General features: G+C 39.6%; 4 protein-coding genes across 11 annotated transcripts; 2 read left to right on the top strand and 2 right to left on the bottom strand.

Annotated features, from left to right (window-relative positions):
• Positions 1 to 9,188: 9,188 nt before the first annotated feature.
• TMOD3 (tropomodulin 3) lies at positions 9,189 to 94,932 on the top strand. 2 transcript variants are annotated; one of them, XM_061428750.1, is made up of 10 exons: positions 9,189 to 9,366; positions 49,443 to 49,638; positions 54,780 to 54,936; positions 76,559 to 76,681; positions 77,888 to 77,977; positions 79,996 to 80,126; positions 81,832 to 81,939; positions 85,976 to 86,119; positions 87,730 to 87,874; positions 93,205 to 94,932. In XM_061428750.1, the coding sequence occupies exons 2-10, from the start codon at positions 49,513 to 49,515 to the stop codon at positions 93,237 to 93,239; spliced, it is 1,059 nt and encodes a 352-aa protein (XP_061284734.1). In that variant the 5' UTR covers positions 9,189 to 9,366; positions 49,443 to 49,512; the 3' UTR covers positions 93,240 to 94,932. The 2 variants fall into 2 exon arrangements, with proteins under 2 accessions (XP_061284734.1, XP_061284735.1); XM_061428751.1 differs by lacking the exon at positions 9,189 to 9,366 and adding an exon at positions 48,500 to 48,581.
• Positions 94,933 to 95,139: 207 nt separating this feature from the next.
• LOC133254647 (RNA polymerase-associated protein LEO1-like) lies at positions 95,140 to 109,966 on the bottom strand. The gene is made up of 8 exons (XM_061428752.1): positions 108,486 to 109,966; positions 107,729 to 107,874; positions 106,883 to 106,967; positions 105,563 to 105,657; positions 103,054 to 103,811; positions 101,994 to 102,144; positions 101,381 to 101,478; positions 95,140 to 100,370 (listed from the first exon to the last, which is right to left on the bottom strand). Exons 1-5 carry the CDS (start codon positions 108,567 to 108,569, stop codon positions 103,673 to 103,675), a joined length of 549 nt encoding a protein of 182 aa, XP_061284736.1. The 5' UTR covers positions 108,570 to 109,966; the 3' UTR covers positions 95,140 to 100,370; positions 101,381 to 101,478; positions 101,994 to 102,144; positions 103,054 to 103,672.
• Positions 109,967 to 113,704: 3,738 nt separating this feature from the next.
• Positions 113,705 to 149,803, bottom strand: LEO1 (LEO1 homolog, Paf1/RNA polymerase II complex component). 3 transcript variants are annotated; one of them, XM_061428747.1, is made up of 12 exons: positions 149,676 to 149,802; positions 140,046 to 140,807; positions 138,022 to 138,126; positions 135,112 to 135,206; positions 133,976 to 134,121; positions 133,169 to 133,253; positions 129,126 to 129,220; positions 128,443 to 128,577; positions 127,103 to 127,238; positions 125,721 to 125,907; positions 122,943 to 123,040; positions 113,705 to 113,948 (listed from the first exon to the last, which is right to left on the bottom strand). In XM_061428747.1, exons 1-12 carry the CDS (start codon positions 149,731 to 149,733, stop codon positions 113,844 to 113,846), a joined length of 2,007 nt encoding a protein of 668 aa, XP_061284731.1. In that variant the 5' UTR covers positions 149,734 to 149,802; the 3' UTR covers positions 113,705 to 113,843. The 3 variants fall into 3 exon arrangements, with proteins under 3 accessions (XP_061284731.1, XP_061284732.1, XP_061284733.1); XM_061428749.1 differs by having other exon boundaries at positions 113,876 to 113,939; positions 122,938 to 123,040; positions 149,676 to 149,803; XM_061428748.1 differs by lacking the exon at positions 122,943 to 123,040 and having other exon boundaries at positions 149,676 to 149,803.
• Positions 149,804 to 188,001: 38,198 nt separating this feature from the next.
• Positions 188,002 to 221,998, top strand: MAPK6 (mitogen-activated protein kinase 6). 5 transcript variants are annotated; one of them, XM_061428744.1, is made up of 7 exons: positions 188,002 to 188,091; positions 201,237 to 201,326; positions 208,588 to 209,776; positions 211,174 to 211,318; positions 214,414 to 214,578; positions 218,429 to 218,630; positions 219,639 to 221,998. In XM_061428744.1, exons 3-7 carry the CDS (start codon positions 209,222 to 209,224, stop codon positions 220,738 to 220,740), a joined length of 2,169 nt encoding a protein of 722 aa, XP_061284728.1. In that variant the 5' UTR covers positions 188,002 to 188,091; positions 201,237 to 201,326; positions 208,588 to 209,221; the 3' UTR covers positions 220,741 to 221,998. The 5 variants fall into 5 exon arrangements, with proteins under 5 accessions (XP_061284728.1, XP_061284726.1, XP_061284730.1 ...); XM_061428745.1 differs by lacking the exon at positions 188,002 to 188,091 and adding an exon at positions 188,640 to 188,758; XM_061428742.1 differs by lacking the exon at positions 201,237 to 201,326 and having other exon boundaries at positions 188,003 to 188,091.
• The last annotated feature ends 2,422 nt before the right edge of the window (positions 221,999 to 224,420 follow it).

Below are 224,420 nucleotides of genomic sequence, written 5' to 3'. Positions count from 1 at the left end.
CACTAAAAATAACAGTTACATTGTAAAGGTTTGTCCTAGAAAAACAGGAAAACCTATTCTTTCTGCTGCCCTGTTGAACTATGCTCAAACTCTTTGTCACTTGGACTGATGACAAAGTCCAAGAAGAAGCATAGAAGGCCTGTGTCGAGTTTCTGGATTTGCTGTCTCACACCTGTTCATGGTCAAGGAAGTATAGTAATTATTTGAAGAATTCTCTTTCAGTCTATGGGGCTATAATGAATAGGCATTACAGGTGTGCACTTTGGGATCAGAATCTGACTTCTGTTAGTTGTGTGAGTTTCTGCAAATTACCCAGCCTCAGTTTCTTCACTTCTAAAATAAGAATCACAACCCAGCTTCCCATTAGGGCTATCATGAGGATGCACATGTAAACATTTAGAGCAGTTCCTGGCATATAGAAGGCACTTAGATATTAGAAAAATTCTAACCTAAATAAGTATCCATGGATATTAATGACAAAGTTCTCCATTTTATGCTGACAGTGTTGGGAATTTAAGAAGGACTGAATCTTATTAGTTTTTGTGTTTTCATCATCCATCCCCTTTCTGTCAGATAGGCCCTCCCCCATCACTCCATGAATCAAATATGAATAAGATAGAGCTGACTCAGGAGTTACTCCTGACCCACCCCCTCACTTAGCTTTTCGTGAATCCCCTGATGTTTCACCCTGCTTGCATTTGCCCTGCTTTCTGGGTGCCCTCCTTTGGATTTGGCAGTCTGGCCTCAGGAGTGACTCCTTGATTTTGGGTCAGTTGTATGTTATGCTTGATTTTGTTATGGACACCTTCTCTTGGTTTGATCATACAGCCTTTCTCTGGGGCTCTAGGAAGTGGTGCCCCACACCCTCTCTGCCCTGCTTCCAACTAACTTCTCAGTTCTCCCAGTCAGGGAACACAATCAGATGCCCACAGCATCCTGCAAGTGTCCCTCATATCACAGGGCCTTCACAGGAACTAGGTGTATGCATGCTTTAATGAGGCGGGCTACACTTTGGGCCCAACCAACCTAAGAAATGCGATGCTGTAGGAGAATCAATGCATGACTCAAAAGGTTTGGTGGTGGAGGTGGAAGCTGGGCAAAGATGGGAGAGTTCTCCAAACTCTAGACCACTGAACTTATTGGTCCTGAGCAACATTTTAGAAAAGTATATTATCCACTTTAGTGGTTTGTAAGCACTTAGAAGTGAAGCAGTGATCTCTAAGAGGCAGCATGCTGCTGCTGCTAAGTTGCTTCAGTTGTGTCTGACTCTGTGTGACCCCATAGACGGCAGCCCACCAGGGTCCCCTGTCCCTGGGATTCTCCAGGCAAGAACACTGGAGTGGGTTGTCATTTCCTTCTCCAATGCATGAAAGTGAAAAGTGAAAGTGAAGTTGCTCAGTCATGTCCAACTCTTTGCGATCCCATGGACTGCAGCCTACCAGGCTCTTCCGCCCATGGGATTTTCCAGGCAAGAGTACTGGAGTGGGTTGCCATTGCCTTCTCCAAAGAGGCAGCATAGGTTCACATAAAATAAATGGTAGGAAATCATAAGAGTTTAGATCTCATTGAGACATTTGAGAAAGTTTCACGTATCCTTGAAAAACATGGGCTGCACAACAATTCATCAAAGTAATTAAATGGCTGGTTTAAACAGTCTTTTTAATTCATGATCATAAGTAAAGGCTGATGAATGGAAGAATTTCAACCAGAAGGGCTTAGCCACTATTCAGCTATTTCCTTGGTGAGTTTTAGTTAACAGTTCATCAGTAATTTGGATGTGATACTCATAGACTATAGATTGAATCTTTAGCTCATAGGCTCCAGGATAGACAAGGAACACTTTGACAGGTTTAAAACTATCTAGACAGGCCAAAGTCTATGCCTGTATCTAAACAGGCAAAGTTGTATAGAAACAACAGTACAGTTTTCTACTCTTAATCCAAAAACCAACTACAAAAGATAGAATGGAAAAAATGTGACTTAATTACCATCTGTGTGGATAAAGACTTTCAGTTCAGTTCAGTTGCTCAGTCATGTCCGACTCTTTGCAACCATGAATTGCAGCACGCCAGGCCTCCCTGTCCATCACCAACTCCCGGAGTTCACCCAGACTCACGTCCATCGAGTCAGTGATGCCATCCAGCCATCTCATCCTCTGTCATCCCATTCTCCTCCTGCCCCCAATCCCTCCCAGCATCAGTCTTTTCCAATGAGTCAACTCTTCGCAGGATGTGGCCAAAGTATTGGAGTTTCAGCTTTAGCATCATTCCTTCCAAAGAACACCCAGGGTTGATCTCCTTTAGAATAGACTAGTTGGATCTCCTTGCAGTCCAAGGGACTCTCAAGAGTCTTCTCCAACACCACATTTCAAAAGCATCGATTCTTCAGCACTCAGCTTTCTTCACAGTCCAATTCTCACATCCATACATGACCACAGGAAAAACCATAGCCTTGACTAGACGGACCTTTGTTGGCAAAGTAATGCCTCTGCTTTTCAATATGCTATCTAGGTTTAGCATCTTAACTAACAAATCTTAACTGACAAAGTTAAGTTAAATGACAAAGTTCAAGGATAAGGGAAATAATAGTGAAGTGAAAGTGAAGGTGAAGTCGCTCAGTCGTGTCAGACTCTTTGCAACCCGGATTCAATCCCAGGGTTGGGAAGATCTCCTGGAGAAGGAAATAGCAACGCACTCCAGTATTCCTGCCTGGAGAATCCCATGGATGGAGGAGCCTGATAGGCTACAGTCCATGGGGTCACAAAGAGTCGGACATGACTGAATGACTTCACTTTCACTTTCACTTCACTATTATTTCGGTCATCCTTGAACTTTGTCATGATTCATGTTTATATGTTTTTAAAGGTTATTATTATATCTAATCAGTCAACAGTGTCACTGATAACAAAGTATGTCATTTAGATTTGCTATTATTTTATGAATGTTCATTTTTAGATATAGGCGGGTATTCTAGATTTAATCTAGTGAGGAATCTCTGTTATTTGTTGCAATTCTATCAATTGCAATATTGTTGCAATATTAAATTATATTGCTGATTGGCTAAGTAAAATCTGTAGTAATTCCTTCATTTTGTGTTCAACATCAATTAAAAAGAAATCAACTCAAAAATTATTAAGAACTTTCAAGCAGTTAAGTAGAGAAATAGGTTGACAGCTACTACAAATACGGACTGAATTAGCTAGATACCTTAGGAATAACAAGTATATCTTTTTTATTCAATAAATGTTTTTAAAACTTTAAGTAATGATACAAGGAAGGATAAGAAGAGATTATATCATAACTCTATTCTTTGTGGAAATCTTTGGTGTACCTAGAACATATAATTTAAAACAAGAATTTAATTCTTAGTTACATTTAGGACATGGCTCTGTTCATCTACTCACCTCAGCTGAAATATGACTCTCTCCAGTGACTGTACAAGTCTTCCAGCTCACAGAGCTTGGAAATTATTATTCTTATGCTATGTTAAGCTTTACTATTTAAGCACTAATACTTTAAATAATATTAAAACAGTAAGTTAAATTTGGGCATCAGTTTTTAGGTTTATTTGTGTATCCTAGAAATTTATTTTTTGATAGTGACATTTATGAGCAACTTTGGCTTTGGCTGAAAATTTGAATTAGCCCTTTGTCATCTGGCTGAAAGGTGGGTATATTTAGTGCACCTCCAGTGGAGGTACAATAGGATATGAAAATGTGAGGAATGGCAAAATTAATTCCAGCTGATGGCATTAGGGGAAGTTTGAGTGAGAAACAAGCATTTGAGATGCACAATGAAACATGAGGAAGCTTCTAACAAGCAGACATGGGGGTGCTAAGGAAGGATATTTCAAGCTAAAGGCTTAAATCCTTCCTTTAAAATCATACACACCAGCTATGGTGTCTGTCTTCTCTGATTCCTACCTCGCACTGCTTTAACCAACTCCAGGCTCCCAGGAATGAAATCTTTACCTTTTTTGTTACAACTTGATGTCTTCAGCTTACGTTTTCTCTGCTGGGCTATAAAATACATTAAAAAAAAAAAAAAGTATATCAAGGAAACTATTTCCTAAAGGAAACTTTTGATAACAAGAAAATTGCTGCTGGCATTAATTTGCAAATGATGATTCAGTGCAACAGGCTTTATGAGTTACTCTGGCTGGAAATTTAAAGATAACACTAATTAGGCTTGTAAAACATTGAGTAAAGTTACTGTGTCACTTTATCAATCACTTTCACTCTCACTAAACCCTGAAAACAGGAAGTGTACTCTGTTCCTTACTCAAATATTTTACCTAACAGCCTCAGATTCCTTCTCTTCTGCACACTAAACTTAATGAAAGTTACTTCAATTACTTGAAGTGGGGCTAAATGCATGGGGGAGGGGTGCCATACCACTTCTATTTCAGAGGCTTGCCTTTCATGGAATAGGCACTGCAGTAGTCAGCTTTGCTAGGTCAGTCTATAGTAACAAACAAACCTAACTCTCAGTTTACTTCCTGCTCGAGTTACATGTCAACACCTGCTTTTAGCCAAAGCTCTGATTCCATGTGACCTGTTCCAAAACCCAGGCAGAAGGACAAGACTCAATCTGATACATGCCATCCTCCTGGGAGAAGGAAAGAGTAAGCACAGGTGTGGAAATAGCACTTTTATAGCCTCCACCCAAAGATGTCTTAGCATCACTTCCACTCATTTTACTGGTCAAAGCAAATTCATGTTTATAAGTTTTGCGAGGATGATGTAAAAACAATTGTGTGAAGAAAGAAGGAAAAGAAACCTGAAAATATATATAGGGAGGCACTCCAAATCATATAACAATGGGTAAAGCAGTCTTTACAGGAGAGCAAATAATTGGGAAAAATATTGAAATCCTCCATTTAGTTAGATTATTTAGTCAGATTAACCTTTTAGTTAGAGTCGCAAAGAGTCGGACACGACTGAGTGACCAAACTGAACTGAACTGAACCGAACCTTTTAGTTAGATTACCCTTTCCACTTAATTATGTAAATATAATTTTCAGGTTTTACCTCTTTTTTTTCCCTCTTCCACAATTGTGCTTTTCGAACTGTAAGCTAATAATGGCAACTCGTAAAGCGTAGTCCATTAAAAAGAGAGCTCTGTCTCCATTTCAGGATGAGTTTCACTGGCTCTTGCCTGTGGAGCAAAATCCTCTCCCAGCTGGTGTTTATGGCTGCATCAGAACCTTGACTGGTCTTTACCATGAACCCTGTGGTTCTGTGTCCCACTCCTGTGCAGGAGGGGGAGGGAAGGTTATTTATTTCACGTATTTATTGAATACCTACTATATGTCAGGCATTGTTGCAGATGCTAGGGAGAGAGGGGTAAATGATGTGAACTCCTGGAGCTTACATTAGTATATCAAGCAAGATGTTAGGTAGCAACAGGGTGCTAAGAAGACAAAGTAAAGGGGAGAAAGGGTAAGATGATCAGAGAAGACATTTCAGAGGTGACATTTGAACAGAACCTTCATGAAAATGAGGGCATGAGCCAGGAGTATTTGGGAGGAATGCATTCTCCAGTATACTAGAAAGAACTTGGAAGTGACTGGAGCAGAGAGAAAGAGTGTGTGTGTGGTAGGAAATAAAATAATCACGTAAGGACTGGTGGGGGTTGTAACTTTGGATTGTATTGGAAATATTTGGGGAAGCCCTAAGTGGTTTGGAGAAGGGGGTGACATGATCTGATTTGTTTTAAAAAGACCCGTTCTGGCACTTGTATAGAGAAATAAATTATAGTTAGAGAAAGCAGTGAGGAAGATTCTGGGTTTTGTTTTGCTTTTACAGTTTTATCCAATACTTAAATGTTATTCGTAATGCCTCTGGCCCCATTTGTGATATTTAATGTATGTGGGTTTAGGAGATTCATATTTGTCAACCTTGTCATTATAATATGATAACACTTGTCTGAAGAAAGGAAAAGAATCCATCACCAAATCACTTTATTTTCAAAAGATGAAGGCATTTGTTAGGGACAAGTTAAAGAGCTAAAAAAGAAAATATATTTAGTGTATATCTAATACCCTGTATTGGAAGGTCAGGGAGGAAATGTGTCATCTTTAAATCAGTCAGATACTGAATTAAAAGCCCTCTCTGCCTAAAGAGTAAAGCAGAAGAAGCTGTATTACTGCAAAGTCCTTAAAATAAACCATATCTGGATAACCCTGCTCCCTTGCTTTTTCAGACGCTCTGGTTTGTCAGTTTTTCCCGAGGTGTAGCATGAACTCACAAGAGACTTTTTAGTTAGTCACAATACCTATATATTAACTTCTAATGAAATTCAGAACTATCAAGTGAATCCAGATATTCAGCTCTTCCAGTAAGAGCATCTTCCTGGACTGTATTAGAAAATTTTTTAATGTACTTTAGATGTGGTCACAGCAAGGAGATCCAACCAGTCCACCCTAAAGGAAATCAGTCCTGAATGTTCATTGGAAGGACTGATGTTGAGGCTGAAACTCCAATACTTTGGCCACCTGATTCGAAGAGCTGACTCATTTGAAAAGACCCTGGTGCTGGAAAAGATTGAAGGCATGAGGAGAAGGGGACGACAGAGGATAAGATGATTGCATGGCATCACCGACTCAACGGACATGAGTTTGAGTAAACTCCAGGAGTTGGTGATGGACGGGGAGGCCTGGCGTGCTGCAGTCCATGGGGTCGCAAAGAGTCGGACACAACTGAGTGACTGAACTGAACTGAACTAAGATGTAGTCACAGATTATCTTAAAGAATTGGATGAGATTTAGGAGACAGTCAATGGCAACCCACTCCAGTGTTCTTGCCTGGAGAATCCCAGGGACGGCGGAGCCTGGTGGCTGCCATCTCTGGGGTTGCACAGAGTCGGACACGACTGAAGTGACTTAGCAGCAGCAGCAGCAGCAGCAGCAGAAGACAGTCTGATCAACGGTGGAAAGCATGCTAGAATTTGAGTCAGGCTACCTGTACTTCATTTCTGGACCTCACACAATTACTGACTGTGTGACCTTGCACAGATTATTTAAATGTTCTGAGTCTTAGTTTTCTCATATGTAGAAACAGAAGATACTAACATAGTCTTTGTAGGTTATTTAGAGGATTGGATGATATATTATTAAGGGAGTGTTGGCACAATTCTTGGTGTGGGTTAAGTATTCAATAAATATTAGTTGAACCTGAATTCTGAATTCTGTAGGACATTGCTCTCAGTTATTATCTCCAAGAATATTTGAGAAACAGATTCCCACTAATATGCTATAGAAAATAAGATGCAGTGGCACACGATTTCATGTTAATAGCCTTCTAAGAGTATTTGCATTTTGGAACTGTTTTTATTTTCTTTTTCTTCTTCTGAAAACCCCCAAATCATTAGTGATCTTTATTGTTAAATTAGCAGATTCTAACTGCATGAAATTCCAGGATGTTTACCCAGGCGCTCCCGGAAGTAAATGCCGGGAGGTGCTTAACCATCATCATGAGAAACGCCGGGCTGGAGGAAGCACAAACTGGAATCAAGATTGCCGGGAGAAATATCAATAACCTCAGATATGCAGATAACACCACCCTTATGGCAGAAAGTGAAGAAGAACTAAAGAGCCTCTTGATGAAAATGAAAGAGGAGAGTGAAAAAGTGGCTTAAAGCTCAACATTCAGAAAACTAAGATCATGGCATCTGGTCCCATCATTTCATGGCAAATAGATGGGGAAACAGTGGAAACTTCATGGCTGACTCTATTTTGGGGGGCTCCAAAGTCACTGCAGATGGTGATTGCCGCCATGAAATTAAAAGACACTTACTCCTTGGAAGGAAAGTTATGACCAACCTAGATAGCATATTAAAAAGCAGAGACATTACTTTGCCAGCAAAGGTCCGTCTAGTCAAGACTATGGTTTTTCCAGTGGTCATGTATGGATGTGAGAGTTGGACTGTGAAGAAAGCTGAATGCCGAAGAATTGATGCTTTTGAACTGTAGTGTTGGAGAAGACTCTTGAGAGCGCCTTGGACTGCAAGGAGATCCAACCAGTCCATCCTAAAGGAGATCAGTCCTGGGTGTTCATTGAAAGGACTGATGTTGAAGCTGAAACTCCAATACTTTGGCCACCTGATGCGAAGAGCTGACTCATTTGAAAAGACGCTGATTCTGGGAAAGATTGAGGGCAGGAGGAGAAGGGGACCACAGAGGATGAGATGGTTGGATGGCATCACCGACTTGATGGACATGGGTTTGGGTGGACTCTGGGAGTTGGTGATGGACAGGGAGTCCTGGCGTGCTGTGGTTCATGGCTGTGGTTCATGGGGTCGCAAAGAGTCGGACACGACTGAGCGACCGAACTGAAGTAGCTGGAATGTATCTCAAGCAGGCACTTCAGTCCTCTATCTGGATGCATTTGTTTTGTTTTGTTTTTAAGAAGGCGTATCAAAGTGGAGCTGGCTCCGATGAATGGTTTATTCCTGAAGGGCAGACCAGGAAAATTACCGGCGAGTGATTAATGAAAGCAAGGTCATGGCTATTTCCTCTCCTCAGAGCACAGGACAAAAGGCAGCCATTTCACAAGCCACCGTGGAGCTGTCTTCTAAAGTATTCCTGCTCTTTTCCTCTTCGCCTCCAGAGTGTCCACCTGCCCCAGCTCCCGGCTAAGCAGCTCTACTATTTTTTCTCCCACTTCCATCACTTCAGTTCCACTGCCTGGTGTACAGCTTGTAGCTAAAATGCGAGGTTGGGATGGGGCTGAAACTGATCTCTGCAACATCATCCCTGGTTTCATACCTAAGGAACTCACTAGGGTCACAATGCCCTTGAGGTGACATCTCCTTATTTATGTCTCTCTCGTGTCTTGGCCTTTGTTTCCTTTTCTATCAGTTTTTCAAGAAAAATTTAGAGGACTCAAAGTCATGTCCTCGCATTAGCAACCAAGCATACAAGTCCTGCCGTGAGTCCCTCTTGACTACAAGTCAAAGTAAAAAAGGAAATCTATACTAATGAGCCGTTAGCTTCTGTTTATAGCTCTCAAAGGGTCCAAGGTAGATAATTCCACGAGCAGAGGACGTTTCCTCGGGCTGGTGTTAAGTCTTGGTATTCACAGCCTCTTTCAACGTCCACCAAAAAGAAAATACCAGGGTTTCGCCGAGTCGCGCCCTCCTCGCTCGGACTACAACTCCCAGGATGCCTCCTCGATCTGGGAGTGCGCACGCGCGTCTGGGGGCGGAGTGGGAACCAGCGCCGTCGAGTTGGGGGAACGCCGGCGGGTGGATCCGACCACTCCCTGGGAGGCGGACGCAGGCGGACGGGCGGGTACTGGGAACCGAGCGGCAGGCAGTCCCCGCAGGTTTGTGAAGGAGGTCGGTGGCCGCAGCGGACGCCAGTCAGGTAAGCCCAGTCCGGTGCTTTCCAGGAAGGCCGTCTGCGGGCGCGGGCAGGGAGTCGCACCGGCCATGGTGGCTGAGGCGTGAGAGGTTGCTGCTTTCCAGCCGCCCGGCTTGCGATCTCCTTCCCTACCGATACCACTCGGGGAGCGAGGGAACGCTGGGGGTTGCTTCAGAGCTGACGGGCCGGGGTAGCAGCCGGGGGACGTGTTGGGGCGTCGCCCGCGGTGGAGGCGCGCGAACCCCGAGTTGCTGATGAATCACTCGGGGGCCCGGCCTCGTGGGGTTCGGGACCGGCCCCTTCCCCGCCGGGCTGGAGCTCGCGCGGGCCGCTGTCGTGAGAGCTCGAGGTGCCTGCCCCTTCCCCCTCGCCGGGGTGTAGCTCGGGGGACTAGCGTCTAAAGGTTTTTTTTCACCAAGAAACTCCTTCAAAGATTTCTGCTTGGTGAAAGTTGGAAAGAAAAAAAAAAAAAGCAGGGCACACCCTTTCCTTTTTGATTGAAATCTGGCTTGTCTTGCGTTCCCCCTTTTGATCTATTTGCTGTTAGAATAAGTTCCTGGCTCCTATGCAGGACAGCTGGATCCGGCTGTGAAGTTTGTATGTTGGTTTGTTTTGAGGACGTGACTGGGTCGTTATATTTTTGCTTACAGAAATTGGGGTGTTACCTCTGCAAGCCTGCATCCTAATTACAAACAAGTGAGAACAGACATAGGGGTTTTTTTTTGTTTGTTTGGTTTGGTTTGGGGGGTTTTTTATGTTTAGTTAAGAATCGCATTTCCAACTTGCCCTTGGCTTCTCTTAAAACCAAAAGTCATCTGGTAATGAACATTGCAGTAAAACGTAATCCCAGGAGGTCGTACTTGAACAGGAAATAAGCCTGTGGAGATTTAAACTAGTTATGTGCGGTCTCCCTTGGTTTGTAACATTTTCATGCACCTCGTGTTTATTTTTTCTGAGAATTCCTTCAGATTAATTTTCAGATTAAATTGATTAATAAATTGGCCTGTCCAAAAATATATTAGGCTTAGAAAAATAATTTTCTTTAACCTCATTTACCTTGCTAGTCTCTCCTTCCTAGTCCTAGGCACCTTTTAAAAGTTTTATTTATTTGATTGTTCTGGATCTTCATTGCCTCAGGCAGGCTTTCTCTAGTTGTGGCAAACGGGGGCTGGGGGGGTCTGTTATTCTTCCTTGGGTACGAGGGCTTCTCATTTCGGTGACACAGGTTAAAAGGCCAAGCGACTTTGCAGCACACCGGCTCAGTATTTGTGGCTCTCAGGCTTAGTTACACACCGCCTGTGGAATCTTACCCACCTGTTTCCCCTGCCTTGGGAGACAGAGCATCCACTGTATCATCCACTGTATCATCCACTGTATCACCAGGGAAGTCCTTTGGCACTTTTTTTTTTTTTTTTAACCCTCTCACTTCTTTAAGAGCCAAAGTTATTTTATTAGAATACTTAGAATCACTTAACACATTTCTAGGAAAGTAAGGAAAAGGGAAAATGTCAGATGCAGTATATTTTGGCTTGTTTAGCTTGCTTGCTTTCAAAGCTCTCAGGATTTCTAGTTTGTTCATCTTTAAAATGAGGTTGTTCGGCCAGATGACCCCAAGATTATCAGCCCTAAATACCTGACTTTAAAAATTCATTTTATTCATTCAGGGAACATTGAGCACACCTGTCATTCCGAGCCCTTGTACTAGGTATAAAGGAACAAAAATAGTTCTTTAGGATGTCACTGACCTAATGCTCAATTTGTGTGTGTTGTTATGACTAATTCCAAAGTTTTGTGGTATATCTTCCAGGTCAAATTACTCTGCAATGAGTAACTTCACCTAAAGTTAAATACTTACAGGTCAAATCCAGTTACAGTGCTCAGATTCCTCTAATCAGATTTTTCAAATTTCAGCTCCTGGTTTATTTAAATGAAACACAGATTCATCACAACAGAAAGGACTTGAATGGGGTAGAGTGACGCTTCTCACCATAAATTACCCAGTGTCTGGTAGCTTTGAAGTGGGGCCTTTGTATCTTCTGGTCAGATAGGGAATACTGTAGTTGCATTGGGAAATGACACTTGGAATATGAAGGGCTGAGAGATGTTTTAGGGTGTTTATAATGACAGTTTAAAGACCAGTGCTGATAGCTGTGATATGAGATGCATAGCAATGGCTTTTTCCAACCCTCTTTCATTATTAAAAATAATAATAATCCTTCTCTCTAACAAAAATAATTTCCTTCCCAAGGTTTTGCCCTTTCTTTTTTCTCTTTTGCTCCTTCCCTTCTCCTTTCTCTTTGTTGTATTCTCTGATCTTTTTTTCCCATCTCTCTTCCTCTTTCACCCTCACACGTTTTCACTCATATTAATTCGGTAATTCACTGATTCAACATGTGTTTTGCCCCCACCTGTACAAGACCCTGTCTTAGGCTTCTGGTGACTACAGACATAGAAGATATATATATATTTTTTTGTCTGAGAGCCTGCTGTCTCCGAGATTAGGCATGTGTACTTGTTTATAGTTCAGAGCACTGTAAGCTTGTCTGTAGGGAATAAAAACATGCTGTAGGAGTTCAGAGGGAGAGATCTTCAACAGTCATGGGAGTAGGTAACAAATGAAGTCATCTTTTTTCCACTAAGTGATCATCTGCATTCCCCTAGGCTATATACTCTCTATACTGTTTGAATGTATTTATAATATATCTACATAGAATAGAGTGCAACTTCAAAAGTTTATTTATTTGGAACCTGGAGTGAGGTGGCTTTATGAAAATCAGTTAGATCTGAGCACTGTCCTGTGGAGGGTAAGAGGTGGTCAAGATGAAAACAGACCTGGAAAGAGGCACAGAGAACTCAGTGATAACAGTAGAAAAGGTCTCAGTGAGTTTTAGGTGTCTGTGATGTACACTGCTGCTGTTCTTTAGTATATGTTATCTTTTAAAGATCAAATTACCTGGCAAATTATTCTTCATGCTTTTCAGTTGTCCTTAAATTTAAACATACATGACTCTGTCTTGATTGAAGTAGTTGAGAGCCTTATTCTTTGGGTTGTAATAATTGCCAAAATACTATTTCCCATCCTTGCTAACATCCAATTTAGCTGCCTTTTCCTTTCTCAGTTTTATTTCAGACCCTCTAAAATGACAACTATAAAATCATATTAGAAAAACATTTTTTACCGAACTTCTCACAGTCCATTAGGCATGTATTGAAATTTGTGAATAGTCAAAGTTGATTTGACATTAATGAAACCTGAACATGAACACATATACTTTTGATCTATATACCTATAGGCATCTGTAACCCACTAGGTGGTTTACAATAACGAAGGAATAGAGAGGTGAATAGCAAGTAATTGAACATGTATGTGTGTGGTATTCTAAAATTTCATTTGAAACAAAATCATTAACTTCTGTCTTGAAGCAGAGTACTACATTGTATTTTTTCTTTTTTTTTTTTTTAACTGAAGTATAATTCACATTCCATAGAATGCACACATCTTCAATAGTTCAAGTAGTTCTGTCCATTTTATACACTGTTGTAACTTCTACTAACGAGATAGAACATATTTTTATCACCATAGAAAGTACCCTCATGCCCCTTTCCAGCCATTTCCTTTACACATTCTTCAAAGGCCACCACTTTCTTACTCCCTATTTCTGACACCATAGGTTTGTTTTGCCTAGTCTTGGACTTGACATAAATGGTAACAGAATGTTTCTGAGATTTGTCAGTGTTGTGTGTATCAGTGGTAGGTAGTATCAGTGGTTTCTCTTTTACTGATGGATAGTATTCCATTGTATGAATATACTCCAATTTGTGTATCTCATTTCCTCTTGATGGATATTTGGGCTATTTCTGGATTTGAGTTATTAGGAATAAAGTTGTTATGAACGTTTTATGAGTCTTGTGTGGATAAGTGTTTTATTTCTCTTTAGAAGTTCCTAAGAGTAGATTTACTGAGTCATAGGGTAAGATGTATGTTTAATTTTATTAAAAAGTTGCCAAACAGGTCTCCAGAGTGGTTTATGTGAGTTCTAGTTGCCAAATTTTAATGTCACCAAATTTTAGTGCCATCAGCCCTTTTTATTTTAGTCATACTAAAGGATATAAAATGGTACCTCACTATAGTTTTAATTTGCGTTCTTTTTTGATGATTAAGGATGTTGAGTGCTTTGCATGCTCAGTGTATCTGATTCTTTGCCATCCCCTGGACTTAGCCCACCGGGCTCCTCTGTCCATGGGATTTGCCAGGCAAGAATACTAGAATGGGTTGCCATCCTCTTCCAGGGGATCTTCCTGACCCAGGGATCGAACTGGGTCTCTCGCATTGCTGGCAGACGCTTTACCCTCTGAGCCACCAGGGAAGCCCCAAGGCTGCTTAGTATTGTTTTAATATAGAAAGCATTCAGTGGGGTCAAGGAATGGTCCTGAGGCCAGCCATCTTTTCAGGGTGAGGAAAGCCAATTTAGCCTTTATAAAGTTAGAGGATCTGCATGTACACATAATGGGTTTTGATACTCTTACCAGTAAGTTCCCCTGCTTAAGTGACATGATTGGTCTGTTAATTTCTATATTCTCTAATGTGGAAGGAAGCAGGAAGGCACCTGCCTTTGTTCAGCACGTGTGCACACACACACACACACACACACATATATAAGGCTTCCCTGGTGGCTCAGATGGTAAAGAATCTGCCTGCAATGCAGGAGACCCAGGTTCAGTCCCTCGGTCAGGAAGATCCCCTGGAGAAGGGAATGGCAACTCACTCCATTATTCTTGCCTGGAAATTCCCATGGATAGAGGAGCCTGGTGGGCTACAGTCCACCGGTTCACTAAGAGTCAGACACGACTGAGCGACTGACACATATATATACACATAGTCATATATATATAAAACCCATGCATTTTAGTTTTCATCTTTCTGCTACACTACTTCAGTCCAATCCTTTTTGACACACAGTTCCTGACTTTGTCTTGAAACAATTTCTAAGGTTGGTTCTTTTTTCTTGGTTATCAGATTATCAGATTTTATTGACTGATAACACAGTAACATTTTAAAAAGAACATCACCTTAATCATATTACTCTAATATAACTGTTTTGTTTTTTCTCATTTCCTTCCAGGCTCTGTTCATCCACATACATATTTTTATGGTTGAAATCACAGTGTACATGTCCTTTTCTGTGGTAACCAGTGGACACCGTGTTCTGTATGTGGGTCACCCTTGTCAGTAAAGACAAATAAAGCTGGAGATGGAGATGAGACCACTAGGGGACTTAGCAGTGGGAAACCTTGAAACTAAAGCTTGATTGAAATTGAAGTAGAAGACAGTTGAGATTTTCGAAAATAGAGTTACCCTTCCATGGAAATGCAGGACAACTTTGGTTTCCTTATTCTTTTTCTATTTAATGTATAACAGCTTTCAGTTCAGTTCAGTTCAGTAACAGCTTTATTGAAATATAATTCACATATACAGTTCATGTGATGGAAAGAGCCGACTTATAGGAAAAGAACCTGAAGATAGGGAAGATTGAAGGCAGAAGAAGGGGACGACAGAGGATGAGATGGTTGGATGGCATCACTAATTCAATGGACATGAGTTTGGGCAAACTCCGGGAGATAGTGAAGGACAGGGAAGCCTGGTGTGCTGCAGTCCAGGAGGTCGAAAAGAGTCAGACACAACTGAGCAACTGAACGACAACAGCATACAGTTCACTCACTTAAAGTGTAAAAGACAGTGGATTTCAGTATATTCATAGAGTTGGGTAACCGTCACCACAATTCATTTTAGAACATTCTCATCACATCAAAAAGTAACCGCGTGCCCATTAGTAGTCACTACCCACTTCCTCCCAACCCCCCTAGCCATAAGCAACTGTTGTACTTTCTGTCTATGAATTTGCCTGTTCTGGACATTTCATATAAATGTCATACAATACATCATCTTTTATGACAGACTTCTTTTGCCCTTATACTCTTTCTTGTTTTGCCTCTTTTTGCTTGTTTTCTATTTATTATTTCACCCTTTTAATAATTCACTTTGAGAATTGTACCACAGGCTAGGTTCCTCCACAGACATGCACCCTTTTTGATCTGTAGAGAGAGACACTCCCTCGGGTATGTGTGCTCAAACACACCTACTGTCTGAGGGAAGAACACAAACACACCAAGACACACTTGAAATCTAAGGTAATTGATACATGGAGATTACTCTTTAAAAATGACAGTTTTACATCTGGGCACATCTAAGCACTAATATCACTACAAGTATGCACATGTGAACATAATTCCTGAAGCGCATGTGAGAAAACGGGTGGAAATATGGTAAGCTGGGAGGAAATGAGGCATGAGTGGACAAGAGTGAATGAGAACTGATGGTAAGTTGAGTTTATTTCAAGTATATTCTCCTGGTGTTAAAACACTTCCTGAAACTATCAATCTATTAAATCAGTAGCAATCGTCATGTTTGTATTATTTAATATGTACCAATATATTGGCTCAGAGGTTAAAGCGTCTGCCTCCAATGCAGGAGACCCGGGTTCGATCCCTGGGTCAGGAAGATCCCCTGGAGAAGGAAATGGCAACCCACTCCAGTATTCTTGCCTGGAGAATCCCATGGATGGAGGAGGAGCCTGGTAGGCTACAGTTCACGGGGTTCCAAAGAGTCTGACGCAACTGAGTGATTTCACTTTCACTTTCATAGACTTGTATGTAAGATTGTTGTAGTTAGCTTAGATTTGATATACCCAGGATTTATTTTTGTTCATGGTGGGTGATTATTAACCCAAGTTAGTATTCTTAAAGAACTGTTCCCCGCCCCCCCCCACTTTGTCATAATGGCCTCTGGGCTACTTGGCTTGGCTTGAAGGTGGGATTGGAGGGGTGGTTGGGATGGGGGAGTGGGGAAGTAGGGAAGAAAGATTATTATGATTAGGAAAAATCAGTAAAGGATTATTTAAAAGTCAACCCCCTCCATTTGTTTGTCCCAAAGAACTACAGTATCTTAGAGAAGATGGTAGAACCATACACAGAAATGGACCTTGGTGGATTTACACATTTTTATCTCTACCAAGCCCTCTGTGCAGCTACACCTGCTTTAGCTTTGCCACTTTTGAGCCTCTGTTAGTCCTCCTTGTCAAAGAGTCTCACTTCCTGTTCTCCTCTAAGACATCATTTGCTCTCCACCAGGGTACAGGTCTCGTCACTGCATTCAGCTTCTTAGTTAGCCTTCCCATCTGCCATTTCCTCTTGTCTATCTTTTCCCACTGCTAAATAGGAGTTCTGGCTTATAACTCCTTCTGAGTCAGATACTAGGGGAGCCTCTTCAAAGAAATGTTTGAACCAGTCCCTGAAAGAACGGGTCTCAACGTGAGCAGAGGGTGAAAGGACATTTCAGGTGTAATGAGCAGTGTTATCTGAGGGCTGGAGGCAGAAGAGCAGGGAACCATGTTTACTTCGTTGCTGTAATACAGAGGATCATGTCTTTCCTTTTAAGTTTCTTCCTTTCCTTTCCCTGGCTCCCTTCTCATCCTCCTCCCATCCCTTTTTAACATGTACTTTGATCTTCTAGCTTCAAATATAGCTCCGCCCTGCTATCTGGATACAAGATCCTTCCCTGATCACCCACAGTGATCTCTGAACTTCTGTAGTACTAATTGCTGGTACCATTCTTTTGTCAGTTATTTATATATTGCCTTAATTTAAAAAACAACACACACACACACAAAAGCTTTATGTGCATGTCTCATTTTCCCAAAATAGAGTTTATTAATCAGGGTTCTTAGGTCTCGGAACACTACCCGCTTAAGCTAGCTTACTTGAAGTTATGGCAGAAAGGCTGGGAGTTATAGTGGGTGTTACCCAGTTCAGGTGCCTGAGCTCCTTGCACCGAACTACAGCTGGAACCCAGAGCAGGCACTTGGAAAGCTCCTGTCCTCCTCCCTCTGAACAGTTTACATGGGCTCTCTTCAGCTTCTGTGCTTCCTCTCCATTCCAGAGCAGTAATTTGGATTTTTTAAAATATCGTCTGTCTTTGTAACTGAGTTTCTTGGTGCCCTCTTAAATCTTACACCTGTGGCAAATGTCCCAGCCCTGCTCCATCCTCTCCTGACTTTCTCTGTTTTCCTTTGGCTTCTGCTTCCCCCTTAGCTTCAGCTTAATTTGTGACTTTGGCTTGCTATGAGGCTGCCTCCAGACTAGACTGGACGATATATGATCTCTCAACTTAGGTTTTGTTTCCCAGCTTTTCAGATTCCTGAAGATGGATTTGATCTTTCTTAGGCTAGGGGTACTCCCTGTACTGAACATCTGTGAGGAAGGAGGCATTGTTATGGCTGTGTGCTTCAAAAGGCCTGAGGTAAGGGAGGTCTCAGACAAGGTGGTTTAGGGTTGGTCATCCCCAGCCCTGCTTACTTTGGTACCAGAGGTCATTGTGTTTTTGTATCTGCACTGCATCTGGCAGATTGACAGCTAAAAAGTAGGTGTGTCTCTTTAGCATCAGTTTATTGCTATGACTTCTGGCCTGGAAAATCCAATGGACGGAGGAACCTGGTAGGCTACAGTCCATGGGGTTGCAAAGAGTCGGACACGACTGAGCAACTTCACTTTCCACTTTCTGACCATTAGAATTAACTTTGGGGCATAACAGGCAAATCAGAGCAATATTTTTAATATTAAAAATAAATTACCAAAGTTTGTTTTATCATCATTTGAAAGATTTCTCATTTTAGAGCAAATCAACTATTTTTTAAACATTTTTGAAATGTTTTTCCTAGTTCAGAAGGAATAGAATATTGATAATCAATTAAATAAAAAGCGATAATAAGTTTTTACTGACTCTGCCCCCACTCCTATTTGGACTGTTAAAATCAGGTCCTCCCATCATAGATCTCAAATCTTACTGAGTCCCACTCCCTTCTAATTTTGTTATACATTTAGTATCTGCTATGCTGCAAGCCCTGTACTGAGCTGATAATATAAAAATAAATGCCTGCCCTTAAAAGACTCTTGGCCTATGAAGAAAATAGATATTAAGCAACTGATTATATTATGAGATAAATGTTGATAGAAGTGTAGGCAAAGTGGTGACTTAACATCTCTCTTGTGCTGCTTTCTTTGTACATTTGTCATCTCTCACTTTTTTATAATCTTTTTTTAGTCTTCATTGCTCTCACCCAGAATTTTCAGTTAATCACTTGGATTATATGGATCTCAATATGATATCTCATTTACCTAGCATGAACTAATGAAGCTATTCCTTTAAAATGAACTTTGAAGATAAGGACTTTATTAGCCAAAATTTATCAAACATCTGCTCTATGTCAAGAACTGTTTTGATTTAGATGTATTCATTTGATGAATTAATATATCAGCTGCCTGAGATAGGTACTGTTGTTATTCTCATTTTACAGATGAGAAAACAGAGACAGAAGGTCACTCCCTAGCTTGCCCAAGTTTGCAAAGAGAACTGTCTGTGAGAAGACTAAGTTCTTTTTAAAAATCTATTTTAAATGTCATTTTTGGTAAAATGCATTATAAAGCTCTTCCTGGTCTTAAATTCTTTTAGGATGATTTGGAGGATGTAGAATTCAGAGTTCATTGTGTTCAGCTGAACATGCATACCCTTGTGCATCAGGTATTATTCTGTGCTGCTGATTTGCCTTCTGAGGTTGTTGGCAGTTTGGAGGTAGTTATATTACATTGCCCCACACTTCTGTGTTTTTTTATGGTTTTTCCTTCTCTTGCCTTCAGCTGTGGCTTCTTTTGCCAATTACTGCCATTTCAGCAACTTGGTTCTGTTAGTATGTGGTGTGTAGTAACATAAAAGTAAAAACTGGTAGAAAGTATTTTATAGAGGCAGCATGATAGAGTGTAAAAAACGGATTTTAGGGTCAGGTTCAAATCTCACATCCATTGTTGAGAAGGAAGTTATGTATCCTTGGGCAGGCTCTTTATCCTGAGCCTCAGTTTCATCATCTATGAAATGGGGATAGCAATATTTTAAATATTTTGCTATGAGGAGATGTATTTGCTAAAGTAGCTGACACATAACAGGTATGCAAATAAAAATCATTCCTTTATTTTTCTCTTCATTATGTTGGAGTATGACATATGGCCTCTTTGTTAATCTGAGAACTCAGATTAATGAAAGAAATTTGTTACTAAGATGTAAGAAAGATATAGACAGTCTTATTCTAATACTTAAAAATTTTAGTTTATAGTTGGCATCAAGTGTCCATTTGAATATTATCCTAAACTCCTGTTTTGGGTCTTATACTAAGCTCTTAGTAACCTCCTCCCCTTCTCTGCATTAAATTAAGTGGCCTTTACTCCTTTCTATGTGGCTTTCTTGATTTCCTTTGTTTGCTGTTAAAGGAAAAATGTCCCTAGCCCTTACTAAAAGAACGTATGCCAAGGTGGACATTATGACCTTGGGGACAGTAAACCAAGCTTCTTGACCAATAGCAATGATTTCTAAGATTTCCTTTCTTTCATCACTTCTGCTTTTTTCCAACTATCAACAGTCTTAAATATTAGTTTTTCTTTCCACCCCACCCCTTCCATTTCTCCTTTCTCCTGAACTATCCCCACTAGCTGCACAGTTCTATTTCATTAGTTTTATATGGTTTGGTTTTTATTGTATGTATATGTATTTCTCAAAGACTATATTTTGATACTTTTTATTATTATTGGAAGCTCTACTGTCGTAATATGATGAAAATTTTCGGCTTTTGCACCAGAGGTTTTGTGCCTTCTGTCTTAAAATTCCAATAAAAACCCGTGGTACCCTCTCCTTACGGGACTGTGAGATGCTTCACCACAAGCAAGTACGCCAGCTCAAGTCACCCCAAAGATTTTTAAATAGTTTTACTGAAGCATAATTTATGTATCATAAAGTTTATCCACTTTAAGTGTACAATTCAGTAACAGCAGATAACTTTCTCTTCTCAAAAAATATTGAGTGCTGTCTTTAGTCTATAGGAGGATAGTCATCTTGGCCTTCTCCCTTTCTGTTCCTGAGATCACTTGTGGTGGGCTGTGTGATCTTGCTCCTGGTTGCCAAGTGGTTACTTACGTGTCTCCATCTGTTGATCATTGCTTCAGTTATTCACTTGGGATACCATAGTATCTCATCAACGGTGTTGTTCTCTATGCCTGGGACACAAAGTCAAAGTGTTGGGATAGTGCTGTTTTCTTGAAGAATGGCTCCTTTTGGCATGAAGTGAGGGAACTCATTCTTTGCTGTTAGGTGTTCTTCACCTGTTGAGAATTATACCCTAATTCCTACCCCTTGAGACATTAGGACATGTTATGTAAATTATAGGCATGTGCCTCTCCAAACATAACTGCTTCTCTATGTTAGTCTGAAAATTAATTGCTATGGCAAAGCTTGGTGTGTCCCTGGTCTCCTGAAATTGATTAGGGTAAAATGAGTGGTGTCCCTAAAAGTCACACGTGTGCTACTTCTCCAATGTTAGGTATGAAATACTTCACCATGTAGGAGTAAGGCACAGTCCAAGGGGAGCATGCATTCATAGCAGACAGGGCACCAGACACCTGAGTTAATGAAAGTGCTGGGGCTAAATGGGGTGGTGCATCTTGAGCGTTGTTAACCTTCAAGGTGGAAAAGAGGCCACGTAGCCTGGGAGGAGCTAGGAAAGGCTTTGAGGAAGATGGACTTGAGCTAATCTTTGAAGGGTATGCAAATTTGGATAGGATGGAGAAGTGAAATTTGGCACTGGGGTAGGGAGGATTGTTGAAGAGAAGTGCAGTCCATTTGGGGCAACAAATGAGCCACAGATGTAAAGGTGAACTTTAGGATATTTGTGTGACCTTGAGCCAGCTTGATTAGACCTGAAGATTCCTAATAATCCTTAGTTAAAAAGTAGAAAGGTGGAGTTTTAGGAAAATCACCCAAGAAACTGTCAAAATACAAACCATTAACAAATAAAAATGAATTCTAAGCAAACAAGTGTAATGTAGAAGCACTGTTTGAGGAAGCGTAGTTGGGTGACTATGATCAAGATCGTTAGAGCAGGAAAGCAAAAGCTTACGTCAGGCAAGGAGTTCATTTGTCCCTAGGAAAGAGGGCTTGGTAAAGCATTGTTTTCACTTCCTCTCTTTATGAGACTCCAGAAATTTTCCTAGGTACTGGAACCATTCCTGGGATGAGGCAGAGTCCAGAAACAGAAATCTTTAAAGGCCTGCACAGAACTTTGGGAAAGCTAAAGTGATTCCTCTTGATGTTTCCTTAGAGAAAAACACCCCAAAACTGGCCCCTTCCCAGTTTGAGTTTTAATTATATAAGGCCTTTGGTCCCAAGCTTCTGGAGCTTTGGAGAATTGATAATTATATATCTCTTTAAATGATTTTTGCTATTGGTCTCATAAATTGTTAGATTTTCCCCTTAATGTTCTGAAATTCTTTTAACAGTACTCTCTTTTTTTTAAATTTATTTTATTTTTTTTTTAGCTGTACAATATTGTACTGGTTTTGCCATATATCAACATGAATCTGCCACACTCTTTAATGAAACTTTTTGTTATGGCATGCATAAACTCAGAGGCAATATTTGTCACTGTTTTTCATACACAACTGCAAAGTAAAATGAATGATTTATTTGTTATTCAAATTAAAAATTACATGTGCGTGATACAGAACTCAAAAGGGTCCGCTGGAGATCTAGTGCACACTCTCCCTGTTTCTTTAGTTCTCTAATTTGTCTCTGGTTCTTATGAGCCCTTCCAGAGTTGGTCCCAAGGCCCTTATTTTTAAAACTTGAGTGATCCTAGACTTTTAGAAAGACCATAAGGATCATTTGTTTACCATTAGTATTTTTTGTGGTAATAGAGAAAAGTGCCAGATTTGAGGAATGGACATGGATGAATTAATGGGGTTAATTGAGTCACTCAATCTAAAATTTCTTAGACTATCACCTTCTGAAACTAAAGCATTTATGAAGCCTGTTTCCCAAACACCTCTTTCCTAGATTCTAAATCTGTTTTCCCAATCTATTTTCCTTGTTCTAAAGTCTTTTCCCTAATATCTTCTAGTACTGTCCTATTTTTGAGTGTCTTGGTTTTAAATTTTAATTGAAATAGAGACAGAAGTTACTTGTAAATTTATTTTAAAAAGAAAAAATGAAGTAACAAGGCAGAAGTGCATATGCTGCTTTATACTTCAGCATTTTTACTATATTAATAAAATTTGTATTTAATTTTGTGACTAAAATTCTTTTGCATTCATTCTTATGATTTATTATGTATTGGGAATTCATGTTTTCATAGAACCATTTCTAATTTTATTTTGGAAAAATAGGAAATGATCTGTAGAAATTTGCTTTATTTGGCAACTTTCCAAGAAAGCATTTATTAATATGGTCATTCTACTTTAACTTCTTCTCTAGTGCATAACACCATAGGCCCATGTTTGACTTCATTATTTACTTTTTTTGTTGTTTAATCTGTTCTTGTTTTCCAAGTCGCTTTCCTAAAGTGTTTCACTTTGTGGTTTTTGAGCTTACCTAGCATGATTCAGAGAAGGCAATGGCACCCCACTCCAGTACTCTTGCCTGGAAAATCCCATGGACGGAGGAGCCTGGTGGGCCGCAGTCCATGGGATCGCCAAGAGTCGGACATGACTGAGTGACTTCACCTTGACTTTTCACTTTCATGCATTGGAGAAGGAAATGGCAACCCACTCCAGTGTTTTTGCCTGGAGAATCCCAGGGACGGCAGAGCTGGTGGGCTGCCGTCTATGGGGTCTCACAGAATCGGACACGACTGAAGCGACTTAGCAGCAGCAGCAGCATGATTCAGCACTCATATTTTCCCTTTCTGCTTATACATTGTTCATCCTGACAGCGATAAGGGCAAGTTACTATTTTTTCCCTCAAGTTTGGTTAGTATTTCTTTAAGATCACAGACATTAGAGCTAGAAGAGACCTGAGGACATTGGAGTTGGGAATGAAGTTAATAGGCTTCATCCCTTTCCCACTTCTCATCTGTTGGTAGTGGCTGCCTGAAGACTGAGGAGAGTTTACGCTGACTGGGAGAAGGCTGTTTGATTTGCTGTGTCTGGACCTGGAGGAGTCTATTGTCAGAACTAAGACATATCTTGGTTATTCCTCATCTAGCCTGAAAAACTGAGAAGGGAAGTAACTTGCTCAAAGTCACAGAGCCCTTACGTCCATGGATCTACTGACCCCCAATGTTTGGAACTAAATGCTAAGCTTTTCTCTCCCCAAGAATTCTGGATTACTTTCTGTATTTTTTGGTTTGTGTTTGTTTTTTTCTCCTTGAGGGATAAGTGAATTCTATTAAGTATTGGGTTGGCCAAAAAGTTTGCTTATTTTTTTCCATACCATGGCTCTAGTTGTGCTCGGTTGTCTTTAACTTCATTTAAGACAGTTTTGTTAGATTGTATTGTGACAGCTGTTATATCAGTGTGGCATTTAAAAAAAAAAAAACAAAATAGGTCAGTTTTTATGTAGCCATTTTAATATTGAAGGTGAAAGGAAAAGAGCATTTTCAGCATATTATGCTATATTATTTCAAGAAAGGTAAAAACACAATTGAAATGTGAAAAAAAGATTTGTGCAGCATATGGAGAAAGTACTATGATTGAACATGTCAAAAGTGGTTTGCAAAGTTTCATGGTGGAAATTTCTCACTGAACAGTGCTCCAGTCAGTTGACACTGATAGTGATCAAATAGAACAGTCAGCATTATACCATGTGGGAGATAGCCAACATACTCAAATCATCCAAATCAAGCATTGAGAATCATGTGCACCAGCTTGGTTATGTTTATCGGTGGTTATGTTAATGGTTTTCACGTAAGTTAAGTGAAAAACCTTGATTGTGTTTCTGCATGTGATTCTCTAAAACATAATGAGAGTGTTCTGTTTTTAAAACAAATTGTGATGGCGATGAAAACTGGACACTGTACAATGTGGGGAAGTGCAGTGAACCACCACCAACCACACCAAAGATCGGTCTTTATCTAAAGAAGTTGATATTGTGTACATGGTGGAACTGGAAGGGAGTCCTCTATTAGGAGTTCCTTCTGAAAAACCAAATGATTCATTCCAACAAGTACTGCTCCCAGTTAGACCAACTGAAAGCAGCACTCAATGAGAAGTGTCCAGAATTAGTCAACAGAAAACCCAAAGTCTTCTGTCAAGATAACGCAAGATTGCATGTTTCTTTGATAGCTAGGCAAACACTATTACAGCTTGGCTGGGAAGTTCTGATTCGTTTGTTCTGTTCACCAGACGTTGAACCTTCAGAGTCCATTTATTTTGGTCTTTACCATGTTCTCTAAATGGAAAAAAATTCAATTCTCTGGAAGATTGTAAAAAGTACCTGGAACACTTCTTTGCTCAAAAAGATAAAATGTTTTAGAAAGATGGAATTATGAAGTTCCTTGAAAAATGACAGAAGGTAGTGATACAAAATGGTGAATATGTTGTTCAGTGAGGTTTTTGGCGAAAATGAAAAATGTATCTTTTATTTTTACTTAAAAACCCAAGGAACTTTTTTGCTAACCCAATATTTCAATTTGTCATAGTCTGTTGTGTCTTCAGGAAAGACTCAGAAGTTTTCATCAGGCAGTTTAGAAATAAAATTTTCCTCATTCTAGGAAAGAAAGGGGATTTGAGTTATAGTCTAGCTAAAACTGAGAACTTTCTTTTCACTTATTTTTAAGACTGAAAAGTTTTCCTATTAAACTTTTAAAACTTGCTATATTTTCCTCATTACAATACAACCAGACTTACCCTCCAAAAAAGGCGGGGGAAGGTAGAATTTTAGTAGAAAGGATGAATTTTATTAGAGATTGTTGGTTCAAAACAAAATCTGGTCTGGAAGGATTAAAACACTAGCAGATATATCACCTGTACTAGTTGACATTTTGGGCAAGATTGTGCATTATTTTGTAATTACAGATACAAGTATCACAACACAGATAACAATAGTAGCTGTATTCTGTGTGTATGTTATGGATATGGGCTTATTGTGATGGCTTCAGTTCAGTTCAGTTGCTCAGTCATGTCCGACTCTTTGCGACCCCATGAATTGCAGCACGCCAGGCCTCCCTGTCCATCACCAGCTCCCGGAGTTCACTCAAACTCACATCCATCGAGTCAGTGATGCCATCCAGCCATCTCATCCTCTTTCATCCCCTTCTCCTCCTGCCCCCAATCCTTCCCAGCATCAGAGTCTTTTCCAATGAGGCAACTCTTCACATGAGGTGGCCAAAGCACTGGAGTTTCAGCCTTAGCATCATTCCTTCCAAAGAAATCCCAGGGCTGATCTCCTTCAAAATGGACTGGTTGGATCTCCTTGCAGTCCAAGGGACTCTCAAGAGTCTTCTCCAACACCACAGTTCAAAAGCATCAATTCTTCGGCATTCAGCTTTCTTCACAGTCCAACTCTCACATCCATACATGACCACAGGAAAAACCATAGCCTTGACCAGACGGACCTTTGCTGGCAAAGTAATGTCTCTGCTTTTGAATATGCTGTCTAACTTTCCTTCCAAGGAGTAAGTGTCTTTTAATTTCATGGCTGCAGTCACCATCTGCAGTGATTTTGGAGCCCCCCAAAATAAAGTCTGACACTGTTTCCACTGTTTCCCCATCTATTTCCCAAGAAGTGATGGGACCGGATGCCATGATCTTCGTTTTCTGAATGTTGAGCTTTAAGCCAGCTTTTTCACTCTCCACTTTCACTTTCATCAAGAGGCTTTTGAGTTCCTCTTCACTTTCTGCCATAAGGGTGGTGTCATCTGCATATCTGAGGTTATTGATATTTCTCCCGGCAATCTTGATTCCAGCTGTGCTTCTTCCAGCCCAGTGTTTCTCATGATGTACTCTGCATATACGTTAAAGAAGCAGGGTGACAATATATAGCCTTGACATACTCCTTTTCCTATTTGGAACCATTCTGTTGTTCCATGTCCAGTTCGAACTGTTGTTTCCTGACCTGCATATAGGTTTCTCAAGAGGCAAGTAAGGTGGTCTGGTATTCCCATCTCTTTCAGAATTTTCTACAGTTTATTGTGATCCACACAGTAAAAGGCTTTGGCATAGTCAATAAAGCATAAATAGATGTTTTTCTGGAACTCTCTTGCTTTTTAAGCTTTTTTGATGGCTTAGATTAGTTCTAATAATTCCTTAGAGCACTTTGTCCCATGTTTTACCAAAACTTTCACTTTTTTAAGTCTCGCAAATGCTGAGACAGCTTTCACACAAAGTATTTTGATACCTTATTAAAAATGTTAGTCAGCAGGTCTGCAAGTATTGCTAGCAACACTTATGTACATCTTCATATAGTCACATTTTGTTGAGAACAGTGGATTTCTCCCAGGATAGTTTCCTCATTCAGAAGTTTATTTTTCTATAGAAACACATTTTCAGTTAAACAGTGAATGATGTACTTCTTAATCCTTTTCTGTGGTACAATTATTGATACATAGCATTGCTGTAGGATAAGGTTGTACGTACCTGTGGATGTTAAAAGGGAGTGGAGAAGGAGAAGTGAAGAGACATCCCAGTGATGGATTCATCTAATGTACCACCTGGGCTGTACTCTTAGGATGGAAAGTGGCAAGAGAGAGTCTGAGGGAGAATCAGATTTACTTTCATTGTGTGCCCCACTTGCTGGTCACCACATTGGCATATTGAGAGAGCTCAGCAGTGTATCTGAAGAAAACTTTACAGTGTTGAGTTTGAATCTGCATTTATCAGTAAATTTGCAGTTGAATATTATGGTCTCTGTGCCCTGTTTTTGCCATGTCTTTGATTCTTATGATCTTTAGATTTCATTTTGACAAATGTTATATATTAATGCATATACATGGAATCTAGAAAAATGGTTCAGATGAACTTATTAGCAGGGCAGGAATGGAGACGCAGAGGTGAAGAAAAGACATGTGGACACAGCAGGGGAAGGAAAGGGTAGGGCAAATTTGGAGATTATCACTGACATATATACACTACCATGTGTAAGATAGCTAGCTAGTGGGAAGATGCTATATAGCACAGGGAGCTCAACTCGGTGCTCTATGATGACCTAGCAAGGTGGGATGTGGGGTGGGGTGGGAGGGAGGCTCAAGAGGGAGGAGATATATGTATACATATCGCTGATTCACTTTGTTGTACAGCAAAAACTGACACTACATTGTAAAGCAATTATACTCCAATAATAAAATTAAAAAAAAATCCAGTTTGATATACAAGCAGCTCATGGAGCTCAATATCAGAAAAATAAATGACCCAATCAAAAAATGGGCTGAAGAACTAAACAGACATTTCTCCAAAGAAGACATACAGATGGCTAACAAACACATGAAAAGATGCTCAACATCACTCATCAGAGAAATGCAAATCGAAGCCACAATGAGGTACTATCTCACACCAGTCAGAATGGCTGCTATCAAAAAGTCTACAAACAATAAATGCTGGAGAGGGTGTGGAGAAAAGGGAACCCTCTTACACTGTTGATGGGAATGTAAGCCAGTACAGCCACTATGCAGAACAGTGTGGCGATTCCTTAAAAAACTGGAAATCGAACTGCCATACGACCCAGCAGCCCCACTGCTGAACATACAAACCAAAGAAACCAGAATTGAAAGAAACATGTGCATCCCAATGTTCATTGCACCACTGTTTATAATAGCTAGGACATGGAAGCAACGTAGATGTCCGTCCGCAGACGAATGGATAAGAAAGCTTTGGTACATACTTACAATGGAATATTACTCAACTATTAAGAAGAACGCATTTGAATCAGTTCTACTGAAGTGGATGAAACTGGAGCCTATTAGAGTGAAGTAATAAGTCAGAAAGAAAAACACTGATACAGTATATTAACACATATATATGTAATTTAGAAAGATGGTAATGAAGACCCTATATGTGAGATAGCACAAGAGACACCGATGTGAAGAACAGACTTTTGAACTGTGTGGGAGAAGGCAAGGGTGGAATGATTTGAGAACAGTATTCAAACATGTATATTACCATATGTGAAATAGATGACCAGTCCAAGTTCAATGCATGAAGCAGGGCACTCAAAGCCAGTGCACTGGGACAACCCAGAGGGATGGGATGGGGAGGGGGATGGGGGACACATGTACACCCGTGACTGATTCATGTCAATGTATGGCAGAAACTACCACAATATTGTAAAGTAATTAGCCTCCAATTCAAATAAATAAATTAATTTTTAAAAATTCCAGTTTGAGAAACATAAAATGGGGAGAGAGAATTTATCTGAAATTCTTTTCCTTTCATTTTCATGGTCCTTTTCCTCTCCCTATATCCTACCCGCTTACGTCCAGTGTATGCCTTCTCCTGGACAGCACATTAAATGTAATTGGCACTTAATAAATGTATACAAATACATTTACTGATTTGAAGATGGGGAAATTGGTAAGGCTGAAAAGGAGTTTTTCAGAATGAAGGAAAAAATCTGGTCTGAAGCCCAGGAAATTCAAAAGGGTGAGACTGAGGAAAGATGTTGCTGTTCACCTTTTGCTCACTGTATAAAACTCAGCTTGATCTCAGCATGATTTCTTTTAGATCTAGCCTAGTTTATTTTAGGATTTAGTATGTAGTTCATTGCTTACTAACTTGGTGTATTAAGAAAATTTTTGCAAGAGGAAGAATGAGTCATAGCAATACTTCCCTTGGGAGAGAGAGAGAGAACTCTCAGTCTCTCCATTGTATACTTGGAGTGAATGCAGTATTTTGACTGATGGCTAAGCACTGATAAGCTTTTCCTGCAAGTCACCTCATATTTGGTTTTGTCTGCAGTGTGACTGATAGAAGGATCCTTTAGGTTAACCAACAGAGATTAAGAGCTCTGTAACCTTAATACCCTGAGAGACTTGTTTATGATGTCATTTCTATTTTAAGGTTTTTTTGAGTTTGCAGTAACTTTTAGAAAAGCTTGAACATTTCCTCGTTTACCCAGTCTATTAAACAAACCAAAAGGAAGACTGAAAAATATTTGGTACTTATAAACTGGGTTTGCTAAGGGCGTGGTTGATGTGGCATTCATCCAAATAGAGTGGGTTCCTCTCTGACCTTGCCTTGGATCTCTGATGCTGCAACTACACCAAGAATAGATAGAGAGGAGGTGGGCTACAACTGGGAGCTGGCTTGGCTACTTTGAACCAGAAAAGGAAGTGGGGTGCTCCCATAGGAGCCACAAGGTCTCTCAGTAGAGTCTAGAGGAGGTGGGCTACAACTGGGAGCTGGCTTGGCTACTTTGAACCAGAAAAGGAAGTGGGGTGCTCCCATAGGAGCCACAAGGTCTCTCAGTAGAGTCTTGTTGAAAGATTGTTTTTGAAGTGGTATGAATAACCTATGAAGTATTTCTCCTAATAGTCACAGAAATGACCTGGTTGCTTTTGCCCTTAAGGTCACACTGGATAACCTGCTTCCAGTTAAATCTCTTTTTTGTTCTGGCCCTAACAAGTTTTTCTGGACTGCCCTCAGTCTCCAGACTTTATATTCTTTCCTTGTGCTTTTAGGGTGGGTCTATAGACTTCATTTAAAAAAAAAATCAAGATAACATCAGTTACAATGGCAAGAAAGAGCTGCTTAACTAATCTCATACTTAGTGAAGGTTGGTAAGTTTCCATGGAACTTTTACATAGAATAATCAACTACCATTTTCTCAAACTTCTGAGTGCTGAGCAACTTCCTCACTCAGATGTACCCACATCTAGGTCAACTGTAGCATCCTATGAATGCCACAAAAATCATTATTTAACACCCTGCCTTTTATGCTTCATGGTATAAAAGAGGCAGTGAACAGAACAGAAAGATGTAACATCCAGTTATTTCCTTTAAAAAATGTCTTATTTACTGCAAAAGTAATATATGTTATATACACCTAAAATAAAATGGTTTTTATTTTTTAGAAGGTAAATATGGTATGCATAGTATTTTGGACACAGTGGTGTCCAAAGTACATTTTTTGGTTATACTGTTATCTAGAATCATAAGCTCATAAAAAGGAAATGACCTGTGAGACTTTTAAACTCTTGCAGTTGAGGAATCTGCTGCACAGTATTCCTGACAGATATTCCTGTGCTTTAGCAAATGCCAGGAATAGAGGACTTTCTTTACTCCAGCCTTCTCCATCAAAGGGAATGTTCCTCAAACCAGCAGAGTTGAAACTCAGGGCTGACACTAAATAGGACAGATTTAGATGCTTTAAATGTTAGAGATAGCTTATTTTAAAATTGTTTCCAGGTTATTTTTGAAGCCAGGCCCAAACAAGAATGAAAAAGGAATGTTGATTTGAATTTTTTTAACCAAAACATACTGAATCAGAAACTTAACAAGTTTTGGATGATGAACCATATTCAATTCAAAAGACTAATAGATATGTATCCAGAGAGAATATTTTGATCCTGAGTACTGTTATCTAATATGTATCAACATTGAAATACTTTTATTGGTTAAAAAGAAATGTGTAGTCATTAAATTTTCTTCAGCATAAAAGGATAAGACTACCAGCCAATAGTCAGTACCTGAAACAAAAAGACAAACCTGAATTTAATACCTACTGTAATTAGAGAGAGAGCTATGCTAGCTAAACACAGTGTCTCTGAGCAGAGGATACTAATTTCTCATACATGGTTTTTGGAAAGAGTGGAATTATGGGACTGGCAATTGCTACACCACTGTGGTATGGGTATTCTAAACTGGTTGACTCAATTTGCATTCTGTTAGCAAATGATGCATATCACTTGCTCCACATCCTTGCCAGTATTTGATATTGTCATTCTTAACAGTACTTGGTATTGTCATTCTTTTTTGTTTTGGCTATGCTTGTAGGTATTCGTATTTTTATTTTGAAAAAGGCAAATTTTGAAGGAAAAAAAGCTAAAAATACAGAGTTAGCTCAATCAAATGTTAATTTTCCTATTAATTTATAGGTTAATTTATTTGCTTCTTAGTAAATAAGCCTTGATTTATTTCTTAAGCAACTTCTTAACTTATATTTGATCTAGGAAGAAACATCCTGAACAAAGCTTTAAAGGTAAAAGGTTAGTGTTTCAGTAATCCTGAACGACTCCAGGTTGACTTAACATGACTTTCGTAAGTTTACCCTTAGTCTTAAGATTAGATATGTTTGTTATTTTTTAGTTTTGGCCTGTGCCATGATGTATTCTTGATGTAGCAGTAAACAAAGCAAAGTCCTTGATGGAATATAGTTTAGGTTTTAGTGACAAGATATAGATAATACATAGCATGTTAGATAATATAGAGAGAAATATAGGGTAAGAAAGTAGAGAATGCCTAGTACAGTAGTGGATGAGCCTGTTGGAGTTGTTATTTTATATGTAGTGGACAGAGAACTCCTCTCAAATCAGTTGATATTTAAGCAGAGATTTTTTTCTTAATATATTTATTTTATTGAAGTATAGTTGACTTACAGTGTTTTAGGTACACAGCAAGGTGAATCAGTTACACATATGCACATATATTATTTTCCATTATAGGTTATTACAGGATACTGACTATAGTTCCTGTGCAATACAGTAAACTTTTGTTGCTTGTTAAGCAAAGATCTTAAAGAAGTGAAACAACAGGTCATTTAGCCGTTTTAAGGAAGATTTTTCCAGGTAGAAGGAACATCAAGTGGAAAAGCCCTCAGTCAGGAGTACGCGTGGTTTGTCGGAGGAAGAACAAGAAGATAAATGTTGCTCAAGTGCTGTGAACAAAGTGAAGAATGGTTGGAGATGTGTTGGGTCTTGGGTTGGGGGAGCTGGGATGTTGTACAGCTGTGTGGATCATTGGAAATCCATTTGGTTTTTACTCTGATTAGTTAATGGGATCTGGCCAATTCACACAAGAACCTATACACAAATGTTCATAGATACTTTATTTGTAATAGTCAAGAACTGTCTTTCAACATCTGAATGGTTAAACTGCAGAAAATACGTACCATGGAATATAACTTTTTAAAGTGAACTATTGATACAGAGCATCTTGGATGAATCTTTAGGAATTGATGCTTAATGATAAAAGCCAGATCCCTAAGGTTGCATATTGTGTGATTCTATGTATATAACCTTTTTTAAAATGACTTAATTTTAGAAATGGAGGGCATTTCTTAATTTTAGAAATGGAGGGCATCAAATGTTGTTTGATAGAATTAGAGAAGGAGATGGGTATGGTTGTAAAAGGACAACATGGGGAATCTTTGTGATGTTGAAACTATTCAGTATCTTGACTGTAGTGGTAGGCACACAAACCTAAAAGATAATAAAATTGTATGGAACATACTATACACATATACACAAATATGAGTATAAGTAAAACTGGAAAATCAGACTAAGATCAGTGGACTATGTCAGTGTCAGTATGTTCATTGTGATATACTATAGCTTTGCAAAATGTTCAGTTCCGTTGCTCAGTTGTGTCCAACTCTTTGCGACCCCATGAACTGCAACACGCCAGGCCTCCCTGTCCATCACCAACTCCTGGAGTCCACCTAAACCCATGTCCATTGAATCTGTGATGCCATCCAACCATCTCATCCTCTGTCATCCCCTTCTCCTCCTGTCCTCAATCTTTCCCAGCATCAGGGTCTTTTCCAATGAGTCAGCTCTTCTCATCAGGTGGCCAAAGTATTGGAGTTTCAGCTTCAACATCAGTCCTACCAATGAACATCCAGGACTGATCTCCTTTAGGATGGACTGGTTGGATCTCCTTGCAGTCCAAGGGACTCTCAAGAGTCTTCTCCAACACCACAGTTCAAAAGCATCAATTCTTTGGCGCTCAGCTTTCTTCACAGTCCAACCCTCACATCCACACATGACCACAGGAAAAACCATAGCCTTGACTAGACGGACCTTTGTTGGCAAAGTAATGTCTCTGCTTTTTAACATGCTGTCTAGGTTGGTCATAACTTTCCTTCCAAGGAGCAAGTGTCTTTTAATTTCATGGCTGCACTCACCATCTGCAGTGATTTTGGAGCCCCCCAAAATAAAGTCAGCCACTATTTCCCCATCTATTTGCCATGAAGTGATGGGACCAAATGCCCTTATCTTAGTTTTCTAAATGTTGAGCTTTAAGCCAACTTTTTCACTCTCCTCTTTCACTTTCATCAAGAGACTCTTTAGTTCTTCACTTTCTGCCATGAGGGTGGTATCATCTGCATATCTGAGGTTATTGATATTTTCCCCAGGAATCTTGATTCCAGCTTGTGCTTCCTCCAGCCCAGCATTTCTCATGATGTACTCTACATATAAGTTATTGTATGTATATATGTATAGTACATATATGTGTATGTATAATATATATAATATATATGTAATATATGTAGTAATATGAATATATATATATTACTGTCAGAAAAAACTGGACAACACGTTCAAGGGAGCCCTCTGTGTCGCTTCTTGCAACTGCATGTGAATCTATAAATATCTCAATAAAAACTTCAATTAAAAAGAATAAGGTACCTGTGGTACCTTTGCTGAAAATAGACTACAGGCTATATGGGCCTACAGGAGCCCCACTTAGGAGGGGATTGCAATAGACCAGGAAACAGATAATGATGACTTAGACCAAAGTGGAAGCAGTGGAGATGGTAAGTCCATGATGTTTTAAAGATAGAGCCAAATGTTTGATGGATCAGATGCAGAGTGTGAGAGAAGTCCAAGTTAACTCCAAGATTTGACTGAGTTGCTGTTTATTAAATGGTAAAAACATGGTGGGAGTAGTAGGTCTGGGGGGAAAAAATTAAGAGTCTGTTAGTATATATGTGTTTGAGATATCTATAAGCCATCCAAGTAGAAATGTTACATAGGTAGAAATTTTTATGTCTGGAGTTTGGGAGAGAGGTCCAAATTGAAGATACAAATCCAAGAGTTGTCAGTATATGAAGTCACCTGGGGAGTAAGTATAGAAGAGAGGCTATCCAAAGAATTTAAGTCCTAGGGATGCTTCCTTGTTTAAAGGTAAGGAAGACGAGGAGAAACTAGCAAAGGAGAATGAGGTGAGGCAGCCAAGAGATATGAGGAGACCAAGAGAAAATAATGGCACCATAGCCAAGTGAGAAAAGTGTTTTGGGATGAAAAGCGTGATCTCTTATCAGATGCTGCTTCAAGAATTGACAGTTGGATTTGGCACCATGCAGGTTATTGCTGACAAGATCAATTTGGGTGGAGTAAGTGCTAGGAATGAACACCAGATTGAAGAAGGTAGAATAAGAGGGCAGCAATTTGGGTTACCAAAACCAAATAGTTCTTTTGAGGAATTTTGCTATGAAGAGTAAAGAAATAGTTGAGAGGGAGATGTGAAGTGTTTGGGGGGGATATAAAGTCAAAGGAATGTTTGTTTTTAATTTGGGAAGGTATGTTCCTATCTGTGTGCTGATGGTCATGATCCTGTTGAGAAAGGTCAACTTATTGGAATAATAATGTATATATGAGCATGAATGGGATCTTGTCATGGACTATGGGATTGGCCGTAAATAAAGAGTCTCAACAGCTTATGAAAACAAGAAGGAAAGTAGACTTATGGGTACACATTCAGGTCAGTTGGTAGAGGTAGCAGTGGGAACTTACATGTCCTTTTATGATTGCTTCAATATTCTTAGTGAAATATTAAGGTGGAATCTTCATCTGAGAGCGATAGGTAAGAAATATTAAAGGTTTGAGGGAAAATAAGAAAGTAAAGAAAATAAGAAGTAAAATAGTCATATTTGATTGTGAGAGAGTGACTGGACCAGGGTAATACAATGGGATTACCCACTAGTTTGATGTTAGTGGGGTGATAAATATTAAATATGGTTAGTCAGTTCGTGTGTTTTTTTTGTGCTTTATCTTCCAGTCTGGTACAGGTGAGGGGTAGGAAGAGTGTTTTAACTAGGATTGGGATTTTGATAAAAGAGTTCCCGAGAGAGATTAAGATCAAAGAAATTGAGTTATGGAGGGATATAATTATTGGTAATGATTAGCATTACGTTACAGCCATGGGACTGTAGAGCTAATACAGGGCAGAGGACCAGACCCTCAGAAGAAAGTCAAGGAACTCAGACTGGGTGTTGAAAGAGTCAGCTGTGTGGATCTTGAAATCACAGTGTGCCAAATTCATGATCGCCTCTTCCTCAGGAGTTCAACAATAATTGTCAAAAATATTGGTGAGAAAGTAAGTTAGGAGCAGTAGTTGTGTAGTATTTTTTTTAAATCATGGCAGATATTTGCTTGTTTCACTTTTTAGACTGAGCTCTTTGCAAAAGACGATGCCAAAAGTAGTATTAACAAAATCATGCCCTTTTTTGAGGGGAGGGGTGGGTATGGAGGAGCCATGTCACACATCTTGCAGGATCTCATTTTCTGGACCAGGGATTGAACCTGGGCCACAGCAGGGAAAGCCCAGAATCCTAATCACTGGGCCACCAAGCCATAGCCAGCAGTTTTATTTAGTAATTTTTAATTGGTTTATTTGGGTTAGTTAGTTGGTTATTATTAGTTTGTTGAAAATTTATTAAAACAATTTACAATGTGGATTTCAAAACAAACCATTATGAAGCTATTAACCAAAAACCTTTTTTTTTTTCCCAGACCTAGAAATACAGGTAGCATAGGGCCATGTTCAGCTCTTCAGGAAAAATAAGTATAGAACAACAAAAAGTTTATTAAATACAAACTGAAATTAGCACAGGGGTCAGCCCTTCAGGCATCTCTTGTCCTTATCTCCTTACTGCCAGTCTATGAACAAGTCCTTTTAACTTTGCTTCTAAAATACATTACATGTTTTTTTCCACTTCTGTCTTCACAGCTATAAATTCAAGCAAAGTCATCACTGCTTCTCACCTATATTACTACTGTTAGGAGAGTCCTAGGTTGAGAAAGTTGCAAGAGACTTTTAGATCTTGGCTGAAAAGTCACCTTTCAGAACAGTCATCAAAACCACTTAAAGTAACTTTTCTGACCCTCACGTCACCTATAGCATTGTCCTAGGTTTTTCTTATCATATATGTTATTATTACCTTGGGTCTTTTGTTCATTGTTTTTGTCTTTCTGCTGCCTTTAAACTAAATTGGAGCAAGGAACTTGGCTGTCTTGTATACTACTCCTGCCTGTTGTCTGGAACAAGTCAATTTCTGGTGCAGAAGATATTCAAAAATATTTGTTGAATGAACAGTAAATATATTGGAAAGCAAATAATCATCTGGGAATCTTGAAACAGAAAAAAAAAGTTTCTAATCTGGTGGACGAGGTTAGTTCAGTACCAGTAGGTCCTAGGAGAAGCCAGTGAGGAAAAGACACACAGTCTTAAGCCCAGCACATCTAAAGAGTGAGGCTTGGTATTCCGCAAGGAGGAAATTCATTTATTTACTCAAAAGAAGATCAAATCTTCCTCAGGGCATGTGTTTCATTTCAGAGGTCTGGTCACTGATAATCAGATGTTTTTTCTTTTGTTTTAACTGAGGAAGATTAGACAGCAGAGAATTCTGAATGTTTTGATACTAAAGAAAAGATGACTAATGCAAAGGCTGTAAAGAATTAGCAGAAGTATGGAAAGACTGATTGTTGTTGTTCAGTAGCTAAGTCGTGTCCAACTCTTTGCGACCCCATGGGTTGCAGTACACTAGGCTCCTCTGTCTTCCACTCTCTCCTGGAATTTGCTCAGATTCATGTCCATTGAGTCAGTAATGCTATCTAACCATCTCATCCTCTGGTGCCTCCTTCTCCTTCTGCCTTCAGTCTTTCCCAGCATCAGCGTCTTTTCCAGTGAGTCAGCTCTTCTCATCAAGTGGTCAAAGTATTGGAACTTCAGCTTCAGCATTAGTCCTTCAAATTAATATTCAGGGTTGATTTCCTTTAGGAAATGAAATTGACTGGTTTGATCTCCCTGCAGTCCAAGGGACTCTTAAGAGTCTTCTCCAGCACCACAGTTCAAAAAGCATCAGTTCTTCAGTGCTCAGCCTTCTTTATGGTCCAGTTCTCATATCTGTACATGACTACTGGAAAAACCATAGCTTTGACTACGGTGGACCTTTGTCGGCAAAGTGATGTCTTTGCTTTTTAACACTGTCTAGGTTTGTCGTAGCTTTCCTGCCAAGAAGCAGTTGTCTTTTAATTTCATGGCTGCAGTCACCATCCACAGTGTTTTTGGAGCCCAATAAAATAAAATCTGTCACTGCTTCCACATATATCCCTTCTATTTGCCATGAAGTGATGGGACTGGATGCCACGTTCTTAGTTTTTAAAATATTGAGTTTCAAGCCAGTTTTTGCACTTTCCTCTTCCACCCTCATCAAGAGGCTCTTTAGTTCTTTACTTCCTGCCGTTAGCATGGTATCATCTGCGTAGTCTGAGGTGGCTGATATTTCTCCCGGCAATCTTGGTTGCAGCTTGTGATTCATGTGATGTACTGTGCATATAAGTTAAACAAGCAGAGTGACAATACACAGCCTTGTTGTACTCCTTTCCCAATTTGGGAACAAGGAGATTGTAGATATCTGGGACAGGTAGTTGTTGTTGTTCAGTCACTAAATTGTGTCTGACTCTTTGGGATCCCATGGACTGCAGCATGCCAGGTTTCCCTGTCTTTTACTATCTCCCAGTGTTTGCTCCAACTCATGTCCACTGATTTAGTGGTGCCATCCAACCATCTCATTCTCTGTCACCCCCTTCTCCTCCTGCCCTCAATCTTTCCCAGCATCAAAGTCTTTTCCAGTGTGTTGACTCTTCACATCAGGTAACTAAACAAAATGATCACATGGATCACAGCCTTGTGTAACTCAGTGAAGCTATGAACCATGCTGTGCAGGGCCACCTCCTAAGACAGATGGGTCATGGGAGAGTTTTGACAAAATGTGGTCCATTGGAGAAGGGAATCGCAAACCACTTCAGTATTCTTGCCTCGAGAACGCCATAAACAGTACGGAAAGGGGCACGTAGAGGGACTACCAAAAAAAGGAAAGGGGAGAGTGATACATGATCCAGTTAAATCAAAATTGTCTTACCTATGAATAACCAAGTATTGTGCCTCTTGATGGCATCCCAGTAAGAAATGAGCTCTGGGAGAGAATCTCTTCTGCGAGGGACTCACAGTGTCCAGCAAGACAAACAGACAATGACTGAATACACTGCCACTGTTGCTTTGACTTGAGATAGAGGGTGTCTTTATAAGTAGTTGGCCAGCCAACCCTGGGATAGAATTCATGTGGTGGTCCTCAGCTTTGTTTTTGCAGAGACCTGATTTCAATCCATCAGTAGGTGCCTGATTTCTTAAAAAACGGCCTGTACTAACCGCGCTCGTAAGAGACTGGTGCTTCAGTCAAAACATCAGTTTATTAATTTACAGTGAGGAAAGCTATGTGAATAGCCAAGTTTTAATTAGATTACTTGGTGAGCACAAAGAAGAATAAGGGGAACTGAGTAAATATTGAATGACATTAAGCATTGGCCATCTGAGCTGCTTCCTACAAGGCTTATAACTGCAGTGGGAACTAGCCAATCACATCTGCTGATTAGGACACTGAGCTTTCCTTGTGTTGAATGAACATGGCCAAATCTTGCTTAATGAACCCCATTTTCTTATATCTGCATGGCAACCCTTTCTTTCTGTGGTTATGTTACTACCATTCTAGAGTCATTTGTTCTACTTTTTTGGGAAACATTCTCTTTTCATCCTCATATGTTGATCTTATCAGTTGAAGATCTTTCCTGGGGGTAGGAATGGAGAGCAGAGAAAATGTCCAGGATGATATGTATGACGTTTACTTAGGCCTTAAAGAATATGTAAGGATTTGAGGACAGAGGAAGATGAGAAAGAGTGCATTCATTGTGGAGAGAGGGAAATAAGCAAAGGCATAGAGACCTAAAACTTTAGGGACTATTTGGCACATAGGCTATGTGATGGTCAGCAGCCAGAAATAATGTTGGAAAGCTAGCTGGGATCCGTTTGTAGACTTCGTATCTCGTGTTGAGGAGTTTGGATTTTATCTGGTAGGTCAGGAGTTGGCAATTGTTTTCTTTGAAGGACCAGATAGTAAATACTTCAGGTTTGACACACCATATGGATCTCTGTTGTATTTACTCAACTTTGCCATTGTAGCACAAGAGCAACCACAGACAATACATAAGAGCGTGACTGCGAGTATGTTCCAGTAAAATGTTATTTACAAAAATAGGCAGCAGGCCAAATGACCCTGTACTTTACCTTATCCCATTGAAGATACTGTGAGACTTAGATTTTTGAACCAGAGCACATGACCACATGTGTGCATTAAAGAGAGAAAAGAGGCTGAACCCAGAGCCTGCCTATTGAAATAGTGATGAAATGAGGGTTAACTCCTCATATATTGAAAGAATGTAACTCTGAATCATGTAATTCCAGTTGTGGGGTTTTTTTTGGGGGGGGGGTTGTCTTTTTTTTTTTTTTTACTGGAAGAATTTCAAAAATTAATTTATTTTTTAATTGAAGGATAATTGCGTTACAGAATTTTGTTGGTTACTGCCAAACATCAACATGAATCAGCCATAGGTACACATATATCCCCTCCCTCTTGAACCTCCCTCCCACCTCCCTCTCCATCCCACCTCTCTAGGTTGTTTCAGAGCCCATGTTTGAGTTCTCTGAGTTGTATAGCAAATTCCTGTTGGCTGTCTGTTTTACATATGGTAATGTAAGTTTCCATGTTACTCTCTCCATACGTCTCCCCTTCTCCTTCCTCCCCTCCCCCCACCACATCCGCAGGTCTGTTCCCTATGTCTGTGTCTCCATTGCTGCCCTGCAAATAATTTCATCAGTGCCATCTTTCTAGATTCCATATATGTGTGTTAGTATATGATATTTATCTTTCTCTTTCCAACGTACTTTACTTTGTACAATAGGCTCTAGGTTCATCCACCTCATTAGAACTGACTCAAATGTGTTCCTTTTTATGGCTGAGTAATATTTCATATATATGTACCACAGCTTCTTTATCCATTCATCTGTCAATGGACATCTAGTTTGCTTCCATGTTCTAGCTGTTGTAAATAGTGTTGCGGTGAACATTCGGGTACATGTTTCTTCTTGAATTTTGATTTCCGAAGGGTATATGCCTAGAAGTAGGATTGCTGGGTCATATGGTGGTTTTATTCCTAGTTTTTTAAGGAATCTCCATACCGTCTTCCTTAGTGGCTTATCAATTTACACCCCCACCAACAGTTCAAGAGGGTTCCCTTTTCTCCACACCCTCTCCACCATTTATTGTTTATAAAACTTTTTGATGATGGCCATTCTGACTGGTGTGAAGTAATATCTCATTGTAGTTTTGATTTGCATTTTTCTAATAATGAGTGATGTTGAGCGTCTTTTCATGTGTTTGTTACCATCTCTGTGTGTTCTTTGGAGAAATGTCTGTTTAGGTCTTTTTCCCACTTTTTGATTGAGTTGTTTGTTTTTCTGGTATTGACTTGTATGAGCCACTTGTATATTTTGGGAGTTAATCCTTTGTCAGTTGTTTCATTTGCTGTTATTTTCTCCCATTCTGCGGGTTGTCTTTTCACCTTGTTTGTGGTTTCCTTTGCTGTGCAAAAGCCTTTTTTAAAAAAATTCATTTTTTTTAATTGAAGGATAATTGCTTTACAGAATTTTGTTGTTTTCTGTCAAACCTCAACACAAAAGCTTTTAAGTTTAATAAGTGAAAGTGAAGTAGCTCAGTCATGTCCGACTCTTTGCGACTCCATGGACTGTAGTCTACCAGGCTCCTCCATCCATGGGCTTTTCCAGGCAAGAATACTGGAGTGGGTTGCCAGTTCCTTCTCCAGGTAAGTTTAATAAGGTCCCACTTAATGTGGTGTTGCAGTCCCTTGGACTGCAAGGAGATCCAACCAGTCCATCCTAAAGGAAATCAGTCCTGAATATTCATTGGAAGGACTGATGCTGAAGCTGAAACTTCAGCTGAATATTTTGGCCACCTGATGCGAACTGACTCCTCAAGATTGAAGGCAAGAGGAGAAGGGGATGACAGAAAATGAGATGGTTGGATGGCATCACCAAATCAATGGACATGAGCTGGAGTAAACCCCAGGAGTTGGTGATGGACAGGGAAGCCTGGCATGCTGCAGTCCATGGGGTCGTAAAGAGTCAGATACGACTGAGCAACTGAACTGAACTGAGGGTTGCACTTGTTTATTTTTATTTCCCTTACTCTAGGAGGTAAGTCATAGAGGATCTTGCTGTGATTTAGTTATCAAGTATTCTGCCTATGTTTTCCTCTAAGAGTTTTATATAGTTTCTGGTCTTACATTTAGGTCTTTAATCCATTTTGAGTTTATCTTTGTGTGTGGTGGTAGGAAGTATTCTAATTTCATTCTTTTACATGTAGTTGTCCAGTTTGAAGAGGCTATCTCTGCCCATTGTATACCAGTTGTTTTTTAAATAGTGTCAAGATCTAACTCTATTTTAGAAAAAAAGTGAAACTAAAGGAGAATAACAGGAGACTGGTTAAGTAGAGAGGTATTTCTCTTAAAGTATTGTGGATCCTAGTGTTAATTGATTGTTTTTGCGAAAACTAAATTGCCGTCAATGGGAATATGGTTCTGACTGCTTCAAGTTCTGTATGAATTCATTATGCCTCTCCGACCATCTGCCATGTGCGAACGTAATTCTTCCTACTATTTTTCTGTATTTGAACCTCAGAATCCTTTGGTTACATAGTATTTTGTCTCCATTTTGTGCAAATGCATCATTTAGGTATTAAAACTGCCTGTGTATTCAGTTCAGTTCAGTCACTCAGTTGTGTCCAACGCTTTGCGACCCCATGGACTGCTGCACACCAGGCTTCCCTGTCCATCACCAACTCCTGGAGTTTACTCAAACTCATGTCCATCAAGTTGGTGATGCCATCCAACCATCTCATCATTTGTCCTCCCCTTTTCCTCCCGCCTTCAATCTTTCCCAGCATCAGTGTCTTTTCCAGTGAGTCAGTTCTTCGCATCAGGTGGCCAAAGTATTGAAGTTTCAGCTTCAGCATCAGTCCTTCCAATGAATATTCAGGACCGATTTCCTTTAAGATGGACGGGTTTGATCTCCTTGAATCCAAGGGACTCTCAAGAGTCTTCTCCAACACCACAGCTCAAAAGCATCAGTTCTTCAGCGCTCAGCTTTCTTTATAGTCAAACTCTCACATCCTTACATGACTATGGGAAAAACCATAGCTTTGACTAGATGGACCTTTGTTGGCAAAATACTGTCTCTGCTTTTTAATATGCTCTGTAGTGAGGTCATAACTTTTCTTCCAAGGAGCAAGCATCTTTTAATTTCATGGCTACAGACACCATCTGCAGTGATTTTGGAGCCCAGCAAAGTAAAGTCTGTCACAGTTTCCATTGTTTCCCCATCTATTTGCCATGAAGTGATGGGACCCAATGCCATGATCTTAGTTTTCTGAATGTTGAGTTTTAAGCCAACTCTCACTCTCCTCTTTCACTTTCATCAAGAGGCTCTTTAGTTCTTCTTTGCTTTCTGCTCTACGTGTGGTGTCATCTGCATATCTGAGGTTATTGATATTTCTCCCAGCAATCTTGATTGCAGCTTGTATTTCTCATGATGTACTCTGAAAATAAGTTAAATAAGCAGGGTGACAATATACAGCCTTGACCACTCCTTTCCCGATTTGGAACCAGTCTGTTGTTCCATGTCCAGTTCTAACGGTTGCTTCTTGACCTGCATACAGATTTACCAGGAGGAAGGTCAGGTGGTCTGGTTTTTCCATCTCTTTAAGAATTTTCCACAAGAATAATTAAAGCAGTTCTACCTGGTGCTAATGCAGTGATAAATATAAATGTAAATATGGCATCTGGAATCTCATAATAATGCTTCATTTAAAGTGATCCCAAAGATCTAGAATATAGCTATTAAAAAAAAAATCTAAATAGAAAGCTAAAATTTAAAACATCTGTCAAATGAGATGGCTGACAATCCATCTGGAAGTCATGTGTGGAAAAGGAGAAGGATTCTAGAGACAGGTAATAACTGAAAAGAAGTTGGTTAATGGAATGAAGGCTTTTGGCGGAACATTCCAGGAGTTTCCCTGTGTTCCTTGGTATTGCTTCCAATAGTTGAATCCAGGGGAGCAGTGGTGGAGTGAAAAGGGAACCGCATCCTGGCAACAGCCCCTCTAGACTTTGGGGCTGTTCTGACAGAGCTCTCCAGCCTGTGAGCAGGGCAAGACAGCTGCCAGGAGGATGAGCCATCCGGGTGTCAGAATGTATACAGTCGGCTCCTCCAGAGCAGAGCAGTGACTCTCAAAGCCTGGTTCCAGACTGACTGCATCAGCACCAGCTGGCAGCTTGTTAAAAATGCAGCTTTTCAGCCCTACCCCTCTACCTACTCAATCAGGAAAATTGGGGTGGGGCCTCAGGGTGACGTTCTAACAAGCCCTCCAGGGGGTTCTGATTCACTCTAAAACTTGAAAACTGCTGCTCCAAAAAATGAGTCAAGGATAGAGAATTAAAGAGTCTGATCATACCAGAATTTCAAGTTTAAAAATTTTCTACTTCTGCCTGAAAGTTTACCTAATTGGCAAAACTAACTTTTGCTTATATACAACCTTAAAAAAAAATAACTATGAGACTATTATGTTAAAAAAAATAATCTATTCTTGTAGTGTGTAAATTGTGAAGTGTATTTTTATGAAATGGATTTTACATTAGCTTGGCGATTAAAAGAAGTTCCTGTAGACTCAGTGTAGATTTACGATACTTCCTCTAGGACACTGGTTGAAACCATTTAGCATTTGTTCTCCTTCCAATACACAGATGTCAAAGGGCAAGCAAGAGAGGACATGTTATCCATGGACAGAAAGCAGAGCTAAGCGCAGCTTCCATAGCTTCCCTTCCTAAGAAGTTCGAAGCTTCTCTTGCTAATGCTTGGCATATTGTCACTACACAGCTAATCCTCAGTGAAGGATGAGAGGTACAATCCGGTTAGGAATCTGAACGCTTTTGGTGAGTTTTGAGCAACGTTAGGTAGGATGAACTACCTGGAAGTTCTTCCCTCTTGGCAAAATTCCATAGTCTGAACTTAAAGGAAATGCCTTTGCATTGCTTTGAAAAGGAAAAAACAAGTCAAGGAAGTAAATTCCTTAGATAACTGAAAAACATTTTGATATGTTTTCCCCCAAGAAATACCTTAATAAATTAGTAAGAGTTAAAATGGAAGAAGAGATTTGAAATGTATAACTGACAAAGATTAGTATCCAGAATATGGTAAAGAGCATCTACCCTGTTTTTAAAGATAACACAATATAAAAATGGGCAGAGGCTCTTCATAGAGTAAGGAACACCACTGCGTCTAAGTGACGAAGGCCAAGAGCATAAAAAGAGGCACAGCCTCTTCACAACTCAGCAAAATGCAAATTAAAACCGCAGTGAAACATCATTTCATATCCGCCAGAGTGGGTACAAATACCCCACGTCTGATAATACCAGTAGTTAGCAAGGATGAACAACATGAATTGTCATGCACTGAATCTTCCAGGAATCTAAATTGATACAACCACTTTGAAAGTAGTTTAACATTACCTGGTAAAGTTGGTAATACCATACCCTTGTCCCAGCAATTCCATTCCTAGCTTTGGACAACTTGGAGAAACTCTTGCACGTGTATACCAAGTAAATAGGCAACAAGCAGCCTATTTCACAGCAGAAAAATAGAGCAGGAAAGACTGCAGGTCTTCAGATGTCCATTTATACATTGGAATATTATACAGAAATGAAAAGGAAAGAATTTCAGCTCTAAATATGAACGCAAAGCAATGTTGAGTATAAAAAGCAAGTCATACTTGTGGACACGGTGTGGGGAGGGAGAGTGAGATGAATAAAGCAAGCATCAACATATACCCACTATCAGGTGCAGGATGGTAGCTAGTGAGAAGTTGCTTGTAGCACAGGGAGCCCAGTCTTGCGCTCTGTGATGACCTGGAGGGATGGGATGTGGGAGGGGAGGGAGGGAATGTTTGTATAATTATGGATGATTTGCATTGTTGTATGGCAGAAACCAACACAGCATTGTAAGAAATTTTTAAAATTAAATAAATATATCAAGAAAAAGAGAAGATACATAATGTACAAGTCCACATGTGTATATGTACCAAAAATAGCAAAACTAAAACTGTTTAAAGATATGTACATTTGAGGTAAAACTGTAAAGAAAGTAAGAGAATGATTAATTAAAAATTCAATACTTCTTCTGGCTACTACTTCTAGAGGAAGGGATGGAAAGGGGAACATGAGAGTACTAGTAATGTTCTCTTTCTGAGGCTGGGTTGTATGTTCTCATGGTGTTCATTTTGTTAATCTTTAAGCAATACTATTCAGTGCTTTGTGTGACAGATTTTACTTTGGGATAAGGAGCCACTCTTGGAGTAATCTGTTCAGTCACTTTAAGGGATGTCATGTTCCAAACCTATAGATCCTGAGTGGCATGTAACATTGCCTTTGCCCCTAATGCCTCATTCCTATCATATTGCCCGCTACGGTACCTTATTAGTAAGACTGAAATGGAGCAGGACCCTATGGATATTGTCCTTCGTGTCCTCTACCTGCTTTTTTTCTGTGGACACTATTTAGCTAAAGAATAAGTTTAATCAGAGAAGTGCGAACATGAAGAAACAAAGGAAAACAGTCAAAGGAGGCCAAATAACACTAGTTTAGCCATTAAGCAAAGTCAGGGACTTTCAGTTCCTCCTCAAGGGCTGTATGTATGTGTTAGTCACTCAATTATGTCTGACTCTTTACTACCCCATGGACTGTAGCCCACCAGGCTCTTCTGTCCCTGGAATTCTCCAGGTAGGAATACTGGAGTGGGTAGCCATTCCCTTCTCCAGGGATCTTCCTGAACTAGAGATTGAACCCAGGTCTCCTGCACTGCAGGCAGATTCTTTACTGTAAGCTACAATAAATTCCAGGAACAGAGGGGCCTGGCAAGCTAGAGTCCATGGGGTTGCAAAGGGTCAGACATGACTGACACATACACAAGGGTTGTAGATAATGTTTTGAGCCATGTCCTGTGAGCTGTAATAGATACTGGAACCCCCACCAGTGGAGAAGTTAGTTACATGATGACCAGATTGTAGCCAAGACTTAAGTTGACACAATTCCAAGAGCTGGCCTTAAGAAATGGAAACCAACCAACCCTGGAACTAAAGATTAACTGTACTTAAAACATATCAAGATGATGCTGATCAGACCACCAATGACCAATTTCAGATGCCTGTCAGAGGTGACTGTGCTGTTTCTGTATGTAGCCCCCTCCCTTGGCCTATAAAAGCTCTAGCCCACTGATTGTTGGCCGGGAGAGTGGGGGTTGGCCTTTGGACAACCCCCACCCCCAGCTTCTGGCATCCAAAATAAAGCAAAGTGTCCTTTTCACCAACCTTGCCTCTTTATTGGCTTTTAAGCAGTGAGCAGCTGAACCCCACTTTTGCAGGATGACCGTTTATTTTATGGCCCAAGCTGGAACACTTGAGAGTAAGGTGAGGGGATGCTCAAAATAATTAATACTTATTTCTTTGAAGTATTTATTGAGCACAGTGTTGGCTTTATTGTATGCTATAAACCTCATGGCAAACAGATGGGGAAATGATCGACAGTGAGAGACTTTTATTTTTTGGGACTACAAAATCACTGCAAATGGTGACTGCAGCCATGAAATTAAAAGATGCTTGCTCCTTGGAAGAAAAGCTATGACCAACCTAGACAGAATATTCAAAAGCAGAGACACTCCTTTGCCAGTCAAAGCTATGGTTTTTCCAGTAGTCATGTGTGGATGTGAGAGTTGGACTATAAAGAAAACTGAGTGTCAAAGAATTGATGCTTTTGAACTCTGGTGTTAGAGAAGACTCTTGAGAGTCCTTTGGACTGCAAGGAGATTCAACCAGTCCATCCTAAAGGAAATTAGTCCTGAATATTTATTGGAAGGACTGACGCTGAAGCTGAAACTCCAGTGCTTTGGCCACCTGATGTGAAGAACTGACTCATTTGAAAAGACCGTGATGCTGGGAAAGATTGAAGGCAGGAGGAGAAGGGGAGGACAGAGGATGAGATGGTTGGATGGCATCACCAATGGACATGAGTTTGAGTAAACTCTGGGAGTTGGTGATGGACAGGGAATCCTGGCATGCTGCAGTCCATGGGGTCACAAAGAGTCAGATATGACTGAGTAACTGAACTGAACTGATAAACCTCAAAAATATGTTAAACTACATTAAAGACTTTTTGAATTGATTGTTCAAACATTAAAAAATAGCGAAAGCTGATTACTCTTAGTACATATTCATGTACTTATCAGTTTCTTACCCTTATCTGTCTCAAATACCATATCACTGATACTTTAATGAAGGAAGTATTTTTTCAAAATGTTTTCTATTTTTTCCTCTGTAGTTACCTGCCACCTTCTTTAAAATTGCATTTTATGGTTAATATATTTGAAAGTGCTAATACCTTCTATTGAATAGTCTCCACAAACTTTATTGTTTTTAGTTGAGAAGATACACTCCCTGGATGCTTGGTAAGCATGTATTCTTAAAGTTGAAAGTACTGAGGAGGTTTACCAAGCTTAGTAATGACAATAATGATAATAATTATGTGTTCAAAAAAGCGAAAAATAATCCAGGGTTGCTGCTAAACCAGATGAGGTGCCAGCAGAACAGGTGTAAGCCAGACCCATCTAGGGCTGTTATACAAAATGCCTCTAATTTAACATCTGCGTAAGTACAGCTCCATTTATTTGCTTGTTATTGGACCCAGATGTTTGCTAGCTGACAGACCCCTGTAGTGAACCTTCCTTTCTTCGTAGGAGATGAAAACACATAAAAGGATCCATAAAGTGTTGCTAGTTTGAGGAGGAAAATGTATTAGTAAAAATATTAAGTTAGGAGAAATTGGGAGAAGGGAGTAGAAAGTGTATCCCAACTTTAAAGTACTGGGCGTTTTACAGCCGAAAAATTTAGCCACATCGCTAAGTCTCAGGATTATTTCTTAATCACACAGAAACATTTGTGAGAAAAATGATCCACATATGTAGCTATAATTTATAGAAATACTTCATTTTTATTTCATACTTTTTGTGATTCTTATTTTAAGTATTTTTTTCCTGTGGTACAGTCCTTCTGTATCTGGAAAGATGCTGCTTTTTGAGTCATTTCAGAGCTGTTTGGGAGGGATGGACATGGCGAGGAAATGGTGAGATCCTTTCCTATCACCAGACCCACCTGACCAATCTTTCCGGTCAGTGGATGACATATTGCAGCATAGTATTGAGTTTTTTTCTAAAGCATTTTTCAGAATGCTATGTCGTTTGTTTGTGTTTTTTTTTTTTTACTTTAAAAAGATGCCTTTTCCTAATAATGTTAGTATGTATTGTTTAGAATATATATAATATTTCATATTTAAAAAATAATCAGTACACTTTCTTCAGAATTTTATTTCAACTTGGAATCTAGATTACTTTGCCAAATAAATGTATTATTTTCATAATGCAGCAAAATATAAATTAGAAGGAAAAAATGCCTTATCAAAAATATTTTTAAAATGCACCTTCTCATTTTTTTACAATGGCCACTTCTCCTGTGGAAAGTATATTAATATCCCCTCTACATTGAGTCAGAAAATAATGTTCTTCTAAGCAGTTTATAGCAAAACAAGCATACCTCAAACATACTGTGCTTAAACAAAGTACTCTGGTAGCACTCATTTGAAAACCATTGATGGAAAAAATTATATTTTGATACATAAATTCTTCCCCCCTAAAACTCAGTTATCAGGAAATCTAAGTACTATCAAGAAGCTGTTTTAATGGATTTGAATTTTATTTGCTCCTTCACCTCTTTCTTCCTAGTTGTGGCTTTCTCTTTTCAGTTGGTTGCTTTTTGTCAACAAAAGACAAAAGGTAAAGGCATTTAATGATTCATAGAGGAGGGTAGTGCGTGATATATGGTCAAAGAATTTACCATACATGGAAATTACATTTCACTTAACCTAGAATAGATCGAAGTAAGGTGGACATGACATAACATTTTAAATGTTTTTGTTTTCTCTCCATAGTTTTGAGAAAAAAAATCACTTCTCAGTGTACTGGATAGCAAAAATTAAGTGACTTCCTCTACTGCAAACCATGGCACTGTCGTTCCGGAAGGACTTAGAAAAATACAAGGATCTGGATGAAGAAGAACTCCTTGGGAATCTGTCAGAAGTAGAACTGAAACAACTGGAAACTGTTCTGGATGATCTTGACCCTGAGGTAGGTGCTAGGTCATAAAGAGAAATGAAATAATTTTTGAAACCCTTTGATACTAAGTAGCTGCCTTCGAGCACTTATCTTTTTCATGGCTTTTCCCTGACACTGCCCTCCCACTCCTCCTCTTTATCCAAATAAACTTTTGCCTCCTCAGTTCCCCCACTTTTGCCTTGTATCTCTAGTAACATAACTAGTCTAAGCAATTTTTCCAACAAAACGTTGGAAAAAACTATTTTCAAACATATCCCGAAATTTTCTCCCTTTTAAGAAATCTTTTCTCTCTGGGCAGGGAACAATGTTTTGGGTAAAATACAGCATATGCCAGCCTCTGTGCCTCTTCAGGGCTTCTATATCAGGATGGTTGCGGTGTAGAAAGTGTCTCTAGAAGGTTCTTCATGACCTTAAATCTAATGCTTACTTTTCTGAAAGATGCTGAACAAACTGGATCAAGGTTTCCAGTCATTGGTAGAATAGATCTAAGTAGACTGTGGGCAGTACTGCAATCCATGTAAAGCAGACCTGAATATATGTTTTGTTTTGCAAAATGGATGTTGTTTATCTTATACATTACTTAAGGCTAAGGTAGAGATCCTTGATCCTTGAATATTATTAATCCCTGATACGTTTCCGGGGGTAGCAGCAGTTGGGTGGGGGGTGAAGGTAAGTGGCAGTGAGGGGAGAACACTGAGTTTATGCCTCCCTAATCTGAAGGTAATGACTATTTGCTGGGCTTCTTTTCTTTACCATGTTTTATTATGCCAAGACATTGATTTTTAGTGCCTTTTACGGATTGTAGTAGAGTTTGTTTTATGAAAGTGTTCTTGTCACTACCACACGTTTATTTCCTGCTAGAATATTTTTTAAATTTTATTGAGCATTACACTCCTATTCTCAGCATTACTTCAGCACTTGGTTAATGTGTCTGTACTACAGATCAAATCCCTTAACCATAATTATTATTGTAAGGAAGATTTTTTAGTGCACCTAAGTCTGTAGGATAACTCAGAATAACAGTGCTCTTTTGCATGTCACAGCAGAATCTTCCCCAGGCATTTCAACCTGTCAGACCTATTTGAATCAAGCAGTAGGAACATAAAGCTTTCATCTAGTCCAGAGTTTCTCAGCCTTGGCACTGTTGACATTTGGGGCTGGGTAATTCTTTGCTGTAGGCTGTCTGATGCATTGTAGGATGTTTAGCAGCATCCTAGACCCCTGCTCACTACATACTAATAGCACACCCTCCTGTTTTAAAATGTACCTGGGATTTTGTTTTAATCAGGTCTGGTAAGATGACATGTAAGAATAACTTACTTGAAAGAAGAGTTTATTACTTACAGTTCCCAACAGCAGGAGGCACACCAAGCTGCACAGGGCCACCAGGGGAAGCAGGGGGTTGGCCAGGAGTCAGAAGGAATGAGGAGCAAGTATGGCCTAGAACTTGTATTGTGCTTTCCAAGGGAAAAAATAGGTGAGACAGAGTAAGCAAGTGTGGGCAAGCGTAGGATTGGGCAGTTTGAATAATTTCAGTGTCTCTGGGCTACAGGAGTGGCTTCTAGATATCTGGTATCTGGTCCTGGGCCGATTTAGGGCAGAGCAAGTATTGGCTTTGTGTGTGAGAGGTAGAAGAGGCGGTTGGGGATGTAGTCTCTGGTTTCGTATGAAAGGCACACTGATGATAGACAGAGTTGTTTGCTATCCATAGGAACTGGTTAGCCCTGCGAGGGGCGTGCTTTCCAGGATTAGCAAGGCCCCCACAATGTCAAAGCATCCTAAAATACAGAAAATTTAAAATATGGTTAACATGCTTTCCTGCCAGTTGTGACGATCAAAAATATTTCCAGATCTTGCCAGTCGTCCCCTGGGGTACAAAAACACCCTTAGTTGAGAAAAATTGACCTAGCTCTTGTCCTCTGTTTCACAGATAGAAAACAAAAAGTTAGGTGACTTGCCTCAGTTTTACAATTGTGGAAAGACCTGAGACTAGATCCTTCACTACCTGATTGATGCCTGGTAGAGTCTGGTGGGCTTTCTGTTAAATGACAGTGAGTCCCCTTTAATTTGTGCCTTATGCTGTAGGTCTAAAAGCTGATGGCTTTTATTTTCTTATTTGGAAATCCATGGCCTGCTTCTTGTATGGAGAGACTTGAGTTCTAACTTTTGGATGTATTTTGTAAACTCCCCAATCCTAGTTGTGACTCCCTGACCCCTGGTACTATTAGTTGAGACTAGAAGAACAGTGATGTTTATTGACAGCTTGATGCAGTGTGAATATGATATTTCATTATAAATATTTTGGAGGGCTATTTTACTTTCCTTATGCTACATTCAGTTTACTCATTTGCTAACTTAAATGTTTTTTGAAACTTCTGTCTCCAAAAGACAGCCAATCAGTCTAGGCAAAAGCTATTTTTTCAGTTCTAAACTGGAAATTAATTATTATAACAGCATTTCATTGTAAGGGAGAAGCATGTAATTTTAATGAGATTTTTATCTATTTATTAATAGATAAAATATATTTTTATCTGTTAAGTAATTATGATCTATTAACTTACTCGATTAAAGTGTACTTCTAATAAAACTTAGCTTTTGGCCTCCAAAGCCAGATAGCTCTCATTTATTTTGTGGTCAAAAACTGTATTTAAGGAGCCAGGATTCCAGCTAATGTATCATTTAAAACCTGTATGTTTAATATGGGCTTAAATAGGCAGGTGGAACACTGCAACTCTATTGCTACCACCATGAAATAGCAGTATATGTATAAGGGTCTTATTGATAGTGAAGGGAAGTAGCTTGTATTAATTTGCCTTAATGAGCATTTTTCTTTAAAAATATCCTTGGGATTTCCCTAGTGAACTAGTGGTTAAGACTGCACCTTCCAATGCAGGGAGTGAGAGTTTGACCCCTTGTCCAGTAGGTAAGATTCCACATGCTTTGAGGCCAAAAGAATCAGAATATAAAACAGAAGCAATGCTGTAACAAATGCTGTAACAATGCTGTAAAGACTTTAAAATGGTCAACATCAAAACAATCTTTTTTAAAAAAGTATTCTCAAATCCTTATTCAGGGCCTACCTGATGGTCCAGTGGCTAGGACTCCATGCTCTCAATGCAAGGGGCGCAGGTTTGATCCCTGGTCAGGAAACCAGGTCCCACATGGGGCAGCTAAATATCCTGCATGCCACAACTAAAGATCCCATGTGCCGCAACGAAGGTCAGAGGTGCCGAGTGCTGTAACTGGGACCTGGCACAGCCAAATGAATACATAAAATAAATGTATTTTTAAAGTCTTTATTCAATAACTATTGGAGGTGGGAAGCAACCTATATATCTCAGGTACTATGCTAGGCTTAGGGATGCAAGAGTGATCTAAACAAAAGCGTGGTCTTTGCCCTCATGAGACAGGCTGGTAGGAGTTGGGGGAGTTAGACATTAATCAAATAATCAAGCCTATAAGAGCATATAATGGGAGGTCAGGAAAAGTTTTCCGTGGAGGGATGAAGCTGCATTCTGGAAAATGAATAACAAAAAAGTATGGACAGAGCGTCCCAGGGAAGGAAGTACATGGCAGGTAAAAGGGAGGAGCAGGGCTGATGTAGCTAGAATGGAGAGGGTGTGTGAGGTGAGGCTGGGGTAACCTCTAGGGTGGGGGGATAGGGTGGAGTGAAGGTTGAAGAGTGTTTGGCAACTGATCCAGGGAGACCGGTTGAGAGGCCTCTGTAATTTTCCATCCCAGCTTGGATCGTAGTATAGACCAGAGTAATTGTCTGGTCTACAATTAGAGGTGGAGGAAAGTTAGACAGCTCTTTAGGAAGTAAAAATGGCAGGATTGTTGGTTGAGAATGGTTTCCTCATGTGAAGCTCTTGCCTTGATTTCAAAGCCAGAGGGTAGACATCTTGTGTTTCTTTTTTTTTGTTCTTATAGACAGTTTTGTGTTGTAGAAACATTTTTGGTGCATGGTGAGGAACAGATCTCTTTTGTATTTCATCTTGAAAGATGAACTTTTGTGTAATACATGCAAAATTACATGAAGAAAACACAAAAGATGAATTTTATGAAAATTATTGTGGATTTCAGCAAATGGCCAGAGTTGAAATGCCATACCATATTTTTAGTTATACAATGAAAATTTGTTTTTATCATTATCCATATAAGATTACCCCAATGAAAAATGATCTTAAAACAGCCAGGAGATTCAACATCCTCACGAATATTGGGAGGTACTTCATAACAGAGTTGGCCCTTTTATGTGACTTTTTGTCTGCCTCCCGTTTTCAAAGCAAAGAATACTTAAGAACTGTGAGACAAGGTAATATCACCTCTTTGGTTTTTGACAAGCAAAAGGATGACCCTTTTGTCATTGTCTAGTCACTGCTTGTCATTCTTGGGCTTAGTGAAAATACAGAGTAGGACCTAAAAAAGAAAACTTTAGTCCATCGCCTCCCACCTCTCCCCCAACTGTCAGTTGCTCCGTGCACTCAAAAAGTCTGTACCCATGTGGAAACCTAGGGATATAACTCTGGCCATAAGAATCTCTGAGTGTCTTAGTGCACGAGTAGCCAATGACAGTGGTTGCTCCAAATACATCCTAGTTCCGATGTATACACACATACGTCCATATAGAAGTTGAACACGTTGCATTTAAACACAAACATGTAAATGTTAATTGCCTGATATCCTGTATAGATATACTGTATGTATACATAGTTTTCTTGTGAAAAAAATCTTTATGATGAAATAGACATTATGAAGGACTATGATGTATATAGTCATTTAGCATTCTTTTGCAATGAATGTTACAATATTTTCTGTATATACATATATGTTGAGCTGTTATTAAGCATCACAAACTATTTTTTGTTACTGTCCCAGGACACTTAAAAAATAAAGGGTGTTTCCTGCTAGTAGAATACTCTCTGAAGAAGAGGTGCTATGCCTATTTAAATAATAGTATAAGTTAATTTTACCTAATTTTAAAAAACTTCATTTGGAATACTTTTATGTTGCTGCCCTCGAACCCTATGATGAAGTCTTTAATGCCTACATCTCATTCTAGTCTATAATTCTTTCTTAGATGGGTAACATCTGGACGCATACAGCATTAGCGTTCTTGCTGGTCATAATGGCTGATTCATTCTCTTTGGCAGAACGCCCTTCTGCCTGCAGGGTTCCGGCAGAAGAACCAGACATCAAAGTCTGCCACAGGGCCATTTGATCGAGAACACCTCCTTTCATATCTGGAGAAGGAAGCTTTGGAGCATAAGGACAGGGAAGACTATGTGCCCTACACTGGAGAAAAAAAAGGTAAGTACAAAACTTTGAAGCACAAAACATGATTCAGTAGCACTTGATTTTTTTTTCTTATAGGTAGAACTGAAGAAAATATTTTTAAAGCTGCATCATGGATAGCCTCAAAGATATAATACTGTTGACTTTAAAAATTATTAGGTAATTTGGGCATTTCTTTTACGTTCAATAACTTGGCCCATAAGTTCCTTGTTAATGATTTGTTAGTGAGGTTTTATTACATAGTGATTTTTAGTTCTCTGAGGAACTCTTTAGTTCTCAGCTGTAACAGATACTAAAAGTTAACTGAGGTAAAATTTTAAATGGAATACTACATTACAAAATGCAGTGATGTCAAAGTGCCACTCAACCCTAACTCTTAAGTTTAAAGTGGAATGCCATTAAAAAAAATTCAGGTCATATTTTCAAAGACTCTTTTTAAGACCCTACAGCCTTCTTTATTAATTCAATGATTCATAACCATTATAATTTTAATTATCAATGCTTCATAATTATTACTTTGGGAAATTCTTCGAGAACAGGTCCTTCCCACTAAAGATTTTGACCTTAGCTGGCCTCAGTGGAGAACGAGTACAGCTATTTTTTTTAAAGCTCTCTATATAATAATATTTCAGAGAAGGCAATGGCACCCCACTCCAGTACTTTTGCCTAGAAAATCCCATGGACGGAGGAGCCTGGTAGGCTGCAGTCCATGGGGTCGCTAAGAGTCAGACAGGACTCAGCGACTTCACTTTCACTTTTCACTTTCATGCATTGGAGAAGGAAATGGCAACCCACTCCAATGTTCTTGCCTGGAGAATCCCAGGGACGGGGGAGCCTCATGGGCTGCCGTCTATGGGGTCTCACAGAGTCGGACACAACTGAAGCGACTTAGCAGCAGTAGCAGCAGCATATAATAATATTTAACATGAAATAGGTTAAGTTTCTCAGCTTTCAATACAGGTTGGCCCGAGAAGCCAGATTCTGCTTGCTTTCTGTTGAGAATACTGTGCATGGAGCACTGGGGAATGGTGGCAGCAGTAGAGCTGATCTTCAGTTCTTCCAGGCACTGCTTTGACATCTGAATCCTTCATAGACCAGGCAGGGAGAATGGTTAGAGCATGGTGCTTTCTCCTAGGGAGGCTTTAGCTTTTTATTCAGGAAGGAAGCCATTCTCAAGAATATGGCCACAGCCCTGTCACAGGGTTACCCCTTAGCTACAGGCAAAGGGAGAAAATTCATTTTAGCATTTTCATCTCTGTAATAGACAAAGGTTGTGGATGGCTTTTGAATCAGTATTCACAAAGTCTGCATCAGGCCTTTTCAAAATTACCTGTTATCCCCAACTCCTTTGCTCTTTTTATCAACCCCATATCCCCCTCATCTCTAGTTGAGAATCAGTGCCTTACTTAGATACTTATATTTGTCAGTGTTCTACAGAGAAAGAAAACCAAAAGGGTGTGTGTGTCTGTGTGTAGAGACAGATTTATTTATTCATTTGTTCATTCATTCCTTTTTGTAAAAATTGAGGTATAGTTGATATATGAAATAGAAGTTTCAGGTATATAACACAGTGATTCACATTTTTAAGGGTGATACTTCATTTGGTTATTAAAAGTGATTCACATTTTTAAAGGTGATACTTCATTTGGTTATTAAAAATATTAGCTATATTCCCTGTGCTGTATAATGTATCCTTGTAGCCTGTTTATTTTATACATAATGTGTGTGTCTGTGTGTTCATTTGTGTCTACCTCTTTGCAACCCCATGGACTGTAGCACACCAGGCTTCTCTGTCTATGAAATTTTTCAGGCAAGAATACTGGAATGGGTTGCCATTTCCTACTCCAGGGGATCTTCCTGACCCAGGAATCAAACCCACATCTCTTGAGTCTCCTGCACTGGCAGGCAGATGCTTGACCACTGAGCCACCTGGGAAGCCCACACATAGTAGTTATGCCTATTAATACCCTGTCCCTATTTTTCCCCTCCCCCTGTCTTCCCCTGCTGGTAACCACTAGTTTGTCTTCTGTATCTGTGAGTCTGCTGCTTTTTTGTTATATTCACTAGTATATTCTCTCTTTTTTAGATTCTACATGTAAGTGATAACATACAGTATTTGTCTTTGTCTGACTTACTTCACTAAGCATAATACCATCTGAGTTTATCTGTTTTGTTTCAGATGGCAAGATTTCATTTTTTTTTTTATAGCTGAGTAGTATTCCATTGTGCATACATACCACAACTTCTTTATCTGTTCATTTGCTGATGAACACTTAGGTTGCTCCCATGTCTTGGCTGTTGTGTTATAAATAATGCTGCTGTGAATACTGAGTGCATGTGTCTTTTTGGATTAGCATTTTTATTTTTTTCAGATATATACCCAGGAGTGGAATTGCTGGATCATATGGTAGTTCTGTTTGCAGTTTTTTGAGGAACCTCCATAGTGTTCCACAGTGGCTACCCCAATTTACATTCTCACCAAGGGTTCCCTTTTCTCTACATCCTTACCAACTTTTGTTATTTGTATTCTTTTTGATGATAGTCATTCTGACAGGTGTGGTGTGATATCTCATTATGATTTTAATTTGCATTTCTCTGATGATTAATGATGTTGACATGTGCCTGTTGGCCATATGTTTGTCTTCTTTGGGAAAATGTCTCTTTAGGCCTTTTGTCCATTTTTAATTTTTTTGATGTGTTTTATGAGCTATTTATGTATTTTGGGTAGTAACTCTTTATCAGTCATATTATTTGCAGATTTTTTTTCCCATTCAGTAGGTTGTCTTTTCATCTAGTTGGTGATTTCCTTTGCTGTGCAAAAGCTTTCAAGTTTAATTACATCCTTTTGTTTATTTTTGCTTTTCCTTTGCCTTAGGGGACAGATCCAAAAAAGGACTGCTAGGATTTATATTAAAGAGTATTCTGTGTATGTTTTCTTCTGGGATTTTTATGGTTTCCAGTCAGACATTTAGGTCTTTAATCCATTTTGAGTTTATTTTTGTATATGGTATTAGAGAATGTTGTAATTATATTATTTTACAAGTAACTGGCTAGTTTCCCCAGCACCATGTATTGAAGAGACTGTCTTTTCTCTGTTGCATATTCTTGCCTCTTTTATCATAGAAGATTTGACCATAAGTGCATGGGTTTATTTATGGGCTCTCTATTCTTTTCATTTGATCTGTGTTTCTCTTTTTGTGCCAACACCATGCTGTTTTGATACCTGTGGCTTTGTAGTATAGTCTGAAGTCAAGGGAGCCTGATTCCTCCAGTCATTTTTATTTCTCAAGATTGTTTTAGCTATTAGGGGGTCTTTTGTGTTTCCATATAAATTTTAAAATTATTTGTTGTAATTCTGTAAAAAAGAAAAAATGCCTTTGATACTTTGATAGGGATTACATTGAATCTCTAGATAGCCTTGGGGAGTATGATCATTTTAACAATATTAATTATTTGAATTCATGAACATAGTATGTCTTTCCATCCGTTTGTGTTGTCTTCAGTATCTTTCCTAATTGTCTTAAAGTTTTCTGAGTACAGGTCTTTTACCTCCTTAGGCAGGTTTGTTCCTAAGTATTTTATTCTTTGATGCAGTTGTATAATAGGTTGTTTCCTCAGTGAAAATAGATTTATTATAAGGAATTGGCTCATGTGATTATGGAGGCTTAGTAAGTCTAAAATCTGCCAAATAGGCTGGCAGGCTGGAGACCCAGGGAAGAGTTACAGTTGTAGCCCAAAGGCAGTCTTCTGTCAAAATTCCTTCTTGCTCTCAGCAAGATCAGCCTTTGTTCTGTTAAGGCCATTGACTGATAGTAAGACCCACCACATTATTGCTTCCTCAAAGACTACTGGTTTCAATGTTAATCTCATCCAAAAAATGCTTTCACAGAAACTTCTAGAATAATATTTGACCAAATAGCTGGGCACCATGCTCAGCCAAATTGGCATATAAAATTAACCGTCACACTGCTGTAATGCTGGGTATGTCATGTTCGTCAGGTGTTTGGGGGCCAGAAAAGGCACTGAAAACCAATGCCTAGTTTTGAAGTATGGAAAATCACAAAGACAGAAAAAGCATCAATTTCTTTGCATTTGTCAAAGAAAAGACTGCTGGCTATATTTTCATATGTACAGCCATACTTGTAACACTATTTAAAGCTTCAGTCCTGTTTATATAGAGGAACATAATTTTATAAGACTGCTTTTTACAATTATGTGCATTTCATATGGACTCAGGGTGTTAATGAGGAAGAACGGATGTAAGAAACAAAAGGAGAGATGTAAGAAAGATATGGTGGGAAAAATATAGAATTTGAGGACAAGAAGAGAAAAGAAGAGATGTGAAAGAGCTGCATTTGTCCTCAGCTGACCCAGGAAGCTCCCCAGTATGCTCTTGTGGTATCATCTCCAGTTATCTCGAAAAAGATCTTGGAGGGTTAGAGGAGATAGGAAAGAAGGCAGAGAATTGTGGAAAATAAGAAAATATCAAAAGGGAGAAATGATAGAGGTGGGGAATATGGTGATGATAGAAAAAAAATATTATATCCTTAACTATAATAGTTTTTGTTTCCTTTTATATAATCTTTTTTCTTATTTTTTACTTTGCATTGTAAATGGGTATGAAATAAATGGAACTGGCTGAATTAAAAAGTAATTTTGCATTCACAATTAGTGGTTTTCATTTTATAATACATTCAGTATTTTTACTGCCTCTTTCACCATATATGTCTGTTCAGTACTATTTATAGGCAGCTATGATGCAGTGATTAGCACCACATCATTTTAAAAAATCAAGTTTTTATTGAAGTGTAACATAGTTACAGAATATGCCCAAATAAGGAGGATACAAATCAATGAACTATATAGTGAGCACACTCATGTAATCACCGCCAGGTCAAGACATCAGCACCTCCAGAAAGTCCCTTCATGCTTCCTCCCAGTCACTTGTCTTTCTTCTTCCCAAAGGTAACCACCGTCATAACTTTTAATACAGTCATTAGTTCTGCTTATTTTGACATTTGTGTAGATGGACTCATATAACCTGCATATCTGCTCTGCCTACTTCATATAGTTTTTGAGAGGATCAAATTTGTTCATGAATATAGTGAAAAATCAGTGTTAAAAATCTTTTATAGTGTAATCATTGTACAGGGTCATAAGGTGTTGTTACCAAATAAGAGATTTCCATTCTCTGTCATGGAGGAGTGGTTCAGAACCACAAACATAAGTGTCTGTGTGTATGTTTTTAAAGATTTATTGATTTATTTTATATTTTGACTGTGGTGGATCTTCATTGCTGATGCAGGCTTTCTCTGATTGCAGCAAATGGGGGCTCCTCTCTAGGTGGGGTGAGTGGACTTCTCATTGCAGTGACTTCTTTTGTTGCAGAGCATAAGCTCTGAGTCACGTGGGCTCAGTAGTTGTCTCTTATGGGCTCTAGAGCTCGGGCTCAGTGGTTTTGAGTGCATGGGCTTAATTGCTCCACAGTATGTGGGATCTTGCCACACCAGGAATCGAACTGGTGTCCCGTGCATTGTAAGGTGGATTCTTAACCATTGGACCCAGGGAATGGGTCCAGGGAAGCCCAAAGATAAGCTTTTGAGTTTCAACACTCTATCTGATGGAAGAAAACACTACCACCCACACTTGATGGAGCCAAGCCTTAAAAAGCATGTTACAAGTGTCTTAGACCTAACAAAGGACAAGTTTATCTTCATCAGTTGGGGAACTTTGGTTACAGAGCTCTGTTTTGAAATACAGCTAAAAGATGGCTCTAGGCTTTTTAAAGCCACTCTGGATCTCATCCTTAAGTTAGTTGGCCTTGGTTATCCATAGTCACTAATCTGCCTTCCTTTCTTTGGGTCTCATCCCCAAGATCTTGATCACATTCAGAATAAATTATCTACATCGCGTTAGCATACCTTCCAATCAAGCTAACTGTGAATCCCCTCCTTAGCTCTGAAAATTCAGAAGTTTGTTTTTTTAAGCTGCCTCTCCAGTGACTTGTTACCTGGGTTGAGTCGCAGGTTTCTTAATGCCTTATTTCACAGGAGATAGACTTTCAGATGAAGGATGTCTCCCTAGACAGAAGAGGTTCTCCTGGTTCTTCTTAAAACAATTTTGCAAACCTATTAAGAAATAAAAAACATTACTTTTTTGCTGTGCTCAGACTAGATAAGAATCCATAAAATGTGCCATTAGTCTCTAAATCATTTTTCTTACTAAGATGACTGGTCTCAGAGTTCAGTCCCCACTGGCAGAATTAGCTTTCTGTGCCAGGGAATGTTATAGCAATTCACTCAGTTTCTTGAGCTCCTTCCAGCTCTTTCTAAAATCTCATAGGACCTTTCATTGTAAATTATTTTAAAAGATCAATCAGGTGACTCACTTCTTTTTTAAAGAAAAAAATTGGAAACTGCTGAAAGGAAAAGTTATCCAACTACTTTCTCATATTCTGGGACTAGATGATGATTAATTACACTTGTTACTTTTTCACTTAAAGGCACACTGTCTTTCTGGAGCTAAAATTATACAGAACTAGTGTGACGAAAGGGAATCCCCATAAAATTGAAAATTAGACATTTCATGATTTTTCTTTTTGACCATGACCAAAAACTATATACTCATGCCAAATTTCTCTTTCTGGATCATCTCAAAATGCCTTGAAAAGACCTACAGAGTAAGAATACTTGAGGGTTGTTATGTAGAAATAAATTAGTAATTTCAACTTGTGATTTGTGAAATAATTGTAGTTGTACATTTTATGGAATTAAAAGCATAGGTCAAAATCTGAGAAGGAGGAGTTAATCCTAATTAGGTGAATTTTAAGGCTTATATCTTCAATGCATTTGAGGAATGTTTTGTCCTACACTAATAAATGTTCTGCTTTTAATAATTGTAGTTTTTTTGACAGCAAGAGGAAGGTATTAGTCAGCTAATAAGGCATAGCTGTCAAAAGATATGTTAAAGATTGTTTTTAAGTACATTGTTTACAGTAGAATCCACAATACACATCTATTAGGTCATCTAAATCTAACCATCTTGTGCTGATCCTGGAAAGCGAAGTCAAATGGGCCTTAGGAAGCAGCACTGCAAACAAAGCTAGTGAAGGTGATAGAATTCCAGTTGAGCTATTTCAAATCCTAAAAGATGATGCTGTGAAAGTGCTGCACTCAATATGCCAGCAAATTTGGAAAACTCAGCAGTGGCCACAGGACTGGAAAAGGTCAGTTTTCATTCCAGTCCCAAAGAAAGGAAATGCCAAAGAATGTTCAAACTACCACACAATTGCACTCATCTTACATGCTAGCAAAGTAATGCTCAAAATTCTCCAAGCTAGACTTCAACGGTACATGAACTGAGAATTTCCAGATTTCAAGCTGGATTCAGGAAAGGCAAAGGACCAGAAATCAAATTGCCAACATCTGCTGGAACATAGAAAAAGCAAGAGAGTTCCAAAAAAACATCTACTTCTGCTTTATTGACTTATGCCAAAGCCTTTGACTGTGTGAATCACAACAAACTGTGGAAAATTCTTCAAGAGATGGGAATACCAAACCACCTTACCCGCCTCCTGAGAAATCTGTATGCAGGTCAAGAAGCAACAGTTAGAATCAGACATGGAACAATGGACTGATTCCAAATTGGGAAAGGAGTATGTCGAGGCTGTATATTGTCACCCTGCTTATTTAACTTATATGCAGAGTACATCATGCAAAATGCCAGACGGATGAGGCACAAGCTGGAATTAAGATTCCTGGGGAAAATATCAATAACCTCAGATATGCAGATGACACCACCCTTATGGCAGAAAGTGAAGAACTAAAAAGCCTCTTGATGAAAGTGAAAGAGGAGAGTGAAAAAGTTGGCTTAAAACTCAACATTCAGAAAACTAAGATCATGGCATCTATTCCCACCACTTCATGGCAAATAGATGGGGAAACAGTGACAGCCTTTATTTTTGGGGGCTCCAAAATCACTGCAGATGGTGACTGCAGCCATGAAATTAAAAGATGCTTGCCCCCTGGAAGAAAAGCAACCTAGACAGCATATTGAAAAGCAGAGACATAACTTTGCCAACAAAGGTCCATCTAGTCAAGGCTATGGTTTTTCCAGTAGTCGTGTATGGATGTAAGAGTTGGACTATAAAGAAAGCTGAGCACTAAAGAATTGCTGCTTTTGAACTGTGGTGTTGGAGAAGACTCTTGAGTGTCCTTTGGACAGCAAGGAGATCCAACCAGTCCATCGTAAAGGAAATCAGTCCTGAATATTCATTGGAAGGTCTGATGCTGAAACTCCAATAGTTTGGCCACCTGATTGAGGAACTGACTCATTGGAAAACACCCTAATGCTGGGAGAGATTGGAGGCAGGAGGAGAAGGGGGTAACAGAGGATGAGATGGTTAGATGGTATCACCACCGACTCTATGAACATGAGTTTGAGCAAGCTCCAGGAGTTGGTGATGGACAGGGAAGCCTGACATGCTGCAGTCCATGGGATTGGACACTACTGAGTGACTGAACTGACTAACTAAAATCTAACCAGCTCGAGGTAGGAATGGTCATGGTACCAAGTAATCTTGGTAAAGATTAATGAAAATATCTTTCTTATGAGCCTACTATGTTCAGGATATTGAGAAACTAAATATTTAAGAAAATTAAAACAGCGTAATTGTAATATAATTCTCCTTTTACTTGAAGGTACATGTTAAAATATTGGGAAGCTTTTTACCTCTTTCTCCTCGAAATGTCACAGAAGATGTAACTGAGGCATAGACTAAGGGCAAAGGAGAATATTCATCCAGCTCTTTCTCACTCTTGAGAATGTTGGAAACGCAGAGTTTTGACTGGTGATTATTTCTCATCTTCTTTTTATATACATTGAATATTCTGTCTCCAGGATAGATAAGGCTTAGAGCCTAGCCATAGATTTGACACTTAGAGGAATATTTGAACCCGGTTTTCAGTATTTCTTACTGACTCTCACTTCACTTTGCTTTGCTTGGAGTCTTCCTCCCCAGTTCTGATATCACACTTCCCCCTTATCTAGCCTAGCCTAAGACTTTTTCCTCCTCATTTTCTCTTATTTCATAGACTGGAACCTACTGTACCTTGTACACTCACTCCAGTGCACCATCAAAGAATTCCTCCATTCGAGCCACTGACGCCCACAGTTTGGGTTCCTCCTCTCCTTGAAGAGCACGCCTGCACTCTAAGTTGACCCTCTAAGTTGACCCTTAGGGTGGACATCTCTTCTTTCTGGTGGTTTCCCTTTCTCTCCAGATAAAGGAATGCTGTTGGGTTTTCTTCTCAAGCATCTCCTATGCCCTGCTCTGTTTAACTTACTAAAGGTGAATTTAACCGATTGCCTTAAACTAAGGGTTTCTCATAAACTTTCCAGATTCTTTATTCACAGTTACCTTAGCCTTCCAGAAAACTTACTATAGTCACTCTTTTCTGAAAGATGCTTTTCTCATCTTGCTGAGTACATGATTTCCTTGTGGAGAAAAGGCAGATCTGATTCCTTAGTTAAACCAGAAAGATCATAATTTTAAACTGCCTAAATCAATCAGCAGGATTATGTAACTGGCAGTGGGCAGTTGTTTTCCACTAACTTCAGAATAAAGACTGAGTATTTTTATGCTGAAATTTCGTGAGTTGTAAATGTCATTTATACACCTATAGAAAGTGGTCTTCTCAGCCCAGTAGACTGGGCTACTGAAATTAGTCACACAGATGCAGGCATCCCCTTTGCAGACTGGTCACTGGATCTTTTGAATGATTTCACTCACTACTCCTTTGGAGTGAGGAGTTAGCCCGATGGACTGTTCATCGTTCATGTTTTATGGAAAACTTTCCCTGAATAAACATACCTGCTGTGGATATGCCTTTGCCTCCAACATGTCTGTATATAATCTACATACTGCAGAATTGCACTGCCTCTTGCACTGGAGGCTGTAATATTAGGTTTTTCATTTTAATTGATTTAAGCTTGTTATATCCTCTTGATGAATTGCCCATTTTGTCATTATTAAGTGACCTTCTTTATCCCTGGTAATGTTCTTGCTCTGAAATCTACTTTATCTGATATTAATATAACCAATATTGCTTTCTTTTGATTAGTGTTAGCATAGTATATCCTTTTCTATTTATCCTGTCAGTTTTTGTTCCTTTTCTTCTTTTTTTTTTGTTTCATATCTTCCATGTCTCTACATAACCTTTTGAACATATGAACCTATGCAGTATAGTAACTATTTTAATATCCTTACCTGCTAATTTTATCATTTGTCATTGCCAAGTCAGTTTTAATACATTGATTTTTTTCCTCTTCCTTATGGATTGAATTCCTCTACTTCGCATGCTGGTAATTTTTATTGAATGCCAGACATTATGAATTTTAACTTTTTGACTGCAGGATATTTGACCTACAAATAGTTCTTGAGTTTCATTCTGAGACATGATTAAGTTAGTTGGAAACAGTTTGATCCTTTGGGGTCTTGCTTTTTAAGATTTGTTAGGTGAGACTAGAGCTGTGTTCAGTTTAGGGCTCATCGTTTCTCCACTACAGAGGCAAGGGAGACCCTTCTGAGTTCCCTACCCACTGAGCCAAAGAATAATGCTTTTGAACTGTAGTATTGGAGAAGACTCTTGAGAGTCCCTTGGACAGCATGGGGATCCAACCAGTCTGTCCTAAAGGAAATCAGTCCTGAATATTCATTGGAAGGACTCATGCTGAAGCTGAAACTCCAGTACTTTGGCCACCTGATGTGAAGAACTGACTCATTTGAAAAGACCCTGATGCTGGGAAAGAGTGAGGGCAGGAGGAGAAGGGGACAACAGAGGATGAGATGGTTGGATGCCATCACTGACTCAATGGACATGAGTTTGAGTAAACTCCGGGAGTTGGTGATGGACAGGGAGGCCTGGCATGCTGCAGTCCATAGGGTCACAAAGCGTCAGACACGACTGAGCAACTGAACTGAACCCAGTGCCCTGTGAATTATGAGGTTTTTCCAGGCTGGTCAGTGGGAGAACATTCTGTGCCCAGCCCTGCATGAGCCTCTGCACTGTTATTTCTAATCTTTTCAGTGGTTTTTTTCCTTGACCCAAGGTAGTTTCATCACCCATATCTGCTGATCCGTACTCTGCTGAATGTTAAAAGGCAGCCCTCTGTAGATCTCCAGAGTGTGCTCTCTGTGTAACTCTTCCCTCTCTGATGCTTTGTCCTATAAACACTGACTGCCCTTATCTTTCTGGACCTCAGCTGCTTCTCCTTGGTTCAGAGAGTTCCCCGGGCTCTACCTGGGTTATTCCCTGTGCTGCAGCCTGGGTTCTCTTCTCCAGGCAGTAACCTGGGCAGTCACGGCACTTACTGTGTTTCTCACCTCTTAGGAATCACTGTTCTTTTTTGCCTGATGATCATTGTCTTCAAAACTTCTTCCTTATGTTTTGCCCTTTTTGGCATGCAGTCATGGGTAAATCCTGACCCTATTCCTCCATGTTGGCCAGAAACGGAAGACTCCAGAATCACATACTATAGATACACGATTTCCTCAACTAGAGTATAAGCTCCTCAAAGTAAAGAATCTCTTATTTTCCTTATGCTGTCTTTCTGGCTCATTATCTAGACTATTCAAGCTCACTAAGCATTTGTTGAATAAAGAGGCATTTATTGGGACTTCCCTGGTGATCCAGTGTTTGGAAATCTGCCTGCCAGTGCAGGGGACATGAGTTTGATCCCTGATCCAGGAAGGTCCCTCATGCTGCGGAGCAGCTAAGTCTGTGCACCACAACTACTGATCCCACACACCCTAGAGCCTGTACGCTGCAACAGGAATGAGAAGTCTGTGCACTGGGCCCAGTACAGCCAGAAACGAAATAAATAAAATTTTTTTAAATGACAAAAAAACGAGGCATTTATTGATGATCATATTGTAATATTGAGCAGGTGTCATGGGTGCTACTGGGTCAAAACAAAAATTCCTCTCCAGAATCTGCCTCCCTGGTCCTTTGGTTTGTTTGATTTCTGGTTTGTACACTTCCTATCAAAAAGCTGTCCCAAAATCCCCTATGGACATTATAGTGGCCGAGTTCCCTTAAATCTTTTCTGGAACAGTGTAGCTTATAAACATACACGTAGTAAAATTAGCTAGGGCCTTTCTCTATAGAAATGAAATAAGTAAGAGACGCCTCTGTTTCTATTTATTGTACTTTCTATATACTGAGCAAGGATGGGACCATGACAAAGACAATACTTAACATTCTGATAGTTGTAACTTGGTATCAGAGCAGAAGGGATGAGGACTTTTGAAGAAAGGTCCTGGCAATAAAATTAATATGGTTCATAATATTTTACTGATTTTTGGAACAATAACAAGGGTCTTGGCAAAATATTCCTTTTTTTTTTCTTTTCTCCTCTTGGCACAAACACAGTCTGGATAAATGCCTACATTTCAGCTACTATTGTATAAATTTTATCTTGGTTTCTTCTATTTCCTTAGCTGTCATTTTGTAGTTGCAGAAACATTACTGAGCTATTTTAACATTCTTAGCAACCAAGAGTCATAGCCCTGCTTTTGTTTTATTGCATTTGGGAGTGGCGAAAGATTTTTTATGATCTTATCATTCCTTATTTTCATATTTTGCTACAATGTAAAGAACTCTAATTTCAGTTTTTAACATTGCTTTGTTAAAATCCAGTTTTAGACATTGCTTTGTTAAATAAGGAAATTAAAGTTGTCAGATAGAATGCTGTGTAACTGAAGAACAGAAGTGAATAGCCATTTTTTTAGACATTGTATTATTTCAAATAAATACAAATATTAAAAGTTAGAAGTCAGGGCTTTCTGACCGTACTTCAAGGAGAGAAAAGGTAAAATTAGTACAGATTACTCATCCTAATCTTATAAGTGTAATCTCTGTAATTATACAGATTACCACTTTATCAACATGAGTAGGTAAAAATGAGAACCATATAGGGAACATTTTCAAAAATATCCATGCCTAGCCAATCTTCATTTTCTGAATTAAAGAATCATGGATATAGACACTTGGGACTTAATGGTTTTCAGTACTCCAGGATTGTTTTTGGAAAATTCTATCTCTCTCACATACACATGCAAGAAATTCCAGAGAAAATTTCCCTACCTGCTGCAAACACACACACACACCCCTTTACACCCCTACATAATTGTACATCGAATAAAAGCTGAGCATTTCACTCATCCTGTAAGATGTTGAGGGCACGTATCACATTAATGGTTATAATGGAGATTAATTTATCAGCGTCTCTTAGTAATTAAGATTTGTAACTTAAATCTCATTTATATGAGACTAAATTAACACCCATGTTTACAAAGGTATTTTCTGTTAATATGGAATTGATCAAGCAGTTTGTTAACTCTGTATTTCTCAGAAAACAGCTGATTTTGACACACACACTGTCTGGTTGAATGTGTCTCATAAAATTACCTTTTTTTTTTTTTTAATCTTTATAATTTAGGGGGCCAAATATAAATTTACTCAAAACGACAAAAAAAAAAAAAAAGCCCTTATTTAATACATCAGCCCCTTCAGTTCAGTTCAGTTCAGTCGCTCAGTTGTGTCCAACTCTTTGCAACCCCATGAACCACAGCACGCCAGGCCTCCCTGTCCATCACCAACTCCTGGAGTCCAACCAAACCCATGTCCATTGAGTTGGTGATGCCATCCAACTATCTCATCCTCTGTTGTCCCCTTCTCCTCCTGCCCTCAATCTTTCCCAGCATCAGGGTCTTTTCAAGTGAGTCAGTTCTTCGCATCAGGTGGCCAAACTATTGGAGTTCACCCAGGACTGATCTCCTTTAGGATGGACTGGTTGGATCTCCTTGCAGTCCCTTAGTGTTTTTTTAAAAAAACATCTTTATTAAGATGCAACTCATATCATAAAATTTACCCATGTAAACTGTACAACTCAATGGTTTTTAGTACATTCACAGAGTTGTGTCATGATCAGCACAGTCTTAAGTTTAGAACGTTTTTATTATCCCTGAAAGAAACCTTAAACCATGAGCAGCCAGTCTCTACTCCTCACTGAAACGCTCCAGCCCTAGGAGACCAGTCATCAACTTTTTCTCTAAATTTGCCTGTTCTGGACATTTCAAATAAATGGAATCATACAATATGTGTTTCCAACTGATTTCCTTCACTTAGCCTGATGTTTGGGTTGGGAGTTTCATCTGTGTTTTAGTATACATCAGTGCTTCATTCCTTTTTATATGGATCAATAATATATCGTTGTATGGAAACACACACTTTGTGTATCTGTGCATCAGTTGATGAACATTTGGATTGTTTCAACTTTTTAGCTATTATGAATGATGCTGCTGTGAACATTTGTGATTCCCAGGTGGCGTGGTGGTAAAGAATCCGCCTGCCAGTTCTGCGGGCTCCATCCCTGGGTTGGGGAGATTCCCTGGAGGAGGAAATGGCAGTCCACTCCAGTATTCTTGCTGAGAAAACCGTGCGGTCGCAGAGTCGGACATGACTGAGCACACAACCTGCTTTCCGTTTTCCTGTGTACAAGTTGCTGTTTATACCTACTAGTGAAATTGCTGGGTCATATGGTGACTGTTTTTTTAACAATTTGAAGAACTGCAAAATTGTTTTCTAAAGTGGCTGTGCCATTTTACATTCCCACCACCAGTATTAGGGTTCTAATTTCTCTGCATCCTGGTCAACTCTTGTCTATTTGATTATAGCCATCTTTGTAGCTGTGAAGTGATAACACTCATTGTGGTTTTGATTTGCATTATCCTAATGACTAATGGTATTGAGCATTTTTTCATGTGCTCTTAGACATCTCATATCTTCTTTAGATAAGTGTTTCTTCAAATCCTTTGCCTATTTTTAAATTGATGTCTTTTTATTGCTGATTTTTGTCAGTCAATATTTGATTTATTATTGATGAATATTCTTTGTATATTCTAGATTTTGTATCACATATGTAATTAGAAATTGGTTTCTCTCATTCCAGAGCTTGTCTTTTCACATTCTTGGTGGTGTCAATTGTCCCACAAAAGTTTTAGATTTTTATATAGTCCAGTGTATTTTTTCTTTTGTTACTTGTACTTTTGTGTTATATCTAAAAAATCATCGCCTAATTCAGGATCTTGGAGATTTACGCTTATGTTTTTGTTTTTTTAGTGTTATAGTTTTAGCTCTGATATTTAGATCTGTAGTTCATTTTGAATTATTATTTTTGTATGGTATATTATATAAGGGTCCAACTTTGTTCTTTTGCTATTGTCCCAGCACCATTTGTTGAAAAGACAACTCTTGCTCAATTGAATTGTCTTGATATCCTTGTACTGATAGAAATTCAATTGGCCATAAATATACTAATTTATTTTGGGGTTCTGAACCCTGTTTCACTGATGTAAATGTCTTTCCTTGTACATCAAAATACTATCTTAATTACAATAACTCTGTATTAAGTTTTTCAGTTGGGAAGTGTGAATCCTTCAGCTTTGTTCTCCTTTTTCAAGATTATTTGGCTATTCTGGGTTCCTTGGATTTCTACATGAATTTTAGTGTCACCTTGTCACTTTCTGCAAATAGCTGAGATTTGTTCAAGGGATTGTTTAAGTCTGTAAATCAATTTGGGGAAGACCCCTTAGGTTTTGTATTCATAATACTAAACTTAAGTTCTGCCTCTTTTATCCTTTTTTAGAAATATTTTCTTTTAGTTTTCTATAAGATTTTATACATACTCATTAAAGTATAATTCTTACAGTGTATTCATGTTAAACTAATCATGAAGAAATACGAAGTGATTATTTTTTGTATTGTTAAAAGCACAAAACTGTATAAACTAAATACTGCTACAGCAAAAATCTCTACATACAGAGGAATTATGTAGAGGAGTATCAGAGGAGGCATCAAATTACTTCACAGCTGTATAAATTAAGCAAAATGCTGTCACAGAATTTCCCTAAGTTCTTGGAAATTTTGTTTTGCTTTGTTGTTTTTTCTGATGAGATTCATTTTGTATTTGTAAGTATTAGCAAAGGTTTTTTGGGGAAAATTAGATATGAATAATGCCTTTATGGTCTGTAGGTAAGTATTACAAAAATAAACATTTTAGAGTTTTGTAACACTTTAGATTCCATTGGTCCCTAGAATAATATGTGGGCAGCTATTTGATAGTTTATGTAGTTTTGTTTACCAAGTGAATACTATAATCCAGTGGTTCTTGACATTTGGCTGCTATGCATTAGAATTCCTAGAGAGCTTTTGAAAATCCAGATGTCCCATACAGCACATCAGACCAATTAAATCAGAATCTCAGTGGGTGGGGTAGGGTGTTGGGATTTGGACATCAGAATTTATCAAAATTGTCCAGGTGAATCCACTGTGCAGCCAGCATTAGCCATGGTGATAGACATTTGAAAGTCCCCATAAGATTTTGCTCAGGAAAATATAATTATCCTGACATGGCAATTAAAGGCATACCATCTGAATTGTATGCCACTTTGTTACATCAGCCACTGTGAAAAGTGTTATGGAATTTTCAGGATGTTATGATTTGGATTTGCCTTTGCCTGTGAACTAATGATAAAAGATTATCTAATAATCACCAGACTTCCAAAATTTGATTCTAAGAAGATTAATTATGTTCTACCATATAGATGGGGGCTTCCCTCCCAGCTCAGTCAGTAAAGAATCTGCCTGCAATGCAGGAGACATGGGTTCGATTCCTGGATCGGGAAGATCCCCTGGAGAAGGGAATGACAACCCACTCCAGTATTCTTGCCTGGAGAATCCCATGGACAGAGGAATCTTGTGGGCTACAGTCCATGGGGTCGCAAGAGTCAGACACGACTGAGTGACTTTCACTTCACTACTGCCATATAGATAGGGATTTGAGTTGAAATGTCCACTGCTAAAGGGTTAAGTTTGATAAACCACCAGTTTATTGGAAAAATTACTGGGTTGAGAGTTTGGGAACCCGTGTTCTTATGCTCACTCTGCCATGTGACTTTGAACCAGGGTATTTAGGTTATAGTTTATGCTGCTAAGTCACTTCAGTCGTGTCCGACTCTGTGCGACCCCATAGACATCAGCCCACCAGGCTCTCCCGTCCCTGGGATTCTCCAGGCAAGAACACTGGAGTAGGTTGCCATTGCCTTCTCCAGAAATATACACTGCTACTGCTACTGCTGCTGCTGCTAAGTCGCTTCAGTCGTGTCCGACTCTGTGCGACCCCATAGACGGCAGCCCACCAGGCTCTCCCGTCCCTGGGATCCTCCAGGCAAGAACACTGGAGTGGGTTGCCATTTCCTTCTCCAGTGCATGAAAGTGAAAAGTGAAAGTGAAGTCGCTCAGTCGTGTCTGACTCTCAGCGACCCCATGGACTGCAGCCTATCAGGCTCCTCCATCCATGGGATTTTCAGGCAAGAGTATTGGAGTGGGGTGTCATTGCCTTCAATGAGGTAACTGAGCTGGAGGCAATCACCAAATTATTTATTCAGTAAATTGAATTGCCTGTTGTGAGCAAGGCAAGAATGTGGGGATGGAACAGAACACTGAAAAGCTCACAGAGGACAGCCAAGCATGCCAAATGTGTAAGTGTAGCTATAGTGAAATGTTCAGGGAATTAAGGGAGCACAGTGCTTCATCTGGTTCAGTACTGGGACAAATGTGATAGTTTTCTGTTGAACAACCATTCACAAATCCTTTCTTCCTTGCTGGCAGAATCCATCTCTGAAATAGACTGAAAAGGCCAGATGTTGCTTTTCTAGCTACCCTTGCAGGGGAGTATGGCCCCAGTGCTGGTCAGTGAGACCAGAGGAGGAATCTGTCAGACAGTTTTCCTTAGCAAAAGTTAGCAGTTGAGAAAGTTCCCTTCCTTCCTGTCATGACCTTGCTGCATGAGGTTGTGATATGTAGTGTTACAAAGATCATCTTGAGACTAATGGCCTAAGAACAAAGGCCTCCATGCTGGTTATAGTCAAAGAGAAAATATAGTCTGAATTTTTTATGTCAACATTGAGCTACTGAACTAAACCTTCAGCCACCTCCCTGTGGAGTTATTAAATGAGATAAAAATACTTACTGTTCCAACCCTTGGTTCTTTGAGAGTGATCTGTAGATCATTGGTCATCTGGGAGGCTGGTTAGAAATATAGATTCTTAGGGCTTGCATCAGACCTACTGCATGAGTCTGCATTTTAATAAGATCACCAGATGGATGACATGCACGTTAAAGCTTGAGAAGCACCAGTTTAAACCACTTTGAATTGGGTATTCTGTTACATGCAGTTGAAAGCTTCCTTATTAATATAAGTGCATTATAGTTCGCTAAAAAGACTTCTAATTCAGATGTAGGAAGTTGCAAGAAAGTTCTTATTCTCACCAAAACAAACAATATAAACTACATAATCACAGTTAAAAAAAAAAAAAATACCAGAGAGCTTGAAGACACAAATCTTAGTGACTCCAGAAAGTGGTAAGTCTTCCATAAGAGAAGTGACCCTCTCTCTGCCTTCTTTCCTGACTGAAATATAGAGAAAAAGCAGAAGCCACCGTACAGAGGAATAAGAAGTCAGCCTAACTTTTAAACTTCTAATGGCTATGTATGGGCTAACATGATAGAGTATAAACCAGTGAAGTTATAGTCTAGCTAAATAGTTTATAGTTATAAAGTTCTGTCCACTAGAACTTTCTGCCATGATGGAAGTGTTCAGGATCTGTGCTAACCAGTGTGGTAGCTACTAGCCAGACATAGCTAGTGTGACTGAGAAGCTGAATTTTTAATTTTAATTAACTTAAACCTAGTCACATATGGCCAGTGGCTACCATATTGGACAGTGCATTGCATAAGACGGAGTGAGACCACACTGCCCTTTAGGTCTTCATTTAGTGTTAGGGATCCTACTCTAAGAACCAAGGCAGGGAAGCAAAGCTGAGAGAAAATTCCTGAGGCATGGTTTTAGCTCAGGAGAACTGAGAGAAATCCTTTTCCGTTCACCTCCACATTCACAAAGTGTAGAGCAGACAACACGAGAGCAGGGCTGAAAGAAGTAGGCATCTCAGAGCTCTCAAAATCTCACCAGAGCTCTAATCCCAGGCCTTGCTGAAGATTAAGTCCTGATCTTTCCTCAAGTGAGGAAATGAATCAAACTACAGTTGCAACAAAAAGCCCAAGTTCAGCTCTACTGTAAAGCATGTAACTTCAGTCTTGACCTGAGGGCCATGCCCCTTTCTGGGAGCAAATATAATTTCCTTTAGTCTCTGCTATACTTTTCTACAAAAATGCCCAATACAAAATCAAAGATCTTAAGACACATGTGGCCCATAATCAAGAATACAATCAGTAGAAGACCCAGAGGTGATCCAGATATTGGTGTTATGAGTCAGAAACTTTATGACAGAAATACCAGATCTGCTGGACAAGGTGCACCACATGGATCAACAGATGAGGAATTTCAGCAGAAACATGAAAACTGGTTTTGTTTGTTTGTTTGTTTTTTTAATAAACGGAAATACTAAAAAATAAGAAATATAATATCAGAAATTAAGATATTTTAGATGGGCTTTTTGGGCTCCAAAATCACTGCAGATGGTGATTGCAGCCATGAAATTAAAAGACGCTTACTCCTTGGAAGGAAAGTTATGACCAACCTAGATAGCATATTCAAAAGCAGAGACATTACTTTACCAACAAAGGTCCGTCTAGTCAAGGCTATGGTTTTTCCAGTGGTCATGTATGGATGTGAGAGTTGGACTGTGAAGAAAGCTGAACGCCGAAGAATTGATGCTTTTGAAGTGTGGTGTTGGAGAAGACTCTTGAGAGTCCCTTGGACTGCAAGGAGATCCAACCAGTCCATTCTGAAGGAGATCAGCCCTGGGATTTCTTTGGAAGGAATGATGCTAAAGCTGAAACTCCAGTACTTTGGCCACCTCATGTGAAGAGTTGACTCATTGGAAAAGACTCTGATGCTGGGAGGGATTGGGGGCAGGAGGAGAAGGTGGCGACAGAGCATGAGATGTATGGATGGCATCACTGACTCTATGGACATGAGTTTGAGTGAACTCCAGGAGTTGGTGATGGACAGGGAGGCCTGGCGTGCTGCGATTCATGGGGTCACAAAGAGTCAAACACGACTGAGTGACTGAACTGAACTGAACTGAGCTGAAAATACCTGACAAGCTTTGGCCAGATTCCTGGGAGCAGTGTGCATTGTGGGAGGTTTCCTTATGAGTTACACTGATTGCTGTTTACCTTGAACAAGAATTATACATTACTCACTGCCCTGATTATTAAGCCCACAAACATTTCTTTTGATAGAACACTGCATAGATTTACCAGGCCACATGGCCTCATACTTTCCTGGTAATTTTCTGATAGAAAAGAAAATAATTGAACTTCTGGGAAGACACACCTGTGAAGGCCTTCCTAGATCACTTAGTTACAATTTTTACCTCTCTCCGGAAGTAAATGAGAGGCAGTCTTGGTAACTTGGTCCCACTATGTGTAAATATATCTTGTTTGGTCAGCTTGTGCTGCAGTTATATCATTAACATTTTCCATTCACTTCACATTTTAAATTTTTCTTTGAACATATGGTAATAAAATATCAAATTTTCACATACCAAGAACTATGGGTTTCTAGAAGAACTGTTTTCTTAAGTAACCTTGTTACTGTCCAGACTTAGAAGAACAGTGCCAGAAGGTTTCAGATGACCACTCAGTACATACAGAAATCTCTTTTCAATTAGAACTTAAAGTTTTGGAAGTGTTTTTGAATGTATTTCTTTTCTTTTTGGCTGCAATGCATCTTCTTTGCTGTGCAAGGGCTTTCTCTAGTTGGGGCAAGTGGGGCGACTCTTCTTGTGGTGCACAGGCTTCTCATTGCCGTGGCTTCTCTTGTTGCAGAGCCCAGGCTCTAGGGCTCAAGGGCTTCAGTAGTTGTGGTGTACAGGCTTAGATGCTGTCTGCCACGTGGCATCTTCTCCAACACTGAACACGTGTTCCCTGCATTGGCAGGCAGATTCTTAACCTCTGCCCCACCAGGGAAGTCCAAATTTTTAGAAGTTGAATTGCCTCTGCCATCCCCCAGGGACTCTAGCAGTTCTTGGCTTAAGAATAAGAAAGTGAATTGTTTTATTTCCTTAATCTGTTTATAGATTTTTTTTTATGATTTAGTTTTTTTAAAAATATTTGTAGAATAACTCATTATTACTCCAAAAAGAACCTATTTTACTTTCACAAATGGGAAAATTTCTCAGTTCATTTTTTTTTTTTTTTTGGTTCTGATTGTTATGGCCAGAATATTGCATTGGAAACTTATAAATACACACTGAAGATGAAACAGAGTTATTGTAGATGTTAATTTTTTTTTGCTTTCATTATTTATTTTTTAAGCATTCTTAATAATGAATTTGTATTTATTTTGGGGGGTGTCACCGATTAAAAATGCTGTGATAGCTTCAGGTGAACAGCAAAGGGACTCAGCCATACATACATATGTTTTAGATGTTAATCTTGATTTTTATTTCAGCTTCAGTTGTACATACTTCTAATAATTTCTGTTAGAACAAAATGGTAATGAGTTACTAGCAGTAATAGTGAAATTAACAAACTGCTTTGTTTTACAGGGAAAATATTTATCCCCAAACAGAAACCTGTACAGACTTTTACAGAAGAAAAAGTGTCTCTTGATCCAGAACTAGAAGAAGCTTTGACAAGTGCTTCTGATACAGAATTGTGTGACCTCGCAGGTATCTCCTAAAATAAATTAATTTGTGAGTGAGAATAGAGGGGGAAAATGCCAACACATACCTGTATTCACTACACAAATGCTGGCTGTGCCTAGCGAAGTGCTCCTGAATATGTAACCATATATTTGGCTTTGTTTTTAACACTATAAATCTGACATAAAGGATTTTGTTTCTTTAAATTCTCTTAATGATCAAATTTTAATGTTAATGGAATTTATTGATTATTGGATGTCTTTTTTCCCCCTTCTTGCCATCTTTGAAAGTCTTTATTAAAGACTTTCATCAGCCGGTGCTCAGCTAAAAGCTATCTCCAAGGTCAACTGGTATCCCGTTTTATCAGAAGACCCAGAAATGGGTAACTGGAAATTAGATAAAGTAGTCCTGAGCTCTCATCCCACTTTCCTAACTTTCCTGAAGTTAGATGGAACTCCAAACCTCCCTGTGATTTTTCACTACCCATTTCTTATCTGGACCAGTGTCTGCCCCCAGCTACCTCCACCCACACCCATTTTCCTAGATAGAAAAATACGATGCCTGGGAAGATCTTAGTACCAAATAACCCTAAGAATTAACAAGAGAAGCACAGTCAGGGTGTGGTACCACACCTGGAGCAGGTATCTTATTCCCTGGGGAGCTGAGGACTATGAACTTGTAAACAGTACACTCATCAGAATGGAACGGGCCAGTACAGTAGTAGCTTCTGCCTCATTTGTGCAACAGGGCAGCAAAAACAAAACCACATTTATTTCTAGTCCTAAGGGATGTGATTTTAATCTTAAATGTGAGAATTCAACTGTACTTTTTAGTACTCTGCTCTCAGCTGAAGTACAAATGTAAATTAATATTAAGAGTCAAGGTTAAGTTGAAAATCTGTTTTTTATCTCATTCTGTTTGGAGAAACATTGTAAGAAGGGTGGATGGATAGCAGTAGATCATTTCCATTTTCTCTCTTGGCCACCAGATGGAGCTAAGCACAGGTTTACATTTAGGGTCAAGCTGGCTCCAGCTGTGTCTAAATTCAAACGTGGGGAGAAAGTACAAGGGTATTGATAAGAAAGAGATTGTAGGGGATTTTTTTAATCATGTTGTCTCCTTTTTTGGGCTAAAAAATGTGTGTTTAATTGAATATGAAAATGTCCAGAGAATATTAAAATCGCTGATAGAAATTTGGGGGTATAAAATAATGTTCTTTTTCTATATTTGTAGCTATTCTTGGGATGCACAATTTGATAACAAATACACAGTTCTGCAACATAGTGGGAAGCAGTAATGGTGTCGACCAAGAACATTTTTCAAGTAAGAACTTATAATGCTTTGTGAATTCTAATCTTTTGTTAATTATGTTTTGTTTCCTCCATGTAATGACTTCAGTATTTGCATGCCAAATGTTACGTATGTGTGCTGGAATCCTGAGATTCCAGTTACATGGTATTGACAATAGAAAACCATTGAAAATAGAATATTAAATATTGTATGCTTAATGTGTCAGCAGACATAATAGGAACCACTCTCACCTTACTAAATAATGCTAATGGTAAATACTATAAAAACCAGTCAAACTTGGCTTTAATTGACATTTTGTTTTTGGTGTTCCTAATTTTCAGGAAGTCTACAACAGTGCTGACAAAGAAACTATATTATAAAATCAGATTCAGGAGAAAGCAAAGAATTCTTCAGACCCTAAACCTTTTTGTCTGATGCAATGTTAGACTAAAGCAAAGCTTTTTAAAAAATTCATGTGTAAGACATTTTAAAACTACCAAAATAATGCATATTGTGTAGTAAATTCAAACATGACTTACATGCGCAAGAAGTAAGTGTCTCTATTCACAGCCATCCTGCCTTCTACTTCCTGCACCACCACCCCACCCTCAGCCATGACTATTAACGATTTGGAATGTATCCTTCCCGACTTTGTGTTATGCTTATATAAACTTATATATGTACACATGTTATAAATATCTTTTCTTTTCTTTTCTTTCTTTTTTTTTTTTTTTTTACAAAAATGGGATCATACAAGAGGTATTTTTTGTTACTCAAGTTTTCAGTAATAATACTGCTGGCTAATTTTTTTTTTTGAATGCTTACCATGGGCCATGTTCTTCTGTGCATAGCTCTTGAATGTAAATTGTTCTCAATTCTTACAATAGTTCTATGAAATAAGTATTATCATCTCTAATTTGCCTGTGAAGGAGCTGAAGTTTTAGAATGATGAAGCTAGCTTTAATATCCCATGAACTCGGTGGTGAGGATTTTGATCTATGCTATGTAATGTATTGCTTAGCAACATACCACATTTCCTAGTGAGTGCATATAGATTTACCTCATTCAAACATCTTTATAACATTCCATTTTATGAATGTTCTATAATTGGCCATTCTCCTGTTTTTTTTTTTTCTCTTTATTGTGGAAATGTTCAAGCATACATAATAGAAGAGGGAATAACATATCCATTATCCAGCTTCAACTGTTTTTCACATCTTGCCAGCTCTGTTTCGTCCACTGACTGCCTCCCTCCCATCCGTTCTGCTTTGTTCCCCCAAATATTTTATTTATTTTTTTGTTTGTTTTATTTTTTTTTCTTTTTTCCCCGAAATATTTTAAAGCAAATCCTGTTTGTTTATATTACTTCACCCATTTCCATATGTGTCTCTCACAAAGGCTCTTCTTGTAACATAACCACAATGCCGTTATCAAACTTAAAGATTATGAGTAATTCTTTCATGTTGTCCAATAACCAGTCCACATTCAGATTTTCCATATTCTCTCAAAAATGCCATTGCACAGCTGGTTTGTTCAAGTCAGGTTCCAAAAGGGTCACACATTGCATTTGCTTGTCATTTTTTTTTTTTTTTTCAGTTCTTCTTAATCTCTTAACAGTTGTTAAGATTTTATTATATTAGAACTTTGAGGTATGAGATTTTATCGTATTAGAACTTTATCTTGAACATTGCTAAAAATAAATGGGATCACCATTTGTGTCAGCTTGTATCAGCAAATATATTTTTGTGATAAAAATATCTTATAATACACCAGGAGGCAAGAGGCAGTGAAAATACTCATTTTTGAAGGCTGATACATTGCAAGCAAATTAAATGTTGAATTATGTTTGGTACTTATATTCAGTAAAGCTTTATTTCAGTGCTTTGTGTGTCAGCACATAAATGATCTTTTAGAAATTTGGGGAAAGAAACTTATAAATTAGTTCTACTGCATGTGTGTGTGTTTGTGCTATGTGTTTCCAAGTTAATATATGCTCTCACTATAACAGTGTCAATCAGTGACATGCTTGTTCTTTCCATTTGTTACTGCAGATGTGGTAAAAGGGGAAAAGATTCTTCCAGTATTCGATGAGCCCCCAAATCCAACCAATGTTGAAGAAAGTTTAAAGAGGATTAAAGAAAATGATGCTTATCTTGTTGAAGTTAATTTGAATAATATAAAGGTAGGTGTGATAAGCAGGCAGAAAGCTATTTTGAGTTGCTTTGACTCAGCTGGATCTCGGCTGAGAGCTGGGCAGTTTTGATATAGACTGATCCCTTCTACTTAATGGTAAAGTTTTTACTTCTAGTAGTATGCTAACAGAGATTTCTTCTATTTTAGAAGTTAAGATATGAGTATTTTCTGATTTACTTTTTAAAGGCTATCATATATTAATAGAAATATAAACTGCAGGTGGCAGTATGTGTCTTGGGCTTCCGAAGTACTGCCCTTTTATAGGAGCATTTTAGTCTTTCAGTTTTTGTCTTTTTCATCAGGTCCCTTGAAATATAATGTAGATGTTGTGAAATTCTCCCTGTCTAGTGTGCACTTCTGTGAGTTAAAGCAAATGCATACAATCGCACCACCACCACCACTGTCAGATGTAGAACATGTCACACCCTCCGTCCTCATTCCTGCCACCAGCTCCAGCCCCTGACAACCATGGATCTGTTTTCTTTCCATTATCGTTTTGCTTTCTCCAGAATTTCATATAAATGGAGTCATATAGTGTGTGGCCATTGAATCTGGTTTCTTCACTTAGCATAACGCTTGTGAGAGTCATCTGTGCTGTTGCATGTCTCAGTGGTTTGCGGTTTTGTGTTGCTGAGCAGTATTTCTTTGGATGTGCCGTGGTTTGTGTGTCCATTCACCAGCTGATAGACTTGAGACTTAAGAGTTGCTTCCAGTTTGGGATAATTATAAATAAAGCCACTATACACATTCACATACAAGTTTTTGTGTGAATATGTGTTTTCATTTCTCTTGATTACACACCCAGAAGTGGGTTTTATGGGATCTTACTGGGACTTTTAAAATGCAACTCTTCCATGAAGTAAAAAAAGAAGAAATGAGTTAGGAGAGCATAAGGATAATTAATTACCGAAGAGTAAACTCAGATGATCTCTTAGGTATTATTAGCCATTGTATGATAGCCTTGTTACAGATTCCTCATTTTAAATGTTAATTTATCTGAATTGAAGGCAGAGAGAACATCTGGAAATTACAAGAACCTAGGGAATTAGACCTCTGTGCTTTCTGTGGGTGTTGCTTCCTGTGAGTGGAGGCAGGAAAGCCTTGGGAAAAGCTAATGTGCCTAGTTGATCACTAATCTTTTTTTTTTTTTTTTAATTTAGTTCTCATGTATCTTGGTCTCTAAATCAATAGTAATGATCTGAAAATAACCAGGCTACAAGAAGCTGAAGTCTTGATACTAAGAGGAAAAACAGATGTCTCCTAAAACTGTCTCTTTCCTCATTTCAAGTTAATCTTTCTTAACACCTTACAGCTTGTGACTGAGAACAGTATGTCATCTGCCTCAGAAAGCACTATAAGTAGATTCCCACATCTTTCTCTTTGTAGAAAAATGGAACCATTTTAAATACTCATAATACAAATAATTAAAAAGAGAATAGTGAGAATTTTCTTTAACCTTGTGCTAGAAAAGCAGTGATGTATGCTTTGCTCTATGCCAACAGATATACAGTACTAGAACAGTCAAAGAGATGAGGTGACTGAGTTGTTAGTTTTCATTTGTAGGACAGTGGTTATATGTTACATAATTTCTGAGTACATTTTAAGCAAAAGAGAAAGTAGAGATGTCTTTGATTATTGGACTGAATTTACTGAAAACTAAAATGTAATAATGTTTCATATTTTTGTCTTTCAAGAATATCCCAATTCCAACCCTAAAAGATTTTGCAAAGGCTTTGGAAACCAACACACATGTGAAATATTTCAGTCTTGCAGCCACCCGAAGCAATGACCCTGTTGCTATTGTAAGTAAGCTGTGACTAATAATATTGAAATTATGACTGTGTAATACCAGGATATGTTACAAAGGTGATTAAACTGGTTTTATGAAAAGATGTACTTTTTTTTAATTCAACTATACTTCAATAAAAATAAATTTAAAAATAAATAATTTTAGTGTAGTTTAAAAAATTCTGTGTTCTAAGAGCTACTGTTAGTAACCATGATGTTCAGCAGTCAATAAAAGCAAGTATCAGTTTAAAAAAATTTTTTTACTCTTTTTTCAATTTCTGATTTCTATTAGGCAATATATTATTTACTATCCTTTTATATTTATTTTTTCCATGTATTTCCCTTCTTTGAAAATTTTAAAACATGAATGGAGTTTTAAAATGCAGTGGAGTTTAGAGTGCAGTGTAAGCTGTTCTGCAACTAAATTTTTTACTTTAATATATCTTAGAGGTCTTTTCCTATCAGCATATAAAGTTCTACATCATTCTTTTAAACCTGTAGAGGGTTCCATTTATGGATCTACAGTGTTGGGTTTTCATCGATGCTTTTTATGTGTCTGTTGAAGTGATCATGTGGTTTTTGTCCTTTATTCAATTAATACATATTACATTGCTTAACTTTTGTATGTTAAATCAGTTTTGCATTTCTGTGGGAAGTCCCACTTGACTATGATATAAACCCTTTTCTTCTTGACTTTGAGGGTATCAATCCGTTTCATTCCCCTCCTACCTGCTTGGGCATTCTTCCTCTGGTCCCTAAACTGGTTCCTTCTCATCTCCCCAGCATCTGAACCTCTAAACGGCTCAGAGCTTGGCCCTCGTCCCTGTTCTTTTCTTCGTCTACACTCACTTTCCGGGTGATCTCATTCTGTTTCATTGCCATATATTATCCATGTATGCCAGTGACTCCCAACATTATTATCTCCAGTTCATACCTCTCCCCTGAACTCCAAACCCATGTTCAGCTTCTCCTTAACAGCTTTACTTGGATGTCTAACAGAAGTCTCAGACCGAAATCCCAAACCAGACTCCTGACTTCCATCCCATACCTGCCTGTCTCACATTCTTCCCCATCTCACTAAATGGAAACGTCATTCTTTCATTTGCTCAAGTCAGGATAATAATAATGGAGTGACTTCCCTTTGTCACAACCTTAAATGTATATCCCACTCTGTCTTCAGATATTTCCTTTATATCCAGCCACTTCTCACCATCTTCACCACCACCACCTGGTCCAAGCCACTGTCTTCCCTAATCTGGATTATTGCAGTGGCCTCCTAACTTAACTGCATGCTTCCACCTTACCTGCCCCAGAGCCAGCTCTTTATACAGCATCACAAGTGACTCTTAAAACTTAAATGATTTCATTCCTATACTCAGAAGCCTCCAGCAGATCCCTGTCTCACTAAGTAAAAATCAGATTCTTTCAGTGGCCTCGTAAGGCCTTAGCTGAGGAGACTCACCTCCTTTGTTGCTATTTTTTTCATTTTATTCCAGCTGTATAGCCTCCTTGCTCCTATCTCCCTAAAGATGCTCCACATAGTTTAACTTCATCGCCTAAATTATTTGAGTCCTTGCTCAGATGTCACCCTCCAGGGGAGGCTTTTCCTGAGCCCTGTATATAAGATAGCAAGCCAGCTTTTTCCCCAACACTCCCCATCTACCCTGCTTTGCCTTTTATTCCTCCTCTATAGTCCTTTTTACCATTTGACATTATGTTTTGCTTTCTTATTTATTATCTGGGCCCCCCACTAAAATGTAAGTTCCATGAGGTAGAGACTTGTGTGTTTTACGTCAGAATCTATAGAGCAGTGCCTATCAAAAATAGGCCATTCAGTTCAGTTCAGTTCAGTCGCTCAGTCGTGTCCGACTCTTTGCGACCCCATGAATCGCAGCACGCCAGGCCTCCCTGTCCATCACCAACTCCCAGAGTTCACTCAGACTCATGTCCATCGAGTCAGTGATGCCATCCAACCATCTCATCCTCTGTCATCTCCTTCTCCTCCTGCCCCCAGTCCCTCCCAGCATCAGAATCTTTGCCAATGAGTCAACTCTTCGCATGAGGTGGCCAAAGTACTGGAGTTTCAGCTTTAGCATCATTCCTTCCAAAGAAATCCCAGGGCTGATCTCCTTCAGAATGGACTGGTTGGATCTCCTTGCAGTCCAAGGGACTCTCAAGAGTCTTCAACACCACAGTTCAAAAACATCAATTCTTCGGTGCTCAGCCTTCTTCACAGTCCAACTCTCACATCCATACATGACCACTGGAAAAACCATAGCCTTTACTAGACAGACCTTTGTGGGCAAAGTAATGTCTCTGCTTTTCAATATGCTATCTAGGTTGGACACAACTTTCCTTCCAAGGAGTAAGCGTCTTTTAATTTCATGGCTGCAGCCACCATCTGCAGTTTTTGGAGCCCCAAAAAATAAAGTCTGACACTGTTTCCCCATCTATTTCCCATGAAGTGATGGGACCAGATGCCATGATCTTCGTTTTCTGAATGTTGAGCTTTAAGCCAGCTTTTTCACTCTCCACTTTCACTTTCATCAAGAGGCTTTTGAGTTCCTCTTCACTTTATGCCATAAGGGTGGTGTCATCTGCATATCTGAGGTGATTGATATTTCTCCCGGCAATCTTGATTCCAGCTTGTGTTTCTTCCAGTCCAGCATTTCTCATGATGTACTCTGCATATAAGTTAAATAAACAGGGTGACAATATACAGCCTTGACGTACTCCTTTTCCTATTTGGAACCAGTCTGTTGTTCCATGTCCAGTTCTAACTGTTGCTTCCTGACCTGCATACAGATTTCTCAAGAGGCAGATCAGGTGGTCTGGTATTCCCATCTCTTGAAGAATTTTCCACAGTTGATTGTGATCCACACAGTCAAAGGCTTTGGCATAGTCAATAAAGCAGAAATAGATGTTTTTCTGGAATTCTCTTGCTTTTTCGATGATCCAGCAGATATTGGCAATTTGGTCTCTGGTTCCTCTGCCTTTTCTAAAACCAGCTTGAACATCAGGAAGTTCACGGTTCACATATTGCTGAAGCCTGGCTTGGAGAATTTTGAGCATTACTTTACTAGCGTGTGAGATGAGTGCAATTGTGCGGTAGTTTGAGCATTCTTTGGCATTGCCTTTCTAAGGCCGTTAGTAACATTTTAATAAATGGGGGTACGGATGGATGGATAAGGAATTTACCTGAGGTCACCTAGCCAGTTGTTGCTAATAGGTAGTTCAGGAGGGTAGATACCTGCCTCAAGTTCTTTATAGTGTGGCTGCCCCTGTTGCCTTTAACGACTTTTAAGTTTGATCTTACCCCATGTTCTCTGGAGTTTGGCCTTTCTTTTGACCCCTCTGCAGGGCTGTATTAATAAACTCACATTCATATTCTTCTGTTACCCCCCTCCCCAGCCCTTCTCTTTCCCCTCTGCTCACTTACAGGCTTTGTTAATTATTCAGTATAGTGTTTATTAAGCACTGGGTCAAATGCCTAGCACTGCCACATCCTGTGAGAAATTGTAATGCAAGCAGATGCAAGACACTGTTCTCTGAGGTGGTGAATGTTTAGTTAGGCCCTTCTTTTCCATAGTTCTTATGCTCTAGCAATTCCAGTTATTTGTGGCCTTTCTGTTCTTGCTTTGGCAGTTAGTTCATAATTTCCCCTCATTTGGGCTTCACTGTAACCTAGCTACAGCAGGACCCAAGTAAGAAAACTTGTCCCAAAGAGACACTGATGAAGTTATTCCTACACAGAGACTGAGAGAAAGTCTGAGAAACATGGGAGAAAGAAGCAAGAAGCAGAAGCATGAATGAATAGCAGTAGAGAGTGTTAGCAACAGAATTACACATGACAACAAATTTAAAGTTTGCGACCAAGTGCACATGAAAAGTAGATACATGTGAGATCTGTGAGGTGGCCTGTCAAGCTTAAACAATCTAATAAGAAACATTAAGGTAGCTGTATTGATGTGTGTATTTCTTCAGGCGTGTTCAGTGTTTATTTACCAGGTGCTGTCAAACTAATCTCCAATTATTTTCTGTAATTTCCAGGCTTTTGCAGATATGCTAAGAGTGAACAAAAATTTGAAGAGCTTAAATATGGAATCCAACTTTATTACAGGAGTTGGGATTCTAGCACTGATTGATGCTTTGAAAGAGAACGAAACCCTGATGGAGCTGAAAATTGACAACCAGGTTGGTGGTCTACAGCAGCAGCTTTGAAGAAGCTGCAGCCCACACTCCCTGCAGGGCTTGGGGACTCAGGAGGCAGGCAAAAGGAAGGCTTTCGAGGGAGCCCTTGGGAAGGCAAAGGCCTGAAAAGGGATGAGAACTTTTGGGGCATCCAGAATCTTAATGTATAGAAAGGTATACAAGCAGCTCTCCCTGGTTGGTCTGTAAAGGATTGAGATGGCTAGTGGTTTTGAACTAGAAGGATTCTTAAAGGTGACAGTCCAGCCTCAAAGTTTTCAGTTCTTAGGTAGCAATAGCCACATAATAACCTTTCTGTGGCTATAACATGTCAGTCTCAGACACGAGGTAAACAGAATAGTTCATGAAAAACAGAAAACTCCAGTATCCAGGGTACCCTGAGGGCACAGCTTCTCTCCAGCCACATTGGGTGCTGACCGCCTAAGATATTGCTGGATCACCCAGAGCCAGATGCACTTTTCTTTAGAGAAGTAGAGAAACACATGTTAGAAATATTTCCATCCAGAATGTAGTTAACTAAAAATAAAACAACATATACATTTGAGTGAAATACTTCAGTTTATTTTATTTGAAAAGTGAATCCAGTTATTTTTTTTTAATATGTGGTAAATGACTCCCTCAATTCCCAACATAAATAAATTTTGTAGATTATGAAGATAGAAAGAATTATATCTTAAAATTTAACCAAAAAAAAAAAAATTTAACCAGAATGCTATTTAATCAATGTTTCCAATCTTTTGTTGAGATTTAATTCACATACCATATAATTTACTTGTTTAAAGTATACATACAGTTTTTAGTACATTCATAGAGCTGTATAACCATTACCACTGCCTAACTCCAGAACACCTCCATCACCCCAAAGAGAGATTCAAACCCACTAGCAGTCAATTCATGTTCAGCTCTCCCACCAGCCTCTGGTAGCCACTGATGTACTTTCTGTCTCCATGCATTTGCCTGTTTTGGACAGTTCATATAAGTGGAGTTATGTAATACGCGGTCTATTGTGTCTGCTTTCTTTCACTTAGCAAAATGTTTTGGAGGTTTATTCATGTGGTAGTATGTTACCAGTATCTATTCTTTTTTTATGGTTGAAGAATCTATTATATTTGGATACTTTCCACTTTTTGGATTGTAGAAATATGTTGCTATGAACATTCAGGTGCAAATTCTTATGAATATGTTTTCATTTCTCATGGGTATATACCTAGGAGTGTAATTGCTAGGTTACATGGTAACCCTGCACTTCACTTTTTGAGAAATAGCCGAATTTTTTTTCATAATAGCTGCACCATTTTACATTCCTGCCAGCCTGTCTGAAGCTCCTAATTTTTCCATGTATGTTGCCAATACTTATTATTGTCCATCTGTTTGATTATAATCATCCTAGTAAGTATGAAGTGGTATCTCATTATAATAATCCACATTTTTTTGATGTCTATATGATTATACACTGAACTTATTTTTTTTTCTCTTATATGTTGTAAGAATTGGGAAAATATTTTGAAAGAATCAGCATATACATGAATGTCTTAGACTTGACTTATATTTTGAACTAGCTTATTAATACTATTCTTTATTTCTAATTATTCCAGAGGCAGCAGCTGGGGACAGCTGTAGAATTGGAAATGGCCAACATGCTTGAGGAAAATACCAATATCCTTAAATTTGGATATCAGTTTACTCAGCAAGGACCCCGAACCAGGGCAGCTAATGCAATAACAAAAAACAATGACTTAGGTAAGACATACTTAGTATGAAATCAAAATTCTGAACTGTAATATTAAGCTAATGTATTGGAGGAACTTTGTTTTTAGTAAGTTTTTACACAGGGTTTGCAGTTCTTTTAATACTGACTGAATTAGAGTTCGGTTTAAATGAAGTTGTAGTGATTATTAGGTTAGTGGATGAGAACCTACTTCGTAGCTTTTAGTGAAATATGAAATAGTTTTCTACAACAGATATTTTGTTCTCAGTTATAAGTTACCTCTTGGAGGTATTAAAACAAAGAATTCAACATTATAGGAAAATTTTGCCCTTTTGATCAAACCAGAAAGTTTCACCCTTTTAGAAATTCAGTTTCACGTGGTGATATATAAAATAGTTGTAGTTTTTGAATTTATTTTATTTTTTAACTTTACAATATTGTATTGGTTTTGCCATATATCAACATGAATCCGCCACAGGTATACACGTGTTCCCCATCCTGAACCCTCCTCCTTCCTCTATCCCCGTACCATCCCTCTGGGTCGTCCCAGTGCACGAGCCCCAAGCATCCAGTATTGTGCATCAAACATGTAGTTTTTGAATTTTAAGTTTGGTGTTTCTTATTGAAGGGGCTTACGTGGTAGCTCAGACTATAAAGAATCTGCCTGCAACGTGGGAGACCCAGGTTCGATCCCTGGGTTGGAAAGATCCCCTGGAGAAGGGAATGGCTACCCACTCCAATATTCTTGCCTGGAGAATTCCATGGACAGAGGAGCCTGGCAAGCTACAGCCCATGGAGTCGCAAAGAATCAGACATGACTAAGCGACTAACACTTCTCATTGAAATATTTTTTAAAATGCATGCAGAGAATTAAAATACTTCTTTTTAAAAATTAATTAATTTATTTTTAATTGGAGGCTAATTACTTTACAGTATTGTAGTGGTTTTTGCCATACATTCACATGAATCAGCCGTGAGTGTACAGGTGTCCCCCATCCTGAACCCCTCTTCCACTTCCCTCCCCATCCATTCCTCAGGGTTGTCCCAGTGCACCAGCCCTGGGTGCCCTGTCTCATGCATCGAACCTGACTGGCAATCTATTTAAAGGGAGTCACATTCCACTGTGATGCAGTTAGTTCTTTTAGGCTTCAGCCATATTTGCCTTTGCATTTTTAAAGATTTCTGGAGCAGAAAAACCTTTAATCCAGATCACTGTGAAAAATATTAGTTCAGACTTTTTGTTCTTTGATGACTGTAATTTCTCGTAGCAGATTTTAGCCTCTTTTTTTTTAAAAGGGAAATTTGGTGTGTGTTGTTTACTTTAGATGTAGTTTGGAAAGTATGCTGATTATTTAGTATTTCTTCATTAGTTAGCTTCTGTTTTTTACACTTCAGGAATTTAAATTTTGCCTTTTACAGCAGTGTTTCTCAAGTCTAACTGAACTTCACAGTTAGAAAACCTTAAGAACATATACCTTATTGGCTTTAAAAAGTTAGTTTTTTACTTACTAGGTTATACTTCATTCTAATAATCTATTTTATTTTCTAAGACTTTAAACTTTTGAAGGTCGGGGGCCATGTGTATCTTTTGAATCCACAGCTTTAAAACCATGTCTGACAATAGTAGGTACTTAATAAAGATTTATTAAGTAAAAAAGAATGTAGTAGAATTTGAATCCTGCTCAAAGTTGAATTTTCTCCTAACTAATCAGCTTTCCTGGGACACTCTTCCAGAATGGGAGATAGCAGAGAGGAAGAATGGAGAGGACGAATGGAGAGAGAGAGTCTCCATGCTCCCTCTCCTCTGAAACCACCTTAGCTTTCCTGGGATCCCACCAGCATCCTTGTAGCCCTAGCCATCTGTCACCTATGTCCCTCCTAGAGAAGGTCCCAGCAGCTGTCTGGCAGGAGCAGCACCGCGAGGGCCTGTATGTATCCAACCCTGCACGCGGAAGGGGTGCCGGCCCCTGAGGGCTCAGCGGTTGTGCTCTTCTGCGTGCGTGTTGTGGCAGATGCTTTGTCCAGATCTGTCAGAAAGGAAGGCCTGATAGCAGAGCAAGAAAGACTTTTGGCAGGTGGAAGATGCAGGGAACAGATGAAAACAATTCCTGGGCTGCCTTCTGTCAACACTGGGAAGTTAAGGAGTTGTGCATAGGCGTGTGTAAGAGGATGAAGAGGCCATGTGGTCAGACACCAAGCTGAGGGCAAATGGCTTTGTGCTGGTAGCTCTCTAGACAAACCGCCTGCCCTCCCCACGCTGTTTCATTCTGGTCCAAACCAGAGCTTCAGACACGGGTCTCAGGCATGAAATGAGAATAAGGACATTCCTGGAGTGAGGAATTGCATGGATAGAAGCTCAGATTTGGGACTAAGCAAGTTATTTATATGCTGAAGACAGCCTGCAGATTTTGAGAACTGACTTTCTTAACAGGATGCAGGATCCAGAATAAACTTTGCTCAAGTACTTGCTATTTGAAGCTAACAGAATGAAAATAAAATGCTGCCAGCGGATTAAGAGGGAATACTGATAGGAGGCACTAAAGTTACATGGTCAGGAACTTAGATTTCTTTGGAATTTATGTGGAGGTATCTGAGAGCCATTTTAGGGCACTCACTGAGTGCATGATTAAAATGATGCTTCAAAAACACGATTCTTACTACTCTTCCAGAGATGGAGAAGAAATGAGATCAGTTAGGATTTATTAGCAATTGACTAATCATGAAGTGTGGAGAACTTATGTTAGTGGAGGGGGTTTTGGAAAGAAATTGCTAAAGAATTGTGAATAGGGCCAAATGTATTAGTCTCTCGTCTATAGGCTGAACTGAGGAATTGCTGAGGTAACACGTGGCGCCAGTGAGGAACGGGGGTCAGGAGTGGCCTCTGCCTATCCTCTGCTGTCCTGTGTGCGCAGCAGCGGCAGCCTACCTTCCCTGAACGCTCAGCTGGTTTTACTTGTTACCCTGCACTTTGATTTCTGCCTCTAGATCAAGATGGCAAGCCTATTAAGACTGTTTTCTTACAAGCATTCTAGTATGTGGTAACTGGACAGAGATATCAGAGAACAAGACTTAACAACTTGCACAGCATCTCTGGGGCATATAATTTTCCTTCACCTTGCAAATAGGGCTGTATCCTAGCTTTAGTGTCCCGATGTTGATAACGTCTCCCTCTCTCATTGTTTTCTTAGTCTCAACTTTTCACTGAAATAATCCTACCTACTCGCCATCTCTCCAGCTAAGAAGTATCACGGCTATAACAGCAAAGAGGTTATATGGTGTATGTGCAACATTCGATTAACTCTGTCTTATGTTCCTGTCTTGACACTCACTAACTATGTAATCAGTTTTCTATACTTTGTTCTATCTGTCCTATCGATCTTGTTTTTAATATGCATTTTTAGAATAATATGCATTTTAACATCTGAAATGGTCTGCCAATAATATCCAAACACTACTGCAATTCAAAATTTTCTTGGAAATGTTCTACTTTAAAGAATATGATTTGCCTTTCAGATATATCCATGTGGTTCAGATATCTATATACATGAATTAAGTTTGTATTTGCAGACTCAGTTCTCCATTTGATTTCTTCCCCTAATATTTCAGTAAACTTGTTCTTTGTTAACATGGGCTAAAATTAGAGTTGAGGTGCACACAGTTATATAACTGTGTATATAAATGTTCATGGGGACCTGAAACTGCAGCCCTCCTGGTTTTCATTTTCTAGCCAGCGCCCAGCCAATAGCTGGACAGGCTTTTATTCACGTCACTTGATTGTCCAGTCATCTCTTAAAGGCCAGTGAACAGAAGCCAGCAGTCAGAACGACATGAGAGCAAGACCTGTAGCCTGGCCAGGAGGCCTGTGCACCTGTTGGCTTTTCATTCCTCTCTTAAAACAGCCAGTTCAGGCTGCACAGAGGCAGCTGCCTTCCTGCTTGCTTCCACAGAAGAGAGTATAGAAATTAACAGACCAACCATGTAACTTACACAGAGGAACTTAACTTACTGGTAAGAGTATCAAAACCAATTATGTGTACATGCAGATCCTCTAACTTTATAAAGGCTAAATTGGCTTTCCTCACTCTGAAAAGATGGCTGGCCTCAGGACCATTCCTTAACCCCACTGAATGCTTTCTATATTAACACAATACTAAGCAGCCTTGGGGCTTCCCTGGTGGCTCAGAGGGTAAAGCATCTGCCTGCAATGCGGGAAACCCAGGTTCAATCCCTGGGTCGGGAAGATCCCCTGGAGAAAGAAATGGCAATCCACTCCAGTACTCTTGCCCGGAAAATCCCATGGATGGAGAAGCCTGGTGGGCTACAGTCCACGGGGTCGCAAAGAGTCGGACATGACTAAGCGATTTCACTTTGAAGCAGCCTTGAATTGCACAGCCATGAGGTTCAGGTGTCACTATTCTCCTGTTACAGAGGATGAGTTGAGGCTCAGAGAGGTTGCCTTGCTTGCCAAAGAGCACACTACAAAAAGCAGCAGGTTCCCACTGCCCAATGCTGAGGAGCCCTGAGCTGCCAGCTCTCAGCAAACGTTCTCTGGTGGCTGATAGGTGAGAGAGAAGGTAGCAAGATCCTGACTGAAGACCTCGCCCTGCTGCCAACAAGCATGGCCTCGCAGCTCAGGGTCTCCAGCCCGTGCCTAGGCTGGGCACCCTTAGATGTGCACCTTTGTTTACTCTGCTAACTGTGGGTCAACCACTTTGACCTCCCGAGTTTATGGTAGCCAGAGGTGACATCACCATGTTACTAGGGTCTAACATCTGCATTACTTTGCATTTGTTGTATTCTCAGAGCCCCAAACTGGCTCATTTTGTAGGAGATAAGAGAAGGAAAATTTGGAGAGCAGTAGTAGCAACTCACTTACCTTTGAAACTTTCAAAAGTATTTTTGGTATGTCTTTCACAAACTAAGGAAATAACCAGAAGGGCATGCAAATTACCTTTAATACTTTCTAATCCCAGCTGCCTGTGTGTTATTTCAAAATTTAATATGATAAGTTACCATTTTTAATGGAGGTATAAAATTTTTTAATACATGGATGAGACAGGCACAGTGAGTTGAAGGTGACTGCTGACCATTCTACTGTGGATTTCTAATGTTGCTGTTGTATAAGCACAGGGGAGCTTAGCTCCTCAGTTCTCAGCAGGTAAGTGAACACAGTAAAGGATATGAGTTTTTTATTTTAATAATAAAGGATACGAGTTTTTTATTTTAATGGCTGTGTGAACTACAAATGGACAATCCATTTTTTTACAACTCTAACTGGATTGCACAGAAACTTGTTTGTCACAAGCAAATCAACATTGTACAAACTAACAGGGATTTCTAACATTCTTTATTTTTCTCATAGTTCGCAAGAGACGAGTTGAAGGAGACCACCAGTAAGTCTGCCAACCTGTCATATTTGGAAGACATTGAAAGGTCATCGAGGGTTCTTGTGATATCAGATGTAAAATTTTCCTGGGGAGAAGGGAAAAGACTGGAAATTTTTTTTTTAATTACATGTATCTTTTTTCTAGTTTAAGGTTGTTACCAGTTTCAAACTGCAAAATCAATAGTAGGTGATATTTTGTATACTAAAGCATTATTTCTGCTAAAATTGATTTTAATTTAGCTTAATTAAATGTTCTGTGATGAGTTGGGTTAAAAAAAATACAGTTGTAAAAAAGTTTAGTAAGTCATTTATGTAGAATAATATGAACATTTTAAGGACCAATATTTTTTAAGTCAAAAAGGGACATTGCTGATGTCAGAACTGCTGTCGTACTTCTTAGGTACAAGGCACTTCAAAGCTTTCCTCATTCCATGGCATGGAGACTTTTCCGTGTTTTCTAGAACACACACACTTCTTTCTTGCAAAAAGCAAAATGCCAACATCTTAAAACAGATGACTTAAAACTTGGTCATCTGTCTTAGAGTCAAAGCAGGTTTCCAGGCGAGAGGAAGCGGTCTCCTGTGCCTCCCCACACTGCACCTGTCTGAGGTGTCTCAGCACCTACAGTTTTTTTAAACAAAGTCATCATCTTGGCTAGGTTACACACTTGGTTTAAAAAGTAGCTATGTCTAAATTCATTACAGGCTTTCATTTTAATAATGTGGGCATTATTAAATTTTTGTGCAAGTTCATAGTAAAAATAAAATCTGAGTAGGAAAGCTATTTTCTTCCCTGTAAAAGGCATACAGCTAACTAACTCTGTTATTTAAGGTTAAAAAAAAAAAAAGCTGTTGTTAAACACATGAAATCAGACTTATTAAATGGTGGAGATTAAGTCTCAGGAGCATGCAGAACAGTCCTTTAAATTGATGGTTACTGTAAAGTAAATCAGAAGCTGACCTGTGTATAAATTAAGAGTTTACACAGGATAGTGAGATGTTCCTGTATACAGTGCAGAGTTGTCTGGTTGGTATACAATCACCCCTTACTACAGATTTTCCAACCAATAAGGAAAATGACTATTCTTGATAAATCTAATTTTTATTAACTGTTTCCTTTCATCTTGAACTTTTTGGTCCATACTGTATAAAAGTAGTTTCTCATAACAAGATGTCTTCCTGTCACTCAGAGTATTAAAGTGAGTGGTTGAACAGTGTAGCGTGGTGGGCAGGCCACTCCAGGTCCAGTAGTGTGACAGACCATGTGGACCTGTATTCATGCCAGGTTCCAGGGCAGTCCCGGGAGCAGGAGGTGGCAGAGGCCGTACAGCTACAGAGGACAGGGCACGAAGGAATCTGAACAATTCAGGCCTGGCTGTGTCACTTACAGGGAGATTTTTCTAAAGGGAGGAATCTCTTTCCAGAATAGGGGAGAGATGTGTTCTTAATTTTTTTTTAAACTTCTTGAAACCAAATTATAAAATGTCTGCTCCTTTGTCTTGGACTAGTCAGTTTGTCTCGAGCTAGATGGCTCCCTGTATGCTATAGAAATAAGTCTTCTTGACAGGTGAAAGCTTTCCTCATAAGGACTGAGTGTGAGTTTCTTTGGAATCAGTATCCAGTGTTTGAAAGGGGCCAAAGATTGACTTTGCACTGTTCCACTATTCCCTTTTGGTTATAGGGTGCTGGAGACTTTTTTTTTTTTTTTCAAGTTAGCAAGTCAGGCTCACTCTCACTGGCTCTCCCTCTCTCCTTTTTCATAAATGACTTTGGAAATGTACTTGATTTTTAGAGACTGCACAGTTCCAACAGAGGTGGGAGTTGGCATGGACCAAGAGTTCAGAGCCACCAGAACACTTTTAGCAAGGCTTCCTTTTTTGGCCTGCCCTGTAAGTCAATGAATTGATAACTATGTTACCCTGTCTTCGCAAAAGTCTTTTTTTTTTTTTTTTTTAAATATAGGTAGGTAGGGCCCCACCTAGAATTCTGTATTATACTTATGGGTAATATCTTTTCATTTATTATTTATCAAAGTATGAAGAAGTTGAGTGTTTTGCTTGTACCATTCCAGTTCTGAGCTACAGTTCATTATATAATGGAAGAAAAGATTTGTTAATAACTAACTAAAGGTGAGCATTCATCTATCTGAATACAGAAAATCTTTCACAAATTGTAACACAAGGGAGAAAACGGATGTTTACTTTGATCTTTAAAAATCTGGCACCTCTCAAAAAAACAAAATCTGGCACTTCTTATCCTTTTAGTAACTTTCAATATTTCTATATTATGCTAAACTTTTATAATAGAATTGTGAAATAGTCTTGATTTTTAAACCAAAGATCTTCTAAGACATTTAAGTTTTTGTAGTGTAACCAGTATAGATTTATCTCGTTATCCAAGCAAAGACTGTTCTTTGCGTTTTTAAATTGCTGTTTTTTTAAAAGCTTTTAATTTCACATTTTATAAAATTTTATATTCATATTTGTCAGAAGTTCTAATTTTTCCAGTTTGTCTACATGAGATTATATGTATTAAAATCAATATTAATGATATTATTAAAATGGATTTTGGTGCTATATACTTGTAGCTAAAGCCTAGTAGCAGTCTAAAGAATAGGTGGAATACATTCTCTAAGGGTGCCTGTCATTTAAAAGACCAAATAAACATTTTGTGTTTAAAAAAATTAGACTGTTAGAAATTCTAAGGAGAATTACCTTGATTGTTAAATTGCAGATTCTCATGATTTGAATGAAATAACCCACATACTTGCTTTGTGCAGTAGGTACTCCCTCAAAAAGTTAACAGGTATAGAGCTTTGTAAATTCTTTTTTCCATTGACAGTATCTGATGTTTTTTCATTTAAAAAGGGGAATCCATGGTATAAAGAAAATTATAAAAGAAAACATGTTTTGATAAAAAGTTATGTTCTGTTGTTCTTTATTTTAACCCTTGCTGCCATTAAAATAAGATTAAACAATTCATGAGGTTTCATAAAATTGTAAAATTTTGGCTCTGTGGTCCTAGAACGTCTAACTTTTTCCTTATAAAATCAGGAATCACCATTGTCTCCTGGCAGAAAAAAGGATCATTGTTTTTCTGGAATCTACAGCAGTTTCCATTCTCTGTAAGTTCAGTACTGCCTAGTTTTCCTCCATTACAATGTCACGTCACTTAAATTTTTTTTTTTCTAGTTTTATTGAGATAGTTGACATATAACATAGTTTAAGGTATAAAACATAATGATTTGATATATGCACATACTTGCAAAATGGTTACTACAGTAAGTTTAGTTAACATCTATCACTTCACATAGTTTTTAAAAATGTTTTTCCTTGTGATGAGAACTTTTAAGTAACTTTCAAATATGTAATAATACAGTAGTATTAACTGTCATCACTATGCTGACATTACATTCCTAGGACTTACTTTTCTTATAACTGGAAGTTTATACCATTTAACCACGTTCATCCATTTCACCCACTCTCCACACCCCAACGCTGGCAACCCGCAGTCTGTTGGCTGTATCAATGGATTTAGTCTTTTTAGGCTCTAATACATGAGATCATATAGTATTTGTCTTCCTTTCAGATTTGTTTCATTTAACATAATGCCCTCAAGGCCACTCCACTTTCATGTAGTATTAACTGAAGACACAGCACCCACAAGACCCAAACACATTGGATGTGTCAGAGCAACTCCTATCAAGGGGTGTGAGTTCTTCAGTCTAAACATCCATAGAACCCTCTTTTCCATCACTTCTCATTGAACATTCATGTTTCTAGCTACTTCTCACTCAAAGGAACTCTTCATCGAGTTTTAAATTGAGAAAATTGTATTTACAATCAGCAAAGAATTTATATTAGCTCATTTTAATTTGGTCATTCTTTCTTATGTCATATTTCTTGTATGTTATAATTTAGTTCTGTATGTCTTTCCCTACAAAAACTGAACACATTGGAAAATTTTTATAATAAAACATTTATAAGTTTGTTAATGCTAAACTCTAACATGCAGCCTGATCATTCAGAGAAGCCAATCTTTAAACCTCTACCAAGCATTTTAGACAGCCTTCACTGATATATAAGGACTTTTACTTAGGATATCTGCTCTGGTAGCTAGATAATAGATTGTAACACTGTGAAACACCACCAGCCATGTTTTGTATTTAGCACTATTGTTCAAGTTTGTACACTTTTAAAATAATCAAACTCTCTTACAGTACACATATGTGAGTGAGGCTTAACTTCCTTTTCTACAGACAATCAGAATGTTTTAAATGCTGCAAAGCAATTAATAGGTCTAAAATTTTTCTGTCAGATATTGTAGTTCATCAGAGAGTATGGTTTAAAAACAAATTCTGGGTGCTTGTTCATGGGTGTAAAGCAAATTTTTAGTTTAAATTTCACCTTAAGTCAAAAGGAAAACAATTTGATTCAGCTGTTTAAACTGTTCAGATTTGTCTGCTTAAGAATTGTAAAAAGAAGGTAAATTATAAAGAAAATTGTTCATGCATACATGTGCATGCACACACGCAGAATATATAAAAACCATTGTAATTTTGAGAAAGTGCCCACTTTTTTTTTTTTAGTCTTTTGGATGAATTATATTTGGTTTCAGGTACGTTTAAAAGCTTGAAAATTACTTTTGTAACAGTGCGTTCTTTGTCACATGAAATTGGGCATTTAAATACATTTTTTAATGCTAAAATATAAAAATGCTGTAAGTGCTTACTTTTTCAATTTTAATAAACTATTACAGAATATTCATATTAATAATACTGGTTCATAATAGCACAGTGAATTTTCTTTTGAAGAATATGGATTACAGGCATTTAGGATTTACCATTTCATATTGGAACAAATAATTTCAATACAGTCTATCAAATATACTGTAGACTTTGACTGTTTGGAAAATCCCTTTAATTCCTATGTTCTAAAGTTCACTCCTTATATACCTTTTACGAACAAGTGTATTAATTTCCCTGAGTTATTCTGAAACTGTCAGTACTTGACCATTTACACCCATAAGGTAGTAAGTTCCTATGGTTCAGTCTCATACCATCAGTACTCAGTCTGGCCTGTCCATAAAGTCAAATTGAGTTTTTGTTTTTGTTTTTTTTTAAACTGAGTTGACAAATTGAAAGAGGGACCTATGATACAGTGTGTTCTGAGCCTGAGGGGAGCCAATCCTGCTATTAGAGATTATTTCTAAGGTAAAGCAAAGATACTGCTTATCAGTCACCTAAATCCACCAACCAAAAGAGGAAATCCGTGAAACGTGTAATGGGTTTGAGGAAAGTTTTAGGGATAAATCAAATAATTCAGCTTTGAAACTTAAGGAATAAAGAAATTTCTCTTGAATCTTTAGTATTGGCTGGCTTTCCGAGAATGGCTGTTGGGCTTACGTTCACATGTGGGAAACCTTGATGCCTGTCCGCTTTGGTGAGTCAGAGGCTTGGGTGCTTCAGTTGTCAGTTAACTTCAGCTCCTCCTCTGAGTGGCCTTGGAGACAGGCGCTATAGCCGTGGGGAGAGTGCCTTCTTGCTCAGCCAATGGCACCTCACTCCTCTAGGTACCAAATATTAAGCTTTCCAGCATGTCTGCAAGGGTTAGTGGCCTCTAGGCTCAGCCCAGCTTTAGCCCCCATCCTGTAGCAGAGACTCAAGGCCACCTCTATAAAGAATAGCCAACCTAACGTATAGATCTAATGCGATCCCCATCAAATTAACACATTTCATTTTTCACAGAATTAAGACAAATAATCCTAATATTTATATAAAACTTTATATAAAAGAGCCAGAATTGTCAAAGCAGGAGGCATAACCCTCCCAGACTTGAGATAATACTACAAGGCTATAGTGACCAAAACAGTGTGGTACTGGCACAGAAACAGACATGCTATTATATACAGGATGGATGAACAGCACAGGGGACTATATCCTGTGACAAACTATAATGGAAAAGTATGAAAAAATATGAAAAAGATGTTTATGTGTGTATAATTGAGTCACTTTTGCTGTACCAAAGAAATTAGCACAACACTGTAAATCAACTATACTTCAATAAAATTGTAAAGAACAGTCAACCTTATGACTGAGCTGTGATAGTACTTCTCAGCAATTTAGATGAGTCTCTAAATGGCCTTTCTGGAGCTGGTGCTAATTATGGCTGTGTTTACTGCATGAAATTACAGTTTAAATATATAAAAGGGAGGGAATTATAATGTATATCCAGGTTTCCTGCATGGTAAGTAGGCCATTTTTCTTTGACCTTTTCTATTGAACAATAAGACTCTTTAAAAACAAAACAAACATTTTTCACTTCTCAGAAGTAGAGGAATATAAACATTAAATCATGAAAGACTCACAATGGTCAAGTCCAGACCCCACCAAGTTGAGCAAACTGACTTCAGAGAAGTTAACTTGCCCAAGGTAACATCATTGGTTTGTACATTGAACAACAAAAAACTTCATGTACCTGTTATGTTCCAGCTACTGCACTAGTCAAAAAGCTAACAGTCACATCTAGTATCTTGTTTCCCAGCGCTCTGTTTTTCTCTAAGCTCCTGGTGACCATTTCTCCCAGCATTCTGGATGTCTTTCTCCCTAAGGTCAGTAATAGACCTGCTCAGCAGTGTGATGGCTGTGCACATAAGTTCCTGATCCTTGTCTCAAAAATGCTTTTTTTTTTTAACTTGAAAAGAAAAAGCTTTGGATAAAAGTCTTAAGTTCTAACTTAGCTTCCATATCTGTAGTATGAGAACAGCAGCAGCCCTTTGAGTTGTTCTGAGGATTAGAACTGGTAAGGCCCATACAACACGTAACAAAGCATTGAGTCTCCAGTGAGCTCTCTTGTGCTATGCCTGCTCTGACAAAAAAAATCCCAAGACACAGCGCAAACTGTTACCAAAATGGCCTCACCTGGGAACAATGGATTTTCTGAAGTCACAGACTTGCTTCCAAACATTTTAAAACCACAACTAGGATTATGCAAAAGGAATTCAGTTCCTCACTTCAATCCCAAGTCATTTCATCACTGTTTTAAAGCAAGCAGTTGAAAACCATATTTATAGTAAGTACACGTTTTATGCTTCAGTCATCCTCTTCCTCTTCACTCCCTGCTTTCCTCTTTCTGGAGGGTTCATCTGAACAGATAAGGAGAGAAGGTGTAAAATTCAATACTGAATGTTTTTGGAAATTCTGTCTAAAGCAGTTCTGAGCCGGTGGGGAAGCCAGCCTTTCAAGTTAGAACTCGACCCTCCAGCGATGACCTTGTCCACAGACACTGTCTCTACAGGTCAGGCAAGGGGAGCCCGGACTTCCAGCGGTCAGGGCCAAGGGACACGTCACTCTATTTAGGTGTGGATTCCCCTCATTACTACTTGAAATATGTTCCTCTGCTTCCTCAGTACTTCACTTTCTCTGTCTAAAATTCACTATTTTAAAGCCTGTTGACTTTTTTTAAAGGACTGCTTGTGTTTTATGTGCTTTTTTCAGTATGGTTTCCAAGTTTTAAATAGATTTTTTCACATGAAAAATGAGTGCTTCTTTTACATAGTAAGAGCCATTTCTGTTACTGGGATGTTTCCTCTGACCTGTAACTCAAGACCCATAGTGGAGTGAGTTATGTGTTCAGAAAACACTGGATAAATGAATATGGTACAATGGCAAGAACAGAGTGAGTCACTTGTGTAATTAAGACTTCAAATTTCTTGTGATCTTTAAGTGGAAAAGGAAATAAAGTAGATAATTTCAATAACATGGAGATGAAATAACCCTGCACCATTATTATGCTCATGGTAATCGGGAGAGGGCCCTTGATCTATTCCATTGAACTACTTCTAGTTCTCTAGTTGGGCCCTGGTGTCTCAGCCACATGTCTTTTCTCACAGGCCTTTCTGTCCACCGGCACACCCACCCTAACACTTCCTTCAACTTCCAACAAGAGGGTGACTGTTCTGGGCTGCCTCCCACTGCACACAGGTGTCAGGCATTCCTCTGGGCCACGCCTAGGCTTGTTACTGCACTCATCTCACTGAGTTGTAGGGAGGTGTGTAGACACCTGTCTGTGCTCCTGGGCTCTGAGCTCCTTATTCCGGGAGTCGGCTTGTGGCTACAGAGCAAACCCCTTCAGATTGAATAAATTTGGTTTTACCTTATCAGTGGTGAGTTTCTTTGCTGTCAGTGATCTTTGAGCCCCATCTCCATCTGGTCCCTCATCACTCTCTGAAGAATAGATTCTGGCCCCTTCCTCTGAAAGCAAATTTGAGGACTTTAGATATGGGACTGACCTTCAAAGATGAAGACCCATTTATTCCTGAAAAAAGTTTTTTTTTTACTGTTGAATGTTCTTACTTCCCGCTGTATATATTTCCCTTTGTTGAGACACCAACCATTTTTTTTAAGTTTTCATGAAGAGATACATACAGCTTTCAAACATGCTTAAATGACTTACATTGGAGAGGTTTTTTCCCTCTCAGAGAGACTGTTCACTTTTAAATACCCGCAGGGCTCCAGGCACACATTTTTTAAAACTACAAAGTTTAACACTGGGTCCTTAATTATACAATCAGGCAAACTGCCTATTATACATTTTTTACAATGACGACATAAATTATTTAGTTGATTTTCTTAATTATGGGGGTGCCTTATTTTCCCAGCCAACTTTTCATGTGAGAAAGTGGTCCTAACAAAAACAGGAGAAAAGGCCTTTGCATTGTCCTCAGTGAATAACAGCAGGACAGACACTCAGTGGTCACCAGACTCACCTCCGCGTTCCCCTTGGTTGTGGTTTTCGACGGCTTCACCCTCCTCATCACTGTTCGAGTCCTGGTAGGGGGCACTTGGCACCCCCTGGTTCTGCAGACGGATTGTCTCCTGGTGAGCAGAAGCCCTCAAACGTGCTTCTTTCTGTAAAGACTTAAAAAAAAATGAATTCACTTAGTGCCTGCTTGAAACTAAAGAACATGAAAATGCCTTGCCCGGGATAACACCAGTTCCTATGTCCTCAGGGTGAGTTCTCTCCATTTCACATCTCTGTTACCATACACGGTCATCGTCGTGTTCAGTTCTAAGGCATGAAGACACCACAGGGTGGAGAGGCAGAAGGCTCCCTCACACCAACCGCCCCATCACAACTGGCATGGGCACGGCCTTGGGAGCTGCAGCGTCCCCTCTGCTACCAGGAACAGTCCAGAGGGCACGACCAGCCTGAGGAGCTGCGTCCATGCCCAGCAGATGCCTGAGGGAGGCAGGTTCTCTTCACCCTCCCTGAGACACACCTGACTTGCCCAGGCTCCACCAAACGACCATGGCACCCAGATATTCGTGCCTGGGGCCGTCAACCCAGGGCACTCCCCACAGCTGCTGATGGCAGGATGAGGGCGTGCTGGTGGGAAGGGTCCCTAAGTCCCAAAGTAGAGCCCTTGTTCCCTTCCATCCACCTGGCTTCCACATGTTGGGCTCCACGGGTAGGGCCAGTGTTGACTGAGTCAGGAATGTCCTTCTGACCTTCCTACATCACCTCTCCTCTGGCTAACACAGTTTAATGATATGTATCAAAGGTTATGTTTTTTTAAAAACTGTCAGTTTCCCGCTGAGAGCTCACAGATTGGAGAGAGAACACCTGAGTGTCTGGATTGCTGTATCTCACCACTGGCCCATTGACTATGACCATTTCTATGGTTAACCACACACTTGGAAGCTAAAGCTGGCTCCCTGATAACTACAAGAAATAAAATGACTGTCACAATAAGATGATTTAATATTCCGAAAAGCACAGCTCTTAATGCCCCTAAACAATCCTGGGATAAAGCTCAGCCAACATACCTTAATCAACTCTACACGCTGGCATTCAGGATCAGGACCTGCCACTGGTAAGATTTTAATCGTCTGCATCCTCGAGCATCTACTAGCAAGTGGCAGGGACACCTTTTTATGTGTGGCATAGTCTGTAGCATGAGGTCTGTGGGAAACAGACAAAAATGACTCAGTCTACTAAGAACATTTGCAGGCAATCACACCAACAGCAAACAGCGGCAGACAGTAACATCGGCACCCACAGCCCTTTCCTCTGGCACATGCACACACCAAGAGCATGCTTGCATGCTTGCAATCAGCCAGCTTCCCGGGTAAAAGGCCCTGAAGAGAAGGGACATGCTGACCAGCAGAATGGCACAGACAGTTTAGGCCTCTTACCAGGTGTGCTGATCAATGTGAATTAATAACTCGTCTTCTGGTTTAGACAGCAGCCTCGTGTTGGCTTCCATAGCATGAACTGGCTCCCTGAGAGACAGGAACTTGTTGCAAAGGTGAAAAATGGCATGGGAACCAGACCATGGGCCTTGGGGAGCTGCACCTCAACATCGTGTCAGTCAGGCTCTTTGCACATCCAGCCTCTCTAACCTGTTGCTCAAACTGCCAAGCAGCAAGAGGTCACTATGAATAGTTACCTGAAGGTGAGTTTGGACTTGAAGACGGCTTGTCCCTGCAGACCAGTGTCGTCCCTGACAAACAGGTGGTTGTGAGTGGCCTGCATCGGGGCCTTGTAGACATCAAACACCTCGTTGCCTAAATGTAGGGACAGGCTGGAAACAGAAATAGTTCAGTTATTAGGATGGATCGTTAACAAATCCTATAGCTTCCATTCTGTCATGTTTTGTCACTAAGTTGTGTTCGACTCTTTGCAACCCCATGGACTGCAGCCCACCAGTCTCCTTTGTCCATGGGATTCTCCAGGCAAGAATACCAGAGTGCGTTGCCATTTCCTTCTACAGGGGATCTTCCCAACCCAGGGATCAAACCTGCATCTCCTCCATTGGCAGATGGGTTTTTTATCATGAGCTACCAGGGAAGTCTCCTGTACCCTGTTAGCAATTCTTAAAATGCTGTGGAACTGCAGGATCCTGTCCCCATACTGAAGATTTAAGACAGACAAAAGATACTAGAAACAACTAACCTACCTCCTTTCAAAGTAAAAGGTGGTAAAATCCATCTTCCTTTCAACTTGAAATCTAATTGTTTTATCATTTCCCAATCTCTATGACTTCATTAGTAAAATAGAAATCGTTTTTTCAAACATACCAATCTATAATGTCTAATGGTCACATATGGGCACTGACATTATGTTTTCATCTCAATAAGGTAGATACTGTGAATTTGATTACTTCTTGAGTCTATGTCTAGAGTCTTCCAGCACAGCACTGTGACCTCAACCCTGTTTATTTCTCCCAGGTTTCCCAGATAATGCCAGGAGCCTCAGTTCAGTTCAGTTCAGTTCAGTCAGTCGTGTCTGACTCTTTGCAACCCCATGGACTGCAGCACGCCACACCTCCCTGTCCATCACCAACTTCCAGAGCTTGCTCAAACTCATGTCCATTGAGTCGGCGATGCCATCCAACCATCTCATCCTCTGTCATCCCCTTCTCCTCCCACCTTCAGTCTTTCCCAGCATCAGGGTCTTTTCAAATAAGTCAGTTCTTTGCATCAGGTGGCCAAAGTACTGGAGTTTCAGCTTCAGCATCAGTCCTTCCAATGAATATTCAAAACTGATTTTCTTTAGGATGGACTGGTTGGATCTCCTTGCTGTCCAAGGGACTCTCAAGAGTCTTCTCCAACACCACAGTTCAAAAGCATCAATTCTTTGGCACTCAGCTTTCTTTATAGTCCAACTCTCACATCCATACATGACTACTGGAAAAACCAAAGCTTTGACTAGACGGACCTTTGTCGGCAAAGTAATGTCTCTGCTTTTTAATATGTGGTCTAAGAGGACTTCCCTGGTGGCTCAGAGGTTAAAGCATCTGCCTGCAATGCGGGAGACCTGGGTTCGATCCCTGGGTCGGGAAGATCCCCTGGAGAAGGAAATGGCAACCCACTCTAGTATTCTTGCCTGGAGAATCCGGATGGAGGAGCCTGGTGGGCTACAGTCCATGGAGTCGCAAAGAGTCGGACACAACTGAGTGACTTCACTCACTCACTTCACTCACTAAGAGGCCTGCTGCTACATCGCTTCAGTGGTGACCGACTCTGTGCGACCCCGTCCCTGGGATTCTCCAGGCAAGAACACTGGAGTGGGTTGCCATTTCCTTCTCCAATGCATGAAAGTGAAAAATGAAAGTGAAGTCGCTTAGTCGTGTCTGACTCTTCACGACCTCATGGACTGTAGCCTACCAGGCTTCTCCATCCATGGGATTTTCCAGGCAAGAGTACTGGAGTGGGTTGCTACTAGATTTTGTTAATTCTGTAATGAAAAAAGATCCCCAAATATGGTCCTATACAGAAAACTTCATTCATCCCAGGCCTCCCTGTGGGTGTTTCTCCTCAGGTCTGTGCTCACCTTCCATCCGACCACTTGACTATCCGAGCATTGCTTTCTTTAATTTTATTTCCGTCTTTATCCCGGTGTATCCTCCATCGTATAGTATTTTCTATCTGATATAAAACACAAAGGCATACAAAACCAGTTGGTAAAGAATCTGCCAGAAGTGCAGGAGACCTGGATTCGATGCTTGGGTCAGAAAGATGCCCTCGAGAAGGGTGTGGCAACCCACTCCAGGATTCTCACCTGGAGAATCCCATGGACAGAAGAGTCTGATGGGTTACAGTTCATGGGATCGCAAAGAGACATGACTGATCAACTAACACTTTCATATACAAAACCAGACTGCATGTTCTTTTTTTCTCAAGTGATTTATAATCACATGCCAAGAATTCAGAGGTGGTGAGAAAGTAAGCTCACCGAAAAATAGATGATTAGGCAACACGGAAACCCTCCTACTACAGATACCTATAGACACTGGTTAAACTCACCAGATGTTCTGTTTTAATCTTTTCTGAGCTCCACCTCATGGCAGTGGAAGCAAAAACTTAGGGCCCATATGAGGTAGGAGGTTATAACTGAGATTTCTATTGCAACCCCACTTGAAGGGTTATGAACCCAATGAAAGAAGGACTAAAGAAAGGCCCTGTCGGAAAGAAAGCTCTGAGCATTAATTTTTAAAAAAATGTAATTCAGTAATAAACAATAAATTAAAACCTGCGACTTCTGCTTTATCCATATGGTGAGAAACTCCAAATTAGAAAAGTAGTATAAGAATGGTTCCTGCCACTGCTACCACTGTGGCCTCTGGCAGACGCTCATTCCATACCCGGTTAAAGACAATGCCATTCCTATGAGAGCAATGGTAGGGTTTTGCTTTCCAGGTCTTCTCAAGGGGGACCCCCTAATGACAAGACCTCTTCTCTGTACATAAGCTGAATTTCCATAAAGAGTCAGATATTTTTACTATGGGAAGCAGCTCAGAACTATCCATGATAAAAATTGGAGGGGCAGTTCTGTATATCTAATTATATTATTATTTATCCTGAAGGAAGTAGCTAACAATTTTCAAGAATTCTTATCTTGACTGCTGTCAAAAAATTACAACTGCCAAAGAAAGGTTAGAAAAGTGATAATTCTACAACAATTTTTTAAAAAGGATATGTACCTTCTCTCCTAATAATATTCTGAAAAGACATTTAATTCCTCATTCTAAACAGTTATTTATTGATCAAAAAATAAAGATCATTTTGTAAGTTCATCTCAAACTGTTATCCCTGTATTTTATTTTATAAAAAGCTTAAAAAAAAAAAAAAGGAATAAAGTGTGGAATGATACCTTTAATTTTAACCTGGTTCTCTCTTCTTCATCAAGCATTTTCTTATTTTCAAATTCATCTTCATAATACTGAGGATCAAAAGGCCTAAAAATTGTTTTTTAATGTTGTATTAGCCATCTTTAGTATGAATATAATACTATAAGTCTTTATAACATGTACCAATATGTTAAAAAAATCACAGTAGACAAATAACTTCAAGTAAAACTTCAAAGAAGTATGCAAATGACTTTTTTAAAATTTTATTTAAAATTTTTTTTGCCTGAAAAAAATCCAAATGTGACTAATAATTCAAAATTTTTAAATTGTTTTCTTGTTTGGTGAAATAGTCCTCTAAGGTATAGGTGACACATGATCTACCTTTTCATATTTTTAAAGAAAGGTGTCATGTTTAATTGCACAAGAGCTTGCACTTGTGAACCATCATGATGGTTCACAAAATAGTGTGGACCCAACCACACTATTTTGTTTTCAAATATCATCATCTTTTCTAGATTCACAATGGCTTTTGCATTGAACTTTTGTGATTTTTCCAGCAAACTTTCTCACCTTCGTTTACCAATTTTTCAGCTTTATGAGAATAAAAAACATCTTCATCAGCTATGATATCTGCTCATTGATAAGAAAGTGCCAAAATGCTAAAAGAATTATTAGCAGTAAAGCCTTCTCATACCAATAAATTCATCATTTTCTACCATAGCACACCCTAAATTTATTTTTTCAGAGTTACATGAAAAATCTCCCACCTCTGTGATTAGCCAACGCATTACAAACAAGAACATTTACAGTCCACATACTTTTACTCAATATCTTGCAGGAAAAATAAAACTTTAAATCAGTCCTCTTACTTGGATTCTATGCTGAGAAATTTGGGTAGTTTAACAAAGTATAATTCATTTCCTAAATCAGAGTTGATGTTAGGAATTTCTACTTCTGTTTTGGTTTCAGAAATCGGCTCTTCCTCCTGCTGGTTCTGAGGCACTCCACATCCATCCTAAGAAAGGAATCAGAACGTGAGAGCTTGAGGTGACATTAGAAATGCTCTAGCTGTCCTTCCGCAGCAGGCAGGTGCAGGTTTGACAGGAAGTAAATTTAGAAACCACTTCAGAGATAAAGTAGTCAGCAGCCCCTCCAGTCTCACTTTAAAATTTCATCCTCTATCCTACTCCCCTAAAACCACCATGCAAAACAAGACGTGTCAGCCTGCATTACCAGAAAAAAATATTGACATACCTAGTTTTCATAAGATATTTAGCAACACAAGTGTGAAATTATACAACACTTCAATACTAAGTAACTACTAAAATCAGGGGGAAATGTCAAGTAATACACACGTCTCGGCACAAGTTTGAGTAAGAAAAGCTTTTGAATCAAAGGTTTTCAAATTATGAGTCCTCATAGTCTAGCCCCTAAAGTTTGGCATCAAATTCATTCTGACCAATTCCTTCTATGCCCTTTAATATCCAGAAATTCCCAACATAGCTAAGTAAGTCACCTATTCATCAGATGTTCCAGACTCTCTCTATATGAGAGAGTCAGGCCCATCAGCCTCTGAAACTTTTTTCTTAGCTTTGAATAATGGGCTCAGTTGAGATTTGTACTTACTGTAACAGGCTGTCTTTGAATGGGTGGTTGATTATCCCCATCACTATCTGAAGAAATGTCATCTATGTCTCCAAACAGATCCATTGTCCCACTATAATCTTCAATGTTGGGAAAGAATGCATCATATTAATTAATTTCTCTTGACTCAAGTTCTTCACATAGTTCTTGGCCCATCATTTCACTATATTTCCAAGATTCATAAACCAAATCTTTATTAAGCCATCCTGAAACTGGCTTCATGAGCCTGGGCCTCAGAAGCCTAACAAGCAAGAGTGACTACAGAGAAGGAAAATGGCAGTTAGTTGGTGGAAGTCAAGTTGCTGTGATGGCCAGCTTTCAAGGTGGAGCCCTGGGATTCCTGCCTCTGGTATTCTGGCCCTTGTGCAGTCCCCTCCAACAGGCATCATGGTTGGTTTATGTGATCAACATAATATAGCTTCACTTCCAAGGCTCAGCATGACATCATGGCCTTTCTGCCTCACTCTTTCTCCCTTGGGTCACTTGCTCTGGAGGAAGCCAGCTACCACGATGTGAAAACACATAAACTGCCATGGAGAGGCTCATGTGGTGAGAAACAGTCCCCCCGCCCAAGCACCATGAGAGTGAGCCATCCTGGAAACAGATCCTTCAGCCTGAGATAACATCCTGACTCAATGTTGGATGAGCCAACATCCTGACTAAAGCCTTGTGAGAGACCCTGGGCCAGGGCTACACCACTCCTGACCTTTAGGACTGAGAGATATACGAAATGTTTGTTATTTTAAGCTGGCCTTCTCAGGGGATGTAGTTGGGGAAGGTGAGGGGTGGTGTGCAGGTCATACAAGACATGTCTACTTCGACACTCCTGTCTCCTTGTTTTTGGATTCCCTCTGCACAATGCCAGGGAAACTTTGGTATCTCAACTTCATTAAATGTAGGCTACCACTGAGTGTTTTTAGTTACCCAGTCAAGCACAGAGCCATGTCCAGAATATATAAGTGCACCCGTATCAGTAAATTTGACACCCAAGGCAGTCAAGTGTTCTTCCTTCATCTCACATTCTTAGAATCCACTTTCCCACATATTCCCCAGGCTTTTGCCTATATGTATTAGCAAAACCTTGCAACTGTTTTGACGTATAAGCTATTTCTTCTTCAGTTGAAGTTTACGCTTTCTTTGCCAGTGCATAAGATCCTAGTGATGGATCTATTGGTAAAAATTGGGTAAGAGAGCACTCAGCTGAGTGGTTCTTGAGGAGAATGAAAACTGACCCAAGTGATGTTATTACAGGATTTTCAAGCAAGAAGACTAGTTTCACAACCTACTGAATGGGAGAAAATATTTGCAAACGATATGACCAATAAGAGGTTAATATCCAAAATATATAAACAGGTCATCCAACTCAATATAAAAAAAATCTGATTAATGGGCAGAAGACATTAATAGACATTTTTGCAAAGAAGACATGGACATGTTCAAGAGGCACATGAAAAGATGCTCAACACTCCTAATCATTCAAAGAAATAGAAATCAAAACCACAGTAAGATATCACCTCACTGAATAACTACCATCAAAAAGTCTATAGATAGCAAGTATCACTGAGACTGTGGAGAAAAAGAGACCCTTGCATGCTGTTGTGGGGAATGTGGATTGGTGCAGCCACTATGAAAAACAGTATGGCAGTTGCTCAAAAAACTAAAAGTAGGGGCGTCCCTGGTGGCTCAGTGGCGATGAATCTGCCTGCCATTGCAGGAGACATGGTTTCAATCCCTGATCCAGGAAGATCCTACAGGCTGCAGAGCGACTAAGCCCATGTGCCACAAATACTGAGCCTGTGCTCTGGAGCCCACAAGTTGCGACTACTGAGCCCACGCACCCTAGAGTCCGTGCTGTGCAAGATGAGAAGCTACCACACTGAGAAGCCCATCCGCCACAGCTAGAGAGAAGCCCCTACTCCCTCAACTAGAGGGAAAAGCCCACACAGCAATGAGGACCCAGCACGGTCAAAAATAAATAATTTTAAAAAAAAAATCAGAAATAAAACTACCATCTCGTAATTTTACTCCTTAGTTTATATCTGAAAAAAACAGAAACCCTAATTCTAAAAGATACATGTGCCCCAATGTTCATAGCAGCAATATTTACAATAGCCAAGATATCGAAGCAACCAGTCCATCAACAGATAAATGGATTTAAAAAAAAATATGGTGTGAATATATATATATATAATGAAATATTACTCAGCCATAAAAAAGGAAGGAAATTCTGTCACTTGCAACAACATAGATGGACCTAGAGGGTACTATGCTTATTAGTGAAATAAGCCGGATAATGACAGATACAGTATATTATCACTTATATATGGAATCTGAAAAATAAACCAGTGAATATAACAAAACAGACAGACTCACAGATAATAGAAAACAAACCAGTGGTTACCAGTAGGGAGAGAGAAGCAGGGAGGGACATAACAGGGGTAGGGAATTAAGAGGAACAAACTAGTGTGTATAAAGACTAGATTATAAGGATATAGTTAGTGTACAGCACCCGAAACATAGCCAGCATTTCATAACTTTAAATGGAGTATCATCTATAAAAAATATTCAAATCACTACTTTTGTACACCTGAAACTTTAAATCAACTATATATTAAAAAAAAAAAAACTATTAATAGTTTCCTCAGACATAGGGAGGCAAACTGCTTCTCACAGGCAAAGGAGGCTCAGAGAGACTACAAACTTTGTTTTTCACCTTTGTCTGAATCCAAACATATTCCCATCCTGTGATAAATCATAATAAATAAGAATATAAAAAAGAACATATACATATAACTGAAATACTTTGCTATACAGCAGAAATTAACACTGTAAATCAATTCTTCAATTAAAAAAAAGCCAACCTAAGCTTGTAAACTTTCTGTAAGTGCTCCAGGGCACTCAGAGGTATGCACCCCATACCAGTCCTTAGTCATCAGGACTGCCTAACAAGTGTAGCAGCCACTTGAGCCCTCAACCACAGGGGATAATCTGCTTCATCATGATGCCAAGGCATCACCGTTTCCCTTTGGTGAGGAACTCAGACCTGCATTCAAACCCAAACCAACCTAGCACCTCATCTTTGAGGATGTGCTTCCTGGACTACCACTCAGGTCCAGGTTGGGCCACAGAAAACATACCGGTTGTTGATACAAATACATTTTAGTATTTTTTAAAAATCGCAATTAGGTTTAGAGCTGTTGATTTTGGTTACAAGAAATACAAAGAAAATTCCTAAGGGATGACAAAAGTAGCAAATTCAGAGAACCACTTCCACCCCTACAGATAAGGGAACAAAGGGAAACGTAGAATTATTCCTAAACTTAAAAACTTTTAACAGAGCCCCTTGGAGCTGAAACTCACACCTGAGGAAAACAAGTGTCCAGCTGGTACTGACGTCTCTCAGGAATACAATGAAGCTGGCTCTTCAAGTCTTCGTAAAACTGCAAACTGGACTGAGCAGCTGTAGGAATATACCACCTCAGCTGAGACGAACAACTCCTGGTTGGCTCCCTTCAACAGGAAGCCCCCACGAAGTTCTATAAGCAAACAGGAAGGAGCAACCTATTCTTTGTTATCTATGCTCCCAGTTCTTCTCCAGCGCCCCCTAACAGGGGGCAGCTGGCAAAGCTGAAATGTGCTTGCAGAGGCTTGACCTTTCACCGCCAAGCTCTGCATAGAAGGGGCAGGTTTGGAGATGAGAGACTCCAAGAGCTCAGTCATTGTCACATAAGTATCTACTAGTAAAAAAAACAGAAACTATGTTGTCCTAGAAAGGACAGAGTCAAAAATGAAGGCTCTCAAGGGCCAGACATGTTTCAACTTGATAAGCCAATAGCAAAGAGGCTACAGGTTTGGGAGTTAGGAAAAGAGACACAGAGGCGAGTTAGGACCTTCTCCTTCAGCGCCGCTTCTCTATAACCAGGTTTCAGGGAAAGCCTCCCATAGATAGCCACCATGCCTGGGTTGTACTAACAGCCCTAGTCCATAATGGAAAGAAATGGAAAGATTAGTCCGTGTAGAAGAGCACTGCAGAAAACACAAATATGTGTCTTAGAGATTTAAAATGTATCTATCTGCTAACTCAGCCATTTCTACTATCCAGGGGAGTCAAATTTTCCCCCCTCTCAATATGGGCTCACATTAGTGATTCACTTCCAATGAACAGAATGTGGTGGATTCTGTATATGACTTTCAGTGCTAGCCATAAAAGGTACCCTCAAGAAAAGGTAAAACAGCTCTTGGAGTGCTCACTGTTGAAGCCTATCACCATCTGTGAGAAAGCAGGGCCGTGCCTAGGATACAACAAATGAGACACTCACTTAAGGGCTGCCAAAATCTCAGTGATCAAGAGAAATAATATTGCAATACATTTTAAATCACAAAAAATCCCACTGAACAAAACATCAAAATTGTAAATAGAGATGATCCATGGAGTTCTGGACTTGTACAACTCCTGTCACTTGCCTGACCCTCATCCCAGACCTGCTAGATCATCTTTATGTGAATTTTTGACATTTTGTCCATCATATTTTTGCATTAATTTTAGTTTTTTAAAATGCTGTATCACAATATTATTTAACTTGATTATTGTAGTGGGCTGAATAGGGACCCTTCCAAATTCATATCCAACCAGAACCTTTATTTAGCAACAGGATCTTTGAAGATGTAATTATTAAGATGAGCGGACACAGGACTAGGGGTGACCCTAAACCTACCAGTGTGTGTCCTTAAAGGAGAGTGGGATCTGGCAATACAGAGCAGACACACAGCGAAACCACCATGTGAAGATAGAGGTGAGATTAGAGTTACGCTGCTACGAGCCAAGGAACACCGGAAGCCTCCAGAAGCTAAGACGATGCAGGGGAGGTCTTCCCTAGAGCCTCCAGAGGGCGCATGGCTCGGCTGACACCTTGATTTAGGACTTCAGGCTTCAGAACTATGAGAGGATACATTTCTATGGTTTGAAGTCTCCCAGTTTGTGGTACTTTGTTATAGCAGCCCTAGCAAATGAATATAATTATGGAAGCTTTTTGTGTCAATTTTTAAAAACTTTGCACCCCAGAAGAATGCCTCCCTTCTTCACTGGGCCTTGGCCAGGTTCTTTGCAGGGCCTGGGAGAAATGTACTAAAACCTAAGATTTAGTGTAAAGCATGAACAAAATCAACCGGCTTCGGAAGAAGTCCATTTCTTGAACAGAGACTTACTTTTTAAAATTTTTTATTACAATTAAAATTAGTCAAAAGCAAATCGATTTCTTTTGATCAAAATAACTCATGTTTACATCATATTTATAAAACAAACTGTACAGTAAAATATATAAAGTTTTCACATTTTGCACTTCAATCATCATCTTCTTCCTCTTCATCACTGATCACATACTTCTTGTGCTTTTTATTCGCTTTATCGTCATCTTCTGCTTTCCTTTTTCCAGAAGGCTCACCCTCCTAAACAGATAAAAAGCTTTAAAGTCTCAAAGTTCATAGAGAATATTTCTATAAAGGTTTATCAAAAGTAGCTCTGAGCTGAATAACCCTCAGAAAACCCAAAATAACATAATTGTTGTAATAAGAATGTTTACCAGCTGTAAAACCAGTGGTTTAGGTCATGGCAGTTTCCAAATCTTACAAGTACTAGAGGTGTTCAAAATGACTCCAGAGTAATTATAAAACTGATCCTAAAACCCAACTTCAAAACCACAAGGGTGAACTGCTAAGCAGCTGTGACCCAGTCTCAGAGAGGGAAGAAGCCGCTGTACATGGAGAAGGGCTGCAGGGAAATGGAAACCGGCTTTGCCCCGGGAAGGGTTAGCGCTCTCCCAAAGAGGTTGGCCTGTGAACCACTCGTCCTGCTGAATATTTTACTTAAACTCTTTTTCTCCACTTCCTCAGACTTCACTTCTTCATTATGTAAAAAAACTTGTAAAGACTGTCAATTAAAAAAAGTAATTTCTTGTTTTGGATGTACTAAAAACTCATAAAGATTTTTTAAAAAAATATTTGAGGGAGTTCCCTGGTGGTCCTGTTCAGGAGTCCGCCTGGCAATGCAGGAAACGTGGGTTTGGTCCCTGGTCTAGGAACTAAGACCCCACACACCGCAGAGCAACTAAACCGGCTTGCCACAACTAGCGAGCCTGTGTGCCACAATGAAAGATCCCACATGATGTAACGAAAACCTGATGCAGCCACGTATGTATTTGTTTTTTAATTTTTAAACAATTTTTGAAGAAATTAAAGGCCTTCATACACAAGTTTCCAAAGCTTAAAATCATGCTGCACAGTGTTCTAACAGAAACAAAAAACTGAGGAAGTTAAAACAATTTTTACAGATAGAATTCAAACAGAACAACACTGAATAATATCAAATATTGATTAAAATGAAATGATACTAAATATGACACTCCCGAATTACCTTAATGAAACTCTTCACCAAAAATAAGGGTGACCAGTTTAAGGCTGAAGCTGGGGAAGGTGAGGCCTCTTACTACCCTGTCAAAGGACTGCTTCTGGATGTAGCATCCAAGCAGGCATGGCCACTTTTTCTGATGGTCCCTATGCCTGGCCTCTGAGGAGCAAGATCGTACCTCACACTTGTTTCCTGCCTTATTACCCCAAATGCATTCCCACAGATCCGAAGTCATAGAATTCAAACAGGACAATTATGAACCCGCAGGAAGAGATCCAGAGGTCCCCTGCACTTACTTCCCAGCAGGCGGCAGTAAAGTCACCCCAACAGCAAGCCTGGAAGATGGATCCTGCCCCCAGGCTCTGACTAGCCTCCTATCTACTTCCCAGCCTTGGGCAAACCCAGACACTTCTCTCCCAAGCCCACACAGGCAAAAGCAAGGAGGACGCTGACTACTGCCACCATTTTTCATTTATTTTCAGCTGATGGATCTTACCTTAAACACTACACACAAGCCTGTTGGTGGCAACCTTGCCCAAGTACATTTCAGTGTGTATGGTCTCTTCAGCTCTAAAATTGTTTAATGGGTTTGGGTGAATAAAAGAACAGCTTTCTAAAAGGTGGGAGCAACTGTCCTGAAGGGTCCTAGATAATGCCCAGCAGCTGGGAGCGCAGGAGCCAGGTCAAAGCTCTCCCAAAGAGGTCTAACCAGCACCAGTTCTAATCCTCTGTCTGGGGTAAGACGCTCCAGAATTCAGCTCCGAAAACCCTTCCAGGACTGACTGCCCTGGCAGCTACACAGAAGCACAGTGAAGTCCAGCCAAGGCATGCAGGCCTGCTACTCTCAGGATTTAGAAAGGTAGTGGCACCCTTCGGGAGACCTCATCTTAAGAAATTAGGAGTGTGGGATTCTGCCTCGAACTGAGCTGGAATAAACCCCTGTGCCATGTAAATACAACACATGACAAAAATATATTCGATGAACACAAAGCTTCCTAATACAGTCATGAATGAGTTACTGCATACTAAGTCTCTTCAGTCATGTCCGGCTCTCTGCAACCCTATGGACTGTAGCCTGCCAGGCTCCTCTGTCCATGGGATTCTGCAGGCAAGAATATCAGAGTAGGCTGCCGTGCCCTCCTCCAGGGGATCTTCCTGACCCAAGGATCGAACCCAAGCCTCTTACATCTCCTGAATTGGCAGGTGGGTTCTTTACCACTAGCACCACCTGGGAAGCTCACAGTCAGGAATGCAGGTCCCTAAAGACAAAGGAACCGGCAACCCACAACTACACGGGAACTATCTTCTAACAATTTATTTTGCAGGTTGATTGTAAAATTCACATTATAAACAGCTCTCGGACTTTACTTAACCCCAAATATACCTAAGAATATGTACCAATTAAGGTATCTTAAAGTACAAGAGATGGCAAGAGTGAATGTCGACATTCTAGGAATCAGCGAACTAAAATGGACTGGGATGGGTGAATTTAACTCAGATGACCATTATATCTACTACTGTGGGCAGGAATCCCTCAGAAGAAATGGAGTAACCCTCATGGTCAACAAGAGAGTCCAAAATGCAGTACTTGGATGCAATCTCAAAAACGACAGAATGATCTCTGTTCGTTTCCAAGGCAAACCATTCAATATCACAGTAATCCAAGTCTATGCCCCAACCAGTAACGCTGAAGAAGCTGAAGTTGAACGGTTCTATGAAGACCTACAAGACCTTTTAAAACTAACACCCAAAAAAGATGTCCTTTTCATTATAGGGGACTGGAATGCAAAAGTAGGAAGTCAAGAAACACCTGGAGTAACAGGCAAATTTGGCCTTGGAATACGGAATGAAGCAGGGCAAAGGCTAATAGAGTTTTGCCAAGAAAATGCACGGGTCATAACAAACACCCTTTTCCAACAACACAAGAGAAGACTCTATACATGGACATCACCAGATGGTCAACACCGAAATCAGATTGATTATATTCTTTGCAGCCAAAGATGGAGAAGCTCTATACAGTCGGCAAAAACAAGACCAGGAGCTGATTGTGGCTCAGACCATGAACTCCTTATTGCCAAATTCAGACTTAAATTGAAGAAAGTAGGGAAAACCACTAGACCATTCAGGTATGACCTAAATCAAATCCCTTATGATTATACAGTGGAAGTGAGAAATAGATTTAAGGGCCTAGATCTGATAGATAGACTGCCTGATGAACTATGGAATGAGGTTCATGACATTGTACAGGAGACAGGGATCAAGACCATCCCCATGGAAAAGAAATGCAAAAAAGCAAAATGGTTGTCTGGGGAGGGCTTACAAATAGCTGTGCAAAGAAGAGAAGCGAAAAGCAAAGGAGAAAAGGAAAGATATAAACATCTGAATGCAGAGTTCCAAAGAATAGCAAGAAGAGATAAGAAAGCCTTCTTCAGCGATCAATGCAAAGAAATAGAGGAAAACAACGGAATGGGAAAGACTAGAGATCTCTTCAAGAAAATTAGATACCAAAGGAACATTTCATGCAAGGATGGGCTTGATAAAGGACAGAAATGGTATGGATCTAACAGAAGCAGAAAATATTAAGAAGAGGTGGCAAGAAAGCACACAAGAACTGTGCAAAAAAGACCTTCACGACCCAGATAATCACAATGGTGTGATCACTGACCTAGAGCCAGACATCCTGGAATGTGAAGTCAAGTGGGCCTTAGAAAGCATCACTACAAACAAAGCTAGTGGAGATGATAAAATTCCAGTTGAGCTATTCCAAATCCTGAAAGATGATGCTGTGAAAGTGCTGCACTCAATATGCCAGCAAATTTGGAAAACTCAGCAGTGGCCACAGGCCTGGAAAAGGTCAGTTTTCATTCCAATCCCAAAGAAAAGCAATGCCAAAGAATGTTCAAACTACCGCACAATTGCACTCATCTCACCCGCTAGTAAAGTAATGCTCAAAATTCTCCAAGCCAGGCTTCAGCAATATGTGAACCGTGAACTTCCTGATGTTCAAGCTGGTTTTAGAAAAGGCAGAGGAACCAGAGATCAAATTGCCAACATCCGCTGGATCATGGAAAAAGCAAGAGAGTTCCAGAAAAACATCTATTTCTGCTTTATTGACTATGCCAAAGCCTTTGACTGTGTGGATCACAATCAACTGTGGAAAATTCTGAAAGAGATGGGAATACCAGACCACCTGATCTGCCTCTTGAGAAATCTGTATGCAGGTCAGGAAGCAACAGTTAGAACTGGACATGGAACAACAGACTGGTTCCAAATAGGAAAAGGAGTACGTCAAGGCTGTATATTGTCACCCTGCTTATTTAACTTATATGCAGAGTACATCATGAGAAACGCTGGACTGGAAGAAACACAAGCTGGAATCAAGACTGCCGGGAGAAATATCAATCACCTCAGATATGCAGATGACACCACCCTTATGGCAGAAAGTGAAGAGGAACTAAAAAGCTTCTTGATGAAAGTGAAAGTGGAGAGTGAAAAGTTGGCTTAAAGCTCAACATTCAGAAAACGAAGATCATGGCATCTGGTCCCATCACTTCATGGGAAATAGATGGGGAAACAGTGGAAACAGTGTCAGACTTTATTTTTCTGGGCTCCAAAATCACTGTAGACGGTGACTGCAGCCATGAAATTAAAAGACGCTTACTCCTTGGAAGGAAAGTTATGACCAACCTAGATAGCATATTCAAAAGCAGAGACATTACTTTGCCAACAAAGGTCCGTCTAGTCAAGGCTATGGTTTTTCCTGTGGTCATGTATGGATGTGAGAGTTGGACTGTGAAGAAGGCTGAGCACCAAAGAATTGATGCTTTTGAACTGTGGTGTTGGAGAAGACTCTTGAGAGTCCCTTGGACTGCAAGGAGATCCAACCAGTCCATTCTGAAGGAGATCAGCCCTGGGATTTCTTTGGAAGGAATGATGCTAAAGCTGAAACTCCAGTACTTTGGCCACCTCATGCGAAGAGTTGACTCACTGGCAAAGACTCTGATGCTGGGAGGGATTGGGGGCAGGAGGAGAAGGGGACGACAGAGGATGAGATGGCTGGATGGCATCACTGACTTCATGGACGTGAGTCTGAGTGAACTCCGGGAGTTGGTGATGGACAGGGAGGCCTGGCGTGCTGCGATTCATGGGGTCGCAAAGAGTCGGACACGACTGAGCGACTGATCTGATCTGAAAGTACAAGAAACCAACACCCAGAGAGCCAAGGCTTCCAAGGAAACATACTCTGAACCTCGGCCTTGGGAAAGCCTCACACTAGAGGAGAAGCTGGAGCTACAGTTGTTCCAAGTTGCTGATGGCTCCATAAAGACAGGGGCTTCGAACAGAAAAAGCAAAGCTGCCAAGGAGGGAATGGAGGTTCTATGAGGCAGAGCTGGGGGAGGAGAGAGACGCAGAAGGAAGCAGACCACCAGCACCACATTCTGGGCAGTCTCAGGAGGTTGCCTCTTTTACTCAAGAAAGCTGCGGCCTGGACATGCCACCCTTTCTTCCCATCATCTGCATGTTCCTTTCCACGGGATCTTTCCCTTTTCCACAGTTTCTTCTTCTACTACCAACCTTTCACCCTGGGAGTAATTTAGGTTTTCTAAAATTTTCTCTGCTTACAAAAATAAGGGAGGATAAAAAGCTTTGTTTTTTCTTTTTTGCAACTTAGTCCCTATTGGGGAAGGGAAATGAGCATTCACTGTGACACCTACTTTCATATCTGTTATTAACTAGAATACAACTTTATAAGGCAGACAGCATAAGTCCCATAGAACAGGTGAGGAAACAGACTTGCAAATGTGAGATGCCTTGCTCAAGCCAATATGAGAGGTAGAGGGTAGCCCCAAGATTCAGCAATCCAGAGCCCTGTCCTTTCCCCCATATCAAGGAATGCTCTCGTGACAATGGTCATTCTCTGGTGCAGGGACTTAAGGTTTGAAAACTGGCTTAATCTCAGAGGAATACCTAGATTCATGGCGTGTGGGTGGGGTTTAGCGTGCAAATAAGGATAGAGGCCTACAGCAGGTTCCCCTTCCCCCGGCTCTCCCACTGTAACCCACTCCAGGACCTGAACTGGGGTAGTGAGGAGGTTGGGAGGTCCAGGCAGAAGCAAAGTCTCTTGTCAGGAAAGGAGAAGCGGAAGGGGGGCGGTGGGGAGGGGCAACAGCGAGTATTCGGGTAGGGGAGGTAGAGGGCAGCTCCTGTAACAGACAGCTAGGAGGCATTCGCGAGAGATATTTTTAAGTCACGAAGTTACAGGTTTCTAACTGCCTGGCCTCGAAGAAGGCTATCTGATGGATCACAGGTTGAAATCTCATTTCTGAGAATTCTAGGAATAAACAGAAGTCCCATGACACTTTTCAATTTTCACTCAGTTTCTGCTTGCCAATAAATAAAACAGCATCTGCTTAGATGACGACAGCTGTTTGCCAACAGTTCAACACACTGTAAATGCATCATTAAGACATCTCCTATCTAATTTAAAACAAATATGTTGCAGAATAATTTAACAATTTTGTCTATTTATCTTCCATAGCATACCACTTCCAAGGAAGACTGGGAAATACTAAATGTTGTGATTAACCAACAATAACACAAGGACAAAATTCCGTTTCTCATGAGAAAAGAGCTCATGCAAGTTCACAGTTCACAGAAGGCCAAACTGATCAAAGTACATTAAAATCATGAGTAACAGGGACACAACAATGTTTCCACAATATGGCAGAAGAGCCCTTTGAATAACCCTCTCACTGAAAGTAACAATGATGAAAAACTATAAACAAACCCAAGTGATGGCAAGAAAATAAGGTATAATCACAAGCCAAAAATTAAGCAAAACCAGGAACCCACAGAGACGAGCAGAGCGCTAAACCAGGCTTTCTCCTTGAAGACAGTTACGGAACTGTATGAACTACAAGCTTTGCTTTTATGCCTTGCAGGGTGCCGAGGACAGGATACAAAGGCCAAGTGCAGAGATGAACAACAGACCCCGAAGGACTGTATCTTTACTGTTCAGGTGAACTAGAGATAAGCCCAGGCCCCTTTCTCTGAGGCAGGGGTCAGCAAATCATTCCGGTAAAGGGCCTGAGGCCAAATGTCTTAGGCTGTACAAGACATATGGTTTCTATTGCAACTAATCAACTCTGTCACCGCAGAAGGAAAACATCCAGAGACAATACATAAATGATTAACTATGGGTAGATTTTGAAAAAAAAGTTTATTTGAAAAAAAAAAAAAACAGGTGGCAGGCTAGATTAGCCAGCGGGATGTAGTTTGCCAACCCGTTTCAAATGCCTGCAAGGGTAATTTCCAGTCTCTAACATTTGAACTAATTAAGAGGGGATTAAGAAAATTTAAACATTTCTAGGAAAATTCATAACAACAAGTCAGAAGCCATACTTCCAATAACTAAAATGATCTGTTCCAAGAATATAATTTAAAGTAGTCCCAAGGTAGCCAAGAAGCAAATATATATCATCTTCAGGGCCATCAATCTAGGCTATAAAAATCCCCACTCATCTGAGTAAATCAATCATTTAATCACAGAACACATGGAGAAATAAGTCATCATAAAACAGCTATCAGAAATAATCAGAAGTAAAACCACATATGTAAAGACTTCAGAATATCAGATATAAAAGACCATACCAGTAGGTTTAAAATACTTAAAGACATAAAGGAGAAACTGAAAAATATGAATTAGGAGCAGGATTTTTTTAAATGACCAATTTGAAAAACTAAACCTCTAGAGATTAAAAAACTGAAACAATTAAAAATTGAGTAAAAGAGATCAACAATGTATTAGACAGCTAAAGAAAGAAACAGTGAACTAGAAGAAGCTGTCCAAGAATGCAAAGCTAAAAAGACATGGAAAACATGAAGGACAGCTTGAGAGTCATGGAGGATAAAGTGAGAAGGAATAACATGCATCCAATCAGAGTTTCATGAAGAAAGGCAAAAGAATGGTAGAAAGGAATATCTGAAGAATTAATGGCTGAGAAATTTTCAGAACTAATGAAAGATATCAATCTATAAATTCAGAAAGTCTAACAGATCCCAATCAGAGAAATCAAAAGAAATTCAAAGTAGGATACCACAGAACAGTTCAAGAACACCAAAAATAACAATAATCTATAAACTTAAATAAAATAAGTAACTTCTGGGTATGTAATGCACAGCACAGTGACTGTAGTTAATAATACTCTATTGTACAACTTAAAGTTGCTAAGACCATGCACTTTAAAAGTTCTCATCACAAGACAAAAAATATACATAACTATCATGGTGATGGATGTTAACCAGACTTACTGTGGTAATCACTTTGCAATATACACATGTATCAATCAAATCATTACGCTGTACACCTGAATATAACATCATATAAAGTTATATGTCATATATCATGTATCAAGTTACATATATCTTGAAAAAGACTTAATTAAAATTTCTTAGTACCTGAACTCTCATAATTTGAAAAGGATACTGTTAAAAATATAAGTTAAAATTCCTTTGAAATTTTATTATTTCAGTAACACATGGAAATTTATTTTATTGAATTACTCAATACTATTTCAAATACTAATCTACGTAAAAAGAAAAGATTTTTCTACCATAAGAATTATTTCTGTAATTTTAAAAACATATTGAAAAATTTTTAAAAAGAGCAAAAGAAAGAAGAGATACACAGTCTACCCACACTAAATGCTTTCTATAATAGTTCTCCAGTAGAGCCTGGCTATCTCAGGGCAGGTCCTCCCCCAGGCCTCTCCATCTACCTGGCATGCCCATCCTGGCTGGTGTGCCCTGTGCTAGCATTCTTCCTTCAACACACCAAGAAGAGGTCTCCTTCTCTAAGCAGGGGTATTAGACGCTCTAATGGGCCACTCCCAGCCTGTTTCTGGATTTATCTCACTGAGCTTCAGTGAAGTATGTAGACACATGTCTGTGCTCCTAGGCTGTGAGCTCCTCCTCATTTCAGTCATTAACATGTGGGTACAGGGTAAACCTCTAGAATTGAATAAATTTAGTTTTACCTCATCACTGGTGAGTTTCTTCGCTTTGAGTAACCTTTGAGCCTTATCTTCTTCTGATCCCTCATCACTGTCTGATGAATAGATTCTAGCTCGTTCCTCTGAAAGCAAAGAGTAAGATTTGTGAGTGACTTTCAAAGATAATCCATTCCTGGATCTTTCTTCTGATGTGTATCTTCAGTTCCTTCTGTATACTGTTTACAGAGAAGCAAATAATTAAGAACTTTTAAAATTTCAGATTTCCCTGGTGGTACAGTGGATAAGAATCCACCTGCCAATGTAGGGGATGCAGATCCAGTCCCTGGTCCAGGAGCAATTCCACATGCCACAACTAAGCCCACGGGCCACAGGTACTGAAGCCTGCGCCTCTAGAGCCCATGCTCCACAGCAAGAGAAGCCACTGCAGTGACGTCTGAGCACCATGAGAGTAGCCCCTGCCTGCCGCAACTAGAGAAAGCCTGCAGCAACAGTGAAGATCCAGCGCAGCCAAAAATAAAAAAATATTCAAAATTTAAAGATAAATGTAAATTGAGATCTGTTGAAACGAAGTACTTGTCCTCTCAAATACGAGACTGATTTTAAAAAACTTTTTTAAGGTTTGTATGCAAGATGATTAAAGAGACAGACATCACTATTCTTCCAAAATAGCCCGAGTCATTCTTTCATAGAGGTAACAGTTAACTCAAGCTTTGGAGATAAAACAGGAGGTGGTTTCCAGGGCCTGTAAGACCACCTATTGCCAGGTAGACATTTCCAAGGGAGATGGAGATGAATAAGTCTGTGCTGACACCCCAGCTCAGGTGAAGCATGGTGAAATAAGAACAGTTGCTATTAGACCAACCTCCTCATTTCAGAGCCCAAAGCCCTGCCTTTCTCCCTACTCCCTGCCTACCTGACTACCGGACAGAACTGACTGTTAATAAATTTGCCTGTTAGGACTGTAATCACTGGGGAACTGAATATTATATAACTCTCTCCTAAAGACATCCTCAATTTTTTGTTTTTATTTAATTTATATGGCATGTATTTCTACAATTAATCTTTTCTGTGGGAAATTAGCACTAATGAAAATATAAAAGGTCATTATATGTAGTCCCAAAATAAATAATAGGCAGGTAGGAAGGGTGTAAAAAGTCCACCAGAACAAATGCAGTTGCTGTTTAAAAAAAAAAGAAAAAAAATCCCATGGAATGGTCAGAGAAAGAGAAATTTGGGTGTTCTTAAAATTTATCATTCTAACAGAGCAAGGTGACCCAAGGTTTTGTATAGTGATTCCCAAAGCTCTATTAAAGCTCATCTGGAGAAGATTAGATCCTCATTTTACTGATGGGGAATGTGGTATATTCAGAGATGTGGAGTCACTCCTGAAGCTGATGAGTGCTAAGTACAACGATGATAGTTTTGTGTGATGTTTATTTAGTACTTGTTATATGCCAGGCACTGGATACAGTATTTAATATGCAGTATGTCAGTCAATTCTCAAAATAACCTCATGGTGTAAACACTTACTAATAAGCAGCTTTTTTCTTGATAAGGTAACAGAAAAAAGAGGTACTGTAACTTTCCAAAAGTCATCCAGCTGAAAAGTGGCAGGGCTAAGATCAGAGCAGGCGGAACTGGGGTGTCCAGCCTGGTCCCCCACCTTCGGGTTCAGTTTACTTTTCAGCACAACATCTCACTCGCTGGCTGCGGGGAAACTTCTGGAGGCAGTACTGTGGCCGAGACAGATGTCTCAGAAGTCAGGCCGCCTGAGTCTCCAACTCTTTGTGTACCAGCTATGTCTTTGCACAAGCCACTCAACCTCTCAAAGTCTCAGTTTCCTCAATAAGGGTGAGACAAAAACGGACCCTGAGGCATTATACTAAGTGAAATAAGTCATACAGGGAAAGACAACCACCGTATGATCTTACTTATATGTGGGATGTGAAAAAAACGGAAAACAAAGAACCAAGTTCATAGATACAGAAGCCAGATTAGCAGCTGCCTGAGGTGTGGTGTGGAGGGTGGAGGCAAAGGGAGTCAAACGGATCCAGTTAGAAGATAGATAAATCCTGGAGATACAACGTACAGCATGGTGACTGAAGTTAATAACAATGCACTGCATATTTTAGAGTTGCTGACAGCCGATATTAAAAGTTCCCATCTCAAGAAAAAGAATTCTACAACTGACTTTGATGGCAGAAGTTATTAACTAGACTTATTATAGGGATCATTTCACAATACACACAAATACCGAATCGTTAGACTGTAACCCTGAAACTAATGCAATTACTTTAGTATTCAATTAAAAATTTTTTAAAAAGAACAAGACAATAATAGTAACTGGGTCATAACATTGTTATGAGGACCAAACAGGATCCATGTTTGAGTGTCTGCCTGGAACTCAGTATGTGCTGAAATGACCATTAAAAATTACTGGTACTTGTGAAAGAAAAGAATATACAATGGAGAAGTTTGAAAGAAAACACATGTATTCTCTGAAAAACTGAACTTCCTGATTTCTAATTAGTAATTTTAAAAGTTGAGAAAAGTTCTAAGATAAACAGTTGGCAGACTTTCAAACCAGGGAACAGAGGCTCAAGAGACGAGTCTAGAAGTTCAAGCACAAGCAGCTTCTACTCTTTTAGGCTGACTAGCTCCTGAGACCTTGAAACGTCTCACTCATTAACACTGACTCCTTAAAAATAAAATGCCCAATGACTTCGCATTCACAGTGTGCCTAATGCAAAGGTGAATTCCACGACCCTGAAATGACGAAATTTCATTTCTGCTCAAACTCACCTCGAATGCCCCCTTTGTATCGGTTTTTAATGGCAGCCAAGCTGATGGACTCCTCGCCTTCCTCCTCCTCATCGTATCGATCAGGTTCTAGGTAACTAGCACTCAGTCCCCGCTGGTGCTGTTTCTCTCTCATGCGGCGCTGCTGAGACTCCCTACGAATAGAAGCCCTCAAACGTTCTTCTTCTTTCTGTAAAGAAGCAAATTAGTGAACTTTAAAAAAGATGACCTCACTTAATGCCCACTCGAAACTACCTCACTCTAAACAACATGAAAATGCCTTGCCTGGGATAACACCAGTTCCTGTGTCCTCAGGGTGAGTTCTCTGCATTTCACATCTGTTACCACACGTGGTCATCATCATGTTCAGTTCTAAGGCGTGAAGACACCACAGGGTGGAGAGCCAGAAGGCTCCCTCACACCAACCGCCCCATCACAACTGGCATGGGCACAGCCTTGGGAGCTGCAGCATCCCCTCTGCAGCCAGGAACAGTCCAGAGGGCACGACCAGCCTGAGGAGCCGCATCCATGCCCAGCGGATTGCCTGAGGGAAGCAGGTTCTCTTCACCCTGAGACACATCTGACTTGCCCAGGCTCCACCAAACTACCAAGGCGCCCAGATATTCCTGCCTGGGGCCGTCAACCCAGGGCACTCCCCACAGCTAACAGCAGGATGAGGGGGTGCTGGCGGAGAGGGGCTCTGAGCCCCAAAATAGACCCTTCATTCTTGTCTATCTGCCTGGCTTCCACACCTTGGGGTTCACTGGGCAGGGCCAGGCAATGAGAGATCAGGGATGTCCTGGCATTCCCTTGATTCCTTGTTTAATTGCTTTATTACTGCATACAAATCTAATCCTGTAAAAATCACTGTCAACAGAACAGAGATTAAAAACAATCTAGCGGATTCCTTGTGCATTTCCACAGGAATTGGGGAAGTGAAGGAGGGCCTGGGCATCTCTCAACGTGGTCCTGGAGTCTGCAGGTCCTTCAGCCCCGCTACCTTCCGCGGAAAACGGAGGAAACTTCTGGTCTTTTTATATTCTATCTAGACTAATTCTCAAGCATTTCCACTGATTTTTGACATGGACACCAAGTCAGCCATGGATGACTTATTTCATCATCCTCGAAGTTATCTGTGAAGGTTCAGATTCTTTTAGTCAACAGGTTGCTCTCAGGACTTGGTGGGAGAGAAACCAAGCCAGGGTCTGTTTTAGGACCCTCACCACATCACCCTTATTTGTCAAATGTTTAAGAAATGGAAACCAGCTCCCTGTTCATGCCAGCTGGAAGGAAGAAAGGTGGGTCAATAAGAGAGGATGAACAACATTTTGGGAAATGCTTTTCTTAATATATCAAAATTCTAGGATAAAGCTCAGCCAACATACCTTGATCATCTCTGTGCGCTGGCACTCAGGATCACGACCAGCCATTGGTAAGATTCTAATCTTCTGTGTCTTTGAACATCTATCTGCAAGTGACAGTGTCATCTTTCTATGTGTGGCACTGTCTGTAGAGTGAGGTCTGCAGGAAAGGAACAAAAATACCTCACTATTTAGCAAATACATTTGTGAGCCAGCCATACCAACATCAGACGAGGCCAGTGAGCATTTCCCATTCTCAAGAAAAAATAGGCAGAGACACAAAACAATATACTAGATGGGGATTCTAACCTCTCTTCATTCTGCAGCTTACTAAACCATTCTCACCTCCACAAGTGAAGTAAAATATGGAAAGCTTGTGTAAAAAAGGCTTGCATAGCATGATCACCCTCTAGAAGCAGTAAATTGATGGGCTCACACAGCATTCATTAAAAAATAAAAATTAAGAGAAAGAAAGAAAACAAAAAAAAAAAGAAAAACAAAACCAAAAACCAAGAAGCATTCATTGAATAACGAGTGCGAAGCACTGTACTCTCGTGTTTTCTATATTACATGACTTCACTGTCACAGCTCCTCTATGAGATCATTACTACATTTTATATATTAGGAAACTGAGGCAAGGAAAACTGAGAAAAGTTGCCCAAGGTCATGCATGTGGAAGTGAGACTCGGATACAGGTCTATTTGATTCCAAAGCCTATAATCTTGACCATTACAATTTTGAAAATGTAGTTCATAACCAAGAATACTGTGCCATCTCTAAAGGTAAGGTAAGCATTACCCAAGGAGGATGATCCGCTTAGAATCAAGGAAAGAAAAACATGAATGCTCCACTGCACTGCCTGTCCTGTCCCAACAAGGGGAATGCGCTTGCCCGCTGACCCAAGCGTGCAGGACTGCCTGAAGAGGTAATGGATGCAGGGCCTAAAGAACAGATGACCTTGGCCTTCATACCCACCAACTCACGGCCTTTCCTCTGATCGCACGCCCACTAAGAACCTCTAGCAGTCTCACAGGTAAATTTTACTAAAAAGGAAGGTACACTGCCCAGTTAGTACTCTTAGGCCTCCTGGCAGCTATAGTAATCTCTAGAATTAATACACTGACGTTCTGGTTTACATACCAGTCTCCTGGAGCTCTGGTTAGCACGACCTGGCTCCCTGTGAAGCAGCAACTTTCAGAGCACTTGACAAAAGAGCCTTTGAACCTTCAGAGCTGAGAACCAGATCTTGGTCTTTGGGGAACTATACTGTGAGGTTACGCCAATCAGGAGTCAGGCACTTTCAACAACACCTGTATTTCACTGCTTTTACTGTTTAACAATAGTACGTTGATGAGAGTAATTACCTGAATGTGAGTTTGGTTTTAAAGACGGCTTGTCCCTGTAGACCGGTACCTTGTCTTATAAAAAGGTGGTTGTGATCGCCTTGCAGTGGAGCCTTGTAAACATCAAACACCTCATTGCCTAAGTGCAGGGACATGCTGAAAAGAAGGAACACTTCACACGTTAGTCAGAAAGCTTTCACTCTCATTTTAGTTCACTTCGAATGTGATTCAATGGCTGTTTTCTCTCCTAACACAGAATTCAGAAGCAAGGGAAGAATAAAAAGGCATGATGTGAAAAAACACTTACACAGAAGTAAAGAACACTGCGTGTTTATGTTTAGGAAGCAAAACATGCTGTGACATTCACTCAACCCCTACCACCCTCCCAACGAAGGGCAGCTTTACTCAAGTGTCAACTTCTAGGGAGTAGTACGCAATGGGCAGGGGAGCTGGTCTAATTTTCCTGACTACGGTGCTATAGCCAGAGGATGATCACATTTCCAGCCTACTTTTAACAAGTCTCCCACCAGCCTGTACGACCCTCAACTGCTTACTTATTTCTGAGGTTTTCTATACAATGCCAGAGACTAAATAACAGAAATCCTTTAATAAGAGGTATACCCCAAATAAGGTCTTACTGCAAAACATCATCCCTCCCAGCCACATTCTGTATGTTTCCACACTCTTCAGGCATCTGTGCTCACCTCCCATCAGACCACTTGACTATTCGAGCATTGCTTTCTTTAATTTCATTTCCTTCTTCATCCCGGCGTATCCTCCACCTTATGGTATTTTCTACCTGTTTTAAAAACACAAGTGCCTTAGAATACTGTCATTTTTGCGTCTTCTCTCCACAAGAGATACATAATCACAGAATAAGCATGGACAGATAGTGACAGAAAAGAGGACATTGAAAACTTGTTTTAATCACCTAGAGACATTAGATAAAAAAAACAACAGGAAAGAAAATATGCCCATGTGAATTTCTACTCCCAGTGCTGGAACTAGAGAGAGAGCTCAGTGCCAGAGCATCTGCTGCTGCTGCTAAGTCACTTCAGTCATGTCCGACTCTGTGCGACCCCATAGATGGCAGCCCACCAGGCTCCACCGTCCCTGGGATTCTCCAGGCAAGAACACTGGAGTGGGTTGCCATTTCCTTCTCCAATGCTCGAAAGTGAAAAGTGAAAGTGAAGTCACTCAGTCATGTCTGACTCTCAGTGATCCCATAGACTGCAGCCCACCAGGCTCCTCCATCAATGGAATTTTCCAGGCAAGAGTACTAGAGTGGGGTGCCACTGCCTTCTCCGAGCAGGTGCTAAATCTGTAGTAACCTCCAGAAGTTATAAGACACAGAAAGAGCTAGCAGGACAAGACATAAAGTTTGAAGCCATATGATATAGCAATTTAGGATTGAGACTCCTATATAAAGCAGAACTAAAAACCCAATAAATGTGGGACTAAAAAACTGCCTGCTGGCTTAGAAAGATAAGGAAACCCCCACATATAGGTAAGGAAAAAACAGCACCTTATGAAAATAAAAACCCCAAGTTTGAGCAGGTTTAGAGTCTAACTTTATGGGGAGGGGGAATACCAGGCAGATTTGCAAAATATTCAAAGGCTTCCTAAAATGAAAACCACTGTTACTGAAATTAAAAATTCAATGGGACTTCCAGGAAAATACAGCACACTAAATGCATGTAGTTTATCCATGCCACATCCTGGAAATGCACTAAAACGGACAGAAAAGAATTGAAAAAGGATACACTCACAAAGAGAAAGAGAATGTGAGCTAAGATGGCATCAAAGCAAAGCCAGCATTTTGAAAACCGATAGACTGAAGCCCAAGCATCCCCCTGCCTCTGCCCCTACCATCTACCTAACAGCAGCCATTCCCACTCCCAGCTAGATTTTCTGGATCTCCTCTGTTAACTAACTGCCTTTACAACTGTATCCTAATGATTTCTTTCCAGTTTCCCCCTGTCCTTCTTTATTCCTCACTAAATAAACAAACAACTATGAAGCTGCCTGATTAAGAATGCAGTATCTCGGTAAAGAATCTGCTTGCAATGCAGGAGGTCCCAGTTCAATTCCTGGGTTGGCAAGATCCACTGGAGAAGGGATAGGCTACCCACTCCAGTATTCTTGGGCTTCCTTTGTAGCTCAGCTGGTAAGAATGCACCTGTAATGCAGGAGACCTGGGTTCGATCCCTGGGTTGGGAAGATCCCTTGGAGAAAGGGAAAGCTACCCACCCTGGCCTAGAGAATTCCATGGACTATATAGTTCATGGGGTCACAAAGAGTCAAACACGACTAAGCAACTTTCACTTTCAATATTAAATATGATGTCATATCTGAGATTTGTTTCCAAACAGTCTGGGTAAGATAGGGTAAGGACTACAGATGAAATAAGATGTCCAACCTGACAACCACTGAAGTGAATGATGGGTACATGAGAGTTTACTTCACTGTTCTCGCTATTTCTGTTTATGTTTGAAATTTTTCTTAATAAAAGAAGGTAAACAAAATGATCTGTCATTATTCCTGCATTCCCTCTCAAATAAAATAGGTTTGTTGTTGTTGTTGTTTAGTCGCTAAGTTGATTCTGACTCTTTGCAACCCCATGGACTGTAGCACACCAAGCTCCTCTGTTTATGGGGTTCTCTAGGCAAGAATACTGGAGTGAGCTGCCATTTCCTTCTCCAGGGGAATCTTCCCAAACCAGGGAGAGAACACATGTCTCCTGCACTAGCAGGTAGCTCTTCACCACTGAGCCACCGGAGAAGCCCTATAAAATAGGCTGAGTGAGTGAATGAAAATGGCTCAGTCGTGTCTGACTCTTTGCGACCCCATGGTCTACACAGTCCATGGAATTCTCCAGGCCAGAATACTGGAGCGGGTAGCCATTCCCTTCTCCAGGGGATCTTTCCAACCCAGGGATCAAACAGAGGTCTCCCACATTGCAGGCAGGCTATTTACCACATGAGCCACAAGGGAAGCATAAAACAGGTTAGCCACATACAAATATGAAAACACAGGGGCCATTATTAACTGTGAAGCCACTTTGAAAAACGCTTCCTATTACATAAGGTGATTCAAATAATAATGATGCTATGATAGAATACTCTGCTAGGTCTTACCCTATTGGGATGAAAGGCACATTAAAGCACTTCTAAAGACACAGAACGCAGAGAGGTACGTACACTGTACCTGGCTCTTTGTTCATTAAAGAATTAATCATACCACCAACTGACTCTTTAAGAATGGCAGGCCTTGTCTCAAGAGCATCATTCAAAAAAACCAAGGATCCAAGGCTATTTTCCATCACCCATCAAGGTTTTAAAAAACAATAGTCTGCTATACACTGACATTTTGTAGTCTACACACTAAGATTTCAGAGTAAAACATTTATTTCTAGACATTAATGCTGATGTTAGAGTCTGGTATTATGTGACCTTAAAACATAGATACATGGACACTTGTTGATGTACCATGATAAAAGATAAGGGGAAAATGTAAAAATCAGTAAAAAGTAAGTAAATAAGGAACTATCACATTAATTTATATAAATGATGAGAAATAAAAGCAACAGAGTAACTCCAGAGGTACTAAATCAGTCACAAAAAATTAACAGCGCTACCCTTAAATCAATAGATATACACATGTTCCAAGGGAAACATTAAGAGATAACCTAACATGGAGACAGAGGAGGGGAAGTAAAAAGAGCAAAAAAAAGAGCCTATATATTTAATGGGGTGACCTTGACCAAGTTAATGGTGCCTGTTTATCTCCATTTCCTCATCTGATTTACATTTCCATTAAGTGGGAGGAGTAATGAAATTTCACTGAAAACCTTTGGAAGCTCATGCATTTTAGACAAACCAGTTTATATCAAGGTTCTTTAGGTACTTATGGATCCATTAAACTTGAAAAGATGGAACTATTCTAAAAGTTCAGCCCCTGAATTCTAAGAAGGCTGGACTCTCACTTCTTAATATTTTAATACCATGTACAATATCTACTGGAAAAAAAAAAAAGTATTTACAGGAAATCTTCAGATTTAAGAATTTAAAATGCATAGCACCAGTTTCGGTATCATGAGTTCAACTGTTTCTTGTTACTGTGCTACAACTCAGCTCTAAACCATCTACTTAAACCTACATCCTCCTTGATTAAAGGAAGATTAGAGGCCCTCCTTGGACAGAGTAACCAGACAGTACAAGATCTCAAAAAGAAGCATTAATAGGAATTTAGCACAATAAAAATCCCTCCTAATAGTGAACACGAACAATTGGAAAAATACAAAGACAGCCATGTGGTGAAGTGCTAAGTACCAGTAATAAATTCTTCTTTTGTATATGATTTGTTCATCCATAGATCAAAGAACCTGAAGATAATTTCCCCTTGCAGGAAGTTGCTAGAACTTAACCCACAACAAATATGGAGGGAGCTGTTCTAAACACAAACCACAGTACAACTTATTATGAAGAAAGTAGCTAATAATTTTTTTAAAGCACCAAAAGATGTAATAGAGCAAACAAACAAAAAAAAGGGATAAAAAAAAGTGACATCTTTACAGAGAAAAAGCTATGCTATTTTCTTTCTAAAAACTATTCTGAAAAGGTAGATGATTAACTTGTTGACCACACAGGAAACAGAGATCATTTTCAAAAGCTTAAGTCTCAAGTTAATATCCCCAGGTTTTACTTTATAAAAGAAGAAAAGAAAAGGGTAAAGCACAGAATGGTACCTTTAATTTTAACCTGGTTCGACCTTCTTCATCCAGCATTTCTTCATCTTCAAATTCATCTTCATAATACTGAGGATCAAATGGTCTACAAATTGTTTTTAAAATAAACTATTAGTCATATTTTGTAAGAAATATTCCTGCTATATAAAGCAACTTTAAAAAATCCTAATAACTAAAAATCATAATAGTCAAATATCTTCATGTTCAACTATAAGGATGTATTCAAATTACTGCACCTTCTTGAAATTTGGTATTAATACATATTGCTTGAAATAAAGAGCAAGCAAGGCGAAATATTCAAGTACTCTTAATTCTTATGTAAGTCTCTGAACAAGTAGGCCACGTATATCCTAGCTCTCCACATTTTGCTTAGGAAAAAGTTTTTAAATAGCACGAAGAGCTTGCATGTAACTTAGTGAATAATATCCATCAGTGCTGTTTAACAGTCCAAACCCTTAGTTTTTCTAGATCCACAATGGCTGCTATAGAGGACATCTGCAGTTTTTCTAGCAAACTTCACTACTCTCAATTTCAGTTTTTTCAGGGCTTCATTAGAAACACCCAAGACTAGTGATACCTGTTAATTCATAAGAAAGTAGACTGCTAAAAACAACTACAAGCATTATAAATCTCCTTTACCAATAGTCCATACTTTTTCTATAAAAGGATATATTTGATTTTTATTTTTTCAGAGGTATATAACCAGTTTTCCATTTTGTGACTAGTCAATTCATACAAAGTAAGAAAAATATCAACATTCTACATATTCCTATCCAACATTAAAAAACTATCAACTGATCCCCTTACCTGGGTTCTACGCTGAGAAAGTTGGGCAGCTTAACAAAATATAAGTCATTTCCTAAATCAGTGTTTACTTTGGGTATTTCTACTTCTATTCTGGTCTCAGGAATTGGCTCCTCCTCCTGTTGATCTTGAGGCAATCCATTTTCATCCTAGTAAAAGAGTCACAGAATTTTAGAGCTTGATGGGACTTTAGAGATGGTCCAGCTCCATTTCCACACTTTAATCGTTTAGGCAGATAAGAAGCATAATGAGACAAGACTTCAGGGCTATTATCCATCCCTACCAACCAACCCCCCAAAACCCCCACAGAAAAACAAGATCGGTTTAGAGGCATCAAAGCAAAAAAACATCTCTTTTATGATAAATCTATCTTCCACATACTCACCAACAGAAATGTGAAATTAACAGACACTTGAATATGAAGTCACTTTATCAATTAAAATTAGAGAAAATTATCAACAAAACACACTTGCTGACATGAACAAGAAAAATGTTCAAATAAATGTTATTTAATTCACAGGTCCATGCAGTCTAGTCTCTTAAGGTGTGGGCCCACCTCACACCGGGCAGTTCTTTCTTTCTATCTTCTTTCCCGCAGTGACATCATCTTGCAAAAACTACAGTACAATATCACAACCAGGAGACCTGACCTGACCCAGGCAGATAAAGGACATTCCCATTACCACAAGGATTCACGCTGCCCTTTTATAGCCAATATCCACTTCCCTCTTGCCCTCATTCCGCTGTTGTAATTTCCATTAATCTTGTCTCCATTTCTATAATTCTGTCATTTCAAGACTGTTATAGGAGTGGATTTATACAGTCTTAACCTTTTGGGACTGGCTGTTTCTCACTCAGCATAATTCCCTGGAACTTCATCCAAGTTGCTGCATATATCAGTAAACTTTATCCAAGTTGCTGCATATATAAATCCTTTTTATTGCTGAGTAGTATTCCACAGAAGGACGTTTCAAGACAGTTTTTTCTAATCCTCCTTATAACCAAGACTTCTCTACATAAATGAGGAAGTCACACGTTCACTGTATTTCCATACTGCAATTCAGTTACCGACTTCCTCTTCCTGGCATAAAAGAGACACTTAGTTCTCTCTTACAGTTCTCACTGGTAATTTTACTTACAACAGGCTGTCCTGGAGTGGGTGGTTTATCTTCCCCATCACTCCCTGAAGATATATCATCGGCACCTCCAAAGAGATCCATGGTTCCACTATTATCTTCAATGCAAGAGGAAAAAGGCACAGAGTTTAATACCTGTAACAATGATTTTTCAAAGCTATCACTTCAACATATTCCTAAAGTTCCTAGACCCGGCACCTGGAAACCACCCAAACACAACTCTGAGCCTGGCACTCAGGGATCTAACTAGAGTGTCTGTGCAGAGGAAGAGGGCAAATCCAGTGAAGGGCAAAGTGCACAGGAGGCACTCCTTTCCTCCTTTACTTACTGTTTTTCCACTTTCCTTTATTCCTCAGGAGCCCAAATATCCTCCTACAGTCCAGATACTCAAATCTGGGGCTTAAGCACACCATACAGGCCTATTCTCCACGTCATCCCTCAGGTTTTAAAATTACAGGTCATGTCTACCCAGGCTCCCTTCCTCTCAGGAAGAACTTCACCCAAGTACAGGCAAAACAATAACATCAACTATAATCTGTAATAAACCAAAGTGGGGTAGTAAAGGAGATGACAGGAAGATAGGAGGGTGGTCAATAGGTAGACTGCTTGAAACTGAGATTATAGAAGAGTTGCCATTTTGGTAATGACATGGTCTAGGGTAAAATCATGAGAGTGAGTCACTAAGACAAGGCAAAGGACAGACCACTGAAAAAGAGAAGGAAACCTATTAAAATGGTCAAAATTCAGAACCCTGACAACATCAAATGCCGGCAAAAACGTGGAATAACAGGAACTCTCATTCACTGATTCACGTAGGAATGCAAAACGGCACACCCGCTTTGGAAGACAGTCTGCAGTTTCTTACCAAACTAAACATATTCTTACCAGATGCCCCAGAAATTGTGCTCCTTGGTGTTTACCCAAAGGACCTACACACTTATATCAACACAAAAACCTGCACACAAATGTCTACAGCTTTACTCATAATTGCCGAAATTTAGAAGCAACCGAGATGTCTTTCAGTTCGTAAATGGATAAACTGATACATCCAGACCATGGAATACAGGACTACCTTGGAGATATCTCAGGTTTGGTTCCAGACTATGCTCCTGTGCCCACCTGATTACTTTCTTCTTAGGTTTTATCATCATCTAACATGCTATATATTTCATTTACTTACCGTGTTATCATCAGTCTCTCTACCCTACCCTGACCCCAGCACAATGTGGGTTCTACAGGGAGACGTCTTTGATTATTGCTACATTCCGAGTGCACAGAATAGTACTAGTACAAAGCAGATTCTCAGTAAATGTGAACAAAATAAAGTAATTAATATATCTGATTCTCACAACAACACTATAAGGTGATAGCATCATCTCTCTCTTACAGATCAGAAACTGAAATTTAGTAAGTAATTAATTTGACCAAAATCATACAGTTGGAAAGTAGAATCACAAGGATTCTAACTTGGGTTATCTGATTCCAAAGTCCATGTACATAACTAGGAGTTATAGACCCAAAGATCTTTAAGTAAATCCCAGAGCTTGTTGTTCTGTCCAGCTGTCTCCTTTTCTCTCTAGTTGACCTGCTAAATGTTTGCTTTAGTTATACTGTTACTTGTGATAATTTATATAAGCTATTTAACATTAATGCCTAACTACCATTCAGCACAATAATGGCTGTGCAAATTATCAAAATTATGTTATTGTAACTTTTATACTAACATCTTTATTGTATAGTAATTTGCCATTTGAAATGTAGTCATACATAAACAGGTAGATCTCGTGTGTGTGTGTGTTAGTTGCTTAGTCGTATCTGACTCTTAGCGACCCCACAGACTGTAGCCCTCCAGGCTTCTCTATCCATGGAATTCTCCAGGCAAGAATACTGGAGTGGACTGCCATTCCCTTCTCCAGAGGAACTTCCCAATCCAGGGATTGTACCCTGGTCTCCTGCATCACAGGCAGATTCTTTACCATCTGAGCTTCAGGGAACCCCCTCAAAGTCACTCAGTCATGCCTGACTCTTTGTGACCCAATGGACTGTAGCCACCAGGCTCTTCTGTCCATGGGGATTCTCCAGGCTATTCTACTGGAGTGGGTAGCCATTCCCTTCTCCAGGGGATCTTCCCAACCCAGGGATCAAACCCAGTCTCCCGAATTGCAGGCAGATTCTTTACCAGCTGAGCTACCAGGGAAGTCCAGGTAGATCTTATATCCTTACAAAAAACCTACCTTATCTAACACTGGGTTTTTATGAACTCTTCATCTAAAATCAGAGAAGGCAATGGCACCCCACTCCAGTACTCTTGCCTGGAAAATCCCATGGATGGAGGAGCCTGGTAGGCTGCAGTCCATGGGGTTGCTAGAGTCGGACACGACTGAGCGACTTCACTTTCACTTTTCACTTTCATGCATTGGAGAAGGAAATGGCAACCCACTCCAGTGTTCTTGCCTGGAGAATCCCAGGGACGGGGAAGCCTGGTGGGCTGCAGTCTATGGGGTCACATAGAGTTGGACACAACTGAAGTGACTTAGCAGCATCTAAAATAGCTTGAAGAATCAGCTTCTTCATCTAATATTAACCTATTAAGAACCTAAGAACAAGCTAACAAGCTGTCCTGGAACTGTCACTATTCAACCTGAAGAACAGGCAATGCCACTTCCTCCTCAACAGAGCCTCGGGCCCCTAACAGCAGACTCACTCAGACTACAAATGAAGCAGGTCCTTCAACTATTTAAGTGTGAGCAGTTTCTCATATCTGTACAACTTCCCTGGGTACACTAAACGTAACCACACTCTTTTCTGTGAGTCCTGCAGTCGGGGGTAAACACCCAGGGTTGCGAATGTACCATAGATAAACTCAGAGAGAGGAATGGAAATATACATATATAAAAGAAGTAAGTAGAGTACCTTTTGGTACCTCAGTGTCACTCTCCGCTTCTGAATCAGATGCAATTGCATTCTTGCGTTTCATTCGTAAAACTTCATCCTCACTATCACTGCCTCTTGCAGATTCTGTAAGAGTAGAATCAGAAGTTCTGCATAATCATAGTCATACCATCACTTTGGTTTTTTGTGTTTGAAAAGCAACATTGGAGATAAACAAACTATGGACCACCCATACACTGGAAACTTACTCAGTCATAACTAAGAATGAACTACTGACACGAGTAACGATTTGGATGCATCTCAAATGCATTACAGTAAGTGAAAAAAGGCACCACTCCTGTCTGATTTCATTTATAAGATGACATTCTCAAAAAGACAAAACCACAGTGACAGAACAGAGCAGGAGTTGTTAAGGGTTCCAGCTGGGGAAGCATATGACTACAAACGGGACAGTATGAGGGAGTTTTTTAGGGCTAGGAGAACCTTTCTGTATCATGACTGTGGTGATGGTTACAAAAATCTATACATGCGTTAATGTTAAGAGAACTCTACATACACACAAAAAAATCAACTTACTATGGTTAATTTTGAAATAAAATTTAACAAGGAACATTGGTTTTTGTGAGCAGGAAAACTTGGGAGAATGAGAAAAGCAGTTCTAAAACTTTAAATTTATATACCATTCAATACAGAAGACAAAAGAGAAGGAAATATGCTGTAATGGAAGACATGAATATGTCATTTCTGGATGGTACAACTGTTCACGTAATTTTCAACTTCAAACCCAACCGCTGTAGAACTAGTTAAGCAGGATGACCAGCGACAAGACTCCCACTCTTAGTTTTATGTTAGTCTGCTAGTACTTGGGAAGTAGTGCATAAGCCTTAATGATTCTGGGTATTCCCAGTACAAATAACTCTACCCAGAATTAGTTATTGAATACTTACTGCAGTTTTATAGTCTATATAGACCTATATCCATCTCTGGAAACTTTTTGACCTCCTCTCCTAAATAATGTTAAAATGCAGTCTTGAAAGCTATCCTGAGGTATATATTCCAGGGGAAAAGACCTCCCACTCCCCATACTGCAGCTCTCTACGAAGACAGAACCAATATATAATTATAATCAATTACTTATAAAAATGAAGCAACCCAGATATTACTACAGGAAGACTTCCAACTTAATCAAAATGACTTTTGTATAACACAAAGAAATCAGATGGTTAACTGTTTTAATATTCTATATGAAGAACGTGTTAACTTCAAGAAAACAGTGTAAGTAGCTATTATGAAAAGGGATCCAAAAGCCAAAGTTCCGCTCTATGTTTCCTGCTGTCTTCAGGGAATGAATGTTCTGATGCAAGCACATCTCCCCAGGATGAGGATGCATGTGTCAGGCTATCATAACTCACTGAGATCATCCAGCCTGTGTTGTCATTCTGGATATTATGCTCCTCATGCAACCTCCTGACTTACAATTTGGTATCCAATGAAGATTTTCCCCCAAAGGATACAATGATAAGAGAAAAATAACTGATGCTCTTGAAACAATCCTGCAATTCAATGTTTATAACTTCCTGTGGTTAGTCTGAGTAAACTGCTTGGAGCCTGATTACCTCTGGAGGATGAAATTTCGGATCTCTAATAAACTGAACTGGAAACCAGTCATTTCAATGGCACTGGGGTTTCCCCCCCAGGCACATCTATTCTCATCTGGGGCATGCTCTTCAGTTACCCACAAAAATGGAACTAACTCTATTCGGTATCTAGCTACTTTAGCACTATACACCTTGCTCTAAGACTTTCCTCTTAAATTTTTTTTCTTCCTGATCTATCATCAATGAAATGCAAGGGGAATAGACAGAAATAATACACGGATTAGGAAAATGTTTACAAGTAAAATGTATAGAGTTAGAAAAGGTTGAAATTAAGGAACAGAAGAGAAAAACCAGAGTACTAAAGGTGGGACTGTAAGAAGAATCAATGAGCCCCCGCTGTACCTCAATGCTTCTACTAAAACACTTTGGTTCTCATAAGTGTATTACCTGATTTATGGTCCTGTTCCTCTTCATCATCTGAATGCCTGTGTTCTTCATCCGAGGGCTGTGGCCTTTCATCATCAGAATTTTGCATTTTCTCTTCATCAGATATCTGTGGCCGCTCTTCATCATCTGAGTTCTGTTTCTCATCATCATTATCAGAAGCTGCTGGCCGTTCATCATCAGAATTAGCCTTCTCCTCCTCAGACAGCTGTTGTCGCTCGTCCTCTGAAAGCTGGGGCCTCTCCTCATCATCTGTGTTCTGCATTTTTTCATCATCATCAGAATTCTGCAGTTTATCTTCATCAGACCCTTGTGCCCTCTCCTCATCATCAGAATTTTGTATCTTTTCATCATCTGACTGATCGCTTTTATCTTCCCCGCCCCATTTTTCATCATCTGAGTGTGCTTTTTCAGAACCTTCTGCTTCCGAGTGACGACTCCCTCCATCTGATCTATGACTCTCATCCTCATCATCATTGTCATTTCGGGTTTCTGATCCACTGTGCTGATCTACATCTGATGGATCATTGTCTTCATGGTCAGAATGCTCAGAAGCTTCTGATCTATTGTCTGATCCTTCAGAGTGATTATCACTCCCACTATGATGAGAGGCTCCCTCATCCTCACTGTCATCTCCAAACAGTTCCTTATTACTTGGTTTTCCTGCATCATCTCTTTCATCTTGATCACTTTCACTCCCAGAGGCATTACTGCCAGAAGCAACATTCTCTTGATCAGAATCCGAGCCTGATCCAGAGTCAGAATCTATGGGATCATATAAACACAGGGTGATGTAAGCAAAAAAAAAAAAAAACAAGCAGAATAAGGAACACTAAAAGTCCATCCCAACATAAAAGCAAGGAAAAAACTTCTTAAAAGCTGTTAGAATCTATCTTCTCAGACTCTGGAAACTAAAAGTTGCAACAACCAGGGGAATGTTTAATGAGAGAAAAAAAAAGCTGAATCTCAGTAAAAACACAGAACTTAGGGCTCTTCTAACATACTCTGGTCCCTATCCCCACCCCCCTACTGCCCCCAACCCACCCCTTGGTCAACACTGCCTTGAAGATAATATAAAAGCCTGAATTTCTGGCCCATGTGCCACTAATGGAGGGAGCAGACAGCACCTCATTCGCAAAGAATCATGGTTGTTAGTTCTGATCTGTCTGGTGGATCACTGAAGGGACTGGCTCAAAGGACTTGACTTTATCTCACATAACTTGGAACACTCTTTTTGCTAAGGTGGTTACTCAAAACATTTTACAGGTAGATGTATCAGTTGCGTCTGCTTGGGACAATGAATAACAGGGCAAACAACAGACTAACTAAAAAGCTTGGTTGAAAAGGCTGCTGCTGCTGCTGCTGCTGCTGCTGCTAAGTTGCTTCAGTTGTGTCCGACTCTGTGTGACCCCATAGACGGCAGCCCATCAGGCTCCCCCATCCCTGGGATTCTCCAGGCAAGAATACTGGGGTGGGTTGCCATTTCCTTCTCCATGAAAAGGCTGAGGAATGACATAATATGGGGAGTAAGGACTTTAAAAGGATGACAAAACTTCTAGAGGAAAACACAGGCAGAACACTCTCTTACATAAATCACAGCAAGAGCTCTTTCAATCCATCTCCCAGAATAATGGAAATAAAAACAAAAATAAACAATGGGACCTATTTAAACTCAAAAGCTTTTGTACAGCAAAGGAAACAATAAGCAAAATGAAAAGACAACCTACAGATTGGGAGAAAACATTTACAAATGATATGACCAATAAGGGATTAGTCTCCAAAATTTACAAACAGCTTATGACACTTAACAGCATCAAAACAAATAACCCACTCGAAAAATGGACAGACGACCCAAATAGATGTTTCTCCAAAGAGGACATACAGATGGCCAACAAGCACATGAAAAGATGTGCACATCGCTAATTACTGAGTGAGTGAGTGAGTTAAGTCGCTCAGTTGTGTCCGACTCTTTGTGACCCCATGGACTGTAGCCTACCAGGCTTCTCCATCCATTGGATTTTCCAGGCAAGGGTACTGGAGTGGGTTGCCATTTCCTTCCCCAGGAGATCTTCCCGACCCAGGGATTGAACCCAGGTCTCCTGCATTATAGGCAGATGCTTTTACCATCTGAGCCACCAAGGAAGATTCTCTGACAATTATTAGAGTAATGCAAATCAAAACTACAATGAGCTACCACCTCACACAGGTCAGAATGGTTATCATCAAAAAATCCACAAACACTGGAGAGGGTGTAGAGAGAAGGGAAGCCTCCAACACTGTTGGTGGGAATGTAAATTGGTACAGCCACTATGGAGAACAGTATGGAGATTCCTTACAAAACTAAAAATAGAGCTACCATATGACCCTGCAATCCCACTCCTGGGCATATACCCAGAGGAAAACATGATCTGAAAGGATACATGCACCCCAATGTTCATTGCAGCACCATTCACAACAGTCAAGACAAGGAAGCAACCTAAATGTCCATCAACAGAGGAATGGACTAAAACACGGTATATATACAATGGAATATTACTCGGCCATTAAAACATAATGAAATAAGGCATATGCAGCAATATGGATGGACCTAGACAGTGTCATACTGAGTGAAACAAGTCAGACAGAGAAGGAGAAACATCGTATAACATCCCTTATATGTGGAATCTAAAAAGGAATGATACAAATGAACTTACTTACAAAACAGAAAGAGACTCATAGACTTAGAAAACAAACTTATAGTTGCTGGAGGGAAGGGATAGTTAGGGACTTTGGGAAGATTATGTACACACTGCAATATTCAAAATGGATAACCAACAAAGACCTATTGTATAGCACATGGAACTCTGCTCAACTTTATTTGGCAGCCTGGATGAGAAAGGGGTTTTGGGGAGAATGGATACATGTATATGTATGGCTGAGTCCCTTCACTGTTCTCCTGAAACAAACACAACATTGTTAATGGGCTATATCCTAATACAAAATCAAAAGTTTGTTATAGAGAAAAAAAAAAACCTCCCACAATAAATGAAACAAACAAATAAAACCCTCCCATATATTCTTGGCAATCTGGAAAGCCATGCATTTCCCCAGGGCTGTGCACATGCTCAAGAAAGAACCAACAGGGCCCTAAGACCTCACTTCTGGTTGACCTTCAGGCTCCATGAAAGCAAGAAACGAAAGCAAAGACAGGGCGTAAGCTACTTGGTGGAGTGCTAAAACCGTGCCCTAACACACACAGAGACAACCTGTGAAGTCTGGAAGTTCTTCTGTGATTGTTGTTGTTTCTTTTTCTGCATATAAGGAAACCTCTGTCCAATCACTAGCTGACTACTAAGCTAATGGAGCAGAAACTTTAGTGGTCACATACAAAAATTGCAGACTTTACAAAATTAGTTCAAAAGAGTCAACAATAATTACTACAACAAATAGCAACAATAAATGCTGGGGGTGGGGGTGGGGAAGGGAGTGTGCTGTCCTGAGTTGCCACAATATAATTTCAAAATGTCCAATTATCAACAAAAACTTATAATGCCTGCAAAGAAACAATGAAGTATGGCCCATACATGTAAAAGAAAGGTTACAATTTGTCCCTAAAGAAGCCCAGACAATGAAAATGATATCTTATCAAATACAGAATATCAATAAAAAGACAGATATTATTTTTCCAAAAACTGAACAGAAAATCTGGAGTTGAAAAGTATAACTGAAATGAAAAATTCATTAGAGGTAAACAACAGATGTGAGTGAGAAGAAGAAACAATCAGGAAACTTAAAAGATACATAATTGAGATTATCCAGTCTGGTGAACGAAAGAGAAAAGAATAAAGAAAATGAAGAGTCTAAAATACTTGTAAGAAAACTGCAAGTGTACCAATCTATGCATAATGGGGGTTCCAGAAGAAGAGAAAAAAAAGAGAAAGGAACAGGAAATACATTTGAAGACATAACAGCCAAAAACTTCCCAAATCTGATGAAAGACATGAGCATACACATCAAAGCTGTTTAACAAATACCAAGAAGGATAAAGTTAAAGAGACAGAACCCAAGCGCATCATTATCAAACCACCTAAGACAAAGAAAAATCCTAAAAGCAGCAAAAAAGAAACAACTCATCCCACACAAAGGATCATTGGTAAGGATAACAGCTGATTTCTCATCAGAAACCATAAAAACCAGGAGGCAATGGGATGAAATATTCAAAGTGCTGAGTCAATCAAGAACTTTATATTCAACAAAACTATTCTTCAAAAATGAAGGAATTATAAACAACAACACAAGATAAACTGGACTTCCTCAAAATGAAAAGCTTTTGTGCAAGAAAGGATATTATCAAGAAAGTGAAAAAACAACCTATAAAATGGGAGAAAATATCTGCAAACCATATATATGATGCATATGTAATGCAAACAGTGAGAGACTTTATTTTCTTGGAAACAGTGAGAGACTATTTTCTTGGGCTCCAAAATCACTGCAGATGGTGAATGCAGCCATGGAATTAACAGATGCTTGCTCCTTGGAAGAAAAACTAAGACAAATCTAGACAGCTTATTAAAAAAGCAGAGACAATACTTTGCTGACAAAGGTCCATCTAGTCAAAGCTATGATTTTTCCCGTAGTCATGTACGGATTGAGAGCTAAACCATTAGAAAGCTGAGCACTGAAGAATTGATACTTTTGAACTGTGGTGTTGGAAAAGCCTCGAGAGTCCCTTGGACTGCAAGATCAAACCAGTCAATCCTAAAGGAAATCAACCCTAAATGTTCATTGGAAGGACTGATGCTGAAGCAGAAGCTCCAATACTTTGACCACCTGATGCTCAGAGCCGAATCATTAGAAAAGACCCTAAGGCTGGGAAAGATTGAAGACAGAAGGGGATGATAGAGGATGAGACGGTTGGATGGCATCACCGACTCAACGGACATGAGTTCAAGCAAGCTCCGGGAGATGGTAAAGGACAGGGAAGCCTGGCATGCTGCAGTCCATGGGGTCGAAAAGAGTCGAACATGACTGAGTGATTGAACAACAACAATCTGGAATATATAAAGAATGTTTATAACAACAACAAAAAAACAAACAACCCATTTTAAAAAATGGACATTGAACTTGAATATACATTTCTCCACGGTTACATAAACATGAAACAAATACATGAAAAGATGCTCAACATCATTGGCCATTAGGAAATGCAAATTGAAACCACAATGAAATATCACTTGACACCAACAGTGATGGCTATATTTTAAAAAGGAGTAAAGAAAAGGTAAAACACATGTTGGCAAAGATGTGAAGAAATAGAACCCTCAAACATTGCGGGTGCTAATGTAAAATGGTTACAAAAATGGTTGGCTGGTCCAAAAATGGTTTGGCTGCTCCTCAAAAAGTAAAACAAAGAATCATATGACTCAGCAGTTCCACCCCTACATATATATATATATATACAATTCCACCCCAAGAGAACTGGAAACAGGCACTTACACAAATACTTGTAAACAAATGTTCACAGCATCACTATTTAAATAGCCAAAACATGGAAACAACCCAATGTTCACCAGTGGCTAAATAAACACTGGGATATATACACAGAGTGAATACTATTCAATCATTTAAAAGAAATGAGGTATTGATACATACAATATGGATGAATTTCAAAAACACGATGGCAAGAGATAGAAATCAGACACAAAAGGCCACATGTTGTATGAGTCCCCTTATATGAAATGTCCAGAACATAGAAAATCCATAGACGTAAAAAGCAGATTGGTGGTTGACGGGGGCTAGTGAAAGGAGCAAATGGTAAGTAACTGCTCAATGGGTGTGGTGTTTTATTTTGAGGTTATGCAAATGTTTTAGAACTAGACAGAGGTGGTGGCTGCAGGGCATTTTAAATGTACAAAATACCACTAAATTGTTCACATAAAAATGGCATATTCAGCAACCAAACTGAAAAGAACTAAAACTGTCACTATTTGCAGATGACACATTATATATAGAAAGTCCTACAGACTCCACCAGAAAACTGTTGCTGCTAAGTCACTTCAGTCGTGTCCGACTCTGTGTGACCCCATAGACAGCAGCCCACCAGGCTCCCCTGTCCCTGGGATTCTCCAGGCAAGAACGCTGGAGTGGGTTGCCATTTCCTTCTCCAAGGCTAATAAATAAATTTAGTAAAGTTGCAGAATATAAAATCAATACACAGTTGTGTTTCTATATATAAATAATAAGCTAACAGAGAAATTAAGAAAATAATCCCACTTATAACTGCAACAAAAAGAATAAAATACTTAGGAATCAATTTAACCAAAAAAGGTGAAAGACCTGTACAGTGAAAACTGTAATGCAGTGATGAAAGAAACTGAAGACACAAATAAATGGAAAGGTTGCGCATGGATTAGAACAATCGATACTGTTAAAATATCCACACTAACCAAAGTAATCTACATTTTAAACACAATCCCTATCAAAATTCTAATGGCATTTTTTATAGAAATAGAACAAAGAACTCTAAAATTTGTGTGAAACCACACATACACACAAACCCATACAGTCAAAGCAATGTTGAGAAAAAAAGAATAAAGCTGGAGGCATCATGCCCTTGATTTCAAACTGTATTACAGACACATAAATCACTGCAACAGAATAAAAAACTCAGAAATAAAGCCACACATATATGGTCAATTAATTTACAACAAAGGAGCATGCCAAGAATACACAATGAGGAAAGAACAATAAATGGTGTTGAGAAAGCTGGATCGCAATATGTAAAAGAATGAAACTGGGCCACTATCTTATTACACCATACACAAAATTTAACTCTAAATGGATCAGACTTAAATTTCAGACCTGAAACCATAAAATTCCTAGAAGAAAACATAGGCAGTAAGCTCCTTGACATCGGGCTTGGTTATCATTTTTTTGGATTTGACACCAAAAGCAATGACAACTAAAGCAAAAATAAACAAGTGTGACATATCAAGCTAAAACACTTCTACACAGCAAAGGAAACCATCAACAAAATGTAAAGGTAATCTACTGAATAGGGTAAAATATTCACAAATCATATATCTGATAAAGGATTCAGTTCAGTTCAGTCGCTCAGCCATGTCCGACTCTTTGCGATTCCATGAATCGAAGCACGCCACCAAAAATATATAAAGAGCTCATTATATATATAGATCTCAATGGGCAGAAGACCTGAATAGACATTTTTCCAAAAAAGACATACCAATAGGTACATGAAAAGATGCTCAACATCACTAATTGAAAGAGAAATGAAAATCAAAACCACAGTTGGAATGACTATTATCAAAAAGACAAAAAATAACAAGTGTTGGAGAGAATATGGAGAAGAGGGAACATTTGTACACTAATGGTAGGATTGTAAAGAGGTGCAGTCACTATGGAAAACAGTATGGAAATGTTTCAGAAAAAGAACAGAACTACTATATGATCCAGCTAGTCCACTTCTGGGTATTTATCCAAAGGACACTAAAACATTAATTTGAAAAAATACATGCACACCTATGTTCACTGCAGCATTATCAAAATATGGAAAAAACCTAAATGTCCATCTATGGACAAACAAAATGTGGTGCATACAAACAACAAAATATTATCCACACCACTATAAATATGGCATATATACAAAGGAATATTATTCAGCCATAAAAAAAGAAGGAAATCTTGGGAATTCCTTGGCGGTCTAGTAGTTAGAGCTCAGAGCTTTGGCTGCCATAGCCCAGGTTCAATCCCTGGTTGGGGAACTAAGATCCCACAGGCCACACACGTTTTGTCAGAACTCTCCACCATGACCTGACCATTCTGAGTGGCCCTGCCCAGCATGGCTCATAGTTTCATATGTGATCATCTTGGTTCGATTTCTGTGATCCTGGTTTTCTTTTGAAAGCTGTGGGATTATTAAGTTCTTGCTTCTGTCTGCCATCTGATGGATGAGGATAAGAGGACTGTGTACGTTCCCTGATGGGAGGGACTGGCTGGGGGGAAAACTGGGTCCTGCTCTCCCGGTGCAGGGCTTTGCCAAGTAATCTTTAATCCAATTGTCTGCTAATGGGTTGGGCTGTGCTCCCTCCCTGATAGCTGTTTGGCCTAACAACTCTCAGATGGTTAAGAATGTAGCAATGCAGGTGATGTGGGTTCAATCCCTAGGTCAGAAGGATCCCCTGGAGAAGGGAATGGCAACCCACTCCAGTATTCTTGCCTGGAGAATTCCATGGACAGAGGAACCTGGTGGGTTACAGTTCATAGAGTCACAAACAGCTGGACACGACTGAGCGACTAACACTAACAACTGAGGCAACCCAGTCTTGGAGTCTACAGGCTCTATGTTAGGGCTACCCGGGACCTCCCAAAAGGACTTATGTCAGCCCATGCCTCCCAGGACTGCAGCTGCCAGTGCCCCTGTCCCTGCGGCAGGCCGTTTCCGACCCTCACCTCTGCAGGAGACCTTCAAACACTCACTACTGCTTCTACCTATTCAATTATTTATGTATTAAGCGATGAAGTTAACTGAGGGAGGGTGATGATCTTTGCGTCATTATAATCCCTACACTTAGCAAAGTAGCTATAATACGATAGGGGATCTATAAAGGATGAATGAATGAACTTCATGGAAGTGAGTGATGCCAGGGTTCACATGGCTCCGGTTCCTAGAAGGGTGAATGGGATACGGACAAATACAGAAGATAGGGTAATGAAAACATTAGAAAAGTAAGTGTAACAAGAGTTAGTATAAGGGCTCTATACTTCCAGACCTATCCTGACCAGAACCTTCAGGACATCCATCCTGGCAGAGCCCTCACACTAGATTCCACTTGGTGCTCCCCTGCATCATGAACATACACTTATTAATTCATTTCATCACCAAATCCTTCATCCCTTCTCTCCAAACACAGACTTCATATGCTCCCCAATCTAATACCACCGACTCAAAGAAAATTCTAGAGTTTTGTACAGGTTCTCGGAGGACACGGCAATCCACTCCAGTACTCTTGCCTGGAAAATCCCATGGACGAAGGAGCCTAGTAGGCTAGAGTCCACGGGGTCGCAAAGAGTCAGACATAACTGAGCGACTTCACTTCTTCGGAGGACACATTATCTCCAGCGCGTAACACCTATATGCAGCCCTACCCCAGTAACCTTCCCAGTCTTCTCACCCAGACATTTTAAACTTTCCATCACGCCACGTTCTGGTTTCATTCAAAAGGACAATCAGAGCCCCTCTGCAAATTCATCCAGTCCATACCCATGTTCCTGAACACGTAATTTCCATTCATTCACAACAGTCCATGTGCAAGGCAGGGCAGAGCAGGACTCTAAGGTTCCTCCTCTCGCTGCGCCGGCTCACCGGCCTCCATTCCTGCCCCGCGCCTAGGAGGCTCGGCTTGCTCGATGGACACCAAGAATCTCGAGGCACACACTCTGCATTTGTCCCTTCATCCCCTCCCTCGGGAAAAGGCTGGCACCGCCGGGAGGGCAGGGGGCGCTGAGGCAGAAGTAGAGGAAGCGCCATCCGCCAGCGGCGCCAGAGCATTCACAGACCCGGAATCGGGTCGCTGTAGGGCTCCCGCCGGAGAAGGCCCACCACGCTCGCCTCCACCGAAGCCCTGCGGACCCCACCTTTACGCTCAGGATCGCTGTCGGCGTCGCTCCCGAATAGGTCCTCCATATCCGCCATTGCAGGGCACGTCCGCCGCAGTCTTGACCGGGAGCGGCTCCCCGACTGCGTTTACGGCAAGGAACCAACGAAACGCGACAGTGTCGCAAAGATTTGCTAAAAAGTCTCCTTTTCTACTGGAAGCTTGTTTTCGCTTGCACTTTGAACCCGCACTTGCCCACGCTGTTACGTCCAGCAACCCCGCCCTTCGTCAATATCTGTTCTTATTCGCGAGGATTCTCACCTGGGTACATCAGGTCTGAGTGTCAGTGGAGGGGGTGGTATTTGGGGGCTCCCAGGAAGGGCCTGTGACTGTGTTAAACCTGCCTGGAGTCAGGCCTGCAGTCCTTTGTTTTATACGGATCAGCTGTTATCAAATTGTTGAGGACTCAAAATGCTTTTGTTTATGTGGCTTGTATCTATTGATATTTACTGTAATAGTAATTAAGGCAGAAATTTTAAAACGTCGTTGTACAATAATAAACGAGTTAACATAAAATAGCATTTTAAGATTTTAAGTGACTTATTTCTGAAAATTGAAGAGTGGAATTATTTACAGTTTTGAAAGCGTCTTTGGTATCTGCCTCAAATGAAAACAGCTGAATTCTCATACCTGCTTCTGCATTCAATCTTGAGAAAGGTTTTGGTTGAAGCTTGTGAAGAAAATCTGTCCTCACACACACCTATGTGTGTGATCGGAAGAGGAAGGACCTCTCATACCCCTAAAAGGGTCATCTTCTGACCAGTCTGACCACAACTTTGCTTGCTTGCTTGCTTGCTAAGTCACTTCAGTCGTGTCCGACTCTGTGGGACCCCATAGACGGCAGCCCACCAGGCTCCCCCGTCCCTGGGATTCTCCAGGCAAGAACACTGGAGTGGGTTGCCATTTCCTTCTCCAGTGCGTGAAAGTGAGAAGTGAAAGTGAAGTCGCTCAGTCGTGTCCAACTCTTAGCGACCCCATGGACTGCAGCCCACCAGGCTCCTCCATCCATGGGATTTTCCAAGCAAGAGTACTGGAGTGGGGTGCCATTGCCTTCTCCAGACCACAACTTTAGAGTACTGTATGTCAGATATCAAAAATGTGCCATCCTAACCCGGTACACACTTTTATATAAAATTGAAACAAATAATCACAAAACAGTACTGATTACTAAGATGCAACCTGAGATTTCCTATTCTCTTTTATTTTATTCTGTTTAAGCTTGTTTTGTTTTATTCTGACAGGCAGTGCATCTACTAAATTGATTTCGTGATTATTTAATGGCTTGCAGCCTGCAGCTAGAAAAACACAATTTCGATTCCACTGACTTATTTTTTCAGGAAAAAAACTAATTTTGCTGGGGAATGTGGTTAAACAATTGCACATTATAAAATCAGGCAGTAATAGAATTTTTTAATAGGTCAGTGCTAGATAAAACCTTTTGCTTTACAGAAGCTCAAAGAAATGAAGTGACTTGGATATGTTAAACAACTAGGTCTTTTCTAGGAATTTTGAATTTTCAGAAATGTACATCCAGTGTTAAGATATTATCTGATTAGCTCAATATGGGGGCTTTGATCAACAGTAGATTTTTTAGTTTGGAGGTTATGAGGTATATTTTTGTTGTAAATAGGAGTGCCTGATAGGGTTTAAATGGACAAGAAGTGGGACTGAGTATGTTATCCTAGAGCTATTGTGTATAAAATGGATAATATAAGAGTAAGTAGACGGGATCACTTTAAAACTTTCTGGAATGCTGGAAAAACCAGTATTCTATGTGATTGTGATTCAGTTTCATTTTCATTTGGAATACTGTCCTTGAAAAGAACATTGATTAAATTGTAACAAATTGAATTACAGTGAGGCCTGCTGAATCACCCTACCCACCTTGACTAGCAGAATTAATGTGTCTATCTCATATGAATAGTGCAAAACAAATAACTTCTGGTTCCTTGATTTGTTTTTTGTTTGTTTTTGCTATACATTGCTCTTCTATTCAAATTGTCTTCAGACAGGATCTAATACATTTAATTAGATTTCAGCTTAATTAGTCACAGGTAGTGCTTGCCTGAGGTTACACCCAGATCACTATCATTGATGTTTACAGTGTTCAAATAACCTTTTCATTTACTAGCAGAGCTGGACAGGTTTATCCTATTGGGTTTGTGTTTTACTTTAACTTTGGGTATTAAGATTCATTCATTCATTTATTCATTAAGATAATCTTTTCTTTTGCTCTAGGGATGGAAAATCTCATATGTTAGGTGAGTAACTGGATAAAACATCTCCAGGATAGCTTTATCATTTTTTTCCAGTTTTTGAGAGTTTGTCTTTTTCCCATGTTCTGCCTTCATAAGATCCTCAAAATAGTAACCAATACCCACTAGTCAAAGAACAAAGATTAAACTAGGTTGGCTCACACAACACAAATAACATGACACAATTAGTGTAACATTACAAACACTTCTATAAGGTATCTATCTTTAAAATTGATAAAAATCTATGCTTCCATCAAGTTGCAAAACAGAAATATTTGTTATAATGTTTGTATAACATCTGAAAGACTTAGAGGAAAAACAACATTTTGATTAAACAATACATTAACTGCAAATTCACTCCATTTATGGTAAACTGCCACCCCATGGGAGGATCGTGTGGCTCATTTCTGAGTACTTTGTGGATGGAGTTAGCCTTTAGGAGGCACAGCTTGATCTGAGCTAAAGAGAAGAATTCCCAAAGTCTCTCCAGCAGCAAATGAACAGTGTGTGCTCGTGTTTGTGCTCAGTCGTACGACCCCATGGACTGTAGCCCGCCAGCCTCCACTGTCTGTGGAATTTTCCAGGCAAAATACTGGAGTGAATTGCCATTTTCTACTCCAGGGAATCTTCCCGACTCAGGAACCGCACCTACTTCTTTTGAGTCTCCTGCATTGGCAGATGGATTCTATACCACTGTGCCACCTGGGAAGCCCTGAATGAACAATGGGGCAGCTCATTTCTTGGAAAACACAGAGCGTTCACTTATCATCTGCCTTTATTAGAGTTCTTACTGAATTGAGTCCCTGCAGTGGGTGCTATGCAGATGTAAAAATAAGAGCAAAGATGATTTTTTCATATATATAGAAGCGCTTTGAACTACTGTCAACTTTTAAAAAATGCACAACATGAGAGTTGCAAATTAAGCTTTATTTGGGGCAAAATGAAGACTGCAGCCTAGGAGACAGAGCCTCAGATAGCTCTGAGAAACTGCTCTGAAGAGGTAGAGAGGGAAGAACAGTATATATGTGATTTTGGTGAAGGGAGAGTACATGTAGTCAAGCACATATTTTTCCAGAAGCTTCTGCTATGCATGAAAGAGAATCACCACCATGAAGGATTTTGGTGTTTTTCTAGATATGAAGTGATAAAAGAATTGCACTCATAAATTGACTCCTGAAATTATCTTGCTATCTGAAGACATGTTTTGCCAGTTCCCCCACCCCCAGCACAGAGTGCCTCATTTCTGCTCTCCATCCTGAGCTCCTTTCAGGGAGTGTTGAAAATCAGCAGTTGCAGCAGCACATAATTTAATTTTTGTAGAAATAAGTGGCAAGTGCCAGTTTGTTGTTCAGTTGCTGAGTCATATCTGATTCTTTGTGACCCCATGGACTATAGCATGCCAGGCTCCTCTGTCTTTCACATCCATATCCTGGAGTGTGCACAAATGCTTGTCCATTCAGTCAGTAATGCTGTCTAACCGTGTCATCCTCTGCCACCTCCTTCTCCTTTAGCCTTCGAGCATTAGGGTCTTTTCCAATGAGTCTGCTCTCCCCATCAGATGGCCAAAATATTGGAGCTTCAGCTTTAGCATCAGTTCTTCCAATGACTTTTCCAGTTCAACTTTGAATTGATTTCTTAAAGGAAACCAATATTGATTTCCTTTAAGATTGACTGATTTGTTCTCCTTGCAGTCCAAGGGACTCTCAGGAATCTTTTCCAACACCCCAATTTGAAAGCATCAGTTCTTCAGCATTCAGTCTTATTTATGGTCCAACTGTCACATTCGTACATGACTAGTGGAAAAACCATAGCTTTGACTATATGGACCTTTATCGGCAAAGTGATGCCTCTGCTTTTTAATATCTTGTCTAGGTTTGTCAAAGCTTTCCTTCCAAGGAGTATCTTTTAAATTCATGGCTGCACTTACCATCTGTGGTGATTTTATGTGCTCAGTTGTTCAGTCATGTCTGACTCTGTGACCCCATGGGCCATAGCCTGCCAGGCTCATCTGTCCACAGGATTTTCCTGGCAGGAATACTGAAGTTGGTTGCCATGCCGTCCTCCAGGGGATCTTGCTGACCCAGGAATCAATGGGTGTCTCCTGCATAGCAGGCTGATTATTTACTGCTGAGCCTCCAGGGAAGCCTTCCAGTGATTTTGGACCCCGAGAAAATAAAATGTCACTGTTTCCACTTTTACTTCTTCTATTTGCCATGCCGTGATGGTACTGAATGCCATGATCTTAGTTTTTTGAATGCTGAGTATTAAACCAGCTTTTTCACTCTCCTCTTTCACCCTTACCAAGAGGCTCTTTAGTTCCTCTTCATTTCTGCCACTAGAGTGGTATCATCTGCATATCTGAAGTTGTTGATATTTCTCCCAGCAATCTTGATTCCAGCCCACCATTTCGTATGATGTACTCTGCATAGAAGTTACATAACTTAAATAAGTTAAATATACAGCCTGTGTTACTCCTTTCCCAATTTTGGGCCAGTCCGTTGTTCTATGTCTGGTTCTAATTGTTGCTTCTTGACCCACACATATGTTTCTCAGGAGGCAGGTAAGGTGGTCTGGTATTCCCATCTCTCTAAGAATTTTCCACGGTTCATTATGATCCACACAGTCAAAAGCTTTAGTGTAGTCACTGATATTATATTCAAGTGCTGAAGAATGGGGAGCCAGAAAATGATTAATATCCCTAGGAGTTAGTCGAAAAAGGTTTCTTAGTACGGTGGTCTGAATGTTTGTGTCCCCACAAAGTTCATGTTGAAATCATAGTGCTTAATTGCTGATATTAGAAGATAGGGCCTTCAGGAGGTGATTAGGTCATTTTAAAAGGATTAATACTCTTATTTTAAAAAGATCCCACGGATTGGAATTCATTAGCCCTTTCTACCATGTGAGGACACAGTAAGAAGCCTTTTGCTATGAACAATGAAGACAGCTCTCACCAGAATCCAACCATGTTGGCAGTTTGACCTTGGACCTCGCAGCCTCTAGAGCTGTGAGAAATAAATTTCTATTATTTATAAGCTACCCTCTCTGTGGTATCTTGTCATAATAATGAGAACAGACTTAAGACAGACAGGATGTCTCAAGCTAGAATAAAGGAGTAATGGGAGGAAACCCAGTTATCAGGATATAAAATTGAGTAGAACTTAAAATTCAATCAAGCAAAACTTCAGTTAGTTTATCAAATCTATTCCTTGATTTTCATGAAGTTCCAGCACACTGAGGATAAAGAGATTTTTCTAAAAACTTCTAGAGAGAAAAATCAGCTGACCTTCAAAGGATCTTGGAATTAACACTAAACTGTTCAATAATTCTGAAAGTTATGAAACAATGGAGAATTGCTTTTGAAATCCTGAAGGAAAATAATCCATTCTAGACTTTTATACTCGACAAACTGTCGTTTGGTACATGGGAAAAGCAGTAAGATTCAGTGGAAACCAGCCTATATGTCAGCAGTCCTGAGACTGCCGTGCTGTGAAGAAACCCAACTAGCCCATGCAGAGGAACTACATAGAAATGTATGGCCAGCCCTCAGCTTCCGTGCACCCCCTGCAGTTCCAGCTCCAGTCTATAGGCCACCAGTGCTTAGTTGAGCCTTTCTTGCATGTCTGTCTCACAGAAACCAGGAGATAATAAGTGAATGTTGTGGCATGAGGCCACTAAATATTGAAGTGGTCTGTCACACAACAATAGCAATTGAAAGAGTTACTCAAAAACTGTACAGTTGATGAATGTGGCCCACCAAAAAAGATGGACTAAACCAAGGAAGATAAAAACTTGAGAAGCAGGAAATTTAAGACTGCACAGATGCAGACTAAAGTTAGGTCTGCAGGCCTAGAGGGATGCTGGTCCAGATTGGAACAAGAGGACCGAAGGCTCCGTGAGAGGACAGGATGAACAGACTGTGAAGGAAACAAAACTAATAGAATACCTGATACCTTCATCCAGTAAGGATTTAAGTGCCTTCTCTGTGCCAGAAACTATTCTAGGCACAACAGAGAACAAAATAGAACAAGTGTCTGTTCTTAGAAGCTAGCATTTTGGTGGAAGATGAGACAAGAAAAGACAGAAATATACATCTCACAATACAGTTTCAGCTGTTTTCCAAAATGACAGCAAGTCCTTTAGCCAAATCTTCTTCTTCTCACTGTCATTAATCTAACTCACTTTTATAAGACAAATGTCAACTCCAAAGCACTAGTAAGTAATTGTGCCCTATGCAAACGAGAGTTTGGACATGCAAATATGAGTTTGAAAAACATCCTGGTACACTTCCTATGAAAACTTGCACTTGTGCTGAGAAAAAAGAACAGAATTAAGATAATGAGTCAGTTATTTCTTAGGACTGAGCTAAGATTGTCTTTTTGAAACCTCTTCTCTTGAATCTAGAGTTAAATTTAGGGAGTGGCTTCCTTGAAGAGGTAGGATTTAGATTCTTCCTGGGAGCTTAAGGGTTACCAGGAAGCTGTGTCCTTAAAAGACCTAAGCGGAAGATCAGATGAGGTCAGTGCTCTCCACACTAGAAAAGCTGGAACGTCAGCTACTGGGGGAAGGAGTTAGAAGGAACAAAGAAAGGAGGATACGGAACAGAAGGTGGGGGCACCGTGGGTGCAGACGTTAGTACAAGCCACAGAGTAAGTCAAGTGATCTGCTACAGGGATACCAAAGAAACTGAAAGTGAGGATGAGGAGGGAGAGAAAAGAAGGAAAAATGTATTAACGAGACAAAAAGAATAGAAGAAGCATCTACAAGAGAAAAGGATGAAAAAAAAATTTTAAATAATAATAAAATAGTACTAAAGTGGGGGAATATTGAAACAAAAATGAGAAAATACTCCGGCAGTATAACCAAAGAGAGGGGAAAGATTTACAGGCTCCCATGACAACCAATATTTTTACAGATCAGAAGGAATCACTAAAACAGATTTGGCACACACAAGATACAAAAGATAACTGAAGATTTCAGTTTACAGTAAAACGACATCTCTTCACTGGATTTCCTTATCCAGCTGGTTGTTTCAGCATCATGTGAGAATACAACATAAATGCAGAGATACCATTTCACGATAGGGTGGCAACTCTGCATGCAGGCAGTTTCTGGCCCTCAGTTTATTTCATCTAATCCAGAGAAGGGTTACCAGAAGAAGATACACTGCATTTCGTGCTTGCAATTGCAAAAAAAAGAAAAGAAAAGCATTATGGTGTTAAAACATTTAACAGTAATATGGCAACAAGCCACAAGATGGTGATGGTATACCCTGAAGAAACCCCGGGTCTTCTGCAAAATGACACACACACACCTCCGTCTTCTGCAAAATGAGACACGCACACCTCTGTCTTCTACAAAATGACGTGCACGCACACACCACCCGTACCCACCCCCCTCACCAGTTTTTCCTTTAGCAAAAAATTGACTTGAGGAAATGGGCAGGGGATGTGAAGGAGAGATTTGAAAAACTAACTTTACATAGTAATCAACATTAAAAACATATTTAAAAAGTTAGAAATATTTGTCCACTTGTTTTCTTTATCCCAGATTTTAAAAAGCAATACATTTAAGACTAGCAAACATTAAGGAAATATTTTTCAGCTGTAGGCATTCTGATTTTTATGTATCTATTGAAAAATGATCAATTTAAATAAAGTAACTGTTACCTTTTGGGAAAATTAAAATTTTTTTCCTTGTGCTTCATAAAATGAAATTTACTTAAAGAGTCCACTGAAGATTTCATTTCTTTGACTGCAGTTTATTTCCTTACTCTTTAAGGAAATGACAGGTAGGGTTAATCCTATGTCTTAATTGGTGTGACTGCAGGTTAATAATGATTCATATGATATATGGATATATCTAATTTTCCAACATGCAAACACATTTATATCTTATCTGCTACTTAACACAGAAACAAAATTTGGGTGGGGGAACAGGGTAGGATCCTGGGGCTAAAATCTCAAAGAAATAACTAAATGGAAAATAGCCTAAAGGTTATTTGAGAGCCGTAAGACTTTATTTGCAAGAACAATATTAGTCATTAAAAAAAAATTCTTTTTACTTAACATCAAGTAAATTCTTTAAAAGAATCTTAAGTTCTAAATATTGAGCTGAAGCTAATAATATGTATAAAAATGTCATAAAAATATTCTTACCTTTGACTCTGTAGTTCCATTATCAAAGAATTTTTCTTAGGAAAACAAGAGAGTCACATGAGAACAAGGGTGCTGATTTTAACATTGTTTAAAGAAATGAGAAGTGCTGTAAACACCATAATAAGAAATTGATCAAATAGATTATCAGACACTTATAAACTGAAATACTGTGCAATCATTTAAAGTATGTTTTTCAGGATATTAACATATACCAATGATGTGAGTATAAGAAACTGTTTAAAGGGCAGTTTGTTATCATCTGTCTAAATTGTAACTGGGAATATTCTTTGATTCAATCTTTCCTGTCTAGAAATTTATCCCAAGAAAATAATTGAAGAGATATGCAGATCGTGCTCGTGTTCAGTCATGTCTAACTCTACGCGACCCCGTGGACTGTAGCCCACCAGGCTCCTCTGTCCATGGGATTTCCCAGTCAAGAATACTGGAGTGGGTTGCCATTTCCTCCTCCAGGGGATCTTCCCCACCCAGAGTTCGAACCTGTGACTTCTGCCTCTCCTACATTGGCAGGCTGATTCTTTACCAGTGAGCCACCAGGGAAGAACACATGCAGATATATATGTACAAAATATTCACTGAAACTTTGTATATGATAACCAGAAACTGGAACCAATGAAAGTACCCATCAATGTAGAATTGTTTGAATAAATTATAATGCAGTCACAGAGTAAAATGCTAAGAAGCAAGGATTAGGTTGATGAATGTATATTGAAGTAGAGGGCATAATTGTAATCCGTTGTTGGATTGCCAAAGCCAACTAGAAAAAGTAGATATTTTATACAGTATGGAAGTGCCTCAAAAATTTAAAATTAGACTACTATATGATCCAACAATTCCACTTCTGGGGAAGGAAGTAAAATCACCGTTTCAAAGAGATATCTGGACCCCCATATTCATTGCAACATTATTTACAATAGTCAAGACATGGAAACAGCCTAAGTGTTCATCAGTGGATGAATGGATAAAGAAAATATGGTAAAAATACACAGTGGGATATTATTTAGCCATAAAAAGAAGGAAATCCTGGTACAGACAACATGGATGAAACTTGAGGGCATTATGCAAGTGAAATCAGTCAGAGAAAGACGCACACAATTAGCTCAATGAGCAGTGTGAGCAGACTCCAGCACACTGAACAGAAGTCTCTGTACCTCTTGGAGGTGAGATTATGAGAAGACTTTCATGTCCTACCCACATACTTCTGTATTCGTTTCCATTTTTTTACAACAAAATCTCACCACTATTGTAATCCACCAAAAGAATAAAAATGCCAATTTAAGAAAACAAAGATTTTTAAAAGAATATTTAAATACCCGGGAGGATGCTTATGACACATTGTCAAGTAAAAATTGTACATCTTGAAGCATCTTGTATTATCTCAGTTTCGTTTATGTGCATTCCTTTGCACGGGAAAATGTCTGAGAGGAAATATGACAAAGTATACATAGTGGTTATAGCTGAGTGATGGGATTCTGGATGATTTTATTTTTTGTTTTATCTTTCAGTATTTTCCATGTTTTCTACAAATGCTTTTATAATTATATAATGCTTTCATAATCAGGGAAGACATCATTATACATAAAATACTTAAACCTGCTGTCACTGCTCACAAAGCAATTTCTTTCCTATGGGACTGCTATTACTACAATCAGAGCATATGACTAACTTAAAATGTGGTAAATGGAATCTTTCATCTTTTTTCCTCTCTTAAAGCTAAAAGGAGAAGTTAGTTTTTATTTATGTGGCCCTAGATCTATAAATATATAAACATATTTCCTAACTCTTAATAGAAAAATTCCCCAGTCTCTTACTCAGTTACTGTCATAGCCATTACCCTAATATTTTTGCCCAGATTGTTTTATCAGCCATAGCTTCTCCCCTTTGTTTCCATTTCTCCCCTAAGTACAGTCTATACTATAATTAGAACAGATGCAGGAAATGTGCATGCAAGAGATCTACATATATGTTGCCAAAAGATTAATCATCCTACAATATGATTTTCCTTTTCATTTTGCTCGTCTTTAATGGCAGGTGGCAAACAGATATTTACAGCATAATTCATTTCTGTAATAAGTATATAAGCAACATTACATTATGTACAGAAAAAAATCTGGATGAATATATGTCAAGTTGATAGCAAAGCATTTCTCCAGGAGTAGTAGAATTATAGGGAAATTTTTACATTCTGATTTTTATACCTCTAAAATATTTTAAGAAAAGTCTAGACTACTTTCATACTGTAAAAAGAAATAACAGTGAGGATGAAATTCTTGATGAAAAATCACTGCCCCCCCCCCAAAAAAAAAAAATCACTGCCCAGAGGATGAAATCTTAACTCTTCTTTTGTCCAAATGCCTGACTTCAAAATCCACCTATTCAATAAAACCCTCTCAATTTACTCTATACCTCTTGCAGACTACTCACTTTTCTGAATTTCTGCAGCACTTCCTGTCTTTGGTGTTTATCTTTGCACTTTATCACATGTTGGACCATAACATTATGTAAACTTTCTTAATTAATTAAGGATGAAGATACTTAAGGATGGAATTTATATTTATCCTTTCTGTCCCCCCAGAGTTTCTAAACAATGCTAGAGGTTCAGTGAATGGTCTTCAAATGTTTCTTAAATTGTTTTGAAACCCAATATCTAAGTATTGAAAAAGATATGAAAAGTTGTTTTCTTAGGGACACCAACAGGAAAAATCTATTAGGAAAAAAAGAATAAATGGGAGTTTATATATATATATATATATATATATATATATATATATATACACACACATACATACATAGGCTAAAAAAAAGTGAAGTATTAGTCACTCAATTGTGTTCAACTCTTTGCAACCCCATGGATTATAGCTCACCAGGCTCCTCTATCCACAGGATTCTCCAGGCAAGATTACTGGAGTGGGTAGCCCTTCTCTTCTCCAGGGAATCTTCCCCACCAGAGGTTGAACATGGGTCTCCTGCATTGCAGGCAGATTCTTTACCATCTGAGCCACCTGAGAAGTCCCCAGGCTAAAGAAGGGGAACAGTAGAAAGAAAGTATAGAAACGTTTGAAATATAAAATACTGTATTAGTTTCCCTTGGCTGCTATAACATATTACCACACAGTTGATGGCTTAAAACAACAGAAATGTAGTCTTTCACATTCCTGGAGATCAGAAGTTCATCAGCCTCACTGGGTTGAATAAAGATGTCAGCAGGGCTCTGCTCCCTCCAGAGATAGCAGAACAATCTGTTTCTTCCCTGTTTCAGCTTCTAGTGGCTGTTGGCACTCGGCTTGTGGCCACATCACTTTCAATCTCTGCCTTTATAGTCATATTGCCTTCTCTTCTATGTGTCAAATCTCCACTATCTTCCTAGTCTAAGGATGCATGGAATTGCATTTAGGTCACAAGGACAGAAATATTATGGACGTAACAGAAGCAGAAGATATTAAGAAGAGGTGGCAAGAATACACAGAAGAACTATACAAAAAATATCTTCATGACCCAGATAATCACGATGGCGTGATCACTCACCTAGAGCCAGACATCCTGGAATGTGAAGTGAAGTAGGCCTTAGGAAGCATCACTACGAACAAAGCTAGTGGAGGTAATGGAATTCCAGTGGAGCTATTTCAAATCCTGAAAGATGATGCTGTGAAAGTGCTGCACTCAATATGCCAGCAAATTTGGAAAACTCAGCAATGGCTGCAGGACTGCAAAAGGTCAGTTTTCATTCCAATCCCAAAGAAAGGCAATGCCAAAGAATGCTCAAACTACTGCACAATTGCACTCATCTCACATGCTAACAAAGTAGTGCTCAAAATTCTCCAAGCCAGGCTACAACAGTATGTGAACCGTGAACTTCCACATGTTTAAGGTGGATTTAGAAAAGGCAGAGGAACCAGAGATCAAATTGCCAACATCTGTTGTATCGTCAAAAAAGTGAGATAGTTCCAGAAAAACATCTGCTTTATTGACTATGCCAGAGCCTTTGACTATGTGGATCACAACAAACTGTGGAAAATTCTTCAAGAGATGGGAATACCAGACCACCTGACCTGCCTCCTGAGAAATCTGTATGCAGGTCAAGAAGCAACAGTTAGAACTGGACATGGAACAACAGACTGGTTCCAAATTGGGAAAGGAGTACATCAAGGCTGTATACTGTCACCCTGCTTATTTAACTTATATGCAGAGCATATCATGAGAAATACTGGACTGGATTAAGCACAAGCTGGAATCAAGATAGCCGGGATAAATATCAATAACCTCAGATATTCAGATGACACCACCCTTATGGCAAAAGTGAAGAAAAACTAAAGAGCCTCTTGATGAAAGTAAAACAGGAGAGTGAAAAAGTTGGCTTAAAGCTCAACGTTCAGAAAACTAAGATCATGGTATCTGGTCCCATCACTTCATGGCAAGTAGATGGCAAAACAATGGAAACAGTGACAGACTATTTTTGGGGGCTCCAAAATCACTGCAGATGGTGACTACAGCCATGAAATTAAAAGACGATTACTCCTTGGAAGGAAAGTAATGACCAACCTCGATAGCATATTAAAAAGCAGAGACATTACTTTGCCAACAAAGGTCCGTCTAGTCAAAGCTATAGTTTTTCCAGTAGTCATGTATGGCTGTGAGAGTAAGTTCTGGGAGTTGCTGATGGACAGGGAGGCTGGCGTGCTATAGTCCATGGGGTCACAAAGAGTTGGACAGGACTGAGTGACTGAACTGAACTGATAATCCAGAATCATCTCCCCATCTTACAATTCTGAATCATACCTGCAAAGTCTTTTTTTCCTTTTTGCCATACAAAGTAATGTCCACAGAGTCCAGGGATTAGGACATGGACATTCTGGGGGAGCCATAACAGCCTACTACAGATACCTGCCAGAAGGAATTCTATTACTAAATGGGAAATCTCTTTATGGTGCCCAACTTTTCTTTCTCTACCAGTTCTTCCAATTTCAAGGCATGACATAGAAAGAAGCTTAATGGAACTCCTGAGCGGGCCAGCAGTCAGGACTCCATGCTTCCACTGCCGAGGGTGAGGGCTCAAGTTGAATCCCTGCAAGATCCTGCAAGGCTCGACGCACAGCCAAAACAAACAAAAAAATAAAATTCTTTAAATTGCTAACTCTAAAAACTTGATGCAATAGCTATCAGGCCACTAGGGATAAATAGAGGTCCAAAAACAGTAAAAGCCTGCAGGAGAACACTAAACGTCCTTAATTTTGGCTTCTGAACACAGCAAGTTTAGTAGTGAGAGCCCAGGGAAGTGAAGTGCTCTAAGACTAATTTGGTAAAATCATTCACAGTGCATCTACAGTGTGCTATCATCACCAACAAAAGAAGGATACAAAAGACTTGGAAGACACTCCCAAGTCAAAGAGTTTACAACCTAATGATCACCCTTGCAATAAACAGTTAAATGGAGAAAAAATATGGCAAAGCAGCCTAGATTTTTGATAATGCCCTACTTTGGAACAGATTATGAGAATCCAGGCTAAGACCAACACAAAAGAAGCAGGTCGGTCTCCTACTGTAGTTACATAATTCCTATGGGGAGTGAGGAATTGGGGCCATCTCTCTGCAGGTGAAAATATGATTTTGTTCACTATGCAAAGTAATGCATATGTTCTAGGACAATGTCAACATTTAATAACTTCAAAAGTCAAAATGGTATGCCATTTGGGCAGGATAAAAATATAGGCTTGCATAGGCAAATATGAATTTACTCTGAGATTAGATTTTGCTTCTTGGTATACTAAGACAACCTATTGCATCAAGTTGAAAAAAGATAAATATATTCACTTTCTTGTCCTTTAGATGATAAAAATAAACATCTTTCTCTTCTGTGAGGGAGAAAATGTAGGTCTCTCTCTTGCCAGAAAAAAAAAAAAAAACAACTTGGAAGTGTAACTGTTTTGAAGAGAATACTATGTAAAAAGAAAAATTAATATAAAAGATAGAAACCTTTATTACGTGTCAATTCAGCAAATGTATGGAGTCTCTCCTATGTGCAAGGCCTCCAGGTAGAAAAGAAATGGTACCTATAACCAAGGAACTAGTTTCCTGTCTCCTAGCAATGATAACGTCAGAACAGGATTTATGTCATAAGTACACACAGAGTTCTGTTGAGGTTCAGAGCTGGGGATATTTGTAAAGACTGTGGTGGGAGGTAGCATGCAAAGTGTACTTTTCAGGATGTAAGGCTTTGATCTCTGGAGAATCAGTGAGAGGATAGACAGGCAGAGGTACCAGCATGAATAAAGACACACAGAACAGCTGGTAGAAGAGCAGGGAATAATCCACTCTTATTGGGATCTGAGGATACCTTTGAAGTATCTTGCTATGGGAAAATGTCTAGCAGAAATTTAGAGGCAACTGAGATTCTATTTCAACTAACCTAGCAAGATTAACAAACTTCTGATAGGAAGAGAAAAGGAAACAGAGAAAGAAATTGGAAGTGTTGAAGCAAGATGCCCTTTTTCTAAACACGCACACCCATATCCATATTATCCTAAAAACCCTACTGAAAATAATGGTGACAGGGGAACTTTTCAGTTGAGCAACCTGTTGTCTATTGACCTGTGTGAGCCATCTGGTTCTGATAGAGGAGATGGTGGCCACCACAGATAAGGAATGGGCTGAGAGGCAGCTTGGACTCTTTCGGCAAAAAATGAATATAACAGACATGATGTCAGAAATAAATCTGGTAAAAAAAAAAAAAAAAAGAACTAGATCTACCATAAAGCAAATGGAAGTGAATCTCAGAAAAATGATTCTATTAAAAATGAACTTTAGGTAATTCCCTGGCATGGTTAGGACTCTGAAGTTTCACTGCTGGGGGCATGGGTTCAATCCCCAGTTAGGGAATTAAAATCTCACAAGCTGTGCAGTGTGGCCAAAAAATAAATAAATAAAAATGAATTTTAAAGAATGAATTAATGGTCTGCCACTTCTTCCTCTATCTTCCCATTCTCTTCCTTTGCCTTTCTGCACAAATCAATCCAAAAGCCATGTAATGGAGCCCAAGCAAGGAGGATGTCCATGATGAGGTTGTGGAACTGTGATGGCTGAGATGTATGAAGAGGGCATCTGGGTAAGAGGTCAGGCAGGTGCAGATGTCAAAGCCCGAGACCAATGAGAAGAGTATCTGATGGAAGGTGGCCTGACTGAGATGAAGAGGGTGTCCCTGCCCCTTCCCCCAAGGAGGGGATACTAGTGTGGTACCTTGAGCAGAGTGAGAATGGTGTCCCTGCAGAGGGACAGCCTGTAGTTGCCAGGTGTTGGAACCCAATGAAGGTAAGATCGCTATCCACATGCGGGGGAGGGTGCGGGGAGAGGAGGAAAGGAGGCTGAGTATGGGTGCAGAGATCAAACTGGGTGAGGAGGCCATCCATTGAAGGAAGACCAGCTGGCACAGGGTGTCAGACCAAGGCGAGGAAGGTGACTATGTAGGGCACGGTGCATTTCGGAGCACTGGAGATACAGAAGGTACATGGGCAGAGCAGCAGTCCAGTGCAGGGTAGGCAGATGTCCGCACGAGGTGGTGAGGAGGGTCAATCACAGGAGATTGTTTACACACAGAAAGATTGATGAAATATGACAGTCATACTAAGGATAATGGGAGTTACATTTGTCACTGGTAGAGACGGTAATTATATATATGAATAGTGAAAAAACTAGAATGAACTAGTTGGTGTTGGATTGAAATTGGAGGAATCAGTGTGAACTCATGATTTTGAACATATATAGAAATATAGAAGTAAAATGTGGTAAACATAAATGTAAATTTATATGCATAAATAAATATACACATATATATTTCATGTAGTCCCTAGATGTGTCCACTGAAAGGCTTAAGAATGGTGACACCTCAATAGCAATGAGCATGCTTAACACTGGGATCTTAGTTTCTGAATGCCATTCTCCATCAAAAGGAGCCAGAGCTGCTTGGAGAAATGGCTGATTCCAGAGTTGGGGCAGGAAAAGTACAAAATAAGCTTGGACAATCATGTGCAGCAAGCAAGGGAGTGCAAAAGAATGATGGAGATTTGTTAAAAGGATAAAGAAGCAACTTGAAGAAGCTCCCACTCACCAAATGTGGAACAGTCTGGGTGTTGAAATGATGACAGTAATGGATCATAGTCCATTGAATAAAGTAGGAATTCCTTGGCCAATATGGATATAAATTTAAAAAATAATAAGTAGGAAATTTGATGAAGAATGGGATATCTACATATCTTTTAACTAATTCCTCACAAAATACTTAATTACAAGGCAGATACCACCTTAATCAAGTTAGTATCACCAGTGACAGGTTGAAGTCATGTGCCACCTGGTGGGATGCAGTGAGAACACGGCACCACTTCCCTAACCCTTCCACCAAAGATGCATAACCTGTATTTAATCATGACAAAACCTCTCACAAACTGATGGAGGGACATTCTACAAAAATAAGTGGTCCATAATCTTGAAGAGTGGGCTTCCCCGGTGGCTCAGTGGTAAAGAATCCACCTGCCAATGCAGGAGACGGAGAGGTGGGTTTGATCCCCGAGTCAGGAAGATCCCCTGGAGGAAGAAATGGCAACCCACTCCAGTATTCTCGTCTGGGAAATCCCAAGGACAGAGGAGCCTGGTGGGCTACTCCTGGCGGCATAGGAGTCCATGGGGTCGCTAAGAGTCAGACATGATTGAGCGTGCATGACCACCAATCTTAAAGAGTATCAAGGTCACGAAAGTAAAGCAAAGATTAGGGAACCGTTCAAGATTGAAGAAGACAGAAGAGACAACCAAATACAATGCATAATTTCTGAGCAGGATCCTTTTATTGTACAAGGACATTACTGGGACCACTGACAAAATTTGAATGAGGTCTGAGGATTAGATAGTAACGTATCAAAGTTAAGTTCCTGATTTTGATATTGTACTGGGGTTATCTAGATGAATATTCACTGGTAAAAAATAATGTACTAAAGTATTTGTGATGATGGGGCATTTTCACAGTTCAGACTCTGCAGGAAGAAGACTGAGTCAGAGTTTAGTGTCCAGGATGTTTATCTGGAGTGCCTTTGGGATCAACAATTGTGGAAGGGAAGAGAAGGAAGCAAGCAGGCTTAGCTGGAAGGAAAAGCAAGCTGCATATGAGGAAAGCCCAGTAGCCTGAACTAACCTCACGCGGAGCTTTGGAGGTGAAACAGCCCGTTAGTGTTGTCCCAAACCAGGCTGAAATGACTAAGCTTTAAAACCATGCCTTGATTAGTTAATGGATGTAAAGTGAAACTCACTCAGTTGTGTCCGATTCTTTGCGACCCCATGGACCATACAGTCCGGGGAATTCTCCAGGCCAGAATACCGGAGTGGGTAGCCTATCCCTTCTCCAGGGAATCTTCCCAACCCAGGAATCATACCGGGGTCTCCTGCATTGCAGGCGGATTCTTTACCAGCTGAGCCACAAGGGAAGCCCTAAAGGATGTAAGTTGTCTCCAAAGGGGTGTGAGCTCTGGTAAGGCAGCTCTCTCCTGCCTAAAGACTGTCTGCGGACAGACTAGCTGGGACAAGAAGTCCCTCTGCAAAGGGGAAGTCCTGGTGGGTCATCTCTGCCTTCATCCCTGTGGTGCTCCTGGCTCTACTTCTTCATATGTGTTGAGAAATAGCTTCTTCAGGTTTCTGATGAGCCTGTCCTGGTAGGAAACTTAGAGGAGGAAGGCTTGTAGGACAAACAAATGACGGCTCTCTGCTGCAGCTGGTCTTGGGGCTGATGCTGAAACTTACAGCCTCCTTTCTCAACCATCCTTTCTAAATCTCTCTCATTCTCAGCTAACACTTCTCTTGGCCTCAGTGACTTACCTGGGAGTATGATCTATATGTACATCCCAGAGAGGTTCCTGGTCACCATATCCTTAATGCACTATGCATTTACTATTTCACCTGGGCAAGGAATAACAAGAAGCACCCAAGCAGATTGTCTGGGTGCTGAAACATTCTTCTCTACCCTTACTGTATAACAACAGACCTAAATCCCTCTGAAGATTAGGGTTAAAACCCCTAAGATGGTTCCTCTACTTCCAGCCCACTCATCCCTGGATACTAGGAGCCCAAAATGCCCAGCAGAAGTTTTAGCTAGTAAGTCGAAGGGACTTCTGCTGTATCCTCTGGTGGGAAATATTCCCCTTTTAGAAATGAGGTCCTCTGACCCTGCAGAGTTCTGAATTGAAGGAACAGGAAGCATAAATTCCCCAAGGGGTCATTGGGAGTAATGATAAGCAGATCTATTCCTACTTCCATAGTTTGGTTCTCAGACTCATGTGTTCTTCATGTTGGGGACACAGAACCATATAAAGATCTTCGATTCAATGTGTTTAATGCTTCCAGGGGGGATGGCCCTCACAGAGTGTTGCATTTCAGCTAATACTTCAGCTGTGCCTTCAGCATGGCACGCCGATGCTCTGTCAGGCCAGGAGCTTCACAGTGTTTCAGTAAGCAATATGACCAGCTGATACCATTGTCACCGGTCCACTCTCATGTATTTTTTGCTGTAAGTTAGGTTCCCTGGTTTGATACAAAGTTATATGAAGCTCCTGCTTATGGATCAAACATTAAGTCCAGAGTGAGGCCTGAAGGTAAGACTTTTAAACCTAGAATATATGTCCATTCCTGTTAGAATGAAACAGTCTACCTTTTAGGGTAGAAGAGTCTCAAAGAAATCAACTTGCCACCAACTGGTTGGCGGTTGGTTGATCTCCTTGAGGAACAGTGCCATATCAGGAGCTCTTTTGCTGTCAAATTGGACATTTAGCAGTGGCAATAACTAGATCAGCTCTAATAAGCAGGAACCTGTACTTATGGGCCAAAATAGCCTCAATCTCTGCTGCATGGCCACTTTATTCAAGTATCCATTGCACCAGCAACGGTGTGGTCAGTGGAGGCCACAGGTGGAGTCCAAAGGTGGAGTCAACTGGCTAAGTCATTTTATATTAAAGGATTTATAGCTGCCGTTTTGCCTTTTCCATACGCCATGGCTTTTTTACTCCTCTATTCCCATTTTGCCATCCTTTGCATTAAAGAATGTTTTCCAATGTAACATTTTTAATTCCCTTGTTGTATATATTTGAGTTATTTTCTTAGTGGTTGCCCTGGGGATTATTATTAATACCTTAATGTATAGCAACGTTGTTCCAGTTAGTACCAATTTAATTTCGATAGTATTCAAAAACTTTGCTCTCAAATAGTTCCATTCCCCACAGCAGTGTTCCCCAACCTTTTCAGCACCAGGGACCAGCTTCACGGAAGACAGTTTTTCCAGGGACTGGCAGGGAGGTGTTGGTTTCAGATTGATTCAAGTGCTTGCGTTTATTGTGCAGCTTATTTCTATTATTATTACATCAGCTCCATCTCAGATCATTAGGCTAGACCTTGGAGGTTGGGGCCCCCTGCCCTACACCCTTTTTGTTTTCTTTTGCTTGTACAAACTGAGTAGTACCCTTATTGGCTGCCCATATATTTTTTTAGCAAGTGACACCAAGTTTCATTAATTATCTCCATAACTCTCTGCTGGTCAAGTTCCCCTGGTTGCCACTCTGATCTTACCACTTATTATCATAATTGTACCCTCATGGTTTCTGACACTTGTGTGATGCCATCTGGTTCAATTATTTCTGGGTTGTATTAACTCCATTGCTAATAAGGAAGTCAGTTTTACAACAATATAGCCTACCATCAGTCCAGCCTGCAAAAGAGCCGCCACTGAACTTCATAGCCAGGCTGGTACGTTTTCACCAACACATCCTGTATTGCTTTTGTAGATGGTGTATCCTCCCCGTCCTTCCGTGGGACAGTCATCTGGTAGGGTTTCTGGTCTTTCATAGTATATCGATACCAGCATGCTCACTTCCCTGAGTCCTTTTTAAAGCACTGAGATAGCATTATACGTAAAATTCACCATTTTGAAGTATACAAGTCAATGTTTTTCAGTATGTTCACAAGGTTGGGCAACCATCACCATAATCTATTTTAGAGTAATTTCATCACCCTGAAATGTACCCCTGTGCCAGTTAGCAGTTCACTCCTTATTCTCCCTGACGGCCCCTGGCAACCACTAACTTACTTTCTGTCTCTAAGAATTTGCCTACTCTGGACATGTCATTAAGTGGATGCATACAATATGTAGCCTTTTATGCCTGCCTTCTTTCACTTAGCTTAATGTTTTCAAGGTTTACCCATGTTGTGGCATATATCAGACTCTCATTCCTTCTTACAACTGAATAGTATTCCATTTTATGGATAGAGCAAATTTCATTTATCCAGTCATCGTTTGATTAACATTTGGGTTGTTTTCCCTTTTGGGCTATTATGAATCATGCTGCTATAAATATTTGTGTACAAATTTTTGTGTGGACATTATGTTTTCAATTCTCTTGAGAATACTTGTAGAAGTGGAATTGCTGGGTCAAATGGTAATTTTATGTTTAACAGTTTTAGCAGTTGTCACACTGTTTTTCAAACTGGCTGCACCATTTTACATTCCCACCAGCAGTGTATGAGGGTTCCAATTTTCCCACAACCTCACCAACACTTCATTTTCTTGTTTAAATTGTACTTTTATTTATTTTTAGCTGTGCTGGTTCTTTGTTGCTGCATGGGCTTTTCTCTAGTTTCAGCGAGCAGTGAGTGTGCGGGCTTCTCATTGCGTGGGCTTCTCATTGCGTAGGCTTCTCTTGTTACAGAGCGCAGGCTTTAGGGCTTGCCGGCTTCAGTAATTGCATCACGTGGGCTCAGTGGTTGCCGCTCCCAGGCTCTAGAGCACAGGCTCAATAGTTACGGCACACAGGTTTAGTTGCTCTGAGGCACGTGGGATGTTCCCGGATTAGGGATCGAACCCATGTCTCCTGCAGTGACAAGCAGATTCTTTATCACTTAGCCACCAGGGAAGCCCTCTTTCTTTTTATTATAGTCATTCTTAGTACTCTTGCCTGGAGAATCCCATGGAGGGAGGAGCCTGGTATGCTACAGTCCATGGGGTTGCAAAGAGTCGGACACGACTGAGAGACTTCACTTCATTGGTGTGAAGTGGTATCTTTTTTTTTTTTTTTTCTGTTTTTATTTTTTATTTATTTATTTATTTATTTATTTTTTTTAGTTTTCTTTTTTTTTTTTTCCAATCTCTTCCAATTTTATTTTATTTTTAAACTTTACATAATTGTATTAGTTTTGCCAAATATCAAAATGAATCCGCCACAGGTATACATGTGTTCCCCATCCCGAACCCTCCTCCCTCCTCCCTCCCCATACCATCCCTCTGGGCCATCCCAGTGCACCAGCCCCAAGCATCCAGCATCATGCATCGAACCTGGACTGGCAACTCGTTTCCTACATGATATTTTACATGTTTCATTGCCATTCTCCCACATCTTCCCACCCTCTCCCTCTCCCACAGAGTCCATAAGACTGTTCTATACATCAGTGTCTCTTTTGCTGTCTCGTACACCGGGTTATTGTTACCATCTTTCTAAATTCCATATATATGCGTTAGTATACTGTATTTATGTTTTTCCTTCTGGCTTACTTCACTCTGTATAATAGGCTCCAGTTTCATCCACCTCATTAGAACTGATTCAAATGTATTCTTTTTAATGGCTGAGTAATACTCCATTGTGTATATGTACCACAGCTTTCTTATCCATTCATCTGCTGATGGACATCTAGGTTGCTTCCACGTCTTGGCTATTATAAACAGTGCTGCGATGAACATTGGGGTACACGTGTCTCTTTCCCTTCTGGTTTCCTCAGTGTGTATGCCCAGCAGTGGGGTTGCTGGATCATAAGGCAGTTCTATTTCCAGTTTTTTAAGGAATCTCCACACTGTTCTCCATAGTGGCTGTACTAGTTTGCATTCCCACCAACAGTGTAAGAGGGTTCCCTTTTCTCCACACCCTCTCCAGCATTTATTATTTGTAGACTTTTGGATCGCAGCCATTCTGACTGGTGTGAAATGGTACCTCATAGTGGTTTTGATTTGCATTTCTCTGATAATGAGTGATGTTGAGCATCTTTTCATGTGTTTGTTAGCCATCTGTATGTCTTTTTTGGAGAAATGTCTATTTAGTTCTTTGGCCCATTTTTTGATTGGGTCGTTTATTTTTCTGGAGTTGAGCTGTAGGAGTTGCTTGTATATTTTTGAGATTAGTTGTTTGTCGGTTGTTTCATTTGCTATTATTTTCTCCCATTCTGAAGGCTGTCTTTTCACCTTGCTAATAGTTTCCTTTGATGTGCAGAAGCTTTTAAGGTTAATTAGGTCCCATTTGTTTATTTTTGCTTTTATTTCCAATATTCTGGGAGGTGGGTCATAGAGGATCCTGCTGTGATGTATGTCGGAGAGTGTTTTGCCTATGTTCTCCTCTAGGAGTTTTATAGTTTCTGGTCTTACGTTTAGATCTTTAATCCATTTTGAGTTTATTTTTGTGTATGGTGTTAGAAAGTGGTCCAGTTTCATTCTTTTACAAGTGGTTGACCAGATTTCCCAGCAGAAGTGGTATCTTATTGTGGTTTTGATTTACATTTCTATAAAAATCACTGATATTGAACATATTTTCATATGCTTTTTTATCCATTTGTATATCTTTCTTATTGAAATGTCTATTCAAATACTTGGTCTATTTTAAAATTGGGTTATTTGTCTTATTACTATTAAGTTTATATATATATATATATATATATATATATATATATATATGTTAAGTCGCTTCAGTTGTGTCTGACTCTGTGTGACCCTGTGGACTGTAGCCTGCCAGGCTCCTCTATATATACATTCTGGGTATTAGATTGATATCAGATATATGATTTGCAAATATTTTCTCCTATTCTGTAGGCTGTCTTTTGACTTTCTTGGTAGTGTTCCCTGAAGCACAGAATATTTTAATTAAAAGATTTTAATTTTGATGATCTAAACTTTGGTTGACTGTTTTGTATCATGTCTAGGAAACCATTGCCTAATACAAAGTCACTAAAATTTATACTTTTTTTCTAAGAGATTTATAGTGTTAGCTCTTACATTTAAGACTATGATTCATTTTGACTTAAGTTTTGTGTATTTTGTGAGATAAGGGTCCAAATTCTTTCTTTTGCATGTGGATAGCACCATTTATTGGAAAAAAAAAAAACAACTATTCTTTCTTCACAGAATATTTTTTTGGTATTCTTGAAAATCCACTGCCCCATAAATGTGTAGATTTATTTCTGGACTGTCAGCCTTTTTTCCTTGATCTACGTGTTTATCCTTATGCCAGTACTACAGTAGCTCTGTAGTAAGTTTTGAAACTGGGAACTGAATCTTTCACCTTTGTTCTTTTTCAAGAATGTTTTGGCTATTTGGGGTCCCTTACATTTCCATATGAGTTTTAGGATCAGTTTGTTAAGTTCTGCAGAAGAACCGAGTGAGATTTTGATAGGGATTACATTCAATCTATGGGTCAATTTGGAGCATATTGCCATCTTAATATTATGTCTTCTAATAAATGAACATGGACTATCTTTCCATTAATTTAGGTCTTCTTTAACTTTCTTCAACAAAATTTTGTAGTTTTCAGTGTACACATCTTGTCAAATTCACTGCAATCCATGTCAGTTAAATCATGTTACTCCCTTGGGATACAGTTTCTTTCCTCCCTTATCAGACCTAGCATGTCCCCAGCTGAGTTATGCTGCCACTTACCCCTAGGTATAGACTTTGTGGACAGGAGGGTAGAGGGGGAAGATCCTGAGGAGACACATTTTGTACTGTAGGAAGAGTCCTTGGTATGGTCTCCAGCAAGGGGAGTGGATGGCTCTTGATAGAAAAGGATGGCTCTTGATAGAAAAGGGTGGCTCTTGATAGAAAAGGGTGGCTCACTTTTTCAGGCTCAGAGGATGAAAAGAAACCTGGGAAGGTATGTGTCAGGGTCTCCTTCTTCCCCAACAAAAGCCCTGCCCTTGGACTAGGAGACCTAGTCTAGTTAGTAGTTTAACCTTCTTTGGAGCTTGGCCACATTGATGAGTTAGTGTTGTCTGGTCCTTATCTTTCTCTGTGCTCCCTCTGCTGGTTATTAAAGTCTCTTTGCCAAAGAGACTCTGGCTTTCACTGTTGGCTTTCAGCTGCCTGCTATCCACTCGCTCAGCTTTTTGTTTTCTTCTCCTAGAGCTTCAAAAGAGCTAAGCAATAACCATACAATTCCACTGTCCTTATAGTTACTACTCTCTCCATATATTGCACCAACTAATACATTCTCTTTCATGAGTATGCTATTCCAATTCACCACTGGTGGAGGTGTAAGTAACTAGACTGCTACCTTATGCCAGGGGCCATCTGTGCTCCATTCATCACCAGCGATGTGGTCCTCCTACAAGTCAGGTGGTGATCCAACTCCAAAATCCCATCTTATCATCTGCTTTCTCAGGTCTCTCCTTGCTCCAGCTGTGCCAGTTTGGGTTTTCCAGGAAGCAGACTAAGACAGGCTTTAGTGTTCAGGATAATTATGGAGAAGGGCTCTTGGGATCAATATCTATGGATTGGAGGGGAAGGAAACAAGACTGGGCAGACAGAGGTACTAATCTGAGACGCAAACTGGATAAGCTCAACTAACCCCACTGGGAGTTCTTTAGCAGAAATGGCCCATTGCAGTTGTCCTGCACAGGGCTAATATAGCCAGGCTTCTCTATTCTTCGCTTGATGAGTCCTTGGATTTGGGCCACTTGGGAAAGGGGCATCTCCTTAGGCAAGGTGGCTCTTTGCAGGTGAGGCCAAACCTGAAGGAAATGACCACTGACAGATGCGTGTCAACCACAGTCCTCATGACTGGGCAAAAGATCCTTCCTTGACGGGCATCTGGTCAATGCATCTCAACGTCCACCACAGTTGTCATGCCAGCAGCCTACTCTCGAAATATCCAGGTAAAAAAAAGTTAATGATGCTATGTGTGCAACTTTTTTGTAAGCTTGAATGCTTTCAATTCAAAACAAAAAATATGAACATGCTAACATAAATTAAATGTGACAAAGGAAACACCTAGAAAAGAGCCTTCTGTTGCCGATACAAAGAAAGGGGTTTGGTGTTGAAAGATGAAAACTCATTTGAATGAGTAAAATATGGATCACCAGAAAAGTCAGTGGGAGGTAAGACTGAAAAGGCAAGTTGAGGCTTCATCCTTGCTGATACAACATACTTCAGAATAGGGTAATAACAGGAGGTTCCTATTTCATCACAGCTAGACCTGCCTTTAATTTCACCTCACCTCTTCTGAGTAGGTGAAATCTTTTTCAGATTATTGTTAATGGTTACTGTTTCTTATCTCCCTCTTTCTTTTGTTCCTTTCTTCTCCAAGCCCATCATGGAGCTTGAAATGTGAAGATGCATGTCTTTGCTCAGCTTCTCATACCGGGATGAAGATTATTTTTAAAATTAATCTCTGAGTCACAGAGCGAGGAGGGAAAGAATCATTTTAATCTCTTCCTTTTCCCTCCTTCATAATCTGCTGTACGGCTAAATCATTTTAAAAAATCTGTCTTTTTCCCTCTTCCCCAAGAATCGTTTCCCTTTTGTTTTTCCTTTGGAAACAGTATTTACAAACCCTCAGAAGCTTCTAAAACTGGAAGAAAATTTTCTTTGCTGAATGGACCACCAGCTAAATTAAGGCTTCTGTAAGCTGCTTTCATGTAAGTAAATCTTTTTTTTCTGATAGTTCTGACTGTTGGGGCCTGTAGAGATTTTACACAGTTTCTCTTCATCCCCTTCCCATTGTGTCATCAGCTTTACCTGTCTGAACTTTCCTTTGTCTCTCCTGGGCTGCAGAGAAAACACTCCTGTTTTCTGTGGAAGATGCAGGCAGAGTCTTCTGGCCTTCTATCTTTGCAGCATGCTCCAGCATGTCTCATGCTTCACTATTTGATCACAGGTCTTTGAAGGATAAATAAGTATGGAAGTAGTGAAAGCTACATTCTTCAAAACCTTTTTTTTTTTTAACCAATTTACACACTAAATGTTGAAGAAAAGCCCTACCCAGCTAAGTTACTCAAAAAATAGGGAGAAAGTTCTACCTTGGGTAAAGCAGGCACTTAAAAGGAGTATCTGTGAAATGAATTGAGTGAAAGAAGAGAGAGAGTTGGCTTAACTTCAGGAAACCATGGTTTAAACAGGCAAGCTTCTGGGTGGAGATATTAATAGCACCCCTTATTTATACAGTCATTTAGCATTTTCAGAGTGCTTTCACACACATTATCTCCTGAGATCCTTGGAACAAGCCTGCAAGGGAGTGAGGCATTTTAACGATAAGATTAAATGACTTGCCTGGACTCTAACAACTAGTAAGTGGCAGAACTGGGGCCAATACCAAGGTCTGCTGACTACTGTTGGTGCCAAAATACTGGATGGATTTTTCTGATTTCAGGGTGGAATCCTCAAGGATTACTAGAGGACTAAACTTAAAAAATTTCATAGACTGTTTTAAAGTGGGCTCATACAAAAAAATTCACTAGACTGAGATACCCTTAAGCTCTCCAGAGTAGTAAACACCAAGCGGGCCAATCTAAATTGATGTAAAGATAAATTGCACAAAGCCACGTGAGCGGACAGAAGTATGGCAAATGAATTTCATTCCGTACTGATTTTTGATAATCCTTTTAGGTGGTTAGTCTGAAAGACACTTGGAAGAAGATGAGCTTGGAATTACGTTTTATTTCAAGAAAGAGAACCATGAGCTATTGCTGTTTGCTAAAGTCATATAACAATGATTTCCACGTTCTTAGCCTCTTTGCTAAGAATGTGGAAAACAAAACTGAGAGCACTGTTTTGTTCTACCTTTGACAAAATGGTAATGAGGCTAAACCTGGTGTAAAGCATCTAATTCTGCCTGAAAACCTTAAAAAAGAGCCTAGTCTATATACCAGGTCAAAGAAAAGAGCAACTAAAATAATCAAAGATTTCCTAAGACAGTTGCTTTAAAAATAGGAGTAAATAAGTGGATATTTGGAGGAAATTCTTATTTACCTTTTGAAGTTAATGTCATGGGGGCAACTGTGATATTCAAAAACATTTCATTTTCAACAAACATTTTATTGGGAGGATACTATGTTCAGATACTATGCCCCACACTAGAGTTTAGGGTGAATAAAATGTAGACGTCAGAGAATAACAGGCTGGATGAATTTTTAGCCCAACTCAGTATAGCTTTTCTCATGTTCTTTACGAATTGGTATCGAGTTTACAGTGAAGTCTCTTGGGTTTGGTTGGTATGTGTTGGTTGCCAGAGACCAGTCAACCGTGATGAATTTGCACACAAGTTCTTCAAGCAGCAAGTCTGAAGGACTGGACTCTTCATACCGTGTGGTGGATACAGTGAAGTTATTACAATTAATAACCTTTCTCATTAATGTTTAGTTGTTCATCTGGGTCTTACACATACCATCCTTCTCTAAGAGCTCAGCATTTCTTCTGAGTTAGCAAAATACAGATAGTCTCTGAATGAGAGTTATGTTCCCAAACTTTGATTTCTCATTTAGTTGTTTGAAACTGAAAATGCATTTTTCCCAGAGAATGTGACAAATACTGGTTAGGTTCTCAAGCCAACTCTTAGAAGCCCATTTAGCCCACAAGCAGCTGGACTACAAGAGGATGAGAACTGTGACCTACAACATTGTTTCCATGGGAAAATGTGCTCTACAGCAGAACAAGGACTTCCTTCCGCCCCCACTTCCTACCTCCTGAGTAGAAGCCACTGTTTACTACAGGACATGCAGCTCCTGTGAGTGGGCAGCTGGTCCTGCAGCAGCCTTGGATGCCCGACCCACAGAGCAGAGGCACTCTCTCACCTCTCCTGCCCTAACCCCGTCGTCAGTGAACAGGATGCAGGCAGGTAGAGTGTCTTTTCCAGACCCACTTTCTCCAGAGCAAGGCTATTGGGACTCTTTTGTGGGCTGGGGGGTTCGAAGTTGGCTACCTAATTTCTGAGGCCTCTTATTCAAAGAGTAGGAAGAAAGAAAGGTACTAAAATATAAAGCTTTTCTCCTTTCTTTCTGGTCTCTCTTGACTTACAGTGTTTTAGACAGTCAATAATTATAACAAATATTCTAGATAGGGAAAAATTAAAAACAAGTTGTCAGCATGAATTTTATATTTTTATTGTAAGATAAATATAGTTTGAAATACAAATATGAGTGTTTACCTCCTATGTGAAATCACTAAAATGACCCGACTTCTACGTCGCAGCTCTTATGAGCATGTGTTTTGATCTCACCAGAGCAGTGGAAAGCAACTAACCATTAGCAGCAGAAAACTAACTTGACCATTATTTTGTCACTTCCTGATATACACATTGGACCAACACTCTCTAGCTTTGACTTACTGAGGTATAAGAAATGGCTGAAAGGAAAAAGAAATATTTTCGGCCTGGAAGGAAATGGCAAACCACTCCAGTATCCTTGCCTGGGAAATCCTATGGACAGAGGGGCCTGGCAAGCTACAGTCAATGAGGTTGCAGAATCGGACACGACTGAAGTGACTTAGCATGCATGCAAGTGGTTGACTAATAAGGGGAAGTAACGAAAGGACGTGATAGGGTTCCTTGATCTTTTGTGTTTCCTAGAATGCCTTCTTTCTGTGTTTGAAGCAAGTTCTGGTTCCAATGGAAACATGGCCTCTCAGAGCTGTCAGCACCCCCACTTATTCAGTTATAAATGTATCACACCTTGTACTTCCTTGCTGTGTCTCACTGAACTCCAGTGCATTGTGAGTCCACCAGAATTCTGTCCTCACGGAGCACTGAGAAAACTGCATGTGAATAGGGTGGCAAAGAACAGTGGACACGAATTGCATCCATCTCCTGCTCACATGGATGCTCCATTGTCCCATCCAACCGCCCTACAAGCATGAGTTCAAAGATAAACTTACTAGGGATTTCAAGATGGTGAGAGGAGAGTATGAAACCAAACATGGGGTCTTTCTGAGCTTGGGTCCTGTGTAATGCCCTGGATATGGGGCAAGGGTCAAAGATGGGGAGATAGCCTGCAGTGGGAATTCACAGGATAGAGCTTCCCAGGATGGGCAGATGGATCTTTTAAGCCTCCTGAGGGTCTGGCCATTTCCTTTCAGAATACCACTCCTAGGGTACTCTTCACTGGAAACGGTGAAGGCTTCAGTCAGGTCTCAGAGATGGGTACTGGCCTCTGGGGATGACATCTTCAGGGAAAGTTGTTCCAATGGTGGTAACTGACAGCTGGCAAAATACATCAAATAGAAGATGAGATTGTGGCAGGTAGACCTACTGAACAATATTATATACCAGTTGATAACTTGAGCACTCAGAATGACCAATGTAAACACATCTTCAGCATGTTTCCTTAGAGTTACACATAGTGACCACCTTCTTCCCCAAATGGCAGATAGCTCGACAATTTGGAGTGCAAAAAGGAGGGGAATGACCTCATGTACTGAAAGCTGCTTTGTCCCCACAATTCAAAATATTTATCACTCGGTGGATGGGCTAAGGAACAGTTTGTCGAATCTTACTTTAATTTGCATTGATCATGTGCTGGAGGCCCAGATTGTTCTCATAAACTGAGGATGGGTATAGAAGACTTTGTGGTCTCAAGAGTTCACTTCAAAAATGTGGACTATCTCCAGAACTCAGGAGCATCTCTTCTCTTCAGGCTAACAGGGCTCTCAAGATAGGAAGAGGACGGACAGAGTATAAATAAGAAAACCCTCATACCAGATTTCTCTAAAGCCAAGAGTGTCACCATAGCTCTGCTCCCTCTTAAAAAGTGTTTGTGTGTGTGTTGCCACAGGAGCTACACTATTGTATTAGTCATTTAATTCTACCATTCTGCAAATTTATCCCACTTCCAGAAAATACTGACTTCCAAGGCAGATAAATCACAGGGAGGATCCTTTGATTATCTGTTGTTCTTGTAAAATTATCCGAATAGGTATTTCCCAGTATATTTAAGTGGTTAGTTACATAACCATTATTCAAAAAGTAAGTGTACAGATTGAGATTTTGTTGCAAAGAAAGCTAGGTTTTGTCTAAAAAATGTAAGTAGCTTATGGCATTACAGCTTTTCTCCAATATCCTATTTATCATAGACTAAGAGAATGAAATAATGTTTATAAAGTGTTTATCTGAAAGGGTTACTTGATAAAGGCTATTACCAGGAAACTAACAATAAATAATAATGAATAAATAATAAATAAAGGAAACTAATCCTGTATCCCCCTTAAAAGCAATGGTTCAGCAGTCACTAGCTCAGTGTTCAAAGCAACCTTATAGAACGTAACTACCACAAAGAACAAGAATCAGCTGGACTTGGCAATCAATTTCTTCAGTGGAAAGTTGTTTTATTTACAAAGAAAATTACAACATATTCTTTTGGAAACCATGTCTAGAAAAGCAATCATTTTAAATTAATAGTATAAATACTGACACATGGAAACTTCCAATTAAAGACCTTGGATGTTATCACCTCTCTATAGGCCCCTCCTCCCCCCACCCCCCCAGAAATTCCTTTTATAGCATCCCTGACAGGTGGCCATTGTTTTCTGATTGAATGCTTCCAGTGATGTAGAACTTATTTCACCAGGAGGTCCTGACTACGGGGCTCAATTCCAGTATCCAAAACTGTCTTTTCTTATGCAGAGCCAAAATCTTCCTCTCCATAATAGCCCTCCTGATGGTCTTATATCTGAACTCCAGTGCAATATGGAAGAAATCTACTCTCTGCATAACAACTCTTTAGCAAATTGCTTTTCTGCAGGTTAAGCAGACCCAATTCCCTCATCTTTTCTTTAGAGGAAAAAATGGTTTCCATACCCTACCTGGATGTCTCCTTCTAAAGAATTCTGATTTGTTATGCAAGGAGCTCTTTTAATGTTGTATCTATATTTGAACACATGAGTTCAGAAATTCTGAACTGAATAGCATAGGTCTAGTGCCCCTGTGACTTGAACACTGTTTTGCATTAACACAGTCTACATTTTGTTAGGTTTTTTTTTTTTTTTTGGTGGCAGCTCACATTGTATGCATATCTCTATCTTATAGTCGTACTATCAGGTCAAGTCTCCTAAATCCTGGCCCCTTTCAAATGATTTCTTGAACAAAGATACTATGCTTTGTATTTATTGCAACCAGATGTCATCTTTTTAAAAAAAAATTATTTTGAGTAACTATTCTGTCAACATATTCAGATCTGAGTTCTGTATCTTCCTCAAATCTTAACTCAAAACATTGATAAAAATATTGCCCAAGTCTTGACAAAGGAGGACAAATCTGTATCGCTTGAGACTGGAAGCCTCAAGATTAATGTCTCTCCAGTAATTAGCAGTCTTTGAATCAAACTTTCTCTACAATTCAGTTCAGTTCAGTCTCTACAATTATCTAAACCCATATTTCTCAATCTTATCCACAAAAATGCTTTGACTTTTTGAGATGATCAAGACTACACTACCCATTATTTAGTAATGTAATAATCCTATCAAGAAAGAAGTGGTATTTCTTTTGTCATTATTTACTTGAAAAGAATCTATGATGACTCCTATTAACTGTTACATTTTCCCTAACATATGTTTAATGATTTACATTAGAAAATTTCCAGGAATTGGCATCAAGCTTGGTGGTCTATATGTCTAATATCTGCCTTACCCTCCATCTTTAAAATCAAGATACTGACAGTTTATTTTCATAGGAAGATAGTAAGTGAATTGGAAAAAGATCAAACAAGTAGCCTAATGAGGGAATCTAAACTCAAACAGGAAAAATGGGACCCACATGGGTGACTCACGACTTTCCCTTCATCAAGGCCAGTTGATTTGTCTTCAAGTATCACTTGTATTAACATCCCCTTTCTATGCCCAATAGAAACACATTTCCCCTCTCTTCCATCCCTGCCCTCCTCTCATGCTTAAAACACAATTTGAATTGGGTTTTCTGTCACTGTAACAAAAAGAATTCTTACACAGAAAGGGTGGCTCCTTAAACGACATCAGAGTATTGTCACCAGAGTAAGACAGACTGGATGCATGGCAGAAAACAACAATGTAGATGAATCCTTCTACCTTCTTCCTGTTGCCAACTTCTTGTTCACCAAATCTATCCTTTGCATTCATTCCAGAATTACCGTTCTTAAATACTAGTTGAATCATCTAAATTCCTCTCCTTCTGCCTTTAGCATAAATCCAAAAGTTTTGGCATCCAAACAAGGCCTTCTCAGTTGGGTACTAACTTGCCTTCATTTCCCCAGTCCTGTCAGACTTTTCTCCAAAGCGTGTCCAGCACATTCATGCTTTTGTACATTCTGCCCTCTCATCTTGAAATGTCTTTTTCCTCATACTTTGCTGATGGAATCAAGCCCAGCTCAAATGCTCTGTCTTCGGGTTGAAACTTTCCTGGTATCTCTAGACCTCATCACTTGTTCCTTCCAATAAGAGCAGGTACTTTGCATTTCTGCTCAGGAAGCACTCATTTCAAGCTGCCTTATGGTGGACTTACCTGCTTCTTTCCCACATTCTTCCACTACTATGGTGGCTTTCAAATGCTTAGCAATAACACAGCTCAAAGCAGTAATGACCAATAAGTAGCACTAAATGTAATTCGCTCAGTCGTGTCTGATTCTTTGGGACCCCATGGACTACACAGTCCATGGAATTCTCCAGGCCAGAATACTGGAGTGGGTAGCTGTTCCCTTCTCTAGGCGATCTTCCCAACCTAGGGATAGAACCTAGGTCTCCTGCATTGCAGGTAGATTCTTTACCAGCTGAGCCACCAGGGAAGTGCTACTGTGATCCAATTAGCATTTTTATAGATATCTACAATTAGTTCATCAATTCTAAGAAGTACTTCCTCTATTTTAATATCTCTGTGATTAGGATGTAGCAATAGGGTATCATCATCTGGATAGTTTTACTTTCTTATACTACATAAAATATTGGTGTCTTCAGTTCAGTTCAGTTCAGTGGCTCAGTTGTGTCTGACTCTTTGCGACCCCACGAATCTCAGCACGCCAGGCCTCCCTGTCCATCACCAACTCCCAGAGTTTACCCAAACTCATGTGCATTGAGTCGGTGATGCCATCCAGCCATTTCATCCTGTCGTCCCCTTCTCCTCCTGCCCCCAATCCCTCCCAGCATCAGACTCTTTTCCAATGTCTTTTCCAACTCTTCGCATGAGGTGGCCAAAGTACTGGAGTTTCAGCCTCAGCATCAGTCCTTCCAATGAACACCCAGGTCTGGTCTCCTTTAGGATGGACTGGTTGGATCTCCTTGCAGTCCAAGGGACTCTCAAGAGTCTTCTCCAACACCACAGTTCAAAAGAATCAATTCTTCGGCATTTAGCTTTCTTTATAGTCCAACTCTCACATCCATACATGACCACTGGAAAAACCACAGCCTTGACTAGACGGACCTTTGTTGGCAAAGTAATGTCTCTGCTTTTTAATATGCTGTCTAGGTTGGTCACAACTTTCCTTCCAAGGAGTAAGCGTCTTTTAATTTTATGGCTGCAATCACCAACTGAAATGATTTTGGAGCCCAGAAAAATAAAGTCAGCCACTGTTTCCACCGTTTCGCCATCCATTTCCCATGAAGTGATGGGACCAGGTGCCATGACCTTTGTTTTCTGAATGTTGAGCTTTAAGCCAACTTTTTCACTCTCCACTTTCACTTTCATCAAGAAGCTTTTTAGTTCCTCTTCACTTTCTGCCATAAGGGTGGTGTCATCTGCATATCTGAGGTTTTTGATATTTCTCCCGGCAATCTTGATTCCAGCTTGTGTTTCTTCCAGTCCAGCGTTTCTCATGATGTACTCTGCATATAAATTAAATAAGCAGGGTGACAATATACAGCCTTGACGTACTCTCTTTCCTATTTGGAACCAGTCTGTTGTTCCATGTCCAGTTCTAACTGTTGCATCCTGACCTGCATACAGGTTTCTCAAGAGGCAGGTCAGGTGGTCTGGTATTCCCATCTCTTGAAGAATTTTCCGCAGTTGATTGTAATCCATACAGTCAAAGGCTTTGGCATAGTCAATAAAGCAGAAATAGATGTTTTTCTGGAACTCTCTTGCTTTTTTGATGATCCAGCAGATGTTGGCAATTTGATCTCTGGTTCCTCTGCCTTTTCTAAAACCATCTTGGACATCTGGAAGTTTACAGTTCACGTATTTCTGAAGCCTGGCTTGGAGAATTTTGAGCATTACTTTACTAGCGGGTGAGATGAGTGCAATTGTGTGGCAGTTTGAGCATTCTTTGGCATTGCCTTTCTTTGGGATTGGAATGAAAACTGACCTTTTCCAGTCCTGTGACCACTGCTGAGTGTTTCAAATTTCCTGGCATATTGAGTGCAGCACTTTCACAGCATCATCTTTCAGGATTTGAAATAGCTCAACTGGAATTCCATCACCTCCACTAGCTTTGTTCGTTATGATGCTTTCTAAGGCCCACTTGACTTCACATTCCAGGATGTCTGGCTCTAGGTGAGTGATCACACCATCATGATTATCTAGGTCGTGAAGCTCTTTTTTGTACAGTTCTTCTGTGTATTCTTTCCACCTCTTCTTAATATCCTGTGCTTCTGTTAGGTCCATATCATTTCTGTCCTTTATCGAGCCCATCTTTGCATGAAATGTTCCCTTGGTATCTCTAATTTTCTTGAAGAGATCTCTATCTTTCCCATTCTGTTGTTTTCCTCTATTTCCTTGCATTTATCAATGAGGAAGGCTTTCTTATCTCTCCTTGCTATTCTTTGGAACTCTGCATTCAAATGGGAATATCTTTCCTTTTCTCCTTTGCTTTTCGCTTCTCTTCCTTTCACAGCTATTTGTAAGGCCTCCTCAGACAGCCATTTTGCTTTTTTTTTCATTTCTTTTCCATGGGGATGGTCTTGATCCCTGTCTCCTGTACAATGTCATGAACCTCCGTCCTAATTGATGACATTTTAGATTTGTTGGAATAAGATACATAATCAAAACACAAGTTTCACAAAACAATGTTTTTACTCTATGTTATAGGCTATGCTCTCTAGTTTTTTCTATTTCATTAAGAAAAAATTTCAGATCTTAATCCACCAAAATGACTTCACTATGTTTGGCAGTTTGAAAAACTAATGAGAACTTAAACTTTTTACAGCCACACAATAGAGTTAAGAACTAAAACTGACTACATTGACTCTACAACCCCAACATATGCTTAAACATGATTTTAATTTCAAGAAATTTCTGCCCCAAAAGATGAAGTGGCAAATAACTATTGCAGTTTCAAGACCTTCCTCAAAGTCCATTTAACTGAACAACAAAGAGACCTAGCCTTCTTCAAGGTAAACAGCCCCTCCTCCATAATATTACTCTTGGGTTTATCAAATAACTGTTGACTTTTTAAGGTTTGCTTCAAAACTCTTCCCTAGGTCTACTAATCCAAAGATTTGTTGTTTGTTGTTAAGTCACTCAGTCATGTCTGACTCTTTGCAACCCCATGGACTGCAGCATGCCAGATTTCCCTGTCCTTCACCATCTCCAGGAGCTTGCTCAAACTCATGTCCACTGAGTTGGTGATGCCATCCAACCATCTCACCCTCTGTCGTCCCCTTCTCTTCCTGCCTTCAATGTTTCCCAGCATCCGGTCTTTTCTAATGAGTCAGTTCTTTGAATCAGGTGACCAAAGTATTGGAGTTTCAGCTTTAGCATCAGTCCTTCCAATGAATATTCAGAGTTGATTTCCTTTAGGATTAACTGGTTTGATCTTCTTGTAGTTCAAATATTATATCACAAAATTTAGTCTTATCTCAAACATGCTTTCATTGAAAGACCTGTTTTTAACCCTAATTCTCTGAAGCTTTCCTACCCTTGACCTCTTTCTCTAAGATGCTACTAAAACTGTCAACAAATTTGGCTATGCTTGAGCAACAGGTTATTTCAGTGGTCTTTGACACATTATAAGCTCTCTAAGGGAAAGCACAGTGCTTCTTATTTATTCTCTACCCTCTCCTCATCACTGCGGATGGTGATTGCAGCCATGACGTTAAAAGATGCTTGCTCCTTGGAAGGAAAGTTATGACCAACCTAGACAGCATCTTAAAAAGCAGAGAAATTACTCTGCCAACAAAGGTCCGTCTAGTCAAGGCTGTGGTTTTTCCAATAGTCATGTATGGATGTGAGAGTTGGACTATAAAGAAAGCTGAGCACCAAAGAACTGATTCTTTTGAACTGTGGTGTTGGAGAAGACTCTTGAGAGTCCCTTGGACTGCAAGGAGATCCAACCAGTTCATCCTAAAGGAGATCAGTCCTGGGTGTTCATTGGAAGGACTGATGTTGAAGCTGAAACTCCAATGCTTTGGCCACCTGATGCGGAGAGCTGACTCATTTGAAAAGACTCTGATGCTGGGAAAGATTGAGGGCAGGAGGAGAAGGGGACCACAGAGGATGAGATGGTTAGATGGCATCACCGACACAACAGACATGGGTTTGGGTGGCCTCCAGGAGTTGGTGATGGACAGGGAGGCCTGGCGTGCTGCGGTTCATGGGGTCGCAGAGGCGGACACGACTGAACTGAACTGAACCCTCTCCTCCTGGTGTTCAAACACTGATGGATGGGGGAGGAAAGGTGTCATGAATTTCAGAGGAGCTCCAGCAGGCAGAGCAGGGATGTACAGTGGTCAAAGAGAAGGAGCTCTTATTGCAGAGAAGCGGCATTCACAAATAAGAAATCCTGTGGTTAGGAAAACCCTTCCCTTTTTCTTGGTTTTATCTACTCACTGTGTCCTCTTCACACCTGTTATTCAAATGGCATTATTTTAAATATAAAAAAAAATAAACCATTCAAACTCCATCCCACTCACTTAACTTCAAGCTAGTATGTGAGCTTTGAAGTGGTCTTTGCCTCCAGCTTGAAGCTTGAGGATGCGCATAATAATGGATACCTGGTTGCCAAACGTTTGGTTCTCACCAGAAATGGTGATTCGGTTACTGAAAAAAATGCTGACCTGCGTCTCTAATTTAATAAATACCTACTACATTTCACACAAATACTGGAAGGCTTCCTGGATTCAATCAGCCATACTAAAATAAATAAATAAGCTTTTTTTTGTCCTAGTGGGCCCAAGAAGGTACCAATCTACATTTTCCACTTTTCTCACTGTACACTCTTGTCCAAATTCTACGCTTCCCTCAGACTGGCTTAGTCCCAGTTCCTGCAACAAGCCAGGTGTTCCCCTCCTCCATGTCGTTGCTCATTCTGTTCCCTCCGCAGGAACAGCCACCCCCACCCCCCCACCCCCGCCTCCCCGCCACCTCCTCTAGTTTCACGGGCTCCTTCTCATTTGGCTGAAAGGTCAGCGGTGGCAACCTCATTTAGAAGCCTGTCTTAGCACTTGACCTTTAACGCGTTTGCCTTGTTCCTTGGCTGTTGCCTTCTAGTCCATCCATCTTCGGGTCCAGCTTCCTAATTCCCAGGGGATGGGGAAGTCCTGTTCCTCTAGGTCGTCCAGTCCCATGCACGTAGTAGGTGCGCAGTAAATGCTCACAAAGAGTTTGACCACTATGTGCTCTAACCCTGGGTCAAGTAGCAGAGCGAAGAGTGCCTGTCTGTTCACCTCCTTGCCAGCTCCGTAGCCCAGCCCAGCGCATCCGACCGGAGGCTGGGGACAAGCCCGCGTGCTTCTCTTGCCGCCCCCGCGGCGCGAGGAGCCCAGTCACGGGCGTTGGAAATTCCGGCGCGTGCCGGCGCGCTGGGCCGGGCGGGGGCGGGGGAACCCGTGGAGTGAGCCTGTGACGTACGGGGGCGTGGCTCCAGAGCCTCCGCCCCCTCTTCCTCGCCCTCTCTCGCGGGTCGGGGTTACATGGCGGCGACTGCGGCAAAGCGAGAGCCTCGGAGACGCCGCTGCCGCCAGCACAGCCGGAGACCTGAGCCGACACTGGGGGCTGTCCGTGGGCCCCGCACTCCCTCGATGAGTCGGAGAAGTCCGGTAGGTATATGTGTGTGCGTGTGCGGGGCGCGCCGCCGGGGCGGCTCAGGAGGGCGCCGCGGCGGGCCCGGTGGCTGAGCCGGCTCTCTCCTCCATTGTGTGTGACCCTCCGGCGGCCGTCGCTCAACAAAGGCGCTTTTGTTCCTTCTCCCGCCCGCCCTCGGCCCGCCCGCCGGCTCGCTCTCTTGGGCCTGGCCGGCGCGTCCTCCTGCGGGCCGCCGGCGGCGGGCCGGGGTCCCCGCGTGGGGCCGGCAGAGCGGCCGGCGCGCCCCTCCCACCCGGCACGCCCCTCGCGGGCCGGGGTGCCGGGCCCAGCAGTGCGCGCCCGCCTCGGGCCCGGCTTGCCGGCTGCCTCCCGACCGCTTACGTCTGGCTCCGCAGGTTCGAAACCCGGCCCGGCCGGCGGCGGGCTGACGCGGGGCGGCGGCCGGGAGGGGTGACCCGCCCCAGCCGCGTGAGGTGGCGCGGAGTCTAGCCTTCCTGGCACGCCGCCTTTCGAAATGCTCCCGCGTCTCCTCCCCCATCCGACTCCGGTGACTCGGCCTCAGCTGACTCCGGCCGGGCAAAGTCTCCCAGTGCACTCGGCACATTGCGTAGCGCGCCGGTCACTGGACTCGGCGCGGAGCCCCCAAGTCCTCTGCCCGAGTTGAATCTGGCCGCTAAGGAGGTACAGAAAAACTCCTCCAAATCGGAATTCCTAATTTCTTCCCCCTTCCTTTACTACAGCCTTGTCTGAGCTGGGTTCGGGACGCGCAGCGGGGGTGGTCCTTGAAAGTCCCCAAATGAAAACTTGTTTTGTCGGTTCACTGAAAAAGAGCTTCCTCGCTTCTCGGTGCATTTTTTCTCTGACTTGGTGAGGTTCGTTGAAAAGTAAGGATTTTTTTGGCCGCTTTGTGTTCCTTGATTGGTAAGACTGGTTCAGGTGTTAGGTGGGAGCGTTCCGAAGCAGAATCTTTTCGATTCCTTTCCTTTTTATTTCTATCTTTGCTCGCTCATTGGGAAAGGTCCACTAACGTGAGGTACTGCATTTGCAGCACAATTAGTGTTCTTTTCCTTCATCGCTAAAAATGCCCTCCAAAGTCAGTCTGAGTTTTTTTTTTTTTTACAGATACAAGATGATTTATCAAAGGAAAGAAAAATTAACAGGGGACAAAATAGAGCGATAACAGCTTCAGAGTACTTTTCCGATTGTTTGAGTCGTCTAGCCTTGTTATTTTTTAAAGCTCTGATTGGACGCATCCTCTCTCTTGAACGTTGGGGAACTGAAATGGAAAGAGTAGTCTAATTAGAAGATTGAAGGGATCAAACAGGAGTGGGCCCTGAAAGGAAATTGCCTCTAGAGTTTCTTCTTAGAATGTCAGATACTTATGTTTGAAATATGCTTGGTAATCGGTGGCAGAGGCTTTACATTTCTTGAATGGGTAGTTGTTCAGACATGTTTAGGAAGGGCTTGCTATGTGCCAAGGAGCAGAGTCCTTTCACATATATGTGCTACATCACTGAGTAAGAATTGCCTTGTGAAACTTGTAAAATTGCTTATTGGTGTCCTGAATTCAAGAATTGCAGTCGTCTAGGAAATATACCAGATTTGAGCACGAGGTGTTTCAATCACCTAAGAATTACTGTTAGAAAAAGAGCTCTGGGAAATGGAGGATTATTTATAAAAACCTTTATGACCATATTTTGTAGTTCAGTTATTTGCAAAAGAGGATTAAAAATGTTTGCTACTTTCTGTGATTAAGAAAGAATCCAGAGAAGATTGATTGGAAGATCAGTTAATTTTGCGATAGAAAAAGTACGTGTTCTAATGACAAATGTTAGTACTAAAAGTGTTGCAGCATTTTGCATAAGTTCGTTTAAACATCGTGAGAATTCATAACTGAGAAAATAGTAAGGTTTGCTGACTCAGGGTACATTGCTGAAGGGGATGGGGTCGGGTAGGAGGAAGCTTCGAAGTGCTGCAAGTTTTGAGTTGGGTGATGACTCATCCTGCCCACGGACTGCTACGTGGCCCTTTTTTTTTATACACTATTTTTTTTTTTTAATGATAGGCTAAAATGCTCCTGTCTACATTATAATTCTCTGTCACACAGAGGAGCCACAGATTCTCTAAAAAAGTAATGGCTTCTGAAATTGCATTTTAAAGGGATATCTTATATCCTGCAGGTGGAATTTGGTAACATTTGTTGAAAAGAAAGGTAAAATTAATTGCTAGTCAGTTGGGGCAATGAAATATTTGATCCTATGGGTTGGCCAAAAAGTACATTTGGGTTTTCCTGTAAAATGTTAGGTGAAAACCGGAGGGAACTTTTTGGCCAGTGCCACAGCAGTTCCTTGGCTATTGATGAGAGAGGTTTCTTATGGATTTTTTTACAGATAGTACTTTTATGGTATAGATAGAAATTAACCTTTTTGTTTTCATTGGTAATGTAAAAGTTAACTTTGTACTATCTAGAAATTAGTTTGTGTTGTAAAACTACAGCAGTGTTTAATCAGATAAAGCTCTGAACATGAGCATTTCACTCTGGTGGAATTATATATAGTGCTTTCTCCTTTTTTCTAATCTATATTAATTTAATAGACTATAATATATAATAATTTAAAAGTTAAAATAGGTATTGTTATAGGCACTATTTTTTCATCAGTCCTTTTCTTAGATAAGCTGATTGTATAGTTCCAAATTTAAGGTTTACATTGAAATTTGGTAATAAAATATTTTGACTGATTGTAGAAAGCCATTGTTTAGCAGGTTGGCCTAAAATAAGATTGAGAAAAATGGGGATTGAGAATAACAATGTGTTTTAAAAGTGAGAAGAAAAACTCGCCATTCTCATATTTTTCTTTGTGTATCTTCTCAGTGATTTATTTGAATGATTTTGTGGGCAGTAAAGTGTATTAATGTGAATTAAATCTTTGAAGAGATTTTGGAAGAACATTGCATGATTTATATAGGGGAACTTAAATAAAGTTTAGTTAAAACTTTAAAATATACTTCCTACTAAAGTAAATATAAAAATACAAGTAGAAAGTATTAAAGACTTTCAAAAGCCTTTTAGAGGTTGAACGTGTATTTCCAGTGTGTGTTTGTGTTTTAAGAATGTAGGTAATTACCTGTCATGCTTAATTCAGAATTTATAAACTGGTTGTGTTAGTCTGTCTTCCTTCTATGAGGTATTGACTTATGAAATGATGATGAGCCTCCCTGTTGCTTTCCAGTTCTGTGTTTGCATTGCCCACTTGAATTCTGTGTTACTTTAGGGCCCCTGTTAAAATAGAACATGCCTCAATAGTAAATTCTTTGTAGCGTTGTTGGCTTCCCACTGTCAGCTCCTTTAGCCTGTTTTGTGGACTCTTAACGTTACCCTATAGCCTGCTAGAGATACGGAGATTTTGGTTGGTTTTATTGCTCAGTCCTGATTGAGACTTTACAAAAACAAAAATGTTATTGTAGTTACTGGGTTTTTTTCCCCTTGGGAGTTGCTTTTCATGTGGAACTGATTCCTTTAAAGTAATAGTGGCATGGGCAGAATCCACCAGTGTTTTTTTTCCTTCTGAACTGCATATTTGGAAAGTGTAGTGTATCCCCTTTGGTACTTTTTAAAAGGTTTATCTTACATAACATGTCTACCTTTTAAATCCATTTCTGAAAAAGTATACAGAGATTGTAGCAAACGACATTTTCCCATTGATTTTCATTTAAATTTGATGTCTTTTTCATAGGGAAAAAAATTTATTTCAGGAAAGATACTGTCTCTTCAGAATGTGAGAAATCTATGTGCATTTAATTCTGTACAACCATAAAACTATAAAATGTTAGTTTTTACAGAGGAGTCATGGACATTTTATCTTCCCCCAGGTACATCATTTGACTGCTCAAGAAACTGAGGCCCAGAGTGATCTAAAATCTTGGTACAGGGTGATTTCTGGACCAGTAGTAGTAGCATCATTTGGGAATTAAATGCAGAATCCTGACCCCATCTCAAGACTTATTTAGAAGCTACAGTTTAACTAGATTCTCAAGTGATTCAAACCCATGTTCATTTCTGGCAACACTGCTAAGTGATGCATACATAAGTTGCTCCGCTGGTTAGTGACTGATTTGGAAAACTCAGGTCTTCTGAGTTGCTCTTTCCATTGACCCTCCTAAAAAACATCAAAAGGAAGATTGAGAATCTAATCACTGTCCAGTAGAACTTTCTGTGATGATAGAAGTATTAGTATTTTACTCTGTGTTGTCCAGTGAGATAATCACTAGCCACATGACAGTTGAGCATTTGACAGGTGGCTAGTATACCCAAGGAACTGAATTTTTAATTATATGTATTTCTAATTAATTTATTCTTCACTGCATGAAGTTAGTGGCTACTGTATTGGACAGCACATATTTAGATGATCTTTGCCCACATTAAGTTTAAAATTATTTGAGCTGTAATTTAATAACTGATTCGGCTTAATTTGGGATTCCCTGATGGCTCAGATGGTCAAGAGTCTGCCTGCAATGTGGGAGACCCAGGTTCGATCCCTTGGTTGGGAAGATCACCTGGAGAAGGAAATGGCAATCCACTCCAGTATTCTTGCCTGGAAAATCCCATGGATGGAGGAGCCTTGCAGGCAACAGTCCATGAGGTCACAACAAAGTCGGACAGGACTGAGCAACTTCACTTCACTTAAACTTAATTTAATAATTTCCTCCTAATTTACAAGTTGGAGTGATGGTAGGTTTCTAACTACCTACATCCCTAAATGCCTAGGTATTAGTTTAGTAGTTATTATAAAGCAATGCCAATTTTCTGATATACTCCTGTGTTCAATAGTGTAGATAATCTAAGCTGCTGCTCCTGCTAAGTCACTTCAGTCGTGTCCGACTCTGTGCGACCCCATAGACAGCAGCCCACCAGGCTCCCCCGTCCCTGGGATTCTCCAAGCAAGAACACTGGAGTGGGTTGCCATTTCCTTCTCTAATGCATGAAAGTGAAAAGTGAAAGTGAAGTTGCTCAGTCGTGTCCGACTCTTAGCGACCCCATGGACTGCAGCCTTCCAGGCTCCTCAATCCATGGGATTTTCCAGGCAAGAGTACTGGAGTGGGGTGCCATTGCCTTCTCTGAATCTAAGCTGCAAGAATATCTATTTCCCCATTTGTCTCAAACACTTGGATTTAAAAATATTAAAAATAAACTGTTAGGGACTTCCCTGGTGGTCCAGTGGCTGAGACTCCACACTCCCAATGCAGGGGCCTTAGTTCAATCCCTAGTCAGGGAACGAGATCCCACATGCCCCAACTAAGAGTATGCATGTCACAACTGAAAATCCCAAAGGCTGTAACTAAGATCTGGTTTGGCCAAGTATGTAAATATTTAAAATAAATAACCTGTTAAGTAAGTGTTCCTTAATTATCTTATGGGTAGCATTGAGGGGACAGTTTTTGCCTCTGGCGTAATATCTCCAGGTTTTTTGGCAGTTGTCGATAGCTGCCAGATTGATCTGCCTTTTCTTGTGTTATTTCCAGGTGTAGAAACATTGAGTGGTTCTTAACCTTCCACCTTATGCAGTGGGAAGATTGTAACCCTAGAGTAAGTCAGAGTGACCTGTGTCCAAATCTTGCATGATTTTGGTGAACTTGCTTTATCTTTTGGAGCAGTGCTCTTGTTTGTAAAATGAGACTTAAAAGGTGGTGGTTCTGAGTAACAGAAATAGTTTTTTACTTAGAAAATGTGTGTGTGTACTCAGTCATGTCCGATTCTTTGTGAACCCATAGACTGGTAGCCCTCCATTCTCCTCTGTCCATGGAATTTTCTGGTCAAGAATACTGGAGTGAGTTGCCATTTCCTTCTCCAGGGGAGCTTCCTGACCCAGGGATCAGACCCACATCTCCCACTTCTCTTGTACTGTAGGTGATTCTTTACTGCTGAGCCACCAAAGAATCCCCACTCAGAAAATGCCTGGCACTTAATGGACACTCAGTAAATTTGAATTACCTTCCCTTTCCCTTGTTCTCAGCTTCTTACAGCCTGTATTTAGTTTTATGTTTAAGATTCTGATTTTAAATCTTGTTGGTTCCCACCAATTACATGACTTCTTGCCTTGCTTCATTCATGTATATCCCTAGTACATTCCTCCACTTGTGCTCTAAATTCCTTCTCTTGATCTTTTTTTTTTTTAATATTTTTTTGATGTGAACCATTTTTAAAGTCTTTATTGAACTTGTTACAATATTGCTTCTGTTTCACCTTTTGGTTTTCTGGCCAAGAGGTATGTGGGATCATAGCTCCCTGACCAGGGATCGAAGCATCACCCCCTGCATTAGAAAGTGAAGTCTTAACCACTGGACCACCAGGGGAGTCCCGTTCTCTTAGCTTCTTAAGGACTCGTCTCTTGCCTGCCTCATGAATTTTGCCCCTTCTATTGGACTGTCTTTGAAAAAGTGAAAAGTAAAAGTACCAATCCAACTCTTTGCAACCCCATGGGCTGTAGCTCTCCAGGCTCCTCTGTTCTTGGAATTATCTAGGCAAGAATACTGCAGTGGATAGCCAATCCTTTCTCCGGGGATCTTCTTGACCTAGGGATCGAACCAGGTATCTTTATTGATATACAAATGTGCTATAGAGCTATACAGTAGCCACTAGCCACATTTGGCTATTTAAACAAAAATTATCAGTTCCTTAGTCATGCTAATTATATTTTACTTGCTTGGTATCCTTGTGTAGCTATTGGCTTCTGTACTGGACAGTGTAGATATAGAGTAGAAATCTCTTACAAACCCTCTCCTGATTCCACATTTTTCTCTTCTAGCTATTGCCTCATTTCTCTAGTCTACTTTGAAGCATATTTTCAAGAACTATCTTTGTGTTCTCCTTCCACTTTGCTTTGTTCTTCAACTCCAGACTTGTGTCACCATCTCACCACTGAAAGTACTCTTAAGTCAAGGTTACCAGCGATACCATTTACCAAATCCATCTTAAAGGATCTTATAGCAGCATTCAGTATTGTTAACAGTTTCCTGCCTGTTCACCTGCTTCTCTTAGTTTATGGGACACATATTTTTGTTTTCTTCCTACTTCACACCTTGTCATACATTAACAGGCTTCTCTCTCCTCTCCTGCCTCTAAGTATTGGCATATCCCAGAGGTTGGTCTGGGCTTCCCTGGTAGCTCAGCTGGTAAAGAATCCACCTGCAGTGTAGGAAACCTAGGTTCGATTCCTGGGTTGGGAAGATCCCCCTGGAGGAGGGCATGGCAAACCACTCCAGTATTCTTGTCTGGAGAAACCCCATGGGCAGAGGAGCCTGATGGGCTTCAGTCTTTGGGGTTGCAAAGAGTTGGACACGACTGAGCGACTAAGCACACAGAGGTTGGTCCTGGACTTTCTTCCTCTTCTCTTAGTTCTGTCCATAGATAGTCTCATTCAATTTAGTTTTTAAAATACTATCTCAGTTCATTCAGTTCAGTCGCTCAGTCGTGTGTGACTCTTTGAGACCCCATGAATTGCAGCACGCCAGGCCTCCCTGTCCATCACCAACTCCCGGAGTCTACCCAAACCCATGTCAACTGAGTCGGTGATGCCATCCAACCATCTCATCCTCTGTCGTCCCCTTCTCCTCCTGCCCCCAATCCCTCCCAGCATCAGAGTCTTTTCCAGTGAGTCAACTCTTAGCACGAGGTGGCCAAATTACTGGAGTTTCAGCTTTAGCATCATTCCTTCCAAAGAACACCCAAGGCTGATCTCCTTCAGAATGGACTGGTTGGATCTCCTTGCAGTCCAAGGGATTCTCAGGAGTCTTCTCCAACACCACAGTTCAAAAGCATCAATTCTTCGGCGCTCAGCTTTCTTCACAGTCCAACTCTCACATCCATACATGACCACTGGAAAAACCATGGCCTTGACTAGACGGACCTTTGTTGGCAAAGTAATGTCTCTGCTTTTCAATATGCTGTCTAGGTTGGTCATAACTTTCCTTCCAAAGAGTAAGCATCTTTTAATTTCATGGCTGCAGTCACCATCTGCAGTGATCTATTTCCCATGAAGTGATGGGACCAGATGTCATGATCTTCATTTTCTGAATGTTGAGCTTCAAGCCAGCTTTCTCACTCTCCTCTTTCACTTTCATCAAGAAGCTTTTTAGTTCCTCTTCACTTTCTGCCATAAGGGTGGTGTCATCAGCATATCTGAGGTGATTGATATTTCTCCCGGCAATCTTGATTCCAGCTTGTGTTTCTTCCAGCCCAGCGTTTCTCATGACGTACTCTGCATATAAGTTAAATAAGCAGGGTGACAATATACACCTTTGACGTTGTCCTTTTCCTATTTGGAACCAGTCTGTTGTTCCATGTCCAGTTCGAACTGTTGCTTCCTGACCTGCGTACAGGTTTCTCAAGAGGCAGGTCAGGTGGTCTGGTATTCCCATCTCTTTAAGAATTTTCCACAGTTTATTGTGATCCACACAGTCAAAGGCTTTGGCATAGTCAATAAAGCACTATCTACATGTGAATAATTATCAAATATGTTTCTGGTTTAAATATCTCACCTGAATAGACTTAATGTGTCCAAAATAGAACTCCTTCTCTTATAGTGTTATCCCAGCCTCCCCCATCTCAGTAATTGGCACCTAGGAGTTATGCTTAAAACCTATGTTTCCCTGTATCATCCACCATATCCAATCCATCGCCAGGTTTTCTTGGTCTCCAGAATATTCGGGTTGTCCTGGTTTTCTTCCTCATTTCTACCAGCCTGGTCTCAGTCGCCGTTATCTCATGTGGCCTGCTGAAATAGCTTTTAACTGGTCTCTGCTTTCACTTGACCATCTTCTTCAGTGCATTCTCCTCCCAGTAGCTAGAATTATCTTGGAAACATGGAAATGCAACCATGCCAGTTGTCTGCTTAAAATTCTTCAATAGCTTTCTTAGTTATAAAATTCAGAATCGTGCCTCTTTTTCGCATCACTCCCTGCTCCCTTTACTAAGGACACCGTCAGTACACTGGCTTCTTTTCTTTTCCTCCAAAATTCCAAGTTACATCCTGATCTAGATTGTATTTCTTTCCCCTCTGTTTGGGATCCTCTTGTTCCATCTCTTAGTAGTGCTGCTTCCGTTTACTATTCGGGTTGCAGCATTTTAGATGGCCATTTCCAAGCCACTCCATCAGAGCACTTGGCCAAACCTGAAGTTATACTTACTTGTTGGTCTTTTCTCATTAGAGTGTAAACTGTTTGGAAGCAGAAGAACCTTAATTGTCTTATTCTCCACTGTGCCATAGAACACTGCTTGACACATGCCAAGTGCTCAGTAAATTTTTGTGCACCTATAAAATGTTTGGCTCCCTTAAATTTCTGAAGGGAAAAATATGTTAAAGATTGCATTGTAGTCATTGTAACATGATTCTGAACTGAGTTTTTTAGCTCTCTGTACATTATTGGTACAGTTGCAAAAACTTAAATGGGATCTGAGTATTAGGTGGTAATACTATGCCAGTGTCAATTTTCTGATTTTGATGATTGTATTCTGGTTATGCGGAAGAATGTCCTGTCTATAAGAAACACTAGGGTTGGGAAGAAAGGTACAGTGTACTTGTCAATAAATTACATTACTATTAGAAAGAAGATCATGGGCTTTGGACTGAAACCTGAAGTTCAAATTCTGGCTCTCAGTGTGTGTGACTTTTAATGCATTATTTAAATTCTCTAAAAATCTCAGGACCCATTTTGCAGTGTTGTTAGGAGGATTTAGTGTAAGAGTAGTATGCTTCATATATAATACATTCTTAGGCTTTCTGTTGTTCTATATTAAAAAAAATCTGTTCTCATGTTCAGTGCTGTGATTTCCTTTATAATACAAATTTTTTCATTAATTGCTTTTATAAAAGCTGATAATGTAAGATAAATATGTACCAGATAATGTTATTTATATCCTCAAGTTAAAACTTTTTGAACTGTATTCCATAATGTAGTTCTTAAATTCTTAAAAACTGTATACTTTTAAGTTATAAAGTAGAGCCTCTAAAAATTATTTCAATTAAAATATGTGGGAAAAATAATAAAATATGTGTCTTTGTCTTGAGTAACATGGTAAATTTTTATCTTCTTTGAAAGTGTCAGTGAATCTGTGGTATTTAAATGCTAATGTATTAGTTTGTATTATTATTGATGTAAAAATTACACAAAAACTGCCTAGCAAAATGAATCATTACTTACAATTGGTGATTTTAGTTTTCTCTTTTTCTTTCCCTTCACTCCCCTTGATGGGATATTATTAAGTAAACATAATGACCAAAAAGGAACTTTCCAGGTGGCTAAGTGGTAAAGAATACACCTGCCAATGCAGGAAATGCACGAGATGTGGATTTGATCCCTGGGTCAGGAAGGTCCCCTGCAGAAGGAAGTGGCAACCCAGTCCAGTATTCTTGCCTGGAAAATTCCATGGACAGAGGAGCCTGGCAGGCTACAGTCCGTGGGGTCGCAAAGGAGTCGAACACGACTCTTGACTAAAACAGCACATACAGCAACGACAGATGACCAAAAAGGGAGAAGGTGTTTAAGGATGACCCCTGAGCCTTTTTATTTTTTTCAGTCTATTTTTCACAGTTTATTTTCACAGTCTATTTTAAACAGTATAAACTACTTCACTAACACTGCAAACCTTAAGACCGCATGATTCAGGTCACCCTCTTGAAACACACTGTGCTCTTATGTTTTACTTCTACATATGCTGTAACCCCAATACATTACTACTTTTGCTTTAAACAATCAATAGTCTCTTAAAGACATTTAAACGTGTGGATTGGGTTGTTTTTTTTTTAAGGCTTTTTGCTTTTTCCAATTATTTATGCTTTCTGTAGATCTTCCATTTGGTTCATCTTCATGATAACAAACTTCTTTTAGCGTTTCTTGTAATGGGAATCTGTTGGACAAATTCTTTTCATTTTTTTCTCTTTGAAAATGTTTTTGTTTTGTCCTTTTTGAAGTGTTTCCCTCGATGTAGACTTCTGGGCTGGTTGTTTCTTTCGACACTTGAGAGATGATGTTCTGTTGTCTTTAGCTTTTGTGTTTGTCTGCCTTTGTTCCTATTGTTTTTCCCTAGTATATACTTTTTTCTCTTTCATAGTTGCTTTTAAGAGTTGCTCTTGACCTTCCCGCTCTCTAACTTTCAACAGTTTATCATGTGCCTAGATTTTTCTTTGTATTTATCCTGCTTGCAGTTCATTGACCTTCCGGGTCTGTGAGTTGATGTCTTTATCAGTTTGGGGAAGTTTTTGCCCATTGTCTCATCACATACTTCTGCCCTGTCAGCTTTGTAAATCATGTTAGCTTTCTGAACTACTTTTCAGCCTTGCTGCTGGCTCTTTGAATTGCTTGGACATTTTCTTTGATTTCCAGTACCACCTCCGGTTTTCTTTACATCAGGTTTTTGCCCATTTTCTTAGGAAGAATATTTGCCTTATACTCAAGAGTGCCTTTGAGGGATTTATCTCATACTTCCTGTCTTGACCTCCACCTTGAGAGGGGCATCTGTCTTGGACAAAATGGATGCCCATATGCTTCATGAGGTTTTCTCTCAGCTTTTCTGACTTGGCTTCAGACTTGTACTCTCAGTGAAGACCTGTGGGGAAGGATTGGCAGGTAGGGCTTGTAACTGGGCTTCCTCTGAATTCTAATCTGTTACCTGAACCCGCGTGCGGCAAATATCATTGTTTATAAATTTGACTGGCTTCTTCTTCGTCCTGTTAGTGGAAAATATCTTGTTCTCTTGCAACTTTATGAGAAATGAGAATAACCATGATCTCTTGTGTTAGGAAGGGCTTGATATTTTCTAGAGTTTATAGAGTTCTTTGCATCCTTAGCTTTCAGGTGTATTTCTTAATTACAGTTCTGTAGCTAAGAGTCAGACACGACTGAGCGACTTCACTTTCACTTTTCACTTTCGTGTGTTGGAGAAGGAAATGGCAACCCACTCCCATGTTCTTGCCTGGAGAATCCCAGGGATGGGGGAGCCTGGTCTATGGGGTTGCACAGAGTCGGACACAACTGAAGCGACTTAGCAGCAGCAGCAGCAGCTTACTCAGTTTATCATGGTTTATCGGAAGAGAGTAATGGTGTCTTGCAACTTTCTGCATTTTAATCAGAAGTGGAAATCCTGAGTTTTTCACTAAACTTAAAATATTTTGGAGCTGGAAGAGATTGTAGAAATCACGGAGTTTAGCTACATCATTTTCCTGATGAGGAACTGAGACATAGTAATATGAGAGGCTTTGATTACAAAGCTAGTTTCGCCACAGATCCTGGACTAAACTTCAGATCACTTTAGTTCGTGCTTCTTTGTTTTTAATATGGGGTTGGTGACATCAGATGAGAAGTTTTCAGCAGTATCAAACTGTCATGTGACTCTGATAAGAGACTTATGCTATTTTTTTTTTAATTTGGCCGCATCAGGTCTTAGTTGCATCACATAGGGTCTTCGTTGTGGCTCACAGTCTCTAGAACTCAGGCTCAATTGTTATGATGCCTGGGCTTCATTGCTCCATAGCATGTGAAATCTTCTGGGACCAGGGATTAAACCTGTGTCCCCTGCATTGGAAGGTGGATGCTTAACCACTCGACCATCAGGCAAGTTCCTACTTACACTATTTTCTATCTTACAAGCTTTCTTGTTTAGGTTTGGAGAAAATGAGAAACAAAGGAGAAAAGATATTCCAGAAAAGCTGTATGCCATTCTGAATAATTTTTTTAAAAAATTGGGCACACTCTTAAATAAGCATGTGATTGTCTCCATTTGGTGGGGGTCCAGACATGTTTTATGTGGCCTTGAGCAGTGGGACCTTCTTCAGACCCTCACCAGGGTTAGCTCAGAAATAACAGCTGTTGTATTTGATGCCAGTCTGGAAAGCTGTGGTGCTTTCAGATTCTCCTAACATGGGATAAAGAACAGTACAATCAGAGAGTACTGGCATGATCTTCCATATCTTCACAATACCTACTTGCTAAGCTAGCAGGACTTTTTACAGAGTCCTGCTCATCTGGTTATATAGGGCACTGCTTCAGTGGTGCAGTCCCTCTCCACTACCTCAGCAAAACAAACTAGGAGCTATAACAGCTAACGTTTTTCTGTTTCTCCAGTCCAACTGGGTTGAAATCAATTGCTTTCTTCGTGTGTTGGCAGACCTATATGTTCACCATAGGGTGAGGCTCCTGAGCTAATGCCTGGAAAGGAAAGCACCGTATCTGGAGTCATCACCAATGTTCCCACATGGTAGGTCAGAATGTGATCAAATTCTGAAAAAATTGAGGGTAGAGCTTGTGTTCTCCAAAGCTTTCTCCTACCAAGTAGAATATGTTATTTACATTAATTCATTCAATAGTGTTTAAGGTGCCTGCCATCAGGAACTATGCTCAGAAAATGTCAGTAAAGGTACTTAGTCCCAAACCTTTAAAAATAGAACTGCAGCAAGGGGGAAGGGAGTGGTGCCCTAGAAAATGAAGATTAGAAGATTTGAAGATTAGAGGGTAGATTAAATGAGATTGGGGATGGATGGCAAAAGACAAAGGAAGGAAAATGCTATGGAAAAGAGAAAGCAAGCCTAGTGGACAGAGAGAAGTCTACTACAATGGAATCTACTGCAGTGGAATACAATGCTCTAGGAGTACGTGCTCCATGAGGCTTTTTTTTTTTTTAACCAATTTGATGCCTTCTATACCTTAATGCCTAAGACAGTGCCTAGCATTTGATAAGCACTCAAGGTTTTGTTGAATAAAAATGTAGTGGATGGATGGAAGAATTGAAACAAACAGTGAAAGCTCTTAAAAACTGCTTCTGGGCCATTTTGGGATGGCATTTCCCTACTGCCTTCAAGTTGGTGCCACCATGTGACCTGCTTTGGTCAGTAAAATATGAGTAGAAGTGAAGTGTATGATTTGTTGGATGAAGGTTTACGAATCAGTGGGGCGGCCCAGGTGGATCAGTGGTAAAGATCCTGCCTCCCAGTACAGGAGATGCGGGTTCCATCCCTGGGTCAGGAAGATCCCCTGGAGGACATGGCAGCCCACTTCAGTATTCTTGCCAGGATAATCCTTAAGACAGAAGAGCCTGGCGGGCTACAGTCCATGGAGTTGTGAGCAGTTGGACATGACTGAGCACGCACGACGTTACATATCAGTGAGATATTCTCATTTCTTTCCCTCTGGCACATTGAGTGGCTGTGATAGAGGTGGTATAGCTCCTTCAGGAGTTTGGATAACAGCTGTTTCACTTGTTGCATGAGCCAGATTTAAAAGGTCTTTTTACTCACTGAGGTTTGGGGGTTATTTGTTACTGTAACACTGTATAAGTTGTCTCTCAACTACTATAGAAATTTGTATTCATTTTTGTTTAGTTGGAATCGTTAGATTTCCAAAGGTACTTGAAGAAGAAGGCTGCCCAAGTGTCTTCTGCTTATATATTTGCCCCAGTGTTTCCTTGCCATTGGTTAGGAGAAGAGTCTTAGAAATGACGGCTCGGACAGGAGGAAGATAGGAAGGGGTTGAAGGGTTATTATAATTATTTTAAATTTTCCAGCCATAAATTTGTAGATGGGATTGTGTTTAATGTTTTATGTTAAATGTTTAATGTTAATTTTATAGCAATTTCAATCACAGTTCCACCATTCTGGGCGTCCTAGTATATTAAGTGGGAGCAAAACCTAGTCAGGTTAGAAAACTTGTACTGTGCTTTCATAGGTCATAGACTTTTAGAATTGGAAGGGTATGCCTAGCCGCTGTTAACGGAGGAGGCAATGGCACCCCACTCCAGTACTCTTGCCTGGAAAATCCCATGGACGGAGGAGCTTGGTGGGCTGCAGTCCATGGGGTCGCTAAGAGTCGGACACGACTGAGCGACTTCACTTTCACTTTAGAGATCGTGTGACTAGTTTATCTAATCTGTAAAGTTCTGATATTCCAATGTGAGTACCTAGAGTAAATAGCAACTAGATATGAGCATCAAAATAAACATATGACGTTTATCTTATAATGGCCTTTTAAATGGTTGAAGTCCCTAATGTTAAAATGCATTTAGGCAAAGGTTCAGACAATTTAAGAACAGAAGTTAGGACTAGAAGAGAAGTTTTTAAAAAACTGGTTACTTTGTTAGAAGCTATGTAAGCATCCATCTTTGAAAGTCTGTCTCTGTAGCTAATGGCAGTTACTGATAGCAGGCAAAAGCCCCTTAGGCTTTGATGCTTAAGTGTTAAGGTCCTCCCTCTCACACCGAGTTCCTGAGATGATTCACTGACACTGGTTTGCACTTCGGACCTCCTTGAGGCCCAGATCCTGAGAGGGGTCCCTGATAACTGTGGGCTACCCTGCATTAGGAGTAAGAGCTTTGTCAGGAATGCCTATAAGCAAGCAGTTAAGCTGTAGTCTTTGGCTTTCTCTGCCCTAGAAGCTTAGTAGCTTTGATGAGAGCTTGAGAACATGATCTTAGGGAAGGGTGAATTTGCTATAACAACACCTCTCTGTGCCAGGGTTAGGAAACAGTCCTAGGTGAATGTAAGTAGAGCTCAACCTTTCCCTTCTCTCCAAAAGTAACTGAGCTTTGGCTGAGATGTGAGGCTGGCTGAATGCCAGTTAACTCAGGTTACTCGGTTGACCCTGGAGAAGAGCTAAATAGGCAAGAGCTGGTGAGGGGTGGGGGTAAGTGAGTGAGTGAGTGTGATCAGGCCAGATGACCCAAGTCAGCATTTAACCTGAGAAGCAGCAGAATAGAAGATGGAAGGGAATATCAGGCAAGTAACCTTTATATTTAAGGCCCTCACCTCAAACTTGTACTTGCTGACACTGACCAAGTTGTTCATGGGTAAGAAGGGAAAGAAAATCGAATTTCTGTAGAATGTGTAAATGAGGCTGCTGCTGCTGCTAAGTCACTTCAGTTGTGTTCGACTCTGTGCGACCCCATAGACGGCAGCCCACCAGGCTCCCCCGTCCCTGGGATTCTCCAGGCAAGAACACTGGAGTGGGTTGCCATTTCCTTCTCCAATGCATGAAAGCAAAGTGAAGTTATTCTACTGTCTTTTTTATTTCTTTCTTTTGTGTTTTATGACTTCATACACTTAGGCCTGACTTAGAGTACCTGCATTTCTCTTGGTGATGGAGTGAGCTAAGTGACAGAAAGCAGGAGGCAATTTAGGGAAGAAAAAGCTCGAGGCAACATTTGTGGCTAATGTAGTTTCAGGGAACTATCTTGTTAATGTTGGAAGCTGGTACTCAGCCTGGCTACACAGAGAGCTTTTACTTCCATGTTATGGTGAATCACTAAAAGAAGACCAAAGAGCCAGCTTCATTCTTATAAATCATTCTCTGCCCTTCATTTTTATTTACCAAATTGTTAAAAACAAAGCAACATCAACTTAGCTAATTAAAACTTAACCAGTGATCTCTCTCCAAGCAACACAGTATCAGCACTCAGATTAGTAGGAATGGGAAACATTTGGAGACATAGAAATTAAAAAGGTGGTGGGAAGGGTCATTTTAAAGTTACTGTCCTGGCTTGGTTTTCCCTTTCTTTCCTTGAAGTGTGTAGAAAGTGCAAAAGGAAGGAGAACTGCACATCTTGAGTCTGAGCCTTGAACTTTGCTTTTATGAAGTTAAACATGATAGATGGTGGAGAAAATGGTATAAATGAGACATTTCTAGAGGTTGTTGAGGTGGATGGAGGATGCACTGACCAGTAATCTGCTGATCCAGTTTAGTTGCAGTTGCATGCCTGATGACTGCTTGGTGGATGTGAAAGATGGAGGTGATTGGACAAGATCAGGATTTGAAATGTAACTGCTGTAAGGGTCATAGTGATAAGGAAGAAGCTGTTTTCATAGTCACTAAGGAGGAGCATGGGAGGCCTTTGGCTTTTTATGGCTTCCAGAGGCGCATATCCTGACTGCTCTAATTAGGTCGGATCACCCAGTGTCTAGGCTCTCACAGCATCCTGTACTGCTTTTTCCCTTCTGCATTCCCTTTTTTCCTATTGTTGTTTGTTTCCAGCTGTACTATAAACTTCATGAGGGCAGGGGTCAAGCCTATTTTTACTTACCATTTTATCTGCAGTGCTTAGGATGCTGACAAGTACATAACACAATTTGCAAATACTTGCTGAATGGAGGGCACTGAATTGGAAGCATTTACTAGATCCACTTTATCATACAGAGGTATGGCGTTACCTCCAACTTACTGATTAAGGTGGGCTTACTTTTCAAGCTCCTGGATGAAAAGGTGCTAAAAAGCTTTTGGTTTAACAGATATTGAAGGACTTTGAAGACTACTACTCACAGAGCAGTGAGGCGACTATACAGGCAAGCACTCCCCAACCTTTCCTCCGCCACTCCCCCATCCCAGTTTTTTTTATTGGTACAGTCCTCACTGTCTGGTGGAATTACAGTTTAGTTGATAAATATTACATTCTTTCTTGAGATTGTGGTCTCATATTTCTGTAAAGTTTGCTCAAGGCTTTCAGTATAGGCATCATCTGAGTCTGTAATGAGAACTCTGTAGCTCTCAGCCTAGGCACAAGCTCTTACCTTCCCTGAAATGAATTTTTACCCATTCTTTACCCCTGTAAATGATGACCAGTGTCTTTGAGATTTCCGAAAGGGCATTCTCATCCTTACATTTGTTTCTGGTCTGTAATGCTTCTTGATCTCACTGAGATTGAAAGGGGCCCAATATGGATGGAGGTCTTGAGTCTGCAATTCATCCTCTGAATGGAGTTTCTACTGTGATACTTTTCTCGTGAATGAGAGTGGTGGTGTTTTAGCGAAGCGTTATTTCTGCTTGTCTCTGATTGCTGTGTTAGTGAACTAGAAGCTTATAAGAGTACTTAGAGGTTTTAGTATTATGTCAAGTCTGTTAAACAGACATAAAAATGTGCATTTATCAAAAACTTAAAACTTGATTGATCTTTAAGGAATTGTCTACATCAGGGCAAGAGGGGTCATTTATCTACTTAGTTTCTGAGTTATTCGTATTATCAGTTTCTCTCTCACACAGTTATTTTTCGTATTTATGGATCTCTCAGAATTGAAGATTTGCTCAGATTGAAGCATATGCTGTTACCTTATTTTTCAGGATCATATATTTCCACATGTGAAGTATATAGAAATATGAATGAAGCAGACAGGGAAATAAGGTAGATTCCTCTGTTGTATAGAAGCTTCACCACTGTGAAATAGCTGATGTGTTTGGTCCTAGCAGTTCTTAAGCCACACCTGAAGGTGATTGCAAGTTGTCATGTCTTCAGGTTCAGAATGGACAGCTTTATTTCATTCACTGATAAAAGTTTCTCCTGCCTTTAAATAATTATAATTAGCTCTTTGAACCAAGGATTATTGCAGCTGTCCTATTTCCAGTCCTTTCAGACTCATTGAGAAAATAGCATTGTATATGCACCTATACTAGCTTTAAGGTCAAAAGTCAGCAACAGGAAGCCTTTTCGTTTAAGGGTCTAGGCTGTATTACATGCTTATAGGCATGTATTAATATGTTTAAATGAGCTACTGCATTGGTCTCCTAGTTGCTTCTGGAACATGAAACAAATGCTCATCTTAGTGTATTTATTTATGCCTAATAGCTTTTTGATGTTTTTACTTTTTTCCAATATTTTATGATAAATTTATTTTATTTTGATGTTTTAAAACTTTTTATTTTATATTGGAGCCCCCTCTGTCTATAACAGTTACTTCCACATAACATCCTTAAGGCCCACCCACCTCCTTACTTCCTCCCTTAGAGCTTTGCTCCAGTAACACCTTATCAGAGAGGCATTTCCTCACTGCCCTCTTTGTCTCTTTTTTCTATTTTATTTTTCCATACCACTTATTGCCATCTAATGTGTGTTTTGCTTTTTGTCTGCCTGTGTTTCCGCCTGTAATATGAACTCTTCATTTACATTCTACCTAACTGTATAACATTCTAATAATTTGTCATACTTCAGTTGTTTTTTAAAAAATAACACATTAAAGATTGGTTGAAGCATGCTGTGTAATCCCCCCACCCCATTCTTGTTTCTTCCTTCATTCCTAAGGTGATTATTATCTTTAATTTGTTATTTATCAATCTTATGTTTTTATACTTTTGCTACATCTGAATGTACCTTAAAATAGCTTTATTTTGCATGTTTATCCACCTGCTATAACTAGTTGCAGCATGCATGTTTCTGTATGCAGTTTGCTTTTTAAATTTAGTATATATTTGATGATTTCTGCCATCTTCATTTTTACTATTATATAGTAGTTCACTGTATGACTATAACTCATTTATTCTTATTGTTGAAAGTTTAGGCTGTTTTTGTTATTTTGCTATTCCAAAAAAAAAAAAAGTGAACATCTGTATATCCATTTGCAAGCACTTATCTAGGGAATTTTCCTTGAAGAAAAATTGCCAAGTCATAGGTATGATATTTATTTATTTACTTATGTATCTACTTAATGCCAAATTGTTTTTTGATGTTCTTACTCTTTCCCAATATTTTATGATAACTTTATTTTGTTTTAATTTTTTATTAACTTTTTATTTTAAATTGGACTATAACTGATTAATAATGATGTGATAGTTTAAGGTAGACAGCAAAGGGACTCAGCCATACATGTACATGTATCCATTCTCCCCTAAACTCTCCCCTCCTATCCTGGCTGCCACATAATGTTGAGCAGAGTTCTCTGTGCTGTACAGTAGGTTCTTGTTGGTTATCCATTTTAATTATAACATTTTGTATACATATCAATCCCAAACTCCCTAACTGTCCCTTGTAAACTCTCACCATTTTTGTAGGAAAGTTCCTGTTTTTCTACATTCCTCTCCAGACTTGATATTTGCAGTTGAGACACTTCATTCAAACTATTTTTCCAATCTGAAATATCATCTTCATGAAGTAATTTGATATTTTTGATCATCAGTGAAGTTAAACATTTCATAGGCTTTATTCATAGGTTAATTCACTGTTTAAGTTCACCCCTTTGTAAGTGAACTTACGAAGTTCACCTTGTAAGTTTAAGAGCATATTTGGCAAATTTCTTATTTGTACTGCTACATTTTTGTTCATTAGGTATTGTCAGGCATTAACTCTGTCAGGCAGAGTTAATAAATAAACATGCCCTTTAATGAACTAACACTTTAAGATATTATGTATGTATTTTTAGAAAAATGTTGCAAATGCTTTACTGAAAAATTCTAAAGAATTCTGTAAAAATATTATGAACTTTTCCTTTGCTCATTGGCATTTAAGAAATTATACGGCCTAATGACCTAGATAATACAAAGAATCTAGTATGGTGAGGTCTGGAGCCTGAGTCAACACATGTGAATTGCTTATAACATAGGTAGCTATTTTTGATTGAGGGTAAGCTTTCCATTTAGTGATGTATGTAAGTTTAATACACCACCAGTGGTAGCTTATAGCTAAATGCCCAGTTTGTGTCATTTTATAAAGTTGATTAAAAGAGCATTTCCTGCAGTGGTGACTCTTTTCCTTCTTTTTTCTCATCCTCCAGGTTGTATCAGAGTAAGATGGACGGTAGCTTTGATTGTGATTGTGGTGAGCTGGAGCCACCTGATCACTAACAAAAGACATCTTCTGTTAACCAACAGCCGCCAGGGCTTCCTGTTGAAATATACAGCAACAGAGGAAGAAAAGAAGCAAAACGGAAATAGCGCTTACCAGCACCTTAGAATGATGCTGCTCAGGACCAGTCCAACACTGAATGTATCTGCACTGTGAGGAGAATGTTCATAGAAGCCTGTTGTGTGCATATTTATTCACATTTTTGTTAAATGTTAAATCCTTCAGCACAGTAAATCTGAGTGCATAGTATGTCATTTCATTCCGTTTGAGTTTCTTGAGTGTTTTCTTTAAATGTCTGCAGAGTTGCTGTCCCTTTCTTGAACTATGAGTACTGCAATCTTTTTAATTCTCAGTATGAGTAGAGCTTTTTGAGCTTTAAATCTAAGGGGAACTCAACAGGCCTGGTTGGCATATGCAATGAGCATCAAGAAACCATCTTGCTGTGGACGCAGAATTATTTTTTTCTCCCTTTTTAAAAGATCTTTCCTTTTGATGCCAGTTTTATTCCTTGTTCACACAAGTTCAACAATTTGAAAGGAAAAGCCAATAGTAAGGGTTTAAAAATGGCAGAGAAATTTGAAAGTCTCATGAACATTCATGGTTTTGATCTGGGCTCTAGGTATATGGACTTAAAACCATTGGGTTGTGGAGGCAATGGCTTGGTTTTTTCTGCTGTAGACAATGACTGTGACAAAAGAGTAGCCATCAAGAAAATTGTCCTTACTGATCCCCAGAGTGTCAAACATGCTCTACGCGAAATCAAAATTATTAGAAGACTTGACCACGATAACATTGTGAAGGTGTTTGAAATTCTTGGTCCTAGTGGAAGCCAGTTAACGGATGACGTGGGCTCTCTTACCGAACTGAGCAGTGTTTACATTGTTCAGGAATACATGGAGACAGACTTGGCTAATGTGCTGGAGCAGGGCCCTTTACTGGAAGAGCACGCCAGGCTTTTCATGTATCAGCTGCTGCGTGGGCTCAAATACATTCACTCAGCAAACGTGCTGCACAGAGATCTCAAACCAGCTAATCTTTTCATTAATACTGAAGACTTGGTGCTGAAGATAGGTGACTTTGGTCTTGCACGGATCATGGATCCCCATTATTCCCATAAGGTATGTGGAAAGTCAGTTGAGGCAGACCTCTAAATTGATACACATCATCAGAAACGGGTGCTTATAATTTCCTTTGTGTGTTGGTGGCAGAATTTGTAGTTAATTGTATTAAACTTTGCATACTACCTTTTTTCCATTCACAGTCTCCCTGTGTTTGAAGTGAAGGTGGAACGGGATCCTAGTTAAATACAAATTCTGGTTATTTGTAATAACTGAAACTCTCTCTTACTTAAAAGTAGGATATATCATGTGTTTAGGGCAGAAGGTTGCTGTTTCAGTTTTTACTTTTTTTTGTTTGTTTGGATATACTCTTCTGTTATGCTTTGTTTAGCAAACTTAGTTTGAAATTTAAATTTGCACAAACATAAAGTAGGCAATAAGAATAGGCAGAAGAATTCATAGTAACTTTGCCTTAAATAAAATTTGCTTTTGTATAGGAAATTAATGACATTTTTTGAGCTGAACTCTTTAGTTTTAGTTTTTTAGTTTTCAAATGAAATCATATATGGGACTGTGATGTTTAAAATGTAAAAATGGAGCTGTTTTGGTATAAACCATCCCTGGGAAGCCTGCTTGCTTGGCTTCCCATAGCACACATCTAAGACACATCTTGGTATTTGCATGTATCATCTCACATTGAGTATAACTTAACTTTAAAAAAAACTTCAGGATCAAAATTGAGTACCAAAATGAAATGGATGACCACATCTTTATGGATAACAGTGAAGTATTGTGGATAGAACACTGAACTAGGAGTTACACTATCTAAAATTGAGTTCCATTTCTACATCCAGCTAAACTATATGACCTGCAGACTCCTTAACCTGAGTGTTAATATCTACCTTCATATTTTCTCAGCATTAATTTTAGAGTGAAACAAGGCAACATATATTTAACTGTTTTTGTCAAATACTTCATAAATAAAAAGTAGTGAAATTGATTAGGAATGGCGTGTGCAGTATAGCCACATCCCCTGGGTTGTCAGTAAGGAGGTTGGTATTGCTTTATGAATAGCTCACCTTTGGTACTCTTTCCTGACTTTTCTCTCATTGATTTAAAGCATACCTACTTCATTGTTGACTTGAAGTGGTAAATAGCTTCTCTTCTCAAACCTGTTGTGAATATGTGCCCTAGAGTTAACACTAAATTCTTATAGTATTCTTTGGTCAGAATACTTCATGAGAATATCATGTTATAGATGATATGTTACAGGGGGAGTTTAATCTCCATACAGCCTCAGAAGTGCAAGAGCCTTGAAAAAAGGCATAGAAACCACCAGTACTGTTTAAGGATTTTACAATTACAGTTTGTTTTTAGATTAAGGGCGCTTTAATGAATCATGTTTTATGTACTGTTATTCAGCTAAAGTAAAAAGTATATTTTTGTTTCTTTTTCAGGGTCATCTTTCTGAAGGATTGGTTACTAAATGGTACAGATCTCCACGTCTTTTACTTTCTCCTAATAATTATACTAAAGCCATTGACATGTGGGCTGCAGGCTGCATCTTTGCTGAAATGCTGACTGGTAAAACCCTCTTTGCAGGTTAGAAATTTTAAAATAAATGGGAAAATTATCCCAAGGAGAAATAATTTCATATATTTCTATGAATCAAGATTTATGTAAGATTTAAACCAATTTATTATAGTCTATTAAAATGAAAAGATAAAATGGTATTTTAAAGATTGAGAACACTTACATATTTACTGGATTGTTCAGTAAAGTTAGTCTGAATTCTAGTGTTTCTTTAAGAAACATCTTTAAAAAATTAAGAAATATCTTTATTTCTTAAATATAATTTCCTATTTTATAGATCAATATTTGTTGGTTTTTATTAAATGATACCTGTGTTACCTGATTCTGTCAGTGTTTGTCACTTCCTGGTGAAATTTTTTTAGCTATTGTAAATTCAGTAATTCTTTCTTTGTCTCCTATCAACCCTGTTGCTTGAACTGCCATATCCTGTTGGCCTGACTGATGTGATATTTCAGAAACAACCAGTTTTATAATGAGTTTGGTGCTATGAGGGAGTCTAAAAAAGTGCATGAGAAAGTTCTGAGTTAAGGTGGATTAAAATAAAAACCTCTAAATAAAACAATTTTTTATCTTAAACCTTTGTACACTTTAAACACTTAATTAAACAGAAATGTTTATGAAATGATTTGAAAGACCCAGTTGTAGATCCCTTCTAAAAACCTTTTCAGTAGGTTTGTGAACCATTCAGTAAAAGCAGCATGAGGGAAATCTATTGGTTAGGATAGGCCTCATATTAATAGCACCAAAAGGCAAGGCCTAAGCATTCATTGGAAATCTGTGTATTTTTAACTTATAGTAAGTGTTCTAACCTTATTTTTTGGTCTTACTCAGTATGTCCACTTAGATGTTTAATGGCATCTCAAATTTAACTTATCCAAAACTGACCTCCTGATATCTCTCCCTCCTGCTTCCTCTTGCTGCTGTCTTCCTCATCTTAGTAAACCAGACCCACTTCTTAGTTGCTCAGGCCAGAATCTTGGCGTCATCTTTCACTTTTCTCCTTACAGGTCTTATGGGCTGTTTCTTTAAAGTATATCTTGAATCTTACTGCTAGTATCTCTTTCACTACTCTCATCCTCCCAGTCCAGGAAGCCATTCTGCCTCTCCTGGTCTAACACATGACCTCCTAACTGGCTTTCCTGCTTTAACTCTTCTTGTCTGTGGTCTAGTTACCACATAACCACATAGTAATTCTCTGAAAACACAGCTCATGGCATTTCTCTGTTCAAAACTCTGTAATGGTTTCTTATCTAATTCAGAATGATGTAAACTCTCAGTGTTCTGGTACCACTGGGCTCATCTCCTGTCACTTTCCTGAGTCCCTGTACTTCAGCTACACTTGCCTAATTGTTGTTTCTTGTACACACCAAGCCCACTGTCTCCTCTAGGCCTTTGGGCCCTTTCTCATCTTCCTGGAACTCCCTTCCTCTTTATGAATGTATGGTGTATTACCTAACTTCCTTGTCAGCTTCTCAGTGAGGCCTTCCTTGGTCATAAGGATGATACGGTCATAACAACCAAGGGGTTGTTAATATAAATTAACCCTACTCCTAACAGTGCTCTCTGTCCCCCTTCAGTTCAGTTCAGTTGCTCAGTCGTGTCTGTCTTTTTGTGACCCCATGAATTGCAGCATGCCAAGCCTCCCTGTCCATCACCAACTCCCGGAGTTCACTCAGACTCACATCCATTGAGTCGGTGATGCCATCCAGCCATCTCATCTGTCGTCCCCTTCTCCTCCTGCCCCCAGTCCCTCCCAGCATCAAAGTCTTTCCCAATGAATCAACTCTTCACATGAGGTGGCCAAAGTATTGGAGTTTCAGCTTTAGCATCATTCCTTCCAAAGAAATCCCAGGACTGATCTCTTTCAGAATGGACTGGTTGGATCTCCTTGCAGTCCAAGGGACTCTCAAGAGTCTTCTCCAACACCACAGTTCAAAAGCATCAATTCTTTGGCGCTCAGCTTTCTTCACAGTCCAACATCCATACATGACCACTGGAAAAACCATAGCCTTGACTAGACAGACTTTTGTTGGCAAAGTAATGTCTCTGCTTTATATGCTATCTAGGTTGGTCATAACTTTACTTCCAAGGAGTAAGCGTCTTTTAATTTCATGGCTGCAATTACCATCTGCAGTGATTTTGGAGCTCCCCAAAATAAAGTCTGACACTGTTTCCACTGTTTCCCCATCTATTTCCCATGAAGTGATGGGACCAGATGCCATGATCTTCATTTTCTGAATGTTGAGCTTTAAGCCAACTTTTTCACTCTCCTCTTTCACTTTCATCAAGAGGCTTTTTAATTCCTCTTCACTTTCTGTCCCCCTTAGCTTACTCTAATTTTCTTCATTTGTCACTGTTTGATGTAAATGTTTACAGAAGTTGTTATCTGTCTTCCTCCATTATACTGTGAGCTCCACGAAGGCAGGAATTTGGTCAGTTTTGTTTCACAGGTGTATTCTAAAGTACCTTGCTCATGGTAGGCACTCAAGAAAAATTTTGATTATTGAATGAGTTTCTAGAAATAAGTGGAAAAACAAATGAATGTTTTTTAAATATTAGCTGCCCATTTACCCTGAAGTTTCCCCTTTTATTTCTTTAATAGTGGTTCTGAAATGTTAACTGAGCTTAATCCATAACTATAAAACTTTCTGTTTCACAAATCTAGTCTAAGGCTCTATTTTATTGATAGGGAAATTAAATCATCACCGTGTTAAATATTCTCCAAGTTATAGTGAGTTAATTAGTATGTATGGTTGAGACTAGAATCTCATCTTTTAAATCTCAGTTTATTGCTTTTTTCACTACTTTCTGATACCTTAATATGAGGCCAGACTTCAAGTCAATTTCTTACGGAAACAAAGCAGCTAAAACTGAACATATCAATGAGCAGAATTTGAAAAAGATAAGCTTTTTGAGCAGATTGATGATGATGTTCAAAGTAGTGCAATCTGCTGATTAATGATGCAGTTAAAACCATTTTCCTCTTTGATGGTCATAATAGTTCTGTTAGTTTCCTGTAGCTTTAGAATGTTTATTGCCAATAGGTTAAACATTGAGAAATGTGTTTATTAATGTTGTATTTGGTATTTTTTAATCTTATCTAGGTGCACATGAACTTGAACAGATGCAGCTGATTTTAGAATCTATTCCTGTTGTCCATGAGGAAGATCGTCAGGAGCTTCTCAGCGTAATTCCAGTTTACATTAGAAATGACATGACTGAGCCACACAAACCTTTAACTCAGCTGCTTCCAGGAATTAGTCGAGAAGGTACTATAACTGAAGAGTAACCATCATGTAATGGTGTGTTTATGTGTGAGCAGGATGTGTGTAGGGAAGCTTTAGCTTTTTATTGTTATAGATGTGGCATTCTCCCAAATAGTCTTTAGACACTCAAGGTGCACCTAAAACTTAAGCTCTTGCTTTCCTTTTTATAGCCAAGCACTTAGGCTGGGAATCTTTTCTTTGCTCTGAATAATTTTCCAGGTTCCAGTGTACCCCTCTTTTCTGGTTCTGACTCCATGTGCTTTTCCAACTTTTACTTCTGATCATCTCTGCTAGGTGAACGTGTTTATCACTGACTCTCACTGAGCTGGAATGGGATTCTCTGAGGGTTATATGATAAGTAAGTAAGGGTACAAATATAAATGTGATTTAGATATGAAAGAGGGTATTGATTTGAAGGAAAGCAGGGGTTTTAGAGCAAGGAAAAGATGGAGGAAAGATCAAAACTACATATGAACAAACTTATTACATAAAAGATTGCAGATTGGTGTTAGTAATACTGGGTGCTAAATGTGACAGTTTGTGCAGACTTAATAGGAACATGGAGAGAATCAAAACTTCATTGACCATTAAAGCAGTTAATTTCATACATCAGAATGGAGAGATGTATCTTCAGGGTTTGTTGATACAAATAAGATACAAAAGTCTAAATGCTGTAATAGTTATCTGTAATAAGATAACATTTTTTAAAAGAAGAGCATTAGAAATGAAAAATATCTTCCTTAAAAGTTGATTGTATCATACCTTTAAGGATTATTGTACTGTATTTAGCTGTATCCATGCCAGAATTGTGATAGTTTTTTCCTGAATCATAAAGTTAGGGAGACAGAGTTTCCTAAACATCTTAAACTTTCTCTTTATATGTTTATTGTTCATATCACCCACTCTGATCATTATGTAGTTAAGGTTAATGTGTATCAAAGTGCTTTAACTTAGCAAATGTTTTGAGAAATAGGCACTGGATGGCAAAACTGATGACATTGTCTTTTTTCCCCTCAGCTATGCTCGGAACTCATTATTAAATGCTTGAATGAGAAGGAAGCAACTGTATTTAATTTCAACAGGTTTCATAAGCTTCCTTTTCAGGAATGCTACATTTTTAACCCGTCTTTTAGAGTATCTTTACAGTCAGTAATATATTGCTGACTTTCTGACTCCTGATCTTGTTGCCACTGTCATGATGGCATCCTGTTCATAACTGAACAGCAGTCATGTAGCACTTGACTATGCCTCAGAGTTGTCTGTTGGAACTCTTTAAAAAGTGCAGAATGTTAAATCAGAATCCAGAGGTGGGGAGGCAAGCAGGACATGTGTCTGCTCTGCAGGTATGACCCTGCTCAGCCAAATTGAGAGAGAGTGCTCAGGGATTGGCTTGGAGTCACTGTTGCCATTGCTGAGTCTTATCAAAACAGGCAAGCTAGTAATACAGAACGTTGCTGTTGAGGCATTTGTAACCTAATTAAATTTGAATCTTCTTTTCCCTTGTCCTCATTAGTCAGCTCTGAACTAACCTGAATATTTAGTTGGTGCCTGGGATTTATTCATAATGTGTTGAACAAATGTCTTTGATAATAGGTTCATTAAAGTAACCATTGAACAAGGATTCTTGATTTTTATAAGTGATAGAACTCTGTGTGTGTGTGGGTGCACGCATGTACTCATTCATGTCCAACTCTCTGCGACCCCATGGACTGTAGCCCATCAGGCTTCTCTGTCCACGGGATTTTTCAGGCAAGAATACTGCAGTGGGTTGCCATTTTCTACTCCAGGGGATCTTCCCAACCCAGGGATCAAACCTACGTCTCTTGCATCTTACGCATTGACAGGCAGATTCTTTACCACTAGTGCCACCTGTACTCGCGTACAAATGCATTGCAGAGTGTTCAAAGTTCCTGAAGCTAAAGACTTGTTACATAGATGTGCTCTGCAAGTTTCTTCTTCATTACCACTGGAATTTTGTTTGGAGGCAGAGTACCTTCTGAGCAATGGGGAACTCTTAGAGTAGTATATGTTCCTTTCTCACATTCTATTTATGATCTTCAGAGGGAAAAAGCAGACAAGATTAAGTACATGTGAATTGACACATTAAGACTACTGGAACCCTGTACTGGTTAGTGTCTTTAAATGGATACCCAAATCTTTTAAATTTTCCTTCATGGTTACCTTTTATCCTCCCTTTCTCTATAGTTTACCACTTATTTCTTTGCCTTAGCATACCATTGTAGTAAATAGACTGATTTCCTCTAGAGCAGGGCTATCCAATAGAATTTTCACAATGATGGAAATGTTTTTTATTTGCATACATTGGGGAGTTCAGCCTGACTGTTAGCCCTCCCTTTTCTCCCTGCTACCAGTTTTAGGGATTCTAGAGTATATTCCTCTCATGTAGTTGGATATGTTTCACTCTGAGAATGGCAGTTATGCTGAGTCAACTATCAGTAACTGTGCCTTAGATTGTCTGTTGCCTTGAGACACGTGGGGCATTGACTTGCAGAAGAACCAAGAACAGCTTGATGTATCATGAAATCATTTCCTAGGTTAGGGTAATATAGTAGAGGCGGGTGGGGAAAAGTTGGAGCACAGGCAGGAACCTCAGCCCTGGGCCACTGAAGGGTATGAATAACAAGGAGCCTTACCTTTCTTCTCTTTAGTACTTCATTGGACTGATCTGAGGATTGAATGAGATAATGTAGTGAAGCACTTTGTGGAATATAAATCACTGTATAAATGTCAGCTACTTTTAATATTAATGAGAGATCGGGAGTTGAGAATAAGGTCCTTTCTAGAGTGCAGCTTAGTTTTAGAGAAGTGCTAACTAGCTTTTCTGTTGAGATAGAAGGCAAGGATCAGTAGATGTGTGACAGACCAGAGTGAAGAAGTAGGGATTGAGATAAATGTGAAGGTTTATCTGCTTAGAACAATGAGAAGATTGAGAGCAAAAAGAAATGGTGAGGAACATTGCTGAGCCATTTCAAAGGCCAGTTGAAATTCCACAGTATGTGTGAGTCTGTAGAGAGCTTAGAGAGAGAGAGAGAGACACGCACGCGCACACACACACACATATGATTTTGCATCCAGCTTTTATCAGTACTGTATAACTAGGAAACAGAAAAAGTAGAAGGTGGGAATGGTTCAGAGTTGAAGATGGTGTCACTCATAAGGCATTCAAGTGTGTGGTGGTGGTAGAAGGCTGGTGACAGTGATGCAGTCTGAGTTAGTGAAAAGATCTGGGTTTGTGGTAGCTATGCTGTAGCCCTAAAGTGATCAAATGCATTGTGTGATCTGCAGTAGTATGATTGGTGTGAAACAGAAGTCAACAAAATTAGTACAACAGCTGGTCAATGAAGTTAGGGGAGCAAGGGGCTTTCTTTATATTGAGCACTAAACACTATACATTTCATTTTTATACCTTATACCTATCTCTGTATCCATTCTACACATGAAAAAATGGAAGTTCAGCAAGTTTAACCTCTCCAGTTCCACATAGCTAGTAATCCAGCTAACCTAGTGAGTTGCAGAACTGAAATTAGGACCTATGTATCAGGTTATGCCATATGAAATTGCTGTTTTTTGACTGACAAAAATGAAAATTTCATATGGTTCAACTTCATATATTCCTTTTCCTTTATAATTGGCCATAATATGAGATTGGGATATATTTCAGACACTTACTTTGTTTCTTGGACACATGTCTTTTTAATCAGTGAATCAAGTAAGTTGTTTTGTTTCTCTGACAGAACTTCAATTAACTTACCTTTTAATTGTGTAATCCCTTTTTTTCTTTATGGGTTGGTGGACCTCCAGTACAGTTAAGGTTTTTTCCTTCCTCTTGTAGCACTGGATTTCCTGGAACAAATTTTGACATTCAGCCCCATGGATCGGTTGACAGCAGAAGAAGCGCTTTCCCATCCTTACATGAGCATTTATTCTTTTCCAATGGATGAGCCAATCTCAAGTCATCCTTTTCATATTGAAGATGAAGTTGATGATATTTTGCTTATGGATGAAACTCATAGTCACATTTATAACTGGGAAAGGTAAAACTGACCCTAAATTAGGAAAAGCTTTTGTTTTGAATAAAACATAATTTAGTGAGTTTTATTTTAAATTGTATATGATAAGACAATGTAAAAATCTTAAAAGTTTAGAAATGGTCTTTTTGGCTTTCTGCTAAACTTACTGATGTCTTTGAATAGCCTTTATGTAATTTCAATATTTAATAGTTACTGCTTAGTATATACATAATGGGAAAAATTAAACACTACTTTGGAACAAGAAGTAGTTAATGTTGAAATTAGTTTGTTTACTTGCTGCATTTTTTAACTCCTAAAATGTTGAAGTATTTATGATCAAACATATCTGCCAACCATCTACATGAACATTTCTACTATCTATATATATAGTTGTTTTCTCACATACCCAGATGTCTTCCAATCTCGACATTTTCTACCATACTTATTAGTTAAGTCATCTGATTTCTTTTCTATTCTCTCCTCTTCAACCGCCACTGTTTTCGCTTGTGTCTTAGTCTGCCTGTACTTGGTTGTAGTGTGGGCACCTTGCTGTAATGTGTCAGTAAGAGGATACCACATTCAGTAACACATTTACATGGAGACTTGTTTTGTTCTACTTATGGTGATGAGTTCCAGCAAGCCTTCCTCTAGTCTGCTTTATTACCATAGAGTGAAAATCTGGACGGCACCTGATTGAAATTAGGGATCTACATTTTGTGGCCATAAAGGTTTTCTTTTTCACCCGTGTGTGAAATTATGTTTATAGAAATTTTGAAATTGAACTGTAGACCAGCCAGCCACTCAGCTGTTTATGTGCAGTTTATATAATTATATGCTCCGTTGCATCATACTGCTTTATATAGTAACAGGGCTTACCTATCCATTAAGATTATAAATTCTTATATGACTTAATACTCTTATTATTCCCCTCATAGACCTAGCAAGCACAGTGCTTTGACTCAAAAGGCATGCAGTAAATTTGAAAGTGAAATCATATACCTGGAGTAACACTAATGTATTAATTTTTTTCAGGTACCATGATTGTCAGTTTTCAGAGCATGATTGGCCTATACATAACAACTTTGATATTGAGGAAGTTCAACTAGACCCAAGAGCTCTGTCTGATGTCACTGATGAAGAAGATGTACAAGTTGATCCTCGAAAATATTTGGATGGAGATCGTGAAAAGTATTTGGAGGATCCTGCTTTTGACACCAGTTACTCTACTGAGCCTTGTTGGCAGTACCCAGATCATCATGAAAACAAATACTGTGATCTGGAGTGTAGCCATACTTGTAACTACAAAACGAGGTCATCATCATATTTAGATAACTTAGTTTGGAGAGAGAGTGAAGTTAATCATTATTATGAACCCAAGCTTATTATAGATCTTTCTAATTGGAAAGAACAAAGCAAAGAAAAATCTGATAAGAAGGGCAAGTCAAAATGTGAAAGGAATGGATTGGTTAAAGCCCAGATAGCTTTAGAGGAAGCATCACAGCAACTGGCTGAAAAAGAAAGGGAAAAGAATCAGGGATTTGACTTTGATTCCTTTATTGCAGGAACTATTCAACTTAGTTCACAACATGAGGCTGCTGATGTTGTTGACAAATTAAATGACTTGAATAGCTCAGTGTCCCAATTAGAATTGAAAAGTTTGATATCAAAGTCAGTAAGCCGAGAAAAACAGGAAAAAGGAATGGCAAATTTGGCTCAATTAGAAGCATTGTATCAATCTTCTTGGGATAGCCAGTTTGTGGGTGGTGGGGAGGACTGTTTTCTCATAAATCAGTTTTGTTGTGAGGTAAGGAAAGATGAGCAAATTGAAAAGGAAAACACTTATACCAGTTACCTGGACAAGTTTTTTAGCAGGAAAGAAGATACTGAAATGCTAGAAACTGAGCCGGTAGAGGATGGGAAGCTTGGGGAGAGAGGAAATGAGGAAGGATTTCTGAACAGCAGTGGGGAGTTCCTCTTCAACAAGCAGCTTGAATCCATAGGCATCCCACAGTTTCACAGTCCAGTTGGGTCACCACTTAAGTCAATACAGGCCACATTAACACCTTCTGCTATGAAATCTTCCCCTCAGATTCCTCATAAGACATACAGCAGCATTCTGAAACATCTGAACTAAAACACTCAGCAGACATTTCTCTTTGTATTCTTCATGAAATGTGTTTTGTCTTTTTTATTACTAGTGTTTAAGTCTTTTTTTTTTTTTTTTTACTTGAATCAGATGGTGTCATTTAGAAAGGATTTTTTTCTTGGTTTTTAAAATCCAGACTTTTTTTCTACATGTGAGATGGTTTTCATTTTAACTGGCATGTCGTTTGCACACAAAAATAAAGAATAGAGCAAAATAATGCAATGCAGGAGGAGACAAAAGAAATGCACTAAGACAAGTAAAAAACATTCTCTTATAGAACAATGATCTGTTTTACAGGAAACAAAAATCTTGCCTTGAAATTTACACAGTGAGACTGTACATAATTGCATGAAAATATCTATTTTTTTCCTAAAACATTTTTCATTCATGAGTATTTTCAAGTTTTTCATACTGTACACATTTCTTAAAAACACATGATACCAGCAGCAACTGAAAATGAATGCCGAATTTGGTACACATGTGTTATCTACCTCAAGGTAACAAGAGTATGTGGCAAAACATATACCACCCATAGTGCTTCACAATATGCACTTCTATTTAGCCAGCGTTTATTGTAGTAAACTCTTCTTAATGAGATTCACTCACTGTTTATAAATGTTCTGGTATGCATTCTTTATAGTGAAGTGTTACATCACATCTTATTTATTTTAGCAAATCAGTATATTTTCTGTATTTAATGATAAAAAGTTAGTTTTTGAGATTTATTTGCAAATACACTTTTTTCCATTTGGCACTATGGTTTGTTGCCTACTTAGCTGAATATATAATGTCAGCTTATCCTAAGGCTGTCCACGTACTTAATTTACTTTATTCATTTTAAGTAAAGCGCTCACTGTGTATAGGAATTTGTATTTTGGAGGTGCTTGATCTATCTACAAAGAAAAATTAGGAATTACTTTATTATAAAATGCTCCTAGAAGTCTTAATTGTGTTTATTTTTTAAAAAACTGTAATGTTAGACTTGTGTGCATGGAAGTAATTAAGGTACATCATTATTGTAGTTTAAAAGTTGTACATGATAAGACATATTTTGTTTTTACTGTATGTTTTTACTGAATGATCTATTCCCCATCCCAAAGCAAGCATGAATAAAATTAGGTTAAATGTAGCATGTGGCATCGCAGTCTCTTAGAATTTGTCTCATCTATTTTACTTTATGGAATACTGTCTGTATCTTTGGTTATCCTGTTTGAAGAAAAAGGACAAATAAAACATGGCCAGCAAATATGGCTCCTGTTTAACTCTTTGGCTTCCCTGGTAGCTCAGCTACCAGTAAAGAATCCTCCTGCAGTACAGGAGACCCTGATTCAATTCCTGGGTCGGGATGATCCACTGGAGAAGGGAGAGGCTACCCACTCCAGTGTTCTTGGGCTTCCCTGGTGGCTCAGCTGGTAAAGAATCCACCTGCAATGTGGGAGACCTGGGTTCAATCCCTGGGTCGGAAAGATCACCTGGAGAAGGGAACAGCTATCCGCTCCAGTATTCTGGCCTGGAAGATGCCATGGACCGTATAGTCCATGGGGTCTCAAAGAGTCGGACACGACTGAGTGACTTTCACTCTAGGTAATGAAAATGATTACCTAGCTATAATGAAAATCACTAGCAGAATCTTCTCTAGTTCCACTTTTCAGCATCTTTGAATTGTGGCTACAGTTTAAACTATGTTAGGCTAAAAGACTTAGAAGAAAAAGACTATTTTTGTCTCCACACAGAAATCTCTTGTTGACTTAACCTCACATATTAAAATGGTAAGGCTTTATAGATTTCAAAGCTATTATATAAGATGTGTGTGGAAGCTTTGAACTGTGTGGTTGGAGGATGTATTTGTATTTTAATTGTATTAAATGTATTTGTTCTGCATCATCATTCCTTTGCTCAAGAACATACCCATTTACCTATCCAAATATGACCATTCTTTGTTTAACTTCACTTTTCCTGTTTGTCTTCCATTCTTGTTTCATACATTCTCTTAATATCTGGACTTCTGCCTTCGCACTGACCTATTTATTGATTTCATGTGGATTCACAAAGCTTTTAAAGATACATATATTTATAATGAATTCAGTGATTTCAGTGAATATCACTGTTGTGAATTTATATTCTCAAATTACCTTAAAAACTTAAGGTCTTAGAGGAGAAGCTTTCAGTTTTTCACATTTGGATATGATGTTACTTGTGGATTTTCATATGTAGCCTTTGCTATGTTGAAGTAATTTCCTTCTGTTCCTATTGTGTTGAGGTTTTTTTTTCTTTTAATCATGAGAAGATGTTTAATTTTGTAAAATGCTTTTTCTCTTGAGAGTAATCATGTGGGTTTTGACCTCCTGATGATGTGCTGTATTACATTGATTTTTTTCATGTATTGAACCAGTCTTATTTTCCAGGAATTGCACCTGTCCATAGTTGATAATGGAAGTTTTTATTTTCTTATATACTCGATGGACGTGAGTCTGAATGAACTCCAGGAGTTAGTGATGGACAGGGAGGCCTGGTATGCTGCGATTCATGGGGTTGCAAAGAGTCAGACACGACTGAGCGACTGAACTGCACTGAACGGAACTGATACTATATAATTCTTTTAAGATGCAACTGGATTTAGTTGGCTTGTTTTGGGCTTTTTTTTTTTTTTTGAGGATTTTTGTATCTATTCATCAGGCATATTGGTCTGTAGTTTTATTTTCTTATATCTTTGATTTTGCTATCAGGATAATGCTGGCCTCATAGAATGAGTTTGGAAGTATTCCCTCTTTAGTTTTTTGGAAGAGTTTCAAAAGGATTGGTATTAATTCTTCTTTAAATGTTAAACTTCTCTATTGAATCTGTCTGGTCCTGGGGTTCCTTTGTTGGGAGGCTTTTGATGATTGATTTAATCTCCACTTCTTCACAATTCACTCTTGTAGGTTGCGTATTTCCAGAATTGTATCCATTTCTTCTAGGTTATCCAATTTGTTGGCATACAGTTGTTCATTATAGTCTAATATCCCTTTTTAATTTCTCTCTCATTTCTGATTTATGTTGACTCTCTTATTCTGGCTCAGCATTTATTAAATTTGTTTATTTTTTCTATATTTCCATTTATTTCTATTCCAGTTTTTTTTTCTTCCTTCTGATAACTGGGTTTAGTTCTTGATAACTGGGTTTAGTTCTTTTTTTGTTTTTTTCCCTTGCTCCTTGATGTGTAAAATTAGATTGTTGATTTGAAGCCTTTTTTTTTGGTCTTTTTTTAATGGAATTTACTTTTAGGGAAATTTCAGATTCTCAGCAAAAGTATGCATAAGGTACAAAGATTTCTGATATATCTACTGTCTCCATATATGTATAATCTTCCCTATTATCACCATCCCCCACTGGAGTGGTACATTTGTTATAATTGATGAACATAGCACTGACACATCAGAATCAGCCTAAGTCCATAGTTTACCTTAATTAGGGTTAACTCTTGTTATTGTATGTGGGTTTGGACAACTGTATAATGACATGTGTCCACCATATGTCAGGTGATTCATAGATCTCCATTTCTTTTTGGTCAGTTTATGGAGATTCATTTTGTTTCTTTGAGCTTTGTTTCCCTGTTTATTCATGTGTCTTGTTATTTTCTTTGTTCTGATTTTTGCATTTGAAAAAACAGGTACCTTTGCCTGCTTTAC

Source organism: Bos javanicus, chromosome 10, assembly GCF_032452875.1.
Source record: "Bos javanicus breed banteng chromosome 10, ARS-OSU_banteng_1.0, whole genome shotgun sequence".
Lineage (NCBI taxonomy): Eukaryota > Metazoa > Chordata > Mammalia > Artiodactyla > Bovidae > Bos > Bos javanicus.
The sequence above is the reverse complement of the archived record's forward strand: the minus strand, read 5'-3'. Positions and strand labels throughout refer to the sequence as shown.

Coding starts and splice junctions, on each gene's coding strand:
- TMOD3 (XM_061428750.1), top strand. CDS start 49,513: ATGGCACTGTCGTTCCGGAAGGACTTAGAAAAATACAAGGATCTGGAT. Junction 54,937..76,558: donor CTACACTGGAGAAAAAAAAG/GTAAGTACAAAA, acceptor TTTGTTTTACAG/GGAAAATATTTATCCCCAAA. Junction 77,978..79,995: donor CGACCAAGAACATTTTTCAA/GTAAGAACTTAT, acceptor TTGTTACTGCAG/ATGTGGTAAAAGGGGAAAAG.
- LOC133254647 (XM_061428752.1), bottom strand. CDS start 108,569: ATGGATCTGTTTGGAGACATAGATGACATTTCTTCAGATAGTGATGGG. Junction 107,875..108,485: donor TTCAAAGACAGCCTGTTACA/GTAAGTACAAAT, acceptor TTCCTTTCTTAG/GATGGATGTGGAGTGCCTCA. Junction 105,658..106,882: donor GAACCAGGTTAAAATTAAAG/GTATCATTCCAC, acceptor GTTTTATATCAG/ATAGAAAATACTATACGATG.
- LEO1 (XM_061428747.1), bottom strand. CDS start 149,733: ATGGCGGATATGGAGGACCTATTCGGGAGCGACGCCGACAGCGATCCT. Junction 129,221..133,168: donor GAACCAGGTTAAAATTAAAG/GTACCATTCTGT, acceptor TTTTTAAAACAG/GTAGAAAATACCATAAGGTG. Junction 128,578..129,125: donor GTCAAGTGGTCTGATGGGAG/GTGAGCACAGAT, acceptor CCTTCTTTTCAG/CATGTCCCTGCACTTAGGCA.
- MAPK6 (XM_061428744.1), top strand. CDS start 209,222: ATGGCAGAGAAATTTGAAAGTCTCATGAACATTCATGGTTTTGATCTG. Junction 211,319..214,413: donor TGGTAAAACCCTCTTTGCAG/GTTAGAAATTTT, acceptor AATCTTATCTAG/GTGCACATGAACTTGAACAG. Junction 214,579..218,428: donor TCCAGGAATTAGTCGAGAAG/GTACTATAACTG, acceptor TTCCTCTTGTAG/CACTGGATTTCCTGGAACAA.